Below are 218,062 nucleotides of genomic sequence, written 5' to 3'. Positions count from 1 at the left end.
CACCCGGTTTCCAAGGCACAGGCTGGTGGTGATACTCAAGCAAAGTGGCAGCGACAGCTAACATTGGAGTCAAAATGTGTCACCAACTACGAGAATGCCTTTATCTACCAGCTCATTTAACCCGCAAAGCAACCTTGTTATTATCTGCACTTGTCAGGGGCGAGTGTGACTGCACAGAGATTTAAGGTAAGAAACAAACCAGCCGGGGATTATACAACTAGCAGCCGGAACCCCAAGCAGGTTTTCAGGGCCCCGGAGCCCATCCTCTGAACCTCTAGCGGGACTCGTGCAGGCAGGCATCTCTCCCCTCTTTGGCCGGCCTGCCTGCCCCACGGAGCGTTTCACCACCATCACCGCCCCCCACCCCACCCCCCACCCCCGCCCCAACGAGACCGGACTGGTTTCCAAGACTGTCACCTTGTCACAGGGCCATCCATCGCCCCCATTTTTGTTCTTCAACACAAATGCAAGCATGTCAACCCTATCTTTGCCAAGCCGACTCCCCCATTGCCCCAGTGCAAGTCCGAGGGCTTCCTCGGCCCAGCCTCCGAGCGCTGATCCGGCCTCACCTGTCTACCACGCCTCCGCTTCTAGTTCCTGGAAGTCACCCGTGTCGTCTTTCCATTACCCCTTCTGCCCACCCCTCCCCCACCCCCACGACCCCCGGAGGGAAAGGCTCGGGGCTCGTTAGCATCTGTTAAATGCGCTGTGCACCGGCCACGGTGGCGTATCGCTGGACCGTGAAACGTGTCCCCCAGCGGGACGGGCTTTCATCGGTGTCCCGGGCACACTCCCGGGCAGGGGCCCCGCCACCCTGCCGCGTCGCCGCCGCCGCCGCTGCCGCCGCCGCCTCGGGTCGCCGGGCCGGCGATGCCCTCCGCGCTCGCCGCGCGGTGTCGCGGCGAGCAGAGCAGCCGCCCTGCGGCGGCGGCGGCGGCGGCCCGAGCGCCCAACGTGGCCACCCGGCCGGGGCTGTCCCGCAGGTCCCCGCCGCCACCCCGCGGGCCCCTCGGGCCCGCCTGCCCCGCCGCGCCCCCCTCCGTCCGCAGCAGCGCCCGCGGCGGGGGCCCCGGGAGGGCCGGGCGGGACGCGGCCGCTTCCCCGCGCGCCCCGGCGCCGGGCCGGGCCGCGGCCGCCTCCCCCGCCTCCCCCCACCCCCTCCTCCCCACGCCCGCGCCCGCTCGGCCGCACCCCTCCCCGGCCCGCCTCAGCCGGCCGCGCCGCGGGCAGCGAGCGCCGCATTCGAACCTCCCTCGCAAAGACAGTCTCCGCCCCACAATGCACCGCGGCGGGCAGCCTTTGAAAAAGCGGCGCGGCTCGTTCAAGATGGCGGAGCTCGACCAGTTGCCTGACGAGAGTGAGTAGCGCCTCCGAGCGCGCCCCTGCCTCCCGCCGGCCGCCCGCCCCCCCCGCCCCGGGCCGCGCCGGCCGGGGCGGGCGGCCGTGCCCTCCGCCGGGCAGGCGGGGCCGGCCGCCGGCCCCGGCGCGCTCCCCCAGGGCTCCCGCCGCCGTGTTGCCGCCGCGTCGCCGCCTTTGTTATGGTGCCTGTGTGTGTGGGTTTCTGGGGTGGTGTGAGCGCCGGGGCCGGAAACCGAAAGCCCGGGGGCGGCGGCGCGCGCCGGCCGGGGCGGGGGGTGGGGGCAGGGGCCGCCGCCCCCGGGCCGCACGCGGGCCCCGGGCCGGGTGGGGGAGGAGCGGCCCCGGGCCGCGGGGGGCCGTCCTCGCCGCCCGCCCCGCTCGCCCGGCGGGGTTATGTAACTCGCCCGGCCGCGGCCGCGAGGGCCCGGGGCCGGGGAGGGGGCCGCCCCGGCCGGGCCGGGCGTCCTGTCGCGGCTCCTGCCTCTGCGGGCGCCGGGGATCCCCCCACCGCCCCCCGCTGTCCGCCCCCCCCTCCCCCCGCCTCCTCCTCCGGCGTGTCCACCCCTGGAAGTGTTTCCGTGTCACAGCGCTGGCCCCTTCCCCCGGGACCACAGGTGGCCGTGGGCCTTCCCGGGGGCGGGGGGGCGGGGAGGACCCGGGCCGCCCCCACCCCGCACACTTCCCCGTGCGCGCGCGTGCCCTCCTCCACGGCCGAGAGCATCGCGGCGCGCACCGCCCGTGCCCTTCCTGGCTCGCCTCCCTCCGCCCCCGTGACCCGGGTGGTGCTCGCCCGCGGCCAGCGCTGGAGGGCGCCAGGCCCCTGCTCGGGGCCCCGTGGGACGCGAGGTGGGAATCCGCAGCGCCGTCGTCTGAAGTCGGGGGGGGGGGGGGGGAGGCGGACGCCCGAGTTGGTCGCAGAAGGGCCCCCGCTCCCCGTCCGGTGCGTGCGTGCCCGCCCGTCGGTCGCGAGGGTCCCGGCGGAACGGAAGCGGGTCCCCGTCGCCGTGCGCTCCCGCCGGGCGCGCGGGACACGTGGACGCTTGTCCCAGGAGGGCGGCGCGCAGCCTCCTCCGTGCCCTTCGTGGGGGTCGCGGCCAACGACCGCGTCGCGGAGTTAGGGAGGTTCGAGTTGCCCAACTGGCGGAAAGTTGTGTGGGCAGAGTCGGAGTCGTGGGTTTGTTGTGGGCCCAGAACCGAGTGCCCCGCGGGATCGTCGGGGTGCTGGCCCCCGCCACGGGGGGCCGGGGAGCCCTCACGTGGGGCTGGAGTGACTGGGGAGCGGGGTTTTCAATGTTAACGTTTGCTAGTTGCAGCAGGTGGTCAGGTGTGGCTGTCCCCCCCCTCCCCCCCCCCCACCCTGCATTGGACGTGGCGCAAGGGTAGACCTGCCCTGAGCGTTGTTTCCGGTTTGGAGAGGACAGGGATTGTGGCGACGGACGTCCCCAGGTGAGGGTGGGCCTGCACGCCACGTGCCGGCCACCCGGGAGTCCTTGCTCTCTTGGGGACGGGGGTGGTCAGCGCGTGTCAGGAGTCACCACCACCGGACCTGTGATTTTGAAGGCCGGTCCTTCGGTTGACATGAGATGAGGGGTGTTTGAAGCGGCTTTCTTGTAACTGTCATTTGGAATATTTGCTCGTCACCGTTAAGTATTTATTGAGGACCTACTAGGATTCTCGGTAGAGACTTGGGGGCCGTAGGTACCAGGATTCAAACGCCAGCGACGCTCTCAGACTGCGTCACCATCGTTGGTGTCACGTTGTGACCTCTCCGGGTCGCAGGGGTGCACACGGGCCGTGCACCTGTGTGCGTGCAGGGACGTCTTGTTTAGTGAGACCACAACTTGCTGCAAGCAGGGACTGCCGCCCTCCTTGGTCACACGCGGTGCCATGTGTCAGGTGGATGTGAACGCTTGATTTATGTTGAATTGACGCGCTACTAATGAACCTGGAGAAGATTCGTGGGAAGTGATTTTCAGTTTGATGCTGGAAAGAGCAGGTTTCTTTGCCAATTTGAGTCGAAGGGACTGGCCAATGCATTAGCCAGGAGCCAGTGTAACGTTACCAATAATGAAAGCTGCCATACGCGTACTTGCTGTGACCCAGATGCTCCTTAAGTGCTTTTTGGTTGACGGAAGTCCTCTCGCCAGTCCCTGTGTACGAGGAAACCCAGGCCTCTCCTTGCAGCCGCTGCATATCTCACATCTGCTGTCGGATGTGAAATCCTCAACTTCAGGGGTTCAGGACCGACCTCATAGTCCCCACCCCCCCCCAGGACGAAGTCCTGCCAGTAGTTCCTGCCTTTAATGAACAGCTCCCCCCAGCGCTCATGAAAACTTGGGCACTTGTGTCTTCCACCTCCCGTGACAAGGACCTGACCACGTCTTGTAACTTTCACCTTCTCCCCATCACCCGACACGCCCGTGCACCAATCCCTTCAGCCTCCCGGCCTCCCATTAACCCACTGCCCGCCCCTACCCTGCAACCTCCAAGGGGTCAGAGCAGTCCTTCTAGAGGGCATGTGTCATCCTGCTGCTGGGGACACTATCACAGCCAAAGGGGCCTTTGGACTCTGGCCACGCCCACCTCTCCAGCTTTGTTTGGTACCACTCTTCTTCTCCTACTGTCCCTTTTTTTTTTTAAGTTTATTTATTTTGAGAAAGAGAACGAATGGGAGAGGGGCAGAGAGAGAGAATCCCAAGCAGGCTCTGAACTGCCAGCTCGGAGCCCGGCTCAGGGCTTGAACCCGCGAACTGTGAGATCATGATCTGAGCCAAAATCAGGAGTCAGATGTTTAACCGACTGAGTCACCCAGGAGCCCCTCATCCTGTCCCTTTGAGCCAAATTTGACCTTTTTCAGTCCCTGTACTCACCAGGCTTTCTTTTTTTTTGCAAGGCCTTTGCACACGCTCTTCTCACCATCTGGAATGTTCTTCCTTTCCCTTGCTTGCAGTTGATGTCTGTTTATCCTTTACATCCTTTACCCCCAAGCTTCTTTAGAAAGTTATTTTCCATCCTCCCGGACAAGGTGACACCTTCTTATGAAACCTTTTTATTCGGTCTTGTAACTTCTTGCTGGCAGTGGTCACAGCTGTGGCTTTGCGTCTGTCCATGAGATTGGTTGGAAGCCCCCTGGAGAAGGCACCGGCTCTGGTTTTCTTCCTGCTTGCCTTTCCGGTTCATGCCTGACACCTGCCTTACTTCTCTGACCCTTTCCCATGACCTGCTCCCTGAGCACAATGGCCTTTGCCCTGCTGCTCCTTGAATGCTCTAAACGCTCTATCTCAGGGTTTTTGTACCTGGTATTTCTTCTGCCCAGACCCAGTGCTTTGACCTCCTGCTCCCTCAAGACTAGTCCTTTTTAGATGTTAGCTCCTCAGAGAAGACTTCCCTCAGCACCCTATGTGAAGTACCCCCCCCCACCCCCCCACCCCCGCCACACACACAGTGAGATCACTTCGTTTGTTTCCTTTATGACAACTGCACGTATCATTATCATTTCCTGTACTTGTTTATTGTGTGTCTCTTCCCACTAGACTGTAAGCGTGCTGAGAGCAGAGGCTCTGTCTCTTCCGGCAGCTAATCCCAGCCCCTGGAATGGTGCTGCAGGAGGCATTCGGTGAATACTTTGTTGAATGAACGAACGAACAAACATATTCAGCACATATACACACATACAGCCCGTGTCCTAACTTCTGTGCACCAGCCTGTAAAATCCATGTGCTTAGCCTAGAAGTTTTTTTTTTCTAATTGATCAAAGTAATACTAATGATAAGCACGATATAAAAATTAGCCATGTGCTATGGGCACTGTTCTCTGAGCACTTTCACATACGGTAACTCGTTTAATCCCTGTTTCACAAATGAAGGATCAGCAGCACAGAGAAATTAAGTAAATTGCTTCAGGTAACACAGCAAAAAAGTGGCAGAACCAAGATTCAAATATAGCTAGTCTCGATGTGTGCCCTTAACCATTATGCTATGTGGCCCCTCGAAAAAGAAAAAAAAGGCCAAAAGGGGTAGGTCAGAATCCCTAGGACAGAGTCTTACCTTCACGGAGCAGGAATGGATACCCTTGAGGCTCGCACCTCTTCCTTCAGATCTCTGCTCAGATATCACCTAACAGAGCAGCTAACTGATCACGAGCACCTCATGGAAACAGTCTTCCCGCTCCCACCCCCTGCCCACGTTCCTGATATCCTGCCCGCCCCCCCCCCCCCCCCCGTCCCCACCCAGTGCTTATCACCACTCGATGTATCTGTTCATCTCCCCTCCTTAGAACGTGAAGTGCATGACAGTGGGGCCTTTGGCTCTTCTGCGTTGCTGTTGAAGCCCCAGTGCCTCGAGCAGGGACGGGGGGGGGGGGGGGGGGTGGGGGGGGGGGGTGGGGGTGTGTGTGTGCAGTCAGCACTCTGCGTATTCACCGGGGGAGTGAATGCTCACTGCTCTTTCCAAAACCAACCAGATTCTCTTGGCAGCCAGGTGGATACGTGCCCTGTCCGCCAGCTGCTTCCCCGTCATGTTGCGCTACGTGAGGCTTTTTAGCTAGACTTTATGGCCTTGCTCCCTCACTTCTCCCCCATGCTTCTACTTCCGCTGTCATTAAACCCGGCTGCTGTTTGGAGGCTGTTAAGGTGTCCTGTTACCCACCCGTTCTCCACATCGAGGCAAGAGAGTCGAGTGAGAGCAAGAGTGGCTTTGGTGTTGATGGCTTGTCTGTTTCTACAAGCCTCTCTCATCCTGCCTGCGGAGGAAAAGTCGGCTGAAGTTCGGGATCTGAGCTGCGTGAGAACGTTTCGTAGCCAGAACTGCCGTACCTTATCCGTGGCTTTTCATTTCAAGTCTGTTGTCCATTCGTACGAGTTGTGAATCATGGCTGCTTCTTTCTGTTAAACAACAAGGAGAATGACTCTGCCTTCTCTGATTTTTTACCTAGTTCATAGTCCTCTTTCTTACTTTATCCCCCGAGATCATCCTGTATTTGTTTGTGTGTTTTAGGAAATGCCCTAACGGATTGGCTCCTTAAAGATGTTTATACACATTTTGAACATGCCATTTAAAATTTTGTCTTTTCTCAGTGCAGGTAAATGACCAAACTTTTGAATAACTTAACTGCTGCCTGATTGTAGATTATATTCCATCAAACATAAATGGATGTCACAGTAACTGAGGTGAGAAGTAGCTGGTTCTAAAATAAAACAGACTTACGGGCACCTGGGTTGCTCAGTCGGTTAAGCGTCCGACTTCAGCTCAGGTCATGATCTCATGGTCTGTGAGTTCGAGCCCCGTGTCTGGCTCTGTGCTGACAGCTCAGAGCCTGGAGCCTGCTTTGGATTCTGTGGCTCCCTCTCTCTCTGTCCCTCCCCCACTCATGCTCTGTCTCTCTCTCTCTCTCTCTCAAAAATAAGTAAACATTAAAAAAAATTTTTTTTTTCTTTTCTTTTTTCAACGTTTTTTTTTTATTTTTGGGACAGAGAGAGACAGAGCATGAACGGGGGAGGGGCAGAGAGAGAGAGGGAGACACAGAATCGGAAACAGGCTCCAGGCTCCGAGCCGTCAGCCCAGAGCCCGACGCGGGGCTCGAACTCACGGACCGCGAGATCGTGACCTGGCTGAAGTCGGACGCTTCACCGACTGCGTCACCCAGGCGCCCCTAAAAAAAATTTTTTTAATGAAACAGACTTAAAAATGAGGAATGATATGTAATAATTTGACTATGACTATAGTAACAGAAAAAAAGGTGTTCTCAACAGTTTTGTTTTTGTTTTTAAAGTTAAAAGAGGGAGTTTTTGCTCATCCGGAATTCTGTGAACAGTTTCTCTTCTGGAGCAGAGAAAGGGTTTTCCTGTTGATTTTTCAACATTGAGATAAAATTGACGCTTAACATTGCGTTAGTTTCAGGAGTGCAACATCATGACTTGATACATGTGAAGTGATCATGTCACGTGGGTTAGTCAACATCCATCACCACCCATGGTTGGGCTTTTTTCTCCTACCACCAGCACTTTTCAGATCTGCTTTCTTAGCAGCCGTGCACCACATCTCCAGCGTTTATTTCTCTTACAGCCGGAAGTTAGTGCCTTTTTGAGACTTCTGGCCATTTTGCCCACACCCCCAGCCCTCGCTTTTGGCAGCCACCAAACTGTTCTCTGTGTCTGTGGGTTCGGGTGTGACTTTTTGTTTGTTTTCAATTTTTTTAGTGTTTATTTATTTTTGAGAGGGGGGAGGGGCAGAGAGAGAGGGAGACACAGAAGCCGAAGCAGGCTCCAGGCTCCGAGCCGTCGGCACAGAGCCCGATGCGGGGCTCGAAGTCACGAACCCAGAGATCGTGACCTGAACCGAAGTCAGACACTCAACTGAGCCACCCAGGTGCCCCTATTATTTTGCAAGCGACCTGGACTTCTTTGCAGTATACGTATCCAGTTCTGATACTTTTCAATGTAGCACGCTCCCTGCCTCATCAACATGTACTTCCCTGTGGTTTCTCTGCTTCCGCTCGCCCCCAGCGCCCGCAGGACAGCGACCAGAGCCTGGAGGCCGGCTGTTTAGAGGGGGGCTGAGGGTTCCCGGCGACAGAGCCCCTCGGACCTTTATTAACAACAGATTCTGGGTGTGTGAGGAGCCTCCGGGCTATTCAAATACACACGAAGGCGTGTTTTTGTCAGAGAGCCCTCCAGCTGTGTGCCAGCCCCTCTGGGCTGCTCTGACTCCAGCTGGGGAGTCCTGAAGGGTGCACACACCTGCATTCTAGACTCCCAGGGGACCCCCTGCCTGATTGACAGTCCCGCTGGATCCTTTTCACCTTCTCTTTTCTCCACTCCGCTGCCAATGCTGATCTTTGCTTCAGTAAATGGCCGTGTTCCTTTCTCTTTTCCTTCTCCAGCACCAGGACACTTCTGGGTGAGGATCCCAAATCCCTCTGTGCCGACGCTTCCCTGCCTTCCCTCCCCCAACTCTCACAACTTCCACAGGACTCCCGATAGCTCTCTCTAGCTTGTCCTTACTTTGCCTGAGTTCTGGCCTGCAGCTGGGATGGCCCGCTGGTTCTTTCTATTTTTTTAATGTGTGTGTATTTTCGAGAGAGAGGAGTGCAAACGGAGGAGGGACAGAGAGGGAGGGAGGGGGGAAGAGAGAGAATCCCAAGCAGGCTCTGAGCTGTCAGCGCAAAGCCCGCCGCGGGGCTCCATCCCAGGAACCGTGAGATCACGACCTGAGCTGAAATTGAGGCAGACGCTTACCCGACTGAGCCCCCCAGGTGCCCCAGCTCTGGTTACCTCTGATTGCACACCCCCCTGCCACTTCAGTCTCTACACCCCTAAAACCAGATGGGCCACTTTCACCCTGTAGCCAAGTTCTGTTTCTCTCATGTCGATTCTGAAATAACACTGATTTGTTTTCCTTGCAGGCTCTTCAGCAAAAGCCCTTGTCAGTTTAAAAGGTAAGATCATAGCGCGATCCTTCAGGTATGGCATTAAGGTGGAAATTTAATTCGTTAAATTAATGGGGATACAATGTTTCTCTTTTCTTTCTAAATTAGGCTTCATTCTAACGTTTAAGTATTGGTTTTCACTGATGAAATTTTAAATTCATAGACTGTTATAGGAGAATTGGTCCTTGGTTGTTGGAAATTACTAAGAAATTTTTTCCCCTGGGGTGCCCAGCTGGCTCAGTCGGTAGAGCATGAGACTCTTGATCTCAGGGTTGTGAGTTTGAGTCCCACAGTGGGTGTAGAGATTACTTATGAATAATAAAATCTTAAAAAGACATAGAAAAATTTTCTCTAGAATTATTGCTTAAATAACTTTTTTATAATTTGCAGGTAATCTCTACCCCCAATGTGGGGCCCAAACTTATGACCCCCAGATCAGGAATCACACACTCTACCGACTGAGCCAGCCAGGTGCCCCAAACCCCAAGAACTTTTTAACTAAACATTGCAGACATCATAGTAGAGTGAAAGCATTTTTTAATTAAGGCTTTTAAAAAATGCTTATTTATTTTTGAGAGAGAGAGAGAGAGAGCACAAGTGGGGTAGGGTCAGGGAGAGGGAGACAGAGAATCCAAAGCAGGCTCTGAGCTGTCAGCACAAAGCCTGACACGGGGCTCGAACCCACGAACTGTGAGATCATGACCCCAGCCAAAGTCGGATGCTCAACCCATTGAGCCACCCAGGCGCCCCTAGAGTGAAAGCATTTTATTGAACAACTGTGCTCAGCTGTATTTTTGCATGAGTTCATTTTTTAGGAATCTTGCCTTAAAAGTAATAACGTAAGTCTCTTGAAATAAAAGAATGATAGTACTTTTCTCGGAAGAAAAGTTGTACATGTTCCTTGGTCTTGCTCTTTCTTTCTGCACGTACACTGGCCACCCCTCTTACTGTAGTTTGTTTTGAGATTTTGCTTGAGCAGGATTCTGCTGGGTAAGTAAATCCTGAACCGGGCTACGCTCAGAGTACTTGTAGTACTTGTTCAGTACTTTTAGTTTTTAGAGCTACTGTGTTGTGTGTTGTGTCGGTGGTTTTCCACATTAAGTCCCGGCTTGAGAACGCTTGTGTCTATGACTACCCTGATGTGTTTGCCTGACAGGGTCAGCCCCACTCTGCCTTTTTTGTGCTTCTTCAAATGTACACCTGAAAAAAGTATTCCGTTATTCTTTTCTTCCCAATATTAAAACCATTTCGCTTTCAAAAAGCACATGTACAAGTGATATATTTCTTACAGAAAACGGTTAGAAAATGCTGATGAGCACCTAGAAGGAAATAAAAATAACTGTCTTGTGTGTATTCATCCTAGTTTTCTGTGTCTTTATATAAACATATCCTTTTTATAAAAATTGAACTCGCTCTCTTTATTTTCATAATATCTCTAATCAGTTACCTGATCGGATTGTTTCCGGTTGCAGATAGCTCTGAAGACATTTCTTTGAATCAAGGAAAACAGAAACACCCACACGTTTTATTTTTGTATATCCAGGGTTTCACATATCGAAGCAGGAAACGTTTAGAAATATACTCTAAATTCAAAGTCAGAAGCTTTTTCCATTTTTCCACTGCCTGTTTTCAATCAGATTGTGCTTCTTATTCTTAGCAAATTAGAATGAAGGAATTACTAAAACACAAAGAAAGAAACCACACATATTTTAATAGGAGAATTTAATACTTTCAAGATTCAGTGCCTTGTCCAATTATGTAGCGCTTGACAAAAAAAAATACGGAAGAGATTTTTTATTTGTAATAAACCAAAATTACTATGCTCAGTATATTTTTTCCATATTGGTAAATATTTCAGATATATTGCTGTTAATAAAAAGGCAATGTTTGTAGTATAAAATCCTTTGAACTTAAATCTTATTAGTAATAATTACTTATTACAGAGGGAAGCTTATCTAACACACGGAATGAAAAGTACAGCTCTTTACAAAAAACACCTGTTTGGAAAGGCAGGAACACGGGGTCTACTGTGGAAATGGTAAGGAATTAGTGTTTCTTACTCTTTAGAATATGATAGCTAAATTGTCTGTATTATTGTCATGTGCAGATTCTTACAGGACAGCAAGAGTTTCCCAAGGTTTTCCCCATCTCCAGGCATCTGAGTCTTTAAGTGTCATTGAGTAGTATACGATCATACTCCATCAGTAGCCTTTGATAATCTGGTCATCAGGCATTTGTTAAGCAATTGCAGTTTCTTTAGTAGGCAAGACGAAAAACAAACAAAAAACCACACACACCAACCTCTGATCACTCCAAATCATACTTTATTTAGAATACAGAAAATTTCACATGCTCCCTGCAAAAAGATATAGAAGTAAGTGGTAAGATCTCAAAATCTCACGTAGGTCAAGGGTAAGTACAGGTATGATAGAAGGGACTTCCTGCCAGGGCTATGGAATGTTAAGACTCTCGGTGGGTTTAATTTCAAGGCCCGGCACCTCTAGCCTTGACTCTGTTGGATGCTGGCCATATGCTGTGAACCCTCTGTGCCTACCTCCCTTCCAGCTGGGCGGGAGACCGTGTCCAGTGCTGGGACAAGGATTTGAAACAGGATGTGGGTACGATTGGGATATTACTTCTGTTGTCCTTCTCTGTTGCTGAGGCCTCCGAACCCAGGGTGGACTGTAAAATTGTTCGTATTACTGACCCTTAAGCGTATGATGTCTTTTGGGCACTTAAGCCAGTTCTGGTTCTGTGGTCTAGTTCGGTTCTCCGGGCACTTATCAGATACCCGAGATAGGAATCTTGTGCTTTTGTTCACAAATGGAAATTCGGGTAACAGTTCTCGACAGAGTGTCTAGTATGTTATTACACATTTCAGTTGAGTCTCTCGCGTGATCTAGTAACTTTGTCCAGCCCAGCCCTGTGCGGCGGACGCCGTATGATACACCCCCTGCTGTCAATCTGAGCACTGACACGACGAGGTCTGGAATTGTCAGAGCTTACTTTCCTCTTGCACGTTCAAGGCTTCTAAGGCCACTTGGGTTCCAATTTTATTCATCAGCTAGGTGTTTGAATTGTAAACAGATTGCATCAGTATGCGCGTCACTGCTTTGTAAATCTAAGATCAGTCACGTCTGACTTTGAGCGCTTGGTATCACCGACACTCCATCCCTTCCAGCCTCAGCTGGATCACCCAGGTACAGGATTAGATTTTGGAAGAAAAATGAGAAGTGTTCGGTCTTTTTATTAAAGAAACAAATTTCTATCCTAGCCTTTCAGAAACTCAAAGCGAAGTCGACTCTTTTCTGACGAAGACGACAGACAAATAAATACCAGGTCCCCTAAAAGAAACCAGAGAGTGGCGATGGTCCCGCAGGTACGTGTGTCACAAGCATTTTGTTCACGGGAAGGGAGGCGAGCAAGTGCTCACGTGATCAGGTTTATTTTTATTATTCTGTTACGTCTCAAGTAACAAGTTCTTCTTCTTAAGTCAGTGCTCTAACTCGTCTCCTGTATTAGTAACCTAGAAAGGCCATTATTTTATTGGTGGACTTTTTCCCAGCGTAGAAAGCCAGACCTGTCTCACAAATGCACACTTGCAAGCATGGAGAGGAGAGTGGACTGAAAACAAGTAGGATTTGGTAATAGGGTGTCAGTTCGGAGTTTTGTAAGGAAATGAGAGGGGAGAAAACATTTTACTTAATGACTGGAAAGTATGTTTTGTGTGTGTGTGTGTGTTTAAACATTTATTTTTGAGAGAGAGAGCACTCACAGGCAAAGGGCAGAGAGAGAGAATCCCAAGCAGGCTCCACGCTGTCAGCCCAGTGCCTGATGTGGGGCTCAATCCCACGAACCATGAGCTCATGACCTGAGCTGAGACCAAGAGTCAGGTGATGAACCGACTGAGCCACCCAGGCACCCCAAAAAGTTCAGTTTTTGAAGTATGATGTGCTATCCCGAATTGGATTCCGGGACAGGAAAAGGACATTAGTGGTAAAGTCTGTAGTTTAGTTAATACTGTTGTGCCACTGCTAATGTCTTAGTTTTAACAAACCATGGTTATGGAAGGTGTTAACATTAGGGAGAGCTGGGTGAGGGGCATATCTTTGCAACTTTTCTGTAAATTTACAATTTTTCCAATCGTTAATTTTTACCTCTACCCATTCCCTAGGTCTGCTTCCCTCAGTAACTAGTGACTGCTGTGATGAGTTTGATTATCCTTTTAGGTCTTTATAGGATTTTTCTAAAACTTTAAATAGGTGTTCACAGAAAATATGTGGTATTCTTTAATGTTTCTGGTTCTAAAATTCTATTTGTAGTATTATTTTCATGATAATATACACATCATTCTGTAATTTAGTTTTTCATTTAAAAGTCTGTTTTGGGGGTGCATAGGTGGCTCAGTCAGTAAAGCGTCTGACATTGGCTCAGTTCATGCTCTCGTGGTTCGCGAGTTCAAGCCCCAGCATCGGCTTGCTGATGTCAGCACAGAGCCTGCTTTGGATCCTCTGACCCCCTCTCTCTTTGCCCCTCGCCGACTTGGCGTGCGCTCCCTCTCTCTCTCTTTCTCTCTGAAAAATAAACAAACGTTTAAAAAAAAAAAATTAGGGCACCTGGGTGGCTCAGTTGGTTAAGCATCTGACTTCGCCTCAGGTCGTGATCTCACCGTCCGTGAGTTCAAGCCCCACATGGGGCTCTGTGCTGACAGCTCGGAGCCTGGAGCCTGCTTCGGATTCTGTGTCTCCCTCTCTCTGCCCCTCCCTTGCTCACGCTCTGTCTCTGTCTCTCTCTCTCTCAAAAATAAATAAAGATTAAAACAAAATTTTTTTTTAATTAAGTCTGTTTTTGAGACTTGGCCATGCTGATTGATTGAGGTAGAGGATAGGTAGACTTCAGTGTTTTGTTTCTTTTTACCGTTATATATTATTCAGCCTTATGATGCCGTAGTTTATACGTTCTCTGGCTTACGGGCATTTAATTGGTTTCTAAGTTTTTACTAGTACAGATAATGGTGTCGTGAACATCCAGGCATGCCTGTATAAACTTGCAGGTGTTTTTCTAGGACAGATGCCTGACATGTGAAACTGCCAGATCACAGGATGTGCACATTTAAACGTTTTGTTTTGTTTTATTTGCTTTTAATTTATCTCCAAGTTACTTAGCATCTAGTGCAATAATGATTTCAGGAGTAGATTCCAGCGATTCACCCCCCACGGATAACACCCCGTGCTCATGCCGGCAAGTGCCCTCCCTAATGCCCCTTCCCCGTTTAGCCCACCCCCCGGCCACAGCCCCTCCAGCAGCCCTCAGTTTGTTCTCCGTATTGAAGAGTCTCTTCTGTTTTGTCCCCCTCCATTTTTATATTCCTTTTGCTTCCCTTCCCTTATGTTCATCTGTTTTGTCTCTTCAAGGCCTCATATGAGTGAAGTCATACGGTGTCTGTCTTTCTCTGACTAACTTCACTTAGCATAACACCCTCCAGCCCCATCCCCGTGGTTGCAGCAGTCCAACATCGCACAGCAGTCCCACCTCGTTCTCAGAGGCCCCGTGCTGGCTGGTGCGCCCTCCCCACAGCCCGTCCCGGTGCCTCTTTCCCCAGCGCTTGCCGCTCCGCGCGGAACCGAGCGTCTGCTTTTTGCCGATCTGATAATAGCATCTTCCCGGTTTTCGTTGGCATTTCAGCTGTGAGTGACCTCGAGTACTTTTCACATAGGTTGAAAAATGATTTCTTGGGGCCTCCTGGGTGGCTCGGTTGGTTAAGCATCCGACTCTTGATCTCAGCTCAGGTCTTGATCCCAGGGTCACGAGTTCAAGCCCCGTGCGGAGCTTGGTGCTGGATGTGAAGCCTACTTTTAAAGACAAATAACTGAATAATCAAAGAAGAGAAGAGAAAAACGATTTCTTTCCCGTAAACTGTTTATGTCTTTTTTCCTATTTTCTGTTAGACTGTTGACCATTTTCTTATTCGTTCGTAAGAATTTTTTATCTGTGAAGAATATTAGCCGTTTGGCCTGTTTATATTGATTGTAATTTTTCTGTTTGTAGCTTGCTTTTTGACTCTGTTTCTGCATTTTTTATCATGCAGGACTGAAAAAAATTGAAGGGTCAAATACAACTCTTTCCTTTTAGCACTCCCTGGGTTTATACTTACTCGGAAAGATCTTCCTTAGTCTGACATTTATAGTTTTTGAATTCACGTGTATTTAATTCATTTTTTTTTTAATGCTTCAATTTTCACTTCATCTGGGATTTATTTTGGAGTAAGGGATTAGGTGAGACTGCAACCTTGATTTTTCCCAGAGGACTACTTAGTGGTCCTGGTCTCGTTGACTGAGTGGTCCATCACGATTTAAAATGCTGCCTGCATCCGGCTCTCGACCGGCTCAGGTCGTGATCTCGAGGTCGCGTGATCCAGCCCCCTGATGGGCTCCTCGCTGGGTGTGTTGGGATTCTCTTTTCTTCCTCTGCCTCTTCCCTGCTCGCGCTCACTCTCAAAATAAATAAATATACGTTAAAAAATTAAAAAAAAATTAAGATGCTGCCTGCATCACAAGCTATGTTCCTGTATATATTTGGGATTATTTCTAGACTTTGCATCTCTTTCTGTCTAGTATGTCCCTGTATGTGCCAGTGTCAAATTGTTTAATATGCTTTTACATAGTGTTTTCGTATCTGGTAAGATATTATTACATATCCTTTTCTTAGGTTCTCAAAAGTATCCTTGCACGTTTTTTTTTTTAAGTTTGCTTACTTTGTGTGAGAGAGAGAGAGAGAGAGAGAGAGAGAGAGAGAGCATGAGTGGGGGAGGGGCAGAGAGAGAGGGAGAGAGAATCCCAAGCAGGCACTGCATTGTCAGCGTGGAGCCCGATGTGGGGCTCGAACTCACGAACCAGGAGACCATGACCAGAGCTGAAATCAAGAGTCGGACACTTAACCAATCGAGCCACCCAGGTGCCCCTTCTTGCACAATTATTTTTCCATAGGAACTTTAGAATCACCCCAACTAGGAGAAAAATTTTGTTGGGAGTTTTATTGGTTTCACACTAATATGAATTACTTTATGTCCTATGACGTGTTTGTAACACTGAGACCGTCCGTCCGAGAACTGCCGGTAGGTTCCACTTATTCGGGCCGTGGTGGTCCTCTGTAGACTTTACAGACTTTTCCATGTTGATCTTGTACATTTCTTCATGGGATGCCTAAGTATTTAATACTGTTGTGCTGGTCATTTTTGCTTTCATAAACAGGATATTTCCCCTGTTTTATTATCTAACTGATTCTCAGTTATGCAGAGAAAAGTACTGATTTTTTTTTTTTTAAGATACTGATTTTTCAGAAATGTTTATTCAGAGGGAGAGAGAGAGAGAGAGAGCGAGTGCAAGCATGAGTGGGGGAGGGGCAGAGAGAGGAAGAGCGAGAATCCCAAGCAGGCTCCGCACTGTTAGCGCAGAGCCCGACACAGGGCTTGAATCCACGAACTGTGACATCATGACCTGAGCCAAGACCGAGAGCCGGTTTTTTAACCTACTGAGCCACCCAGGCACCCCTTGTTTTGTTTTTCTGTTTATTTTGAGAGAGAGCCACAGGCGGGGGAGGGAGAGAGAGAGAATCCCAAACAGGCCCCGTGTTACCAGTGCCAAGCCCAGCATAGGGCTCGATCCCACAAACTGTGAGATCATGACCTGAGCCAAAGTCAAGAGTTGGACGCTCAACCGACTGAGCCAGCCCCCCAGGCGCCCCTAGGATACTGATTTTTGCACGTCAACTTTGATTTCGCCCGCTTCGTTAGATTCTCTTACTATTGTCAGTGACTACAGTTGGTTTTCTTGAGTTTGGTAGGACAGCCATATCACCTACAAATAATGACTTTTGTCTTCTCCTTTACAGTTTTTATTCCTCTTACTGGGTAATTCCATCAAAACAACGTTAAAAAATAGTGATAGTCAATACCTTGGTCTTATCTCCCATGTTAGTGACTGTGTTTTTAGTACTTTGACGTTGACTATGATGATGACTTTTGGGTTGGAATGAAGAGAAATAAGTTTTACAGGTTCAGAAGGTGTCCATCTATGTTTATTTTCTTGGTCAGTAGAGCTAAAGGTTTGTCCATTTTGTTGATCTGTTCAAAGAACTTTTGGTTTCATCATTTTGTCTCTTATTTTTCTATTTCATTTATTTCTGCTCTAATCTTTTTTTTCCTTGTTTTTTTTAACTTGTTTTATTTTTTATTTTTTTAAATTTACATCCAAATTAGTTCGCGTATCGTGCAACAATGGTATCAGGAGTAGATTCCTTAGTGCCCTGACCCATTTAGCCCATCCCCCCTCCTATAACCCTCCCATAACCCTCAGTTTGTTCCATATTTATGAGTCTCTTCTGTTTTGTCCCCCTCCCTGTTTTTATATTATTTTTGTTTCCCTTCCCTACGTTCATCTGTTTTGCCTCTTAAATTCCTCATATGAGTGAAGTCATAGAATTTTTGTCTTTCTCTGACTAATTTCACTTAGCCTAATACCCTCCAGTTCCACCCACATAGTTGCAAATGGGAAGATTTCATTCTTTTTGATTGCCGAGCAATACTCCATTGTGTGTATATAGATATAGATATAGATATAGATATAGATATAGATACAGATATATACCACATCTTCTTTATCCATTCATCCATCGATGGACATTCGGGCTCTTTCCATACTTTGGCTCTTGTCGATAGTGCTGCTATAAACATGGGGGTGCATGTGTCCCTTCGAAACAGCACACCTGTATCCCTTGGATAAATGCCTAGTAGTGCAATTGCTGGGTCATAGGGTAGTTCTCTTTTTAGTTTTTTGAGGAACCTCCATACTGTTTTCCAGAGTGGCTGCACCAGCTTGCGTTCCCATTATCTTTTCTTTAAATCTTTTTTTCATGTTTATTTATTTTTGAGAGAGAGAGAGACAGAGTGTGAGCAGGGGAGGGGCATAGAAAGAGGGAGACACAGAATCTGAAGCAGGCTTCAGGCTGCGAGCTGCCTAGCACAGAGCCCGACGGGCTTGAACCCACAAACCGTGACATCATGACCTGAGCTGAAGTCAGACGTTTAACCGACCGAGGCACCCAGGTGCCCCTCTGTTCTAATCTTTATTATTTTTTTCTTTCTGCTTGCTTTGGGTTTTCTTTGCTCTTCTTTTTCTAACCTAAGGTGGAAGAATAGGTTATTATTATTATTTTTTTAGACCTTTCTTCTCTTCTAATATAGGCATTTATTCTATAAATTAACCCCCCAACCACTGCTTTAGCTGTATCACTTATTTAACTATTGGTACGTTGTGTATTTTCATTCTGTCTACTTCTGAGATTTTTTTTTTAGCGAATGTTGAATTTTATCAAATATCTTTAGCACCAATAGGTGATCATATGATTTTTATTGTTTTAATTCATTAATAATGGCAGACTGTGTTAATAGTTTTCTTATACTGGACCGTCCCCACATTCCACTTGATTGTGTTGTTCCATTCTTTTGATATTGTGATGTCGTATCTGGCAACTTTTTTTTTTTTTTTACACTTTGAGAAAATTGAGATGTCATTGATGTATAATGTTATATAAGTTTCAGGCACACAACATAATGATTTGATATTTGTGTACATGGCAAAACGATTACCACAATAAGAATAGTTAACACAGGGGCGCCTGGGTGGCGCAGTCGGTTAAGCGTACGACTTCAGCCAGGTCACGATCTCGCGGTCCGTGAGTTCGAGCCCCGCGTCAGGCTCTGGGCTGATGGCTCGGAGCCTGGAGCCTGTTTCCGATTCTGTGTCTCCCTCTCTCTCTGCCCCTCCCCCGTTCATGCTCTGTCTCTCTCTGTCCCAAAAATAAATTAAAAAATGTTGAAAAAAAAAAAAAATTTAAAAAAGAATAGTTAACACATCTGTCGCTGTAGTTCCAAATTTTGTTTCTTGTGATGAGAACTTTTGTTTAAGTTTTATTTATTATTTTGAGAGAAGGAGAGTGCTTGTGTATGTGTGTGCATGGGAAGGGCAGGGGCGGAGAGAGAATCCCAAGCAGGCTCCGTGTTGTCAGCACAGAGCCTGATGTGAGGCTCGACCTCACGAACCAGGAGATCACAACCTGAGCCGAAATCAAGAGTCAGACACTTAACCGACTGAGCCACCCGGGTGCCCCTCTTGTGATGAGAACTTTTAAAATCTCTTCCGTTACAACCTTTCAATACTCAGGACACTATTTACTGCAGTCACCACACTGTACGTACGTGCCCACAAGCACTGGCTTCATAACTGGAAGTTTGTGTCTTTTGACCCCTCTCCCCTATTTCAGTCCCCCCCGCCCCTCCCAGCAACCACCAGTCTTTCTGTATTTATGAGTTTGGTTTTTGGTTTTTTGTGGTTTTTTGGTCTGTTTTGTTTTTCAGGGAGTTTTTTTTAGATTTCACAGATGCGTGAGATCATACGGTGTTTGTCTTTCTCTGACTTACTTCACTGAGCATAATTCCCTCAAGGCCCATACGTGTTATTGCAGGTGGCAAAGTTTCATTCTGTTTTTTATGCCCGAGTAATATTCCTCTGTGTGTGTGTGCACACGTGCATGTGAATGTGCATACCCACCACATCTTCATTACCCTTCATCCATTGGTGGACACTTAGGTAGCTTCCATGTTTTGGCTGTTATAAATAATACCACAGTGAGCATCGGTGCAAATATCTTTTCAAGGTAGTGTTTTCGTTTTCTTCAGATAAATACCCAGAAGTGGAATTACTGAATGAGGTTCTATTTTTTTTTAATTTTTTTAATGTTTATTTATTTTTGAGAAAGAGAGAGAGAGAGAGAGACAGAACACAACTGGATGAGGGGCAGAGAGAGAGAGGGAGACAGAATCTGAAACAGGCTCCAGGCTCTGAGCTGTCAGCACAAAGCCCGACGCGGGGCTCGAACGCACGAACCGTGAGATGATGACCTGAGCCGAAGTTGGACACTCAACCGACTGAGCCCCCCAGGCACCCCAAGGTTGTTCTACTTTCAAATTTTTTGAGGAACCTCCGTGTTTCCCATAGTGGCCGCACCAGTTCGCATTCCCACCCACAGTGCAAGAGCGTTCCTTTCTCTTCACATCCTCGCCAACACCTGTTGTTTCTTGTCTTTTTTATAATATTGGCCACTTTGATAGATGGGAGGTGATGCCCCTTTGTGGATTTGCCTTTCCCTGACAATGACTCCTGTTGACCTTTTTGTGTACCTGTTGGCCATCTGTATGGCTCTGGGAAAATGTCTCTTCATATCGTCTGCTCATTTTTTAATTGGATTGGTTTTTTTGCCGTTGAGTTGCATGAACTTTTTATATATTTTGGATATTGACCCTTGATCAGATACACAATTTGCAAATATTTGCACCCATTCCGCAGGCTGCCTTTTAAATGTTTTGTTGATGGTTTCCTTTGCTGTAAGGAAGCTTTTTAGTCTGATGTGGTCCCACTTGTTAATTTTTGCTTTTGCTGCCTTTGCCTTTGGTATTAAATTAAAAAAAAAAAAAAACCTCACCAAGACCAAGCTCTAGGAGCTTACTGCTTACATGTTTTCCTAGGAATTTTATGGTTTCAAATCTTACATTCAAGTCTTTAATCTGTTTTGAGTTTATTTTTGTGTGGGGTGTAAGAAAGACAGTGGTCCAGATTCATTCTTTGACATGTGGCTGTCTCGTTTTCCCAACACCATTTGTTGAAGAGACTGTCCTTTCCGCATTGTACATTCTTGCCTCCTTTGTTGTAAATTAATTGGCCATATGTGCACGCATTTATTTCTGGGCTCTCTATTCTGTTTTATTGATCTATGTGTTTTTATGCCAGTATGATACTGTTTTGATTACTGTAGCTCATAGTATAGTGTGAAATTAGGGAATGTGATGTCTCCAGCTTTGTTTTTGTTCTTCCTTCTCAAGATTGCTTTGGCTACTCTGGATCTTTTGTGATTCCATAACATTTTCAGATTGTTATACTTCTGGGGAAAATGCCATTGGAGTTTTCATAGGGATTGCATTGAATTTTAGATTGCTTTAGATACAATGGACATCTTTTTTAAGTTTATTTATCTTGGAGAGAGAACGAGTCAGGGAGGGGCGGAGAGCGAGAATCCCAAGCAGGCTCCTCGCTGACAGCATGGCGCCCGATGCAGGGCTTGATCCCATGAACCGTGAGGTCATGACCTGAGCCGAAACCAAGAGTCCACACATAAATTGACTGAGCCACCCAGGTGCCCCCATAGTATGGACGTTTCAACAAATATGAATTCTCCCAGTCCATGAGCACGGAAGGTCTTTCCAAGCATTTTTAACATTCTTGCAAATGAGTGATATTTTTTGAGATTTCCTTTTATTATACTTTGGCAGATTTTATTGTTACGCTGTCTACACAAAAATAGTTGGGAAGCTCTTTCTTCCTTGAGTTGAAGCATTTTGATAGCACTGGTGCTGTGGTTTGATCGAGATTCACCGGTGAACCTTCCGGGCCTAGTGCTGTGTGCTTGCATTTTCTCTCTGTGTCACACTTCTCTTCTTCCTGTATGTAGTGCAGTGCTAACATGATGGGGACGATCACGTCACCTTCCTTATCAGAATAGGTTAGGAAACTGGAGGTTTTACCTTTGTAAGAAATAATCAGAGTGCTTATTTTATTAAGTAATAACAGAAAATGTTGTTGAACCTTTTCGAGTACTTAACCATAATCTGCCTTCTTACACGTGTCTTTGATGTTACAGATGTTCATTTTTATTTGATGGACCTGTAATTAATCTCTTTTTATTGTGTAGAAATTTACAGCAACAATGTCAACACCAGATAAGAAAGCCTCACAGAAGATTGGTTTTCGATTACGTAACCTACTCAAGCTTCCCAAAGCACATAAATGGTGCATATATGAATGGTTCTACTCAAATATAGATAAGTATGTATCTGGCTTGCATCGTGATTATCACTTGAACCAGAAATTGAACTTTTTCAAATGTTATAAGCCATCCTCTTTCCTATAGGTCTGTTTTGATTCTATTTTTTGATTTCCTTTTTCTATTCTCCATTCTAGTTTTCCCCTCCCCCCTTTTGCAGAAGTTGTTACACATTTTTATGAAAAGTCAAATGAAAGTAAAATTTCTATATCATAATTTACAAAGACTGTGGAGTGGATACCCTAAAACAGAGCTCCCTTATTTGTAATGAACCAGATGTGGTTTATAAATCTTGAGATTTTTTTCTTTTTTTAGAGAGTGAGAGAGAGAGAAAGAGCGGGAGAGGGGCAGAGAGAGAGAGAGAGAGAGAGAGAGAGAGAGAGAGAATCCCAAGCAGGCTCTGTGCCCAGCTCAGAGCCCAATGCGGGGCTCATCCCACAACTGTGGGATCATGACCTGAGCTGAAATCAAGAGTTGACACTTAACTGACTGTGCCACTCAGGCGCCCCAGATCTTGAGATTTTTAAATGGTAGTATATTGGGGCACTCCCGCCTGACTCAGTCAGGAGAGCATCCGACTCTTGATCTCAGGGTTGTGAGTTCAAGCCCCATTGGGCGTGCTACTTAAAAAACATGCTAGTATATTGGTAGAGAAGCAGATACTAATGGTAGAAATGATTCAGTGAGATTTTTAAGATAAGCTTTTTATTTGGGACATAGTATTTATATACTTTAATTATACATAAATGTTTAAATAGAACATAGAGATCCGGGCGAAATCCAGTTATTCAACACTAGTAACAATAGAAACAATTCTGAATTCTTATCCATCCTAATCGAATCGGATCTGTGCTAATCACTGATGCTTGCTCTGCTGGCTGCTTCTCTTGACTTCCCCTTCCTGGTTTCTAAACCAGTTGCCTACACTGCAGTGACTCTCGTGGATGGTCATATCTGACCCTGAAACTCACGTGTGATTTGATTGCTAAGTCTGGTTCCTGGTTTCCCAAACTCATGAATGATTGTTTTATTTTTGTCCACAGCTTTTTCCGTAGGCTTATGACACTCCCAGGGTGTCCTGGTGTGATCTGAGTTCTTCTGGAATCTCCAGGAACTGGTCTAACCCTCTCGAGTCCTCCAGTTTTCTAAAAATGATTTAATCTCCAAGAGGACTCCTTGGTGTTGGCCTTGCCTTTGGGGCGGAGATACTTTGTAGCTGACGTTCATCCTCCCAAGATATAATGACAAATGCTAGGCTGCTTCCCAAAGGATACACTCTCATGTGAGATCTCACAAAAAGCAGTGTCTCCTAGAACCTCAGGCACAGACCTGTTTCACGAGTAGCTTGTAGCACTCGTGGTTTCCCAGACTTTCACAAACACCACTTTTGGTTTTAGCGCTTTGAATCTGTGCCCATTTTATACGTGTCCTGGGTAGAAGCGTAAGATGGCATTTGGTGATTAGTATAATGTTGAAAATTGGAAAGCGTATTTTGAAATTTATGCGTCTGAAGCAGCTTGTTGTATATTAACCTTTAAAATACCATTTCTGTTTTACAGACCACTTTTTGAAGGCGATAATGACTTCTGTGTATGTCTGAAGGAATCTTTTCCCAATCTAAAAACAAGAAAGTTAACAAGAGTAGAATGGGGAAAAATCAGGCGGCTTATGGGAAAACCACGGAGGTAAAAATAACATTTTTATTTAAAATAAAATCAATAAATTACTCGATAGTATCATTACACATTGGTTTTTTTTCATCTTCACAAGGACTGATACTGGGAACCTAACTTTTCAGAATAATTGTATGTTAAATATATCCTATTCACCAGCCTTTGTTCAGATGACAGGCTTTGAACATACTTTTTTTTTTTTTTTTTTTTTTATTTTCTTAACTATTTGGCAGGGGGGCTGTTATTTGGGGAGCGAGCTCTAGTGGGGGAGGGGCAAAGAGAGAGGGACACAGAGGATCCAAAGCAGGCTCTGTGCTGACAGCAGAGAACCCGATGTGGGGCTTGAACTCCGAAGCCATGAGATCATGACCTGAGCTGAAGTCTGATGCTTAACCAACTGAGCCACCCAGGTGCCCCTAGTTGTTTTGCTTTTTAAAAAACATTTATTTTGAGAGAACACAAGGGCGGGAGAGGGGCAGAAAGAGAGGGAGAGAGAGAGAGAATCCCAAGTAGGCTCTGGGTGCCCGACTTGGAGCTCGATCTCAGGAACACTGAGATCATGACCTGAGCTGAAATCAAGAGCTGGATGCTTAACCAACTAAGCCACCCAGGTGCCCCCATCTGACTCTTGATCTCTGCCCAGGTTGTGATCTCAGGGCCATGAGTTCAAGCCCCATGATGTTGGGCTGCCCACAGTAGGAAAAAAAAAAAATTGCTGACACATCTTAAGAGTTCTCTTCAACAAGAAAAAATTTTAACTGTATATGGTGACAGATGTTGACTAGGTTTATTGTGGTGACATTTTTTGCAATATATACAAATATCGAACCATTCTGAGAGCACCCCTGAGCAGGGGAGGGGCAGAGAGAGAGAGAGAGAGAGAATGAGAATCCCAAGCAGATTCTGTGCTGTCAGGGCAGAGCCTGATGTGGGCCTCGATCTCATGAACTGTGAGATCATGACCTGACATCAAGTGTCAGACATTTAACCACCTGAGCCACGCAGGTGCCCCAAATTCCCGCTTTCTGTACAAAATTTGAAATAATGTGGTTCTCCCAATTTTTCCCTTGTACACCTAAAAGTTATATAAGGTGTTATATGTCTGTTATACCTCAATAAAATAAACGAAAGCACATTCTATCTCAAAAAACAAAACCCCAGAAAGAAAAATCAAGTGAATCTATCTGTTATTTTCTGAAAATTGCTTAAAAAACATTTTTTTTTAGGGGCGCCTGGGTGGCTCAGTCGGTTAAGCATCCAACTTCAGCTCAGGTCATGATCTCACGGTCTGTGAGTTCCAGCCCCACATTGGGCTCTGAGCTGGCAGCACAGAGCCCTACATGGGGCTTGGACTCAAGAACTGAGAGATCATGACCTGAGCCAAAGTTGGACACTTAACTGACTGAGCCATCCCATCACCCTAAAACTTACTTTTCATGTGACATTACTTCTCCTTTTCCAGTTTTGTCTTTCTTTCTAACACATTGGAAAACCTTGTATTACTTTTTTTTTTTTTTAAGTCTATTTATTTTTGAGAGGGGGAGAGAGCACGAGCCGTGGAGGGGCAGAGAGAGAGGGAGACACAGAATCCGAAGCAACTCCAGGCTCCGAGCTGTTAGCACAGACCCCAACACGGGGCTGGAATTCACGAACCGTGAGATCACGACCTGAGCCAAAGTCAGATGCTCAACCGACTGAGCCACCCAGGTGCCCCGGAAAACCTTATGTTACTTTTGAGTGAAATTTTGAAATTTGGGGCACCTGGCTGGCTTAGAGGAGCACGGGCTCTTGATCTTGAGGTGGTGAGTTCGAGCCCCCGATGCAGTATAGAGATTACTTAAATAAATGAAACTTTAAAAATTTTTTGAAATGTTAGGTCATGAGTTCTGATATTCTCTGCCTATTAGAGGCACGTACAAGATTTTTTTCACTTTATTTTTTAAGTTTATTTATTTTGAGACAGAGCGAGAGGACATGTGTGCATACGCAGGGGAGGGGCAGAGAGAGGGAGAAAGAGAGAATCCCAAGCAGGCTCCTCACTGGCAGTGTGGAGCCCACCGCGGGGCTCGAACCCACTAACTGCGAGATCATGACCTGAACTGAAGTCAGACACTTAACCAACTGAGCCACCCAGGCGCCCCAAGACTTTTTCACCTTAAATGGTGGGAAAGTTCAGGGAAGGCATGGAAATATAAAGTGACTTGGGCAAGTAGAAACAGAATTTAGTTTCAATGATTTTTAAAAAAAAATTTTTAATGTTTATTTTTGAGAGAGAGAGAGACACACACAGTGCAAGCAGGGGAAGAACAGAGAGAGAGGGGAACACAGAATCCAAAGCAGGCTCCAAGCTCTGAGCTGTCAGCACAGAGCCCGATGTGGGGCTCAAATTCATGAACTGTGAGATCATAACCTGAGCCAAAGCTGGGCACTTAACCGACTGAGCCACCCAGGTGCCCCAGTTTTAATGATTTCTATAGTTAGCGATGAAACACAAGGAGAACTTTTAATGGAACTGGTAGTATTTTATCTATGTATTGAAAGATCACATTGCTGATATGTCTTTAATATTTCCCTCCTTTGTAAGAACAGAATTAAAATGAGATGGACCTATGTGTTTCATCCTGGTAGTTTTTGGTCTTTGGTAATTAATTCCTTTAGGCCATTTTGGTACAAAACTGTGACTTTACATGTTTGCGTAAATTGAGGTTCTTGTTTCTAATTACTGTCCATCAGGATCATATGTTAGTCACTTTTTCATTGTTTTCTTATAATTCTGTAGCTTAAGAGTGTCGTTGAAATATTTCTCATTAACTTATTCCATTACCTTTCTATAACATTGCTTAATGGTTTAGTTCTTTACTTCATCAGAGTTAATTTACAGTTGAAATGAAGTCTTTATTTTCAACAAAAGTTTGTAGTTTTTCTTTTCTCTGAGGAAGTCAAGGTACAATATATATTATTGCTACAATATACTTCTTAAAATACCCTAAAAGAATGATAAAATGCCAGGAAGAAAATGTGCAATATACAGATGGTGAAATGGGAAGATGTATTTGAGGTTTGATAAGAAGACTTAAGGTTCTAAGTTAATCTGTAAATTCAAATCAGTCTCAATAAAAATATCAGTAGAACTGGGGCGCCCAGGTGGCTCAGTCGGTCGAGTGTCCGACTTTGGTTCCGGTCATGATCTCATAGGTCGTGAGTTCGAGCCCCACGTCGGGCCCTGTGCTGGCAGCTCAGAGCCTGGAGCCTGCTTCGGATTCTGTGTCTCCCTCTCTCCCTGCCCCTAACCCACTCGCATTCTGTCTCTGTCTCTCTCAAAAATAAATAAACATTAAAACAAACAAAATCATTGGGACTTTTTTTTTTTTTAACTAGATGAACTAATTCTCAAATTCAGATTTAAGACAGGTGAAATCAAGCAAAAAGATCTAGGAAAAATCTGAAGCAGCAAAGTAACTATGCTTACCAGATACTGAAGTCGATTACCAAGTGATCTTCATTAACAAAGTATAGTAATGGCACGTAAATAGATGGATTAAGAAAAGAGAATCCAGATAGTGTCACAGATGTCTCTGGGAATTTAATGCATAATAGCAGTGGTTGCCTCTCAAATACGTGGAGGGAGGAAGAGGCTAAATTATTTACTTCATGGATATTGAGACCACTCTAGCAACCTAGAGAGAAAAGAAGCCGGTTTCATAATTTTTATTTTATTTTATTTTATTTTTTGAGAGAGACAGAGCATGAGCAGGGGCAGGGCAGAGAGAGAGGGAGACACAGAATCCGAAGCAGGCTCAGGGCCCTGAGGTGTCAGCACAGAGCTGGACGCAGAGCTCGAACCCATGAAGCGCGGGATCATCCCCGGGGCTGAAGTCGGACGCTCAACCGACTGAGCCACCCAGGCGCCCCTAGATGATTTAAATATTTTTAAAATGAGGGGCGCCTGGCTGGCTCAGTCAGTAGAGCATGCGACTCTGGATCTTGGAGTTGTAAGTTCAAGCCCCAGCTTGGGTGTAAACATGACTAAAAAATTTAAAAATCTTAAAAAATGAAACAGTAAAACTGGTAGAGAAATTTATGGGAGAGTTTTGCTTAATCTTGAGTGGGAAAGGTCTAAGAGTCCACAAAGCTAGGCATCATAAAGGAAAATATCAACAAATTTAGCTGCAGAAAAATAACATTTCAGGGCCACCTTGGTGGCTCAGTCGGTTAGGCGTCTGACTTCAGCTCAGGTCATGATTTCACGTTTCCGTGAGTTCGAGTCCCACGTCAGGCTCTGTGCCGACAGCTCAGATCCTGGAGCCTGCTTCGGATTCTGTGTCTCCCTCTCTTCTCTGCCCCTCTCCCACTCATGCATGCACACACTCTGTCTCCCTCTCTCTCCCTCTCTCAAAAATAAACATTAAAAATAATAATAACATTTTGCATTACCCTCTCCAAAAGAAACATGAAATCAAAAGACAATGACAAATATTTATAATTCTTATCACAAAGCCCAATTTCCTAATATGTAAATAACTCCTGTGAGTCCATAAGAAAAAGTCAAAAAATCCATGATAAAAATGATTATAAACAGTACATAGGAAAGAAGAAAAAATGGATCTTGTAAACACATGAAAAGAGGTCAGTCTTACTCATAGTAAGAAATGGAAAAATCGGAGTATGCTAGGATACTGGTTTTTAGTCCGTAAAGCTTTAATATGTTATGTTGGCAGGGGTATGGTGAGTAGTCACGCTTGCTGGTGAGAGTAAATTTAGATAACCTCTGTGGAGGGCAATTTGATAATATCTCTCAGATTTACAAATTTCCATACCCTTTGACCTAGTAATTCTACAACGTTAGGTTACAGAAAAGTCTGTACCTGGGTGTTACTAATTACAGTATTACTTCCAGTAGCAAAAGATAGGCAAAACGTGAATGTCCAATAATAGGGGAATGATTCATTCAAATGTGGTATCTCGATATAGTAAACAACTTGGAAACCACTTAATGTAAACCAAAATAAAATCAGAGATCATTCCTTGTGTGCTGACTTGGAACAGATTGCTAAGATACATTAAGAAAAGAAGGCAGAGGGGCGCCTGGGTGGCTCAATCGGTTGAGTGCCCGACTTCGGCTCAGGTCATGATCTCACTGTTCGTGGGTTCGAGCCCCGCGTGGGGCTCGGTGCTGACAGCTCGGAGCCGGGAGCCTGCTTCCAATTCTGCGTTTCCCTCTCTGCCTCTCCCCTGCTCATGTTCTGTCTCTCTCTGTCAAAAATAAATAAACATTAAAAAAAATTTTTTTTAAACTTATGAGATTAAGCTTACCAAGTGTTGGTGAGGCTCTGGGGAAACTTGGAATCCTCTGTGCTGTTGATGGGAACATAAAATGGTGCAACCACTTTGGAAAACCGTCTGATAGTTTGAAGACCTCTTCAGAGAATTTTAGGTTCACAACCGAATCAAGAGGAAGGTATAGAGATTTTCCCATATACCCCCGGCCCCCACAGAGATGCAGCCTCCCCCGTCCTCAGTATCTCCCACCAGAGTGGGTTGATGGGTTCACTCCCGGTTTTGTACAGTCTACGGGTTTTAAAAAACGTACACTGACATATCTACCATCAGGATGTCGTAGAGTATTTGCTCTGCTCTAAAAATCTCTCGCACTTCAGTTAGTCATTCCTCCCCCCACAGTCCCAGCTACTGGCAACTGATCTTTTTATTGTCTCCAGAGGTCTCCATTTTCCAGAGTGTCATATATTGGAATCACACGGCATGTAGCCTTTTCAGATTGGCTGCTTTCACTTAGTGGTATGCATCTCAGGTCCCCCTGTATCTTTTCCTGGCTTGACAGTTCATCCTTTTTGTTGGTTTAGTTTTAAATTTATTTTTAAATCAAAAAAATTTTTTGAGAGCGTGCGGGTGGGGGAGGGGCAAAGGGAGAGGGAGGGAAAGAATCTTAAGCAGGCTCCACGGTCAGCACGGAGCCCGATGTGGGCCTCGATCTCCCGACTGAGATCGTGACCCGAGCCGAAATCCAGAGTCTGACGCTTCACCGGCTGAGCCACCCAGGTGCCCCAATCGTTCATCCTTGTGAGCGCTGAATCATATGTCCGAATATCCCACTCGCCTCACCGAAGGACGTCTCAGTGGCTTCAAGTTCTGGCAGTTGTGAGTAAAGCTGCCATAAGCGTCTGTGTTGAAGTTTTGGTGCGGACGGAAGCTTCCACCTCATCCGGGTAGATACGAAGGAGTGTGGTTACTCGAGGGTATGGTAAGAGGGTGCGTCATTTCGCGAGAAACCATCTAACCGTCTTCCAAAGCGGTCGTGCCGTTTTGCGTCCCCACCTGAAGGAAGGAGGGTTTCTGTTCCCCGTCCTTGCCGGCATTGGGTGTTGTCTGCGTTCCAGGTCTCGGTCGTTGTAATAGGTGTGTACTAGTGTCTCATTTAATTTGCATTTCCCCTATGACACACGATGTGGAGCATCAAATAGGCTTATTTGTCATCTGTAGGTCTTCTTGGGCGATAGTTGGCTTCTTTTGTTTTTTGTTTCTTGAAAGGTTAAGCAGACACTGACCATCTGACCCAGCCATTCCACTCCTAGGTATTTAGTGAAGAGAAATTAAAGCAAAAATGTATACAAAAACCTATCCATAGATGTTCGTGTCACCGAAGTTGTAATCGCCCCAAAGTCGAAACAGCCCGACTGTCCACCACTAGGTGAACAGATGAACGGGTTATGACACACTCGTGGAGCAGGATACTGTTCTCCGGTAAAAAGAATGAACCATCGACGCCTGCAACAACATGGATTACTCTTGGGGTGATTAGGCTGAGTGAAGGAAGCCTGACAAAAAGAGTTGGTACCAGATGATTTCATTTGTATGAGATTTTAGAAGATAGAAACTACAATGACAGAAAGCAACTTGGTGATTGCTTGAGAAGTGCGGTGTAGAAGGAGGGATAGTAAAGTACCACGAGGAGACTTTGGGGAGTGATTGACGTCTTGAAATGTTCATGATCTTGTCTGTGGTGATGGTTTCGTGGATCTATATTTTGTGGCATGAAAGCTGTGCTGAAGTCACTTTGGTTCATCCCAGTATTTGAGAATAGAAGTATGACAGGCCTGGGCGGCTCTGTTGGTTGAGCATCCGACCCTTGATTTCGGCTCAGGTCGTGTTCTCTCGGTCATGGGACTGAGCCCCGTGTTGAACTCTGCACTGACAGCAGGGAGCCTGCTTGGAATTCTGTCTCCCTCTCTCTCTGACCCTCCCCTGCTCGTGCATGCGTGTGATCTCTCTCTCTCTCTCTCTCTCAAAATAAATAAATAAACATTAAAAAAAAAAAAAAGAAAAGGAAGTAAGGCCCTAAAGAGTAAATTCAGTGTTTATGCTTCAAGGCAGGAAGTATGATTAAACATTTACACAGTGGTAAGCCTCATCTTTAATTCTGTATTGGTACGCTCACTGGGTCACAAAGAAGATATCTTGTTCTTCTGAATAGAATATTGTAATTGGATTTGGTCCCAGGAGGAGACCTGGGATCCAGATGCCGTGGTGTCAAAGGATGGTGACCAAATCCTCCTCCTTTGTAGGAAAGGACGATCTAGATAATTTACTTTGAAGAGAAACAATGACTATTTCTAAGAGCCTGTTTTTGAACAAATTCCTCAAGAGAGGAAAAGAGGGCACGGTGAGGTGGATAGTCTGATGTCAAGTTTCCGTATAGGATGGTTATCAGTTTATATGGTTTTTGTAATTTATTCTAGATGTTCTTCTGCATTTTTTGAGGAAGAGAGATCAGCATTAAAACAGAAACGGCAGAAAATAAGACTCTTACAACAAAGGAAAGTTGCAGACGTTTCCCAGTTCAAAGACCTCCCAGACGAAATCCCTTTGCCCCTGGTTATCGGAACCAAAGTTACAGGTGAGTGAGCACAAGTTCATTACTGGTTTGATTTGTAAGATTTCACCATGCCGACTGCTAGCCACTAGACACGTGGCTTTTAAACTGAGAAGCTTACGCTGTAGCTCTGTAGTAACATGCGGTCCAAGGTACTGTTGGTTCGTCTATGACATCCCGTTTGAAACTACTTAGGGAAAAGCGTACCGGGTCGAAGCAACGTCTACTACGACGTAAGCCGGAGCAAACTGACACAAAGACGAAATCGACAGTTCACTGGGGTCCCTGCAGCTGTACATTGTTTACATTTTGAATTTTTAAGTGATTCCGTCTTTGGCTTTCACATCATTTACTTGCCTGTCTAACCGCTCTTCAGTGGTTAGCCCACAAACACGTTGTTCTTGCGCTCTTTGGCTTTGGGGATAGTCCATTTCTAAGGACTGAATAAACGAAATTATTCAGTAGGTAGTTGGTTCAAAGTTTTATTTAAGGATATAAATTCTGTCAGTTGGTGGATATGATTCTGTGTATTCTTTTTGGTTACAACGTGGAAGGAAAGTAGCACCAAAGCCTCAAGTTTAAGGTAATTCTTCATAATGTGGTAAATTAAAATCATAACTTATGTAATATAAAAAATAACGAGGTGTTGAGTGGGTAGACAGATTAGTAACTGTACTGAAAGGGTTTTAAAAATGGTTGGATTTATCAAGGAACGTTTTCTGGAGGAAAGGTAACCTCGAGTTACGTTAATATCACTTTTTCTAGTCGTAGAAGTGGTACGTGTTTCCATGACGCTGTAGAGAGGAGTAATTCCGAGGAAAGGTGGATAATAGAGAAGAGCCTATGTGGTGCATATGAGATGCATACAAGGAGGTGAACGGATTTGGTCACGACTTGCCACGACAACTTACCACATACAAAACTTACCAATGACTCTCTCCCGACAAAATTGACCTGGGGGTGAGGCTGGCAATGAAGTGAGGGATCTTGAAAAGTCTCGAAAAGATACATTAGTTCTAGGGGCGCTTGGGTGGCTCAGGCAATTGAGCGTCCGACTTTGGCTCAGGTCGCGATCTCGTGGTCCGTGAGTTCGAGCCCCGCGTCGGGCTCTGTGCTGACAGTTCGGAGCCTGGGGTCGGCTCCAGATTCTGTGTCTCCCTCTCTCTCTGACCCTCCCCGTTCATGCTCTGTCTCTCTCTGTCTTAAAAATAAATAAACATTAAAAAGCTGCTTCAATAAAAAAAAAAAGAAAAGAAAAGATACATTGGTTCTAAAAACCCCATATAAAAAAGCACAGATACAAAGTCTACAGGGTAACTACAAATCAGAGAAGCGTTGAGAAGAATAGAGTAACAGAAACACAGGGCTTTTTTTTTTTTTTCAGTGTACTTATTTCTTTAGAGAGAGTGTGTGCACACACGTGTGCAAGCAGGGGAGGAGCAGAGGGAAAAAGGGAGAGAGAGAATCCTGAGCAGGCTGTGTACTGAGAGCAAAGAGCCCATTGTGGGACTTGATCTCACACATAAACCAGGAGAACATGACCTGAGCTGAAACTAAGAGTCAGGTGGACACTCACCCCAGCCACCCAGGTGCCCCCCAGTTAGGAAATTTGTAAAAGTCAGTTGCTTCAAAATTTTAAGGACTGGCAGTATTATTTGAAGAGACTGAGAATTTTATAGAGGGTCTATGAGCAGGCGTTCTCATGACAGTGGAGAATAGGTTGGACTGGATGTATGAAGATACGAGAAAAGTGTGTAGGAATCCATTGCTGGGGCTCTTTTTTTTAATGTTTATTATTTTTTTTTTTAATTTTTTTTTTTTTTTAACGTTTATTTCTTTTTGAGACAGAGAGAGACAGAGCATGAACAGGGGAGGGTCAGAGAGAGGGAGACACAGAATCTGAAACAGGCTCCAGGCTCTGAGCTGTCAGCACAGAGCCCGACGCGGGGCTCGAACCCACGGACTGCGAGATCATGACCTGAGCTGAAGTCGGCCGCTTAACCCACTGAGCCACCCAGGCGCCCCTAATGTTTATTTTTTATTTGAGAGAGAGAGAGAGACATGTACACAGGTGGGGGAGGAGCAGAGAGACGAGGGGAGAGAGAGAGGATCCGAGGCAGGCTCTGCACAGATCCTCTCTCTCCCCGCCTCTCTCCCACTTGAGCGCACACTCATTCTCTCTCTCTCTGCCCCTCCCCTGTGTGCTCTCTTTCTCCCTTTGTCTCAAAATAAATAAATAAACTAAAAAAAAATAAAAACTGCTAAAAGGCATACCTGAAAAACCAATAAAGAAGTCAGTTTGGGGAGTGTCTGGGTGGCTCATTTGGTTAAGCGTCTGACTTCGGCTCAGGTCGTGATCTCGCGGTTCGTGGGTTCGAGCCCCGCGTCGGGCTCTGTGCTGACAGCTCGGAGCCTGGAGCCTGCTTCGGATTCTGTGTCTCCCTCTCTCTGCCCCTCCCCTGCTCATGCTCTGTCTCTCTCTGTCTCAAAAATAAATAAACATTAAAAAAAATTTTTTTTAAGTTTAATTTTGAAATTGTAACAAGTAATTGAATGAAAAGATGATGGGAAAGAAAGGACAGGGAAAGAAAAAACACAGGATAACTAGAAAATAAAGAGCAAGATGGTGGGCTCAAGTCTCGTCCTATTTTCATTATTTTAAATGTCAATGAACTGAGCCCTATACTTAAAAAGTAGAGACTATATCAAACTGGGTTTAAAAAAAAAGAAATGGGGGTGCCTGGGTGGCTCAGTCGGTTAAGCGTCCGACTTCGGCTCAGGTCATGATCTCGCGGTCCGTGAGTTCGAGCCCCGCGTCGGGCTCTGTGCTGACAGCTCAGAGCCTGGAGCCTGTTTCGGATTCTGTGTCTCCCTCTCTCTGACCCTCCCCTGTTCATGCTCTGTCTCTCTCTGTCTTAAAAATAAATAAACGTTTAAAAAAAAAAAAAAAAAAAAAGAAATGCCCAGGGCACCTGGGTGGCTCGGTCAGTTAAGCGTCTGACTTCACCTCAGGTCATGATCTCACAGTTCATGGGTTTGAGCCTCGCGTCGGGCTCGAGCCTGCTTGGGATTCTCTCTCTCCTTCTCTCTCTGCCCCTCCCCTGCTCGCTCTCTATCTCCTGTCTCGTTCTCTCTCTCTCAAAATAACTAAACAAACATTAAGAGAAAGAAAGAAAACAAGAAAGAGACTCAGCGGTCACCGTGACCAAGGGTTTACATAGGTGCCCGCTACCTAGCATGTTCTGGAACTGGACCCCCTGAACGAAAGGAGGTATGCCACCTCAGCCACGTTGTTGGCACACACGGTGTAGGTCCAGTAAACCACCTTTGTTAGTGTGGGAACGCTGGACATTCAAGTTCCCGGATGCTAACCTTGCAGACAGGCCTTTCTAAGGAGAGCAGTCTTGGGCCTGGTGGATTAATCTTTTCTGAACAGCATCGTTGTCTTTTTTTTTTTTTTTAGTTAAACGGCTCCAAGTGTTTCACTTGTGTATAATAACCAAAGTTCTTCTGTTGACTCTTTTTTTTTTTTTTAATTTGGGGTTCAAGGCAAGACTTAAAAATATTTCCCCCTGGTAGGGGCACCCGGCTGGCTCAGTCGGTAGAGCATGTGACTCTTGGTCTTGGGGTCGTGAGTTTGAGCCCCACGTGAGGGGTAGAGATTATATACATACGTACATACATACATATATACATAAATTTTCCCCTGGTAGATCTAGGATTTCGTTCATGTATCAAATTAGTGATCATCATTATAGGTGTTCTTTAAAATTTTTTTGTTTCTCTCAACCTAAAATGCATGCTTTGTGTGATACTATAATAGACAATAATACTATACTTCCTACGTTAAAACAAATTTTTTTTAAGTGTATTTATTTTCGAGAGCGAGAGAGACAGAGCATAAGCTGGGGAGGGGCAGAGAGAGAGGGAAACACAGAATCTGAAGCAGCTCCAGGCTCCGAGCTGTCAGCATAGCGCCCGACGCACGGCTCGAACCCACGAACCACGAGATCATACCTGAGCCGAAGTTGGACACTTTACCGACTGAGCCCCCCAGGCACCCCCCTGTACACTTCCTACGTTTTAAATCACATGTTTAGAGCAGTTTTATATTTGACAGTTTGTTGTATCCTTCCAAACAGTGTGATGCCTTTTCGTCTCTTTTCCCAGCACGATTACGTGGTGTTCATGATGGTCTCTTCACTGGACAAATAGATGCCGTGGATACTTTTAATGCCACTTATCGAGTCACTTTTGATAGGGCAGGGCTCGGGACCCACACCGTCCCTGACTACGAAGTCCTGGTGAGTATTTCGTAATACCCGCATGTTTATGCCTTTAAGGACGCTCTGTAGAATCTTCTTACAGGCCGTTTTGTGAGGGACTCCAGATTCCAGGTTACAGAGGAAGAGATCCCAGGGGGTTTGGCCCCTGGAGCAGAACGATATCAAAGTCTTTGACGTTCCCGGAGCTAACGTCCTTCCCCACGCAGCACTCGAGTGTGACAGCACTAATCACTCCTCACTGAACAGTCTTGGCCACAGAGCACTCTTGGTCCGGCTGCTTCACTAAAGTCTACTCCTCTTGCAAGAAGATTTGAAAAACATGAAGTAACATCTTGCACTTTAACATTTGTTCTCCTATTTTAGCCTCAGAATTGTGCGCTTTTTGCATGGTGAAATTAAGACGGAAGTACGTGAAGTAACTTATTCAAGACCCTAGAGTGGGCCCTGCCAGGCTGAGACCAGGATCCAGGCCTTTTGAATTCGTGATACAGTCCTTTTTACTACTAGACCATTACTTCCTGATTGTGCTTGATTTAGCAATGCCTTGAGAGTTCTACACCTTTCTGATCAGTCAACATAATTTTAAGAACTAAGACAACTCTGCAATCCGATAAAGTTTTTATAAAGTGAATAATTAACTGTTCATAACAGTTGGTTTCCTCTGAGCCTCATGGGAATTAAATTATTCACTCTTAACCTCCCTTTTTTTCATTTCTATTATAAATGTGATTTTTAGGGATTATGACCTTAAATTTCAGAGCACCTGAGTGGCTCAGTCACGTGAGCGTCTGACTGTTGATTTTGGCCCAGGTCAGGATCTCACAGTCATGGATTGAGCCCCATGTTGCTTCTGTGCTGAGCTTGGAGCCTGTTTGGGATTGTCTCTTTCTTTCTCTTTCTCTTTCTCTCTCTCTCTCTCTCTCTCTCTCTCTCTCTCTCTCTCTCTCCCCCCCTCCCTCTCTCCCCCTCCCTCTCTCCCACTCCCCCTTCCCGTCTGCCCCCTCCTCTGTTTGTGCACTCTACCTCTCTTTCTCTAAAATTAAAAAAAAAAAAAAAAAAATCAAAATTTCTTTGTCTCCTTAGTGCAAAGAGAGAAGAATCTTCCTTTTCTGATTTTTCCTTTTTTTAGAAATTATAACTGTTTATCCTGAGGACTTCCTTATCAAACATACTTTTTAGAAAGGAGAAATACGAGAGAGAGAAAGTTTAGACTATCCATAGAGCGACGTGCCCCAGCCTTCAGGTTTTGGTTTTTGTTTTTTTCTTTTTTTCAACGTTTTTTGTTTTTTGGTTTTTTTTTTTTTTTGGGGGACAGAGAGACAGAGCATGAACGGGGGAGGGGCAGAGAGAGAGGGAGACACAGAATCGGAAACAGGCTCCAGGCTCCGAGCCATCAGCCCAGAGCCTGACGCGGGGCTCGAACTCACGGACCGCGAGATCGTGACCTGGCTGAAGTCGGACGCTTAACCGACTGCGCCACCCAGGCGCCCCTGTTTTTTTCTTTAAAGGATGCAGTCTTTCAACCTGTCCTTTCAAAAAAGGAAAATTGCCTGTCTGGTTCATTAATGTAATTTGTAATGTGCTTTATGAGATCACCCACACATTTCTCCCTGGCCAGATAAGAGTGGACTGGACTGGCAGTGGGTGGCAGGGAGACCGCCTGTGGCACTCAGCAAGCACAGGTGGCCACAGGACACTTTCATATTAATCTGGGATTTTCTGTTTTGATCCTTTGGTCTTTTCCTTAATTGTTTTTTCCATTCAGCCTTTTGATAGCAAAGTAGTTTTGGGTTTTTTTTTAATGTTTTTATTTTTTGAGGCAGAGACAGAGCACAACTGGGGGAGGAGCAGAGGGGGGAGGAGGGAGGGAGGGAGGGAGAGAGAGGGAGAGAGAGAGAGAGAGAAAGAGAGAGACAGAGAGAGAGAGAGAGAGAGAGAGAGAGAGAGAATGAGAATCCCAAGCAGGCTCCTTGCTGTCAGTACAGAGCCCAACGCGGGGCCTGAACTTACAAAGTGAGATCATGACCTGAGCTGATCCGAGCCACCCAGGTGCCCCAGCAACGTAGTATTTTCATACTATGACTTAAGGTTTAGCCCCCTGACCTCTGTAGGATACAATATTCTGTGATGAATCCTGGCATATGGGCTAGTGCGTCTCTCCAGCTGAAACGTAATGTTTATAAAGCCGAAACAATTGGTAAAGTTATTCGAGTCTTGTGTACTTCTCTCTTTTCTCAAAGAGTAATGAGCCCCACGAGACGATGCCAATTGCTGCCTTTGGACAAAAACAGCGGCCTTCTCGGTTTTTTATGACACCACCACGGTTACATTATACTCCTCCTCTCCAGTCACCGATTACGGTAAATATTTCTTAAATGGCATCTGTAAGTGATGCCATCATAAATGATTCTGACGCATGTGAGTTGCATTTGTATGAAATACACATCTGTGACGGCACCTTCAGGAGGTGGCTACGTTATCTTAAGTCGTCAGTTAAATGAGTACATAGTTGCTTCAACTCTGTACTTCAACTCTGTATTTTCCTTTTTGTAAGATTTGTAACGTAATATCCATTAAAATAGGAATTACTGTTATCTAAAAATAAAATGCTTTCTTTTGAACCGTCAGTGGTTAAATGATTCCCTTTTGTTCCCATAGGATAATGACCCTTTACTAGGACAGTCACCGTGGAGAAGTAAAATTTCTGGCTCTGACACTGAGACGTTAGGCGGTTTCCCCGTGGAGTTCCTGATCCAAGTGGTAAGAATTGCTCAGAGTAGCTTGGCGTGCTTCTGAAAAAAATTCAGTGTCTTCTGTGTTGTTAAAGCTGAAAATTTGTCACTGACCAAATATTTTTACTTTTTTTTTTTTTTAAATCATTGTGTTGTTTTTTTTTTTTTTTTTTTTTTAAATTTTTTTTCAACGTTTTTTTTTTTATTTATTTTTGGGACAGAGAGAGACAGAGCACGAACGGGGGAGGGGCAGAGAGAGAGGGAGACACAGAATCGGAAACAGGCTCCAGGCTCCGAGCCATCAGCCCAGAGCCTGATGCGGGGCTCGAACTCACGGACCGCGAGATCGTGACCTGGCTGAAGTCGGTCGCTTAACCGACTGCGCCACCCAGGCGCCCCATCATTGTGTTGTTTTTAAGAACTCTTGTTATTTCCAACAAAGCTTGAAAGTAAAAGTCACAACAGGCAGAAAAAGACTTAGAAGTCTTCTTTGTTGAGCTTTTCTTAGGTTTGGTTCTTACTATTTTGCTGTGTTAGGGCCTCTAACATTACAGCATATGCTCTGTCACATTCTGAATGGTTAACTTAATAACTTGTTAAGTATGAGGGTTTTTTTGTTGTTGTTTATTTATTTTGAGAGAGAAAGAGTGCAAACGGGGTAGGGGCGGAGAGAGAGGGAGAGGGAGGGAGAGAATCCCAAGCAGCCTCCGTGCTGTCAGCACACAGCCCGACACGGGGCTCGATCCCATGAACCATGAGATTCGTGATCTGAGCCGAAATCAAGAGTTGGACACTTAACTGCCTGAGCCACCTAGGCATCCCAGAAGAAGAGGGGTGCCTGACTCTTGATCTCAGGGTTGTGAGTTACAAGCCCCATGTGGGGCATAGAGATTACTGAAAAATAAAATCTTAAAAAATAATAATAAAAGAAGCGGTCAGGAAACCAAGAGTCCGACGCTTAACCACTGAGCCATCCAGGTGCTCCCGAAGGCTTGTATTTAGTGACCTCAGCGCATCCCGCCGCCGTCAGCTGAGCTGTCCTGACGCATCAGGTTGCTAAGTAGCGATCAGACACTGAGACACGCAAGCCCCACCTGAAGCGAGTGTAGAATCTTCTGTAGAACAAGATTCCCGAAGAGCCTGATTCAGAAGAATGCAATGAGCTGTTTTCTTTGAATATGCCATTAAATAAAGGATTTACTTTTAATCATAGTCTAATAATGTTTGATTTGTTTCTTTTCCTTTTTTGAAAAGAAAAACCACTTTGGCTGGGTGGGGGTAGAGTAAAAAAAAAAAAAATGTGCATAACATAATTTGTTAAAATATTCAGTGTTCCCACTTGCAAAATTGATGTTATTTTAAGGGAAAATTGTGTCATTTATGTGGGTATGTATAACATTTAGTATTCTTTGATCATATGTTCACAAATAGGACACGTCATTTTTTAAAGAACTTCTTTCTTTTAAATAGTGGAAGTAAAAACAAAGCTAATATGTCCTATTTGGACGTGTGTGTGTGTGTGTGTGTGTGTGTGTGTGTGTGTGTGTGTGTGAGAGAGAGAGAGAGAGAGAGAGAGAGAGACAGACTGACCAGCAGAGGGAGCCAGAAGCTAAGTACTACTGCACTACTTGTAAAGCATTGATATTTTTAGTAATGCTTCGATGTTTGGTTTCAGTGCTTAATTTTAAAATTCAAAAACTAGGTGTAAACCTCCATTAAGACACTAATTTCATTATTATTTTAAGCTATCTAAAAGGTAAAAGTTCTTTTATGTACTAGTCTTTTGTATTATGGAAGGTTCTGTGAAACGCAGGTTGCTCTTGTTAATATTAAGCTTTGAAACATATACATATTTAAGTAATCTCTCTGCCCAAAGTGGGGCTTGAACTCATGACCTTGAGATTAAGAGTTGCACCCTCTACTGACTGAGTCAGCCAGACACCTCTGAAGTAGATATATTTTTATCTTCTTCTGTTCTGAATATTTTTTCTTATGACAAAATAAATACTAAAAAATTTTGCAAGTTTTCATAATTCATAGTTTACAATGAATTTTCTTTTCGAGGGAACTTTTTTTAATGTTTTTTTTTTAATGTTTATTTTTGAGAGACAGAGCATGAGTGGGGGAGGGGGAGAGAGAGAGGGAGACACAGAATCCAAAGCAGGTTCCAGGCTCTGAGCCATCAGCACAGAGCCCGAAGTGAGGCTCAAACCCACAGTGAGATCATGACCTGAGCTGAAGTCGGACACTTAACCGACTGAGCCCCCCAGGCGTCCCTCGAGGAAACTTTTATTTCCTGGGGTTAGGGATTTTGAGGAATCTAAAGAGACTGGTCTGCTTTTTCAGAGAAGACTCAGTTTTGAAAAGAATTCAAAGGAAACGTCATGATTTTCTATCAAAAGCAAACACCACAAAACTGAACTAGAAACAAAAAAGGGACCCTTGCCATCTTTTACTGCTTCCAACTCTAAAGAATCACACATAGTTCCATGAAAATCCAGCACCTTGGAGGAGAAGGGAGGCCTGTCCAGAGATCTAAATACAGTCACTAAATACGGTCTGTCCCGTGACAGTCCTGGGGCATGTCTTACCAGCCCCTCTGCCCGGATCAACTTAGAGGCCAATTTCTTAGGGCGTCTTTATTGTTGAAAATGTACAGACTTAAAAGCAGTAGCTTCGTTTACTACGTCTCCGTGTGCCTGTCCACCAGCTGGCTGGTCCGATATCATTGCTGCTCCCACCCTGGTCTCCCTTTTGCATTATTGAGAAGCAGACACTAAACATCATATCCTTTATATGTAAATGTATTAGTTTGTATCTCTAAGGGCTCTTTTTTTCTTTTTTTTATAAAAACTTTTTTTTAACATTTATTTGTTGAGAGACAGACCATGAGCAGGGGAAGGGCAGAGAGAGAGAGGGAGACACAGAATCCGAAGCAGGCTCCAGCTTCTGAGCGGTCGGCACAGAGCCCGACTCGGGGCTGGAACTCACAAGCCACGAGATCATGACCTGAGCCGAAGTCGGACGCTCACCCAACTGAGCCACCCAGGTGCCCTGTTGTTTTCTTTTTTTTAAAGAAACACAACTAAGTTGTGTGAGCTCAGTTGGGTGACCGACCGACTTCGGCTCAAGTCGTGATCTAATGGTTTGTGAGTTCGAGCCCCGTGTCAGGCTCACTGCTGTCAGAGCAGAGTCCACTTTGGATCCCCTGTCCCTCTCTCTCTCTGCCCCCTCCCCCTCTCGCACGCACGCACATGCTCTCTCTCTTTCAAAAATAAACATTAAAAAAATAATAACAATTAAAAGACAGAAAAAGAGGGGCGCCTGGGCTGCTCGGTCAGTGACGTGTCCGACATCGGCTCAGGCCGTGATCTCACGGTTAGTGGGTTTGAGCCCCGCATCAGACCCTGTGCTGACAGCCCGGAGCCTGCTTGAGATTCTCTCTGCGCTTTGTCCTTGCATGCGTGTGTGTTCTCTCTCTCTCAAAATAAATACACTTTAAGGCCGTCGACTGTTCTTTTTCCCATACGACTTACTTGTTGAAGAAACTACTTTTGTGGGAATTTTTTGTTCTGACAGGAGACCCGCACATTTTTTTTTTTTTTTCAACATTTTTTTTTTTATTTATTTTTGGGACAGAGAGAGACAGAGCATGAACGGGGGAGGGGCAGAGAGAGAGGGAGACACAGAATCGGAAACAGGCTCCAGGCTCCGAGCCATCGGCCCAGAGCCTGACGCGGGGCTCGAACTCACGGACCGCGAGATCGTGACCTGGCTGAAGTCGGACGCTTAACCGACTGCGCCACCCAGGCGCCCCGCGAGACCCGCACATTTTCTACGTTCCTTTATGTGACGTGGCTGCGGTGACGATCGGTGCCTCGATGTAACCATTCATTAGCATCGCAGCGTGGCACTGCTCTCGTTCTGTCAGTCCTTCTTTGTTTATTAACTGAAATAGCTTTATAAAGAAAAACTTCCCCTAACCTATTATCCGGTTACCCGATGATCTGGTTTATATGGTTTGTATAGGAAGACTGGGTAAACACAGGATTCTTTCTCTTTGTCTTCCAGCTTATAAAATAATGAGTTTGGTCACTAGCATTCTCCAGTAATGATTAATGGTTTTACAGCATCGGTTTGAACTCCTAAGTTTCAACATATTTGTGCTTCCATCCATTGAAGGGGTTATTCTTATTGGTCCCTGAATTGTCCCATGTTGGGCCAGTGAAAGCTTGTTCAGGCTGACTGCTTAGTCCTTTTGACATGTCCTGGTTACCATGGATTTTTTTTTTTAATATTTTGCTGCCAGCCAATCAGATTTATAAAATAAAAACGCCTGTGCTACATTTATTTATTTTGAAATGCTAAAATCTGCTAAAATACCATAGTCGAGAAATTGGTAATTTGATGTCTCTTTTACTTAAAGGCCGCTACTTATTCCGAAACATTTCTTTGTCTTTGTCCGTAGACCAAATTATCAAAAATCCTCATGATTAAAAAGGAACATATCAAAAAATTAAGGGAAATGAACACCGAAGCAGAAAAATTGGTAAGGATATTTCTCTTTTTTGTTTGCTTGTCTAATTTTCAAATGGTGGGGACTTCTGTTATCTGAGGATGTATAAATTTTTTACAGACGAAAACCTTGAGATAAATGTTATTGTTAAATCCTCATTTGCTATCTTTATCTCTCGTTGTACTGAACACAGCCGAGCAAATTGTCAGTGCAATGCGGTTCGTTACCCAGACCTCATTATTGCCACCGAGTGTCCAGTTGAACGGGATTAATGGGTTTGCTGGGTTCGTTGACAGTTTGCGTGAAGGTAGGCCCCCTAGCGTTGGCACCTCTGACTAAGGAAGTCGTGTTAACAGTGGTTATGAAAAGTGATCCAGAATGAATAAAATCCAGAAATACATAAATTGGCATATTCAGATTATCTTGACAGTATTTATATCCTATTCTGTTCATCTAATCGGTCCAAAAACATGAGAGTCCCCATTTTATTCATAGGAGAGAATTATCAGAGTTTCTTTAAAAATGTAAAAACTTCGCTAGGAAAGTGTTTGAGGTATACTGGAAGTCATAACTTGCTTATGGATTTATAGGGTGGCAAATAGATTTCATCCCAAGTGCTGTCTCCACGTGATTGCACATGGTCTTGTGGGAATTTGGACGTAACGGCGGGCTCGTGACCGGCCTGGGCGAGCACTGTAGCTAGTTACCCGCCTCTGCAGGAGAGGGAGTCAGCGTTACCCATCCGTCTCTAGTGTGTGCGGGCAAACGCATGGACAAGCGATACCCGAGTGAGAGGGGAACAGTCTTCTTTTAGGATGATGGGATTTTTTTATCTGAACTTCACTTTGAATTTTCTAAGTTGAACCTCCGTTTTGTGGAATTGGAAACTGAAGACCGAAGACGTCAAGGGATTTCAGTCTAAGATCATCTGCTGCTTGATAGTACAAATACCCAAACGGGCTTCTGGGTCCCAGCCTAACTCACTTAGGTGCAATATGACATTAGTATCGACAGAGACAGGGCTTATCAAAGAGAGCAGAAAATTAACCGTAACATTTTGCCGTGACACGTCCTAAACATAAAAATATGTGCACCTGCTTCTTTCCTGCTGGACTCTTAATTCTTAGTCTTGGTTTCCAGCAGCTCTACCCCTGCCCTTTTCGCTACGCTCCCCCACTGCACCTCCTCAGATCACTTCGTCATCTCTTCCGTCTTTATGCACAATCAAGTCACTTCACTTCCGTGTCACCAGCTAGGACTTTCCCTGCGTCTGCGCTCCACACCTTGAACTAACTACTGGGCTGGCCTTAGCCTGCTTAGCGCTCCCTACTTCGAATGGAGGCCCGATTGGATGTTGGCTTGCTTCTTGGCATGAGAGAACTTTTTAGAAGTCTAGATGGCTTGATATGTTTTATCGTTAGTTTTGTTTGATTTATGATTAAAAACAGTTCCCATTATAAAAATCCAATTATTGTAAGACTGATGACAAAAACCGTGGTTCTTTTATTAAAAAAATTTTTTTAATGTTTATTTTTGAGATACAAAGAAACAGAGCATGAGAAGGGACAGGGCAGAGAGAGAGGGAGACCCAGAATCCGAAGCAGGCTCCAGGCTCTGAGCTGTCAGCACAGAGCCCAACTTGGGGCTCGAACTCACAAACTGTGAGATCACATCCTGAGCCGAAGTTGGACACTTAACCAACTGAGCCACCCAAGTGCTCCAAGATTTTATTGTTTTACTCCCCCCCCCCTAAGATTTTATTGTTTTAAATGATCTCTCCACCCAATGTGGGGTTTGAACATACAACCCCAAGATCAAGAGTTGAATACTCTACCGATGGAGCCAGCCAGGTGCCCCAAATCAGTAGTTATATTTAACATTAATAAAGTTCAAGCCCTGCATCAGGCTCACTGCTGTCAGCGTGGAGCCCACTTCGGGCTCTTTTGAATAAAAGGCAAAGATTGCCAAACTGGATGAAAAATAAAACCCCAACTCTATGATGAACACAAGAGACACATTTAATATTAAAGGATCCTGAAAATATAAAGTTTTAAATGTATGAAAAGATATACAGGGCAAAGTTTTAAAATAACAGAAGGTCTGACGGCTATATTAATATCTGACAGTAAAATTCAGGGCAACAGATATTGGATATAAAGAAGTTTGCTTCTTAATGATGAAAAGTTATAATTTCAAGATAATAATTTGAAATTTATATGTACCTGAGGATGACTTCCAAATACATAAAGCAAAAATTGACAAAATTCAAAGGAAAAGATAATCCCACTCTATAGAAGGACAGCTTCCATAGCCCTCTTAGTAACTAATAAAACAAGTAGTCAAAAAATCTATTCATGGGGCGCCTGGGTGGCACAGTCGGTTAAGCGTCCGACTTCAGCCAGGTCACGATCTCGCGGTCCGTGAGTTCGAGCCCCGCGTCGGGCTCTGGGCTGATGGCTCGGAGCCTGGAGCCTGTTTCCGATTCTGTGTCTCCCTCTCTCTCTGCCCCTCCCCCGTTCATGCTCTGTCTCTCTCTGTCCCAAAAATTAAAAAAAAAAAAAAATCTATTCAGGAGGGGTTCCTGGCTGACTCGGTTGATAGACCACGTGACTCTTGATCTTGGGTTGTGAGTTCAGGCCCCACGTTGGGCATAGAGCTTACCCTGCATCGGGCTCTCTGCTGTCAGCTTTAAAATATATCTAATAAGGATATAGATTTTAACAACACAGTTAACAAACTCGATCATGCTGGCATGTATAGAATATTATACCTACCAGCTATAGGGTACCTATTATTTTCAAGTTCACATAGAGTATTTATAAAATTTCGGGACTTCTGGGTGGCTCAGTCGGTTAAGCATCCACCTTCGGCTCAGGTCACAGTTCTTTGTGTTCAAGCCCCACGTCGGGCTCTTTGCTGACAGCTCAGAGCCTGGAACCTGCTTCTGAATCTGTGTCTCCCTCTCTCTCTCTCTCTGCCCTTCCTCTCCTTGTGCTCTGTCTGTCTCTCTCAAAAATAAACACTAAAAAACTTTTAAAAAATCATTAAAACTAAATTCTGTTTCTACTTGCCCAAGTCACTTTATATTTCCATGCCTTCCCTGAACTTTCCCACCATTTAAAGTGAAAAAGTCTTGGGACACCTGGGTGGCTCAGTCAGTCTGACTTCGGTTCAGGTTATGATCTCATAGTTAGTGGGTTCGAGCCCCGCGTCGAGCTTCACTCTGCCAGTGAGGAGCCTGCTTGGGATTCTGTCTCTCACCCTTTCTCTTTGCCCCTCTCCCACTCTCGCTCACTCTCCTGCTCTCAAAATGAATAAATAAACTTTATTTTATTTTATTTATTTATTTATTTATTTTAAAGTTTATTTATTTTTGACAGAGAGAGAGGCAGAGAATGAGCAGGAGAGAGGCAGAGAGAGATGGAGACACAGACTCAGAAGCAGGCTCCAGGCTCTGAATTGTCAGCACAGAGCCTGACATGGGGCTCGAACTCACAAACTGCAAGATCATGACCTGAGCTGAAGTCAAATGCTCAACCAACTGAGCCACCCAGGCGCCCCAATAAACTTTTTTTAAAAAGTTATTGAAAAAAAGCCCAGAAGCTCGAATTGTTACCAAGAGGGAGATGGCAAAGGAAAGAGGCCTCGGTTCTTTTCTCTGCCACAATGAAGAATTGGAGGACAGCAGAGCGCAGGTAGAGCAGACAAGGTTTTATGAAAGTCCGTTCGTGGGGAGGAGCGCGCCAGTCCGCAGAGCCCACAGCCTGACAGGTCCTGATAATGTAATAATCAGCCGACTCCTCCTGCCCTTTCCCGGGATGTACTCGAGGGGCACCTGGGTGGCTCAGGTTAAGCATCCGACTTCAGCTCAAGTCGTGATCTCACGGTTCGGGAGTCCGAGCCCCTCATCGGGCCTACTGCTGTGAGCGTGGAGCCCACTTCGGATCCTCTGTCCTGCTCTTTCTGCCCGTCGCCTGCTTGCGCTCTCTCAAAAATAAATTCAAAAAACAAAACCAAACCCAAGATGTAGGGGAAATGCCTGCATGGAGTAGGAAACCGCATCATTTCTATTCTAGAGGCGCAGGTCAGGTAAGGACAAGCGCTGCTCTCTGCACAAGGGCAAGAAGCTTAACAGACAGCTCTTCCTCTGCTGGGATGTTGTAACCGCACACCGACTCCTAGGTGGCTGCACTGGGGTGCTCCCTGGGCGGCCCTCGGGGTCCCTGTCAGGGACGTCTAAGGCCCACCCTCCCGTCGCCCGTGCCTAGCTTCCTGCCTCACAGAATGAACTACATATCCAGAGGCTCCTCCATTACGTTTCCAAGAAAATTTAATATGGATACGATATTAACGACATACCAGAGTTGACAAAATGGCAAAACTCCTTAAACGTTAAAACATTCCTTGAAGGGGTATCTGGGTGGCCCAGTTGGTTTAGTGTCCGACTTCAGCTCAGGTCATGATCTCACAGTCTGTGGGTTCACGCCCCATATCTGGGCTCTCTACTGTCAGTACGGAGCCTGCTTCGGATCCTCTGTCCCGCTCTTTCTGCCCCTCCCCTGTTCTCGCCCTTGCTCGCTCGCTCTCTCAAAAAAAAAATTAAAAAAAGAAATTAAAAAAAAGAACATTACTCAAACACCTAGGAAGTCTGATGATGTCCAAAGAAAATATGGCACTTCCATGGGCATAAAAAGGTGAAGCAGACAGTGACTGATTTTAGGGGATCTCCAAGTGGTAACAGATCGACAGTCTACTCACGTTAATATCTTGATTGAGTCTCACAATGCAAAACTCTCAAAACATTTAGTAAAATCATTCCAACTGGTAAACATAACCTGGGCATTGGTAAATAATATGTTTCAAACACACTCACTCGGGATTCCCGGCTGGCCCCGTCTGTGGAGCGTTTGGCTCTTGATCTCAGAGTCGTGAGTTTGAGCCCCACGTTGGGCATAGAGATTACTTAAAAATAAAATCTTCAAAAATAAATAAAACGTATTCACTCATTATGTTAATGTTACAAAAGCACTAGCATTTAAACATAAACCTGGCATTCGGGTTCATGGGATAAGATCAAGGCACGACGTATCAGGTTACTGTAGAATGATACGTTTCCCAAGGAAGGAAAAGCCTAAATCACGTGTTTACTTAGAGAATCGAACCTTAAATTGTTTAGGGGCGCTTGGGTGGCTCTGTCAGTTAAGCATCCGACTTCGGCTCAGGTCATGATCTTGCAATTCATGGGTTCGAGACCCATGTTGGGCTCTGTGCCGACAGCTCAGAGCCTGGAGCCTGTTTTGGATTCTGTGTCTCCGTCTCTCTCTGCTCCTCCCCCGCTCGTGCTCTGTCTCTCAAAAATAAACATTTAAAAAAAATTTTTTTTATAAAGAAAAACTTAGATGAATGCTATTGCAAATTGTGTTGATTTTTGGAGAGATGCAAACTATAAATAGTATCAGAAGTATGTTCGGGAGTGTTTTTGATACCCGTCTTTGTCACAGACAGATGGATTTATGCGCAAAGTACCTCCTTTGTGGGGTGCCCGGGTGGCTCAGTCAGTTAAGCTTCCAGCTTTGGCTCAGGTCATGATCTCATGGGTCTTGAGTTCAAGCCCCGCATCGGGCTCGCTGTCATCAGCACAGAGACCGCTTCAGATCCTCTGTCCCCCCCCCCCTCGCCACTCCCCCACGTGCATGCTCTTTCTCTGTGAATCTCAAAAAGCAGTAAATAAAACAGAAGAGCTGTTCTTTAAAAGAAAGGGAATATAGCAATTTTTCCAGAATTATGAATTAAAGATTTTCTGAGTATACGTTCCATTTATGCCATGTAACTTTTTTCTTTATTTTTCTCTAAAGCTTCAAGTTAACAACGTTAAACTAACTGAACATTTGCCAACCCCTCCTGTTTTTAGCACCAGCGACGGGTAATTTTATCTTCCCTATCCCCACCCATCCTCCACCTGAACAAATAGTTAATTTCATTAATTTAATTTGGAAGTTGAAAGCTAACTTAAGTTTTATTTTTACCAAAATATCCCGAGTAGCTTGCTGTTTCTCACCTCAAAGGACTGGACGTACTATTTTGCTCAAAGTATATTTTCTTATGGAATTTACAAGGAAAATAGAATATTGGTCTGACAAAGTCACCTTTGATGGTGGAAAGCTTAATCTTTTATCTCAGCCTTTACTCAGCAAAAATATGAACTCAGAAGTTCAAACTTTCTATTTGTAAAGTGATTGAGATTATTATTTTTTATTACTTTATTTTTGTTACTTTTATTTATTTTAGATTATAATAAAATATTTAGTCCCTTTTATTTTTTAATGTTTTATTATTTATTGTTGAGAGGGAGGAGAGATAGAGATGGACAGAGAGAGGATCCCAAGCAGGCTCCATGCTGTTAGCACAGAGCCTAATGTGGGGTTTGAACTCACAAACAGTGAGATCATGGCTTGAGGTGAAATCAAGAATCCAACACTTAACTGACTGAGCTACCCAGGCGCCCCAAAATATTTAGTCACTTTCATAATCCAACAAGGACAAATTTCTCAATCATATACCTTGCTCAAATTATGTAGTATATTAACTCGGGGAAAATTTGAGGTTGTTCATTTCAATATGCCTTTTCTATTTTGGGTTCTTTGAATATCTTAAAACTATACAGAGCATTCACAAGCTAATAGTGCACATGGAATTTATTAAAATAGGTTTGAATTGCTTCAGCATATATAAAAGTGGATGTTGAACCAACAGTCCCACTTTGAAAAGATGCCTTACCCTACATGAGTAAAGATGCGTAATAATCCAAGGAGGTCCAGGAAAAGGCGTCTGTCCCCGAGAATTCTGTCGGAACCGTAGTTAAAACCTTGTATTAGTGGTTCGCCGAGTGATACGCCCTCCATGCTGCTTCCCGCTCTCTTTTCCACCAACTTTGGAAGTTGGTTTTCCTGCCCAGAATATGTTGTCGGAACTGTCTTGCCATGCTTTAGTCCTCTTCATTTGGGGGATTGGGGACCTCTGCAGAAATCTGCTTCCCAGTTAACCAGCCTTCAAAGTATAATCCATTTTGCACGTCACACCCAACCTGCGTGTGGCAGCCTGACTGATTGATTATGGGAGCCGTTGGTAGAAAACCATGTGTGATTATAGTAAATATTTAAAAGGTCAGGTTTTTTGGGTTGTTTTTTTTTTTTTTTTTTAATGCAGCTTTACTGATACCTTGTACACACCCATTTACAGGAAGTGGACAACTGGTTTTCAGTTCATAGTTCAGTTCGTGGCTTGTGCAGACATTCTCACAGTCCGTTTCAGAATATCTTCATCACTCCCGAAAGAAACCCCACTTATTTTTTAGCAGTAACTCCTCATTTCCCCTCAAAAGCCGCACCCCCGTACCTCGGCAACCGCTAATCTGATTTCCGTCCACCCGTTCTGGACGTTGACCGTGAACGAATCATGCGACGTGTGGTCTTTGGGGACGGGATTCTTTGCTGTGGCCCCATGTTGTGAAGGCCCATCCGCCTGGTTTGTGCGTTACCGGTACTTCTTCTGTTGACAAATAACATTCCGTTGTGTGGACTCACCCCGTCTTCCTTATCTGTTCCTCGGTTGCTGCCACTCTCGGGCTGTTACGAGTAAAGCTGCCTGAAAGCTTGTGTATAAGGTTTCACATAGACGTGTGTTGTCGTTTCCGTTGGGTCTTTGCCTAGAAGTGGAGTCGCTGAGCCACGCGGTAGCTCATTTAAGCTTTTGAGGAAGTGCCGGGCTACTTTCCAAAAAGAAGACCGATTGCGACGCAGTTTTCCTTTTATCTGTCCAGAAAGCGGGCAAGGTTGTAAGAGTGTATGTTATCAACCTTTAAATTACAGAGTTGCCTTAGATGTTTGTTAAAAGACTAGCAGGTCCGACTCTTGAAGATGATCATTTATTCAGAAAAAAATTTTAGTGTAATTCACCACATTAAGAGAGAAAAGAGAATCCCTAAGAGCATCTCGATAGATGCAGAAAAGCTGTCTTACAAAATTAAACATCCCTCCCTGGGAGAAAAATAAATACTGTTATCAAACTGGGAATAGAAAGGATATCCCCAAATCTAACGGAGTATTTACCAAAAAAACTTAAAGCAGATATCATACTTACTAGTGAAGTGTTAAAAACTTTCTCTTTGGGGAGAAAAAAGAACTTTGGTGTCTGGCTGGCTCAGTCTGTAGAGCACGTGACTCTTGATCTTGAGGTCATGAGTTCAAGCTCCACATGGGGCATAGAGACTACTTAAAAAAATAAACAAACAAAAAACCTTTCTCTTTAAAACTGGTAAGGGGGTAGGTGGGGGGCGCCTGGGTGGCTCAGTTGGTTAAGCTTCCGACTTCGGCTCAGGTCATGATCTTGTGGTCTGTGGGTTCGAGCCCTGCATCAGGCTCTGTGCTGACAGCTCAGAGCCTGGAGCCTGCTTCGGATTCTGTGTCTCCCTCTCTCTCTCTCTGCCCCTCCCCTGCTCGCTCGCTCGCTCTCTCTCTCTCTCTCTCTCTCTCTCTCAAAAATAAATAAACATTAAAAAAAAAAGATACAACTACAAGAAAATAAAAGGCAAGCCACAGAATGGAAAGAAATACTTACAGCACATGTAATTGACCAAAAGCTTGCATCCAGAATATATGAAGAACTATAAGTCAATAAAAAAAAAAGACAGAAATAGAAAACAGGAAAGAGAATTGAATAGAGAATACTCAAACGTACAAAAGGTATTTGAAAAGGTAATAGAGAAAATGCAGATTAATACCACAAAGACGACTCACAACCTCTAAAGTGGCTAATATTCAAACACTTAAAATACCAAAGATCGGAAAATACGTGAAGCAACTAGAACTTTCTTATTCCATCACTTTGGGAAACTCTTTGGCTCTGTTTACTAAAACCAAACCTAGCAGCACTATTATCAGCCAAGAACTAGAAGCATCCCTTTTGCCCAGCACCAGATGGAACGGGTTGAACGGCTGAATGCCTCCTATTTCTACAAAGGAATACTGTGCCGCGGTGAACGAACTAACCAGGGAGATACACAACCCGTGGATAAATCCCACAGTGTTGATGGAAAGAAGCTGGGAACAAAAGTATATACTGTGTAACTGTGTTTTCTATAAAGTTCAAAAGTCAAACTGTGATGTTTGCTGTCAAGGTTAGGTTGCTTTGGAGAGAAAAGAGAAGGGATTGTAAGGTGACGTGGGTCAGGGGCTTCTGGGGTGTTAGTGGTTTCTGTGGCTGATCTGGGTGGGTTTTTCCCATTACTTCCCCAACTTTGTTGAGGTATAATTAGCATACAGTGAGCTGTACCTGTTTAAAAAATGTGTGTTTGATCAGATATATGTGTGTGTGTGTGCATATACACACATACCCATGAAACCATCGCCACAGAGGGGATTACAACTCCCCTCCCGACAGATTTCCCCAAGTCCTTTGTGATCTATCCCTCCCGCTACCCCAGGCTCCAGGCAACCACCGGTCTGCCTTCTGTTAAACAGATTAGGTTGCATTTTCTAGAATTGTACGTAAACGGAATCATTCAGTATATGTGCTTTTCTTTCTTTCTTTCTTTCTTTCTTTCTTTCTTTCTTTCTTTCTTTCTTTCTTTCTTTCTTTCTTTCTTTCTTTCTTTCTTCCTTCCTTCCTTCCTTCCTTCCTTCCTTCCTTCCTTCCTTCCTTCCTTCCTTTCTTTCTTTCTTTCTGCCTGGCATCTTTCATTGGGTGTAATGATCTTGATTCATCCACCTGGTTGTGTGTTCCATAGTTTGTGCAACATTCCGTAATTCTTTTTATTGCTAAGTAGGATCTCACTGTGTAGATACAGCACAATTGTTTCTCCATTTGCCTGTTGAGGGGTGTTTGGATAGTTTACATTTTTTAGCTATTACAAATTAAATTGAACCTTCTCGCGAACTGTGAGATCGAGCCCCCCAGCTATCAGCACAGAGCCTGCTTGGGAGTCTCCCTCTCTGCCCCTCCCCTACTCTCATATATTCATTCCCTCTCTCTCTCTCTTTGTCTTTCTCTCTCTCAAAATAAAATAAACTTGAAAAGAAATGCTGAGTTTTATATAGCATGAAGTTGTAACTGAAAGGTCTCATTCTGGCAGTCAGGGAGCCCTCAGCCTGACGTACAATCTAACAGTTGATACATCCCGTTACATACACAGACTTGCAAATGTATTTTCTGTTCCAAAAAGAATTTTAAATATTTTCAATAGACCGTTAAGAAGAAAAAGTTGAACTCTCCCACAGTGTGCGATTGAAAAATAGAGGTGCAGGGGCGCCTGGCTGGCTCAGTCGGTGGATCACATGACTCTTGACTCTTGAGTTCAGGCCCCATGTTAGGCGTAGAGATTATGTAGAAATGAAATAAATATTTAAAAAAGAAAAACAGAGATGGAAAACACGAGAGAAAAATTAAGAGACGGCCAACCAGAAGGCCGTCAGAAGAGCACAGAGAACATGGCGGGTAGTGAGCTATCCACACAGGGACAGAAGAAGACTTCCCACCGTGGGAGAGGAAGACAGCCAACTCATTATGAGTTTTGGGTTTTTTTAAGTTTATTTACTTTGAGAGAGACTGAGAGTGTACAAGCAGTGGAGGAACAGAGAGAGAGGGAGAGAATGAATCCCACGCTGTCAGCGTAGAGCCCGACACGCGGCTCGATCCGACGAAACCAGGAGATCATGACCCGAGCTGAAAACAAGAGTCAGATGCCCACTCGACTGAGCCCGCCGGGCGCCCCTCGTCATGAGGTCTTCACGTTGACTCTGTGGCTTTCCTCCCATAGCCGCAGTTGTTGGCTCAAAGGTTCCGCATCTTCTGTGTGGTAACTGTTTCGATATTTGGAGGCAGCTTACACCTCTTCTGTCTTCCTGGTCCTTTGCAGACTGAAGAGTCTCCCGTCAGATTTGTAAACACTTCACGTAAACGTTGGCAAATGTGTGCAGAAGTAGGCGGACCGCTCTACACCGTAGGTGGGGGCGTAAGTTCCAGTTCTGGGGCGTCATCGCGGAGGACAGTCAGGTGCACAGAGATGCGCATACAAGAGTGTTCTCCGAAGGATAGCTCGTAAGAGCAACAAAAGAAGAAAATGTAAATGCCCGTCTGAAGCCATCTGTCAGATGAATCCTGACACGGTTTCCCTACCCGAACACTGTGTAATTCCTAAAAGGAGCGAGTTAGATCTGCCTATATCCACATGGAAAGCTCTCCAAGACGCATTACATTGGACAGACTGTAGGACAATATTCCATTTTTATCGGATTCCATTTTTGTAAAAAAGCTGTGCATATGTGTGTACGAAACGCCTCGAAAAAGTGACTGGAAAGCCACACGCCAAATTTGACGGGGTCCACCACGGAGGGCAGCGTGGGGTGGGTGGGCACAGATAAGTAACAGGGTCTTTCTTGTTACATTCTATTTTTGTATTGTTCTGTTCTGTCCCAATGAGATGTATTGATGAGCTACTTGTGTAATAAATATTTGCCAGTTTATTTTAAAAGATCCTTTTCCCGGGGCACCTGGGTGGCTCAGTCAGTTAAGCGTCTGACTTTGGCTCAGGCCACTATCTCCTGGTTCGCGAGTTTGAACCCTGCGTCAGGCTCTCCACTGTCAGGGCAGAGCCCACTTTAGACCCTCTGTCCCACTCTCCACCCCCCCCCCCCCCCGCTTGCACACGCTCTCTCAAAAATAAGTAAAATGAAAAGATAATAAATAAATAAAAGATCCCTTTCCCTTGAGCCTTTTTTTATACAATATGATTTTGGATTCTTTCACAATTCTGCTTCCTCTCCTCTGGATATTCCCGTTTGCCTGATGATGTGGGGCCCAGATAGGCTATAATATTCCAGATTAAGTCACACTGGTACCATATGCTTGCTGTGCAGGTTGACAGTAGCCTTATCACAGGAGCGGCTTATGTAAATTTATGGCCAAAACTCCCACACCCTTACACACGAACTGGTCTGTCTGCTCTCTTATCCCCTAAAACGTTCTGCGTCTCTAGACGGTTGCCTTGGGCCTCAGCTCATAAGCCACACAAGAAAATCATTCATTACTTTGTTACCAGACCTTGTTTTTGACCAAAAGTTGCATTAGGTATTATTTTATATAGTTCAACTTAATATCTGACTCTATGCCTCACTTTATTCATGTAGACCTAACTCAATGTCAAATTTGTGCTTAAAAAAATTTGCATTGTAGGAGGCACCTGGGTGGCTCAGTTGGTTAGGCGTCCAACTTGGGCTCAGGTCCTGATCTCTCAGTTTGTGGGTTCGAGCCCCGCATCCGGCTCTGTGCTGACAGTTTGGAGCCTGGAGCCTGCTTGGGATTCTGTGTCTCCCTCTCTTTCTGCCCCTCCCCAGCTTGCACTCTCTCTCTCTCTCTCTCTCTCTCTCAAAACTCAATAAACATTTAAAAAAATTTTTTTTAATTTGAATTGTATGTGTAAAAGCTGAGTAGTAAATGTATTCTATTTAAAAAATTACCACTCTTCTTGAATTTGATGTTTTTTCTTCTTTTTGTTTTTGTACATCTAAGCACATATAGTGTATATATTATTGAGCATTTGGGGGTGGGTATATTTTAAAATAACTGTTACACTGCATCGTATTCCGCTCTCACTTCATAATACCAGGGAATGTGGGCTGTCCTCTCCAATGCCAGCTATTGTAGGATTCTGACATCGATTCTTACATCGTTTAGTCTTTGTGGCTGAAACACAAATAGCTCATTGACTTCAGCTCAGGTCACGACCTAGCGGTTTGTGAATTTGAGCCCCGTCGGGCTCTGTGCTGGCAGCTCGGGGCCTGGAGCCTGCTTCGGATTCTGTGTCTCCCTCTCTCGGCCCCTCCCCTGCTCATGCTCTGTCTCTGTCTCAAAAATAAATAAAACATTAAAAAAAAAATTTTTTTTTTTTTTTAATTTTTTAAAGTAGGCTCCTGTCCAATGTGGAGCTTGAACTCATGACCCTGAGACAAGAGTCACACGCTCTGTGGGCTGAGCCAGCCAGCCACTCCTGTGTACATTTTGGTGTGTGTATGTGAAGTCCTCGTGTGTCTGTATCTAAATGGCTCATGAACACACTGAACACCGAAGTTGAGGATCAAGGCCTTTGACATCCTGCAGTGAATTCTGTGCAAGGAGATACAGAGCCTTTAATAATTCTGATATAGATTAACTAGCTCTGAGTCTGCCAGAATACACTCTTCCGCTCAAGAAGAGACCGGGTCAGGTGCTTGGCGAAACCCCACACCGTGTCCTCGGTCACCCCCAGTCCGCCCCGGCAAGGAGATGCAGTTAAATTTACCGCGGCTCGTTGACCCTTGTATTCTGTTAAGTGCGGGCTCTGGGGGTCGTCCACTGCGCCTAACTGCACAAAACCTGAAGCCGAGGAAGGCGACGCGGCTCAGGAGGCACCAGGGGTAAACTGAGTCGGAGGTCCTGCCGAGGCCTCGAAGCTCGCCTCCACAGTGCTCCCTTCCCTGCTCTCCCTGCAACATTCTCCCCCTGCCGCACAGGTCCTCCCTGGGGCGGGGGGGGGGGGGAGGGGGGGGTTGTGAGGATCCAGGGAGACCCCGTTGGACACCTAGGGTAGCGTCCGGCGCGTCGTCATGGTCACTACGCACACGTCACCCGCACGTTACTCGCGTGGGCCTCCTTCCGCCTCGGGGCTCTCGGTAACGTGGCGGGGTCGTGCAGCTGGCCTCTGCGGTTTCTGTCTCCCAGACCATTGTAGTTCTGCGATCTGGGCCTCGTGGGCGGCCCGGGCCTGCTTCCCGCCTTCCCTGTGCTTCCGGGACGGGACGCGAGGTCCGCCCTCCGGGAAGTCCTGGAGGAGACGCGGCTGCCTCGGCCTGGCAGGAGGGGCCCGTCGAAGCACCTGCGGCCGGTCCAGCGGGCGGGGGGGACAGAGCAAAGCCCACGGCGGCTCACGCTTCCGGGTGGGGGGCAAACACGGACGAGGGCACGGCGATTGCACCTGCCGCTCCGAGCATTTTCTGTGTGCGAGGCGGTGCGCGGGCACGCGCTTCCCCGTCATCGCCGCGTCCTCCCGTTAGGTAAGTATTCGTATGGTCCCCGTTTGGCACTCGAGGAAAACAGCACAGAGAGGTTAAGGAGCATGCCTGAGGCCGCACAGCGAGCAGGTGACAGTTGCGATTTGAACCTCTGTGGTGTGATTCCGGCTCCCGTGCTCTTAACCGGTGTGCTACATTCAGTTGATTCCAGATGGAGAAGAATGGAGTCCCCGTAACCAGAATACTTCAAATGAGTATATGTGGGTTTTCTTTTGTTTGTTTTTTTACCAACTTTTTTATTTTGAAAAGTGGCAAACTTAGGAGAAAATTGGAAGACTAATGAAATGAACAGGTATACAAATTCAACAATTCTGCTTCATATAACTTATTCTCTGTCTTGGGGCACCTGGGTGGCTCAGAAGGTTCGGCGTCCAACTCTTGATTTCGGCTCAGGGCATGATCTCTCAGTTTGTGAGTTCGAGCCCTGCGCCAGGCTCTGTGGTGATAAAATAAACTTAAAACAACAACAACAACAACAACAACAACAACAACAAACAAAAACAAAAACCCTGTCTCTGTAAGATCTCCTTTAAAAAAAAAAAAAAAGGTAAAATCTTGTCATTTGCAACAATGTGGATGGAACTGGAATGTATTATGCTAAGCAAAAGAAGTCAGGCAGAGAAAGACCTACAGTTTTACTCATATGTGGAATTTAAGAAACATAACAGATGAACGTAGGGGAAGGGAAGGAAAAATTAGATAAAAACAGAGAAGGAGGCAAACCATAAGAGACTCTTAAATACGGAGAACAAACTGAGGGTTGCGGGCAGGGTTTGGGGCGGGGAGGGCTGGGCTAAATGGGTGCCGGGCAGGAGGGAGGACACTTGTTGGGATGAGCACTGGGCGTTGTATGCAAACTGATCAATCACTGGTTTCTACTCCTGAAGTCAACACTACACTGGGTATTAACTGACTTGAATTTAAATAAGTAAAATTTTTTTAAAGGTAAATGGCAGGGGAACCTGGATGGCTCAGTTGGTTAAGCGTCTGAGTCTTGGTTTCTGCTCAGGTCATAATCTCACAGTCGTGGGATCGGGTCGCGAGTCCATGCAGAGCCTGCTTGAGATTCTCTCTCTCTCCCTCTCTCTCTGGCCCCTCCTGCGCGTGGTCTCTCATTCTCTCTCTCAAAACAAACTTAAAAAAAGTAAATGGCAGATTTACTCGTAAGAGGAGTCTCCTAAATGACGATAATGCCGCCGTCACACACGAGAGGTACGATGTCAAGGAAAGAAAATGTTAATAAACCTTAGTTTGGGATCAGTCAGATCTCCTACTACATCAGTGAAACTGCGCTGCTCAAGGGCGCCTGGGTGGCTCCAGTCGGCCAAGTGTCCGACTCTTGATTTCGGCTCAGGGCCCAGCATCAGACTCCACACTGAGCAAGGAGCCAGCTTAAGATTCTCTCTCCCTCTCCCTCTCTCTCTGCCCCTACCCAGATCTCTCATTCTTTCTCGTGCCCTGCCCGCCCCCCCCTCCCCAGAAAGGAAAGGAAAGGAAGAAATTGCACTGCTCAAAAAAATCCTTACCAGAACCTGATTTTCGTTTCTTGCAGAAGTCCTACTCCATGCCCATCGGCATCGAGTTTCAGCGGCGGTACGCGACCATCGTCCTGGAGCTCGAGCAGCTGAACAAGGACCTCAACAAAGTCTTGCACAAAGTCCAGCAGTACTGCTATGAGGTGGGGACTTTGTAGGAAATCGCTGAGGGGCCCCCCTGCGCTCTTTCACTTGAAGCTTAATGCGGGTTACCTTCACATTTTCGAAAATTCAGACTAAGCCATTACCTTTTCGAGGCCCGTTAGCAAAACCACGTTTACGTACGTTTTTACTTGTTCCGGAGTCGGTTTGAAGAGTGCTCTACGCACGGGGAGCTATCGGTTCTGTTGGTTTTTGTTTGAGTCACAAATGTTAGAGCTCTTGAAAAAAAATTCAGGAAAATCAAGAAAAATGATTACTGAATTCTGCTATCCCAATACTATATTTTGGTTTATTTCCCCTTCGTCTTGTGTATCTGCCTCTGCCTCTACTCACAAGGTTATGGTCCTGCTGTGTATACAATTTCATTTCCTCCTTTCAGCTTTGCATTAGAACTGTGGATTCTCAAACTTCCAGTATAGAGAGCATAGGGTTATTTGTGAATTGTTACCACGTATGTAAATTCATGCATATGAAGGCAGTTCAACAGCATCACCTAAAATTTGATTTTCCTTTAAAAACTTTTTTTAGAGTTTATTTATTTATTTTGAGAGAGAGCACACGAGCAGGAGGGGTTGAGAGAGGGAGAGAGAGAGAACCCCAAACAGACACCGAGCTGACAGCACGGAGCCGGATGCAGGGCTCAAACTCAGGAACCACGGGATCATGACCTGAGCCGAAACCGAGAGTTGCTTAACACACTGAGCACCCCACACGGGTGCTTACCATACGGTAGGAATTAAACGAGATGAGTTTGGAATGCTCCCGCACTTGCATTTTTATGTTTCCAGTGAGCCTCCTCCACTTGTGATGTCAGATTCTGCACCACTTAGCCCTTTATCGTGCCGGCCTCCAGCGAAGTCCCACAGACCCGCCTCGGGCCATGTTACCAATCCCCCTGCACTGACCGTAGGGACATGCTCAGTGGTTGCCTATAACCGACCTCAGTACATTATGCTTGTTCCTCTAGCCCTCCATTACCATTTATTTTTATTTTCCTGCTAGTTGTCACCTATGTGACACCACTCTTTAGTTTCGTGATGTGTGCCAGGCCTCTTGTGATAGGCTCGTTTTTCCAGGGAAGCACACTGATTTAATTTTCACAAAGCTCTTGAGGACATACAGTATTGATTTTAAAATAAGAACAGAGAGCACTATGATTAAGCAATTCTGTTCCCAGTATATACCAAACAGATTTGTGAACTTGTATTTACCCGAAAGATCTGCGCTGGAACGTTCAGAGCATCTAAAAACGTTAGAATTTTTTTATTAGAGACAAGGTTACTCGTTGCGGCACTCCTGGTAATTGCCAAATATTAGGAGAAAACGTAAATGCCCGTACACAGGGAATTGGCTGAAGGACTTAGGGCACGTCTGCACCGTGGAGTGCCTACCGTAAGAACAGACCAGGAAGCTTCCTGTTCACCCACATGGATGATTTCCAGGCTACACTACGTGAAAAAAGGAAAGTACGTGAAAGTTACTAAGTGTTACCCTTGGGATCAGAATCTACGAGTAACGGTGTAGTTTTTCAAGAATAAATGCAGGAAGGACAGACCGGAAACTGATTTGGGGACGGGGTGGGGGTTGGGGAGGGAGGAGCGGTGACATTTCTTTGCGTATCCGTTTCCTCAGCAAACACAGACGAGCTCTAAAATGGACTAGAAAAAGAAATCAACGAACCTAACTATATTCCAGAGGAGAAACAGAAACACTGACGGGGGCCAAAACGAATCCACATAACCTGAACATAGTATTTTGACTATATATACTCTCAGTCTGAAGGTAAACCGAACTTTAAATAAATACTGAACTCCAGTTAGTAAGGTTTTTTCTCGTGGCGGTATGGGTTCGCAGTTCTCAAACTCTGCATTCCAGCGGAGCAGATGAGTAACGAGGTGTGTTGTGGGTGACAGAAGCCCGCTGTCCCACCTCCAGAGAAGGCGGCCAAGAAGGAAAGGCTACAGCGAACCCTGTGGCGTTAAATTAGAAGAGGAAGAATCGGTCTGACTCCGTGGTTCCTTTTATTTATATGACATGGATGTAAGTGTGCGTGTGTGTGCGCACACGCACCGAGAGAGCCCGGAGGCAGACACCCTGACAGCAGCGAGCACCCCCAGCACCCGATCTTGGGTTCCAAACGCTACTGTCCACAAATTGCGCTCCTTGAAAAAGAGCCTGCTTCCAGAGCGTGGGCAGAGAAGGTAGACGAGCCCGGACCATCTTAGCGGGCAAGGAAGTAAAATGCGCCCCCTGGGGTAAGGGAACATGTCCAGCGGACCCAGCCGGACAGGGTCCCCACTGGCCAAATCTGGGACAGTTTGGGCTTCGGCATAAGTAATTATACTAAGAGATTATAACCTTTTGAAGAAAGTAAGAATCTGTGAGTCCATACTAATATTAACTAATTAACCAATTAACTTTTAAGGCAAAGTTCTTGTAGGCAAATGCCACCCGATAAATGTAGAAGGAACAGTGAGAGGAGAAGGGTATCGCTCGGCAGCCGTCCTGGTAATAACCGGCAAAGGCGAGAATCGTCCATAGACGCGAAAACTGGAGGGTGAAAGTTTGCCGAGGAACAGGGTCTTTACGTAGCCTCAGGATCCCTCTTCACAAGTACTTACTGATCACACAGGGGAAATCCTGTGCCGAGGGGAGGTCTGGCAGACCCCTAACTACCTTAGCCAAGTGTTCGGAGGTAACACCACCAGCAGTTGGACACACCCACGTCCAACCGTGACGCCTCCGAACCGTGACGCCCTGCGTGGGAACTCGGTGCCACTTTCGTGGTTCTCCTCCCCAAAGTGCGTAACTTCTATCCAATCACGAGGAAACGGACAAACCCACGGTGAGGGACCGTATACAAAACAATTGGCCGCTACTCTTCAAAAATGTCAAGGTCATGAGAGAGAAACTGGTCCAGAATAAAGGAACCTGCAGAGACATGATGACCACATGTCTTCGGGGGGGGGGGGGGGGGGGAACAGCCACATGTAGGACACTGGAGACAGTTGAAATTTGAATGCGCTCTGTTAGGAGTATGGCCTCACATCAACATTGAATTTCCTGATTGTGGGGTGCCTGGGGGGCTCAGTCGGCTTAGCGTCTGACTCTTGATTTCAGCTCAGGTCGGGTTCTCACGGTTCGTGAGTTCGAGCCCTGTGTCGGGCTCTGCGCTGACAGCTCAGAGCCTCCTTGGGATACGCTCTCTGCCGTTCACCTGCTGCTGCTCTCTCTCAAAATAAATAAATAAACATTAAAAAAATTCCTGATAGTGATAGTTGCACTATGGGTATGTAATAGAATATCCTTTACTTAAAAATACAAACTGGGAGTGCTTTGGGGCAAAGAGGCACAGCGTTTGCAGGTTATTCTCAAATAGTTACAGGGAAAAAATTACACATTACACGGAGAGAGACCAAATAAATGTCAAACAGAATAAACCACAAATAGCGTCTCTGGGTAAAAGGTTCTCAAGGCTTTTCTATTCTATTCCTTCTTAGAAGTTTGAAATCATATCAATTAACAGTTACCAAGAATATAAAAGAAATTGGGGGGGGGAAACTGTTAGAGAAGAAAAATTTCTAAGGTAGGAGTAAGGACCATTTTCGTTATAAATGCTAGTTTTACAAAAATCCGAATCAGAGAGCGCCTGGGGGGCTCAGCTGCTTAAGCATCCGACTCTTGATTTCGGCTCAGGTCGTGATCTCACGGTTCGTGGGATTGAGCCCCACGTTGGGCTCCGCGCTGACGGCGTGAAGCCTGCTTGGGATCCTCTCTCTCCCTCCCACTGCCCTTCTCCCACTCGTGCGCACGCCCTCTCTCTCAAGATAGATAAATAAACTTTATTAAAAAACCATCCAACTCTGAAAACGGCACAAACACAGATTATGGCCTCATGAACGTCTTCTGCTTGAACCCTCGGTTCTCAGCTCGCTCCGGACCAGGGCCTCCAGCCCGCAGATCAGCCAACAGACATGCGGCGAAGGTGCGAGGAGGAAGCCCAGGAGATCGTGCGGCACGCCAACTCCGCCACCGGACAGCCCTGTGTCGAAAACGAAAACCTGACGGACTTGATCTCCAGGCTGACGGCTATCTTATTACAAATTAAGGTAACTTTGGGAGAAGACATGTCCTAAATTTTGACAGCTACACAAACAACTCTGCTGCTCTGTTGCTGAAAAATTATAATCTACAGATTTTATCCGATGCCTTTGTCTGTCTTTGAACCGTGATTCAATTAAATTTTGAAATATCTTTCCTTTTAGTGTCTAGCCGAAGGAGGAGACCTGAACTCCTTTGAATTCAAATCACTCACAGATTCACTAAATGACATTAAGAGGACAATAGATGCTTCTAATATCAGGTAATTCGTTAGACGGACCCGAATCCCTCTTGTAAGTCCACGGTGCCTTCCGGCGCAGGTTTTAAGAATTAGGCGTGTAAGTTTTGGCCTTTAAATAAATTATAAAAGAGCTCGTCAGTTCTGTGCCATCTATTGAAGGAACAGAAATGGCACGTGCGTTTTGCGGAGGAAGGAATCCGAAGACGCGCACCGTGTGGACCTGGGCGGGGTGGAGGCGCCTCTGAGGCGATGGTCCCCAGAGAGAGCGCCTTCGCCCCCCCCCCCTTCCCTCCTACCTTTTCACTTCGTCCTGCAGTGGGGGTGGGGCCGCTGGGGTCGTAGCCCGCGTCACGGGGAGATTCAGTCCTTCCTCGGGGTCATTTCCACAGCCCGCTCTTCAACTCCAGTTCAGCCCTTCCTTCTCTCAGAAGTCTTTTCCCGACGTAGTGAGATGGCGCAGCTCACCGCGTTTCTTCCTTCCTCAGCTGCTTCCAGAACAACGTGGAGATCCACGTCGCGCACATCCAGAGCGGCCTCAGCCAGATGGGGAACCTGCACGCCTTCGCCGCCAATGACACCAACAGGGACTGAGCGGAAGACGTCGCGGCTCCGGCCGCGGGGGACCCGCTTCGGAGTGTTCCCGCGCCCCCCCCCCCCCCCCCCCCGGGCTCCCAACCCCGAGTTACGGGTCCCGGAACGCGGGGGAGGCCGAAGCTCCGAACGAGGCACTTGAGGACACTGGGCCGCCTGGCCCCGCGCCGCTGACCAGCTTCGTGCTTATTTTCCTCTTACCTCCGGCTGCGGCAGCATCGCTTACGGCACCTGCTCGGGGGCGGGTATCTTTCGGCTGAAAACGTCCGAACGCTTTTTTTAACGCGCATGAACTCGGCCCGACACACGCAGGCGGCGCCCGCAGCGGAGAGCACGAGACACGGCCTTGTGGCGGGTGGCCCGGGGCCGTGTGGCGGCGCCAGCCGGCGGGGAAGCGACAGCCCGGGCTCCCCCAGCCGCCTACCCTTCGGTCGTTGACGGAGCGCGCCCTCGAGGCGCGGAGGCCCGGTCCGCAGGAAGCCGCCGGAGCACGGGTGGGAGACGCGGGCTCGACCAGCAGACGTGATGGACGGAGCGCGACCTGGGCCTGCACGTCATTTTCTAGTAATAGATGTTTTAATTTATCATAATTTATAAAAGAAACCTCTGTTGTTCGTCGAAAGAAAATGAAGGAGCAGGAAACGAAAGTACTCGCAAAATGGCTACATTTCGGCAAGTGGATTTGGTAGGCCTTTTCCCGTCACGTCAGGGCAGAAAGTGCCTGGTGAAATGTATTTAAGAAGACTGACGACACACTATTTTCGTATTTTGTTTATTTGCACAACTCGAACCAGATTACTGGTTAAAATCCAACCGTACACAATTTATAAAGTCAAAAGATTTTATAAGGAAAACGAATATAATAACCAGTGCAACGAAATGCAGAAAAAAAAAAGGTTTGTATGCGGTCGTGGGGTTTTTTTGGTTGTTTTTTGTTGTTTTTAAAGGAAAACCCTGCCTACGATGTTAATCTTGTACAAAGTGTGTATTTGGAATTTTCTTTGTTTTAATATAGAATATTATAAAGTCAAAATATAATAAAATTGTTTTCAGATTTGGAGTTTCAGGTATAGCTGTAGAGGTGACTTTGATTCTTTTAGCTGGCCCATAAAATGGGACTTTTTATATGTTGATGTATAATAAAACTAAAACAAGATTATTTTCCATTTGAAAGTTTTGTATAGTTTAAAAATGCTTCCCTATTCTTTGTTGGTCTTGTGCCACTGCAAACCTTTAGTGCAGAGTTTATATTTAGCTAAACAGTTATGTTAATTAAGAAATGCATAAATCCTTTATTCTTAATATTTGTAATTCTAAATAAATTGATCTATGAAAAGGAGTATTGGCTACCATTTTCACTTAACTGATACAAGTTGATAAGTATTCCTTCTATTTAAAAAGTTTTGGGGCACCTGGGTGGCTGTCAGTTAAACAGCTGACTCTTGATTTCAGCTCGTGATCTCCCGCGTCATGAGATCGAGCCCTGCATCGGGCTCTGTGATGACAGCTGGGAGCCCTGTTTGGGATTCTCTGTCTCCCTCTCTTTCTCTCTCTTCCCCTCCTCCACTCGTTCTCTCTCTCTCTCTCTCTCTCTCTCTCTCTCTCTCTCTCTCAAAAATAAACATTTAATGGGGCGCCTGGGTGGCGCAGTCGGTTAAGCGTCCGACTTCAGCCAGGTCACGATCTCGCGGTCCGTGAGTTCGAGCCCCGCGTCGGGCTCTGGGCTGATGGCTCGGAGCCTGGAGCCTGTTTCCGATTCTGTGTCTCCCTCTCTCTCTGTCCCTCCCCCGTTCATGCTCTGTCTCTCTCTGTCCCAAAAATAAATAAACGTTGAAAAAAAAAAAATAAAATAAATAAACATTTAATTTTTTTTAATGTTTATTTTTGACAGAGAGAGACACAGCATAAGCGGGGGAGGGGCAGGGAGAGAGAAACACACAGAGTCCGAAGGCTCCAGGCTCCGAGCTGTCAGCACAGAGCCCGATGTGGGGCTCGAACTCACAGACGGCGAGATCGTGACCTGAGCCCAAGTCAGACGCTCAACCGACTGAGCCCTGCCAGGCGCCCCTCAAAAATAAACATTTTAAAAAATTTTAATAAAAATAAATTTTAAAGAATTGTAATTCCCACAAAGTTATATTTTAGGGGAATCAGTGCAGATTAATTACCAAGTCCTTTTGAATCGTGAAAAACATTAAGCAAACAAGTTCTTGGCTTACTGTAGGCCTAGTGAATGGTTGGTTTTAACCTATCCTGCCTAGAATTATGTAAAACACTTTTTACTTGTTTCCCCCCGCGCTACCTAAGACTGGTCACACGTAAATCGCACCTGGTCGTAAACGCACGTATCTAGGGGCGCCTGGGTGGCTCAGTCGGTTAAGCATCCGCCTTTGGCTCAGATCATGATCCAGCGGTTCATGAGTTCGAGCCCCGCGTCCGGCTCTGTGCTGACAGCTCGGAGCCTGGAACCTGCTTTGCATTCTGTGTCTCCCTTTCTCTCTGCTCCTCCCCCACTTGTTCTCTCGAGCGCTCTCTCTCTCTCAAAAATAAATAAATAAACATTAAAAAGACCGCACGTAACTAATTAAGCAGTGCCCAAGTGCTGGCGGCAGGAACTGTGCCTGGGATCGTATTTGAATTTGATTTCCGTTTTGGGAAGAAGAAACCTCAATCACTCAGAGTAGTCATTTGGGCTCCGTTGTACGTGAATTTGCGCGACGCCGCTGCCGCTGAGCACGAGCTCCAAAGGGAGCCGTGGAAGCCGGAGGGAGCCCACAAGCCGGCACACCGCACGCTTGCGGGCTCGGTTCTGAGCTCCCCTCGGTTGAGTTCCGGAAACCACATTCCCTTGCTACCATTGAGAATCTATCAAAAGATGCGCCCACTGAATCCTTTCGAGGGGCACCTGGGTGGCTCAGTCGCTTAAACGTCCAACTCTTGATCTCGGCCCGGGTCTCGATCTCCCGGTCACGAGTTCAAGCCCTGCACTGGGCTCCACGTGTAACACGGGGGGGGGCGGAGTCTTTCTCTCGAATGCACGCACTTTCTGAATCCTCGCCATTACCACTTGTCCCGCCCCGCCCGGCCACCGTCCCCACCAGCCCGGGAACCGGAAGGTCACCCCCCACCTTCTCTAGCATTCCACTCTGCCCCCTCAACTGCAGCTTTCACCAGGTAAGAGTCTTAAAACACAGAACTGGTCATTTTCTCTCCATCTAAAGGCTCAGGGCTGTCTAGACAAACTCAGAACTCTTTTCTAAGCCGCCAAAAGTCACGGTTGGTCTGACCTCTAACAACTTCTCCTGCTTCTTACCCCGCAGGGCCTTTGCACGTGCAGGTCCCCCTCCTCACCCTGCTAACTCCTGACCATCCTACACTTCAGTTTCTCACGGAAGCTTTCCTTGACCACCACGCACCCGTCTCCGGGGCCCTCGCATTTCCAGGCCCTCATAAAGGGCCTGCTCGTAGCCAGCGTCTGTGCCGTGAACAGACAAGTTTCAAAAGCGCTCGAAACGACGTGTCACTAGAGAATAAGCATACGGTTTTCCGTGAGGATGGCTTTGCAAGAGGAGACCACTCAGAAGCAGAAATTCTGCATGGGCGAGGAGGGGGGGGGGGGGGCTTTAAGCCTATCACGTGATCATTAGTCCTGACGAAAAAGGCCAGGCCGACACAGGAGTCATTATTCGGTGGTGGACAGATGGGTGGACTGAGTCCTGGCCAAGTTCCTTGCTCTTTCAAATATAGTCCCTACCAGGGTGCCGGGTGGGGGGGGGGCGGGGGCTTGGAGGGTTGAGCACCCAACTTCGGCTCAGGTCACGATCTCACAGTGGGTTCGAGCCCCACGTCGGGCTCTGTGCAGACAGCTCGGAGCCTGCTTCGGATTCTGTGTCTCCCTCTCTCTCTGCCCCTCCCCTGCTCATGCTGTCTCTCTCTCAAAAATAAACATTAAAAATTGCTTTAAGTCATTTGAAAAAATAAAATTAAAGTAAAATATAGTCCCTACCTTGCATGACAGTTGGAAGTCAGTCTCATAATGCCCGTAACACAGCAGCTAGGGTCTCATAAGAGTTTGAGAGATACAGACTAATGTTCTTAGAGGTCCTAGGCTAAGCATCCGACTTCGGCTCGGGTCACGTTCTCCCAGTCCGTGACTGAGCCTCACATCGGGCTCTGCGCCGATAGCATGGAGCCTGCTTCCGGTTCTCTGTCCCTCTCTGCCCCTCCCCTGCGCTCGCTTGCTCTTAAAAAAATAATAATAATAATGAACATTAAAAAAAAAACAACTCAAATAAAAAATAAAAAAAAAATAAAAAAAAAGGGGCGCCTGGGTGGCGCAGTCGGTTAAGCGTCCGACTTCAGCCAGGTCACGATCTCGCGGTCCGTGAGTTCGAGCCCCGCGTCAGGCTCTGGGCTGATGGCTCGGAGCCTGGAGCCTGTTTCCGATTCTGTGTCTCCCTCTCTCTCTGCCCCTCCCCCGTTCATGCTCTGTCTCTCTCTGTCCCAAAAATAAAATAAAAAAATAAATAAATAAATAAATAAAAAAAAAAAAAACAACTCAAGTCTGCCACCAAAGCCTGAACTGTCTCCTGATTGCTTCTCGGAGGGGATGTGCTGCTCGGAAAAGTGCAAGTCATTTGAATAACACCTCTGAAAATTAGGGCAACTGGCGTAGAGACGCTGAACACAGCTCAGACTATTCTAGTAACGTCGAGACTGCACAGCCTACACACAGACCTCACCCCCGGCCACCGCCTATACGGTCTCCATCGGCCCTCAGGAGGGTGCAAAGCCTCCACGTACCAAGACGAGATTTTCATTTATCTCAGGCTAACTTGCAAACGGTAATTTGCACGCATTTCTTTTAATATTTACTTATCTTTGAGAGAAAGAGAGACACAGCGTGGGGGCAGGAAGAGGTACAGAATCAAGATCAGGGGAAGGTTCAGACTTGGGGGGGTGGGGAGGGGGCCTCGAGCATTAGAGAGAGAGAGGGGGGCTCATTTGGTCCCCCACGGACAGGAGCGGCCCCGAGAAGGTCGCGCACTGTCCCCGGGTGACCTTCCGATCCGCACAACCGCCCTGCTGGCCAGAGACGTCGCCTGCTAGTCTGGGAAGGTCAGCGGAAGGTCTTTCCCATCTGGTGGCCCCTGGAGGCTTCTCCGGGCTTCTAGGGAGAGTGAGGTGTGTCCCCTTTGCCTCCAGCCTCCAGCTCCTGTGGGCTCGGCCCGAGTCCGCCTGTGCTCAAGAGTTTCCAAAGGCAGAAAAGATGTGTTCCTCCCAGGAGTCCAGCTTTGAACCGGGGCCTTCAGAGAGGGGGCAATAGGTTTCAAAACGCTGACCCTGGCAGTGAGGGGCAGAGATGCCCTCTCCCAGCCTGTGGGGATCGGGCGGGCAGGTCCCATCGGTTTCAAGAGGTAGCTGGGGCTTTAGGCATTTCGCTTCGCTCCCCTGAGCAGAGCGGAGGAGGAACAGCTCCGGCCTGGCCGAGGGGTGACAGGGTTTCCCGCTCTGACGCCGTGACTTGGCCCGTCTGTTCTGGAACCACACCTGGAAATGGGGAGACAAGAGGGGCTTTGGGCTGGAGTCCGTGTGCCACGATGGCCTCCACCGTCCCCACGTTCCGGGGCAGCGGGCCCTAGCTCCCTGCTCCGGGACCCCCTGGGTTTCAGAAAGCACTGGGGCCAGCCCATGGGTCGGCGTTCAGAGCCCCCCCGCTTTCCCTGACTCACCACTGCCGGGTGCCTGGCCACCATACGGGGATATTTGCAATGAGAAATAGGGTCACGGAAACAGAAGGGCTCAGAATTTGAGGATACAATGCTTCTAGGCTTAAAGAGGAGAGGAGTTGGGGGCCCCTGGGAGGCTCAGTCGGTTAAGCCTCCAACTCTTTGATTTCAGCTGCGGTCACGATCCCAGGGTCGCGGGATCGAGCCTCACCTGGGACTCCGCGCTGAGTGTGAGGCCTGCTTAAGATTCTCTCTCTCTCTCTCTCTCTCTCTCTCTCTCTCTCTCTCTCTGCCCCCTTCCCCCCTTCATGCTCTGTCTCCCTCTCTCTGCCTCTCAAAATTAAAAAAATTAAAAGATAGGCATTAAAATAACTTAGCAAATCATTCCTGAAAAGTACAGCCCCTCATCAAATCAATCAAGAAGGCACTTTGCTCTGCGGACTCCACCGCTGTGGACAAATTTGCTGCTCACGGTGTCCCAACCAATCCTGAGGGTGTCCTGCGTAGGAAGCCTCCGGGGCGAACTGCTGAGACCCACAGATCATTCCCACCACCCCCCACCCCCCCCCCCCACCCCCGGGGATGCGCAAAAGCAAATCCGCTCCCCCCAGCGCTGAGATGAGGGCTCCCGCTTAGACCTGCGTTTGGACACAGGCCTAAGGGCAGGGGCCTCATCACCCCCGAGCCCCCCGGGTTCTGATCTAAATGTGCAATAAACGCAGCCGGCTCCGCTCCAGGGAGCCGCCCCGGCTTCAGGCTTTACCCCGAGATTCCAGACCCAGTACCGGCCCAGAGCGTGGCCTCGGGGCTCCTGGGGGTGACTCGGGGAGTCGCTTGGCCCTGTCCCAAGGACCCTTCTCCCGGCGGGGGGAACCCCAGCCGGGCCTCATCGGTCTCTTCTCGTTGAACCGGAGAAAGAAAAAGTATCCAAGGGCTCCCTCTCCCCCTCCCGCTGAGGACTCGGCTTTGACCGTTTCGAGGGGCCCCGAGCGTACCCGACGCCCGAGGCAGGCGCTCCGCCGCACGCCCGCCCGGGCTCCCCGTCCCCGGCCCCCCCCCCTCACCTGGATCCGGGACTCGGGGAGCAGCGTGAGCGCGGCCAGGCGCTCGCGCAGGTGGATGTCGGGGTACATGGTCCGGCGGAACACGAGCTCCAGCAGCTGCAGCTGCTCGGCGCTGAACGACGTGCGCTTGCGGCGCTGCGACGGGGCGGGCGGCGCGGGGTCCCCGCCCGGGAAGCCCGCGAAGGGGCCGGGGCGCGGGGACGGCGGGGCGGCGGGGCCGGGCGGGGGCGCGGGGAACGCGGCGCCCGCCCCGAAGCCGAGCTCCCGGGACCCCGCCGCGGCCATAGCTGCGCCAGCCTGTGCGCCGCCGGGGGGCGCGGGCCGCGGATATAGGGCGGGGGCCGGGGGAGGGGCGGCGGCGGCCTCAAAGGGCCGGGCGCGCGGAGGCCCGTGTCCCCCCTGGGGGGGGGGGGGGGCGGCCCCGCCAGACGCCGTGGGAACCGCCGCTTCCGCCGCCGCGCGCGCGCGCGCGCGCGGGGGGAGGGGAGGCGCGAACTCGGGCCGGGACCCCTGGAGACCCCCGCCCGCCCTCCGGCGCGCCGCCCCTACCCCTGCGATCCCCGCCCGCTGGCCCCCCTCCACCCTGGCGACCCCCCCCCCCCGCAAGCCCTCTGGCCCGCCCCCCCACTCCGGCGACTCCCACCCGCACCCCGGCGACCCCCGCCCCCCCCAACCCTGCGACCCACCCCGCCGGCGACCCCCGCTCTCCCGCCCGTCGCCGCAATCCACATCCCCCGGGGCGGGCCTCCCACTCGGCGGCGGGCCCTGGGGTCGGCCTCCGTCCCGCCCCGCGAGTCCCGGGCAGCGACCCTTGGCCGCCGTCCGGCCCGCGGCCTGGGACGTATTTATTTACCACCACCCCCCAACCCCCCCCCCCCCCCCGCCCGCGATGTGCGAGACCCTGTGCCAGGTGGGCCAAGCAGCCCAGCCCCTCGCTCCCCGACGCGCCCTGCATCCGCCGGGGGCGCGGATTAGGGGGCCGCACGCCCACCCCTTGGGCGGCGGGGGAACCAGGGACGCTGGTGGACGCGGGACCCCGCCTTCCCGGACGTGCCCGCGGGGCCCTCGCGGGAGGCGGGAGGAGGGCCGGCCCGGTGGGCCCCGTTAGAAGAGGCCGTTTCACCGGGACTTGCGCTGTGGTCGTGGGTGGGTGCCTCCCCTGCAGGGTGAGGGGCGCAGGGCCCCCGGGCTGTGCCAGGCGCTCCGCGAACTCAGGTCGCCCTGTGGGAAGAGACGGGCGTGGGCCCCGGGCCTCCTGCCCCGCCGTCCAGCCCTGATCTCACCAGGACCGCTCTCTGTGGGCAGGGTCCTTCAGGGCCCCGTGAGGCCACCCCCGGAAGACCTTGGATGTCCCGGACGGGCTTTCCAGGTGTCCGGGCAGAAAGACAGACTGCGGGGAGGGACGGGAGCCCTGGGCCCGATTCGCTCCTGGGGGGTGGATGGGGCGGCAGGGACTGTGTGTCCAGCCCTTGGGCTCTCCCGGGCAGCCCGCTTCCCCACCTACCCGCCCCACCCCTCCTCTCTCGGTCTCCCTCCCCCGCCCTTCCTCTCCCTTCCTTTCCTGGATCTTGGAGTCTTCAGGCAGAGGGCAAGTGGGACGGGAGGTCAGACCCTCTGTCTGACTGTGCTCGGTCCTTCTTTCCTGAATCGTGGGAGGCTGTGCTATACTGAGTTCCTATGCCGGGTTTACAGATCAGGAGATAGTTCCAGAATCCAGAGAGGCCCCGAGGACTCGCAAGCCGGCCTCCACAAGACACTGGGGTGCTCACTGGTCAGTTTCCCTGCACCCTCCCACGGGAGGCCGACACCGCCGTCCCCTCCAGTCTTGGGGGTCGTCTTTCAGGCCCCTTGGGCTCATTAGGTTCCCGGTCTCAGGCAATGATGATGGAGGCAGATCCCCGCAGCCCCAAAGTGCCCTGGGTGTAGCCCCCCTGGGACCAGGAGGCCAGCCTCCGAGGAAGGCCGAGCTTTGCTGGCTGTGTGGCTGCCGAGGTGAGGTTTTACAGTCTGGGGTGGCCCAGCCAGAAACTCTGCCCGGGGTCAGGAGTCACAACGATCCCGGGCTGTGTGGACGCCCCCACAGTCCCGTGTCGCAGCCCCGTCCGTCTGAGTCACCTGCTCCCTGTGCCTGGGAGGACAGACCCGCCCAGAGGGATGAGGTGCTGCCCGTGGGCAGTCTTTTCTGCTTTTTGAACTGGCGGTAAGAAATGCCAGCATTCGGGCCGCCTGGGGGGACTCAGTTGGCTGAGCGTCCGAGACTTGGTCATGACCTCACAGCTGGTGGGTTCGAGCCCCTCCGTCCATCTGGGAGCCTGGAGGCTGCTCCCGATTCTGTGTCTGCCCCTCCCTTGCTTATATGCCTTCAAGCGCTCTCTCTCTCTCTCTCTCTCTCTCTCTCTCTCTCTCTCTCTCTCTCTCTGTGTCTCTGTCTCTTTTTCTCTCTCTCTCTCAAAAATAAATAAACATTTAAAAAAAAAAAAAAAGAAAGAAAAGAAAAGAAATGCCAGCATTCAGTTTGCAGCCTGGTCATCCCGCACACTGACTAAACAATCATTTTCCTTCATGACTTTTCTGGAAGGCTCGCGGTATATCCCCCGTGTTGAAACAAGACGGCAGCCTTTCCCTCTCTCCTCCCTCTGCTCTCAATGAGGTTTTAATTGCGTGTGCTGGTATTTACCTGAGAAATAACCTCGGCGGGGACACGGTGGAAACCCGGGATCGCGATCAGGAATGAGGGGTTGCAGAGGGAGACTATGTTACACCTGTTGGTGCTGCTGTATTTTTGTTTTTGAACTGTGCATATGTTAGTGTTTTACATATATTTTGAAAACCTAGGTTTTTTGAAGGTATTTTATTTATTTTTTCAAATGTGTCACTTATTGTTGAAAGAGCACAAGCCCGGGGCGGGGGGGGGGGGGGGCACAGAGGATCCAAAGGGGACTCTGCACTGACAGCAGTAAGCCTGATGTGGGGCTCGAACTAACGAATGGAGAGATCAAGACCTGAACGGAAGTCAGACACTCCACCAACTGAGCCACCCAGGGGCCCCAAAATGAAGTTTTTGATGAGTAAGTGGCAATGTGGTATTCCGGGTTGGATCTGGGTTGTTTTTTTTTTGTCTTTTGGGTTTTTTTTAATCAAGTCTACACCTGGGGCGTCTGGGTGGCTCAGTTAAGCGTCCGACTTTGGCTCAGGTCACAATCTCGCGGTCCGTGGGTTCAAGGCCCGCGTCAGGCTCTGTGCTGACGGCTCAGAGCCTGGAGCCTGTTTCAGATTCTGTGTCTCCCTCTCTGCCCCTCCCCTGCTCTTGTTCTCTCTCTCTCTCTCTCTCTCTCTCTCAAAGATAAATGAACATTGAAAACATTTTTAGAAAATAAAAAAAGTAAAGTCTACACCCAACGGGGCTGGAACTCACAACCCAAGATCAAGAGTCACATGCTCCACACCAACCGAGCCAGCCGGGTGCCCTGGGTTGGGTCCTTAGAAAGGACGAAGGACATTAGTGGGAAAAACTGGTAAAATCTGAATGTTTTTATAAAACTGTTAGAACACGGAAGCAGAGGATGCACGTAATGTATCTGGAACGAGATACTGTTTCACCGTGAGAATAGATTTCCCGGTTCGGGATTTGCACTGACCAGCGTTAGGAAGCTAGAAGCTTCTACACATCTCATCTGATGTGTATCCGTTCGCTGAAAATTACAGGCTTCCCTCTCCCCTTTTGTTTGCCAGACACGTCTAAACTCCTAAGTGGTTTTTGCCAACCCCGAGGTCGGGATCCCCTCAGTTATCCTCAGTTATCCTGTTGGAAGCATACGATGAGTGTTTTTGTTAATTCTTCTATACCCGTTTTTGGAAGACAGAGAGAGCCCCATCGCTGGCAATATCTTTAAAAAAAATCATTCTGGGGGGGGGGGCTCCTGGGGGGCTCAGTTGGTTAAGCGTCCGACTTTGGCTCGGGTCATGATCTCGCGGCTCGTGGGTTCGAGCCCCGCGTCGGGCTCTGTGCCAACAGCTCGGAGCCAGGAGCCTCCTTTGGAATCTGTGTCTCCCTCTCTCTCTGCCCCCCTCCCCCGCTCACACTCTGTCTCTCTCTCTCTCTCTCTCTCTCAAAAATAAATACACGTTAAAAAACTTTTTTGAAAAACAAAACCATTCCGGCAAGTTATTTGCTCGAGGCTCCGTAAGGCACTTTCCTCTACCAAAGCCAGTTTACCAGTTCCGGAATGGCTACCCTGAGGTTCAGGGTTAGCCCAAGGCGAGGGCCACGGAGATCCATCCGGGGTCGCGGTGCCCCCTCATCCACTCCTGGGCTCCGCCCACTCACCACCTGGCCTGCTCAGGGCTTGGGCCCTTATTTGCATCTGGTGTGTCGGTCACCCTTGTCGCACCAGAAGGGGCAGGCAAGGGGAAATAGACGACGCACATCCGGGAAAGAGAAGTGAAGAAGAAAGAGAAAAGCAATGCGCTAAAACAAAACAAAAAAGGATGGCGACCTGCAGCAGCCCCAGCGGGCAGGCGGGAGCCACTCGGGGTCACTGTCCTTCCTTTGCATCCTTAACCTTTTCCCCCCACGGCTCCTGTCCTTGACGCCCCCACCATCACAGACGCCTGCCTTTCCTCTCCAAGTGCTAAGTACCCTCTTCCCGGCTTTGTTGTTCAAGTCAGGCCTTCCACGCGGCCCGGAGAGCCACCCCCGCCCTGCTCCGGGGCTGGTGTTTATTGATCAGAGACCCAGGAAAAGGAGGGTCGATGGCTTCTCCTTCCACCCTGAGTCCCTTTGATCCTGGCCTCGCTTTGATTTCCCCTCCTCTCGCTGCCCTGCCCAGCCTCTTCAGTTCCTGAAGTGTATTCTGGAAGCAAAGGTTACAAGAGATTGAGAGACGACAGCCCCCCCCCCCCCCCCCCGCAAAAGGTATTAATGCGCCAGGAAAGCGATAAAAGGTTAAGGGGCCTCTTTTGTTGTTTGGATAGAGCCAAACACATTCCAATCACAACCTCCAAATCGCTTTTTTTTTTTTTTTTTTTTCCAACGTTTTTTATTTATTTTTGGACAGAGAGAGACAGAGCATGAACGGGGGAGGGGCAGAGAGAGAGGGAGACACAGAATCGGAAACAGGCTCCAGGCTCCGAGCCATCAGCCCAGAGCCTGACGCGGGGCTCGAACCCACGGACCGCGAGATCGTGACCTGGCTGAAGTCGGACGCTTAACCGACTGCGCCACCCAGGCGCCCCTCCAAATCGCTTTTGAACTCGACACACACACGTTGAGTTGTTTGGTTTTTTTTTTCCTTTCTTTCAGTTATCCCTACCCAAATCCTCTGGGTAGCGTCTTTCTCCACCCAGACTCACAGAAGCAAGTGAAGTGAAAAAGAACCCCTCCACGCCGGAGACAGAGAACCATGGGTTTTCCAGGTTTCTGTCCACACGCTTGATAACAAAGAACAGAAACGACCGGCAGTGGATCTGGCCCTCGCACCCGACATTTGTCTACACCTGTCCCTGCAACATGCCTGTTGAGCGCTTTGAATGGGGCCTGGTGCCCCTGAGCTGGTATCTTGCTTAATTTCACGGTAACTGATTTCAATAGAAGCGGCCTCTCGTGGCTACGGCAGCTGACAGGACGGCTCTAAATCATCACCCAGCAAATTCCTCTTCCCTGAGAACTGTTTACAAAGACGTATGTAGGTGGCTCAGAATCGCCCACTGGATTTGAATTCTAGACTCTCCTTTTACGTGGCTGGAACAGAACTCTGGATCGTCAGAATGACTACCTCGGTTTCGTCGCGGACAGTCTCATACAGATTTGGCTGAACGGTGTGTTGAATATCGCTGTAGCATCCGTGCACGGTCTTCTTTTTATTATTGTTGTTTTTTATTTGTTTTTTGAGACAGAGACAGAGAGCCAGTGGGGGAGGGGCAGAGAGAGAGAGAGACACGGACTCCGAAGCAGGCTCCGGGCTCCGAGCCATCAGCACAGAGCCCGACGCGGGGCTCGAGCTCCCCGGAGTAACCGAGGACCCACTCTGGCCTTGGTGTCCCGGCCGGCAAGAGTACTGGCTGTGTGTTCCCAAAATGCTTCCTTTTGCTGGATATTTTTGCCTCTAACAGAGGAGAGACATCGTGCGGGTAAAATACAAAGCCAAGTTGGTCCAGTCAGACGCAGGCTCCCGGTGGGTGTGGGAGATGAGCCGCTTTCCGGTAGGTACTGTTCCCATTTTCGTTGGTCCCGGGAGGGACCTCTCGGCCTGTGGGCGTGTAGCTGTCACAGGCACATGAACTTCCAGCACTCTCTCAGGGAGGAGCCAGCGACACAGGCCCCTTCTTTCCGATTGCGCTCAGCAAGCCCCGAGCGCCAACCCTGAGCCGGGCACTGCGCTCCAGGAGGGAGAGGAAGCTCTCCTCGCCGCTGGGCCTTCCTGGTTAGCAGCCGGGCTGCCTGGCCAGCGGGCCAAGTTAATCCTGCATTAATAAAGCCCACCCAAGCGCCACTGACCCAGAGCAAACTGACCCTGGGGAGCGGGCGGTAGAGACTCAGCCTGCCCCCTCATAATGCCCAAAATGTGCTTTCGCTTCGGGCGTATCACCTGAACAAAAACCCTGCCAGAGAGGGCCCTGCTTTGAACTTGGTTGACTATTCCGGGATTGTTTAAACTCATCCACGGGCAGACTGTGGTCTCCCCGCGCCATTTCCCGTGCAAAGGAAAAAAAAAAAAAAGAAAGAAAGAAAGAAAGAAAGAAAGAAAGAAAGAAAGAAAGAAAGAAAGAAAGAAAGAAAAATGCTCTGTGGGGAAATGGCCCATTCTAGGCCAGTATTCCAGAGTCTGGAATATTTAGTCATATCTGCAGAGGACAAAAGTATTCAACACTACTGAGGCATTCTCTCGAGGAAGAAGTCGAAGAGGCCCCGCCGGTCAAACAGGACAAGTGGAATGCCAACAAGAATAACAAAAGCAATAGGTTGCAACACATCGAACATGTTAAAGTCCATTCTTTCGTGATGGTCATAAAAAACGAAACTGATCACGTTAGGCCGGTTCTAGGGAACAATCCCTTTATCTAAGAGCTGGCAGGCAGGGGCGCCTGGGTGGCTCGTCGGTCGAGCGCCCGGCTTCGGCTCAGGTCATGATGTCGCAGTTCGTGGGTCCGAGCTCGGTGGGTTCTGTGCTGATGGCTCAAAGCCCGGAGCCTGCTTCGGATTCCGTGTCTCCCTCTCTCTTGTCCCTCCTCCGCTCCCACTCTGTCTCTCAAGAATAAATAAAACGTGTAAAAAAGGTTAACAACAACAAAAACAACAACCTGGTACGCAAAGTATTTATCCTGCCTTTTCTGTACGACTGTAACTCAAGGTACACAGTGGATAAAGAGAAGGCCCTCGGGACGCAAGCGCTCTGCCGATACCCAGACTACCCAGACGTGGAAGTGCTCTGATCAGCGGAGAAGGAGTGACAGAGGTACACAATCCTCATTTTGCAACCTTTAATGAAGGCGTGAGCCTGACAGCGATCCTCATGGCTGCTAGCTGTCCTTCCTTGCAGAACACCACCACCACCTCGGAGTGAGTCATTCTCCCCAAAATAGAGATCCGGAACGTAAGCCAACGATTGGAGCTCGCCACCGGGTCAACAGAAGAACGGGGAGCAGTAGCAGGTCACGAAGCGCCACAGGGACACCATCAACAACAAAGCCCAGACTGTGGGAAATTCAGGACAAACGTCAGCCTCTTCATCAAGTACATTGGAGAGAGAGAAAAAGAGAGAGAGGGGGAGAACCATCTACAGACCAAAAAGGACCAAAGAGCCCTGTCGACTCGAAGCAATGCTGGGATCCTGACGTGAACAAACCCCCTGTAAAAATTCACTTCTGGGGAGCCCGGCCGGCTCAGTCGGTGGAGCGTTGGGACTCTGGGTCTCCGGGGTGGTGAGTTTGAGCCCCACATTGGGCACAGAGATGACTTTAAAGAAAAGTTCATTTCTTCGACCAATGAGGCATTTCAACATGAGCTATGAGAAGATATTAGGAAAATGGGGTTAACTTTTTTTGTGTTATGATAGCGATTCTGTGTCATATTTTTATCGCCTTTTAGAGACAGGTAGAAATAGTGGCAGATGAAGTCAACAAAACGTTCGGGATTTGCTCCAAAATAATCCAGTTTGGGGGGAGGGGGAAGGGTGGGGAGCTACAGAAAAAAGCAAGGTTGGATACGAACTGGTAACAGTTGAGGCGGGGGCATGATCACGGACTATACCATTCTACTTTTGTGTATGTTTAAGATTTTTCCAGAATGAAAAGTTAAAAAAAAAAAAAAAAAAGCAATAGTCCGTGTCCTTGAAGGACGTGGGAGACACTGAACAGGAGGACAAGAGCTCCGCTCTGGGGGGGTAGGGTCTCCCCAGGGAGCTGGGAGCCCAGGCGGAGGAGGAGGGGAGCGGCCCCCTCACTGGGTTCGGGGCGGGGGGGGGGGGGGGCACCTGTCAGCGTTGAGTGTGCCCGTGGCAGAGGTGGCCGGGCTGGCCAGCCCTGGGGCACTCACTGCACGAGAGACCCATAAATAAATCTACCTGGGGGCAGCCACCCTCAACCCTTTCGTGTAAAACCTCTTCCGTGCTTGTGTGCAATGTACACATACATGTAACTGTGCAGGAAAACTATACACGCGTGGTTTTTATACAGACAAATCTTGTTTAGCTGACCCGAAAATAATTTTTTTCATGTCTATTTAGTTTTGAGAGAGAGAGAGAGAGAGAGACAGAGTGCAAGCGAGGGAGGGGCAGAGAGAGAGGGAGACAGAGGCCGAAGCAGGCCCCAGGCTCTGAGCTGTCAGCACAGAGCCGGACGCGGGGTTTGAACCCACAAACCGCCACATCGTGACCTGAGCCGAAGGCGATGCTGAACCGACTGAGACCCCCCAGGCTCCCCGTACCGCAGTTACCCTGAAACTCTTGTAATCTCCCATGGGTTCTAGGCTTGGGAGGACTCAGGATAGGCCCGGGATGCCCCAGGGCATTTCCCCAGCCGCTCCCCTTCTGGGAAAACCCTGCTCTGAGAGCACCTGAGGGGAGGCTGAGTAGGGGGCTTGCCCGGATGAGGAGTTAGTCTCTCTTACTTGGGGTCCATGAGGCACCTTGGACCTGAGGGCTGGGGTCTCAATCTCAGACTCTAAAAGGCCTCTGTTTCGGCCCCACGGCTGCTCCTGGCACTGAGCCCAGCCTGGTGTCCTCCCCGCACATGGCCTCGTCCATGCAGCCACCCCAGCTCCGGGCCTGGGGAGGACGGCTCAGGGCTCTGTCCCCACGAAGTGTGGGTGTCAGCCCCCAGAAGTAGCCCTGGCCCCCAGACCGGCTGGGGGGTGGGGTGGGGAGGGCTTCTGCGGGGTCCTCCCGGCCCTCCTGCCCGCCGCACCTGACCCGGAGGGCGAGCACCTGCCTGCCCTCCCTGGGGACCCTCAGAGGCTGGGTCTGGCTTGTCCCCCCTCCCTGCCCCCAACGCAGTATCTGGAACCTGCAGAGGCTCAGGGCGCGGTTCATCATGAATAACAGGACCCGCAGCGTCCCTCGTGAGTGAGCTCGGGCAGGTCCTGCCGTCTCGGGGTCCAGGAACTCCGACAGGAAGCGCCGATTCTCCGACTTGTCTTCACTCAGTCCCCTATCACTCGTCTGATCCGGAGCAGGCCCCCACCCCTCAAAGCTTTGCTTTTCTCGGGCTGCAGTGTCTGGGGAGCAGAGGCGCCTACCCACCAGGGGGGCTTCCTTGGCCGGAAGTGCCGACCAAGGGCAAGAGAGGGCTCTCCAAGCCGGAAGTCCGGGCCAACACGGGCGGTAATGAAAACGCACCAGAACACGGCCCTGGGGGCCCCCGATGACCCCGACGGCGGTGCCGGAGGGACCCAGTGCGCTCTCTCCGGCTCTGCCCACCCACCCCCCCCCCCCCGCCCGTCTGTCACGTCTCACCAGCTGCCCGGCAGTGTGTCCTCAGCTGTGTTCACCTGGGCACCCACCTGGCCTGCGAGCTCCCCGCGGGGCAGGACCCCAGGTGTGCGGGGTGGGGGGCGAGGGGTGCTCTGGGGCCAGCTCAAAGGGTGCACGAGGGCCGTGAGCCCCCGAGGGTGCCGCGGTGAGGATCGCTGAGACAGAGGACACGGGGAGGGGGGGTATGCGTGCAAGAGCAACCGTGGGGTTCACCGTCTCTTTCTGGAAGGCTCCATGGGGTCTCTGTCAGCCCCTGTACGTCTATCTCGCGAGGAGCTGACCCGGGTGGTGGTGGGGGGGGGGGGGCTCAGCTGGGGTGACTGACAGCCGCCCCCCCCCAGCCTCAGTGTTGCCAGCAGGGAAATGGGCGCGGCGGTACCCGCCTGCCACCTTCTTCCTGGAGGTTCTCTGAGGCTGGAAGCTTCTCAGGGCATTTTCAAAGGCTCCGATGAAAGGCCCTGGTGGGATGAAACGTTCTCGGGGCCATAGGAAGTTTCTCGCAGTTTTGAAGCCTTGGAGGCTGCAGGAAGTGGTCAGTGACGGGTACTTGTGAAGCCCCGGAGGGTGATGAGGGTGGAGAATTAGCACCTGGGGCGTGAGGGGCCCTTATCTGGGAGGAAAATCTGTCATTTCCCTGGGGGTGGGGGGGCTTGGGGTAAGTGCTGAGCACGGGGTGGAGGCCAGAAAGGCGGGGCCTTGGACAAGGCCTGCCCCTCCTCGGGGCCTCAGTTTCCCCATGTGTGAAAGGAGAATGACTTTAAAACCCTGACTGCAGGCTGCGCCCCAGCTCTACTGCCCTCCCTGGCTTGGAGACCCCAAGTCAACACGCTATCCCCGCCCGGGGTATGCTTGCAGGGGCGCTGGTTTGAGTCTCACCGGGTCCCACGAGGGGCTCTGGACCTGCCCCGGGACCTTGCTGGACAACAAGGATTCTTTGCTGGGCCACACTTTAGTCTGGCCCCTGAACCTTCTCCCAGACCCATCTGGAAACTTCCGGGTAAAAACCCAGTGTTAGGACGCTGCTGGGTCAGTTTGGCGGGAACACGCCCTCCCTCCCCCCCTTGTGCCCCAATGTTCTCCACTGCCCCCAGGTGATCTCTGGCCCCCTTGGCCTGCCTCCGACAAGGATCCTGTTGGGTCATTTCAGCCAGAACCCCCCCCCGCACCCCGCCCCCTGCTATAATTTAATGTAATTTTAGTAATGACCTTTCAGTAATCTTTCCTGCACTGCCCCACCTGCTCGTTGGCTGTACCCCCACTTGCCCGTGCAGTGTTCCCAGATGAGACCGATCTCTGTCCCTCCCCTGCTCTATTGTATCAAGATCGTCCCGGGAAGTCTGAGTGGCTCAGTCAGTTAAGTGTCCGACTCCGGCTCAGGTCATGATCTCGCAGTTCATGAGTTCCAGCCCCGCGTCGGGCTCTGTGCTGACAGCTCAGAGGCTGGAGCCTGCTGTAGATTCTATGGCTCCCTCTCTGTCTGCCCCTCTCCCATGCATGCTCTCTCTCAAAAATAAATAAAGACATTGCAAAAAAAAAAAAAAAAAAAAAAAAAGATGGTCCCGAATAAAGTCTGCCTTTCCACTTTTCACAAGTGTCCTGCTAAATTTTTTCTTTACCGCAGAGTCTGGCCACTTGGAACACACCGTGCGGGGGCCTCCTGACCCAGAACAGCCCTCAGGCCGTCTGTCCCCACAGCTACAGGAAATGGGAGAAGAGTGAGTGATGTGTTGGGAGTTGCAGGGACAGAAGGGACAGACAGAGGTGGCCAGACACCCAGTGGGTTTTTCTTTTGCACCAAGTCCTTTGGCCCCCGGCCCCTCCTTCCTGTTGCTAGGATCACTGCCTGCCCCTCCTCGTTTTCCAGAATCTTCCCTCCCTTCCCCCCCGCCCCCCCCCCCCCCGCCTCCACGTCTGAGGCTCTGTGGCCGGCCCTGAGCGATGCCCTAGTTTAGTTTTATTTTTAAAAACTTTGTTAACATTTATGTATTTTTGAGAGAGACAGAGACAGACAGAGCGTGAGCAGAGGAGGGGCAGAGAGAGAGAGAGAGAGAGGAGACACAGAATCTGCAGCAGGCTCCAGGCTCTGAGCTGTCAGCACAGAGCCCGACGCGGGGCTCGAACCTACGAACCTCAGGTCATGGCCTGAGCCAAAGTCGGACGCTCAACCGACCGAGTCACCCAGGTGACCCTACACCTCTCTCAAGCACTCAAGCCTGTAGCCTAAGCCCAGTGCTGACAGCTGGTTAAAGTCCTCGTAAGAATACAGGCGGATCATGGGGCGCCTGGGTGGCTCGGTCGGTTGAGCATCCGACTCTCGATTCCGGCTCAGGTCATGATCTCACGGTGTCCCCCGTGTGCCTGCCTTGAGCCTGGCGCTGGGAGGACCGTGGTGAACACGGCGCTCGTGTTCTGATGGAGAGGAAAGAGAAGAGACAAAATAAGCGATTGATGATACAACAGTTTAGCACTGCATACCCACATCGCTTATTAGAGGTGCTACAAAGAAACAGTGGGAAGGAGGAGGGGGTGTGCGGAGCCGATGCTCTTGACTGCAGGGCAGGGCCACCCCGGGGAGAAGGCCACACTGGATAACGACTCCCGGTCGTGGCCGTGGCCACCTGGGCAGGGACAGCCTGCAGCAGGCCCCAGGGACAGCAGGTCCAGAGTATGAGGTAGGAGGCAGCGGAGAGACAGGTGGGGGGAGTGGGAGGTGACAGCGGGTGGGGTGGTGGCTCCAGGATCGCCCTGGGCGGTGATCTGTGACAGCAGCCACTGATTACGTCCCCTTGTGCTGAGCTCTGTACTCACTGAGGTCCCTACTGGAACATTCTCTACTCGAAGCCCGGAAGCAGCCCCGGGGTGGTAACTACATTCATCGGCCCTGCTTTCATGGAGGTGATATTCACGCAGCATGAAATTAAGCACTTCTGACCGTGGGAAACAGTAACGCTTGGTACACGTGCAGCCGTCGGCGGTCACCTGCGTCTGGACACGTGGTGTCCTTGGCCCCGAGGGAGACACCCCCCCACCCCCCGGGCCCACTCCCCAGTCCCGCTCTTTCCCTCCCCCAGCCTCTAACAACCACCGGCCCGGTCTGTTGTCTTTCTCTGCCGACTGGCCTCTTCTGGGTGTTTCATATCACGTGTGACCTTTCGTGACCGGCTTCTTCCACTTGGTGCAACATTTCCAAGGCTCACCTAGCGTGTCCCCTACTCCATTCCTTTTTATGGCTGGGTAATATCCAGTTGTGCGGACATCACTTAATTTTACAGGTAAAGAAATTGGGGCTTTGGGGATGGGACGGAATAACTGACTCAGGCCTCGCTCACCCAAGCAGCTTACCGGCCGAGGCTGGACTTGATTCTGTGTCTCCCACTCTCTCTGCCCCTCCCCTGCTCATGCTCTCTCTCTCTCTCTCTCTCTCTCTCTGTCAAAAATAAATTAAAAAAACATTAAAAGAGAAAAAAGAAATTGTGTTGCGAAATGGCATTTATCGCCATGAGCGAACAATATATTGCTGAGTGGGAAAAGCAATGTTCATGACAACACAATACGGGAAATACACCATTTTCTACAAACAAAGAAAATACACACACGTATATTCGCAGAAAAGCTTTGGGAGGGGGCATCTCCCAAAATATTAACTCTGCTTATTTTTAGATAAGGAAGGTTATAGGTTGCACTCACTTATTAAATCTGGGGTGGGGGGGATCCACCAATAAATGCTGCTTTAAAAATCCATCAGTCAGTTGGAGGACTCCCCAGAGAAGCTGCCCCAGAGGCCGCTTGCTGCCCTCTCCTGCATTTCTCCTCCACGGACAAGGAGAAACCGTTGCGAAGCTTCTCCCAGAGCCGGGAGGATCCTTCTCTGCAGGAAATCCAGGAAGGTGGGGCGCGAGGTGGGGACAGTGGGTGCATCAGCAGAGCTGTGGGGACTTTGGATCCAGTATGGCTCCTCCGGGTGGCTCAGTTGGCTGAGCGTCCGACTTCATCTCAGGTCACGATCTCGCGGTTCATGAGTTCGAGCCCCGCGTCGGGCTCTGGGCTGACAGCTCGGATTCTGTGTCTCCCTCTTTCTCTGACCCTCCCCCGTTCGTGCTCTGAAAGCCAGTTGCCGAACAAGATGTGTACGAGAGGCACATTTGTGTGCAAATACACATATGCCCGTGTATTTGCAGATGCACAGAAAAGAATGCAGGGAAGGAAGGGTGCGTGAGAAGCTCGAGTCTCTGGGAAGCAGGCTTTTCAGGTGGGGGAGGGGACTCCTACTCTCCACCTTCCACCCTTTGGTGCCGCGGGAGTACATTTTCACCACCGATCCGTGTTATTTTGCGGTTACTTACAAAGTAAAGGCATTAAAGAGACGTTATAGGTATATATTCGTATTTTGTATTTGTTCAGATACAACGTATATGGAGATGTACTACTTGTGCTTAGTATTAGGAAAGACTCACGAATAAAACGGGCAGGGAATGAAAAGAATGAGCAAAGACTGCCCGTTCCCACTGGCTGGGAACGGCCACAGCCCTGCCTCCCAGACAGCCTAAAAAATTTCTTTTCAAATAAATAGATGACCCTGATATACAGCCCTGTGCCACGGGGACACTCTTGGTACTTATTTTAAGGTCCTTTATAACGGAGATTTTATTTGATTATCACCCTGATGTCTGCCGGAATCCTGCAGTCTGACACCTAGAAGACAGCCCCCAGGTCCCTGCTCTGGGGGCTCGCTCACCACATTTTCCTGGATATCAGGACATCCTGCTGTTTGAAGATATGCGGTGTGACCGCAGAGTTCTCAGGACTCTTCGGAGGTTCTGCCTCTGAAGCCTCACAGGCGTTTCTGTTTTTCTCGGCCTTGGGGGACAAGCAGCCTGGGCGGGTGGGGATCCGTGGGCGGGGCTGGGGACACTAGGATGTCTGTCCTGCCAGGCTCAGATCCTTCCCCCAGACTCTCACTTCCTGCAGCTGGACAGCCATGGAGACCACAGGCCAGTCCGCGATCATCCGAGCCCAGGACCTGAATTTGACCAATGAACACGGTGAGCGGTTTGCACACTTTGAACCCACGCTAAAATTTCCGGGGCGGTATCGACGTCTGCACTAATTTCTCTCGAGTTGTTCGCAATTTCGAAAATCCTATCACCGACCGCAGCCCCCCGCGATCCGGCTGCTTTCGTGGCAGATGCTTTCCAGGCGTTTCCGCGCACGGACGAAACCCTGGCCCGCTTGGCTGTTACACTTAAACGTACAGAGTTCCGTTACCAGAAGCTCTGCCTGCCTTTCTGTTCCATATAACATTTAAGAGCTGGCGCAAAAATGATTGTGCAGATATGTTCTTTTACCTAGGGATTTTTTTTTTTCAGATAGTAAACGGGATACCAGAAATGATCCATTTTATAAGACGCTTTGGGTCTCGTAAGGTTGAGATCCACGGCCCTCGGACCTCCAGGCACATCAGAACAGGACCACGTCTGTCTGCGCCCGAAATATATCGCCCACTAAATATTCGTTGAGTGAATATCTCAATTACGGCAATAATTTGGGGAAGTTGCCACCAGCCCCTTGCTCTGTCCTGTGCATGTAGCGACTGTTACTCTCCCTCCGCAGAGCGGGTCCTGGGGATGTGTCCTTGCAACCCCAAGATCAAGAGTTGCACGCTCCACTGACTGAGCCAGCCAGGTACTAAATTCCACTTAGTGGATGTATATATCCCCCTTGTCCCTTACATTGTAGGGGCGCCCGGGTGGGTCAGTCAGTTAAGCGTCCAACTTCGGCTCAGGTCATGATCTCATAGTTCGTGGGTTCGAGCCCCTCCTCCGCTCATGCTCTCTCTCTCTCTCTCTCTCTCTCTCTCTCTCTCTCTCTCTCTGTCTCGGTCTCAAAAATAAATAAGCATTAAAAATAAATAAAATGCTGTTGTAATAAACATTCCTGGGCCTCTATCTCGGCACCCTCTGAAGGGACTCTCTGTACCCGTTGCCAAGAGACTGAAATCAAATGTCGTCCTCACCTGACCAGCCCCAGGCCAAGCCAGGTGAGTGGGGGCGGAGGGGACTTAGTCTCTCAAATAGCAACTTCTGCCTGGCTGGGCCGGGAGGGCACACAGTTAAGAAACGATGCCCATATGCTAACAGAACCCCGTGTCCACCGCAGCGATCTTGGGGGACAGAATTCTGCATGATGGTTTTTCTTTAGGACTCTGGGAGGCTTCTGTAAAAGCCGTGATACTAAAGAGTGCCTGCGGGGGGGGGCTCAGTCGGTTAAGCGTCTGGCTCTTGATTTCAGCTCAGGTCATGATCTCATGGTTCGTGGGTTCGAGGCCCGAATGGAGCTCTGTGCTGACAGCGTGGAGCCTGCTTGGGATTCTCTCTCTCTCTGTCTAAAAGTCAATAAAGAAACATTACAAAAAAGTGATATTAAAAGAACAGACATTTACGAAGAATTTATCGTCCCAGTGTGGTTGTGTGTGTTGACACACGTCTGGTAAGTTACGATTATTGTCACTTGGTGGCTGTGCCACTGAGGCCCAGAGTGGTTATTTAACATGCTCGAGATCACACAGCGAGAATGGTGGGAGAACGGGCTCCAGAACTGTACGGACCGGCTCTAGAGTCTAGAATACTTAGTACCATACTCGCCCACCCTTGTCCTATTATTATAAATCTCCCTGACCCTCTGTTTCCTCTTCCGTGAAATGGGTTCATAATACCTACTTCACGAGACTTTGAGGACTAGATGAGGCAAAGCACGGGAAGTGCTTGGGGCACGGTATGTGTGAAATAAATTCACCGACCATCGTGAATATCCCGGGGGGGGCTGTTTATCCAGCTGGGGGTTCCAGGGCCGGGGTGTCTGTGGACAACCAAGGTCTTGCAAGGACGCATCGCCTTGAGCAACACCCATGATCCGCTCTGCGCAGGGAGAGTGACGGCTGGTGGCGGCTTAGGCTCTGTGGCAGGGACGTTCGGAGCCCCGAGAAGCTGTTAGCAGTGTTAGTTAGCTGAATGCAGGGGCCCCACAGGCCGCTAAGACTCCGGGGGTACAGGCCGACCCGGGCTGGAGACACAGCCAGCCCTTCGGGCTGAGGAGTCGGACAGACCTGACCACACACGGAGACTTCTCCACCGGCTCTGTGACTCAGTTTCCTCATTTTACTGATTGATTCAAAATTTTATTTAAGTAATCTCTACACCCAGCGTGGGGCTCAAACTCACGACCCCGAGATCACAAGTCACGTGCTCTATTGGTTGAGCCCTCCAGGCATCCCCCAGTTTCCTCGTTTTAATATAGGGACAAGGGGACTTATTTCAAACAGCATTTTTTTAAAAAAGTTTATTTATGTATTTTGGGAAGGAGAGAATGAGAGAAAGGGAGAGAGAGCAGGGGAGGGGCAGAGAGAGGGAGAGAGAGGATCCCGAGCAGGTTCTGCACCGTCAGCGCAGAGCCCGACGCGGGCCTCGAACTCACAACCGTGAGATCATGACCTGAGCCGAAACCAGGAGTCAGACGCTTAACCGAAGGAGCCACCCCTGAAGGGGAGTTCTTTAGCACAAAGAATAGAAAATGAGGTACAGAAACGAGTGTTTACTTGGAAATGACACCCCGATGACTCGCAAATGTTAAAAAGAGCTGACCGGTAGGGCAAAATTCAAACGACACGGGAATCGCGGCTGTCATTCCTGTCGCTTGACTTCCTGAGACACATCTGCGCTTATTTTTCTTCCGACTTTTCTTTTGGCTGCATGTCCCTTGTCTCCAGGCGATAACAATGTCCTATTGAGAGAAAGGAAAGATAATTCGGTCCTTCCTCCAGCATGGCTGATGGGCTCTTGGTTTTCACATCCTTCATTTAGGGAAGTGTCACCGTGCTCGTGCTCGGTGTCTCGCCCCCGCCCCTGCCCCTCCGCGCAGAGCCCCGGCCTTTATTCTGGCTCTGCGGAGCCCAGGCGGAGCCACAGAGGCCGTCGCCACCGACGCCCCCAACCTCCTGCCCCACCTAGGAGGTGGCCACGGGGCCGCGGGGCTGGGGCCGCAGGGCTGAGTCCGCAGCCGGGAGAGGACGGGAGCTCAGGGAGTCCACCTGCCGCAGCGCTCCCGCCTCCGGCCAGCAGGTGGGGCTGCGGGGCCCTGAAGCTTCAGCATTAGTCTGAGCAGCTTTTTTTTTTTTTTTTTTAATGTTTATTTATTTTTGAGACAGAGAGAGACAGAGCATGAACGGGGGAGGGGCAGAGAAAGAGGGAGACACAGAATCGGAAGCAGGCTCCAGGCTCCGAGACATCAGCCCAGAGCCTGACGCGGGGCTCGAACTCACGAACTGTGAGATCGTGACCTGAGCTGAGGTCGGACGCTCAACCGACTGAGCCACCCAGGCGCCCCTCTGAGCAGCTTTTTAACAGGTCCTTGAATCAAGGGCCTCCTCTCCTAAAGAGCTTCTTCCTACTGTCAGTGGGGGGTACTACTTCCTAATAACTATTTATTACTATTATCATTATCATCATCATCATCATCATTATTATATGGATTTAGCATTTGCAAGATGGGAAGAATGTACCCCACATTGCTAACGCTGGTTAGATCTCAGTAATGGGGGGCTGCCTGGGTGGCTCAGACAGTTAAGCGTCCGACTTCAGCTCAGGTCATGATCTCCCGGTTCGTGAGGTCGAGCCCCGCGTCGGGCTCTGTGCCGACAGCTCGGAGCCCGGAGCCTGCTTCGGATTCCGGATCTCCCTCTCTCTCTGCCCCTCCCCGGCTTGTGCTCTGTCTCTCAAAAATAAATAAATGTTAGAAAAAAATTTTTAAGCAAAGATCTCAGTAATGGGATTATGGGAGATTTGTTTTTAAAAACACATACTTAAAAAAAAATTGTTTTTAACATTTATTTCTGAGAGACAGAGGGAGATGGAGCATGAGCAGGGGAGGGGCAGAGAGAGAGGGAGACACAGAATCGGAAGCAGGCTCCAGGCTCTGGGCCATCAGCCCAGAGCCCGACGCAGGGCTCGAACTCACAGGCCGTGAGATCATAACCTGAGCTGAAGTCAGACATTCAACCGACTGAGCCACGCAGGTGCTCCTAAAAGCACATACTTTTAAAAATATATTTATTTTTATTTATTTTTAAAAGAGAGAGTAGGGGAGGAGCAGAGAGAGGCGGACAGAGGATCTGATGCAGGCTCCAGGCTGACAGCCCAGAACAATTTTAACTTTTTTCCAGGTAAAGAGACAGAGGTCCAGAAAGTGAGTCTAAGGTCACAGCATCTAAAAAGTGACAGATCGAGGGGCACCTGGGTGGCTCCGTCCACTAAGCGTCCGACTTCGGCTCAGGTCATGATCTCACGGTTCGTGAGTTCGAGCCCCGCATTGGGCTCTGTGCTGATGGCTCAGAGCCTGGAGCCTGCTTCGGATTCTGTGTCTCCCTCTCTCTCTCTGCCCCTCCGCCGCTCACACTGACTCTCTCTCAAAAATAAAGAAACATTAAAAAAAAATTTTTTTTAAAGAATTATCAATGATCAATCAGGATTATCTCTTCAAACCCTCCAGGCAGGATGCCATTTTCTTTCTTCTGTATTAGGGAGTTACAAACACGAATACATGCCCATGGTGGCCACGCAGGTACCACTGTAAACAGATATTGGTGCAAAATGATCAATCACAGCAAGGACGGTGTCCCTCACGACTGGCTGGGGCGACTGTTGCAAACTTAGAGCACATGTCCCTCCTCGAGGAGGCAGTCTCCGGTCATGGTCATCCAGCGCCAAGGGCAGGCGCAGATCTGAAGGCGGTTTAACAACCAATTCAAGCTAACAACCTTGCAAGCCTCATAAAACGCTTCTATCCTGTGACAGGGGCTGTGGGGCTCCAGAGGGATGACCTTGGCCCTCCCTGTGCTTGCAGTCAAGGAGTACAAAATAATTATCCCCACTAAAGCGTTCTGTGTGACTAAAGCACAACATTTTCGGAGTAGTGATTATCACAGAGAAAGCCGGAAATGCACGGAGTTGAGCTCAGTCTCTGGGAATCTAATAACATTTCGCAGAGAAGGTGAATACTGTGCGGAGGGAACAGAGGGAGATTTTACCTGTCCATCTTCCTAGGTATGTTCTATAGGTTTTAATACTTACACTGTTTTTTTAAAATCTTTTTTTTTAGGTTGATTTTTTTTTTTTTTTAATGATCTTTAATTTTTTTTTTTAATTTTTTTTTTTTCAACGTTTTTTTTTTTTTTTATTTATTTTTGGGACAGAGAGAGAGCATGAACGGGGGAGGGGCAGAGAGAGAGGGAGACACAGAATCGGAAACAGGCTCCAGGCTCCGAGCCATCAGCCCAGAGCCTGACGCGGGGCTCGAACTCACGGACCGCGAGATCGTGACCTGGCTGAAGTCGGACGCTTAACCGACTGCGCCACCCAGGCGCCCCTTAGGTTGATTTTTGAGAGAAAGTGAGAGAGAGCGAGCGCCGGGGGAGGGGGGCAGAAAGAGAGATGGGAACAGAGAATCTAGAGCGGACTCCATGCCGACAGCACGGAGCCCGACGCGGGGCTCGATCTCACAAACCCGGAGATCCTGACCTGAGCCGAAGTCCGATGCCTAACCGACTGAGCCACCCAGGCGCCCCTATTTATACTTGTTAAAAAGAAAATTTTTTTTTTCAGGTTACGAAAGGAATGCTTATTGGAGAAAACTCAGAAGACGGAATCTGTATTTCCAAGAAGAATTCTATTTACCCGTCGCGTGACAGTTACTGGATACTGAGGCTGGAGCAGTGAGCCTAGCACATCAAGGAAATACAGTTAGGACTTCTTGGAGCTTTGGCCATGTAATACGAATGCGAATAAATATGTAATATGTAATACGAATAAAGATCCAGGCTAAGTGGAAACAAGTCACTGGGGCTCAGAGTAGCAGAATGAGAGTCCCCTACGACTAGAGGCGGGTTCACCATCAATTAACGAAGCTCGTTCCCAAGCCCGTGCGCACACAGGCCCTTCCAAGGCCGCTGCGGTATTTTCGCCTGGTCCAAAGCTTCTGTCTGTCAAAGTTTCTGAAACAAGATACGTAAGACCACTGTTTCTTTGCGTCCTCACTTCCCTCTGTCACTCCTCCGCGTTAGAGGGTTCAGGAATGGGACTTTCTGGGGACCTGGGGACGATGATTAAGGGATACCCTTAACTGGAGCTCTGTTAAATCAGTGCTCACGGTAGGTGTAGGAACGGCTTTCTGAAATACAACCTACTGCCCGAAATGCCAACTCAGCCAGCACCGTGTCACAAACGTGCAGGGCCAGGGGGCAAAGGAGCTCTGTGACACCTGGCACAGAAAATACATGGGCAGTGGGGGGGGCCAGGGCGGTGGGGGGGGACAAGATGTGAAAGGAAATGAGAAACTGGTCCACAGGAAATCCTTGCAACCGTCAAGAGGAAAAAAATATTGGTGGAAGAATGAAGTCTCTCAATGCCTAATCTCAAATGCCCAACCAGGGCGCCTGGGGGGCTTAGTCAGTTAAGCATGTGCAACTCTCAGTTTCAGCTCAGGTCGCGATCTCACGGTTCGTGGGTTTGAGCCCCGTGATGGGCTCTGTGCTGAATGCTGAGCCTGCTTGGGATTCTCTTTCTCTTCTCTCTCTGCCCCTCCCCTGATTGCACTCAATCGCTCTCTCAAAATAAACATTAAAAAAATAATAATAAGGGGCGCCTGGGTGGCTCAGTCGATCAAGCGTCCGATTTTGGCTCAGGTTATGATCTTGTGGTTCACGAGTTCCAGCCCCACACTGGGCTCTGTGCTGACAGCTCAGAGCCTGGAACCTGCTTCAGATTCTGTGTTTCCCTCTCTCTCTGCTCCTCCCCTGCTCACTCTCTCTCTCTCTCTCTCAAAAATAAATAAAACATTAAAAAATTGAAAAAAAATAATGGAACATATTAGAATTCTTGGGTTTATGGGATACAAACTCGTACTCTTTCTTACTACAACGAATCTGTCTGTAGTTGAAGTCACGTGTTTTGTTTATCTTAATGAATCAGAACCTGTCTTAACGGAGCAGACAAATCTTGTTCTGAAAAACACTGGGAATCCACCAAAAACCATACACAAAATGGCCATTCAAGCCGCCAAACATCCCTGAAATATTAGAGCTCAGATGCGAAAGAAACTCGATACAGGTTTTTCCAAATTTGACAATAATCTTTAAAACAATACACACTAATAACGGTAATGACGTGGGAAACTAAAACATAAACAATAATACATTTTTTTTTTTTTTTGGCCTGTCAAAGTATCTACGACTTTATTTTTTCATTCTCAAGTTAGTTAACACACAGTATAGTCTTGGCTTCAGGAGTAGAACCCAGTGATTCATCGCATATGACACCCAGGGTTCATCCCAACAAGGGCCCTCCTCAATGCCCATCACCCATTTTCCCCACCCCATCAACCCCCGGTTTGTTCTCTGTATTTAAAAGTTTCTTATGGTTTGCCTCACTCTCTGGTTTTATCTTATTTTTCCTTCCCTCCAAATAAAAAGTTTTAAAAAAAAAAATATTTATTTAGGGGCGCCTGGGTGGCGCAGTCGGTTAAGCGTCCGACTTCAGCCAGGTCACGATCTCGCGGTCCGTGAGTTTGAGCCCCGCGTCAGGCTCTGGGCTGATGGCTCGGAGCCTGGAGCCTGTTTCCGATTCTGTGTCTCCCTCTCTCTCTGCCCCTCCCCCATTCATGCTCTGTCTCTCTCTGTCCCAAAAATAAATAAAAAACGTTGAAAAAAAATTAAAAAAAAAAATATTTATTTATTTATTTTTATTTTTGGGACAGAGAGAGACAGAGCATGAATGGGGGAGGGGCAGAGAGAGAGGGAGACACAGAATCGGAAGCAGGCTCCAGGCTCTGAGCCGTCAGCCCAGAGCCTGACGCCGGGCTCGAACTCACGGACTGCGAGATCATGACCTGGCTGAAGTCGGACGCTTAACCGACTGCGCCACCCAGGCGCCCCCAAAAAATATTTATTTTTGAGAGACAGTGCGAGTAGGGGAGGGTCAGAGAGAGAGAGGGAGACGTAGAATCAGAAGCAGGTTCCAGGCTCTGCACTGACAGGTTGGGGCTCCAACCCACCAGCCGTGAAGTCATGACCTGAGTCAAAGTCAGACACTTAACCAACTGAGCCATGAGCCACCCAGGGGTCCCCTAATAAAAAGTTTTTGATCACCATGCTGAGAATAAGACTGACCTTTCTATTTTCTTTATAGAAACTATTACAAAATGTCATAGGAAAAGGTGATTGAAAGTATACAGCCTTGGGGCGCCTGGGTGGCTCAGTCGGTTAAGCCTCCGACTTCAGCTCAGGTCACGATCTCGCGGTCCGTGAGTTCGAGCCCCGCGTCAGGCTCTGGGCTGACGGCTCAGAGCCTGGAGCCTGCGTCCGATTCTGTGTCTCCCTCTCCCTCTGCCCCTCCCCCGTTCATGCTCTATCTCTCTCTGTCCCAAAAATAAATAAACGTTAAAAAAAAAATTGAAAAAAAAAAAGAAAGTATGCGGCCTGAAAATGTGGGGAAAATTATCATAAATGGTGCCCATAAAGTCTAGACACACAGGTAAATATGCATAATGCTGCCAAGGGCATTTTCAATCTTAAAAAAAAATACACTGTGTTTCTGGACTTTTGGACACCCTGTAGAAGTGTGTCAGGAAGTTAACAAATATTTTATGGTCGTGTGTGATGCTTGTGGCTTTTTTCAACTTATCAAAGCGTCATTTGTGATTTCTCTTTCTAAACATATTTACCTACATAATTTTTGGATTTTTTTAAAGAAGGGTTTTTTCTTTCTTTCGGATTTTTTTAAAGATGGGTTGTTTGTTTGTTTGTTTGTTTTTAAGTTTACTTATTTTGAGACAGAGAAAGAGAGAATGAATGAGCAGGGGAGAGACAGAGGGTGAGGGACAGAGAATCCCAAGCAGGCTCCTCACTGCCAGCCAGCGTGTAGGCGGAGTCTCGAACTAACTAGATCATGACCTGAGCCAAAACCCAAGTCAGAGGCTTAACCAACCGAGCCCCGCCAGGAGCCCCTTGGGTATTTTTTTTAATAGGGGCCCCACAAATCGTATGAGCTCCCGGTCCTGCAAAACCAGCGTCTACCAATTTAATACAGCAGCCTCACAGGAGCCCAGGAACTTTCTGCAGCCTCAGTCACCCCTTAAAAAAAAAGGCATTGGCCCAGCATTTCCTTCGGTTTGCGTGGAGACCAAGGCAGAGTGGGGGCGGTTCTGGGAAGCACACGACCCCGCGGACGGAAGGAGTCTCGGCCGGTAGGGCAGGACACGTGCCCGCAGTCACCCCAGCTCTCTGTCTGCGACCCCAGCTCCTCTGGCCCCGCCCCCAGTGGCCCCGCCCCTCCGCGACTCCTGCCCCGCGGGCCCCGCCCCTCCGTGACCCTCGCCCCCCTCCGACCGGAACCCCGAGGGCCCCGCCGGCCCCGCCCCTCCGTGACCCCCGCCCCGCTGCGGCGTCAGCCCCCGCGGGCCCCACCCCCTCCACGACCCCGCCCCCGTAGGCACCTCCCCTCCGCGACCCCCACCCCCATCTCCGACCCGAGCCCCGCGGGCCTCGCTGGCTCCGCCGTTCCCCCGCGACCCCGCCCCGCGGGCCCCTGACCGCCGTGCTGAAGGAGCGGGGGGGGGGGGGGGGCGGGGAGGACGACGCCCGCGGGCGGACGCGGGCCGGAGCTGGCCGGGGCGGGGCCAGCGGTCCTGGGGGTCGCGGAGGGGCGGGGCGCGGGCCTCAGCCCCTCTCGCGGAGCCGGAGATCCTTCTCAGCGGCGGAAGTTCCGGCGTCGCCGAGGGTCAGAGGTCAGCAGGAAGTCGATACGTGGCCGCCGCCTGTCCCCCGCCGAGGAGGCGCAGCAGCCGGAGATGGCGGCGGTGCTGAACGCAGAGCGGCTCGAGGTCTCGGTCGACGGCCTCACGCTGAGCCCGGACCCGGAGGAGCGGCCCGGCGCGGAGGGCGCCCCGCTGCTGCCGCCGCCGCTGCCGCCGCCCTCTCCTCCCGGGGCGGGCCGGGGGCCGGGCGCCGCAGGGCAGCAGCCGGAGCCCGGGGAGGCGGCGGCCGGGGGCGCGGCGGAGGAGGCGCGGCGGCTGGAGCAGCGCTGGGGCTTCGGCCTGGAGGAGCTGTACGGCCTGGCGCTGCGCTTCTTCAAAGGTGAGCCGGCCCGGCCGCACCCCCGCCTCGGCCGCCCCGCGGAGTCCGCCCGGGGCCCGAGCGTGACGGGGCCAGTGCCCGCCTGGCCCGCCCGGGCTGCGGCGACCCGAGCAGGCTGCGTCCTTGGGGGGTCCCCGAAGTTTGTCTCCCCGCTCTGGGCCGCTGGGTCACACACCTCTGACGGGCCCGGAACCTGGGTTTTGCGGTCCTGGTCCTGCCTCCCCGAGGTTACTAGGACGTTTGACCTGATTCAGCTTCTCGGGTTTCCACGGGCCGGGGTGGAAGAATGAGCCCTTTTCTCTCCTAGAGGATCCCGTTCTGGGATGGTTTTTTGTTTGCGGTTGGTCTTGGTTTCGTTTTGTTTTGCTTTGCTTTTTTTTAACGGTCGTATTCCTTTTCTTGCTTCCTATGGTTTGGCACACCAGGTTCCCCCGATTTTTACCCCTTTTCTGGGGAGGAAGATATCTTCCCATCGGTTCCTTCCCTTCCCTTTGCAGTCATTCCGAGGAACCATCAACTCGAATAGGACTTGCACACCTGGCGGTTTTGATGTGGCCGCGAGGAGGAAGTATTAAGCTAATGCGTCCCCTCCCGCTCGTCCACCTCTAAAAGGAAGGGGTGCCCTCAGTGTTCTAGTAACTTCTAGATGGTTAAAATTGTACTTGGAAGCAATGCGCAAGAGTGAGTTCTCAGTTAAGGCCTACAAGTACTCTCTGTTTCTCGCACAATTAATTGTAAGACGTCTCTTGTCTTGGAGCAGGATTGTGGTGTGTGGGTTGTTTTTTTTTTTTCCTTTCTCCTTTTTTGGGTGATTCACTGGTGGCGATACCAATCACATGATCTTTTCAGTGGGAAAGACTGATGAGACGCCTGTTAGTTTGATTCTTAGAGATATTTAGATCTTGTGGGGCGGATCCACGGCCGAATGCAACTTTAAAAGTGGTTGCTAGGTTTCGGGTACATTCCAGAACAGCATATTTATGACACTTTTCCCAGAGGGAGTTCCTTTTGGAGGGCAGGACATACTTGAGTAGCTGAAGTTGTGTAGTTCGTGGTAGGGATACGTTCAGAAGTTACTTGTTTTCTCTCGGCATAACTTTGTGCAAACTAATGGAAGTGTTTTATAAGTTTTCTAGAACATTTGGTTATTCCACATTTATTCCATTTTTTTTTTTTTTAATTAAAAAGCTTACCCTTGAAATGTTCATTGTCCTTGCACATTGAGTTCAGCCCTCTGTGCACTCGCCAGCGTGGGGAATTGGTAATGGCTAATGGGTCTTAGGTCACTGGCTTGAATTTCGTGTTTCCTATGGTGGTGATAGATTACCACTTAGATAAAAATCTGGTGGCTCCTATACAACTCCATTTTACTTCAAACTTTTATTCTTGGAACTTAACTTTTCCAAATGTTCAATAAGCTTCAAGTATATTGTAGCACAAAGGTATTTGAGAATAGGAAAGGGCCAACTTTTAATCCTAGCTTTGGCCACATGACCAACAACAAAAAAAAGGTAACAATCTTCTGAGCCTGTCTTATTTGAAAATAGTAATATTTTCTTTGTAAGATTAAAACACTGTATAACCTGCAGTAAAGTTGGCATTGTTTTGGGGGTCGGGAAGCCCTGGATTCTATTTACCATGTAAATTCCTAGGCAGTTAACTTTTCCAGACTCGGTTTCTGTGTGTGTGTGTGTGTGTATGTATGTGTATACAGCTGGATTAGATGATGATATTTGACGTCTCCGACTTAAGATTTGGTCTAAAGCTAACATTCTTTTAACATTCTTTTTTTTTTTTTTAATTTTTTTTTTTCAACATTTTTTATTTATTTTTGGGACAGAGAGAGACAGAGCATGAACGGGGGAGGGGCAGAGAGAGAGGGAGACACAGAATCAGAAACAGGCTCCAGGCTCCGAGCCATCAGCCCAGAGCCTGACGCGGGGCTCGAACTCACAGACCGCGAGATCGTGACCTGGCTGAAGTCGGACGCTTAACCGACTGCGCCACCCAGGCGCCCCTCTTTTAACATTCTTGTTGAGTAGTAGGAGTCCTTGAGGAACCTGTAATTTGGGAGCCTAGTTACCAGTGACCTTGGAGAATAAAAGCTACATTGATAGGTACGGTTCATTTAGTTCCTAAATTAAGCTCTCAAAGCGGCATTCAGATACTTAAAAGGAGAAATAACATGGCAGTTAAAGTTACCTTTCTGTGTAGATCACTTCCTGGTCAGCAATGATGAGGCTGTTAGGATAGGAGACACCTGGTGGGGGGCGTCTAAAAGCAGTCAGAATTATGGGTGAGTCAACTGTTGCTGCCTTTGTTTTAACGTGTAATCCCAGCGCGGTGCTTGGCATTTTTGTCGGTTTTGCAAGGGTTTCTTTAAAAAAATTTTTTAAAGGTTGGTTCAATTTTGAGAGGGAGAGTGCGAGTGGGGAAGGGGCAGAGAGCGAGGGAGACAGAGGATCCAAAGCAGGCTGCATACTGACAGCAGAGAGCCTGATGCGGGGACCCGAACTCATGAACCATGAGACCATGACCTGAGCCAAGGTCAGACACTGTAACCGACTGAGCCACCCAGGCACCCTGCAACATTTTCTAATAGATCGCGGTTTTGTGGTTTTGTACTAGAATCTCAACAAGAATTAGAAATGACATTCCATTTTATCTTCTGTGGAATAAATAGGAACCTTTAGAGTGTGGATATCTGTTGAAAATAACTTGGATTGGGAGTCACAGACCCCATTTCTCATTCCACCCCTGTCACTGTGGTCACAAGCCAGTAACCGGACCCAGTATGTCAACTACCTACTGTCTTAATTTTATGCAGGTAAAAATAAAATCATAGATGAAAATACAGGTAAATGTAAGTTAGCATCTTCCCATCTAAACTTCAGACCTCGTTGGGGCACCCGGCTGGCTCGGTCGGTAGAGCCTGTGTTTCTTGATCTTGGGGTTGTGAGTTCGAGCCCCACACTGGGTGTCAAGATTATTTAAACAAATGAGTTTAAGACTAAATAAACAAACTTCAGATGGTGTTAAGTCCCTAGTACAGATAACGTTCTAAGTAGGTGGGTTAGGTCACCAATATAGATGAACAGTACATTCACTTTTGCTGTGAAGGGACTTAGGGTCCAAAAGAGGAGTTAAAGACCCTGTGGCAGTCACATCAGGTACCATTTTGAGAACCCTAGATATGCTATTTTGTTTCCACAGACCTTTGAGTATTTGGGGTATTGTTGGGGCTTCCTAGTTGAGAAACTTGATCCAGGCCACTGGGCGTTAGAGGCAGGGCCGGCTCGCTCTCTGATTCCAGAGAGGTCTCCCCACTGCAGGAGGTGGAAAGCACACCCTGCTTCTTCTGAAGGTGTGCTGAGCAAAATATTCAGAGTTACTGCCCTGCTGCCTCATCGCTTTTTGGGAACTTTTTAAATATGTTTGCCTGGAAATATTAAGGGCTCATGGAAAGATGCATACGGTTTTTCTCCATGTGATCACTTTATGGAGTCTCTTTGGGTATCTGGAGGAGTGAAGCATGAGAGAGCCATCTGAATTCCTATGTAATATTGCTATCAGGTTCGAGATTTTGAATGTAATGGGGCAAAAATTGCTTCCAAAGGACTGAAGTAAATGTGCTTATCAAAATATTGACCTGCTAAATCCCATTGCTGCTAATACAGTATTAGATTTTTTGGGAGGCCTGCACTTAGCTAATGTAATGATCTTTTTAAACTCGTGTAAATTGAAAATGGATGTGTTAGTTCATTAGGGATTGAAAAATGGTAATAGTCTAATGGTCTTTCTTTCACTGGAATGCTTTTCTTCATATGCTATTTGGTTTGGAGTAGAAATTCAAACAGGAAAGGAAGAATGCGTCTTTCCCTTTATTAGTTTTCAGAATAATGAGTTCTTTCTCTAGCGGCCTCAACAGGTGACACTTTTTTTTGATGTCATTATGTACTCATGCTTTTAAACGTATTTGATTTATTTTTTTTAAGCTCTTATCGATGCTCAGTACTGTCTTTAGCAAGTGGGAGCCTTGTCGAATTCGCTCATAAGTTCCCTTTGACATGACTAATAGTTTTTCATAGCTTCCTTGCTATCTGGCATGATGAGATGTTCCAGGTTATTCGTATACATTTCCTGCCTCAGCAGGAATTAGCTGTTTGTCCAAGGAGACGAGGTTCCAACCTGTTAGTGGGAAACAGCCTTTGAAGAGCCATCATCTGGGTGATAGGCGTGGCTGCTCTTTGCTACTGGATTGGTCATTGTTTCTAGGCCTTTTCAGTAGACAGATCTAGGGATCTGGGGTGTGTGTGTGTGTGTGTGTGTGTGTGCGTGTGTGAGAGTGAGCGAGCGAGCATGACAGGAGTATTTTTTTTTTTTAATTTTTTTTTTTAACGTTTTTTTTTTTTCAACATTTTTTTTTTTTTTTTTTTTTTAATTTTTGGGACAGAGAGAGACAGACAGAGCATGAACGGGGGAGGGGCAGAGAGAGAGGGAGACACAGAATCGGAAACAGGCTCCAGGCTCCGAGCCATCAGCCCAGAGCCTGACGCGGGGCTCGAACTCACGGACCGCGAGATCGTGACCTGGCTGAAGTCGGACGCTTAACCGACTGCGCCACCCAGGCGCCCCTTTTTTAACGTTTTTATTCATTTTTGAGACAGAGAGAGACAGAGCATGAATGGGGGAGGGTCAGAGAGAGGGAGACACAGAATCTGAAACAGGCTCCGGGCTCTGAGCTGTCAGCACAGGGGCCCGATGCGGGGCTCGAACTCACGGACCGCGAGATCGTGACCTGAGCCGAAGTCGGCGCTCAACCGACTGAGCCACCCAGGCGCCCCGACAGGAGTATTTTTGAGGGTATGGTATGTAAGTCTTGGACTCAGTGTCTTTATGGAATTGTTGATGCGTTTCCACTAGCATTGCTGTTGATTAGACTTGGTCATACGCTCAGTTATGTTACGGGTCTCAGAGAGGCAGTCACGTGGACATGCTGAGATGGTTCCATTCGTTTTGTCATCTTTAAGCACAGGCATTTCCCACCATTTGTATGAATGGCCCCATCAAGATTTTACAGTGATGTGCAGCTGTCGTTCATTCTTTGGTAGCCTGTGTAATTAGTGTGTGCCTCCTGGACTTGAGTGGTCTAGCCCCAGATAATTTGAAATTGAATTCTTACTATCCAACATCATTAAATTTTGAATTTATATTTTCCTGCTTTCTTTACCGTCTTCACCTTTAGATACAAGGGTGTAATAGTGTAAGAGAATATACAGACCTACGAGACCGTCGTAAGAAAGGAACGATAGGCGCTGAGAATAGTAATACCTTTCACGCGTCTGATTTTCTTACTGGCTAGCTCATGTTACATTTGAGCTGAACTGAAATTTTCACCTGAAGACAGGTTCAGGGATATGTGTACGTGTGTGTTTCACGTGAGTTACTTTGACATTCCCCGGGAGGCCTCCCCTTCATTTAATACACCTTCAGGAAAGTACACAGCTCATAAGTGTGTGGTGATGAACTTCCACAAGGCGCCCACTCTGGAAACCGCCCCCAAGAGGAGATAGTGTCTGCAGTAGCTCCCCTCACCGCTGGTTTCACCCCCCACGGTGGTCAGCTGGGGTCCGGAAGCTGGTGATCTTCCTGACACCGCGTCAGAAGGTCGCGGTAGCCTTGATGCCGCGTCCCAGCTCCTGCGTCGTTTACCCCACATCACCTCGTTCGTCACCTCATTCGTCGCGTGCGTGTTTTGTCATCTCCCGTCATCACAAGGGTGAGTAGGGGCCAGTGAGGCCACGTCCACATCACTTTTGTTACAGTGTATGGTTAGAATTGTTTTATCTTATTATTCTTGTTCTCTTGTTCTGTTACTGTGCCTAATTTGATAAATTTAGTTTTATCGTGGATGTATATGTATAGGAAAAAGCATTCTGTATATAGGGTTCGGTCCTCTCCGTGGTTTCAGTCATCCACAGGGTCTTGGATTGTGCACCCCACGGATAAGGGAGGGCTACTGTGCTTTTATCTGTTTGCTACATGGGAGCTACTGTGGCTTAATATTTACCAAGTTGAGCTCTGGAGTCAGCACCGTCTAGGGTGCTTTTTCTTATCCTGCCACTCAGTTTTGTAAACCCTGTGTCTTCCTTTATTCAGAGGTTTGTTGTGGGGCACCTGGGGAACTCAGTCGGTTAAGCATCCGACTTGGCTCAGGTCATGATCTCCTGGTTTGTGGGCTGGAGCCCCGCATCGGGCTCTGTGCTGGCAGCTCAGAGCCTGGAGCCTGCTTCGGCTTCTGTGTCTCCCTCTCTCTCTGCCCCCCCCCCCCCCCCCCCAACCAGCACATTATTCTGATCTCGGGCTGGTTTGATGGAAATACAGTATCTAGGGTGAGGGAAGAGAGAGACATGCTGCTCTCTTCTGTGCAGATACGACCATCCCTGGGTAATGCTTTTTGTTTGAGACAGCATCCTTTAGGGTTAAAGACAAATCGAGTCTTTCAGAAGAGAGCTACTTGTCCAGGTGTGGGACATCGTTAGCATAATGGCCGCTGTCAGTGTGTGCTTTGTGGGCACTCCACCAGCACATTGGAACATGTTGTTTGTAACCCTCACAAGAACCCTATGGAGAAGTCATCTCCATTTTATAGGCGACAATACTGAGGCTCAGAAAGGTTAAATAATTTGTCCCTATTGTATACTTAACAGAGCTGGGATATAAAATGTAGATCTTCAGCAAGTGTGAGGGAATTAGCTACGCCTAGAGCATAGAGAACTCCGGGCAAACACGATGGGTATTTTGTGGCTTTTTTGAGGTCTTACCTGTGAAATGTGTTTTCTTTAATGCCGAGAGCTGGAAATAGACCCTGTGGATAGAAATTTGAGAGATCGAGACGCCTGGGTGGCTCAGTCAGTTAAGCTTCCTGCTCGATCTCAGCTCAGGTCATGATCTCATGATTTGTGAGATCGAGCCCCATGTCAGGCTCTGCACTGACAGCACGGAGCCTGCTTGAGATTCTCTCTCTTTTCCTTTCTCTGCCGCCCCCTGGTTGCACACACTTGCTCGCTCTCTCTCTCTCAAAATAAACAAATAAATAAAACAAAAAAAGAAGTGTGAGAGATTACTGACTCAGAGTAAAGAACTAAAAACCACAGCCCCGCAGAGATGGAATCGCGTGCCTGGGACAGGGAGTTCCCATCACCTGCACCTGCTCAGGCGTAAGGTGGCAGTTGCTAGGGGGGATATGCTTTGAGTCCCCTTTCTTAATCGTTGGTGGATCTGCTACAGGTTTTTTCTTTGCGGTGACCACGAGACTTAGTGAAATAGTTTCTAGTTCACATTAGTTTAAGCTGTAACCTCCACCGCTTCTCCTTCTCTCACACTTCAGGTTTACTGCTGTGCTGCTGTTTACATCTTTATTATGTTGTGTATCCAGAGACACGTTGTTGTGGGCCATGTGGAAATGTACAGGGGGTCTGAGCTTTGGTTGCGAGATTCAGTCGCTGATCGTTACTATCCTTTCCGGCTCATAGATTGTATGGTTTCATTTCACAGATAAAGGCCAGAAGGGACATTGAAATAGTTTGTTACATCACTCCACCTTTACCTCCAAAGAAAAGAGAAAAATAGGATTTCTGTGTATAAACCTGTTTTGCAGTCGATGTGTGAGACTAATAACCTTTTGTATAATTAATTTCAGGTGGAAGGGACTTAATTTTTCAGAGCTTTGGGCTTGGTAACTGACTCCAGGACTGTTACCAATTATGTTGTTGTATTAGAACTGTTAAATATGTGTGCATTTTTTAATATGACACTATTATCAGATTATGTTGTCCTATTAGAACTGTAAATACTTGTGAGTTTTTTTTTAAGTTTATTTTGAGAGAGAGTGTGTGAGGTGAGCAAGAGCGGGGGAAGGGCAGAGAAAGAATCCCAGATAGGGTCTGCACTGATAGCCTGGGGCTCGATCCCACAATCCGTGAGATCATGACCTGAGCTGAAGACAAGAGTCGGATCCCTAACCGACTGAGCCACCCAGGCGCCCCTTTATGAATTTAATAAGAACATAGTCTAGAAGCCACTTCTATTTTTCATTGCTTGGGAAAATATGTTTTGTGTATTGTGTTAGTGTCCTATTACTGCTGAAACAAATTACCACAAATTCAGTGGCTTAAAACAACCCCTATTTTACAGTGCTGGGGGTCAAGAGTTCAAAATGAGTCCCTTCCCAGGATTTCAAGGTATAATTCCATTGTGATCTAGCTTTCAGTATTCCAGCTCTAAAGATGTCTATAAGTCTTTCTTATTCCTGATCCTGTGTTGTGACCTGTTTCTCTTCCTACAAGTTTGAGAATTTTCTGTCTTTAGCATTTGAGAATTTCTGTTTATCTCCTTTCTGTTTATTTTTTGAATGATTATGTTCAATATTTGATAGTCATCCTAGTCTCAAGCTGCATCCTTCATTTCTGGGAAATTTTCTTATATTATTTCATGATAATTTCCACCCTTTTTTCTCTGATTTCACTCTATGATAATGTTAATACTAAGTTACTGGAACTTCTGGGGCACCTGGGTGGCTCAGTCAGTTGAGCATCCGACTTTGGCTGAGGTCATGATCTCACAGTTTGTGGGTTCGGGCCTCATGTCAGGCTCTGTGCTGACAGCTCAGAGGCTGGAGCCTGCTTCCAATTCTGTATCTTCCTCTCTCTCTCTGCCCCTCCCCTGCTTGTGCTGTCTCTCTCTCAAAAATAAACGCTAAAAAAAAAAAAGATATTGGATCTTCTGAATTGAACTTCTAATTCTCTTATCTTTTCCATCTCTGTCTTTTAGGAGATATTCTCAACTCCATTTTCTAGCCAATGAAGTATTTAAAAATACTTTTTTAATGTTTGTTTTAGAGGGGGGGGGCAGAGAGAGGAGACATAGAATCCGAAGTAGACTCCAGGTTCTGAGCTGTGAGTACAGAGCCAGGCCAGGCTTGAAGTCATCAACTGCGAAATCATGACCTGAGCCAAAGTCGGATGCCCAACTGACTGAGCCACCCAGGCGCCCCAGAAGATTTTTTTTTTTAGTTTGTTTTTACATTTTCCATTTCTAAGAGTTTTTATTCCCTAAATTGTCTTTCTTTCTCGTCCTTCGTTTTGCTTAATGGACACATTAGCTTCTGTCTCTGAGGATATTAAGTATAAGTTGAAGTAATATTGAAAGTTGAAGGATATTAAGTGTAAGCCTGGGTGGCTTGGTCGGTTAAGCGTCTGACTTCGGCTCAGGTCACAATCTCGCAGTCTGTGAGTTCGAGCCCCGCGTCAGGCTCTGTGCCGACAGCTTGGAGCCCGGAGCCTGCTTCGGATTCAGTGTCTCCCTCTCTCTCTGCCCCTCCCCTGCTCATGCTCTGTCGCCTTCTGTCTCTCAATAATAAATAAATGTTAAAAAAAAAAAAAAAAAAGTTTAGGTGTGGGGGGTGTGGGTGTTCCCGTGTTGGAAGCATTCTCAAATATATGGTGATCGTCAAGTATTCATTCCTGTTGGAGGGTAAGGGACCGAACAGTTACTGTAGCCTTGAGTAGCAGCCTTAATTGTAGGGTGATGAAGCAGAGGTTTCATAGGGGAACCCTCAAACCATCAGTACCTTTCGAATTAGTAATTGTAGGTTTTTTGTTTTTTTTAATTTTTTAACATTTATTTATTTTTGAGACAGAGAGAGAGCATGAACAGGGGAGGGTCAGAGAAAGAGGGAGACACAGAATCTGAAACAGGCTCCAGGCTCTGAGCTGTCAGCACAGAGCCCGACGCGGGGCTCGAACCCACGGACTGCGAGATCGTGACCTGAGCCAAAGTCGGACGCTTAACCGACTGAGCCACCCAGGCGCCCCAGTAATTGTAGGTTTTATCTTTGGGGCCAGTTTTTCCCGCAGATACTCCTGGCTGCTTCCTGGGTTGTAGGAACTTAGTTGTCAGCATTCAGGAAGTAGGCCGGAGAAGGGAGGGTGGGGGGAAGTTGTTTACCGTTGATGAGGGTTGATGAGGGCAACTCGTTGCTTGGTTTTTAGTCCTGCATTTCACTCCCAGCCTGGTGCTCCCCCATCTGGAGCACGTGTGATTCGGGTTCTCCAGTAAACGTCAGCCCTCTGCTGAAGTAGGGGCCGGGTAGCCGCCTGCCTGCTTGGGGTTGTCGAACACAGTGGGAGGGAGGGATGCCTCCTTCTTAGTACCCCTAAGAAGCATTACTTTTTCCATCTAGACTCCAGCTTCTTATGAACCTGGAGCCTCAGGAACCCGGGTTCCTGAACCTTCCCAGCGTTCTCTAAATTGCCTCCCTTATTTGTTTGCGTGGAGGTTTTTCATTGAGGATCAGAGCTAATGTTGTGTGTTTAATCCATCATGGTTAGCTGGAAGTTTGTAAATACTTTCTCTATCCTTTTAATTATACTGGCATTTTTTTTTGAATACCTGGAAGTCATTTGGCTTCTGAGTTTACTTCTTCCTCTAGTCAGGAGCCGGCAAACTTTCCCTATAAAAGGGCCAGATAGGGGGCGCCCGGGTGGCTCAGTCGGTTAAGCGTCTGACTTTGGCTCAGGTTATGATCTCGCGGTTTGTGGGCTCTGCTGACAGCTCAGAGTCTGCAGCCTGCTTCGGATTCTGTGTCTCCTTCTCTGTCTGCCCCTCCCCTGCTCACATTCTGTCTGTCTATTTCTGTCAATAAATAAACATCAAAAAAAATAAAGGGCTGGATAGTATTTTAGTCTCTGATGGCTACATATGGTCTGTATGGTCTGTGTTCATTTATATTCTTTGTTTTTGTTTTTCCATTTTTGCTTTTTTGTTGTTGCTTTATAGCCCTTGAAAACCGTAAAAGCCAGGGGCACCTGGCCGGCTCATTCGGTAGAGATGTGACTCTTGAGCTCAGGGTCATGAGTTGAAGCCCCATGTTGGGCATAACGCTTACTTTAAACAAGAAAACTTTACAAAAGCCATTCTTAACTCCCAGGACTTATAAAGACAGCAGTGGGCATGATCGATCCAGTTTGCCATTCCCCGCTTTAGTCTGTCTCCTTTAGGTAAAACTGATTTGTAACCTTTTATCAGTCTTCGGTTTTATAGAAAATGAACTTTTTAAAAATCGTTGTTGCTGGACAGATGCCAACAGGTGATCCCTTTCAGTCCAGTCAGTTAAGAATGACTAGCTTTGCGGGGCGCCTGTGTGGCTCAGTCATTTAGGCATCCAACTTCGGCTCAGGTCCTATCTCCTGGTTTGTGAGTTCGAGCCCCGCATCGGGCTCTGTGCTGACGGCTCGGAGCCTGGAGCCTGCTTCGGATTCTGTGTCTCCCTCTCTCTGTGCCCCTCCCATGCTCATGCTCTGTCTCGCTCTGTCTCTCAATAATAAACGTTAAAAAAAAAAAAAAAAAAAGAATGACTAGCTTTGCAGTCACGCTTCCCTTTGGTGATGGTAGTCATTGTCTGCTTGTGGCTGTGTCTTTATGCGGTTGTACCTGAAAAATAGCCCTGCCGTTTCTTTCTAAGCGTACTTCACGTTTGTTTTTTGGTTGCCGTAGAAAACAGAGTATAACTTGGTAACAATTAACCGTGTGACTGCAGGAACCTAGGGTGATGCCAGTCTGTATTCCTTTCCGGCAGCACTGAACTAGAACTTCCCTTTAGGAATGTGGTCCTGGTGAAAGATTTTTGAGTTTCATCAAGGCTTTTTCTGTGTAGTTAATGGCAGTTACAACTTCCCTATTAAGCGTATTTAATGCCTGTGGAACCGTAAGTAATTGAGAAAAAATTATTCTCATCTGACTTGGAAAACCGAACAAAACACATCCTGCGTCGAGAACACGAGCACCGTGTGGGCTGTCTGTACCGAGGGTGGGATTTGCTCATCCTCCTGGGTTGTGTCTCTTCCTCCAGGGAGGATAATGGATCTGTTAACCTTGTCCCAAAGGCTGAAAGATGAGTTGTCTTGACTTTTTACAAATATTCGTTAAAAAAGAAAAAAGCGTATATGTATTTGATATGAAAGTACTTTATGCGTATCGAAGAAAATTTGGGAATATAAAAAATGACTAAAGAAAACTCTGTAAGCCGATCTTTCGGAAAGATGACGTTTCGATGCGTTTCCTTTTCTTTGTCTTGTCGTGCTTGTTTTTGGTTCAGACACATCTGGTCCCCAGCTTGGATGATGCTGATTAATGTGAAGATCCCATAGTAGAATTTAACGAAAGACGATAGAACAGTTCTTGAACAAGTGTGCGTATGATTCTGTGGAAATGCCAGTACAGTTGATGAGAACGAATGTACCGTTTTGCTAATTCTCACAGAAATTGACCTGTGAAGTTAATTTGTTCTTTAGTTGGGCATGGGTTAGGTGGTACCCATGAACCAAGCGTGGTGCTGAGTGCTCGGGTTCATGGTGGTGAACAGATTAATTTGACGCTGGGCCAGAGCTAACACTGAAAATGTATTCTTCTTTCTTTATTTTTTTGTGTGTGAGATTTTATTTATTTATTTTTTTACATTTTATTTATTTTTGAGAGAGAGAGACAGACAGAGTGCAAGCAGGGAAGGGGCAGAGAGAGAGAATCCGAAGCAGACTCCAGGCTCCGAGGTGTCCGCACAGAGCCCGATGTGGGTCTCGAACCCATGAACCGTGAGATCATGACCCGAGCTGAAGTCGGACGCTTAACCGACTGAGCCCCCCAGAAACCCCTGTGAGATTTTATTTTTAAGTAATCTCTACACCCAGCCTGGGGCTCAAACTCACAGACCAGACGTCACGAGTCCCATGCTGCTCCAGCTGAGCCAGGCAGTAAAAAGGGCAGATGTTAAAACGACATTCAGAAATCTGGAAACTCACCCTGCCTGTGGATGAGTCACTTTTTAGGGCGGGAGGTTAGGCTGACAACTTGGTAATTAATTGTCACGGTTTCATTGTTTGCCTACCCTCTCCCTTCTTCCCCTGCTCCTAGTTTGCAGGGCTAGGTCTTTGAAATAAAGGAGTAAATTCATTACCTAGTAAGAAATGGACCCTCCCTCCACTGAAATAACTGTAGTAGTCATAGGCTAGAAAAATTGTGTTGATATCTACTAGACTGTTGGTGTCAAATCCTCTCCCTGCAGCAAGTAGGAATGTGTGTGTGTGTGTGTGTGTGTGTGTGTGTGTGTGTGTAGGTTTGAAAATTGCTATATTACATGACTAATCGGGAAAGTGTTTGGTCTTCTAGTGGATAAAGTTTCCATCTGATTTTATCTTTATTTACATTTATTTAGGTCAAAGCAACCACTTCCATACAATTCAGGCTTTTTTTTTTTTTCCCTGAAGGAGAAAGCGACAAACCCCAGGAATCCTGACTGAACAAAGCAAGGACTTGTACCTCCTGTGCTCCACCCCTGCTGTTTCTTAGGCTCACTTCACCTTGAGTCACCAGCACGTAATTTCTTTTTATAAGGCTCAAGATGGTATCCTTAGAGTAGTTCTTTTTGGCTTTAAAAAACAAAACATGGGGCGCCTGGGTGGCTCAGTCGGTTGAGCATCCGACTTCGGCTCAGGTCACGGTCTCGCAGTCTATGAGTTCGAGCCCCTTGTCGGCCTCTGTGCTGACAGCTCGGAGCCTGGAGCCTGCTTCGGATTCTGTGTCTCCTTCTCTCTCTGCCCCTCCCCCACTAGTGCTGTCTCTCTCTCTCTCTCTCTCTGTCAAAAATAAACATTTTTAAAAAATATTTAAGAAAAAAACCCAAAACACCTTCTTCTTCTTTTTTTAGGTTTATTTTTATTTATTTTGAGAGTGAGAGAGAGAGAGCACATACGCAAGTGGCGGAGGAGCAGAGAGAGAGAGAGAGAGAGAATATGAGAGAATTCCAAGCAGGCTCCGCACCGTCAGCACAGAGCCTGACCAGGGCTTGAACCAATGAATCGTGAGATCACGACTTGAGCCAAAACCAAGAGTCAGATGCCTAACTGACTGAGACCCCCGGGCTCCCTGAAATAACATTCTAAGAGATTTTGAAGTGGGAATTGCCTCTTACTTAGTAAATAAATAACTCTGATAATCCTGTCCAAAAAGCTTTAGAGGAAGTTCCTCCTTGGTGCTAATTGTCTAGTGATACTGTTTGCTCAGTAGCAAAGACAGATGGCAGGTCCACAGGTTGCTTGAGTTGTTTCGATTTGTATTAAATAAATAAGATCAGTGTCCCAGTGTCTTTTCTTAATATTTTTTTCCCAAATACCGCATGAGTTTGTTCTTGCTGGAAAAAAAAGTGCAGGTACATAGAAGTATGTAAAAGTTCTCTGGGGCTCTTGGGTGGCTCAGTCGGTTAAGTGTCTGACTTCGGCTCAGGTCAGGATCTCACGGTTCGTGAGTTCGAGCCCCACGTCGAGCTCTGTGCTGACAGCTCAGAGCCTGGAGCCTGGTTGGGATTCTGTGTCTCCCTCTCTCTGCCCCTCCCCAGCTCATGTTTTCTCTCTCTCTCTCTCTCTCTCTCTCTCAAAAATAAATAAACATTAAAAAAAAATTAAAAAAAAAAAAGAAACTCGTCTTAACAGTTCAGCTTACTCTTCCGCACATTTCCCTTTGAAAGATTACAATGACAAGTAAGGCTTAAATTCTCCGTGAGACTCCTTCGGTTTCCTTTGGTATGATGTGACTCCTGGATTTTTTTAATTTGCATTTACATTCATGTAAACGTACCTGTAGAATATGTATGTGGGTGTGTTTACATGCTGTATTGTGTCAACTCTAAGATCCTTTTTTTTTTCCTGTTTTTTAAAAGTTTATTTTTGAGAGAGCGCGCGAGTACGTGCACGTGGGAGGAGCAGACAGAGAAAGAGAAGGAGACAGGATTCCAAGCGGGCTTTGCGCTATCAGCACGGAGCCCGATGGGCTCGAACTCCACTCTGAAACCATGACCTCCGCCAAAATCCGGAGTCGTGTACGCTCCCAGTGTACGGAGCTACCCAGGCGCCCCGTTTTTAAAAGCTTTAAGACTCCCTAATATCTTACATACTATTAAGAAAGAAAACCTGCTTATTTGTAACTTTAAAATGGCAGCTGGTAAAACCAAATCTGATTTTAGAGATGTTCAGGTGTGTGGTTGGGGGAGTGCTTGGGATTGATGAAGCGTGTTTTGTGCTCTGCGTGTCATCTTCTGCCGCTTGCGTTTTTCACTTACTACTTCCTATAAGTCACATATGCCACAGTCCAAATATGTTACATTATTTAGCTGTTTCTTTCTCGAAGAACTTTTAGATTGTTTCGGATGGCAAGCACACAGCGGCAGCGAATATCCCTGCACGTGCCTCTGTCCGTATTCGGGACAGTATGGAGGGGAGGGAACGAGAATTGGAAGGACTGGATGGCAGGGTGTGCACCTTTATGATTTTGGAATCTATCGCTAACTTGTCTTCCAAGAAAACTTCTAACATAACTGTTACCTTCCAAGGTAACAGTGTATACTTAACAGCGTCATCCGGGATCGGGAGCATGGGTGCCTCTTTGTCCCGGTCTTACCAGCTCTTGATGTTACCTAACTTTTTTTGACCATATCACGGCACAAGTTTTGGTTATGGTTTGGTATGGTTTTGATTGCCATTTTCGTGACTAGTTGATTGAATATGTTGGGATGCTTATTGGCCGCTTCTGTCTGTTTGGTTTTTTTTTCTGCTGAGTTTCCTGTTAATAAGCTTTAACCCACATTCTTTTCCCATCAGTGATTTTATTTTAGTGACGACTATGTATCAGGATAAAATTTGTAGGCAATGCATACTACTTTTTTTTTTTTTTCAACGTCTTTTTTTTTTTTTTTTTTTTTTTTTTTTTGGGACAGAGAGAGACAGAGCATGAACGGGGGAGGGGCAGAGAGAGAGGGAGACACAGAATCGGAAACAGGCTCCAGGCTCCGAGCCATTGGCCCAGAGCCTGACGCGGGGCTCGAACTCACGGACCGCGAGATCGTGACCTGGCTGAAGTTGGACGCTTAACCGACTGCGCCACCCAGGCGCCCCTACTTTTTTTAATTTTTAAAAATTTTCTTTATTTAAAGAGAGAGGGAAAGAGGAAGAGTGCGCAGGATGAGGGGGAGAAGCAGAGGATCCCAAAGAGGCTTCGCAGGGTGGAGCCTGATGAAGGGCTGGAACCCGTGAACCATGAGATCATGACTTGAGCCGAAACCAAGAGTTGGACGCTTAACCGATTGAGCCACCTGGGCTCCCCGAGTGTCGAACTCCTGATTTCGGCTCAGGGGGTGATCCTGGGTTGTGGGATCAAGCCCCACATTGGGCTCGACACTGAGTATGGAGCTTGCTTGGAATTCATTCATTCTCTCTTTCTCCCTCCCTCTCTTCCTCTCCCTCCCCTCTCCCTCCCCCTCTCCCTCCCCCTCTCCCTCTCTCTTTCTCTCTCTTTCTCTCTCTCTCTCCCCGTCTCTCCCTCTCCTCCCCCACCCCTGCCCCTCTCCCCTGCTCCCATGCTCTCTCTCTGAAATGAAGTTAAATAACTATAAAAATGATTGTTGCACAAGTTTTAATATGTGTAAAAGATGTCAGGTGGTACAGTTTGTGTGTGCCTGTTAGCTTGACAGATTGGTTTCTTCTGTAGAAGTTTTAACATAGATATTGATGCTTGGCTTCATTAAAAAACAAACAACTCCACATAAAGGGTTTCTGCCTTAGACTCTATTAAAATTCAGTATATGAAATAAAACTCTCACTGTAAGATCTGTATCTATCGCAGCTAGTTTGTAACTACCTTAGAGAGCGAAACGGCGTCGTCGGATACCAAAAGTACTTTTTTTTTTTTTGCCAATTCTGATTGTTTTTGTGTTTCTTTTTCTTGCAGAAAAAGATGGCAAAGCCTTTCATCCAACTTACGAAGAAAAACTGAAGCTTGTGGCACTGCATAAGCAGGTTCTTATGGGTCCATATAATCCAGACACTTGTCCTGAGGTTGGATTCTTTGATGTGTTGGGGAATGACAGGAGGTAACGATGTTTTGTTGTATAACGGATTTAGCGACAGTAATGTTGAGTCGAGTGGAGAGCCAGTTGGTTAAGATGTAAACAGCGGGCTCCTTAGCTTAGAGTCAGACTGAAACTGACATTTCTGCTCGCAGCTTCTGGAATCTTCACGTGTGTGTGTGTTTGGCGTGGAGATGTGTTTGCATAAATAATGTGGAAGAAGTTTACTCCTCTGATTATGAACATAAGCGCAGCTAAAGTTGATCCTCCCCAAATAACACGAAAAGCAGCCACATAAAGTATACAGTAAGCCATGTCCTTGTGGGACGCGCACAGAGTTGTGGCAGAAAAAGAATGCACCGTGGAGCGCGTTCAGTTACGACTAAAATGCGGTGACAGGAGGAGAGGGACTCTTCAATACCCCTTTGCTAGCGTGGAAAAGACCCGCAGGGCGTTCAGGCTGCGGTTACGGCTGTGAGTTTGGGCCGCGCGTGGCCTAGCTCGTTCAGTCAACCCCACTTGCTCGTTGAAACTGAGGACTTGAGCCTTTGCCTTATGCTAGGGTCCCTCTCCGATTTAGTTCTGATTGCGAATTGCTCGCGCGTAGGCTTATGTGAAGGCACGTTCCCGCTCTGTGGCGAGGAGGTGACCCGTCCCGCTTTCCCTCCAGGAGAGAGTGGGCGGCCCTGGGAAATACCTCTAAAGAGGACGCCATGGTAGAGTTTGTCGAGCTCCTGAACAGGTGTTGCCATCTCTTCTCCACGTACGTCGCGTCCCACAAAATCGAGAAGGAGGAGCAAGAAAAGAAAAGGTGAGGTTCGAGGGCACGGCGCGTGTCCTCCTGGTGCAGCCCGGCCCGACGCTGCTGCTGCGTGTGGGGTCTGTCCTCCAACGGGTGCCCACTCCTTAGGGCAGTCGTCCAGCCCCGCTGGTGGGAGCGGCCGATTGTCCTGGGAGTTTGGGGGCTGGGCTGCCACTCTCGCCTGGCTGTCCCTTCCGCAGACACCTCCTCCCGGTCATGGCGGCGTTCCTCCTCCTGGTCACGCTGTTTTGAGCGAGCTCCCCCGTAACCTGGGCCACCGTCCCCACCCTGCGCCCCTGGTCCGACTCACCCTTTGCTGCCTTTTCCCTCGAGCTTCTAGAACACTCTGCTCCGTAGCACGGCTGTCACCCGTGCTACTCGGTCGGCCTTATGGAGACATTCGTATTGGCTCTGGCTCCCAGATGGCCTGTTAGGTATTTGCAGAAGTTGGAGGGGGAGTTGCTGAATACGCTGTTTAGGTTTATGGGGTTTTCTGTCGTGGTTGTGAGTCCAGCAGCATTGCAGTGAACGCGTTTATCTACAGAGTATACTTCCGATGACTTTGATTATCTAAAATTTCTGGGTAATGAAAGTGACCCCATAAAACCAGTTTTTCCTCAGATTATATTTACTTTGGAAACCGTTGGTTCTCTGGTGTTCTACCTTAACCTGAATTGGAAACAACAGAAGAGAAAACAACCTGATAGGAAGAAGACAGAAACCATGGAAAACAGGCACAAACACTAGAGAAGGATAGCTGTCAGGGCCACTTAACGTGAAGGTGAACTTCTCCGTCACAGCACAAGGACGTAGACAGCCCTTGTGTCTGTGGTTGTAACCACCGGCTCATCAAAGGACAGCCCTAGGTGCAGTCCGTTCCTGTGTAAGATGATAGGAAATCGTTTCGGACGTTTTCAGAAGGCACTTATCCAAAAGAAGATTGTTTTTATCCAAAGGACAAGTTTTGATTTTTTAAAAAACGTTCGTTCATTTGCGTATTTATTTATTTACTTGTTTACTTATTTAGATATTTATTTTTAAATGTTTGTTTATTTTTGAGAGAGCACGCGCAAGCCAGGGAGGGACAGAGAGAAAGGGGGACAGAGGATCCCAAGCGGGTTCTGTGCTGACAGCAGCAAGCCCGATGTGGGGCGCCAGCTCACAAACTGTGAGATCATGACCTGAGCTGAAGTCAGATGCTCAACCGACTGAGCCACCCAGGCGCCCCACATGTTTGTTTATTCTTAAGAGAGCGTGTGCAAGCGGGGGAGGGGCAGAGAGAGAGGGAGACACAGAATCCGAAGCAGGCTCCGGGCTCCGGGCTGTTGGCACAGAGCCCAAGGTGGGGCTGGAACTCTTGAACTTCAAGATCATGACCTGAGCTGAAGTTGGAAGTTTAACCAACTGAGCCACCTAGGCGCCCTGTATTTTTCTTTTTAAAACTGTAGTTCTGTCATGAGATCAAGTTCATCTAGCACTCCTTGAAAGCATTTAAGACTAGAGTTCCTCAGTCCAGAAGTCTCGCTCTGGCCTTGGAACATCTTACCCCCTGCCAGCTGTGACTGGTTACAAGTAGGTCATGTTATCGCTATATTTTGAGTCTTGGCTGTGGCTCGGATGTGTTGTTAATCAATTTTAGGAGTTTTGGGAGAAAAGCGGGGTGACCCAAGCAGTTGTCATGGTAAGACCAAGAAGTGGCGTCTTCTCAGATCCTCAGAGGACTTCTGTGTCCCGTCCTCAGCCACCCTGCTGTCCACACCGCGCGTAGCCAGAGAGGCACCAGGGGAGGGCGAGAGCTGGATGGGGCGGCGCCTGCATTTCCTGCTGTTCTTTTTCTCTTTTACGTTCAAAGCTTTGTAACTTATTTTTTAAAATAAATTTTTTTACGTGTTTGTTAATTTTTGAGAGAGAGAGACACACACACGCAGAGCGTGAAGGAGGGAGGGGCAGAGAGAGGGAGGAGACACAGAATCCGAAGCAGGCTCCAGGCTCCGAGCTGTCAGCACAGAGCCCATCGCGGGGCTTGAACTCATGAACCGTGAGATCGTGACCTGAGTTGAAGTCAGACACTTAACCAGCTGAGCCACCCAGGCGCCCCTTATTTTAATTTTAAGTAGGCTCCACCGCAACGTGGGCCTTGAACTCACAACCCTGAGATTAAGAGTCTCATGCTCTACCGACTAAGCCAGTGGGCGTCTGAAAGCTTTGATATTTTTTAAACTCAGAAGTAACCTACAGATCTGTGCCCTAGAAATGTTTTTCATTAGCAACACGTAAAGCACAGGCCAGAGCGCTGTCCCCGCTTTGCTGTCAGTGCCGTCTTCTCTGCGCAGATGGTAACGGACCCAGGAAGGCGTCTTTTGTATTTGCCTGCTCTTCGCATTACACAAGCAAACATCAGTACGTTCGGCCGCGACTCGTAGTTTTGTGGCTCCGTGGCACTGGAGGGGCAATGTTCACTTCTGTCCTGGTGTCGAGAGCGCCGGGCCGGGAAACCTTCGGGCTGTGGGCGTATGGTAGTGATTGCAGTGGTGTCTTCCCGACGGACACCTCTCTGTGCTGCCCGGTGGCCGATGTCCCTGCCGTGGTCCTGCGTGCGGTGACGTGGGCTCCGGAGGGGAGATGGCTCCTGGCGGAGCGCGCACGTTTCGCAGTGTGAGAAGACCACCGCGTCCTCTCGGGGCTGAGTCTGTGGTCACTGGGAAAGATGGCCTCGGTTATTTTGAAGCGGGAGCCCTCGTGCGGTGCTCACGGTGTCTGTCCTCCCTGTCCTCCCCCATAGGAAGGAGGAGGAGGAGCGAAGGCGGCGGGAAGAAGAGGAGCGAGAGCGAGTGCAGAAGGAGGAGGAGAAGCGCAGGAGAGAGGAGGAGGAGCGGCTTCGGCGGGAGGAGGAAGAGCGGCGGCGGCTGGAGGAGGAGCGGCTGCGGCTGGAACAGCAGAAGTGAGCCACCTGTGCCCGCCGTCCGCTCGCTCTGTCTCTGGGTCCCCGTGACCTTGTCTTGCTTCCCCGCTTGTGCGTCTGCTTTGCCCTCTCTGGGTGTTCGTGCATCCGCCAGGCGGCCAGAGTCCGAGAGGCCCAGAGACACGGGCCCGGGACAGAGAATCCGGGCGGTGCAGCCCGTGGCAGGTGCCGTTCTGAGTACGGGGTTTGGGACCCGAAACCGTTTCCTGTTCGGGGCGGTGAGTGCAGCCGTCTCCCAGGGGACCGACTATTGCAAAGGGAGCTCTGGGTACAGGCAGGAAGGGCTTAACACTGCAGACGTCGGGGAAGGTTTGCAGAGAACGTGGGGGTCCGCTGATGTCTCGTTATTTCTCGGTAGTTCCTCGGAAAGGTGTCGGGCTAGTCCCCGACCCACCCCGGGCCTCGTTCCGCTTTGGAGAGAGACTAGGAGTGCACCCCTCTGGGGGCGGCCAGGCCCAGTGTCATTGTGACATTCTGCTTTATCTGTCATTGGCCTGTTGAGGTCTTTGTGGAGTTGGTCACATAACTGAGGTAAGCACGTGGAGCCTGTCTGGAAGAACACGACAGACATTTATAGTAACAGGTGGGCCCGGATACCGTTTTCTGTGTTCTTCTTTAAGGCGGGCTTAAAATTTTTTTTTTTTTAATGTTTGTTTATTTTTGAGAGAGAGACCGAGTGCGAGCGGGGGAGGGGTAGAGAGAGAGGGAGACACGGAATCGAAGCGGCGCTGACAGCTCAGAGCCTGACGCGGGGCTCGAACCCACGAACCGTGAGATAACGGCCTGAGCCGAAGTCGGCCACTTAACCGACCGAGCCACGCAGGCGCCCTGAGGCGGGCTTTAAATTAGATGCAAGAGACCCTCAGGTTTTCACTGGCTTTCTTTCCACGTCCCAGGGCCCCTCGCGTCCTCTTCTAGTCACTCTTCTGCCCCTCGCCGCTCCTCCTCTATTCAGGTCGAGAAGCCGCGGCCCACGGTTCAGTGTCTCCCCTCTGGCCTAGAGGCCGGTCCCCCTCTGACAGCGGTCGGGTCCGAGAGGCCTGCCGGGACTTGAACCCCTGCCCCGGCCGCTCCGGCGGCGTGATCTCGGGCACGTCCCCGCACGCCGCACCCCGCCTCTCGGCCTCGCCCCGGCCGGGGTGCTGAGCGCACGCCGGGCGGCCTCGTGCGGGAACGCTCGGGCCGAGGGGCGCGCGCCGGGGGCCGCGGGGGCCGTCGTCGCGGCGGCGGCGCGTGGTACCCTCCGCGTCCGTGCCGGCTCTTCCTCGGAGAGCCTCCCGACGGACTCGAGGCCGAGCGGGTTTCCCGAGACCTTTCCTCTGGGCCCGGGGCCCCGGGCCGACGGGTCCGCGTCGGCCGCCCGGGACGGAGAGCGGGGCCGCGCGGCGCGGCGCGGCGCGGCGGCCGTGGTGCGACCGGCCGGCGTCCTCTGCGTTTTGCAGGCAGCAGATCATGGCGGCGCTGAACTCGCAGACGGCCGCGCAGTTCCGGCAGTACGCGGCGCAGCAGTACCCGGGCAGCTCGGAGCAGCAGCAGCTCCTGGTGCGCCAGCTGCAGGAGCAGCACTACCAGCAGTACATGCAGCAGCTGTACCAGGCGCAGCTGGCCCAGCAGCAGGTGCGCCCGCCGCCCGGGGCGGGGGGGCGGGGCGGGGGCGGTGTCTCCGAGGTGCGTCTGGCGTAGGCTCCCAGGGCGGCCCTGGCAGGCGGGGGTCGCGGCCCAGACCGCCGCTCGCGGGAGGACCGTCCCCGGAGGCCGTCGGCTGATCCGGCAGCGGCAGGTGCCGTGGCCGCCGGTGCTCCTCCGGCTCCCTGCCCCACGCGGGAGGGGAGAGGCGCGGCAGTCGGGGGGGGGGGGGGGGGAGGTTCACATGACACTCGGATCCTGTCCGGCTCTGCCGTTGTCTTGTTGCCTATCAGACGCGTCACCTGCCGTCTGAGTTTCCCGCCCTTTCCCCTCGTCCGCAAGAAGGCGACGGGAGTCCCGGTGCCTGTCCCGTTCCCCTCACAGAGCGAGCTGCCACGTGAAAGTGTCCGGTGCCTCCAGCAGAGGGCCGGTCTGACACTCGCGTTGCCCACCGGGCCGAGGCGTGACTGCCTCTGTAGTTAGCCTGGCCGGCTTTGCTCATGGAGTTTTCGCTCCTAAAGCACCTTTGCCGGTCCAAAAGTCTGAGCGAGGAGAACGTGGGGCGCGGTGGTGGCTCTGCGTTCCTCGTCGTCTTGCCAGCCTCTTTAAGTTCTTTGAAAATTCACTCCTCGCTTCAAGCACCTCTTCCCTGGGGTCTTCAGCGTTACCGAGAGGAAAAAGGCAGATTTTTGTCGCTCGTGAGAGGATGAAAACCACGTTCACCTAGTTTATTCGAGACAATAAGTGGGAATTCCGAGGGGTTTCTCTGCTATCCTCAAAAGCCCGTGTCTTATTTTAGCCTGCCACCCCCGTCCCTGCCTCTGTGACGGGCCTCGAGGTGGTTTTTCAGCAGGGTGGCTCACACGCCCCGTCCTGTTTAGAGGTTGCTGTCGTTCAAATAAGAGAACAGGATCTTGCAGTCAAGAATCTTGCAAATCAAGATACCTGCAAACCAAGAATCTTGGAAAGAGAACCAGAAAGAACTGGAATCCGTAATTTGGATTACAGTGATCGAGCATATTGGATGTCGTTGGGAATGGAGAAGGAAAGGGGTTGGGGAAGGATCAGAGGAAACCTCAGCCCTCACAAAGTGTTCATTTTCTTTATAAATACCGAGCAAAGTGACAGAATGCTAAGACCTGTGCGTGTGGAGGTGTAGCTACGTGGGCAATTGTTCCTATACCTTCCTGAACTTTTAAAACTTCCCAAAGTACAGATGAGAGATGATGTAAAGAAAGAGGTACGATCTGTTCTACGTGATAGTTAGAATCCGTTGGGGGACAGTGGGATCCCCAAGGGGGTTCGCTCTGCTGGAGGAATTCAAGCGTGGCCTCCTGGACAGCGACCGTGTGAGCCGGGCCTGCTGATCACCAACAGAAATGCTTTCTTTTGCTTGCCTGTCATTCACTGAATGTTCTGGGTTTGCCCACTTGGGTTGGTTGCATGCTCTTTTTCTGGACGCTGGTACTCTTTCTGGAGACTGATGGGGAAAGACTGAGAATCCGGGCCTCGCAAGAAGGTATTTTGAAGTCTTCCGTGTATCACTCGCCTGCGTTAGCACCTGAGAAAGTGTCGCTGTTCGTTGAAGTAGTCGGTTTGCAGGTGACACGTTAAATGGAAATACAGAGACGCTAAACTGCGTCACTGTCCTGAACCGTGAGGTTACTGACGCTTTTTCCCCCGTGCTTTATTTTCTACTTTCATAAACATACGCTCACTTATGATCTCTTGTTTTAGTTTGAAGTTACTTAAATGCCCGAGGGCTCACCGACAGTAAAACAGTGCGTTTTGTAATTTCACAATGAAATGTCCTAGCAGCGCAAACAAAATACAATTATTTACGACTCTGTGGATGAACCTTACAGAAATAACGTTTAGTAAAAGAAGCCAGACACGAAAAAGAGCGTTTATTATACAGGTCCAAGTGGATAATGTTGACGCACAGGCAAAGCACATCTGCAGTGTTCTAGGTGAGGCTGGTCGTAGCGCTTACCAGTGGGGAGAAGGGGAGAGAAGGCCCGGAAGGGAGCTTTTACCAATGATAGTTTCTGCCTTTGTGAGTTTTTCTTCGTGATCGTTTATTTCTACCCAGTGTAATTTTCCTGATTCAGATTGTAGGTTTCTGAATCTGAGCGAGATCTTCTTCTGTCCGTTTTAAGAACAAATGATACTGTGTTCAGTCTTTACCTTCGGTTGTATCTGGGGTTGATTATTTCTCCCTATTTTAATTTTTCCTGGTCAGTTTTTCTAGCGATCCTCAGGTCACGCAAACGTGACCTTCCGTTGCAGGTTTTTGTCCATGATGATTTGGATCGTTTTGAGCTTTTACTCCAATGTCACGTCTGTAATACTCATCGCAGATGGGATACGGTGGATGAAGTCTATTAGTAATTTCTTGGAGCGGAGTGCTTTGGTAGGACCCAGACACAGGCCACAGTCTGCCCCAGGGCTCACGTGTTGTGTGCTGGCCCAGTCAGCGGATCTTCACTCTTCCTCCACTCGCAGGCGGCGCTCCAGAAGCAGCAGGAGGTAGCGGTTGGGGGAGCTGCTTTGCCTACACCGGCAAAGGTGAACACAGCTGTGGCGAGCGATAGGACGTCGGTTAACGGACAGGCCAAAGCCCACACGGACAGCTCCGAGAAGGACCTCGAACCAGAAGCTGCAGAAGAAGCCGTGGAGAATGGACCAAAAGGTATGGTTTGGCCTCTGTGTTGATCTGTCCAGAGGTCGTAATTGAGTTCACGGAAGGCACGTCGGGAGTCCGGCTAACTAGCTTCGGAGAGCAGTTACCTATTTGTGAGAGTTGGATGCTTTTTTACCCTTCACGTCAGAATCTGATGCTTCTGGTGACCGTTAGGACAGCATGGAAGGAAGGGCAGGTCGGATGTCTTTTGGACACTTGGGGTTGTGTGTTGGTTATCTGCTGCTGTGTAACAAATAGGACCCAAATTTCGCAGCTGACGGGTAACCAGTGGTCGTCGTCTCACACAGTGGGTGAGGGATTACGGGGGGTGTTCGGGAACAGAGGTGCGGCTCAGCCGAGCGGTGGTCGTCCTGGTCCCGTGGGTCAGTATGCTGCCAGGGGGCAGAGGTTCTGCCCAGGGTGGTTCCTTCTCCCGACCAGCAAGTCGGGGCTGCCTCTTGGCGGGAGACCTCGGTTCCTTGCCCCATGAAGCCTCTCCTCCAGGGAGCACGGTCCAAGAGATCAACGCAGAGGTGGCACGTCTCTTACATTCTGACTTTGGAAATCACGTGTCCGCGCTTCTGCTGTATTCTCTTGGTCCCACATACCGGCCCCGGGACACCGTGGCTGGCGACCTCCCAAGCGCGTGAGTCCCCAGAGGTGAGGCTCACGGGGTGGGGTGCGTCTCGGAGGCTGCCTGTCACGCGTTACCGTGTGGTTTCAAAACTGGAGTACCGCGGTCGTAGGTGGAGAGTGTGTGATGAGGGGACTGTGACCTAGTCACAGAGGTCAGCAGAGGCTTCCTGGGGAAGAGACGACTGAGCCGCGAGAGCCGAGGCCAGAGTAGGAGCTAACTGAGGAAGGAAGGGAGAGCGTGTCAGGGACACGGCCTGGGCGGTGGTGTGGTTCACAAGAAAGGCGGTTTCAGACATCTGCGTTGTCTTGTTAGAGTAAGTAACAGAAAACAGCTTGGAAAAGACCTGATATCCTGTGGTTTGACCCCTCTTCTTTTTTTCCCTGTAAGAGTTTATCAGTTTTTTGTTTTTGTTTTTTTCAAGTAATCTCTACACCCGATGTGGGGCTCGAACTCACGATCCCAAGATCAAGAGTCGGATGCCCTACCGACTGAGCCAGTCAGGCGCCCCACGTTTGTCAGTATTTTCAAATGAACCTTTGTCAAAGGTTCTGTGACCACATCTGGAAAGCCTGAGTAATCTGGCGCACATAAACGCTGCTCAGCGACAAGACTTAATCCTCTCTGCTCAGTCCCTAGCGGGGCCAGTCCTGTCCGAGTTTTTCTGTTTCTTTGAGCTCCTTTAGAATAGCCCCTAGAACTTGACTTCAGAGGTCAAGAGTGTTGTTGTTGTTTGTTTGTTTGTTTGTTTTTGACAGAGTGATTGAAGTCAAAGCCCGCTTTTCTTTGTCCAGATCCAAAAGTGAATTTATTCCTAAATCCAGATCTCCCTTCTTTTTTTTTTTTTTTTTTTAAGTTTGTTTATTTTGAGAGAGAACGTGTGTGGACATGAGTGGGGGAGGGGCAGAGAGAGAGGGAGAGAGAGAATCCCAAGCAGACTCCACACTGCCAGTGTAGAGCCCAACATAGGGCTCGAACCCATGAACTGTGAGATCATGACCTGAGCCGGTCAGGAGCTGGATATGTAACTGACTGAGCCATCCGGGGCCCCCGGGTCTCCCTTCTTTATTAGAATATTTTCCTGGGTCCAGCTACGAGTTTTCCAGGGTCAGTCTTAAATCCCCATATGTAATCGGAGTGTTGGAAAAAAAAAAAAAAAAAATCACTTCTTAGATCGTGGATTGCATTTGTCCCCTGAAGTGGTGTGGTGGCCTCTGGATAGCTGGTGACATTGGCAGATGTAGCCAGTGGGGGGGGAGACTTCCACGGGAAGCCCGTATGTTCCTCGGAGTCCTCAACCCCAAGTACAACTGAGGTAGACCAGATGGCCCTTGGTGCGCCGGGCAGGGGCGGGCAGGGGCGGCGTGCGGGTTCGGTGCCTGCAGGTGGAGGCTCGTCCTCTTCAGCGTGTGTCATTCCTGCATTCCTGTTGTCTTTAGAATCTCTTCCAGTAATAGCAGCTCCGTCCATGTGGACACGACCCCAGATCAAAGACTTCAAAGAGAAGATTCGGCAGGACGCGGACTCCGTGATTACGGTGGGCCGAGGAGAAGTGGTCACCGTTCGCGTCCCCACCCACGAAGAGGGATCGTATCTCTTTTGGGAATTTGCTACAGACAATTATGACATTGGATTTGGGGTGTACTTTGAATGGACAGACTCTCCAAACACTGCGGTCAGCGTGCACGTCAGCGAGTCCAGTGACGACGACGAGGAGGAGGAAGGTAAGGCCGTGGGTCCGCAGTGGCAGGTGCCGAGGGGGCTGGGGGTGTCACGCATCAGCCCGCCTCGTGCTTCTTGGTTAACACTTTTGCGACAGGGATTCGTGTCTTCATTAGTGTGACCTTAGCCGTGAAGGCTGAGGGATGGGCCAGCCTCCCGGAAGGGACTGGGGCCTGAACGGGACGTTGTTGTAGTGCCCAGCAGGGCTCTCTGGCAGGGGGCTGTTTTACTGCCTCCTGAATAGTGTTTTACTTTGAGCATTTTGTGTTGAAAAGCCAAATGTGCAAGATGATCCTGAAAATTTTTTAAAGAGTAAGCAAGAAATTCTGCCAACTCTGGAATTTACTTAAATTTACATTTCTGATAGATCATTCGCTTTTTTGATTTTACTCTTAAGACTTTGTTTTTACATAGATACAGAAGCTCATGCCAGAATATCGTAGCTAAAGAAAAATTTCAGCCATTCTTCCCCATTTTACAGGAAAGTAATTTTTTATTTTCTCTAAGTAAGCAAAATGGAGTGTTTTCAAGAGCAGTGTAAACTCTCTCGTCTGGGAGGTAGGTTATAAGATACACGCTTACTAATTGAGAAGATGGTCTCCTTGGTTTTGTTTGCATGGAAGTGAGAGCCCGGGGCTTGTGCGCGTACTAGTCGGGCGCTTGGGTCCGTATGTCAGCTCGGTGGAGGGCGGCATGGGAGGAACGTCCTGACCGTGACAGTGGAGAGGCACCTCCTCCGTCCTGGGGCCCAGCTCACCTTTCGGCTGACTTGTGAACAGACCGTTTGTCCTGGAGAGGGTTGGCGGTGTTTCACGGAGATCCCGCTGGGGTAGATTAAAAGAGGTAGTTGTAGGGAGGCTAAAAGTTGAGTCGGCTTTCGAGGAGGGCAGTGGGACCGCGTCACCGCACGTGCACACGCCCGGCCCTCAGGTCACTTACGGAAGCGCACGCGTGGGCCCGGGGCCTGGAGGGGGAGCTCTGTCTTCACGTGGCATTCTGTTCGCAGCAGCCTTGTCTCGGGGTGGAGGGGGGCAGCGGCGAGAGAAAGCGTTGCCCGTGCACGCTGCTGCCTGCGCCAGAAGGACGGGCCTCGCAGGAGTCTGGGAAGGGGAGCTTGTGTGCGGACGGTTGTGATCCTGAAGGGCTTTGTGAATCAGAGAGAGGCATTCTCGGTTCAGAAGGAGACAGATTTGGGGCGCCTGGGTGGCGCAGTCGGTTAAGCGTCCGACTTCAGCCAGGTCACGATCTCGCGGTCCGTGAGTTCGAGCCCCGCGTCAGGCTCTGGGCTGATGGCTCGGAGCCTGGAGCCTGTTTCCGATTCGACTTCAGCCAGGTCACGATCTCGCGGTCCGTGAGTTCGAGCCCCGCGTCAGGCTCTGGGCTGATGGCTCGGAGCCTGGAGCCTGTTTCCGATTCTGTGTCTCCCTCTCTCTCTCTGCCCCTCCCCCGTTCATGCTCTGTCTCTCTCTGTCCCAAAAAATGAATAAAAAACGTTGAAAAAAAAAAAATTTAAAAAAAAAAAGGAGACAGATTTCTCCAGGCCTGCCTGCTGGAGCCTCTTGGAGGGAGGTTGCTTCCCAGTGTGAGCCCTCCGCTGAGTTGTGTTTGGGGCTCTCAATTTTGGGAAGGGCGCTGGTAAAAAGGGCTGGGGTCCGATGCCCATCCAGAGGTGGGACCGTGACCCCGGGCATTTGCCCTAGCATTCAGTGCCCCTCGGGTGGGAGTGGAGTCCCCGGTGCCTGTGCTGTTCCCAGTCATGAGGCGGTTGCCGTCTGCAGCTAATCCACTCGTCCCTCTGTGTGGACAGAGACCGCAGTGAGGATTTCCGGCTCCCGGGAGATGTTTGCCAGGAGAGAGCCTGTCTCCTTTGGGAGATGAGCTCCCAGGCCGCGTTTTTCCGCGTGCCCCCTTGCAAAGGCCACTGAGCTTTTGATGGGGGTCCTCGTAGCTTGGTTTAAGGGGGAAGGGCAGGCCAGTCCTTCTGTCCGTTGTCTTGGTTTTTCTCCACTCGGGCTTGAGAGCCAGAGGGGTTGGTTTTCTCTGTGGCCGGTAACTCCTTCCTGTCCGGATTCGTCACTGGCATCAGTGTTGCCAGGTCCCGAGTCTTTGCTTAACTGACGAAAGGTGCACTGCTCATGTATCCCAGCGGCCTCCAGTTTTACAGACTTTGAACAGAATTCGGGATCCCGGGTTAACAGACCAATAATCCATGGGTATCCTTATAGGCAAGGGTTTGCGTTTTGTTTTGTTTTTTAAAAATTTTTTTTTTTAACGTTTATTTATTTTTGAGACAGAGAGAGACAGAGCATGAACGGGGGAGGGTCAGAGAGAGGGAGACACAGAATCTGAAACAGGCTCCAGGCTCTGAGCTGTCAGCACAGAGCCCGACGCGGGGCTCGAACTCACGGACCGCGAGATCGTGACCTGAGCCGAAGTCGGCCGCTTAACCGACTGAGCCACCCAGGCGCCCCAGGGGTTTGCATTTTGAATGACTCTGTATTTCCCATTTGCAAACACTTCAGTATTGCTGCGATAAGGCAAATCGGATTTGGGCCTATTTTATCAGAGTGTCGTTTGCTCTTTTTTTTTTTTTCTTTCAACTTTTTATTTTAAAACAGTCTTAGACTTACAGAGAAAAGTTGCAGATAGTGCAAAGAGTTCCCGTATACGCGCCCCCAGCTTCCCCTGTTGCTAACATCCGTGTTGTACTGTGGTACGTTCATCGTCACCGATAGACCCATGTGGCTATGTCGTCATGAGCTCAAGGCCGTTATGTATTCAGATTTCCCTAGTTTTTGTCTAACGTTCCAGAATCCCATCCGGGATGCCGCATTACATTGAGTCGCCCTGTCTCATTCAGGTCCTCTGGACCGGAAGACTTTCTCAGACTTGCCTGGTTTAAATTCCTGACAACAGCCCTCGCGCGGTTAACTGCCGTGGCCGGAGTTCACCGTGCCGAGTTAGGAACCTGCATGTTCCTCTGACCTGCTTTCCCGACAGTGTTTATGTTCAATACGTGAAACCGATTTTAAGCTGGTTCGACGTTGTTCTCGCTCGCTCTTTTTTCCTAACCTCCTCTCATTACAGTTCGAGAACTGTTCCCAGGGGCAAACCCAGAATCAGAGCTCGTGTTTTGCCACTGGGATCATCCCTGGGTTACACGGGCCTGTGGAGACAGTAATGGGCTTTCAGAGTATCTCTCGGTGCCTACCTCTACTGTGGCTTCCCCATTTTACTCTTTATATCTAAGATCGACAGAAGGTAACAGTCCTTCGGTCCCCCTTCCCGAAACGGGGTTTTCATATTGTCGAGGAGGGAGAGAACGAGAGCTTCGTTTCCCTTGGTGTCGCTCGGACAGCAAGATGCCGCCCACCTGGAGGAAGAGGAGGCTGGCTGGGTGCGGACAGGGAGGGAGGACCGGGGCTCCGAAGCGGGAGCGGTTGTCAGAGTCCCGGGGGAGAGAGGGCGCCGGCCGCCCGCACCCCCCGATTGTGGCTGCTCAGGGAGAGGAGTGAGCGAACCAAGGAAGGCGGGAATAAGCCCGCGTGCGAAAGTCACAGGTGGCTCCGGAGAGTTCCCGCTGAGCAGTTTCTCGAAGGATGGGGTTTCGGTGCTGGACGCACGTGGCTTTCCCGGACCCGTTCACTGACGTGCCTCCGTTCTTTCCCACAGAGAACGTCAGCAGTGAGGAGAAAGCCAGAAAGAACGCCACCAAGCCCCTGCTGGACGAGGTCGTGCCTGTGTACCGGCGGGACTGTCACGAGGAGGTGTATGCCGGCAGCCACCAATACCCAGGGAGAGGAGTCTACCTCCTCAAGTTTGACAACTCCTACTCTTTGTGGAGGTCAAAGTCGGTCTACTACAGAGTCTATTATACTAGATAAAGATGGTGTCGCGGAGTCCGGAGTCTAGGGTTGGGCAGAAGACGGCACTTGGTTCGGAATTTCTTTTGACTTTTGTGGAGCGTTGCAGTCAGCGTCTCCCCTTTTGATTTTGGTCTGATGGTCCGTGAACTCTCGTCGGGACTCAGGGTTTCCTTGAGACTCTAGCATTAATCCTCTGGGGTTAGAGGGAGTCCTCGGACCCGTCTGGCCCTTGGGTGCCGACCGGCAGGGTCGCTAGTGGATGCAGAAGTTACGCGAGCTACGTGTGAAATCTATAAGGTCTCCGAAATAAAACCTCCCCACGTTGACCCCACCCGGCTGACGGTGAGTCCATTGCTGCCCGCCGCATGCGGTTGACGAGAGCCCGTGGTCACGGTGACCTCGGATCGGAAATCCTTACGTTCGCAGTCTGCCTGAGGTGCAGCTGACTTGGACGAAGGTCGTCGTTTTGAAATGAAGGTCATCGTTTTGAAAACTTACAGACTCAAGACCCCACAGGTTATAATAGCAAAGTTGCCTCGATTCGCTTTTGTTCTGAACGACCCAGATTGTCTTTGCATTGAGTACGGCCGTCTAGTTCAGAGGCCTATTACAGAGAATTATTTTCCGAGATAATCTTAAGGACGTTCAAAGCCGATTGGTAATTGAACCGTCAAGACGCACACAACACCTCAGAGGTCCATGTTGTTAGCAGGCCTCTGCAAACTCGGGTCCTTTTCTCTCCCTCCGGGACTCCCCCCTGCCGGTGACAAAGCAGAGTTAATTCATTTTTGTCTCGATTTGGCTTTATAGAGCATCTCAAATTGAACCTGTTTTCTACACGAGCATATAGTTAGGGGGTTTTGTAAACTCAAATTGACACCTACTGAATTAAAGTATGTAAAATCACTTCAGTACAATTGAGTGTATGGGGAATAACGTTGCACTAAAAGGAAATCACTGCCAGAGACAGTCCATTTTCCTTTCCTGTGTTCATGCTTAGGCACAAACCCTACCCAGTTCCTGTGGGGAATTGCGTACTGGAGAGAATTGGAAAAACAGATGCCCATGCTTAAATTGTTTTATAGCTTTAATCTGCATTATGTCTTTGTAGATGGGAAGAGGACATCTTCGTGTCCCTTACCGAGAACATATACGGATAAACAGCCGCAAGTTGGTAGAAGTGATGGACTAGCGTAGAGATCCTTGTTTTCAGGAGGGAGGGGGGTGTAGATAGAACGTGACCAAGACGGCACTACACACGAAACGTTACTGGATGTTGTTACTGAAATACTTAGATTTTTAGATTTTTAAAACTTCAGATCTTAAATCACTTCTTGTAGGAGGGTCTCCGTTGATTAAGCTGCGTTCTATACAGTTCACTACACGAGGGGCTGTTTGTCGTGCGTGCGTTTCTTTTCTGGTTTTTAATACCTGGTTTTGTACATACCTAACCCTCTTCTCTTTTGGTCATTCGGAAACTGGATTATTTTCTCCTCTGAGCAGTGCTTGATTTGTGTTCTTTAATTTGGATTCACTGGTTCCAGCTCAAAGACGTCCACACCGTTCTGTCCAGAACACGTTCAGGCTGTCCATGCGCGTGCGCGTACATACTACCGTATGGAACCATGGGGTTAGGCGCTTCTTGGCTTTTTTTTTTTTTAACGAGAAAATACTGTATTTAAAATGTAAAATAAACTTTTAAAAAGCAGGCACTAATATATATTTCTTCCAGCCTTTGAGTACAGATTTGTTCTTGCCCATGTTAAGATAAATCGTCTTCTGAAAAGACCCTCGTTCTCGGGAGCAGTTTATGTCACTTTACGTAGCGGTGGTTCGTCGTGTGCTCACGTCAGAACATTTTTGGTTTTAGACTTTTCTATTGCCTTTGGCTGTTGATTAGTACAGTACAAGTGCGATTTCAAAAAGATCTTGAGAATAATATATTTAATCAATTAAAATGTTTATCTGTAACCTGTTGACGTTTCATTGATACCGTTACTCTCGGAAGCATTAGTTCCGTATTGCCTCATTTTAGACGGACTAGAAGAGATGTTCTAAATGATCTTTCCTGTTTTAAAAAGTTAAAAACCAACAACAAACTATTTCTGACTGATTATTCATAGTTTTTGCCGTGAATTATCCCGGTGAGTGAAAATAGATTTTGAACTTTCCAGACTTATGACGGAAAGACTTCTTGAGGACGTATAAAATCGTTTTCCCTGTACAACCACGTGCATAGTGCATTCCTTGAAGGACGTGGGGACCGCCCGCTTTCAAATAGCTCCTGAGGTGTGACGCCCGAGAAGTATCCATCAGGGGAGTTCCCCGGTCCGTGTCACGCGGAGTGCCAGAAACTCCTCTAAAAATGACCTCACTGAGACGCAGGGCGACTCGGACCTTAAATTTAAATTCTGTTTGGTTGAAACTTGGAGACACAGAATGAGGTGGTCATTCTGAGCTGTCGGGGTTCCGGGAAGCCAGACCAGAGAACAGCTGAGAGCTGTTGATGTGTGAGCACATCCTGGACCGTGCTGCTGAGCCTTGACCGTCTGCCTTCCAGAAGAGGAGAAGCAGCCGGTTCGAAATACGCGACTGCTGATAATTCACTGGCAGTCTGCAGCCAAACCTGTCTTTCCCCAAGCTCGATCCAGCACTCCTGTCTGCAGCCCAAATATGTGTGCATGTGATCTATTTGGGGTAGAGCGAGTCTTAACTTTATTTCCCTTCACTTAATTTTTCAAAAATGTGTACTAATCAGAGTTGGAGTTTGATCTCGTATATTATTTGCCTAGGATTCTTTGACCTTCTTATTCAAAGTTTTTGAAATCAAGTTGGTTATTGTCCTTTTGACACCCTTATTTTGAACTTATTACATGATCGCTGTCTCAGGTACTTAACTATTTTGCCTGATTTCTCTTGTAACGAAAGAAGCATTGGCTCCATTTCCATTAGCTGACATGCCCCTTAGTAGGTTGTGATTTGATTAGGATACTTAATCTAAGTACCGGGAAACCAGCTGGCTGGCTTCTCCAGAATTGACCTTGGCATTTGGACTCAGGCCATCACACGTGGGATAACAGTATGTAAACCAGGGCACTTAACTCCTTCCTTGTAGTTCTCTAACCAGGTCTTAAGTGTGATTGCCCAGTTCAGACTGGCGCTGAACTGGCAACTTGCAAGTCTGTGAAGAGAGCAAGTACAAATTTGATTACAAGTGCTGATTTGTTTTAACCTTTCTTTAATGTCGTGTCTGTACAAGTCCAAGTTTTTCCCCTTTGCCAAGATCACTAACTTAAATATCTCGTTGAAGGTGACATAACTTTTTTTTTTTTTTTTTTTGGGTGTGGCAAAATAGAGAAATGTAAACCTGGTTTTCGTAAGGCCTGCGTTTTGCAACTTTTAAAATTCCAGTCTGTGTTAATGGGGGATCTTCCTTTTACTAGGTCTGCCGTGTTCTTGCCATCGGCTGGGTCTCTTCCACAGAGTGCTTCTTTGGCCATTTTTCTGTGACTTGAACCTTTGAGGTTGCTTCTGATTTTTCATCCTAAGTGCTGGTCCAGCGAGCACTCTTTTACGTGTCTTTCCGCACATCTGCAGGGGTTTTTCAGTAGATACTGAGAAGTGAGAACTGCTGGATCATGAGTTCTGTGCGTTTTTAATTTTAATACGCCCTGCCAAATTGTCCTCCAGAGTGGCTGAACTAATTTCCCCTCCAGCTCCATAGTGTGCGAGAAGATACTGCTTTTTCCAACCCTTGATATCATCAGACTTTGAGTCTAAGTCAATCCGACGGGTGAAAGATGAAGTTTCATTTTCATGTGTGTTTCCCTGATAACCAGTAAGGTGAAGCATCAATTTTTACTGGTCCTTTGTATTTCCTCTCCTATAAATTGCCGGTTTGTGTCCTTTGACCCATTTTTCAATTAGATCGTTTTTATATGGATTTATTAGCATTAAAAATATAGGCTGTATGCTAATCATTCATTAGATGCAACTATTTCTTCCAGTTTCTTGCAGGTCTGTTAATTTTGTTTGCGGTGTTAGGTGTGATAATTTATACGTGTCTGTGTTTGGTCGTAGACATTCTAAACCACATTGTTAGTTTTATTCAGCTTTTTCGTTTATGACTTCTGTTTGTGTCCATAGATAATATATATGTATATCTATATATATCTGCTTCTGAGCTCTTTCCCATTTATCTGACAATTCAATGTGCTAATACTATAAATTACTATAGTTTTAAAATATATTTTCATACAAGGCAACTCTCCCCTGGTTTTTTTTTTTTTTTTTTTTTTGATGCTTTTTCTTTACTATTTTTGAACCATTTTTCTGTATGAACATTTAATCATTATCCTGTCATATGTCATGAAAAACCTTAGTGGGATTTACTTTGGAATATTGTAGTACTTTCGAGGTTGATTGAGAGAGCTTAGATTGCCTTCATAGAAGATTGAGGGGTGCGTGGGTGGCTCAGTCGGTTAAGCATCTGACTTTTTTTTTTTTCTATTTAAAAAAAATTTTTTTGGGGGGCGCCTGGGTGGCGCAGTCGGTTAAGCGTCCGACTTCAGCCAGGTCACGATCTCGCGGTCCGTGAGTTCGAGCCCCGCGTCGGGCTCTGGGCTGATGGCTCGGAGCCTGGAGCCTGTTTCCGATTCTGTGTCTCCCTCTCTCTCTGCCCCTCCCCCGTTCATGCTCTGTCTCTCTCTGTCCCAAAAATAAATAAAAAACGTTGAAAAAAAAAAAAAATTTTTTTTTTTAACGTTTATTTATTATTGAGAGACAGAGCATGAACAGGGAAGGGGCAGAGAGAGAGGGACACACAGAATCGGAAGTAGGCTCCAGGCTCTGAACTGTCAGCACAGAGCCCTTCGCGGGGCTCGAACTCACAAACTGCAAGATCATGACCTGAGCCGAAGTCGGACACTTAACCGACTGAGCCACCCAGGCGCCCCTAAGCATCTGACTTTTGATTTTGGCTCAGGTCATGATCCCCAGGGTCATGAGATCTAGCCCTGTGTTGGGCTCCATTTTGGGCATGGAGCCTGCTTAAGATTCCCTCCCTCCCTCTCTGCCCCTCCTCTGTTCATGCATACATGCACCCGTGTGTGCTCTCTTAATTTTTTTTTATTTATTAAAAAAAAATTTTTTTTAATGTTTGTTTATTTTTGAGAGAGACAGAGACAGAATGTGAGTGGGTTAGGAGCAGAGAGAGAGGAAGACCCAGAATTGGAAGCAGTCTCCATCCAGGCTCTGAACTGTCAGCACAGAGCCCGACACGGGGCTCGAACTCACGAGCCGTGAGACCATGACCTGAGCCGGAGTCGACACTCAACCAACTGAGCCACCTGGGCGCCCCTTAAGTTTATTTATTTTTGACAGAGACAGAGTGCGAACATGAGCTGGGAAGGGGCAGAGAGAGAGGGAGACAGAATCGGAAGCAGTCTCCATCCACACTGAGCCGTCAGCACAGAGCCCGACACGGGGCTCAAACTCACGAACCGTGAGATCATGACCTGGGCCGGAGTCGGACACTTAACCGGCTGAGCCACCCAGGCGCCCCCTTAAGTTTTTTTTTTTAAACGATAAAAAAAAGATTGATAGTTCCGTGTTCTTAGGTGGTATTTTCAGTAGCAGAGGTGGAAAACGCAGCCCTGTAGCGGTCTTCCCTGCCGTCATTAGTTATGATGCGGGCTAACCTGGGACAACAGAGGCTCGAAAATAAAGTAGCTCAAACAAGATCATTTGCTCTTACGAACAGGCCAGAGGAGGCAGGCAATGCAGGGCGAATCTGTCTTGTACGTCATGAGGTGAGTGAGGGCCCCGAGTTTCTCTTAATTTTATTTTAGAGAGAGTGGGGGAGAGGAACAGAGACAGGTTCCAGCAGGCTCCGTGCTCAGGGCAGAGCCTGACGCAGAGCTCAATCCCGTGACCCTGGGATCGTCCGAAATCAAGGGCCCGGATGCTCAACCGAGTGAGCCGCCCAGGTGCCTCCCCCAGGTTTCTTTAATCTTGTTTCTCCACAGCACCATCCCCTGGGATGGTGGTGTTTTGTGTGCATGGTTAGAAGCAGACCTGCCTAGGGGCACCTGGGGGGCTCAGTGAAGCGTCCAACTCATGGTCTCGCACAGGCCATGATCTCACGGCTTGGTTTGTGGGATCGAGCCCCATGTCGGGCTCTGTGCTGACAGCACAGAGCCTGCTTGGGATTCTCTCTCTCGCTCTGTCTCAAATAAATTAAAAAACAAAAAAGCAGGCTTGCCTGCAACACATTTCCACTTTGGGGGTGGGGTGCATGCCCACTATTAAGGAGAGAACCCTCACTTCTCTTCCTTTTCCACCCACAAATACTGAGTTCCATGGCTCCCTCTAGCTGCAGACTCACGCCCAGCCAAAACTCAAGACACGGCGTGTCTGCTCTGAAAAAGGAGTGGACAGACTGCGTTTGTCAGGTGAGCTTTGAAATACATAGCTCTCGTTAATTTTTTTACCATTACCAGAGTCCTACTCACTTATTGTGGAAAATTTAGACAGTATATACAGATGAAAAGCATAAAACTAAAATTATAAACTTACCACTAAGAATAGCTGTCATTTGGGAATTTCCTTCTGGTCTTTTTTCCCCCTAATTTTCAGTTAACAAAAATCTAGCATTCGGGAAAGTGTGCAGTATGAGACTCACGTACCTACCACCCACACTGGTCACATTTGCCTTTTTTTTTTTTTTTTCTTTGCCTTCTGTGCTTCAGAGCTTGTCTAAGTGTTAAAACGTTAATGAAAGAGTTTGATCCCTATGGACCTTTTCCTGATTACACTTGCTCTTTCCTCCTTCCAAAGATCGTTACCCTGATTTTGATGTTTTAATTCCATATGATGATTATAACAATGTATGTTGCCAGAAAAGGGAGATAATATGGTTATGCAGAATGCTTTTGAACTTTATATGAAATCCAAGGAGATAAGTACACATTTCTACATTCTCCCTTAATACACTCTGTAGCTTTCTTCACTTGAAAATTATTTTGTGGGGCGTCTGGGTGGCTTAGTCGGTTAAGCTTCTGGCCCTTGATTTTGACTCAGGTTATGATCTCATGGTTGTGAGATCGAGCCCTGTGTCAGGCTCCGCACTGAGTGTGGGAATGTTTATTAGAGAGAGAGAGGGAGGGCACCTGAGTGGAAGAGGGGCAGAGAGAGAGGGAGACAGAATCCCAAGCAGGCTTTGCACTGTCAGTGCAGAGCCCAGTGTGGGGCTCGAACTCAGGAACTGTGAGATCATGACCTGAGCTGAAATCAAGAGTCGGACGCTTGACCGACTGAGTCCCCACATTCCCCCCCTGCCGCCCAGTGCCGGCGCCCCTCAAGAGTGACCGTTTTTATTTTAGCTGTGTTGTTGTCATGGTCTCCTGTCTCCTGCTTGTTCTGCCACCATTTATTTAAAAAACGATCTTTCCTCTTGAATTACCTTGGCATCTTTTGTCAAAAACGAGTTGATCATAGGGGCTTCTGGCTGGCTCAGTCAGTAGAGCATGGGACTACTCCTGATCTCAGGGTCATGAGTTCAAGCCTCATGTTGGATACGGTGATTACTTTTAGAATGAGTGAAGGAATGAATGAATCAATCAATCATATGTGTGGGAGAATTGACATCTTAACAATATTGGGTCTTCCAGTTCATGAACATGGTATATATCCATTTATTTTTAAGTCTTTAACTTTCTCAGTGGTAGTTTGTGATTTATACTGTACAATTCTTAAACATTTTTTAAGAGTTATTTCTAGGTATTTTATGTTTATTTGATAATATTATAAATGGTACTTTTTTTTTCCCCCTATAATTGCAATTTCCAGTTGTTCAGTTGACTTTTTTAGTATGGAATGTGTACTTGCTAAATTTTTTTACATCTAGTCACTTTTTTGTAAATTATTTAAGACTGTCTATGTAGTGGGGCTCCTGGGTGGCACAGTCGGTTAAGTGTCTGACTTTGGCTCAGGTCATGATCTCGCGTTTCTGGAGGTTCGAGCCCCACATCGGGCTCTGTGCTGACAGTGTGAAGCCTGCTTCGGATCCTATGTCTTTCTGTCTCTGTCTCTCTCTGTCTCCCTCTCTCTGTCTCCCTCTCTCCCCTTCCCCCGCTCGCACACACGCTGTCTCTCAAAAATAAACATTAAAAAAAAAAGAAAAAAGACTGTCTGTAGAAGATGATGTCCTCCATAAAGATGGTTCTTTCTTTCCAGTCTGTATGCCTTTTATTTCTTTTTCTTGCCTATATTACTGGGTAGGATCTCTCCAGTACAATGTTTAGAAAGGGTAGGAAGAAGTCCTTTCTTCGTTCCATCTTAAAGGGAAGACATTCAGTCTTGAACCATTAAGGATGATGATTGCTCTAGGCTTTTCTTTATCAGGTTGAGGAAGTTCCCATCTACTCTTAGTTTGCTGGGAGTTTTTATTGTATGTTGAATATTGCCAAATGCTTTTTCTGCATCTGCAGAGATGAGATCATGTGACTTTTCTTTATTAGTCTGTTGCTGTGGTAAAGTACACTGATTCCTTTTCAGATGTTGAACCAACTTCATATTTCTAGGATAAACCCCACTTGGTAATGATCCTTTTTGTATACCCCTGGATTCAGTTTGTTAATACCTATGAAGGATTTTTATGCCTGTGTTCATGAAGGATATCCATATGGAGTTTGTTTTCTGGTAGTGTGTTGGTCTGCCTTTGGTGTCACTAATGAAGGCCTCATCAAATGAATTAGGAAGTATACTCTTCTATTTGCTGGAATAGTTATTTCTTCTTTAAATTTTGGGAGAAATCTCCAGAGAAGCCACATGTGGGCCTGGAATTTTATTTATTGATTGATTTTACCTGTGAATTCCTTTTCTTTGATGTGTATATTTGGGTTATTGGTGTCTTCTTGAGTGGAGCTTCTCTGTAGTTTTTTCCTCTCAAGGAATTTTTCCATTTTATCAACTCACTTCTATGCATAAATTCTATCATAACTTTTCACATTATATACTATCTTGATCTGTAGTGTTGTCTTCTTTTGTTCCGATAGGTAATTTCTGTCTTCTCTCTTTCTTGATCTCATTGGCTAGAGAAATATAAATTTATTCTTTTCTCAAAGAATAAGCTGTTGGTTTCATTGATTTTTTTTTTTCTCCCTCTCATTGTCTCTGTATTTTAAATTGAATTGATTCTACTTATTCATTCTTTTTGTTTATTTTGGGCTTAATTGTCCCCCTTTCCCACCAGTTTCTTAAGGTAGAAACTTAGGTTATTAATTAGAGATCTTTCTTTAATCTGAAGATGTAAATTGCCTGTTAAATTTTGGTTTAAAACGCTGCATCCCGTAAGTTTGGTATTTGGCTTTTTTTTTTTTTTTTTTTTTTTTTTTTTTTTTTGCCTTCATTTAAAATATTTTCTAGTTTGTTGTGTGATTTCTTCTTTGATGCATGAGTTATTTAGATAAGCGCATGGTTTCTTTTTAAATATTTGGGTATTTCCCAAATGTTTTTCTGTTGTTGGTTTGTAATTTAATTCCATGTGGGCAACATATGGAAGCTCACAGAGCCCACATGGAGCTCTGTGCTTTGGAGCATCTTTTTGTCTGCCTCTTGGCTGTTTATATGTTTGCTCCAGAGAAACACCTATTCGAGTCCTTTGCCAGTTTTTAAATCGGGTCGTTTTGTCGTTGAGTCATGGAGGTTCTTTGTATCCTGGGTAGCCATCCCTTAGCAGCTCTGTGATGAGTGAATATTTTCTCCCATGCTGTGGGTTGGACGGACGAATTTTGGGGAGGCCGTTGCTTTTTGACTGAGCGGCACGAGTCGGATTGCTAACCCCGTTCGAAGACCAGCACAGAGGACGGAGAGGAGGGGCTGACACACCAGCCCACCCGCTGGACTTCAGAGTCCCCGTCCGGTCGGAGGGACGGCCCTGTCGTGGCTGGTGGCCGATCATCCTTTGAGGTGAGCGCTCAGTTAAGCGTTTCCTTTGCCGTCTCAAAGACGTTTATTTGAATGCTCTTTGAGGAGTTTCTGCCCTTTTTTTTTTTTTTAAATGGTGGTTTTTTTTTTTGTTTTTTTTTTTTTTCTCTCAGTCTGGGAGGAGACTGAGGGGCTCGGCCTGTGTTTTCCCCCACAGTGGTCGTCAGGGGTCCTCAGAGTCGAGCCTTTTGTAAATACGCAACCAGCAATAGCCTGAAACCTCAGTTAATTGGGGGGGGGGGGGGTGCGGGGAGTGACAGGGCTGATACCTGTCCCCAGAAGCCGTTCCTGGTGAGCTGCCTGGGAGAATGGGCCAGAATCTCTCCTGGAACAGACTCATTTAGCTCTTTCGTATGATTAAATGCCTCAAAGGACTGGAAATCCTGCGGCAAACATTCACGTCCCATTTACCAGTATTCTGTGAGTGCTGTCTCTGGCCGAGGGGCTGTCCGTGGAGTCGCGGGGGAAGCCGGCACAGAGCACGCGGACAGCCAGCCAGTCCTGGGTGATCACGTACGATGAAAGGGTTTTTGTTTCTCCTGGCCTAAAAGTGGTGTGCTGGAGTCCCGGGAGTACTTTCTGGCCCCACGTGCTAGTTGCTAGCGTCCGAACGGGCTGCCTGTGTCTTTTCCTCAGTTTCCCCGTCTTCCTGGGACGGCCGCTCCCACCCGTCACCCAGCGTGACGGGTGCGCACGGCCAGCAGCTCTGAGGCTGATGGGACGGTAGACTTCCCTGGGCCAGACTTGGGTTCCTTGCCCGTGAAGTAGGAGGGTCGGACCAGACGACTGACGTCTGAGATGCCCGTGACCGATCTTCCCTCCTGGGGGCTGGCTCCCGGCCGTGATCTGAGTCCGGCCCCCAGACACGGAGGACAGGGAGGGACAGAGGAAAGAGGCCGCTCCAGGTGGGCAGGGGGCAGGTGCAGTGAACACAGGGAACTGACCTACGAGGCCTGTCTTAGGGCTGCAGGACGCTGGACCCCCGCACCTGCCCGCCACGAACCCCAGAGCGGCCGCAACGGGGTTCGGTCACCCATACCCTCCAGGTGGTCCCGGCGCCACATCTCTATCTCAAGGCCGTCCTTGGGGCAGCTTCCCGGAGAGGGCTCCCGGGGCCACATTCCAAGGACAGGAGAGGAGGTGAGGAGCCTCCGGGCGCGGGGGTCCATTCGTGCTGGTACCCCTTCCACAGAGCTCTCCGTCCTCCACCCTGGCCAGAAACAGTCCCAGGTTCTGGAGACACATTTAAAGGAAAAATGAGCGGAAGCCAAGTCCAGACTTGTCACAGTCCCCAGTGGCCTGTCCCAGCCACCCCACGCCTCCCTCAAACGTGTCATTTGCGGCAGAACCCAAACTAGATTTGAAGCTACCATTTCACACGGGAACCCTGGTCTTCTCATCCTGTGGGCCTCGATATGTGCGCTCCAGTGGATTTACCATTTTCCTGTAAATACAGGCCCGTGACTGTGTTTCATCGGTAAGAGCGCCACTCGGGGCGCTGCGCCACCAACAAAGTGGGGACGAGGCTGCCGGCTCATGGAAGGTTTGCAGGACAGGCAAAGAGACGCAAGCCTAGAGCCTGTTTGTTGCACCACCCCCCCCACCTCTGCTGACCTTGTCCCCACCGCCCCCACCTGGCCGCGCTCCTTGTTAGCCCGGAAGCAGCTTCACGGTCGTCATAGAGGAAGAAAGCTCGAGTCCCCTGAGCCCTGCCCCCGTTTGCACCTGCCCGCTCTCCCCTCACCGCACACCGCGGAAGGAGTCCTGGCCTCTGCGGTCTCCACAAGAGGCTGGCTTGTGCCCCCCCCCGAAGGTCACCAATGATCTGTGGGTAAAGCTATCACTACCTCTGTGCCCGGCTGCTTTACGGTATCTGACCCCAGTGACCGCTTGCTGCTTGAAGATCATTGCTCCGCTGGGCCCCAGTGTCCTGCTGGTGCTGTGCCTGTTCCTGGGCCGCAGGTCTCTCAGGCCGGGGTTCCCGGGGACCAGGGGAGGCCGGTTTAGGGACGTCCGCCTTTGTAATCCAGGAAATGGGAGATCCTGCTTGGCCCTCTTAGCTGGTGCGGAGAGGTTTGTGTGTAAACGCCCTTGGCGGTCAGTGGGAGGCGCCCAGTTTGGTCTTTGGAGACACAGTTACCCTCTGGAAACCTGATGAGCCAGATTTGGATGCGGGGGCCTTCTCCGCTTTCACCCACCTGCTCTGCGCCCAGGACCACCCGTCTCCCACCTCCAGCAACCACCAGCTCCTGCCGGTACCGTCAGGCCATCTTCAAACCCGAGTAAGGAGTGGGTGGTGTCCCTACAAGGAGTGTCGTTCCCCACCCCCACTCCCAGAGCAGGCGATGGGGCCAACGCCCCGGACTGTGCTGGGGAAGGTGGCTGAGTCTGTCCTTGAGGGGGACACCCGAGCATCTCAGCTTGACACTAGATGCTGTCGGGGACAGGGAGGTCACCAGGCCGCACAAATGCATTGTTGGGGCTCAGGAGCACTTTGGAGCGGGGACTCTACAACATTCAGTGACAAGTCACAGCAAATAGCCTTGAGCACCTGCCCTCGCGGTGTGGATGCCCGTGACACTGGGGCATCGAGCCACCAAGGGCCCTGACATCTGGCAGCCTTTTGGGCAGGGACACACCAAGTTGGGAGTCACTGCTTCAACCCCCCCGCAGGCCCGGGGCTCTCTCAGTTTTAGCAAACCGCTCAGGCCCAAGCAAATCGGACGGTCGGTCATCCCCGGCTTTGGGGTTGTGTTTCAGTGTCTGATGCTGTGAGACCCACCAAGCCAGGATGGAGTGACCTAAAACTACCTATGTCAGTAGCGAATCTGCAGCTTTAGTCGGGCCAGTCCATCTGTGCCCATCTCTGTCACCTCTGGGTGCGGCCACCAGAAGGCTCACTGCTGCCTCTGGCTCAGGCTGCCGTGACTCCACCACTGAGACTAGGACAGCGAGGCCTGGGTGTGTCTGGTTCCCTGCGGTCCCACCACCCAACATCTTCGGGGTAGGTGGACTTCTCCGCGGCGCTCAAGCGTGGAGGATGGGTGAGATGTCCCTGGAGAGAGCATCCAGTGCCAGTGCGTGAACTACTATCTTCGAACGTGGCTTCAGAAGTAGTCCCCGGCTCCCCAGATCCGAGGGGAGGAAACAGAGCACACACACACACACATACACACACACACACACCCATTGCACAAGTCTGCAAGGTCACCCCGGGGTGGGGGTGCTCACCCATCCTTGGGAAATCCTCTGGGCCACAGCTTGTCTCGCAGCCAGAAGACTCTGGGGAGGGGATTCGAATCAGCCTGGACTCTGTTCTCCACAACTCCCCTCCAGCACCTACAGTGTGCGGGAACTGGGGCTGGGGGCTAATGTTTCTCTGCAAATTCATGTTTTCTTAATGCTTATTCATTTTTGAGAGAGAGAGCGCGCACGTGAGCTGGGGAGGGGCAGGGAGGGGGACAGAGGATGCGAAGCAGGGTCTGTACTGACAGCAGAGAGCCTGATGCAGGGCTCGAACTCACGAACAGAAAGATCACGACCTGAGCCGAAGTCCCAGGCTCAACCACCTGGGCCACACGAGTGCCCCTGCAAATTCATTTCTTTAACAAAGGCAGGCAGGAGTGCCAGTCCCGGGTGGGCGCGGGGAGGAGAGGGAGACGTGGCCCTGCTGTGGGTGGGTGACCTGGCTGGGGGCAGCTGAACTTGGGAGACCGGGAGGTTGGGGATGGGACAGGAATCCTACTACTTTCCTGGATAAAGGGGACAAGGATCACCTCCTCCTTCCCCTGGCTGCAGGCTGGGGGCTCCCGCGCGTCTCCCTCACGTCACCCTGTTTGGAAACCCACCCACTAGAGCAGGGCCCAGAACGCCTACTGTGGTCCGACCAGCGTCTCCTTCCTCTACCTGATGGCAGGCCCCCCGGGTGCGGCCATCCAGAGCCATCCCGAGCCATCCCGAACCACGGTGCCCGGCGGAGAGAACCCCCGCCAGCTTCCCCTGCAGGGGCAGGTGACGGGGCGCGCGGACCCCGCAGTCGCTCCTGTGGGCCCCCGCTGGTGCTCCCGGAAGTGCAGTGAATCACGAGCCCGCGCCGTCCCCCCGCCCCCCCCTCCCCGGGCCTCATGTTCCTGGCGTTGGCGCCCTCTAGTGGCCAGGCCGGAGCAGCCCCGCACTGCCCGCTGGGAAGCGGGAGACGCAGACTTGGGAAGCCTGGAGGCGGGAAGCGCAGACGCTGGGAAGATGGGGGCGCAGGAGGACGCGCGGCTCACCTGGTCCCGCTGATCGCTTAGATTCCACCCACATCGGCCTCAGTAACGCAGAAAACCGCCAGAAGACTAGCAGAACGGGCTCTCTGGAGCCAAGCACAGACGAGAGGCCAACGGAAGAGGGTAGGAAGGCCGGAGAGGCGGTGCGCGCTGCACGGACTGGCGGGAGGGAGCGGCGTGGCGGAGGGGCCGCCCGCCCGGCAAGGCAGAGCCCCCGGAGTCTGGCCGGCGAAAGCGGAGGGGCCGGACTGCGTGGGTTCTGACAGCCAGCGGGACTCAACCTCTGGAATTTTAAAAGTCAGCATCTCTGCTCTCGGGGAGGGGGGAGGGCGAGTGGACGCCAAGTCCTCCCTCTACAAAGACTGCGGCACAAAGAGCCGCGGGGATACCGGCCGGAACCACAGTTTGAAAAGCGCCTGGGGCCTACGGGAGGGAGTTGTTGAGCCTGGGAGGACAGACCTTGGCGGGGGAACAAAGGAGCTGGCGGGCGCCATTTCCCTCTCCCATCCCCCAGCGGAAATTCCAAAGGGAACCAGTTCCCGCCACCGGACTTGGCACCGCGCGATCGCCCAACGCTGTGCTTCTGGGGATCCATCCCTCCGCCCGGGTCTGCCCTCCCGGTGCTGCAGGGCCCCTCCCGCAGGGGGCCACCGCGGCCAAAGCGAGCTAAACCTGCCCCTCCCGCCCCTGTGCAGATCCGCCGCCTGGGATCCGCTCGGTGGGTTCGTGGCCAGATCCCCTCGAAGCAGCACCACAAGCCTGGCAGTGTGCGAGCAGCCCAGACGGGCCACACCACTCCACAGTGAGTCCTGCCCCTGGGAGAGGGGAAGATAAGGTACACACCAGTGTGACTTCGGCCTGCCCACCAATAAACCTTCCCCCACCCCCCGACAGCGCAGGGGAAGTGCCCTGCAGTTTGGAGCTACCGCATCTCTAGCAAACTCCGGGTCTGATCCAGCGCGCCCCAGACCGACCCACTAACCGCACAGGGACCCGATCCTGCCCACAACAGGCAGAGCCTCTGCACGGCAGGCGAGCACAGTTCAGCCACCGCAGTAGCAACTGCTACCGTAGCAACGCACACAGGGACGCCCCTGAAGCGTCATCTTCCCGTTAACAGGGGACACTGCACCGCGGGGCACTACAGGACCTCGTCTTCCTAAGGCCACTGCTTTAAGTGCGGGAGACGCAGCCGACTTTGCTAACAGAGACACAGACGCAGCAGTAGACAAAATGAGGAGACGGAGGAATAGGTCCCAAATGAAAGAACAGAACAAAACCACAGCGAGAGACGTAACCAAAACAGAGACGTGTTCTGTAACTGACCTAGAATTTAGAGTAACCCTCCTAAAGATGTTGGCTACAGTCGAGGAAAGCCTGGAGAACATCCAGAAAGACCTAAAACACCTAAAAAAGGACCGGGAAGAGATGATAAACTCACTAAAAGAAACGAACAAGAGACCATCTGGAAAAAACAAGAAAGAAGAGACCGGACAAGGGCAGAGCAGCAGCCCGGACAGAGTAAAGGAAAGTCACCAAGCTGAGCCAGCGAGAGTCAAAAAAGTTGTGCAAGATGAGAACAGACCCAGGGAACTCCGCGACACCATCAAGCAGAACAGTCGAGTTACAGGGGTTGCAGCAGGAGAAGAGAGAGAAGAGGAGGCAGAACATTTATTTGAGGAGGTAAAAGCTGAAAACTTCCTGAATCTGGGGGAGGAAACAGAAATCCAGACCCAGGAGGCGCAGAGAGCCCCCGACAAAACCAGCCCGTAGAGTTCCATACCAGGCCAGCCAGTGAATAAAATGGCAAAACCTAAGGGTAAAGAGAGAATTTTAAAAGCATCAAGAGGAGAGAAAGCAGTTACAGCCGAGGAAAATCCCATAAGGCTATCTGGATTTTTCAGCAGAAACTTCAGAGATTAGAAGGGAGCAGCATGATATATTCAGGTGCTAAGAGGCAAAAGTCTGCAGCCAAGAACACTATCCAGCAGGGCTATCCTTCAGAATAGAAGGAGAGGGAGAGTTTCCCAAACTAACAAAAGGGAAAGGAATTCATGGCAGGGAGGAAAACCAGCCACTTCCCTGTCACAGACAACGCCACCGGCCTGTGGGTCCCAAATCCACAGTCCAGCCACCCTCCTGCCTGAGTCTGCTTGTGGGCACTAAAAGAAACAAACCCAAACCTGGCCTCTTAGAATTTTGAAAATGGGGGGTGGGGGCGGCTGGTCAGTACACGGGCCTCTGGGGGTGGGGGTGGGGGGAGGGAGGCTTTCCTCTTATATACTCCTTCTGTACATTTTTTTTAAAGTTTCTAAGACAAAAAAAAAAAAAAACAAACGTGTTGCTGTCCTCTGACTCCGCCCCTCCCTGGGCTACCAGGCCCCCAGTGGCCCTCTCCTCTCCCGTCGGGGTGCCCTCAGCCTGGGATGCTAGCCCCTTCCTACACCTCACGCCCAGCACGGGGCTCTGAGGCCTGTGTCTTGCTGCCTCAATAAAGGGGGGGGGGGGGGGGAGGGTTCCAGCGTCCACACCGCCTTCCTATGGGGAGCGATCCCCCTCGTGTGAGTCGCCAGGGGTGACAGGGTCCAGCTACCCTTTCTCCCCCTGTGAGGAGCTGGGGCGCAGAACCCAGACCCAGGGGGCGCACCGAGAGCTCCCCCTGGAGCCAGCGAGGCGGAGATGCAGGGACATGTGCCACCCGTCCCCCGACCAATAACTCTTCTGCTGAAGGTCGCCAGGGTTGGTCGTGATTGCCGGCCACCTCCCTGTGGGGCCCAGGCACCTTTCAGGGGTTCCTTCCAAGTGCCACAGGTGTGAGGGACACCTGATCGGAGCAGCGACCTGTAGTCTGCGGAGCGAGGACTAGCAAGAAGGGTCAGGACCCAGGTGTTGCGGCGGGGGGGGGGGGGGGGGGTGACCTTATGAAGGCAGTTTCCACAACCACAGGAGGCGATATGGCCGGGTTTTCAAAGTAGTTGAGGACCTAAGAGGCTTGGTGAGCTGTCACTTGGGAGCCTCATCCCGATAGGACCGACCGCGGTCGCCCTCAGCACGTCGCAGGAAGGAGCCCGAGAGAAGAGCCGCCTGGCCCACGTTGTCCCTAGGTCCGCAGTAAGCTGCCACTTCTACGAGCCGTGAGCTTAGTACCCTTTCACCCAGGCGCGGCCCCGCTCCGCCCCGAGGGCCACCTCACAGGTGCCCTTTCTACCCTGTGGGACCCTCGGCCTTATTCCCCCCCATTCTCCCAATACCTGGCCAACCTGCAAACAACCTGCGGCCTCTGCTCCTCCAAGCGGTTCCCCCCCACCCCTCCCAGAAAGGCCCCGGGCGCCTGCCAGGTTCAGGCCCCGGCCCCCACCCCCACCCCCCTTCCAGTCCTCCGCGCTCGGCCACCCCCGCCACCACGCGTGCGGGTCCCGGGGCGGTGCTTGCAGTGCCCCGCTGTGACTCCCTGCTCGTCCCGCCGGAGGGCCCGCCCCGCCCCCGCCCGGCAGCATCGAGGAGCGGAACGCAGTCCCGGGCGGTGGCGGCCGCCAAAAACTGCCCTCGCTTCTGGCTTCACCGGCCAGGCCCCGGGCGCCTCCCGCTGCGTCCGCAAAGGAAGGCGGTTCTTAGGACGCGGAGGGGCCTGGGGTCTGTCCCGGAGCTCGGGGCCCGGCCGCGCTCGGGACCCGCGGCGGACGGCGCCCGCGGGGGAGGAGTCGCGCGGCGGCGGACAAAGGCGGCGCGGGCCGGTGGGCGGGGCTTGACGTCACGGGCCGGCGCCCCGCCCCCCGGGGTGGGCCCCGCGCGGCCACAACAATAGGCCGGGGGGCCGCTCGCCGCGGCTCCCCGCTCTCGCTCTTCCGCGCCGCCTGGGCGGCGGGGGCTTTGCAGACCGCGGGGCCCTAGCGATCTCCTCGATTTTACAGAAATTCGCTTTCGGCGCAGACGTGCTTCTTTTAAAAAGGAAACGCGAACGCGAGGCTGTCCCCGGCCGCTGTCGCCCCCGTCCGGCTGCCGGCCGGGGGACTCCGGGCGGCCGGCTTCCGCGCGCGGCGGCCACCGGAGGGCGCCTCGGCGCCGTCGCCCTCTCCCCGGAGCACACTCTGCCTGGGACCCAGACCCGGGCGGGCCACCCCTGCCTCGGGGTCACCCGTCGGAGAACCCAGCTGGGTCACTGTGTGACCTTAGGGCAGGTGCTGGCCCTCCCTGTGCCAGGGTTTCCCGTCTGTCTCTAACTTGGGCGATTGAAGGTCCCCCGGGCCCCACCCTGCCGGCCCCTCGTGTGGCCCTTCCCCGAGCAGGCATAGACCGGGCGCTGCGTTTTGGCAGACCTTCCCTTAAGTACCCGGGGCAGGAGACCAGCCTCCCTGGTTAAGGTGGACGGAGGGCTGTTGGGAGGAAAATGTTCACCCTTCCAAGTTCCTTCTGGCCGCTCTACGAACGACACTGACACGAGACAGACTAACAGGAACACATCGAATTTAATCTCGTACCTCCCAGAACCCCACACACGAGAGGTTCAAAGAGGTTGAGTGAGACATTTGCCATCTGGCGCTAAGAAATGGGATGGTGTTGGGTAAGATGTTTGCCCGGCCACACAGGCGGGCCACTCGCATATAATCTCTCTCTGGTCACAACTCTTCATTCTGGGCAGGACGATTTTCATTCTAGAACGTTAAGGGAAGGGCACAAGTGTCTCTTGAGTCGGCTACGCCTTCATGGCCTTCACCTCAAATAGCCCACAGAGGGGCACATTCTGAGGAGACTTGCTCTGAACCCCTTCGGGGCCAAGGGCAGGTATGCGATGGGGAGCCGGCTCGGGGCTGGTCAGTAAGTACCAGTTTCCTCCTGGTCCCTCTGTCCTTTCCAGAAGGGAGTCAGGATCCTGGCCCACTTAGCTCGGGGCTACTAAAGCTGGGTCTCATCCTGCCTCAGTTTCCCCTTCTACACCCCCACTCCCTAGGGCAGATTCTTTGGCCACTCTACATGCCCCAGCTGGAAGCGATCTGGAGACCCATCTGGGGAGCATTCTCACTGGCCAGCTGGCCTAGGTGTGCTGGTCAGGACGTCCAGCCCTGCCTGGAGTGGGTGCTGCTTGTGGGGACCCCCACTCCTTCCCTGCTCCCCACCACCCCAGTCCAGACAAGACTCCAGGATGGAGGAGACGGAATCTTGGGCTCGAGGACTCCATGTGGGGTGTGGACCCTCTGGCAAGGAGAGACTCCAGCGCGGGGGGGCCCACGCTGCCCTTCCCTGGGCCATTCGGTGCTGGGCAGGACCCGTCCGTTAGTAGATGTCACTGCCAGTTCGCTGCGTTGAAGTCCCCTGCACTTTGTGAATTTTTCCCGAGTCCGAAGAGGCGGCCTCCCGGGCTGCGGGAGGAGGCCGAGGCCAGGGAGGCCGGTCTCTGGCGGGGCCCTCCTGACACCCGTCTGGGTTGTTAAGCCCCCTCCCCAGCAGCCTTGCGCCTCCTCTGGGGGTGACGCCCTACCTGCCCTGGCCGGAGGGTGAGGGCCACTTGGGGCCACCTGCTTGCCTTCCGCACAGTCCTCCACTGTCCCGGACCCTTGCGACGTGGGAGGCTTTAGAGGCCGTCCAGGAGAGAGGGGCCCCGTCCGTGGGCGGCAGGTGCAGAAGGCCCTAGTGCTGCAGATCTCATTCGTCCTGTTCTGTCTGTTCTTCATGTATTTGTCCTTCCCGCACTTCCTGACCCTTCCTCTGAATCAGGCTCTTCCGAGAAGCTGGGGGTTCCCGGAGAGCACTCCTTACTTCCTAATACTGGGGCAAAGGACTCTGATTTCATTGCTTACGAGCTGTGTGGCCTGGGCCAAGTCCCTCGGCCTCTCTGAGACCAGGGGTGCCTTGCCCAGAGACCTCCACCGCCAGGGTTGGCCAAAAGGCTGCGAGAGGTTCCCCGTGGAACTTTCTCGGGCCACGGCAGGATAGCCTGGGGCTCGGGGCTGTGCACGTAGCCTGGACCCTCCTCCCTGAAGCCCCTTGGGCTTTCTTCCTTCCATTTTCCCACATGTCCCCCGCCTCCTGGAGGCAGGACTGGTTATCCACTGACTGAATAGCCACGGCCCCTTGGGACCCCTGTCTGGGATGGGGACAGATGTCCCATGAGGACAGCAAGAGCGGCAGAGTCAGGAGGCCTTGTCCCGCCTGGCTCAGCCCCGAGGGCCCTCTTCCCTTCGGCCTCACCCCCGCCCCCCCCCCCCCACCAGGGCCTGCTCTGGCAGGTACCAAGCCCCTCAGTCTCCCTGCCTGCAGTCAGCAGGAAGACATTTGCTTCATCCCGACCCATCACTTCCTCCTTCAGACTCCCTCCTGCTCCCCAAAATGGGTCTTTCACTCCTCCTCCTACCCACCAAAGCAGGTGCCCGGCCTCAGAAGCCTCCTCATCCTCCCTCCCCCTCCTCCCTTCTCCCTCCTCCCTGTCACTGAATATCGCTCCCTCCCTCCCTCCCCCTCCTCCCTTCCTGAACATAGCCCACAGCAGCCCAAGGTCGGAGGGGTGACAGATGTCACAGAGCATCGCCCTCCCCCTCGGCCATCCTGCCGAGGAGCCCCGGCGGAACCTGCAGGGGTGCGGGTCCTGGCTGATGGGCTCGGCTCCCTCATTGTTACCGTCAGTGTCGAGGGGGGGGGCTCCTTGAATGAACCTCCCCGCTGATGGCAGACACTGCCCCTCAGGAGGTGACACCGCCCCCCCTGGAACGGGATCACCTGACAGGGGAGAATCCCCCCCCCCGACTCGGACCCACCCCCCCAAGGCTACCAGCCCTCGCATCATCTAGGGTACGTCTGGCAAGAGGGGGCCTCTCTCCCAGGGACGGGGGTCACCCTCGGGAGCTGCCTAGAGGTGGGGGTCAGAGACACCCAGAGTGGGACGCTTTCCTGACAGGCCGAGTCCCCAAGCAGCCCGAGGGAGGGTGAGCGGGGCTTCGGGACACGGCAGGAAGACGAGGCTCAGCAGAAATCCGAGCCCAGAAAGGAGAGACGCTTTTGTGATCACGGGGGAGACAAGGCGCACGTGAGGCCACCGGCACCCATCCCGGGGGCCCAGGAGGAGCCATGACGCCCAGAAGGAAGGGAGAGTCATGCAGTGTTCCGGTCCGGGCCCACGGAGCCTGATGCTGGGGCCCCGGGGAAGCTGACGGTCGTGCTGTTCCAGGAAGAGACACGGCCAGCGTGGGGTGGGCTGGGACACGAGGGCTTAGCTCTCCAGTCCCGGGACCTGGTTGTGGCTTTCCCCCTCAATTCGGTGGCCCCCCGGTGTCCCCCGGCCGCTCTCCCAGCTCCGTCTCTCCGGGTTCATTGTCACATGTGCCCTGGTCCGGGACACCTCCTCCCTCCTGCCACGTCAGCATGTCAGTCTCCCCCCGGGCCCCGGGCCCACTCTGGCCTTGGCCGTGATCGCCGTCTGCACCCCTCAAGCCAGGGCCTCTGTTGCCTCGTGGGGTCTTGTCCTCGTGACGCATCCAGATGGGGGCATCGCGAGGGCAAAGGCCTCACTGCCTGCCCCAGTGCCTCACATCCTGAGAGCGGGCCCCACGAGCCCCCAGGGCTTTGGGGTCCTGCACACTAAAGTTAAGGCCTGGATCGGCCCTGTGATGGCATTAAAACGTGCCCTCGATTCCTCGGCATGACTCCCTTCCAGGGATGGGGCACAGTCCCCTCCCGTGGGGTGCGAGCTGGACCTCGCCTGGTGACTCCCGTAGAGGGAACAGGAGGTGGCGGTCATGACAGGTGACGTCCGAGCCTGGGTCACAAAGGGTGTCGCGGCCTCCGCGTGCCTCCCTCGCGCTGGCCTTGCTCGCTCTGGGGGAAGGAGCCAGCGTGTCGTGAGGCCCTTTGAGCCACCTTCGGAGAGGCCCCTGGCGAGGGGCTGAGGCTCCCTCCAACAGGCCGCACTAACTCGCCAGCCGCGGGAGTGAGCGGCCTTGGGGGTGAAGCCTCCGGCCCCGGTAAAGCCTTCAGATGACTGTAGCTCGGGCTCCTCTCCTGGCGACAGCCTCCCGAGAGACCCGGAGCCAGAAACAGCCAGCCCTGAACTCCCACATACAATGTGAGGCATAAGCAAGATGTATTGGGGTTTTTTTTCGTTTTGTTGTTGTTGCTTATTTTGAGAGACAAAGAGAGTGAGTGGGGGAGGGGCAGAGAGAGAGAGAGAGAGAGAGAGAGAGAGAGAGAGAGGATCCCAAGCAGGCTCCATACTATCAATGTGGAGCCGGACGTGGTGCTTGAACTCACAAACCACGCGATCATGACCTAAACTGAAATCAAGAGTCAGACGCTTACCTGATGGAGCCCCCCAGGCGCCCCGAGATGTGTTGTTTTTAAGTCACTTGAGTCTTGGGGTCATTTGTTACCCAGCAGTAGGTAACCAGTAAAACTCCTTAAAAGCTGAGTGTCCTTTGGGAAGTCACCTGAGTTTTCTGAGCCTCAGTTTCCCCTGAGTTAAAATGTTAAACGGTGTTGCCCCCTTGATTGCCCACCCCTCCCAAGAACACGCGCTGGGTCCTTGAAGGACAAGGCCTCCTCTGGTCAAGGCGGTCCTGCCTGCGCGGTGGCCGCATCACCCCGGTGGCAGGGACACATTTGCCGTGTGGCTGGGAGCTGGAACCTTCCGCCGGGCATGCCGAGCTGGGTGGGCCTCCACAGACCGGGCTGGCGTGCGGGGCCCCGGGGGATGGAGGGGGCTTGGCCCTCCGTACCTTTTGGATCCTTTCCAATTCTGAACCACGTGACTGTGTCATCTACACAAGTAAATAAGTGAGTCAAATTCGTATCAAGAGTGAGGCGTGCAAAACCAAAATGAATCACAACAGAGTCACATACTGTTCAAAACAAAACAAAACAAGAAGGGGCTCCTGGGGTTGAGCCCCGTGGGTTGAGCGTCCGACTCTTGATTTGGGCTCAGGTCATGATCTCACGGTTCGTGAGTTCGCGCCCCGGGTCGGGATCGGTGCTGACAGGTGGGAGTCTGGAGCCTGCTTCGCATTCTGTGTCTCCCTCCCTCGGCCCCTCCCCCACTCACATTCTCACGCGTGTTCTCTCTCTCAAAATAAATTTTATTTTTTTATTTATTTATTTTTTTTTTTAATTTTTTTTCAACGTTTTTTATTTATTTTTGGGACAGAGAGAGACAGAGCATGAACGGGGGAGGGGCAGAGAGAGAGGGAGACACAGAATCGGAAACAGGCTCCAGGCTCCGAGCCATCAGCCCAGAGCCTGACGCGGGGCTCAAACTCACGGACCGCGAGATCGTGACCTGGCTGAAGTCGGACGCTTAACCGACTGTGCCACCCAGGCGCCCCTCTCAAAATAAATTTTAAAAAGAAAAGACAAAACTGAGCAGGGAGCAGGAGCCACACTCCACAGGATTCTTCCTATCAAGCCAATGAACGCCCCAAATCCAACAATGACCATGGCAAGGGGAGGGCCCGGAACCCAGACCTGGCACCATGTACTATCTAAAATGTCCACTGGGGGGCGCCTGGGTGGCTCACTCGGTTGAGCGTCCAGCTCTCAGGGCATAATCTCACAGTTCGTGGGTTCGAGCCCCGCATGGGGCTCTGCGCCGATAGCGTGGATTCTGCTTGGGATTCTCTCTCTCTCTCTCTCTCTCTCTCTCTCTCTCTCTCTCTGCTCCTTCCCCACTGCGCTGTCTCTGTCGCAAAATAAATAAACTGAAAATGTCCGTTTGTAGGACCGCCTGGGTGGCTCAGTTAGTTAAGCGCCCAACTCTCGATTTCGGGTCAGGTCATGATCTCACCGCTGGTGGGTTCAAACCCCGCCATCAGGCTCTGCAATGACAGTGCAGACAGAGCCTGCTTGGGATTCTCACTCTCTCTGCCCCCCACCCCCACTTGCGCTCAAGCTCTCCCTCTTTCTCTCTCTCAAAAGAAATAAACTTTAAAATGTCCGTTCGTTAAAAAAAAAAAAAAAGTATTCGTAACATGACATAAAGTAAAATGTCCATTTCTCAATTAAAAAAAAAAAAAAGTGTGAGACGTGCAAAGAAACGGGCAAGTTTGACCTGTATTCTGAAGAAAGGGAGTGAGTAGAAACTCACTGAGGGACCCAGGTGTTGGACTTTGTCCCTCTCCTTCTCTCCCTTGCCCAGTGCCAACTTCCAGGGATCTGGCCGTGTGTCCACCCCTGAGGCTGTCCACCTTAGGGGACCAGGGATTGGGAAGGCTATAATGACACGCCAGGTGGAAATTACCTCCTTGACCCCATATGGATGAGGATCAGTCCCCAGAAAAATAGAAGGGTCATCGACTCCAGTCCAGGTTGTATATTAAAAAAAAAAAAAAAAAGGCATTTTAATAATTTATTTGAGCAAAAATCGTCTGGCCTGGCCCAGCACCAAGCAGGAAGTGGTGAGGAGGGCTCGGCCAGGAGCCAGGGGCAGGACTTAAATAGAGAAAGTGCAGAGCAGAGAAAGGAAATGGTGCACTTGGCTATGGCCTAAGCCCCCGGCTTTGTGATCCTGTCTCCAACTTGGATATTGGGACCTTGAGGCATCTACAGACTAGGATTTTGGTTTGCTCAGGTGGGCCCCCAGGGGACTGCGGCCACATCAGTCTCGCGGCCTCCTTGTTTAATTAAATGGAACAGTGGATACCCCAAAAGTGTCTGTCCTCTTTGCGTCACTGGGAGGGGGAAACACAACACCCCAAAATACGCCACCTCGGTCGGTCCGTGGGTTATTTAGAGCCCAAGGCAATCAGAACCCAGCAACCCAAGAAAAACCTTTACCCTGGGGCCGCTGGGGCGGCTCAGTCGGTTAAGCGTCCAACTTGGGCTCAGGTCACGATCTAGAGGTTCGTGAGTTCGAGCCCCACGTCGGGCTCTGTGCCGACAGCTCGGAGCCTGCCGCCGGCTTCGGATTGTGTCTCCTTCTCTCTGCCCCTCCCCCACCTGTGCCCTCTCTCAAAAATAAATAAATGTGAAAAAAAATTTTTTTCTTTAAAAAATAAACCGCGCTCCAAGAAATGTCTGTCGGGGCTCCCTTCTTTCCTTCCCTCAGTCCCTCTGACTCTGTTCTTGCCCATGGTCACGTCTGGGCTGTGCAGCCACAGGACAAGGGCGGGAGCCCCGCGCCGCTCAGGGTGGGCCCTGTGCGACAGGCAGCTCCAGACTTACAAGGAGAAGACAAAAGAACCAGGGACAAGAAAAATAAAAGGTATTGAAATAGGCTCAGCTACTTTGGGGTTTTCCTTTGTATTTATTTTTAGCAAGGATTGTGTGCCTAACTCTGCATTAAAATAGCTGATGCTACCAGAAGTGAAGGCAGCTGGTGGGCCTGGGCCACCCAAGTGGGGAGTGGGCATTTGTGTCGCGGACCCCCCCCTCCCCCCACCCCCACGGACCGCTCTGGTAGCATGAATGCAAACAGAAGCAGGGCCGTTTGGGTCCAGCTCAGGGCAGCGGGGGAAGCTCCCGGAGGCAGCCATGCTTGAGGACTTACGCTTCCAGAAAGCCTCCTCAGCTGACTGCAGCCAGCAGAGGGCTGAGATTCCCCCCACTGATCACCAAGCCCGGTGTCCCAGGGAGACAGATGCGACAGCCAGCTCTCCGTGCACCATCAGGGGGCTTTCCTTTAAGTATTGTTCCTGCGAGGGCGCGTCGGGAGGACTTTCTGGATGGCAGGTCCCACCTGAAAATGCCCGGATGTGTTCCATCCTCCTCTGGCCACCTGGGAGACACACGGGTGGCGGAGGAGGCGGGGAGGGGGAGGGGACCCTGGCGACGAGAGTAAGAAGGTTCGCGAGCCAAACTTCCTTTGGCCCAAGTTTCCAAGTGTGGCCCTGGAGTGGTGACCCACCTCCACGCCGAGCTGGACAGAGTCCCTGAGCGGGTGGGGGCCGATACCCCGGAGCGGAAAGGTTGCCCTTGTGTCCACGGCTGCCTTCGCAATACTGGGGAAGAGAGGGACGCCTGGGGAGCTCAGTCGGTTAAGGCTCCGACTTTGGCTCAGGTCATGGTCTCATGGGTTCGAGCCCCGCGTGGGGTCTGTGCTGACAGCTCAGAGCCTGGAGCCTGCTTCGGATCCTGTGTCTCCCTCTCTCTGTTCCTCCCCTGCTCACGCTCTCTCAAAGGTGAATAAACGTTTAAAAAAGAAAGAAAGAAAGAAAATACTGGGGAAGAGACAGTGCCATGTGGCTGTCCCTTAGCATTTGTCAGGAGCCCACGACTCCAGAGGCGGCTGTCAACCGCTTCCGATCTCATCTACACATGCACCTGAGGGATGTTAAGAACAAATTTTCTTTGGCGAAGTGATTGATGCGCCGGGCCGGGGGGGGGGGGGGGGGGGGGGTGATGGGCGCCGCGCAGGCCTCTCTGCGGCGCCCGAAGGGGATCGACGACACCCGGCAGGCTCCCAGGTGCCGCGTGCGGGCCGGCAGCTTCCCGCGGTGCCCCTTTGGGGGCCGATTCCGTTGGCCGCTACGACAGGATCAATCCTGTTATGCCTGCTTCCAAGGGACCGCGTCCTGCGAGACACGTGTCAGAAACCCGGGCCCTCGCTTGGGCGGCGGCGCCGTGACCTCAGACAGCGTGCCGAACTTCTCTGAGCTCCATTGTCCCCCTCTGCAGACTGGAGCTGACGCTGAGCTTGCAAGGTGGCGGCGAGAAGCACGCAAGTTTCAAAGGTCAAGCGGCTGCCGCAGCGTCCTCCCGCCCCGTGGCTGCACCAAGGTCGCGGCGGGCGTCCGGACCTCGGGGCCTCCAGGTCGCCCCCGCCCGGGAAGGGGTCCCACCGCCCCCCCCCCCCCCACCCCGCCCGCTTATCGCCCAAAGCTGGCGGCCCGGCCACCCCGCCCCGCTCCCGAGAACCCGCACCGACGGGGACGGTCCCGGGAGGCGCCAGGACTGCGCCCCGCCCCCCGCGCAGAGAGCAGCTGCCAGGAACTCGAGTATTAATAGGAGCAAACTTCCTGGAAAGATTTTCGCGTCCCAGGCGGAGGCCCCGCCCCCCTCCGCCAGCGCAAATAAATACCGGCCGCGGGGTGGGGGGTCGGCGGCCGCGAGCAGGGAAGCCCCGCGCGGCTCGCAGGTGCCCGGGAAGGGGCGCCTCTTTGTGCGCCCCGCGGGGGCGCGCCCGCCCTCCGCGCTCGGCCCCGCGCGCCCCCGCGCCCTCCCCCGCGCTCGCCTCCCCCCGCCTCCGAGGCCTCCCCGCGCCGGCGCCCTTCCCGGCCGAGCGCCCGCCTTCTCCGCGCGGCCCTGCGCGCCCCCGCGCCCTCGCGCGCGCCTCCGCGGCCTCCACGCGCCTCTTTTTGCGGCCCCGCGGGCGGGACGGAGGACGGAGCGGGGGGAGGGCCGCCTGGGCCCTGGGCCCACCGGGGCCCGGGGTCCGCGGCTCCTCCTCCCGGGACAAAGCCCGGCCCGCCCGAGGGGCCGTGCGTCGTTCAGGGTCCTCGACCCCCCCCCCCCCCGGCGTGGAAAGCCGCGCTCTGCTGCTTCCGAGTTTCCGGATCCGCCCGGACCCCCTGGGCCCGGAGGCGGTCGCCGCCCCCGCCTTCCCCGCAGCCCCGCCGCCCTCCCGCAGAGGGCAGTTCCGGCGCGCGAGGCCTCCCCGTCTCCAGGCCTCGGAAGGTAGCAGCCGCCCCCGGGTTTGCGCCAGGGCTGTCCCCGCCTGCGACTCCTTCATCCGTTCGTTCAAAGTGTGTATGCGGGGCCTCGGGGGTTCCAGGGCACCGTTCCGGGCACTGGGGATCGAGCCGAGGTTGTGATGGCAGAGACAGACTAGCCTCAGTGGAAGGCGCCACATGTTGGCGACGAGGGCTAGGGGAAAAGCAGCAGGGAAGGGGGGGGATAGGAAATGTGCTCACAGGAGAGGTGGCTTTCAGGTAGGTGACTGGGAAGGCGACGGTGGAGTTTGAGGACAGGCCTGAAGGAGGCAGTCATGCAGGGAGAGACACGTGGTGGCCCGCCGCGCTCCAGAACCGCGGGGGGGAGAGGTGGGGGGGGGGCAGCGTGGCGGAAGCAGCAGGAGCTGGGGGGGGAGGGGTACCAGGGCAGGGTCACGCGCTGGATGGCCTCGTGGGCCACCTATGAGTCTCTCCTGGGGGGGAGTTGGGAGCCCTGCAGGCTTCTGAGCGGAGGGGGGCACAAGTGTGACTTCTTTTCCAGGCCGCGTTCTGAGTGGGGAACAGAAGGCAGGAGCCGCGCCCGGAGCTGCCAGCCCAGACGGAAGGTCCTCAGAACAAACCCCAATCCCAGGAGAGCCGACCGGGCGTGGGCCAAGGAGGGTGACAGGGACAGGAGAAGTGGTCGGTGGGATTCTGGAAGTCTTTCGAAGGGCTTATGGCCGCGCCAGATAGGAGGTAGGAGAGAGGGAAGGGAGTCCAGGAGCACTACGGTTTGGGCCTCAGCCACCGGAAGAGAGTCGTTGTCATTAACTGGCTCGGGGAAAACGCCTTGCTAGTTGTGGGAGCCCGGTTTGAACAGGCCGGGCCGAGGCACCCGTTAGACATCCAGGCGCAGGGTTGAGCAGACACCCGTCCGACGGGTCTGCGGTGCGGAGCTGCGCGGGCGGGACATAAATAAGGGAGGTCACCACACAGCCCTCCTGGCGTTGACAGCCACAGTTTGCTGGGATTATCTAGCTCCGCGCTGTGGCCTGCGGGAGCCACCAGCCCCGTGTGGCTACTGAGCACTCGAAATTAGTGGAGGGACGCCTGGGGGCCCAGTCCGTTAGGCCTCCGACTTCGGCTCAGGTCACCGTCTCACGGTTCAGGGGTTCGAGCCCCGCGTGGGGCTCTGTGCTGACAGCTCAGAGCCTGGAGCCTGGATTCCGTGTCTCCCTCTCTCGGCCTCTCCCGCACGCGTTCTCTGTGTCTCAAAAATAAATACACATTAAAAAAAAAAAAAAAAGAGTTTCCAATGAGGGGCGCCTGGCTGGCTCAGTTGCAAGAGCATGGGACTCCTGACCTCGGGGTGGTGAGTTTGAGCCCCCGCCTTGGGTGTCGAGATTACCAAAAATAAATTTAAAACCTCCAGTGAAAGTTTAGTGTCCACATTGAGAGACGCTGCAGGTGTTTAATGCAAACTGGATTTCGAAGGTTTAGTACAAGAAAGTAAAGTATCTCAATAATTTTTACATCGAATACCAGGTGCCCCTAGGGTTAATGTAGTCTTAAAATCAATCTCGCTGTTTCCTTTTTACGTTTCCAACCTGGTTCCTAGAAAACTGATTTTATTTTATATTCTATTTTGAGAGGGGGGGGCACAGGTGGGGAAGAGGAGAGGGAGAGAGAGAATCTTAAGCAGGCTTCTCGGAGCCCTGCTCGGGGCTCCATCCCGTGACCCGCCATCATGACATGAGCTGAAGTCAGGAGTCAGACGCTTAACCGACCACCCAGGCGCCCCTAGAAAATGCTAAAGGACACATGCGGTTCATATTAGGCTTGCGTTGGACAGGGTCCATCTAGGGAGGGACTTGGAGAGAGAAGGGGTCCACGGACTGACTGAGTCACGGACCCCCCATAACACAGCCAGTCAGAGGGAGGAAGGGGTAGAAAGCCTGCAGGAGCAGGGAGCCGGGTGGGAAGGCGGGCAGGTGTGGTGTCCCACAACCCCCTGAGAGGGTGTCGCCAGGAGGACAGGAGTGAGCGTCCTGTCCCTTGTCGCAAGGTCGGCGATGAGGACTGAGCACGTGGTCCAGCGGCCACGAGGTCACTGCTGAGGTGGCAAGAGCCTTGCTGGAGGGGCAAGGAGGGGAGCCCAGGGTGGGTGCAGGAGGAAGGGGGAGGCACACCGCGGAGTTTCGCTGTAACGGGAGAGGAGCGGGTAGCTGGGAGGGAGGTGAGCTGGAAAGCGCTCCTGTGGCCCGAGAAGTGGGAGAAATGGTGGCACTGTCCCTGCCGCCCCAGGTGACGGGTGGAGAGGGAACAGCGGCTGGAGTCACGTCCTTGAGGGGACAGAGAGCAGAGGCCTTCTGCGGGGCGTGAAGCGTCCACAGGACCTAGGGCGAGGCAGCGAGCTGGGGCCTGGGGCCTGGCCGTGGCCGGGTGGGTGGCCGGATGGGTGGGTGTCCGGGTGGGTGGCCCGGCCGCTGGGTAGTGCTGTTCCAGTGCTGCCGGAAGCCACCTGATTTGCCCCTAGGTGGGTGTGCCCCCCCTCCCAATCCTGCTTGCCTTTGTTTCTCCTCTGAGATTTGAGTCATCTCTACATCCATTGTGGGGCTCGAACTCACAACTCAGCTCAAGAGCGGTCTCCAGGGCCTGAGGAGGCCTGAGCTGGGCGAGGAGAGCTCATCTCTTTGACTACAAAACAGGGAAGTAGCCAGGGGAGAAGGAAGTGGCATTTCTCCTTTGCTTCCTGTGCACCCCAGGGCGCCCCTCCCTCCCCCTTTCTCCTCTCCCCTCTCTCTCCCTTCCTCCTCCCCTCCCCCTCCTTTCCTCCTCCTTCTTCCCCCTCCCCTCCCTTCCCCCTTCGTCCCCCTCTCCTTTCCTCCTCCCCTCTCCTTTCCTCCTCCTTCCTACCCTTCCCCCTCCCCTCCCTTCCCCTCCTCCCTCTCCCTTCCTCCCCTCTCCCCTCCCCCATTCGGGCAGAGGGGGGGGGCCCTCCCCGCCCCCAGAGTTACTTCCTCTTCTCGGGCTGTGGGCGGGGCCTGGCGCCCCACTGGACACAAGGAACTTGGTCCTTCCCATCCGCCTTCAGGGAGCGTCCTGGGGAGGAGTGCGGCTGGCAGTCCTCCATGTGAGGATCTGTGCACCCCAACGGGCGCCGCCTTCGCCGAGCCTGGAGCCCCTGCCTCGCACCTCACTGGCCACCCGCCGTCCTACGACCCTGGGTCCCGGGGCGCTGAGCAGAGCCTAGCGCGGTGCCCGGTGCCCAGTGGTCTGTAACGAAAGGAAGCTGGGACTTGGGAAGAAGCGGCGCCTTAACCTAGCACCGGCCTGTGTGGTGGGCAGAGTCCCCCTGAGGGTGCCCTGCGCTCGCCCACCCCCACGGTCCTGGAACAGTGGGACTGGGGCGAGGGCAAGGCTTGGAGAGATCCGTGTGGGCACTTTTCCTAAATGGATCTGACCTGGGACCCCTTTAAAATGCTTGTTAATAACACCCGAGGCCGTGAATGTCCCAGGGAGGATGCGCTCTCTGGGAATTTCTCCCCAGGGGCTCGTTTCAGCCAGCTCAGGGGCCCAGGATGCACCTGCTCAGGGGCTGTGCCTCTACCCTCCCGGCTTGCAACGCACCCGCTTCAAGGGTGGGCAGTCACCGGAGGACCGGGAGGGCCTTCGGGTGAGCCCACTCGTCCTAGGTCCCCTGGCCTGGGCCGGGGGCCTGCCTCTGAGGCCACATCTACCCAAAACGCCGGCCCCACCCTCCAGGGTGGACCCGGGGTCACCTCCCCTCAGCCGTGGGCTGCTCTATTGACCGCAAGGTCGCACACACGTTAGGGGTGAGAATTACACCGATCTGGCAGAAAGATTCTTCTCTTTCGAGTGGCGCTGCAGGACTCTCGAGTGCTGTTTAGTCATTGCCCACCCGAGCGGGGAGTGACGCATTTGTAAGCCTTGTGCCAACACGGGCAGGGCATCACTGCCAATGGAATACCGACTCCCAAAGGCCTCCCTGAGACTCATAAAGTGAGTCCACGGGGAACAGCGACTGAATCTGCAGAGAGATGATTTGCACAGAACGTTTTAGGGGACCGTTGATTAGCACCCAGGATCGTCCTGCGTGTGGAAGTCAGTGAATGAAAAGTTTATCTGACGGGCAGGCTGTGTTTCAGGAAGACGCGGCTCATGTGACACGACGTCAGTTTGAACGGAGTTACAAGTGTCTATGACTTTGCGTAAAAAGTCGGGAGGCAGGGACTCCAGGATGGGATGGCAGCCCCACGGTTACAGGAACCCGGGCTTCACCATTGAATTCTCCACCATTCTTGAGGCTGCCTTGTGACACAAAATGGCTGCTGGCGCTCTGACCCTTGCCTCTCGGTTCCGGGAAGGAAGAAGGCAGGAAGGACCAAGGGGGCTCAGTTCCCCATCGGCCCCAGCAGGTGCCGGAAAGGAGCCCCGGGAAGGAAGCTGCCAGCGCGGTGTGGCCACTCACGGTGTCCCAGAATGTCGTCCACCGCAAGGTGACCCGTGCTGGGTGTCTGCAGCAGAGAGCGCCGTGGTTCCTGGCGGGCTCCCTGAGCCCAAAGCCCGCATTTCTGTCCAGTGGCCGGGCAGGGGGAGGGAAGGGAGGCCAGGGCCTCTCCTGGAGCCGAGTCCCGCCTTGTGCTGGACGGCCTTCCGAGAAGAGTCTCTCTGGGACAGTGTCACAAGTTCCTGGAGGTGTCCGAGCATCTGGACACGCTGAGGGTCACTAAACCGACGGGCGGACAGGTCCCGAGGCTCGTCCTCGCCCCCGCCCCAAGGAGGCAGACAAGCCTAAGGTTCACCTGGGTTGCAGAGTCTCGGGGACGCGACTCGTTTTCCAGGACGTGAAATGAGCCTCGTTTCTTGGTGTTCCTGTGAGTTTTCCTGAGTCCAGGAAGGATCTGAGACACCGTAGGTCACCAGCCTCTCGGTCTGTGTGTGGGGGTGGCAGAGGGTGGAGGGAGGTTCCCCAGTCGGCTCTCTGGAGACGGGGCCTTGCTGCGGTCTCTGACCACAGCAGTTTCGAGAAGCAGTGCTTCCTCTGGGTGCCCCCCCAGGGAGCCCCTGCAGCACGTCAAAGAACAGCGCACCTCCCACCCAGCTGCCCAGGAAGGCGGGGCTTTGTGGAGTCAGGAACCTGGACCCCAGGATCAGAGGGGGGGTCGCCATTTCTTGAGCACCCATCGTGTCTGTTCTAGACACTTGACATTTTTTTTTTTAATCTTTTATTTATTTCTTTTGAGAGGGAGACAGAGCGAGAGAGCGAGCAGGGGAGGGGCCGAGAGAGGGAGAGACAGGATCCCAAGCAGGCTCTACGCCATTAGCGCAGAGCCCCATGTGGGGCTAGAACTCGCGAACCGTGAGATCGTGCCCTGAGCTGAAACCAAGAGCCGGACACTTAACTGACTAAGCCCTACCCCCGGGCACCCCGACATCTATTTCTTTAATTATAACTTTATCGGGCTGCCTGGGTGGGTCGGTCGGTTGCACGGCCGACTCCTGACTGCAGTTCAGGTCGTGATTTCACGGTTTGTGGGTTCGAGCCTCACATCGGGCTCTGGGCTATCGACGCGGAGCCTGCCTGGGATTCTCTCTGTCTCCCTCTGTCTCTGCCCCTCCCCTGCTCAGCCTCTCTCTCTCTCTTTCTCAAAATAAAAATAATAATAGTAATCACTTTATCGAGTCGTATTTTCCATGTTGTCTGATTCACCCATTTCGAGGATACACCCCAACCAATTTTTAGTAGCTCACCCGGCCGCGCGCCCATCACGGTGGGTGGGTTTGTAGAACGCGTCTGCGGCGCAGATAAGATCCCTCCCGCCCCTTCTCTGTCGCTCCTGCTTTCTTCCTGCCCCAGACAAGCACTCATCTATTTTCTGTCTCTATAGATTTGTCTTTTCCGGACATTTCACATAAATCAATTCTACGATGTGCTGTCTCTCAACGTCTGGCTTCTTTCCGGTGCAGAATGTTTCCAAGGCACATCGTGGCACAGCATGGTGTCGTTCCTGCTTCTCGCTGGGGAGCCCGGCTGGCCCCCGCCTCCGCCTACCCATCCAACCAGTCGAGGGTGTTTCCAGTTTTTGACTCTTGAGTAACGCTGCTAAGAACGTCTGTGTGTAGACAGTTCCACTGTGTTGTATTTCTAACCCTCCCGATCCTGTGTGGTGGGTATGATCGTCCTTGCTTTGTGGATGAAGACACTGACGATGACAGAGACTCGGTGACGCATCCACGGGCACACGGCTGCCATATTTTATCCGTTCTAGGGAGTCCTTTTTTCCCCCTTATTCTGTTTCTGAAACCGGGATGCATCTTATGGTCAGGGCCTTGTCATAGCTATTTGGCAGCTTGTCCCCCTGGGGGACGCGGCTCGTGAAATGTTAGTATGTTTTGCAGTCAAGGGTTTGGAAGTTTGTTGAGATGTCGCAGTAAGGGTCACGCTGAGCCAGGATTCTTGGTGGCGAGTGACAGAAATGCAACTTGGGAGGAATGCACTAGCCCGAGAGTCGGGCAGGAGCCCGGGAACAGGTGGGGGAGGGGCTCCGGGGACTCAGCACCGTTGGGTCTCTGTCCATCTGTCATCTCTGCTCGGCTTTGACAGCAGGCTGTCTTCCCCCGTAGGGCAGCCCCTCTTTAGAGTCCTGCGATTAGGTCCCCTGCAAACTTCCCTCCCTGCCTTTGTGGGTGGATCGTAGGGAAGGACTCTGATTGGCCCTGCCTGGGCCACGTGTCCCTCTCTGGCCCAATCACTCGGGCGTGGGGAATGGGGTCCTCCACACGGCCCCGCTCAGTGCCACTGCAGACCGCACAGACTGAGGGGTCTTTCGAAAGACTAACCGAAGCGTATGGCTCATTTATTCTGTTGCGAGGTAATGTTCTCAAGAGGTTAATTACACCTCCCAGAACTATGTTGTTTGAAGGATTTAATAAAGCAGTGAAATATGCACGTAACACACGAGGTGTAATTATGCTTAAGCTGCTCATCAAGTAGAGATTTGTTTGCAGACAGTTCCCTAATAGAAACAGGAAAGAATCGTTTAGGATTGGCCACGTTGGGTTTAAGCCCCACGGCACCGGCCCCTCGGTGTTTACCGAGCCCTTTGAACCGCGTACCGTGGCCTCCGCGTCTCTTCCGAAGGATCGGGCGCCCTCCCGCGTCAGCCCTGTGCCTCTCCTTCCTTTATCTGGACTGCCCTTGGCCCCACTTCCGTCTCTCCGGTTCCGGCCTTCGATTTCGGCCTCTGTCTCCGCAGGACCCTTGCTCACGGCTCCTTCTGAAGGCTCTCTCTCCGCCTTCCGATTTCCCGCGGCCCCCTCGGTGGCACCTGCTACGCGGGGCTCCTCACAGCAGGGGAGTGTCCAGCTATGTTTCCTGCCTGTGTTTTTCCTGTCCCGTGTTAAGGAAGCAGACGGGCTCTCCTGTGCCCTGCGTCTCAGCGACGGTCAGCTCACCGGGCTTGAGACACTCACTTCCGGTATTACTTGGGTGGAGGCTAAGCCGGGGTAACTGAGAAACCCCGAGACAGCGACTCAGGCAAGATCGCGGTTTCTTTCCGTCCCAGGCACCAACGCGGGGAGAGCAGAGCGGCTCAGGACGGGTCCGCTGCTGTCGTCCTTCAGGGACCGCGGTCTCCTGGGTGCGGTGGTCCCTTCACCCCCTGGAGGGGTCGTAAGGTCAGCCCATCTGTGTCCCGGCCCGCGTGCGGGCACGTGCCCCAGGCCTGATGTCCGCAGACGCGTTACATCCGCTCACACCCCGTCGTCTGGGATGGAAGCAGGCGGATGTAGCTCGCTCCCAGGGATGCGGCCCAATGTGGTCCCACCGCACGGGCTAACCTGAACTGGGCCACGTGACTATAGAGGAGGGGAGAGGGTATTGGGGACACACCTGGCAAGGTAGTAAGTTACCACCTTGTCCTTTCTGGCCTTAGCTGGGTGCCCCGGTGGGGGCGGGGGGGGGGGGGGGAGGACACGTTGTGAGGCCCGGAGGAGAGAGCCGGGGACAGAAGAGGGGTCCTGCTGTGGTTGCCTGTTCGTGCAGAATGAACGCCCCAGGACTTAGCGTCAAGTTATTTTGCTCACAAATCTGCTATTTGGGCAGGGTTTGCCGGGGACAGCTGGTCTCTCCTCTGTGGCATCGGCTTGGGCCTGGACTCAAAGGCTGGGGGCGGAATCACCGAGACCACGGCTCGATCACACGCTGCTTGTTGGCTGGGACCTCAGCTGCACCTGTGGCCACGCACCTGCACGTGAACCTGCCACGGGGCTGCTGGGATTTCTCCCTGCCTGGGGCCTGGGCCCCGCGAGCAAGGGTCTTTCCCTGGAGAATAAGTATGTAAACTTTAAGTTTTTAAATTTTATTTATTTTGAGAGAGACAGAGACAGCGTGAGTGGTGGAGGGGTAGAGAGAGGGAGAGAGAGAATCCCAAGCAGGCTCCACGCCACCAGCGCAGGGCCGGATGCGGGGCTCCATCGCACAAACCATGGGATCGGGACCCGAGTGGAAATCAAGAGTCAGAAGCTTAACCGCCTGAGCCACGCAGGAGCCCCCGAAATAGAACCTTAAAAAAAGAAAGAAAAAAAAAAAAAACAAATAATTAAACTGACCTAAAAGATAAAGGGACCCGTTCGTGCGTAGTTACCCTAGAGAAATGAAAATTTATATTCACTCAAAACCTGTACAGACATGCTCACGGAAACTTCCGGAAGTCCCCGAAGACCGGCGACGCGTGGTCAACCACAGTCAGGATCAGATGGTCCTTCTTCTGACTCAGCCTCAGAAGGTCAACGGTAGCCCAGTGCTCCGTCAGGTACGCACGTCACCTCACCACGGGGGCATCTCATCGTCTCACACCGTCACAAGATGGGGGAGGAGCACAGGACAATAAGATATTCTGAAAGCAAGAGAGAGAGAGAAAGAGAAACCGACCGCACATACCTGTTATTACAATACATTGTAATAATCGTTCTGTTTGATCGTTAGTTACTGTTGTTCACCCCTCGCTGTGCTTAGTTTAGAAATTAAACCTCCTCGGAGGTGTGTGTGTACCGGTCTGGGTGGGGCTCAGAATCAGCTGCGGTCTCAGGCGTCCCCTGGGGGTCTTGGCACGCGTGCCCCAAGGATAAGGGGCGGGGGACGGCTGTCTGCAAATTCAAAAACCGAAATGCAATTGTGCTTTCCAACAAGTGATGCTAGAACAGCTGGACATCCGCATGCAAAAAAGGGGACGCGAGACATGCAAAAAAGGGGACGCGAGACATGCAAAAAAGGGGACGCAAGACACAGACCTTCCAGCCTTCACCAAAGCGAACTCTCACGGAATCCCAGGCCGAAATGTACAATGTGGAACTAAAATTCCCAGAAGTTACCCTTAGGAGCATGTCTAGCTGACCTTGGGTCTGGGGACGACTTTTTATTTTATTTTATTTTTTATTATTTTTAAATGTTTTTAATGTTTCTATTTATTTATTTTTGAGAGTGAGAGACAGAGTTTGAATGGGGGAGGGGCCGAGAGAGAGGGAGACACAGAATCCGAAGCAGGCTCCGGGCTCCGAGCTGTCGGCACAGAGCCCAACATGAGGCTCGAACCCACGAACTGGGGGATCACGACCTGAGCCGAAGTCTGACGCTTAACCGACCAGCCAGCCGGGCGCCCCTGGTGACGACTTTTTAGCTGCAGCATCCAAGACGTGACCCATGAAAGAAATAATCGAGAAGCCGGACTTCATTAAAATTAAAACCTTCTGCTCTGGGACAGAGATGCTATCAAGTGAACGAGAAGAGAAACCCCAGATGGGGAGAAAATATTTGCAAAAAAGACGCATCTGATGACATTAAAAAAAAAAAAAATCAATGCTTCCTAGTATAAATGCTCTGGAATTTAGCAGAGAGACTATAATTTGGGAATACGATCTGGTGGAACTCCCTCATAATCATGTGCCGTGTATTCCTACCTAATAATTACTTCTCTATTTCTCGCCTGGAGGTCTTTCAATAAATAAGAATTTATCAAGGGGCGCCTGGGTGGCTCAGTCGGTTAAGTGTCTGACTTTGGCTCAGGTCATAATCTCGGAGTTCGGGAGTTCGAGGTTCGAGCCCCGCGTTGGGCTCTGCGCTGATCTCTGCTTGGGAGCCTGTCTCTCCCTCTGTCTCTGCCCCTCTCCCCTCTCAAAATACATAAATATTAAAAAAAACCAATAATGATGGTGGACCCACAGCATGTACAGCCCAAGCATGAACCCTAAACTGCGGCCTTCGGGCGATTGCGATGTGTCAGCACAGGGTCACTGACTGTAGCAAATGTCCCACTCTGGTCCGGGGGGGCGGTTTGACAGTGGGCTGAACTATACAGCAAACGACCGAGGCCGTGCCTGTGTGGGGCAGGGCTGTAGGGGAACCCTTCGTACATTTTGCTTAATTTTGCCGGGAGCCTAAAACTACTCAAAAATGTAAAGCCTAGGGGCGCCTGGGTGGGTAAGACGGTTAAGCGTCTCAGTTCAGGTCTTGATCTCAGGGTCCTGAGTTCAAGCCCTGCGCTGGGCTTTGTGCTGAGCAGTGAAACCAACTTTAGATAGATAGATAGGTGATTGACAGATGATAGATGACAGAGAAATGAAAACAAAGCCTATTGGGGTACCTGGCTGGCTCAACGAGTGGGGGATGAGACTCCTGATTTCGGGATCATGAGTTCGAGCCCCATGTTGGGTGCAGAGCTTACGTAAAAATGAGTAAGTAAGAAAGCCCGTTGAAAACAACTAAAAAATAAATAATTAGATAAAAAAACATCGTGGCAGTGTATTAACTTAATAACTGAGCAGTGCAGAGGTGGAGAGGGCTTCCAGAGGTTTCTGACGTCACCAGGGCCCTGGCTACTTCTCTCTGCCCCTCTCTCATTCTTCGCGCTTCTGTTAGCTTGCTTCCCACGCCGATGTCCCTCGTGCGGAGCAGGGCTCACTTCTGTACACAAGGGCATCCTGACGGAGAAAGAATGTTTTTACCCTAACATTTTATTTATTTTTTTAACGTTTATTCATTTTGAGAGAGAGAGCACGGGCAGGGAGGGGCAGAGAGAGAATCCTAAGCAGGCTCTGCACTATCAGTGTGGAGCCTGACGTGGGGCTCGAACCTACAAAACCGTGAGATCGTGACCTGAGCTGAAACCAAGAGTCAGATGCTCAACCGACTGAGCCCCCCACCCCGGGCGCCCCAAGTCCTGGAATTCTTATGGGACGTGTTTAGTTTAAATGCCTCCTCAGGACCCGTTTCCTTGGTTGAGAGACGACAATGTGCCCCCGGATTCACCTGCGGTCACTTAGAGACAGCTTCAGGCTGGTTTTGATTTAGGGGCGCAGCTCTCCCTTTTGGGGCCTGGTTTGTTGCTGTTGCTGTTTTCTGCCTCGAATCTGGTTTCGACACTCTTAACTTTCCTCCGAAAGCTGGCTCCCTCTCATGGTCACGGCGAATTCGTCAGCGCCTCTTCTTTGGCCGTGGGGTGGGGGGCTGTGTACGTGTGTGGGGGCACATGTGGAATCTGTCTCCAAAGAGGGAGAAATCCTCATTGTTTTCTCAGAAGGTCCCATCGGGGGCGCCTGGCTGGCCGGGTGGGTGGAGCGTGCGACTCTTGGTCTCCGGGTTGTGAGTTCGAGCCCCACGCTGTGCGTGGAGATTACTTAAAAATAAAATCTGAAATGCAAAAGTTCCCATCAAATGTCCTCTTCACTGTCATCGGCTCCAAATGAGTCACACAGGCCCCTGCCCCGAGCCCGAGACTGTGCCGACGTGGGGACTGTGTGGGCAACGTTGGCCCCGAGGCTCGATGTCCACCTCCAGAGCCTGGACACAAGGCAGCTTTCCGCTGGGGGCGAGGGGACAATGGGTCCTGAGGGAGTGACCCCACTGTCACCTAAAGAAGGCCACCGGGAAGGGTCTCCCACACCTACTGCCGTGTAAGAAACCCCCCAAACTTGGTGGCACAAAACAACCATTTGTCTTGAAGGCAGACGGTTCCTGCAGGGCGGGAGTTTTCAAAAAGAAAAAAACAAACCCACAGTTTGAGTATGAGCCCCGCGGTGGGCTCTGTGCTGATGGCTCAGAGCCTGGAGCCTGCTTCGGATTCTTTGTCTCCTTCTCTGTCCCTCCCCTGCTCACGCTCTGTCTCTGTCTCTCTCAAAAATAAATAAACATTAAATTAAAATTTTTTTAGAACAAACCCACAGTGAGGCCGCTTGTTTTTACCCCGAGATGGCTGGGGCTCCGGGCTGGGGGTGACCTGGGTCCCGTAAGCCTCCGTTGCTTACGCCTGGTCCCAGAAGAGGGCTTTCCTGGGGCCCGGTCACTTCAGGGGCGTCAGATTGCCTACCCGGTGCCTCGGGCTCTCACAAGGTGCACCTTGCGTCACGGTCCGTGGCACAGAGTCACTTCTGCGGCTTTCCTCTGACTACAGGAGAGCCGTGGGTCCATCCAGGTTCAGGGGGATGGTAACTAGACCCCCCCTCCCCCGATGTGGGACTGGCATTAGTTCTAGAAGAACCTAGGGTGGCCCATCTGCCATAACACCCGGCTGACAGCCGAAATCAAATTTCTGCCCACCTTGGTGGCCAAGGGCTCAGAGTCAGATTTCAGCTGGTTCCAAGAAACAAGAACTGAAAAGTGCGGTCAAACAGCTGTGCCCGTCCCGCCCCCCCTCGCCCCTGCGAGCGTGTCCCCAGGGGGGACTGCAGGGCCCTGGGTATTTCAGGGAGCGTTCAGATGGAAACTTCTTATTTTCAATCAAGTATTTGTTTTACTTACACACAAAGAGAAATACAATCAGTCCATCCCAGACACCACTGCTAAGGGTGAGGTTGCGATCATGCAGGTAAAAAATTGGGGGTCACTGTAAAGAAATACAGGAGGCGAGAGTTTCGAGTGAGGACTGGAGCAAGCGAGAAGGTTCTGCGGCCGGGGCAGGGGGCGGGGCAAGGTCCTCTTCTGTTTGGACCGGGTGATGTAGCAGATCCCATAATCCTCGGGCCTGGGGGCGCCTTGGGGGGGGGGTGGTGGGGAGGCTCAGTCAGTTGAGCATCCGACTCTCGATCTTGGCTCAGGTCATGATCTCACAGTTCGTGGGTTCGAGCCTCACATCAGGCTCTGTGCTGACGGTGCAGAGCCTGCCTGGGTTTCTCTCTCTCTTTCTCTCCTTCAAAATAAATAAATAAACTTGAAAAGAAAAGAGAAGAAAAGAAAAGAAAATTCCTGTAATCAGCTGAGAGGGAAAGAATTCGGGTGTAGTTTACGGATGGTTCTGCAGGAATGGGCAGCAAGGGGACAGCGGCAGCCCTCCAGCCCTCGTCCGGGGAAGCCCTGGCAGACGGCTGTGATGGGGATCCTGCCCCGGGGACAGCGCTCCGAGGCACATTTGTCTGGACTGAGAGACGGCCAGAAGTGTGGATCCGCACAGGTCCACTGGGGGGCGGGGGGGGGGGGGAGGGACTATGGTGGGCACTGGTGACAAGGAGGCAGGGGGAAGGACCCGACGGGTCTCTCCAAACGCACAAGGCATGTCAGGGTACCTGTGTCCCACGCGACTGCCCCCTGGAGGGTATCCACTGCCGAAGACGCTCCTGACCGGTGAGGAAACTCGTCCTCTGGGCATCAGTCAGCGTCTTGTCCCAGGGACGAGGCAACCGAGCGGCTGTGGTGGCAGGTGTGGGGCTCTGCGTGGCCTCCCCTCCCCAGTGTCGACGGGGCCACCTGCTGTCCCTTTGCCAGCTGCAGAGACCAACCACACGGGGCCCGGCTGGCCTCCTAGCAGCAGGCTGATGACGCCACTCCCTTCCCCTCGTGGAAGGGGCAGAGATTTGTCCCTCGCGGATTCTACCCAGATCCTGGACACGGAACTGCCCTTCCCGCCCGGAAGGGGTCCCCCGGCACCACCACGCATGGGCCTGCCTCGCTCATGTCCTAACCTTCCACGCGACACTGCTTCCGATCAAGGAAGTCGCTTCACATCCGAAGCGCAGCAGCAAAGGAGCCGATGTCCCCGGAATTAACTGGTTTCACCACACACTCATCACTCAGAAGCAACTGGCCTGATAGACTGACCCAGTTGCGGGGCCTGTGGGGAGACACCACTTTGAAGGGTTCCAGCGGAGGCTGTGGAAGGGTTCCTGGCTTCCGGGGTCCAGCGGAGGCTCTGAATCACAGCCCACTGTGTCGTGCTGTCCCTCCCGCGGCCACAAAACTCGGGCCTGGGCAGGAGGGGGCGGGAGAGCCCCGGACACCCCACGCCTGGTCCCGAGACAGAAGCCACCGCAAGTGTCGCAACGGACATTTATTTTAAAGGAGTCTTGGGATGCCTGGGGGCGCTCCGTGGGTTAAGCATCCGACTTCGGCTCAGGTCACGATCTCGCGGTCCGTGAGTTCGTGCCCCGCATCGGGCTCTGTGCTGATGGCTCGGAGCCTGGAGCCTCCTTCGGATTCTGTGTCTCCCTCTCTCTCTGACCCTCCCCGTTCATACTCTGTCTCTCTCTGTCTCAAAAATAAATAAACATTAAAAATTAAAAAAAAAAAAACCACAGGAGTGTTAAGCACGTAAGAAAAACTCGTTAGCTAGTAACCGAAAGGTAAGGAGAAAACCGTGAGGCTTCATGAAGGCAGCAACTGCTGGAAAAGGCCAGCCTCCCAGGGCTGCAGGAATTAGGAGAATGTGGAAACTTCTCACACAGGGACCTCCGAGAGGGCGCTGCTCTGTGGGCGCTGAGCCTCGGCTGGGGGGCGGGCTCCTGAGAGGGGCCCCGTCCACGCGGGGCTAACATCTCTGGGGATGCGGCCGTGTGACGAGGAGGCCAGACTACGAACCGGGCTGAACACTTCAGACTGGGGGCGGCATGCCCGGGACCTGGAGGCCCAAGAAGGCGCACGGGAGGCCCACGGGAGAGTTGTCCCCTTGGCCTCCTCCCCAGTGCTCCCAGCAGAGCCTGCTGGGGCAGCCGGAAAGCAGGAGGTTCGGACCCGGGCCAGGGCAGAGACACCCAGGTACAGTCCCCATCGGTCCAGCCGGGAAGCCACTGCTCACCGGACCTGAGAGTGGGTCCGTGTCCGTCCTTAGCGGCCTCACAAAACCTACCGAGTATTTCACACCTTTCCTAGGTACCGTATCTGGAGTCATTCTCCTGCCAAAATTGAAGGCGGTCAAGACTGCTTTGCAATTCTGACTCTGCCCCTTAATGGCTGTGTGATTGGGGCCTGTCATCTCACCGCCGCCGGCAGCTTCAGTGTCCCTGTCTCTGAAACGGGGGGACAATGCTTATTTCCGGAGGGGGGGAGGGTGGCTCTGAGGGCAGTGTGAAAGCTTAGCACGGTGCTTGGCTCGTGGTGGAGAAGATATTCAAGAACATCTCCGTTCACCCCGAATACGAGGCCAAATCTCCCCCTGAAAGGGGTTTGTCAACCATTTTCAACATTAGGTTCCTGGGTCCCTGGAAATCTGGGTCTCAGCCATTGTTCTTTACTCCCCCAGAGTGGGAAATACTTCCTTGGTGCCCTCCCCCTCCCCGCCCCTGCAGAGGGGAAGGGAGGGAGGCTCTGGGGAGATCCTGGGCTGAGATCCCCAAAAGGGAGGAAGCACCTTCTGGCTGGATGTGCCCTCTCCTTGGAAAAATAGCTTGATTCTGTCTGGTTGGGGGGGGCGGGGAGGGAGTCTCTGATGTACAAAAGGGTCCTGTTAAAACCTCTGGGCAAGGCTGCCTTGCAGGTGATGCTTGTGCTGGGGTCCCTTCCTCCGGCCTCCCCACGCCCTCTCCCCAGACAATGGGAGCTGAGCCTTTAAGGCGCCCTTGCCCTTGGGAGTTTCCACCGTGGGACTGCGGAAGGCCACCTATATACCCGTCCACCTTCCTTGTCCCCAAGACTTGGCTTCTCCAGGACTTGGGATTCCCTCCTCCCCAGGGGCAGCTCCGCAGGCCTTGGGGTGACCTCCTAACCGACCTCTTTGCCGCAACTCCGCAAGCCTGGTTCCTAAGTGAAATCTGACCCTGAGCCCGAGCGCGGCCGGGTGTCTCTCTCTGGTCCTGACCCGTGTAAGCCCTGCTCACCGTCGAGGCGGTCGGGAATGACACCCTGGCCAAGCGCTCAGTCCCAGCCCCTTCCTTCCCGCGTGTCCCCGTAGGACGAGCCTTCTCCCGACCGGGGACCTGGGGGCCGCCAGGTCGTCCTCTGTCCCAGCTCCTAGCAGAGGCTGAGCCCGAGGCCGCGGCCCCGGGAATGACGAAGCCGAACCCGGCGCAAGGGAGCCGGCGGGTAGGGGGAGGCTGGGGGCGGGGGCTGCCCCGGGGTTGCCCGCAGCCCCGCCGGGGGACGCGGCTGCTGGGGGCTCCTCCGCCGCCGAAGAGATCATTCTCTCCCACCTGCTCGGGACGCGGCGAGCACTAAGCAGCTTTGTCTTCCGAGGGGCCGCGTGCCGGGCGCCCTCGGCAGGAGGCGCGGCATTCTCAGGGCCGCGGCTGCAGCTCGCGGGCCGGGGTCCCGAACCTGTGGCCGGAGGGGCTGCGGGGACAGCGAGCCCGCGTCCAGCTCCGGGCGGCCGAGGCCCACGGTCGCGGGGGAGACTCGCGCGGGGCGTGCTGCAGGGCGGAGCGCTAGGCGGGCGCGCAGCGGCCGGGACTCGGGGAGGCGTGATCAGGGGCGTGGCCTGGGACCCGGCGGGAGCGCGGGGGCGTGGTCTCGGAGGGCGTGGTCTGAGAGGGCGCGGCGAGACTCTCCAGGGGCGTGGTCTCGGGAGCTGCGCTTTGGGAGGGGCGTGGCCCGGGCGTGGCCCGAGGACGCCCCGGAAGCCGGAGGGCGTGGTCAGGGAGGGCGCGGCGGGATCCCGAGGGGCGGGGATCCCGAGGGGCGTGGTCTGGGGACGGACGCTGCAGCCCGCGGAGTGCGGAGGAGAGGCGAGGGGGCCTGGAAGAAGGCGGGGGCTGGCTGGCTCTGCTGGCTCGGTGGGGAGGTCTCCGGGACGCCTGAGGGAGGGGAAGAGGGGGGAGGGGAGGAGAGAGCAGGGGAGATGAAAGCAGGGGAGGCGGCCAGGGAGTGGAGGGGCGGCCGCAGGGGAGGGCTGGGGAGGAAAGTCCGCAGGAGAGGGGAGGAAAGAGGAAGGCAGAGGAGGGGGGGGCAGAGCAGGGGAGCGGAGGCCGCAAGCAGAGGTCGGGAGTCGGTTGCAGAAGCGCTCAGACGCGGAAGAGCCCCCGGTGCGCCCTGCGAACGTGGGGGCGATGTGCGGGGCTGGAGGGCGTGGAGGGCCGGCGTCCCCGAGCGGAGGTGGACGGGACCCCGGGGACCCCGGCTGCGCGGAGCCCTTGTCGCGCGTCCTGTCGTGTAGTGTACGCACCCCGCACGGCCGCCCTCCCCTTCGGGCCCCGCCAGCACCCTCTCCACGATCTCATCCACTCACGACGCAAACCCAAAGAGGTGCCGTCCGGAACCCCAGGGTTCTTGTACCACGTGTCTTTTACGTCTTAAAAATGCTCGGTCCTGGGCGCCCGGCTGGATCGGTGGGTGGAGCGTGGGAGTCCTGATCTCCCGGTGGGGTGGTGAGTTCGCGCCCCGCCTTGCGGGTGGAGATTCCTCAAAAGAAAGAAAGAAACTTAAAAAAAGAAAAAAAAAAAAAAAGAGGCTCACTCCTAATAAGCCCCATGAAATCCCCTCGTGCCTGTCCCCGTGGTCCCTGTGTTTCAGACTGGTAAACTGAGGCTGGTGGAGGTTACGTGTCCCTCCCGCGGGTATGGGCTAGGCCGCCTGCAGGTGCCGCAGTGCACGCGTTGGTGACAGCAAAAGGATGCCACCTGGGGGTCTAGACAGGACGGCTCCCGCGAAGCGGAACCAGGGACGCGACGGAGACGCGGACCGGGCGGGGTTGGGGAGGTGGGGACGCTCTGAGCCCGGGTTCTGCCATCTCTGCGGCGCACACGGTGGCGCTCGGCCCGAAGGTCCCCGGGAGAGCCAGGCGCGGTTAGAGCGAGCAGGTGTTCGGCGCTCCGTACGTCCTTCCCGCCGCTGTGACAAGCTGGGTGGTGGCGTCTGAGGCCTTGCTCCTGAGCGAGCGGTTGCCCTGTCCCAAGGTCCCCCTGGGGCTGGGGCGGTGAGCCGCCCGGCGGGCGTGTCCAGACCTTTCCAGGCCCGGGCCTGTAATATGTGTGTGTAATATGGCCATCTCCACGCACGTACCTACAGAGGTTCTGGGGTGTGTGTTCACTGCCTTTGTTGTTAAACTCCTAGAAAGAAACCTACTACCCGCAGTGTGCTTGTTCTGTGTCACTGTAGAGCTTGGGCCTTTTCCCACGTCAGCATCTATAGGTTTCTCTGCCTCGTTCTGTGTAATGGCTACACGGTACTTCTTAGTATCACTACATAAAATTTTATTTAGCCATTTCTCCACTGATAGACATTTGGGTTGTTCAGATGTCTCGGTTATACAAAACAGTGCTGCCATTTGTAGGTTTATTGTGGAGATGTTGGGGAAGCGTATTAAAACATGTGAGGAGGGGCGCCTGGGTGGCTCAGTCGGTTATACATCCGACTTCGGCTCAGGTCACGATCTCACTGGTTGGTGAGTTCGAGCCCCGCCTCCGGCTCTGTGCTGACGGCTGGGAACCTGGAGCCTGCTTCAGATTGTGTCTCCCTCTCTGCTCCTCCCCCACTCATGCTCTGTCTCTGTCTCTCAAAAATAAATAAACATTAAAAAAAGTAAAAAAAAAAAACCAAACATGTATGGACACATGCTCTCGTGAATAGTGCAATTCTCTTATGCTTTAAAAACTCGACGGGTCACCTTTAGCCAAGTTTTCTTCTTCTTCTTCTTCCTCTTTTAAGATTTTATTTTATTTTGAGTAATCTCTACACCCAAGGTGGGGCTCGAACCTACAACCCCAAGATCAAGAGTTGCACACTCCACGGATGGAGCCAGCCGTGCGCCCCTCTTATCCAAGTTTTTAACACTATATTATATGTTGCATTCCCACACAGTCTGGGTTCTGTTTCTTGACTCTTTAGTTCCATTGATCTATTTGCTTACCTTCTGCAGGTATTAGTTTGATATCTTATAGCTTTATAATATACTTTGACGTTTGTTTCAAGGAAGTTTCCAAAATTTCTTTTTTTTTCTTCAATTTTTTTTTATCTTTATTTGAGAGAGAGACAGAGTGCGAGCCGGGGAGGGGCAGAGAGAGAGGGAGACCCAGAATCCAAAGCAGGCTCCAGGCTCTGAGCTGTCAGTGCAGAGCCCGACGCGGGGCTCGAACTCATGAACTGTGAGATCATGACCTGAGCCGAAGTCGATGCTTAACCGATGGAGCCCCCCGGGCGCCCCTAAAGTTTCTTAATTCTTGCATGCGTATTTTCTCTCCCGGAAGAACTCAGAATTAGCGCCAAGTTCCATTAAAAATCTTGTTAGAAATTTTGTTGATATTGTCTCAGTGTGGAAAAATCTAACATCTTTACAGTATTGAGCATTTCCATCAAGGAACATACATCTTTCTTGATTTATTCAGATCTTTTCTATGGTCTTCAAAAAAGATTTTTTAAAAATAATTCTCACACACTTCCTAAGCTTATTTTTTGGTGTATTATAGAGAAGTGGACATTGTAGATAGAATTTTTTACATTACAGTTTTTATGTTGATCTTATAACCAACAATTAGTTTATTATAAATTTGTAACTAGTTATTGGTAATGTATAGAAATTCTGTTGACCTTTGTATATTTTATAGCCTGCTATCTTACTGAGATCTCATTAAAACCAATAATTTTGGGGAGCCTGGGTGGCGCAGTCGGTTAAGCGTCCGACTTCAGCCAGGTCACGATCTCGCGCTCCGTGAGTTCGAGCCCCGCGTCAGGCTCTGGGCTGATGGCTCGGAGCCTGGAGCCTGTTTCCGATTCTGTGTCTCCCTCTCTCTCTGCCGCTCCCCCGTTCATGCTCTGTCTCTCTCTATCCCAAAAATAAATAAAAAACGTTGAAAAAAAAAATTTAAAACCAATAATTTTGTGGGGCACCTGGGTGGCTCAGGCGGTTAAGCGTCCAGTCCAACTTTGGCTCAGGTCATGATCTCGCGGTTTGTGAGTTCGAGCCCCGTGCCGGGCTCCTTGCTGACAGCTCAGAGCCTGGAGCCTGTTTCAGATTCTGTGTCTCCCTCTCTCTCTCTGCTCCTCCCCTGCTCATGCTCTGTCTCTGTCTCTCCAAAATAAACATTAAACTTTTTTTTTTAAACCCAATAATTTTGTAATTGAAACTCTTAGGCTTTCAGGATAAGTATTATTTGTTAATAATAATTTTATAACAAAACTAGCAGTGAATATTTATTGAGCATTTACTACGTGCCAGAAACAGTTCCAAGCACTTGCCACGTTTTGATTCATACAATCCTCACAACCCCAACAACACATAGAAGAGACTCAGTAGCAAACAATCCTTCTATTTCTCTTATCTTACAGGGAGAAAAACACCAACCAACCCGCGGTCCTGTTTTCTCTTTAGCTACTTTCCATCTCCCTGCATTTTAAGCAAAACTTCTGGAGTTCCCTATTCTTGCTGATTCCAATTCCTTTCCTCCGATTCTCTTTTTATTTTATTTATTTTTTCAAGTAAGCTCTAAGCCCACTCAACGTGGGGCTCGAACTCACCACCCCGAGATCGAGAGTCGTGCGTTCCATCCAGCCAGCCAGGCGCCTGCAAGTGCAATTATTTTGATTGAAGCCCCGGTCTCTTCTTGAATCCACTCCCATCGGGTCTCGCGCCCTCTATTTCACCAAGACTGTTTTTGTCAAGATCACGATCACCTCCGTGTTGCCAATCTCCAGTGGACAACTCTCAGTTCGAGCCCCGCGTCGGGCTCCGTGCTGACAGCTGGGAGCCTGGAGCCTGCTTCAGATCCCGTGTCTCCCTCTCTCTGCCCCTCCCCTGCTCCTGCTTGCTCGCTCTCTCTCTCTCAAAAATAAAATGGCTCTCCTTTCCTTCAGGCAGGTCTTTTTTTATTTTTATTTTTTTACTGTTTATTTGAGAGACACAGCAGGGGAGGAGCAGAGAGGAGGAGAGAGAACCCAGGGCCCGATGCAAAGGCTCAAACCCACGAACCGTGAGATCGTGACCTGAGCTGAAACCGAGAGCTGGTTGCTTAACCAACTGAGCCCCCCAGGCGCCCCTACTTTATTATTTTTTAAATGTGTTTTACTTCTTTATCATCTACTTCCCCCACGAGACTGTACTTTCCCCATGAGGACTGGGGATGTTTTGCTCACTTCCGTATTTCCACCACAGCGCCTGGCACATAGTAGGTGCTTCCTACATACTTCATGAATGAGGCATGGGAGACTGGGCAAGTTTTCCAAAGTCACACCGCTAGGAGAGTGGCTTAGAGTGGCAGTTCAGCTCCTGAGATCTTTACCAAAAAATTTTTTTTAGTAATCTCTACACCCAAGGCGGGGTTCAAACTCATGACGCTGAGATCAAGGGTCACATGCTCTTCTGAGCCAACCAGGCGCCCCTCCAGAGCCTGAACTCTCTCTTTTTAATTAAAAAAAAAATTTTTTTTTAAATGTTTATTCATTTTGGGGCGCCTGGGTGGCTCAGTCAGTTAAGCGGCCGACTTCAGCTCAGGTCATGATCTCGCGGTCCGTGAGTTCGAGCCCCGCGTTGGGCTCTGTGCTGACAGCTCAGAGCCTGGAGCCTGCTTCGGATTCTGTGTGTCTCTCTCTCTCTCTCTGACCCTCCCCTGTTCATGCTCTGTCTTCTCTCTGTCTCAAAAATAAATAAACGTTAAAAAAAAAATGTTTATTCATTTCCTGAGAGAGAGAGAGCGCGCACCAGAGTGAGTGGGGGAGGGGCAGAGAGAGAGAAGGAGACAGAATCCCAAGCAGGCTCCGCACGGTCAGCACAGAGCCTGACGCGGGGCTCGAACTCACCAACTGCGAGCTCATGACCTGAGCCGGAGTCGGACGCTTCACCAACAGTCACCCCGTCGCCCCCAGAGCCTTAACTCTGAACCACGAGGGCCTCCTGCAAGTAATGATTTCCTTTTTCAAAAACATATTTTCTCCTTGACTAGAACTTTCCAAGAGACGTTTAATAATAGCGCCGAAAAAAGTGTTCACGACTTTAGGAGAATGCTTCTGGCCTAGGGTTTCGCCACTAATGTTATCGATTTGACTCCCCTTATCAATGGTGAAGGTACACCCTCCTGGTCCTAATTCGTTTAGAGCCCCACGCCTAATGACATGAGGTTCACGGGGATCCGATCCAACAGCAGCCCTCCCGTGAAGGTCTCAGAAGTGTTAAAATCGGAAGGAAAGCGGCAACACCCCGTCCCTCTAGCGGGACTCCGGCCGATTTTCATACAGGCTTACTCTGTGCCACCCCTGGGGCTACCGTGGAAAACTCGCGAAGCCTGGTTCTTGCAGCTCGTGCTAGCGGGCATGGCCAATAAAAAAGCGAACGAGGGCATTTCAGGTTTCGATGCATCCTCAGGCAATAAAGCCAAGGGGGTGACAAAAAGGCAGGTGGGCAGGGGTTTGGCTGCAGCCTAGTAAGCGACAGGTGGACAGACTGGAAGGCCAAGTCACACGGGGATTCATGAGCCAAGGAGTTTAGGTGGTAGTCAGTGTGCAATGGAAGCCATTTGATATTTTAAAAAAATGGTGGGGGGAGGGGACACCTGGGGGGCTCAGGTCATGATCTCACGACTCATGAGTTCAAGCCCCACACCTGGCTCTGTGCTGACAGCTCGGAGCCTGGAGCCTGCTTCGGAGTCTGTGTCTCCCTCTCTGTCCTTTCCCCACTCATGCTTTCTCTCTCTCTCAAAATAAAATAAAATTTAAAAAATTTAAGTTTATTTTGAGAGAGAGAGCACAAGGGGAGGGTGCTCAACCCGTCCCGGCTGTTGAGTTGGGGGCATTTATGCTTCTACATCCTCAGCATCTAGCAGAGCCTTGACAGGGTCAAGCCCGCAAATTGGAATTTATTTCCTCTCGATTGTAGACTGTGCAGATCGGAGGGGAAACAACTTGGGCCCTTTCGGGCACCCGCTCACCCAAGTCTATCAGCCAGGTGACATTCGCTCCACTTGCTTAAGAGAATGGTCTCCAAATTCCTGCCCCAAAGTTCTCCCAGTTCAAGTATTCCCCTGATTTCCCAAGACCTACCGAACCTAAAATTATTTGTATCTTACCCTGTAATGTCGGGTTTTACTTAAGACTTTAGGAATATTTTCTGGAAGCGTAAGAGGCGCTAACTGGCTGTTTTGGCAAGTTACTTTGGTCTTCCAAAGTGGGTCAGCTTGTTGAAGACGTGGAAGACTGAGCTTAACCAGGCGTGCAGAGTTGAGCCGCAGGTTCCCCCCTGCGTGTCTTTGGGGCCAAGCCGATTCCGCACTTTTCCTGGGTGGCGTTGTCAGGTAAGGATTCCAAAGCGTAGCGGGGGAGAGGCTTACCAGCCTGTTACTGAACATGAACCCAGGGACCGAGGGGCCGGCAGGTCACTCACACCCGCGAGTCCGGTAACGGCCCCGAACTAAAACTGCGAATCGTACACACCGGCAACGAAGACTAATCCTTCTGAAGTTATCGCCTCCTTTGTAAGCAGGAATGAATTCCCCGCCTCCTCGGAATAGAACACGTCAGATGTTGACAGACCGTGGAATAGCGGGACGAGCCCATCACAGCGTGCGCGGAGCCCCAGCCTCATCTGTGCGGTCCCGGGCAGCTTCTAACCGCCCCGTTTTGTAACCTGCGACTTACTATATGTTCGTGCCCGGACCGCAGCAGTTAAGGACTCCTCACTCAACAAGATGGGTTAACGGGTACCGTGACCGCTTCACGCGAAAGGCAGAAACGGGCTTTTTAGTTGGCAAAGCTAAAGCTTCGTAAAGCACAGCTTAGTACAAATCTTAAGGGACTCGGCTCAAAGCGCGGCCTCTCCTACCCCATCGGAGGCGCCCGCTCTCCCGTCCGTTTCCACGAACAGGCGGCGAGAGCCTATTGTGCGCGCCCGCCAAAACCGGACTGGGGAAACTCATCAAAAATTGGCTCTTAAGGGTCGGCCGGTGGCGCATGTGACTCCGGACCTCAGGGTTCAAGCGCCACGTGGAGCAGAGAGTTTACTTAAGAACAAACACAAAACCATGACCCCACGTCAACAAACTGGAAGCAGGCTCTAAAATGTGTGTCTCCCTCTCTCTCTGCCCCTCCCCCGCTCATGCTCTGTCTCTGTCAAACATAAAAAATAAAAATGAAAATGAAGTTAAGAAAGAGCCCGTGAACGAGCGGCGCAGCAGCCCAACGTTCTCCCGGACTGTTCTCGGCCCGTCGATGACCTAGTGCCGCCGGACTTGAGAGCAGTTCCACGCGCTGCGGCGTTAGAACCAGCGCGTCCACCAGGGCCGCGTTCCCGGCCGCAGAACGCGCGCTCCCCTCCCCGAGAAGCAAGTCCTGGGGCCTGACCGGTCACCTCGGGGTGGACGCGCCTCCAGGGCCCTCGCTGCGGAGCCAGACTTACCGTTACGCTTGCCGAGCAAAGTTCAACGGCGCAGGTCTGTCAACGGACGGACCTCAGGGAGGTTTCCCCGTTTCCATGTGCTTCCGCCGGGCGGGTGGGGACTCGCCCGTTTGGAGCACCACGTATCCAAAGGGTCAAGATCTGGTTTTCACGAACAGATTTACTCTGCAAATTTTAAACCAGGAGGAAAACCAACAGCTCCAGCTTCCTTTCCACACAAAACGTATCCTTTCTCCGTCTCTCAACGGTCTCGTCTCAGACGGGAGGTGACAAACCGCTTGGCACTAAAATGATTCTTAACGGTTCAAGTGACTGAACTACACGGGCAGGGGTGAGAATAAAGACCAAAAGCAGGTACAGTTTAATGTATTTTAATAGCAAACTTACAGGAACAGCACAGAAGACAGACAACATTAAAAACATGTACTTGCATGTAGGACAACTCAGTTAGAAAAGTATAGTGAATGGATGGAATCTACCGTATGATAAAAATGCTACAAACACCATTTAGTTGCCGTCAATAAGAAATTTACTCGTTTTAAAAAAATCCAAATGCTGGCATTGTCCAGAAAAATTTAACAGGTTTATTTATAATTGTTATAAAGTTGAACTGCTGAAACGTGTTCACTGAAACATTTTGACTTGCATTAATGCTTTATGTCCCCGCATTTATATTAAAAATTCACACACGAATGAAAATGGAAAAACTGCCAATACCTGATTTCTGTCCCCGATTTTTCCATTTGCAATCATATACTTCGATACCTTTTGACCCCATGGAAAAAAAATATCTAACGTTCAGAACTACCAATAACAGGAAGAAGAGAAAATTTTTTTTTTTTTTTTTTAAAGAATGAAACGTTTTCCATCAGAGTGGATTCTTAAGCACGCTCTCCACGTATGCGGCGCGCTAGCTGGATGTCTTTTGGCATAATTGTTACACGTTTGGCATGGATAGCACACAGGTTGGTGTCTTCGAAGAGGCCCACCAGGTAGGCCTCGCTTGCCTCCTGCAAAGGAGCAAAGAAAAAGGCATCAATGGCGTTATTAGCACCCGTCACGGGCAAGTCTGTACCGATTCAGATGACGAGGTTTTCGGACCTCTGAAAAGCCGCTCCAGAAGACGCTGACCTGTTCACCAAACGGGTACGTTTTAAAACCTGGGGGACAGGCTGAAAGGCAGTTTATGAAAAGCGGAAGGCTTGAGCTTGGAAATCTTCAGCAATTACACAAGACTCAAACGATTTCATTACTAAGCTTCGATTTTTCTCCTGTTAACACGCGATCTCTTACCCACCGAAATGTCTTCGGTGAATCCCATTTAATCCAGGAACTCCAGCTTAGACTCTAATCCTGTCTCCTCGCCAGCATCCTCCTCATCCCGAATCCCGCTCGCCCCAGAGTATCTGCCCGAACCTCTGCTTGCCAATAATCCAACACAGCGGACAACTGGCTTCCATCACATGGTCCCCATCAACCTTTTCTTTTCCACCTCCGTTCTATCACATGGGGCCCACGGGTCCCAGAGCACAACACGCTGGTGTTGTTTACATTCTTGGACCTGTTTTGCCTAGATGTGCCCCCTCCAAGCGCACCTTCCTCTGTGCTCCCCAACCCGCAGTGACCTTTTCCCCTCTCGTATTAATATGGATCCCTCCAGTTTTTCTCATTACACTCGAGGAGTCTTTGAAGGCACCCCCCCCCCCCCTCTATCGCCACTCAGAAACCGCCAGCTGTGGGAACTGTTCACGGACACTTGGCAAGTCAGGTTAGTAGACCTTACAGCTGTCTGAAAAGCTAAAGAGCCCTTTAGCCAAAGTCACATTTGCTTCCTCATTCCGAGAGGCAGAAACCGTTTTACCAGTCCGGTCACCCGCCTGGCTGTTTCCGTGGCTCAGGAGCATTAAACGGGGCTGTCTGGCCTTGTCGCCTTCTCTGTAGGAAAGTTACTTCTCTGATCAAGATACTTAGAAAAACCAAGATTCCTGTAGTTGCTGTTTTTGTCCTAATAAAAAAAATATTTTCCATTTTGGAACCTTTAGGTAACAATAAAGCTAAAAATGATGCCACCCGACACTTGAGCAATTTCAGCCACTTATGCTACATAACACAAAATATGTAGACAGGAATAGGCAGATTCACTTGTGATTTTGCAATAAAACTACGGAGACTTGCTTTCCCAAGCATCAACGCAGCAACAATTAATTCAACTGGTTCACATTATCATCTTATGAAAAAGTACGCCCTTCACATTTATGTATATTCAACTTTTTTGCCTTATGTCTCTCTTCTATGAAAATTTGTTTCATCTGAATTTTACAACCCCTACAGTGTTCTTCTGCTGCGTTTTTTCTTAATGTTTATTTAGTTTTGAGAGAGAGAGAGAGAGAGAGCGAGAATGAATCCCAAGGAGTCTCTATACTAATGGATGTGGGGCTCGAACTCAGGAACCGCGGGATCATGACCTGAGCTAAAATCAAGAGTCAGACGCTTAGCTGACTGGGCCCCCCAGGAGCCTCCTGCTGCATTTAAGAGTCAGGTTTTATCTACCCACTAAGGCCTAGCTCAGACTTTCTGAGCAGGAGGAAGCAAGCACTTCCACTCCCAGCTCCCAAGGGCACAAAGCCTTGAACTCCTTCCTCCAGACTCCCTGCTGCTTCTCTGGCCTCGTACAGCAGAGCCAGAGCCACCCTCTTATGTATGTAACTTTATAATAGAGTCTTGTTTTCTACTCACGACACCTTGCTTTGGAGTAGATGTTCAACAAATGTTTGCTTTTTAAATCTAACCCTAAGTAAGTGTCCATCTTTTCCATGCAAACATTCCAAAGGATGTAATGAAGGCAAAAGCCCTTAACAGCCAGGGATTCATTCTTACAATCTTCGAAGGAATGGGTGGGAGGTGTGGAGACCAAGGCATAGTGTGGGCTCTGATGGGCTCACCACACGCATCAGATGGGACTGACGTTCCTCGGGCAAGACACCAGTTTGATTTTGTTTCACCCGGCCTCACGCCCATCCAGAATGCTTCTGCAAAACGTAGCGCCGTGAGCTGCTAGATGGACAAGCCAACAGGTCCCGTGGTTCCGAAACCATTTAAGAGCAGAATGATCCATGGGCTCCCTGGTACTGCTCCGAATGGCACGTGGCCATTCTCACTTCTGTCTTGGAGCCCGGCTACTGGTTTTATAGGGTTGTATCTGGTCGGCTCTGGGAGAGTATTCTACACCCACGGGGGATTTGACCACGACCCATATATTTCTAATTCTATCGCACAGATCCTAAAACCTTCTCAACGGGAAGGCTCTAATGGGAATGAAAGACTGCCACATAAATTTATAGCCCAACAAACCAATTTTGAGATAACGGCAAAAGAAAAAATATCTTACAACTAGAAGGAGATGTTAATTTACAACGCGTTGACTATATTCAATGTCTGATTCTCCCACCATTTCGAAACACCAACGTCTACGTTTTTAACACGAGGATACCTCAAGTCCAAACTCTCAGACATTAAAGACAAAGGTTAGATTTTAAGTCCGTCCGTTCCTGAGTATCGTATGGCAAACCCAGACTAATTTCTTTACCCCCCACTCCCCCGTCTCATTTAGTTCTATTAGGAAACTTGTCAACTGTGTGATTCTAAACCAAAAATAAAGTGACTTTTTGAATTTTATTTCAACTGCTCTCTTCTGTTATTTCCACCAGCAAATTCTCCATCCCTGTCTTTAAGAGAACTGAAGTGCGTGGATACAGAAAGCAAACACGTGCACAAAAAAACTGGTAACAAAGATTACTCTTTCCGAACAAGAGCCATCTAACTGCTGGAGTACAGGCAGCAGAAGGAAACATTGTGCTCGAAACCAATACAGGAACACTTGCTAACGTAAACCACACACCTTCGTGCCAGTGACCATGAAGTTTACACATGAACTGGAAAGACAATAGTGTTTTGCCCAGATTGCTTAGTAATCTCCATTTACAAGACTCTACCACGGACCGACCATTAAACACGAACACGTTGGGACTTCCCAGTATAATGGGTTCTTTAAGCACAGTCCTGGCTAACTGGGACTAGGAACCAAAACTAGCAGCTTTGTATCAAATGCTTGACAATCTTGGAAAACACACGGGCAAAATGTGACTTGCAACTGTAGTGATAGACGAAAGGAGACCTTACGGTAAACAACGATCAAAACAGAAAAAAGAGTTTTAACCAGCGCTAGAAGCTTTTAGTAGTTTGAAATTTCAGTAACTTCAATTCATTGAGAATTTAATGGATGCCTACTCCTGGAATCCACCAATCAAACCCAGTTCAGACTAACCATAGAAACAGCTCAACCAATCGCACTTCAGCATAGAACCCACCTATCAAATCTCCCTCACATGTAAAGCCAAAGCTTGCCACGGCAACAGCGGCCTCACAATCCTCCAATGGAGTGTATGTGGACTGTGGTCCCCGCACCCCCAGAGATTCTGATTCACGTCCGTGGTGCCTAGAAATCTGCACTTTTAATCACTTCCAAACCCCTGCTCTCATGGAGGCAGTAGTCTGAGATACACCGATCTAAAACATGCCAAACACAATATAAAACAGGTTACACGTTAGTGATTGGTATTAATTATATTCTCACCCCTAATCAAGCATGTTACCCGTGGGCATTTCAAGTTTTAATGCTGGCACAAGACACAAATACTATGGATATGTAACCACCTCTAAGACCGTACTTCTCAGAGTTCTGACACCTGGTGTGGAGATTAAATTCAGTGTGCTTCCCATTTAAGTGGAAACCCATAATCCTCTTTGGCCAACTCCAAGCCCTGACATCCCTGCCCCTTAACACGTACGGTGTGATCTCGAAGCACACCTTTTCTCCCTATGGCCAAGCCCATGCCAGCTAGCTGGGTGCTTCCTTCAGCTCAGTGCACAGCCTCCCCACCGACACCGCGCTCCCCTCGCGTGGCCTCTGCACATCCAGAAAGACACCAAATCTCCATGCCTTTTCCAGCGATCACTGCTTAAAGCTGATGACCAACACAGACCTTAGTCCCACATCTTTGTAATGTCCCGCAGCACCCATGACCGAACAAGAGGGTTCTTTTTTCCTCGAGCCACCGTTCTCAACGCAACGTTTAAAAAACTGAAAGACGGGGGCGCCTGGGTGGCTCAGTCGGTTAAGCGTCCGACTTCAGCTCAGGTCATGATCTCGCAGTCCGTGAGTTCAAGCCCCGCGTCGGGCTCTGTGCTGACGGCTCGGAGCCTGAAGCCTGTTTCAGATTCTGTGTCTCCCTCTCTCTGACCCTCCCCTGTTCATGCTCTGTCTCTCCCTGTTTCAAAAATAAATAAAACCTTAAAAAAAAAATTTAAAAAAAAAAAAAAAAAAAAAAAACAAACTGAAAGACGGTATACCGGAACGAACGGTATACCGTTCGGAGCCAGATGGGTTCAAATGAGGACTGTCACCCAAATGGGTTCAAGTCGCATTTTCGGTGTGTATGACCTTGAGCAACCTAACCTTTCTGACATCTCAACGGTGAAGCAAAGGTATGGCCCACCTTACGGGCTGTGCCGATCAAAGCACGTGGAAAGATTTAGAACCGTTCTTGGTACACAGCAGGACAGCCGACTCTCAGAGCCGTCCCCACCCGCCACTTTACCTGCAAAGCACCGATAGCCGCGCTCTGGAAGCGCAGGTCTGTTTTGAAGTCCTGAGCAATTTCTCGCACCAGACGCTGGAAAGGAAGTTTGCGGATCAGAAGTTCAGTGGACTTCTGGTAACGTCTAATTTCGCGGAGTGCCACGGTACCAGGCCTTAACACAAAACAAAACAACATTAAGCAAATGGTTATCGGACGTATACAAAAACATACGAGGATAAGCGGTTAGCTTTAACAAATCCAGTCATTTTCCAAAAAATAAAACCACCCATTTTCTGTTTTTTAGCTTGGGTATAAAATTTCCTTCACCAGTTTATGATCTGAGTATTCAAAGCTGTCAAGAGTAACAGAACAATTCCTTGAAAGCAAAAAGCGTAACATGAAAGGAGATTCTGAGCAGGGCATTTATCCGAGTCCCATTCACTTCCTTCATCTTAACACAGGGGCGTCAATAACGTATCATTACTTGGGAGGGTGTGAGGCCACTAATAAAAAGTCAACATTCAGACTCTTGTCAATTTGGTGTTACTAGCTTTGCTTCTTCTAAAAGATGCACCAACACCACTCAATGGGCTTCATTTAAAAACACACTCAGGTATATTCAAGGCCCATTTCCCAGAACACGTTTACTTTGACTACGGCTCATCCGTCAGGAATGATGAAGTCTGGATACTCCTGATGGCGCGGTGTGCCTTCCACAGGGCAGAGTGTTCGTGCATCGTTTTTTTTTGTTTTTTTTTTTTTTTACTAAGTGTCAACAAAAACGTACCTCAAGTCTGACTTATTTCTTCCACTCTATGAGCTTTTATTTTAGAGTAACTATAAAATCATTTGCAGAGGCTAAGTACAGACAGCTTCTGCCCTCTAACGGCGGATGCCCTTAACAACACTGCTGAGGGCAGCTCAACACCAGACTGCTAACAAGGAAATACACCAATTTAAGGAAATGAAGGAGAACTTTACTCAAACAAAACACCCCACCTTGAGTATTATTAAAATAGAATTGGTATCAAAATGTATTATTTTGCCAAAAACGAGTGTCCATCCTCACACATGTACTTAAAAAGCACTTTATTATTTTAAAAACACACGTTACTAACATAACAACTAAATAAAACGAGAATCTATCTCATTAACATCATCGGGGATTCAGTAGGTCTCCTTTGGGCTCTGGGTAGCTTCAAAATAAAACATTCCGACAAAACCCAACACTACGTTTTGGGACACACGCGCGCATACGTTTTTAAAGTATTAGCAAATATTCAAAAGGGGAAAAACATCGGTTTCCCTAGATCAAAAAGTCTGCTGGTTATACATCTTTTCATTATATTTTACAATTGCTGCTTCCGTAGACGGACTCTATCCCACTATTTCCTCTTTTTTTTTTTTTTTAAAATACCTGTAACGATGAGGTTTCTTCACCCCTCCAGTAGAGGGCGCACTCTTGCGAGCGGCTTTTGTAGCCAGTTGCTTCCTCGGTGCTTTACCCCCGGTCGATTTGCGGGCAGTCTGCTTTGTACGAGCCATGGTACTGAGACCTCCTCACTTACCTACCAGCATCAAAAACAAAAATCATACACACGACCCCCCAGACGTTCAAGTTTTCCTGCCACTGCCGGCCCCCGCCCCCGCCAGGCTGGAAATTAGGCCCAGCACAAAACAAAACAAAACAAAAAAACCCCCAACCATGTCCGTCATGTTATATAATTCGCCAGGGTGCAGATCACGCCTGCCACCCAGACAGGACTTCTCGAAACAAACTGTGGGACTCGGAAATTGGGACCTCTAACGCCGACCATCCCTCAAAAGACCGACGGCAAAACAAAAAGACCCCCCTAACGGCCTCGGCCTCCCTCTCTTTAATTAAAGTAGAAATCAGAAACGTCTGCAAACATCCGACCCGCAAACAAGTCCAAAGAACGAAGCCACAAAACACAGAAAGGTCGAGTCAAATTTCGGCAAAAAGCCGCCGGTCCCCCCCCCCCCCCCGCCCCGCGCCCCCCACCGCCGGGCGCCCGGCCGCGGACGGACCCGGGCGCAGCTCTGAAAACACGCCTGGGGTCGCGTTTCCACAGCATGTTGACAACACGGCGCCCGGGGACGCGGGAGGGGACAGCGGCGCCCGGCGGCCGGCTCTCCACAAAGCCCGGTCCCGCGGCCGGCCGTCGTGGGCTCCGCCGCAGCCGAGCGCCCCGCAGCCGGGCTGTGATCGCCGCCCGCGCCGGCCCGCGGAAACTTTTGGGCCCGGCCCCCCGCGCCCCCGCCGCGGCCCCCAGCGCCCCGACCCACACGCCAACAATCGGCGCCCGGAGCCCCTTCCTCCCGGGGGCACGACGCACCCAAGCCGCTCCGAAACGCCCCGATCCCCCGCCACGTGCCGCCCTCCAAAATGCAAAAGTTTTTTTTGCATTTCCAATGCATCAAGTTTCCGCTTCTCCAAAAAAGGAGAAAAAAAAAAATGTCCCTCTCTGAAAAAATTCTCCTCCGTTCTCGAAACGGGGAAGAGAGAGAGACGGGGGAGAAAACATGGTCGGTGACCAGAGAAGAGAGACAAGATGGTGAAGCTCAGCAACAACTGTGGGGAGGCAGCAAAAAGCGAGTTAGCCCGGGGTGCGAAGCGGCGGCGATTTCCCCCCTTTTCCCGCCCGAAAACCGGGGCCCGGGGCCCGGGGGCGGCAGGGAAGGGGCCCGCGCGGGTCGTGGTGAGGGTCTGGGGTCCCGGGAAGGGGCGGCGGGCGGGATTTGGCCGAAGAAAGGGGAGCCGGGGGCGCGGGGAGGAGGGAGAGCGGCTCGGCGCCGCGGCGGCTGCTGCTGTGGGGCTGAGGCGGCGAGAGACGGGGGAGAGCCGCTGCCGCCGCCGCCTCGGGGACGCGGAAACTCGCTCCTCACCTCCATTTCTGGGCCAAAAAGTTTGCGGGCCGGGCCCGGGGGGCCGGGGGGGGGGCCGTGCCCGCGGCGCCGGGGCCCGGGCGGCGGCGCGCGGCGAGCGGGGCCCGGTCCCGGGGAGGCGGGCGGCCGGGGAAACTTACCCCCCTTCTCCTTCGGCTGGAGCTCGGCGAGCTAGAGGCGGCGCTGGCGTTAGCGAGCGACGGCGGCGCGGCGGCGGCTGCGAACACAATTGAAAGATGGCTGACACCGAGGCTGGCCCCCAACACACGCCGCCCCGCCCCCGCGCCGCGCGCCAGCCAATCACACACAATGGAGGGAAGGCTCGGCCCCGCCCCCGGCCCCCGCCAGCGCCCCGCCCCCGCCCCTCCCCCCGCGCGTTCGTTCGCTGGCGCGCGCTCGCCCCTCCCCCGCGCGCCGCCCGCTCCCTCCCCGCGGCCGCCTCGCGCCGAGTGTGTACAAACACAAAAGACGTGCCGGAGGGCCGCCGGCTCCCGCCGCGACGGCCGCCCGCCCGCCCGCCGGCCCGCCGGCCCGCCGGCCCGCGCGCCCCCGGCCCCGCGCCCGCGCTCGGCTCCCCCCCCCACTCCCCGCCGCCCGCCGCCCCCTCCTCCCCCCCCACCCCGCTGGCGCCCACGTCATCCCGCGCCCGGAGCCCGGGGTCGGGGCGCCCAGGGGCGGTGGGGGAGGGGCGGCGGGCGCGGCCGGTGAACGCCCGGGCCTGCGGGCGGCGTGGGGGCGGGGCGGCGTGGGGGGGGGGAACGGCCCGGGGGGGGGGCTACGCGGCCGCGGGGGCCCCGGGGCGGACGGCCCGCCCGCGCGCAACTTTCCCCGCAGGTGGCGGCGCCGGGCCGCCCGACGCAAGATGGCTGTGCTCGGCGAGCGCGACAACAATGCGCGGCCGCGCGGCCCGCCTGTCGGTCCCCGCACCTCCCCGCCGGCCGCCCGGGGCCCCCCGCGGCCGCGGCCCGGTGCCCGGGGACCGCCGGCCGGGGCGGCCCGCACAGCTGGCGCGCGGCGCAGAGCGGCGGCCGGGAGGGAGGGGCGGTCCGGGGACGGTCGCCTTCACCCGCCTTCCAGCCCTCGGTAGCCCGGGAAGCCGACCCGCCGCGGCCCGGGACGCCCGGACCGTCCCCGGGACGGCCCCGCCAGCGCGGCACGGCGGTGCGCGGGCGCTTCCCTCGGGGCTCCTGCGGGCATCCCCGGGGGATAGCGCGGGAGCTACGCCGCCCGGGCCAAGGGCGAAGTGCCAGTCGCGATCCCCAGATTTTATAAAGCGCCTTAGTCGTAAACATTACCCTGAAACGGGCGCGCGGAAATCAGAGAGCAGGGAGGGAATGGGTTTGTCCAAGGTCACTTAAGTAAGGGACAGACCTGGGAGCAGCAGAAAAACTCCAGGCCTCCTGTCTCATTATTATTTAATGGATGTTAAGTGTCCGTGGTTGCTGTGCAGAGCACATGCGATCTGGAAGCCTCTCCTAAAAGCACACATGCAAAAAACAAAACAAAACAAAAAACAGCCCAGGCAGAGCTGCTAGCGGAGAGTTCCTGTCACTGGGGCCGAGCAGAGTTTTGTTTTGCTTGTTCTGTTTTGTTTTCAGGGAAGCGAAATATTTGCTGTTGAATCGATCCAGGAAAGCTGTGCCCCATCAATTAAATTCGTTATCTCCTCAAGAAATGTTAAATGACGGGTAACGTTCCCTTCACGGGCTCCATTTTTCCAGAGCGTCTATTTTTTTGGCTGTAAAAGATATTCCTAAGGAAGGGAGAGACTTTTACATGAAATCGTTTGGCTCTTGGATGATCTGAACCAACTGAGCTGTCCATCTGTGAAATGGAAGTGTTATCTATCCCTGTGAAGATAGGCCACAAGTTCATTCTAGTTGTGGAGTGGAATACATAAGCACCCGGGTATGTGTCCGGTTACTTACTTGGTGGATTCTGGAAGTTCACTCTCGCTGCGTGAATATATATCGAGTGACAGCTGCGCGTCAGGCACAATTCTGGATGCTGGGAACACAGCAGTGAGCGCGCAAGCAACAATCCTGTCCTCATAGGGCTTATGATCTCTAGGAACATTGCCAGGAAGAGGCGCTTGGACGAGGGACTGGAAGGGGGTCTTCTGGAGCCCCTACGAGTGGCAGAAAGCTGTAGCTGACAGAAGAAGGCTTTCCAGTCCAGGCAATGGAGCGGGAGAGCTGCCCCGGCAAAAATAGGATGCTGAAGGGGCACCAGGGTGAGTCCTGAATTGGCTCTTCCTTCTCAAGCTCTTGGCTGGGGCGCCTGGGTGGCTCAATCGCTTAAGCGTCCGCCTTTGCTCAGGTCATGATCTCGCGGTTCGTGGGTTCAAGCCCCGCATCGGGCTCTGTGATCCTATTTGTTGACTTGTGTATTATCTGTCTCTTCCCCCAAAGAATGTGAAGTCTAGGATAGTGGCAGGCATATCTGTCTCTCTCCACTGGTCTAGTACCCTAACTCCACTCGCGGTTAGGGACCTTTCTGAATTTGCTGCGTCCTTAGCCATGGAAATTGTCAAAAGATATGACCAAAGTAGAAAGACTAGTATAATGAACCCCCACCTTGGGGCTGTTTTCACAGGGAGCTACCTCACTGGTCTTGTCCGGCGGTATTTCCCACTTTCTCCTATCTTTTTACTCTTAGAAAGGGATCCTGTTTGTAGGGTACACGAAAGAAAAGTGGAGGGGATTTGGAGCCATTGCTTAAAAAGTTTCATTATTCATTTTTCTGCATTACATAATCACTAAACAAAACTAATTGCATCTTAAGGAAGATATGAACCATGAAACTAGCGTAACACTCCCAAGTAAGATGTTTTCAAAGGTTTCAATTGGCAGCATTGAGCTTGTGTCTGTGAACATAATATTTTATATCAAGTTTTATGCTTGAAATGGCCATATTCCATTCCCGATCAAGACTTTATAATGAAGATCTCTTTAAATTCTTTTTTTTTTTTTTAAGTTTATTTATTTTTGAGGGAGAGAGAGTGCACGGAAGTGGGGTAGGAACAGAGAGACGAAGAGAATGCCAAGCAGACTCTGAGCTGTCAGCCCAGAGCCCGACATGGGGCTCGATCTCACGAACCGGGAGATCATGACCTAGGCTGCAACCGAGAGCCGGACACTTAACCGACTGAGCCGCCCAGGCGCCCCAAATCCAATGAACTTTTGAAAGGTCAGGTATTTACAAATAATCATGCAGCTCAAAGCTGTAGCAGGCACACGTGCCTGGGTCACCACTGAAAGGGCCTGTGCGCTACAGTGAAGAGAAGTACCCGGCAGGGAGACAGAAATTCAGGTGTGCCCCGGGAGCCTGTTTCGCCTCCTTGCCTCCAACCCTAGCGGCCGCATTTGGGGACACACCAGTGCTCCTCGGGGGGCCTGGCGTGAGTATTCCTCGTGTCCTTGTCCACGATGGGACTGCTCCCCGCCCTGCAGGACTAAGGCAGGGATGGGAGGGGCTGTGCTCATATCACGTGGAGCGGTGAGTGGGGGGGGGCGCCGCCCTCACCATGGGGCACAGGTCTGGCCCACGCTGCTGAGGCCGCCCTCCCAGGGGCCCTAGTCCTTAGGGCCGAAGGGACCTATCTCCTGTCCCCCCCGATAGCCCACAGACCGCTGGGCTGCTCTGAGGTCTCAGGGCATGACCCCAAGTTCCTGTGTTCCCATCCCTACCGCCCATATTGTCCCCTGTCACCTTCCCGGGATCATATCACAGCAGTGCTCACAAGCTGATATTTCGCTAACTTGCTTCCTGATTTGTGGCCTCTCCACCTAGACTGTAATCACAGAGGGAGCAAGGGCTTGGATACTTTTTATTTGTTTTTAATGTTTCATTTATTTTTTTTTTTTTTAATTTTTTTTTCAACGTTTTTTATTTATTTTTGGGACAGAGAGAGACAGAGCATGAACGGGGGAGGGGCAGAGAGAGAGGGAGACACAGAATCGGAAACAGGCTCCAGGTTCCGAGCCATCAGCCCAGAGCCTGATGCGGGGCTCGAACTCACGGACCGCGAGATCGTGACCTGGCTGAAGTCGGACGCTTAACCGACTGCGCCACCCAGGCGCCCCGTTTCATTTATTTTTGAGAGAGAGAGACAGAGACAGAGACAGAGCGTAAGCAGGGGAGGGGCAGAGAGAGAGGGAGACCCAGAACCCGAAGCAGGCTCCAGGCTCCGAGCTGTTGGCACAGAGCCCGACGCGGGGCTTGAACCCACGACCCGCGAGATCAGGAGCCACCCAGGTGCCCTGAGCATGTAGCTCTTGATCTCAGGGCCGTGAGTGCAAGCCCACGTTGGGCGTGGAGCCTACTTTAAAAAAAAACTAAGGGGTGCTTGGGTGGCTTAGTTGGTTAAGCATCCGACTCAGGTCAGGATCTCGCGGCCTGTGAGTGCGAGCCCCACGTTGGGCTCTGCGCTGACAGTGTGGCCCCTGCGTGGTTTTTCTCTCTCTCTCCTCTCTCGCTGCCCCTCCCCTGCTCTCTTGGTCTCTCTCAAAATAAGTAAACTTAAAAAAACATTTTTCAAAAAGTATACGACAGAAGAATAAACAAAAAGCAACTGTACGACACAGGCTTTTGCAATCGACCGTGAGATGCATTTCGTAGGAGAGGCGCTTCTGGAAAGATGTGCCTTTCCTTGCACACGTTTCCTTGTATTCTCAGCGGGAAGAGGGCAGTTGGAAATGTTTTTCTCAGGATGAGGATGTGAGCGTGAAATCTGCCCGTTGGCCTGGGGCGGTCACTATTCATGTTTTATTGATTTCGGGCGCACCGTCAATGATTCGTGGCGTCCCTGCTCCCCGAGCGGCCGTGGGATTGCAGCCGGGCCCCCTGTGTACATCGGGGATGCCTTCCCTGGACGCAGGAGACCTTCACCTTCTCCGTAAATGACGAAACAGGTGCCCTGGTTCCACCAGTCAGTGTCGGCCCGCCGTGAGGAGGGCGTGCCAAGAAGTGACAGCAGTTTCGGAGGCTGGAGGCCCAGGGCCACGCCTCGAATCACCAAGCGACTGGCACCTGGGAAGGTTTTTTTTTTTTTTTTATAAAGTCATTTTCTCAAATTTTTTTTCAGGTTTATTTATTAATTTTGAGACGGAGGGAGAGAGGGAGCAAGCAGGGGAGGGGCAGAGAGAGTGGGGAGAGAGGGAATCCCAGCAGGCTCCACGCTGTCAGCGCAGAGCCGGAGGCGGGGCTCGAACCCGCGAACGTGATATGGTGACCTGAGCCCAAACCCGCCCCCCCCCCCAACCCCCAGGCACAGCAGGGATAAAAGGAGGCCCGGCCAGAGGCGCCTGGGTGGCGCAGTCGGTTAAGCGTCCGACTTCAGCCAGGTCACGATCTCGCGGTCCGTGAGTTCGAGCCCCGCGTCGGGCTCTGGGCTGATGGCTCGGAGCCTGGAGCCTGTTTCCGATTCTGTGTCTCCCTCTCTCTCTGCCGCTCCCCCGTTCATGCTCTGTCTCTCTCTGTCCGAAAAATAAATAAAAAACGTTGAGAAAAAAAAAAAAAAAAGGAGGCCCGGCGGGAGGGGGCGGGGCTTCAGGATCATGGCCCAGAGTTTGAATCCTGCTCTGGGGCTTCCGGCTAGTTGAATATTAGCCTCTCTGGGTCTTAGTTTCCCCGTCTGTAAAATGAGTGAAATTACCTTGAAGTATACCACTAATCCTGCCCCGCCAGGTCCCTGGGAGGGTTCGAAAGGATGGGTACGGGGCACTGACACAGATTCCGGGTTCACTGTACCAACTCTGCCTCTACTGTTTCCAGAAGGCGTCATCTGCCGTGTATGACCACAGTGTGCAATGGCCGTGTTCACTCTTACGTGCACGCCGTGACCTCTTTGGAGGCAGGCAGGGCCTGGTCACCTTTAGAAGATTCGTCATGCTTGATTTGGCTTCCGTCCCCTTCTGGGTAGCCAGTCAGTGTCCCCCAGGGCATAGCACGGCCCGGGACTCCTACATGAGGGTTAGGGAAGCAGACACGTTACTCGAAGGCCCACAATGTGCCTCAGTCTCTGCGGCAGGATGGTGATTGCAGGAACAGGAGGGAGGAAGGAAGATCTCTCTGTGCTGCATCCACAGGAGCGTTAACATCTCCCTGGGAGAGAGAGAGAGAGAGAGAGAGAGAGAGAGAGAGAGAGAGAGAGAGAGAGAGAGAGACTGAATCCACCTGGGCCATCTTTGGGCCTGCAAGTGCTGTCCTTCCCCGGACACTCGGCAAGGACACCCCAGTGCTACTCAGCATCGACAGGAAAAGTCCATTATTCCATGGAGAAGGGTCCCCCCCCCCCAACTTTATATAAGACTCAGTTATCCCGGATAATACCTTTGCACTCCCTCCAAGGGTGATCAGCTTTTCCTGGCTCTTCTGGGCTATCCTGGACACCAAAGTGGCTTATTCACAGCTACCTACCAGGAGTCACTGATGGGGCATCTCTTGTCATTATAGAGGCAAGGTTCTGTCCCTCCGTTCCTTAACCTTAGCAGGAAACAAAGAAACTCCAACACTAAGAGATCGCCAAGGGGCCCCTGGGGGGGCTCAGTCAGTTAAGCATCTGACTCTTGATTGGCTCAGGTCAAGATCTCACGGTCGTGACATTGAGCCCTGCGTAAGGCTCTGTGCTGACTATGGAGCCTGCTTGAGATTCTCTCTCTGCCCCTCGAGGGTGCGAGCTCTCTCTTAAATTAAAAAGAGAGAGAGAGATCACTAAAAGTTTATCTGTTGCACTAAGGGCCCCTACAAATTTTCATTTGTGGGCCTAGAATCCCTCTTCCTAATCAGCCCAGTGCTTGGAAAATTTAGAAGTCAGTATATGTGCTAGCAAATGGGAAAAGAAAATTAAAAAACATCGATCCAAATAATTCCGGTTAAAACATAGTGGGTATTTGGATGGGTTAGATTTTTGTTTCTTACTTTATTGTAGTCTATGCTTCCCAGATTTTAATTTCTTTTTCTTTTTTAATCTTTATTTTTGAGAGCAAGCGAGCAGGGGAGGAGCAGAGAGAGAGGGAGAGAGAGGATCCCAAGCAGGGTCCACGCTGCCAGCACAGAGCCCGACTCGGGGCTCGATCCCGTGAACCCCGAGATCACGACCCGAGCTAAAAATCAAGAATCTGCTGCTTAACCGACTGACCTGCTCAGGTACCCTCAGATTTTAATTTTTTTGCAGTAAGATTGTATTCTCTCAACAGCAAAAATTGAAGTATAAAAACTGGGAGAAGGTGACCCCGGCTCCTGATAAAGTGGGAACAGCAAAGTCGCCTTTTACAGATGTGAGGCCAGGGTCTGCCCACAGGTCTTTCCCGGACCTTCTAGTGGCTCACGAGGGGTGACGAGGGCAGTTTGACAGCATCTATTGAGTGCCTACTGTGTACCTTCTCTATGTGAGGCATTTGCTACAAAGGGAAAAATGTGGCTCCTGCCCCATTGAGAAAGGGGTGACCCTCGGCCTAGGGTGACGCATCCTCGGGAGGCGCTCGGGGTTCAGTGGAAGCCTCGGGGGCAGGGAGTGTTGGGGAGGGGATGAGTCCTAACCTTTCTCCACAATGTTTTTTTGTTTTTTTTTTTTAATTTTTAAAATCTTTATTTATTTTTGAGAGAAAGACAGATTGCGAGCAGCGGAGGAGCAGAGAGAGAGGGAGACAGAGAATCCCAAGCAGGCTCCACACTGTCAGCACAGAGCCCGACGTGGGGCTCGAACTCACAAACTGTGAGATCATGACCTGAACCGAAGTCGGATGCTTAACCAGCTGAGGCACCACCCCTCAGAGAGATTAGTATCTAAATGCAAAAATCTTCCTGTAAGGAGGGTAAGTATCAATCATTTGCCATGTGAGCTGTGAAACTTACCAAACACCTTTCTCCCTTCCTCCTCCTCTTCTTCTTCTTCTTCTTCTTCTTCTTCTTCTTCTTCTTCTTCTTCTTCTTCTTAGTGTTTATTTATTTTTGAGAGAGAGAGAGAGAGAGAGAGCATGAGCAGGGGAGGGGCAGAAAGCGAGGGAGACACAGAATCAGAAGCAGGCTCCAGGCTCCGAGCTGTCAGCACAGAGCCCCACGCGGGGCTCGATCTCACGAATCGTGAGACCGTGACCTGAGCCAAAGGCGGACGCTCAACCCACTGAGCCGCGCAGGCGCCCTGATCCCGGCTTATTAGGGGAGAAACCCCGTGGGAAGGACCTGACTCCGCAGGTGCCCGCGAGTGCTGATGTCCCCGTCCCTGGGTCAGAGCCTAGCTGGTTGGTCTGTGTCTGGCCCCCGTTTACGACCACGTTGCAAAACGAGAGTCGTTCCCACGTAGCGCATCTATGAGCCCAGCTGGAAAGACGACGCGGGGCAACGGCGCCTTCCAAGGGATTCGCAGAGAAGGAAGACTTTTCCTACGAGGCGGTGTGTGCGTTATCTTTTTTTTCCTCCTGCTCACCTGGCTTAAAGACACCCCCGGCCAGTTTTTACCATTTTTAGCATATCTTCTGTTTCTTGTCCATTTTGTGCCTGTACTTTCCTTTCTACAGTAGGGTTTTGGGGGCTCCTGGGTGGCTCAGTTGGCTGAGTGTCCGACTCTTGATTTCGGCTCAGGTCATGATCCCAGGGTCGTGAGTGCGAGCCCCGCGTGGGGCTCCGAGCCTGGAGCCTGTTTTGGATTCTATGTCTCCCTCTCTGTCTCTGCACCCCCCACCCCCCAAGCTCTCTGTCTCTCAAAAATGAATGAAACGCTAAAAAAATAATTTAAAAAAGGGTAATTTGGTTGGAGAAAGTAGGATATAAAATTGTGTGTTTATTTTGGTAACGTGCTGGGAAAATTATACACTTGTGTATATACCTACCTATACACCAGGCTAGTGGTATTATGGGTGGGATCTTTTTCTTCTTAATATTCCAAAATGTTAGTAATATGATTATATGGCTTTTATCGTGGAAAGATTTTTCATGCAAAAATTCTTCTAAGTACAATTAGAACCATATGATATTGTGATGCGTATTTTCACAACCAACAACACCAGGACACGTGGCCTGACGTCACAGTCTGGCAACTGGACCCCTGGTTTGAAATTGGAATTATTTTCCTGGCTCCCACACATACATACATGTGAACGGGCAATGACGGCTGCCAGCCAGAACGAATCGTGCCAATGGCTTTATTTGAGGGCCCCGCTCTGGCCACTGTGGTGTCAGTGACTTAAGGCCACCCATGGTGCCATCGTCTCAGGGCAGCGTTAGATATCGGGGCACCAAATAAAATCGATGCCCTGCCCTCCTGTGGCTAAAACAATGGGTCTTTTGAGTTACTATCCGACCCAGGAAGCGTCTCTGTTGGCAGGTGTCGTCATTCTGTACAAAGGCAAGTCCGTCAGTCCTGACCGACAGAAACACTGTACGAAAGTTTACAACTTCTTAGCCATGATTTAGGGGCTTTTGGGGGGGGGTTCAGATCACCGCTTTGCCTGTCCTGGGAGAAGAGCCTCATTTCAGCGCCGGGTCCAGGGTGGAGGCCGGAGAAAAAACCAGATGCTCCTTTTTATGGTGGTTTTCTGGTTTCCGTGCCCCCCTGCCTCCCCCACCCCCCGGCCGCTATTACATAAACTCCAAATTTAGTTTTAATACAAAGGTATTGATGAAAGTCCTGAAGATTCATTCAGTCATTTGTTCATTCTGTTAAAGGGTTAATTAAAACAGGCATCGTGTATTGTGCGCTGGAATTGAAAGGGCACAGAAATCATCCCTTCCCCTGCCCCCGGTTTACAGGCGATGACGTCAGAGTCACAGAAATTGCTGGGGAAGGGGAGTCCGGTCTATGTGTTTAGGACCTGGGGACTCCGTGAGATGGGCCACCTGTTCTGGGGGAGCAGGGCTCCCAGGGCAAGAGGGGAGGGGGTTTGGGGAGGGCAGGAGGGGAGGGGCTTTGGGGAGGGCAGGAGGGGAGGGGCTTTGGGAGGGCAGGTGACCCCCCAACCCCACCCCAGGCGTGCTACCAGCTGGAAACTTGGAGGGAGATGCAGAAAGGGGAGGGGAGGACATACTGGGGACGAACGTCACCTACTAGACCATTTTGCCTATGTCTGTCTCTTGAGTGAGGGCCAGCAGGACAGCGGTGTCCCCCTGTGGCATTCGGTACCCTTGGGTCCTTCTGCTGGCAGGAGAGGGTCATGGCCACCTGCCCAGGAGGCTCCCTAGGAATTTACGGAGCCAATGTCTCTCATGCCTGAGGTTTGACGCATGACCACAGTGGCAGGCAGGGCCGACCTCTTCTTTCCCTACCTGACACTCGCAGGGAGACAGGCTACTTGTGCACCTGCCAGGGCTGTGCGGAGTGAGCATGAGAGGCAGTGGGGGGTGGGGAGGGAGGGGGCTGGCCTTTGTGTTCTTTGAAAGGATTTCTGGAGAGTGCCAAGCCACAATCTTCTGGGCCTAGGAGGTGGGAGGGCAACGTGGACAGGTCTGACCAAGCACGAAAAGCCTCAACCCAAAGGCCCCAAATTTCTGTCTTCACATTGACATTGTGACTCGAGAAGAGAAACGCAAAGCGATCCTGCAGGGAAACTCAAGGGGCGATGCGCTTGCTGAGGCGGACGGACTACCCTGCCCGCTGCTGACGGACCGGGGCTGGGAGTCTGGCCCCCGGTCCCCCAGCTGGCGGGCTACACTGTGAATTAGCTGCCGGCATCTGATAGACGAGAGTGGCCGTGGGAGAGAAAATTAAGCAGAGGGCACTGGTCGAGACAGAGATGAGCAGAGCAGCCCCGAGTGAGGTGGGGCAGAAGGGACCAGAACCCCTGGGAGAGCAGAGGGGAGCCTCCCCTTGCGTCCATCGGTCCCCTGAGGCTCCGCCCACGCACCCCCCCCCCCCCGCCCCCCTTCCCTGCTCTTGGATCTAAGAAGTGAGATTTCCTGCAGGGTCCTGCCCTTCACACCCTCTTTGGACCCGGCGAGCTCCAGTGGGTTCCTGTTCCTCCAGCCCCAATTACCTGCCTGGATCAGCACATTGTCCTCGTGGGGCCACCCGGCCATCCCCTTCCCTTGGGTGGCCGGAAGACAGAGCCCAGACATACCTGTCCTAGCCCTGCTTGGCCCAGCGCATTTCTTGTTAGACAGCGAACACCCCACACCAGTCTTGGCGTGAATGGACAACCTTAGACGGGCCCCAGCTTTCCTCTCGGGGACTCGTCGCCTGTCCTCGGTCCTCTCTCCTTCTCCACCTCTTCCGGGAGGCCCCTTCCGCCGCTCCCTCTGGACTAATTACAGCTGATGTGTCCTCGGCGCCCGCCGAGGGCCGGGCGTTATTCTAGGTGCTTTCCTCGTGTAAGTCTTTTATTCTCCTGAAACTTCGGAGCAAATCCCCCCATTTTACGGCCGAGAGAGCTGAGGCGCGGGGCGAGTTTCCCCGTCCAGCCTCACAGAGCAAGGATGATAGGACCGGACCAGCCCCGGGGGTGGTGTCCCTAAGCCCTTGTTAGTTTTGTGGTCACCAAACCAGCAGCGACTGGCAGCCTAAATAAGAGAGCAGAGCGAGGGCCTTATTCCTCAGGAGGGGCCAAGGTGACCACATCTTCAGGCAGCACGGTCTGATTCTCCGTGGTTCAACCGTGGCCTCCTGGTTCACCAAGAACATCCAGGGAATCGGGTACCAGGTCCTGCTCCCCTGCAGACGTCCCCACCGGACCACCCTCCCCGGCGTTCCTGGGGCTCAGAGACCTGGGTGTCCCCTCACTTTCCTGCTCTGGGTCCCCGTACCGGCCAGGGGAGACAGTGGTCCCGGGGCCCTGTGAGGGGTGCCTGGGAGAATGGGGTACAGTTGTGCTGGAGAGCAGCAAGCCTCGCCTCTCCCTCCTCCTGCCTCTCGGTTGTATAGAGAATTCTGGAAGCAGGAGGGAGAGGGACGCAGAGTAGGGCAGAGGAGGGAGGGTCTTGGCCAAACAGGGAAGAGCCAGCTCTCAGACATTCCCTCCGTCCGGAACGATCAGCCTCTCCCCTTTTTGTTGGTTTCTTTTCTGGGCTCCATCAGAGAGAACGTTCTCTCGACGCTAACTTTCCCTCTACCGCCCACCTCTCCCTTCCTCTGCGGGCAAGCTCTTCCCCAGACTAGTTTATAATACTTTACTTTTTCCCTGTTAACTCTTTAAAAATCCTCGCTAAGTTTTAGATCTCAAACACTCACTGGGTTATGCAAAAAAAGAGATTTTTTTTAAAGTTTATTTCTTTTGAGAGAGAGAGAGAGCGAGAGAGAGCAGGGGAGGGGCAGAGAGAGAGGGAGAGAGGGAATCCGAAGCTGCCAGCGCAGAGCCCCATGCGGGGCTCGAACTCGCGAACCGTGAGATGACGACCTGAGCTGAAACCAAGAGTCAGACACTGAGCCGACTGAGCCCCCCCAGGTGACCCACAAAAGACATCGTTTTCAGTAGACTCCCCGTCCGATGTGGGGCTCAAACTCACGACCTCGAGATCGAGAGTCAAACGCTCCACCCGCTGAGCCGGCCGGGCTCAGTTACGCAAAATTGCCCCGAGTTAGGCAAAATCTGAACACTGTAAAAATATACAACATAGAAAGTAAAAAATCCTCCATCGTGTTAAGCACTTCCCTCCACACACACACACACACGCACACACGCACACACACACGCACACACACAAACCCCAGAAATAACCACTCTGCCAAAAGTCTGATGCATGTTTGTTCAACTTTAAAAATATATATGTATAATCAGAATGGCTAAAAGAAACACCGATGACAACAGTAAATGCCAGCGAGGACACAGAGAAATTGGACCACGTGGATGTCGCCGGAGAGCGTGTGACATGGAACAGCCTGTCTCCGAAGGACCGTGGTTGGGTCTTTCATCATTAAGTCAGCACGTCCCACGTGACCCTGCCGTGAGCGCCCGGGGAACCTGTCCCAGGGAAATGGAGACTTACATCCACGCCAAAACCTGCGCACGGATGTTCGTCGTGGCTCTCTTCGCATTGGCCCCAAACCGGAAACAACCCCCCCTCCCCCGCAGTGCCCAAACCGATGACCTCCACTGTGGTGGCCTCCACCGTGGTCCATCCGTACCGTGGCATATGACTCCGCATCTAAACCAAAGGAGGTGCGGGTACACGGGCACCTGGATGCATGGCCGAAGAAGCCCTCTCGGTGGAGACAGTCAGCCTGGAAGGCAAGAGCGTGTCATTCTGTTCGTCTAACCGTCGTGAAACGGCGAAATTGTAGAGATAGCAAGCAGGGACCAGGTGCACGGGAGGAGGGATGGCTGGCCAGAAGGGCCACGCACCAGCGAGACGGGTGACGGGGGGCTCTCGATGGTGGTGGCCGTCACACCTGTTTTGTGGTCACCAAACCAGCAGTGCCCGGCAGCCTAAATAAAAGGGAGATGGAGACGTACACGGAACTAAACACACACACACACACACACACACACACACACACACAGATGCACACAGACGGGTGTAGAACCGGCGAAACCTGGCCCCGATGACCCGCCCTGACAGAGGCGCGGGCTGCAGGTTCATGGCAACGTCCCCGGCTTCCCCGCTGTCACCCGCTGAACTGTCACGCAGATCGGTGTCTTCAGTAGAGAGGCAAACAGGCAATTGTCATTAGCTCCCCGACGTGGGGAGACTGAACCTCGACACGGCGGGAACAGTGGGGAACGGCCATCCGTGTGCTGAGTAAACACCTCCGCGCTCCTGACGGTGTGTGTCGTTCAGCGTGTGTGACTCCTGTGTGTGTTCAGGTGAGTGACACTGTAGGGTGTCCATCCCGACGGGCAGCCTCGGGGCGCGTGGAGAGCCTTGCTCTCAGAGGTCAAGATCCAGGAGAAGGGAATACGGCTCATAGGCGCTCTTAGGCCGCGATGGCTGGCCACGTGGCAGGGAGGCACTTAGAGACGAGAGTTTGGTCACCTTGGTCAGCGCCGGAAAGTCCCATAATCACTGGAGCCTCGGCCATGAGGTACTTCTGCACGAGACACTGAACGGGTGCCAGCAAAGGACGAGATACGCTCGTTCAACAAAAGATGAACTTTCGTGCATTGGCAAGTCGAAGCGAAAGTACCACCAGGACACCTTCAACACAAGGACAGGGTGGGCTTGATGGGAGAGAAGGCGTCTCAGAACGCTGAGAGAAGAGGCTACACCGCCCGGTGGCCTCAGGGTGTGGGGGACGGCCCTCTTTTTCCAAAGAGCGGCTGCAGGATGCAGGGTTGGCGGCCCGAGTCCCGTCCGGAGACCCCAGGGCGCGTCTCGTCCACCTGTTCGCAGAAGCGCGCATCTTGCGCCAAGGGACGAGTTCATCGGAACGCGCTCAGAACGCGGTGACTGAAGATCAAACTAAGCCGGCAGGGGAAAGTGCCTCTGCCCCGGAGCTTCCCGTAATTTAAAAGCGAGTGGTAAATGAAAAGTAAAAGTTTTCCGTGTAACGCTTAAAAAAACGACAAGACAGGGGCACCTGGGTGGCTCGGTCGGCTCTTGACTCCTGCTCGGGTCATGATCTCGCGGTTAGTGGGTTCAAGCCCCGCGTGGGACTCTTTGCTGGAGGTGCGGAGCCTGCTTGGGATTCCCTCTCTCTGCCCCTCCCCCAGTCGTGCTCACGCTCAATCTCTCAAAATCAGTAAACTAAAACAATTTTTAAAAAACCCCCCAAAACAAACACACACAACCGCAGGATATTCTGATATATTGATATTCAGTTGTTTACAAAAAAATGTTTGATTGAGCTATGATTCGCATCCCAAAAGGTTCACCCTTTTAATGCATGCAGCTCAGGGGTCTTAGTATACTCACAGAACTGTGCACGCAACCACATGCTTCGAGAACGTTTTCATCACCCCAGAAAGAAACCCTGACCTCATCAGTAGCCACCCCCATCCTCCCATCCGTGGCCCCAGACCCACCAATCTGCTTTCAGTCTCCAAGCATTTGTCTGGCCTAGAGATTTCGTAGAAATGGAATCATAAAATGAGTGGCCTCTGATGTCTGGGTTCTTTCACTCGGCATAATGGTTTTCAAGGTTCATCCACATCGTAGCACGTATCAGGACTGCATTTCTTTTCTTTCTTTTTTTTTTTAATTTTTTTAATGTTTATTTATTTATTTATTTATTTTTAATTTTTTTTTTTAACGTTTTATTTATTTTTGAGACAGAGAGAGACAGAGCATGAACAGGGGAGGGGCAGAGAGAGAGGGAGACACAGAATCGGAAGCAGGCTCCAGGCTCTGAGCCATCAGCCCAGAGCCCGACGCGGGGCTTGAACTCACGGACCGCGAGATCGTGACCTGAGCCGAAGTCGGACGCCCAACCGACTGAGCCACCCAGGCGCCCCTATTTTTTTAAAGCTTATTTATTTTTGAGACAGAGAGAGACAGAGCATGAACGGGGGAGGGGCAGAGAGAGAGGGAGACACAGAATCAGGCTCCAGGCTCTGAGCCGTCCGCACAGAGCCCGACGCGGGGCCCGAACCCACGGACCGCGAGATCGTGACCTGAGCCGAAGTCGGACGCTCAACCGGCTGAGCCCCCCAGGAGCCCCGGGACTGTGATTTGTTTTTTGTTTTTTGTTTTTTTAATGGTCAAATCAGTTTCACTGAATGGGATATGCTTCTCCATTTTCAGCAGTTGACGGACATTTGGGTTGTTTCCATTTCTGGGCTGTTATGCACGAGGCTGCTGGGCGCATTCGTGTCCGTGTGACTTTTGTCAACAGACACTCCGGTGTCTACTTAGCAGTGGCATTGCTGAGTTGTGCGGTAGCTCTGGGGGGGACTCCGGACGAACCCCCAGGCTGCTCTCCGAAGGGCTGCACTGTTATGCGTTCCCGGCAGGGGTACAGGGATTTCTCCACACCCTCCCCGACGTTTGTCGCTGTCTTTATTATTACGACCACCCTAGCAGGCGTGCCGTGCCGTGGCGGCTGAGCTCCTGGCTTCCCCCTTGGCCCCTCTCCAGCCTCACATCCTCTCCTCGGCTGCGCCGGCGGCGCTGGGGACACAGAGAGCGCCCAGAGCGACAAGACAAGTACGTCACGGTGAGCGCACGGGGCTTCGCCTCTAGGTCTAAGCTCTTGGAGCTTCACTGATGGGCCGGTGGCCTCACGGAGGCCACATCCCAGTAGAATTGAAACCGCTTTGTGAGCGGCAGAAAGAGGGACAGCTGGGGAGGAAGAGAGAAAAGAGGAAATGCCTTAGAGCCGCCACCTGGAGACTCAGGGCCCGGAGCCCGCGGGAGAGTGTGCCGTCCCCTGCCGGGGGTGAAGACCGAAGACAAAAGGGAAGGGAGGGTACAAACGCTGTCCCTGCTGTCCCTCCTTTGCTGCATTCCGTCCCTGAATTCCCAGCTCGGGAGCCCTTTATTTACCGAAAACGCGTCCAGGATCCACGGCCTTAGAAACTTGGTTCGTGTGTCCTCTTGCGTGCGTTCTGAGACCCCCTCGGAGCAAATGTTGACCGATGGCTCTGCTGTCCCTCGGGAGCTCTTCTCTCCGGGAATACCCTCTCTTTCCAAGTAGGTGGGTGTTTGGAGTGAGCTCCTCTTCGGGAAAGCCCAGGAACAATCCATGTGCCTGCAATCGTTTCTAACTAGAAACTTATATTTGGGCAAAGGTTCGTCCAGAGCAGGGGTGAAAAGGAATAAATGCACGTGGGACTCACAGGGAAAGCCCCGTGCGAGCGTCTGAACTTACCTCCGAAAAGGTTGAGTGAATTTCGCCAATTTCTTTTGGCTTACACCGATTTAAAAAAAAAAAAATAACCTTTTAATTTTAATTTTTACTTATTTTTTTAAGAGTTTATTTATTTTGGGGCGCCTGGGTGGCTCAGTCGGTTGAGCGTCCGACTTCAGCTCAGGTCACGATCTCGCGGTCCGTGGGTTCGAGCCCCGCATCAGGCTCTGGGCTGATGGCTCAGAGCCTGGAGCCTGCTTCCCATTCTGTGTCTCCCTCTCTCTCTGCCCCTCCCCCGTTCATGCTCTGTCTCTCTCTGTCTCAAAAATAAATAAACGTTAAAAAAAAAATTAAAAAAAAAAGAGTTTATTTATTTTGAGAGAGAGAGAGAGAGAGAGAGAGAGTGCTAGCAGAGGAAGGGCAGAGAGAGGCGGGGGGAGGGAGGGAGGGAGAATCTGAATCAGGCTCCACACTGTCGGCACAGAGCACGACACGGGGCTTGAACTCACAGACTGTGAGAATGACCTGAGCCGAAATTAAGAGCCAGGTGCTTAATGGACTGAGCCGCCCAGACGCCCCTTTAGTAATTTTTAAAAAAAATTTTTAATGTTTTATTTATTTTTGACAGAGAGAGAGAGAGAGAGAGAGAGAGAGCATGAGCGAGGGAGGGGCAGAGAGAGAGGGAGACCCAGAATCCCAAGCAGGCTCCGGGCTCCGAGCTGCCGGCACAGAACCGACGCGGGGCTCGAACTCACGAACCGGGAGATCATGACCCGAGCCGAAGCCGGACGCTCAACCGACAGAGCCCCCCACCAGGCGCCCTGCTTATAGAGATTTTATAAACGTTGTAGGATACACATGTATTATTTCTGTAACAAGAAAAAAAAAGCGAGACGTTGGTTTCAAGGAAAACAGGCGCTGGCGGTGGAGGTGGAGGAAAGGCCGTAGGAGAAGGTGGGAGGCGCAGGGGACGAGGAAGCACGCTTGGCTCCCGTGATGTGCAGCGAATGACCAGAAACCCCGAGCCTCAAAGCCATGCTTGCTCGCTATCTCACACCCCGGGGGTCGGGAGGCCCGGCAGGTGCGGTCAGGCCCGGGTCCCGCAAGACGCCGTGGTCCCAGTGTCCGCGGGCCGCGCTTTTCTGGAGGCTTGTTCTGCAAGGCCATCGAGGACGGGAAGCTTTAAAACGCAACCTCGTCCCCTTTGCCACATTCTGCCGGTGATCGCGGGTCACGGCGCGTCCCGCCCCCCCTCGTGGAAAGTGGATTACATCAGGGGGTGGGTCCTGGGACGTGGGGGTTACGGGGGCCACCTCAGAGTCTGTTTGTCACCCGGGGTGTGAGAGTCCTCGTGGGAGGCGCATCTCCTCCCCATACGGCATTCCAGGACGTTCTCAAGGCTGCCCTACCCCAGGCACCTGTATGTAATTCTCCACCCACGTGTAATTCTCTCCCTCCACGTGACGGACAGACATGCCTGGACTTGACGCCCGTGGACTTGATGGGACGTGGCGGTGGGGGGGGGGGGGTCCCTCACTTCCTCACCCCTCGGGCAGGAAAATTCGGAGGTGTGTCCGCGGCTGTCTCCCAGGGTCCCCCGCAGGGCCGGGCCCCAGCCGCAGTTCCCACCCAGGTGGTTTTTGTGTCTGATGGAGACCCGCTTCCACCAGGTGGAAGGGGTGGGGGCCTCTCCGGGGCCTCTTTTATGGGGGGGGGGCACTAATCCCATTCATGAGGGCTCCGCCCTTGGGACCTAATCGCCCCCCAGAGCCCCACCTCCTTGGGCGTTAGGTTTGCAACAGAAGAATTTGGGAGGGGGACACAGACATTCAGACCGCAGCGGAGTCCAGCCGAAAGGGACCTGAAAGGGACCCGCAAGGATTCGAGAGAGAGCCTAGCGGGCCTGGTGGTGGACAGGAGCAAAATGGAAATCCAGACAGAATCCTCAACACCTTAGTCAAGCGGAACTAAGCTGGGAAGGGTTACGCTGCCCGGGTGTAGACGGGTTAATAGCCCAGGAATCCTCACGGTGTAATGAAGCGGGTTTTTGCACGCTCAGCCGCCGACCCGAGAGTGGCCGTGTGGACGCGTCACAGAGGAAAGGCCGGGCCTGGGCGTGTCTGACAATCAGTCAAGCTGTGTCACTGGCTTTGGGGTGGCCCCTATCTATCTCCACTTCCTTCTCACTCGTACCCCGATTTTCCGTGCATGTCTTACGGGCACCTCAAAATCGGTAAGTCCCAAACCCAATCCACGGCGCTCCTCGCTGAACTTGGCCTCGTTTCGGCGTTCCATAGCTCAAGGGGCACCGGCACCCGCAGGAGGGCGAGAGCTGAACACGAAGGCCCCTGTCTGGCTCCCTCTTCTCCCTTCCCCTGCAGTCCCCGCCCAGGTCCGGCCATTTGACCTCCTCGGTTTCTGTTGAGTCCGTCCGTTCCCCTGCATATCCATCACTGACTGCCCCGTCCACGTCCCTGCCATCTGGATTTCCAGAATCGTCTCCCGTGTCACTCTAGAACTCCTGGGGTTGGGGGGAGACCCTCCCGACTCCCACAGGCTCTGCTCCTTCCTTGGGAAGAGTTCCTGGCCATGCCTCCAACCCACCCCAAGACCCCCATAGCCTCCCACAGTGCCCTTTCAGCAGTCATTCGTGGTTGTGACGTACAACATTTGTAAACGTATTTTATTTTGACAAGAGAAATTGAGAGGAATTCAGAGACCATATCAGGAACCTATACAGTCATGAGCCAGAATGTACAGTGTTAACAAATGTTTCTTTCAAATGTTTCCCTTCTCTTCGCAGATGAACCAGACTCAAAACGGATATGGTTATAATCCACTTTGAACACTGTTCCCCTCCCCCGTCCTGTTCTTTTCCCTTGTCAGAGAAACCGTGATCAAGAATCTCATTGTGTTTCTCTGCCATTCAGATTTTTATGCTTTTATTATACAATGTGTGTGGGGTTTTTTTTTAATTATTATTTGAGAGAGAGAGAGAGTGTGCATGGGGAAGAGGGACAGAGGGAGAGAGAGAATCTTAAGCAGCCTCCACACTCAGCGTGGAGTTCGACATGGGGCTCGATCCCACGACCCGGGGATCATGAGCCAAAATCAAGAGTTGAACACTCAGCCGACCGAGCCACCCAGGCGCCCCCAATGTGTGTTTATAAAAATGAGCGGTGATGTTCCTGTTGGGTTTTTAGATTATGTGAATGACACTCTATCATCAACGTAGAATCTCACACCTACTTGTATTACTATTTGCTGAATGTTCCTCTCTCCCACTTGCTCGTAAACCCCATGAGAACAGAGTGGGTTTTCTCACTGTCAAGTCTGTAAACCTGCCACAGTGCCTTAACATACTCTCCAGGCACCTAAGCGGCTCGGTCGGCCAGGGGTCTGACTTCGGCTCAGGCCGTGATCCCACGCTTCGTGGGTTGGGATTAAAAATCCTGCTGAGGGGCGCCTGGGTGGCGCAGTCGGTTGGGCGTCCGACTTCAGCCAGGTCACGATCTCGCGGTCCGTGAGTTCGAGCCCCGCGTCAGGCTCTGGGCTGATGGCTCGGAGCCTGGAGCCTGCTTCCGATTCTGTGTCTCCCTCTCTCTCTGCCCCTCCCCGGTTCATGCTCTGTCTCTCTCTGTCCCAAAAATAAATAAAAAACGTTGAAAAAAAAATTAAAAAAAAAAAAAATCCTGCTGAAAGTTGGGCCCTCCATCCCCAGCGGCCCAAACGGAACCGCACGCGTTTTTCTGGCAACCGCTTCGATTTCGTTCTGGCCCAGGCCATGCTGGTTCTTGCGGTGGGTGCAGGGGGGAAGCACGGGGGGTTTTCAGCCCGTGTCGCTGTGGAGAAAGCGAACGAGAGGAACCAGCTCCTCTTCCCACCTGCTGCTTCTGTGTTCCTCCAGATACCCGAGCAGAGCGCGTGATTCTTGGGGGCTGGCGTTCCCACTGCTGGTCTACTCCCACCAGAGTTGGCGGGGGGGGGGGGGGGGGGGGTGGGGATGGAAATGAGGAAGTGGTAAGAGTGTCACCTTTGGAGTCAGATGGGCGTGGGTTCTTTTTTGGCGCCGTCTCTTCCCGGCGGGCTGTCCCCTGAGCGTCAGTTTCTTCTCTGTAACGCAAGGAGAAAGATCCCGTTTCACGAAGCAGCATGGAGCGCGGCCTCCGGAACGTGATCGGGCCCCTTCATCTGAAGGTGGAAAGAGTAAAAGCTGAGACTGGGGGCTCTGCCCCGGGGGACTTAGGATGCGGCGTATGACATGCAGGGGACACGCAGGCGGCCGCAGGGGTCAGCGTGGGCGCCCGGCGTCCGCCCGCATCTGGTGGCCCCCAGAGGCCTGCCACGGTGACCCTACTCAGTAACCAGCAGGGTGGTTCGGTGTTTGGGAGTGGCTCCCGTGGTTACTCACCGTGTCCCCACGCCGGCCTCGTGTCCATCCCACGCACTGTTACTCACGCGTGGCAGGAGACAGTGCGGTCTGCACTTTCAGAGAAACATGCGGGCCGTGGCCTCCGGGAGCTCCAAAGCTCCCAGTGTGGCTGGTTAGACCCTGTCCTGAGTGGAGAGGGCTGCTGCCGTCGGGGTTTGTTTTCCCACGTTTGCAAGACTAGCAGCGGAGTGCTACGAGCTGACTCCACCTCTAGCCCCACCTCCACCTCCACCCCCACGGTGTGTAACTTTAGGCTGGATAAACACCGCCAAAGGAAGCATACATTATTCAGGGAATGTGAGCATGTAGGTCCCACGCCCACAGCAAGTATCGGGCCCGCTCCAAAGAGGCTGTTGTGCATGGGGACTTGTGTCTTGCCCCAGATGCTACGAAGCTAGCAGCGATCGGAGCAAGAGGCACAAGCAACGCATCTGGGGGTTCTCCTCCCAGGGCAGCAGGAAAGAGTTTCGGGGGGCAGAGTTCAAGCCGATGACTTCTCCACCCAACCTCTCCTTCTAGCCCTTTCAAGCTGGTTTCACAAGGTCTTAAATAAGTCACCCCGTTGTGGGTGGGGCAGTACCTTCTGGGAACTACTCCCAGGTAGCTGAGATACCATTCGAGAATGAGCACAAGATCTGTTTCCGAGGCCAAGGGTCCTTTGGGGCTATAATTACTCTTCATTGTACGCTGATCACGCACAGGCTTTCTGTTTGACTCCTACACTCGAACAGGTTGTTGGTTAGTGATTAAAAGATAAGCGGAATCATAAAATATGTGATATGTATCCTTCCTTCCTTGGTTATGACATGATTGCCCTGGAGCTAAGGCGCCAGGTATCAGAAAGTTTTACGTATATAGTCCGTGTCTTGGGTTTTGTGCTGCTTCTCAGATTCGGGCTTTGGCACAGATGCTGAACGCACGGATGCCAATTAGGAAACTAAAATCCAGTCATTACTCTGAGATTAAATATTTCAACACAGTGTCTCAAACTATAATTAAAGGCAGCGAGCTTCATTACTGGCATGAAAAAAAAAAAAAAAAACCCTGAGAGGCAGACAACTATTTTTGGAATGGCTCTTATCTTCGATACGGTCTACTCTCCTTGACGTTTTATCCACTTGCTTACCTCGTACCCAAACGTACAAAAGCAATCCAGATGAGACGCCGCGAAGCGACACGTTTGTGAAATGGCCGAGGGAGACACAGGGGGGAAGAAGGCAGGTGAGGAGGTGGGGGGAAAAGGGCAGAGGGATGGAGGGGTCCTTCCCCAAAAAGGTTGAGGAAAGACAGTGAAACAATTAAACTCTGCCGTCTGTATTGAATTTCCTGGGGGTGGTTCACTTCAGTTGGGACCCAGATTTATCCTCTGTATTTTGTGACATCATCTGGCTCAAACTACAGTTGCAAGAATATAAAGTCCGTATGCATACAGTATGTCCGTGTCTCAAATGTACACTAATGAGATTCATTGATTTGTAAGTATCAAGGTTTCTGTTGGGGTTTCTTTTAAGGTTTTTTTTTTTTTTATCATTTATTTTTGAAAGAGAGAGAGGGTGACGGACAGAGCGTGAGCGAGGGAGGAGCAGAGGGAGAGGGAGACACAGAATCCGAAGCAGGCTCCAGGCTCTGAGCTGTCAGCACAGAGCCCGACCCGGGGCTCAAACTCGTGAACCTCGAGATCATGACCTGAGCTGAAGTCAGACGCTTCACCAGCTAAGCCACCCAGGTGCCCCAAGGGTTCTGTCATTTTATAAATGACAGGTCATATACAACAGGAAAAAAATATATATATGTATATAATTTTTTTTTTGAAAAAATGACTTGTGGAGAAAATCCAACTTAAAAAAAAAATCCCATATCCCATTACCTGAACCTTTAGTCAACCAGCTTCCTATGGTTATATCTCTCTATCCTGCTGCTTTGGCATCATGTTTGGCCCTTTGTGAATAGCTTTTTAAAAAAATTAAATGGGTCAATATAGGTAAAGTGCTTAAAAGGACCATACAACTGTGTACGATCATTATTATTACTTCTGACTCTAGAAATTTACTGAGCTAAGGATATTTGACTATTTAGAAGGTAGTAGAATATTTGACCGTATTTTTATTTTTTATTTTCGTTTTTGAGTTTATTTATTTTGAGAGGGAAAGAGAGAGGCACGCACAAAAGAGCAGGGGGTGGGCAGAGAGAGAGAGGGAGAGAGAACCCCAAGCAGGCTCCAAGCCCAGCACAGAGCCTGATGTGGAGCTCAATCCCATGAACTGCGAGGTCGTGACCTGAACCGAAGTCGGATGCTTAACCAACGGAGCCACCCAGGCGCCCCCATATAAGAGTCAAGATCTCAAGAATTTTTTTAAGTAGTCTCTGCACCCAACATGGGGCTCGAACTCACGACCCTGAGATCAAGAGTCAGAGGCTCAACCGACTGACGCACCCAGGTGCCCCCAGATCTTGAGAATTTGTTGTCGAGGCTCTTCACCATTTGGTCCCGGGCCCCCTAGGTCTCTGTCATCTTATTGGTCACTGTTCTTCTAGCTGTGACAATATCAAGCCGTCTGGCATCTGAAGGAGTCAGGCACGTTCCTACCTCAGTCCCTCTGTCCCTGCTCTCATCCCCTGCTGGAATGCACGTGTTCACTTACACACACACACATACACACACGCACACACACACGGAGTATCCAAGGTCCAGTCCAACTCCTCCTCCGTGAAGCTCTCCTGGACTACCAGCAGCCATGATGCTCTTTCCCACGGAAAACCTCTCGTTTCGCACTAATCGTGTCCTGTCTTAAAATAATTTTTATGTTATTATTCATTGTGTGTACTTGTCTTATCTCTTTAATAGGCTGTGAGCTCCCTGAGGGCGGGGGAATTCTTTGTACAGCCCAGAGACTTTGGCCCACGGCTACGTACTGAATAGGCAAGTTCGTTTTCCCTACAAATTGCGGGAAAATAGTTACTTTTTTCGTGAAGCGAATAATAGGATGGGAACTGACGTCTGCAGGTGTAGACGAAGCATCGGTGAGAGGCTCATGGGATCGTAATATCTGTTTACCTCCAACCAGTCCTGTGAGAATAATTAATGTTTACGTGGGTCTTTGAGATCTTCAGATGAAAGGGACTTTAGAAGATTCCAGAATGACGGCAACAGCTCCCGTGACTCCTTCAAAGCCTCAGACCACATTTCCTGGCGTGCCTCAGGTTTTCCCAGACCGGGAGGAGGGTCCAGAGCCACCGAGGGGGCACCTCTCGACGCCACTGGGGACGTGCAGGAAAATTGAATTTAAGGCTGGAGGGAACTCCAAATCCTGGTGACGAACGCTTGGCTTCTGGAGCAAGACTGAAACCCGGATGCCCCTTTTCATGCTCCGGCCGGGAGACAGTGGACTCGGAGCCAGCTGTCCCCTCGTTGCTGGGGTCACCCTGGTCAGTCTTATGCCCTGGCTCTCCCGCATCAGATCCTCTGTGCTCAGGGTATCGAAGCCCAGAGGCACTTTGGAAGTAGAGATTTTGGCCTGACTTCTGCTCTCCAGGAAGTATGTATTTGTCTCTGTCTCTCTGTCTCTGTCCCCCCTCCCCACTCCTGCACCCCATCGTGGGACAGCTCCAGGGGTCTCTTGATCCCGATCGAAAACCCGTCCGCGGCCCAGGTTGGAGAATGTTGCATCACGTCGAAGCTCAGGGCCTCTCCAGCCTCCGTTTTCTTGTTTGTTTGTTTTTTAATTTGAGGTTTTTTTATGTTTATTTATTTTTGAGAGAGAGAGAGCGTGAGCAGGGGAGGGGCAGAGAGAGAGGGAGACCCAGAATCCAAAGGAGGCTCCAGGCTCCGAGCTGTCCACACAGAGCCTGACGAGGGGCTCGAACCTACAAACCGTGAGATCGTGACATGAGCCGAAGTCAGACGCTTAACCCACTGAGCCCCCAGGTGCCCCGCCAGCCTCCGTTTCCTTTGGCAACACCCTGCCTCTCTCTCCTCTCTTTGCTTTATTCCCGCATCCTTGTTTTGGTTGACTTGGCTGGGTACCTCTTTAGAAATAACTCGTGGGGCGCCTGGGTGGTGCAGTCGGTTAAGCGTCCAACTTCAGCCAGGTCACGATCTCGCGGTCCATGAGTTCGAGCCCCGCGTCAGGCTCTGGGCTGATGGCTCGGAGCCTGGAGCCTGTTTCCGATTCTGTGCCTCCCTCTCTCTCTGCCCCTCCCCCGTTCATGCTCTGTCTCTCTCTGTCCCAAAAATAAATTAAAAAAAAAAAAAAAAAAAGAAATAACTCGTGAACCGTAAACGACGGTCATCTCAGAAGCTGCCGCTGTGACTGCCTCGTGCTGGATGACAGGGAAAGACGTCCCCAGCTGGTACAGGCCCGGGCAGACGTGGGTACGGTTATAATTAAGCAGTAAATCACCACAAGATGCTGTTCGAGCTTGCCTCGCAGGTGTTGGAAAACGTCGAGTGTCCTCACCTCGGGCCACCTGGCTTCTCGGCAGCGAGGCTGGCTCCAGCCACCTCCCGGTTGGCAAGGGGCGACTTCGGTTAGCCTAGCGCGTGAGATAACAGAAGTCCTCGGCCTGCCAGGGTCCGTGGGCCGGAAAGCCTGCCATTCGGTTGCAGCGGCGGCAGTGACGAGGCCCACGGTGAAAATGTCGCTCCAGACCCTCGGGGAGAAGGTGCCGGCCCTGACCCCGAGTCTGGCGTCGGTGAACCAGGCTCGTGCTCCGGCCTCAAGGGCTCACTGTTGGGTTTGTCTCTGCGCGTCGGTGCGCGTAGCCCTTGGCTCCTGACTCAGACTTTAGGAAAACAGACAGGCCGCGGAGGAGGCCCGGACTTGACGCTCAGTCTCTGGATGCCCTTTGAGCCCAATTCAGGCCATGCTTCCGTGAGAGGATGTCTCTTCTGCGCAAACGTGAGCGGCTGATAACTCAGGCGTGCCTCCTCCCTGCGTTACTCTGACGGGAAAATGCTTCCTGAGCTATCACGGCTGGCCTATCACCTCTGGACCCCAATCCCTCTGTGGATAGCTGACTGTGCATCCTGATCGCAGGCCCAGAGACGGTGTGCAAGCAGGGGAGGGGCAGAGAGAGAAAGGGAGGGAGAGAGTCCTGAGAAGGTGATACACTGTCCGCGCAGAGGCCTTCGCGGGGCTCGAACTCACGACCTGAGCCGACGTCAGTGGTCGGACGCTCAACCGACCGAGCCCCCCGGGGCGCCCCGGACTCCACACTTTCTAATGGCTTCTCGTAGATGGCCCAAGGTCCAGGGATCCCAGGGTCTGTCACGACCCAAGTGCCTCGATCTGGGACTCTGGAACGTGGTCTCGGGCAGCCCCGGGAGCTTGTTAGGAATGCAAATTCTCAGGCCTGCAGAATCGGAAGCCCTGGGGATGGGGCCCAGCACTCCGTTCGAACACCTCCTCTGGATGGCGCGGAGGTTCGAGAACCGCTGGTCCGTAGGAAGAACACGCATGGATAGAGGGAGGCAGGTGGGGAAGGATGTGCTGTGGTCTACCTCGAGTGGACCCCACGCTCGCACGAACAACCCTCCCAACTCCGTGTCTTCACGGGGAAACTAGAAATTCTTTCCCCTGCTAACTGGGGCCGTAGGGAGAGGAAGCGATAGACAGGGACGCCGGGCAGAGAACCCTGTATTACCCATCAGGAGCGTGCTGTCTACGCACGCAGGACAGCGTGATTTTTCTTGTATTGTTTTTAAATCGCACGGGTCCGCCAGTTTTTATGACATCTTTGTCAGGCCGTTTCCGAGCAGGTATTTAGGTACTTATTTATCTGTTTGTTTATTTATTTATTTATTTATTATTTTTTTTTTTAAATTTTTTTTTTCAACTTTTTAATTTTATTTTTGGGACAGAGAGAGACATAGCATGAACGGGGAAGGGTCAGAGAGAGAGGGAGACACAGAATCGGAAACGGGCTCCAGGCTCTGGGCCATCAGCCCAGCCCAGAGCCTGACGCGGGGCTTGAACTCACGGACCGCGAGATCATGACCTGGCTGAAGTCGGATGCTTAACCGACTGCGCCACCCAGACGCCCCTATTTATTTATTTTTAAAGTGTATTCATTTTAAGAGAGAGACAGTGAGACAGAGAGAACGCGCAGGGGAGGGGCAGAGACAGAGAGAGAGAGAGAGAGAGAGAGAGAGAGAGAATCCCAAGCAGGCTCTACGCCCTCGGTGCAGAGCCTGACGCGGGGCTCGATCCCAGGAACCGTGAGATCATGACCTGAGCCGAAACGGAGAGTCGGATGCTTAACCGACCGAGCCCCCCAGGCACCCCCCCATCAGTTATTTATTTTAAAAGAAGCCCTACCTCCGATGTGGAGCTTGAACTCACGACCCCGCGATCGAGAGCCACACGCTGTACCAACCAGGCCCACTGGGTGCCCCCGGTCCCGGCACATTGAGAACTCAACATACATTCGCAAAGCCCATTTCTACAGCTTTTATTTTATTTAATCTTTCTGCCCTCAGCATTGGGCTAAACACATCCTCCTCATTCATGCATGTGTTTATTGAGTTCTTTGTAACCATGTGACAGGCACCCCCAAACCCAGCCCCCATGGACACCGGGGACTCCACCTGAAGGAACCTTTCGTCCTGAATCCTCTGCTCTCAGTCCCTTGCTTTTTTTCTTTTTACAACATTTTAGTCCATCCCGGTGTATTCTGGAAAAGTACGTTTCTATTTCAGTCATCTTTAACTTGACGCAAAGGGTATGTTGTGTTGAATGCAATCTTGCGGAATTTAATTTTTCACTTAACGGATTGCTGAGGTTCAGCCGTATCGTCATGGGTGGCTGTAGTTCATTCTCGTAACTGCCGAATCATTTTGCACCATGGGGATAAAACACAGCTGCTCCAAGGGGGCGCCCCGGGGGGGCTCAATCGGTCGAGCGGTCGACGACTGATTTTGGCTCAGGGCGCGATCTCGTGGTTGGGGAGATCGAGCTCCGTGTCGGACTCTGAGCCAACAGCACGGAGCCTGCTTGGGATTCCCTCTCCCTCTCTCTCTGCCCGTCCCCTGCTCACGCTCCCTCGGCCTCAAAATAAATAAACTGAAAACAGAAACCCACAGCTTGTCTAGCTACTCTTGTCCTGAGGGGCATTTGGGTTGTTTTGGGTTTTTGCTCCTGAGAACAGGAGACGAGATGCTTGTAAAATATCTGTCAGACGCATCTGTCCCTGTAGACACCGAGGCCTATTTTGAATGATAGTAATCAGAGCTCTGCAGTCGTGGCCGGGGCACCAACCGACCGGCGGAATAGAGCGGGCTGGTACGAAGCTGCCGGACGTCAGAGGTGACATTTAAGACAGTGAGGAAAGGAGAGACTGTTCAATAAATGGAGTTGGATGAAATTATTATCCGCATGAAAAAGGATGAAGCAGAATCCCTCCCTCGGTCTATAGTAAAACTCAACACCAAATGAAGAACTTTCATATCAAAACAAAACATAAGAAACTCCGACTGGGAAACACACGTGAATCTTTCTGACCTCGGAGTTGGAAACATTTCTTAAGACAGGAAAACCCGCTCAACTCAAAAGGAAACACGGATACGTTTGACTCTATTAAAACTAAGAACATTTATGTGCCTCTAGGTTTTCCGCACTCTCCAGGACTCAAGATTATTGTGCTGCTTTTGAGTAACTTTTTTCAAACATTTTTTTTTTTAAGTTTACTTATTTTTGAGAGAGAGCACAAGCCGGGGAAGGGCAGAGAGAAAGGGAGACATAGAATCCCAAGCGGGCTCCAGGCTCCGAGCTGTCAGCACAGAGCCCGGGCTGGGGCTCGAACCCACAAGCCACGAGATCATGACCCGAACCGCAGTCAGATGCTCAACAGACTGAGCCACCCAGGCGCCCCTGTCCTGCTGCTTTTAGCTCTACCCCCACGTTAAGCCTTTGGTAATTTGAGACTAGATTTGGGTATAAACAGAGTTTCAGCTCCCTCCATAGTCCTAGAGAACACTCCTCTCTCAATCCCACTTGGAATAACGAAGGTCAGAGGCTTGTTTTATTTTTAGGGAATCTCCACACCCAGCGTGGGGCTCGAACTCACGACCCCAAGATCAAGAGTCCCACGCTCTTCTGACTCAGCCAGCCAGGCGCCCCCAAACGTCAGAGCTGGGAACGGCGATGGGAGAAAAAGCTTAAACTCTGCTGTTTTGAAGCAAATAGGACGCGATCCCCACCCAAAAACAAGAACTTGAAGTTAGGAAAAATAAAGCTTCCAACGCAGCTAGTGACAATGAGTAAACGTTCCCTGGCCGAATCCGTATCGAGCACCGACTATCTGGAGGCTAGAAGCACGGAGGGCTGGTGGAGGGCGAGGGATGCTGGGGCAAGGCAGGCAGGGGTGGATAAGGAGGTGGACACAGGAGCAGAAGAAGCCAGCAGGGCTGAGTCCGGTGGGGGAGGGGCGGAGGTCGGCAGGGCCAGTCTGGGGACCTGACTGTCCCCTATCTGACGTCACTAAGTCGGTTTCAGGGAGGTCCCTGGCAGCTGTGGAGTACAGGTGGGGGTTGCAGAGGGGGCCAGGTGGGGAGGGCTGAAACCAGGCGTTAGCCCTGGGGGCAGAAGGGCTGGGAGAGAGGTGTAAAGGCCTTGGACAGCCATCAGATTTGGGGCATGACAAAGTACGGGGATCTGTGATGACCCTCGGCTTTACAAATTGAGGCCACGGGTAGATTGAGGTGAGGCGGTCACTGGGTTAGGGAATCCAGCAGGTTAAGCAAGCTTTGGGGGGAGGGGGGTGGTGCCTGAGAGCAACTGGGACACCCTGAGGGCAGGCAGCTTGGACATCTTACAGGTCTTGCCGTCTTGTGAGTGTTGAGCTTTCATAAAAAAGGTAATGGTGTTTCCAGGAAGCCACTGAAGAAAGTCCTGAAGAAAGTCCTAGATGGCGTGCAAATGACCACACAGGGCCCCTGCTTCGGGGACAGCAAATGACCATTTCAACGTGCAAACAAGGTACGAAGACCCGTCATGGGAGTCTGGGCCGGGCGCGGACCTCACGTGTTCGCCTGCACCTGCCTTCCGTAAAGTCCATGGCAGCAGCTGGCCTTTCCCTGGGGTTTTTCTCTTTGCACAGGTCTGTGACGCAAACACACAAGCGTCTTCCAGATTCGTGCAGATAACAGCAGAATATCACGAACACGAACTCAAGGCGCGGCCTGTGGCGGGGGGGGGGGGGGCAGACAGACCCGCGGAAAGGCGGCGAAAAGGCATCTGGCAAGAAGGTCCCTGATGATAAAGACACAACCGAAGGGAGCCCCGGACACGCCCCGCTCAGTACTTGGCAGTGACCTTGGGGGTTTCTGGCGGGAAGAAGTCGCCCAGCTGG

The 218,062-nt window shown here is 51.1% G+C and overlaps 5 protein-coding genes and 4 long non-coding RNA genes across 19 annotated transcripts; 4 read left to right on the top strand and 5 right to left on the bottom strand.

Annotated features, from left to right (window-relative positions):
* Positions 1-1,258: 1,258 nt before the first annotated feature.
* LIN9 (lin-9 DREAM MuvB core complex component) lies at positions 1,259-64,881 on the top strand. Of its 8 annotated transcripts, none has more exons than XM_058702448.1 (15): positions 1,259-1,357; positions 8,761-8,793; positions 10,728-10,822; positions 12,059-12,163; positions 21,586-21,719; positions 23,277-23,402; positions 31,145-31,302; positions 35,449-35,582; positions 37,805-37,924; positions 38,223-38,324; positions 42,765-42,845; positions 58,467-58,592; positions 62,541-62,720; positions 62,877-62,974; positions 63,439-64,881. In XM_058702448.1, exons 1-15 carry the CDS (start codon positions 1,279-1,281, stop codon positions 63,542-63,544), a joined length of 1,677 nt encoding a protein of 558 aa, XP_058558431.1. In that variant the 5' UTR covers positions 1,259-1,278; the 3' UTR covers positions 63,545-64,881. The 8 variants fall into 8 exon arrangements, with proteins under 8 accessions (XP_058558431.1, XP_058558439.1, XP_058558435.1 ...); XM_058702451.1 differs by lacking the exon at positions 1,259-1,357 and adding an exon at positions 2,025-2,205; XM_058702449.1 differs by lacking the exon at positions 1,259-1,357 and adding an exon at positions 5,815-6,438.
* Positions 64,882-68,391: 3,510 nt separating this feature from the next.
* Positions 68,392-70,622, bottom strand: MIXL1 (Mix paired-like homeobox). 2 transcript variants are annotated; one of them, XM_058700645.1, is made up of 2 exons: positions 70,338-70,622; positions 68,392-69,118 (listed from the first exon to the last, which is right to left on the bottom strand). In XM_058700645.1, exons 1-2 carry the CDS (start codon positions 70,620-70,622, stop codon positions 68,789-68,791), a joined length of 615 nt encoding a protein of 204 aa, XP_058556628.1. In that variant the 3' UTR covers positions 68,392-68,788. The 2 variants fall into 2 exon arrangements, with proteins under 2 accessions (XP_058556628.1, XP_058556629.1); XM_058700646.1 differs by having other exon boundaries at positions 68,392-69,094.
* Positions 70,623-87,877: 17,255 nt separating this feature from the next.
* Positions 87,878-96,409, bottom strand: LOC131496557 (uncharacterized). Its single transcript, XR_009254550.1, has 2 exons — positions 95,659-96,409; positions 87,878-88,081 (listed from the first exon to the last, which is right to left on the bottom strand). It is a non-coding gene; the product is annotated as an uncharacterized LOC131496557 (long non-coding RNA).
* On the top strand, positions 95,122-128,700 carry ACBD3 (acyl-CoA binding domain containing 3). 2 transcript variants are annotated; one of them, XM_058702288.1, is made up of 8 exons: positions 95,122-95,483; positions 112,317-112,458; positions 113,105-113,245; positions 116,019-116,177; positions 117,641-117,815; positions 120,330-120,516; positions 122,581-122,865; positions 126,536-128,700. In XM_058702288.1, exons 1-8 carry the CDS (start codon positions 95,198-95,200, stop codon positions 126,745-126,747), a joined length of 1,587 nt encoding a protein of 528 aa, XP_058558271.1. In that variant the 5' UTR covers positions 95,122-95,197; the 3' UTR covers positions 126,748-128,700. The 2 variants fall into 2 exon arrangements, with proteins under 2 accessions (XP_058558271.1, XP_058558272.1); XM_058702289.1 differs by lacking the exon at positions 95,122-95,483 and adding an exon at positions 100,759-101,262.
* A 12,168-nt stretch (positions 128,701-140,868) lies between these two features.
* Positions 140,869-143,166, top strand: LOC131495648 (uncharacterized). 2 transcript variants are annotated; one of them, XR_009254043.1, is made up of 3 exons: positions 140,869-141,127; positions 141,680-141,786; positions 141,879-143,166. It is a non-coding gene; the product is annotated as an uncharacterized LOC131495648 (long non-coding RNA). The 2 variants fall into 2 exon arrangements; XR_009254042.1 differs by having other exon boundaries at positions 140,878-141,107.
* A 9,019-nt stretch (positions 143,167-152,185) lies between these two features.
* Positions 152,186-153,802, bottom strand: LOC131495239 (uncharacterized). Its single transcript, XR_009253849.1, has 2 exons — positions 152,806-153,802; positions 152,186-152,637 (listed from the first exon to the last, which is right to left on the bottom strand). It is a non-coding gene; the product is annotated as an uncharacterized LOC131495239 (long non-coding RNA).
* Positions 153,803-166,023: 12,221 nt separating this feature from the next.
* On the bottom strand, positions 166,024-177,007 carry LOC131496478 (uncharacterized). The gene is made up of 4 exons (XM_058702075.1): positions 176,937-177,007; positions 170,963-171,949; positions 168,128-168,672; positions 166,024-168,020 (listed from the first exon to the last, which is right to left on the bottom strand). The coding sequence occupies exons 1-3, from the start codon at positions 177,005-177,007 to the stop codon at positions 168,561-168,563; spliced, it is 1,170 nt and encodes a 389-aa protein (XP_058558058.1). The 3' UTR covers positions 166,024-168,020; positions 168,128-168,560.
* A 2,430-nt stretch (positions 177,008-179,437) lies between these two features.
* On the bottom strand, positions 179,438-187,917 carry LOC131495319 (histone H3.3A). Its single transcript, XM_058700160.1, has 4 exons — positions 187,769-187,917; positions 186,139-186,289; positions 184,740-184,893; positions 179,438-180,092 (listed from the first exon to the last, which is right to left on the bottom strand). Exons 2-4 carry the CDS (start codon positions 186,264-186,266, stop codon positions 179,964-179,966), a joined length of 411 nt encoding a protein of 136 aa, XP_058556143.1. The 5' UTR covers positions 186,267-186,289; positions 187,769-187,917; the 3' UTR covers positions 179,438-179,963.
* A 15,210-nt stretch (positions 187,918-203,127) lies between these two features.
* Positions 203,128-207,227, top strand: LOC131496000 (uncharacterized). The gene is made up of 2 exons (XR_009254255.1): positions 203,128-204,129; positions 207,086-207,227. It is a non-coding gene; the product is annotated as an uncharacterized LOC131496000 (long non-coding RNA).
* The last annotated feature ends 10,835 nt before the right edge of the window (positions 207,228-218,062 follow it).

Source organism: Neofelis nebulosa, chromosome 15 (genome assembly GCF_028018385.1).
Source record: "Neofelis nebulosa isolate mNeoNeb1 chromosome 15, mNeoNeb1.pri, whole genome shotgun sequence".
Classification (NCBI taxonomy): domain Eukaryota; kingdom Metazoa; phylum Chordata; class Mammalia; order Carnivora; family Felidae; genus Neofelis; species Neofelis nebulosa.
The sequence above is the reverse complement of the archived record's forward strand: the minus strand, read 5'-3'. Positions and strand labels throughout refer to the sequence as shown.

What these genes read in the sequence shown, in the direction of transcription:
- MIXL1 (XM_058700645.1), bottom strand. Translation starts at nt 70,622, where the DNA reads ATGGCCGCGGCGGGGTCCCGGGAGCTCGGCTTCGGGGCGGGCGCCGCG. An exon ending in TCCCCGAGTCCCGGATCCAG is followed by an intron (nt 69,119 to 70,337) that starts GTGAGGGGGGGG and finishes TCCAGCCCAAAG; the next exon opens with CCCCTCTTGTCTCCCCATTT.
- LOC131496478 (XM_058702075.1), bottom strand. Translation starts at nt 177,007, where the DNA reads ATGCCCGCTAGCACGAGCTGCAAGAACCAGGCTTCGCGAGTTTTCCAC. An exon ending in AGCCCCAGGGGTGGCACAGA is followed by an intron (nt 171,950 to 176,936) that starts GTAAGCCTGTAT and finishes CGGGGCCCGAAG; the next exon opens with GGGAGGGCGGCCGTGCGGGG. An exon ending in GCTCGCCGCGTCCCGAGCAG is followed by an intron (nt 168,673 to 170,962) that starts GTGGGAGAGAAT and finishes GTCTCCCCACAG; the next exon opens with GCCCCGCAACTGGGTCAGTC.
- LIN9 (XM_058702448.1), top strand. Translation starts at nt 1,279, where the DNA reads ATGCACCGCGGCGGGCAGCCTTTGAAAAAGCGGCGCGGCTCGTTCAAG. An exon ending in GAGTGGCGATGGTCCCGCAG is followed by an intron (nt 12,164 to 21,585) that starts GTACGTGTGTCA and finishes TTTATTGTGTAG; the next exon opens with AAATTTACAGCAACAATGTC. An exon ending in ACACCGAAGCAGAAAAATTG is followed by an intron (nt 42,846 to 58,466) that starts GTAAGGATATTT and finishes CGTTTCTTGCAG; the next exon opens with AAGTCCTACTCCATGCCCAT.
- LOC131495319 (XM_058700160.1), bottom strand. Translation starts at nt 186,266, where the DNA reads ATGGCTCGTACAAAGCAGACTGCCCGCAAATCGACCGGGGGTAAAGCA. An exon ending in AAGAAACCTCATCGTTACAG is followed by an intron (nt 184,894 to 186,138) that starts GTATTTTAAAAA and finishes TTTTGTGTTAAG; the next exon opens with GCCTGGTACCGTGGCACTCC. An exon ending in CGGCTATCGGTGCTTTGCAG is followed by an intron (nt 180,093 to 184,739) that starts GTAAAGTGGCGG and finishes GCTCCTTTGCAG; the next exon opens with GAGGCAAGCGAGGCCTACCT.
- ACBD3 (XM_058702288.1), top strand. Translation starts at nt 95,198, where the DNA reads ATGGCGGCGGTGCTGAACGCAGAGCGGCTCGAGGTCTCGGTCGACGGC. An exon ending in GGCGCTGCGCTTCTTCAAAG is followed by an intron (nt 95,484 to 112,316) that starts GTGAGCCGGCCC and finishes TTTTTCTTGCAG; the next exon opens with AAAAAGATGGCAAAGCCTTT. An exon ending in CTGCGGCTGGAACAGCAGAA is followed by an intron (nt 116,178 to 117,640) that starts GTGAGCCACCTG and finishes TGCGTTTTGCAG; the next exon opens with GCAGCAGATCATGGCGGCGC.